General features: G+C 47.5%; 5 protein-coding genes, 1 long non-coding RNA gene, 1 other non-coding gene and 1 pseudogene across 8 annotated transcripts in view; 6 read left to right on the forward strand and 2 right to left on the reverse strand.

Moving 5' to 3' along the window:
• The window catches only part of LOC149326674 (protein artichoke-like), a 269121-nt gene extending 235229 nt beyond the window's left edge, over positions 1 to 33892 (reverse strand). Inside the window, exon 1 of the mRNA XM_089563880.1 lies at positions 33004 to 33892. Coding sequence (XP_089420006.1) covers positions 33004 to 33734 — 731 coding nt within the window. The 5' untranslated portion in view covers positions 33735 to 33892. The remainder of the gene's footprint in view (positions 1 to 33003) is intronic.
• A 6237-nt stretch (positions 33893 to 40129) lies between these two features.
• On the forward strand, positions 40130 to 40203 carry TRNAT-GGU (transfer RNA threonine (anticodon GGU)). The gene has a single exon. It is a non-coding gene; the product is annotated as a tRNA-Thr (tRNA).
• A 14467-nt stretch (positions 40204 to 54670) lies between these two features.
• LOC149326679 (uncharacterized) lies at positions 54671 to 61641 on the forward strand. Its single transcript, XM_089564647.1, has 3 exons — positions 54671 to 54715; positions 58649 to 60328; positions 60388 to 61641. Exons 1-3 carry the CDS (start codon positions 54671 to 54673, stop codon positions 61639 to 61641), a joined length of 2979 nt encoding a protein of 992 aa, XP_089420773.1.
• Positions 61642 to 61761: 120 nt separating this feature from the next.
• Positions 61762 to 63366, forward strand: LOC149326680 (ATP-dependent DNA helicase PIF1-like). Its single transcript, XM_089564648.1, has one exon. It carries the CDS (start codon positions 61762 to 61764, stop codon positions 63364 to 63366), a length of 1605 nt encoding a protein of 534 aa, XP_089420774.1.
• Positions 63367 to 86711: 23345 nt separating this feature from the next.
• Positions 86712 to 88289, forward strand: LOC149326681 (uncharacterized). The gene is made up of 3 exons (XR_016286219.1): positions 86712 to 87171; positions 87551 to 87714; positions 88088 to 88289. It is a non-coding gene; the product is annotated as an uncharacterized LOC149326681 (long non-coding RNA).
• Positions 88290 to 99042: 10753 nt separating this feature from the next.
• On the forward strand, positions 99043 to 100560 carry LOC149326682 (uncharacterized; annotated as a pseudogene).
• An 11753-nt stretch (positions 100561 to 112313) lies between these two features.
• On the reverse strand, positions 112314 to 184971 carry LOC149326683 (methylosome protein WDR77-like). Of its 2 annotated transcripts, XM_089563195.1 has the most exons (9): positions 184685 to 184971; positions 179363 to 179548; positions 165191 to 165335; positions 158935 to 158987; positions 149176 to 149243; positions 139415 to 139469; positions 123050 to 123224; positions 116067 to 116144; positions 112314 to 112489 (listed from the first exon to the last, which is right to left on the reverse strand). In XM_089563195.1, exons 1-9 carry the CDS (start codon positions 184743 to 184745, stop codon positions 112318 to 112320), a joined length of 993 nt encoding a protein of 330 aa, XP_089419321.1. In that variant the 5' UTR covers positions 184746 to 184971; the 3' UTR covers positions 112314 to 112317. The 2 variants fall into 2 exon arrangements, with proteins under 2 accessions (XP_089419321.1, XP_089419322.1); XM_089563196.1 differs by lacking the exons at positions 139415 to 139469; positions 149176 to 149243 and having other exon boundaries at positions 184685 to 184969.
• An 880-nt stretch (positions 184972 to 185851) lies between these two features.
• On the forward strand, positions 185852 to 201930 carry LOC149326684 (uncharacterized protein CG1161). Its single transcript, XM_089562901.1, has 4 exons — positions 185852 to 185992; positions 189822 to 189931; positions 196701 to 196950; positions 200773 to 201930. Exons 1-4 carry the CDS (start codon positions 185897 to 185899, stop codon positions 200911 to 200913), a joined length of 597 nt encoding a protein of 198 aa, XP_089419027.1. The 5' UTR covers positions 185852 to 185896; the 3' UTR covers positions 200914 to 201930.
• The last annotated feature ends 74682 nt before the right edge of the window (positions 201931 to 276612 follow it).

Below are 276612 nucleotides of genomic sequence, written 5' to 3' on the forward strand. Positions count from 1 at the left end.
GTCTTCCTTTCATCTCGCGTTCAATTCACTTCAGTTAATGGTGCTAACTCTACAATGGCCCATGTCACATCTAGTGTACCCTAGGAGAGTGTGCTTGGTTACCTGCTCCTTCTAAAATCTATTAATGACTTACCAAATTGCATTTCTTCACAAATTAGTCTGTTTTCTGACGACTCTGTTGTGTATCGAACCATTACAAATGACTCTGACCGACAATTTTTACAAACTGACCTCGATTCTATTAACAGTTGCTGCCAGTTGTGGCTTTTGACCCTAAATCCCTTCAAGACAAAGCTCGTCTCCTATACTAGAAATTCTTATCGCATCCCAACCACATACTCTCTTAATGACATAACAGTTGAGGCCACTTCCACTTACAAGTATCTAGGAGTTTACCTTCAATGACTTAACCCGGAACTAACATATTAATTTAATTCTAGCAGCTGCTAACCGTTCTCTTGGCCTTTCAGAACGTAATATCACCTCGGATGCCAAGTTTATCATATATGCAGATGATGCAACCTTGTTGTTTCATAGTCAAAGTTATGATTGCCTAGAAAGAGACGTGAACAGAACTCTCAAGGACTTAAGGTTATGGAGCACGTTAAATTCATTACAACTAAATGGGAAAAAAACAAAGGCAGTAATTTTCACCCCAAGACAGTCTACATTTACAAAAAGTATCAATTTATCTATTGGTCACACAGCAATAGAACTTGTCGATACAGTTAAAACTCTTGGTGTATATTTTCATAAACATATGCTCTGGGATGTGCATGTAAATAACGTCGTTTCCCGAATTTCAAGGACCGTAGGTATACTAGCTAAATTCAAAAATTTCTTACCTCCTGCTGTTAAACTTCATTTGTTTAAAGCGTTATTTATGTCTAATGTGAACTACTGTTTTCTTGTTTGGGGTAACACTACATTTACAAACTTAAATCAAATTCAAATTCCACAAAAGAAAGCCGTTCGACTAATCGCAGGTGTGGAGGCAAATACACGCACCAGAAGCCTTTTCACGAAATTCCAAATACTTTCCATACATAGCCTTCATTATTTCACCTTGGCCAGAAGATATTAGCAAGATCTTCATAGCGAGGAGGCTCTTATTCCATCCATAGCAAACTTAAAATTAAGAGAAGGCAGGTTGACGTCTCGGTCTCCAGAAATTTGGAAGGTTCCTTTTTTGCGTACAAATTTTAGCCGTCAAATGTTAGAGTATTCCCTTCCATCGTTACTTAACTATCTGCACAGTCATAACATCAATTTAGAAAATATTAGCATGTCAATGTTGAAGACTTTTTTTTCGTCATAATAGAGATGGTACCTTCACTAAGAATTGTATAATGATGATGTATTTTTTCTTTTTTCTCTCTGCTCTCTATATATGTATTGTGCTTATGTTATCTTCCGACATGAAAATGCAATATTCTCATTTTGTTATTTTGCTTCAGTTCGTGCAGTGGCTTTGCACATTTATTATTTTTTTGTGTGTGAAGTGTGTCCGGAAACTTAATCACTACATACGTAAATACGTTGCGCAACCGTTGTATGCCTTGTAAAGAGGGGCTTGAACCTCGTCAAGTGAACTATTTTTCACTTTTGTTCGAGCCCCTACCGCTTTGACGAAAAATAAATCATATCATATCATATCATAACCTTAGACATGCTCCGGTGCGCGTGCGTAAACTTCCTTATATTACATTAATGCGACCTAAAATTGAATACGCTTCAGCCATATGGGACCCAGATGAAGCCTACATCAAAGATAACACTCCTGCATGGGCCCGAAAAGGGCCTGCAGTATGTTTAAATCAATAAATAAATAAAATAAACCGTGCTGCTCGTTTCATTTATTCTGACTAGTCACTTTTTACTAGTGTCACGGCATTAAAAGCTCGTGCTGGACTTGACAACCTTTCCCATCATCGCAAACTGGCTCGCTTAACTCTTTTACACAAAATTTACCATCATCAATTTCTTCACGGCGATTTCTTTCGCTTACCATCAGCAGTGTTTCCACGCCGTGACCATCTTTTCAAGATCAAACGCAGCACAAAGTTCTGCCAAATCATTCACACCCAAAACCATTATTGATTGGAACCGTCTAGCTTCCACAATCGCAACTGAAACGAATGCGGCATCATTTCATGAAGTTTTAAAAAATCAAAGCGATGTGTAGTTTTCTTCTAGTTCTGTTCTGCTCACCGAAATGTGTTCGAGATTTGTTTTTTTCCTTCTTTTTATTACGTTCTTTTTATTTGTACTTTTTTCTTTATGTTCATTTTTGCGTTTCATTTCTCCGCCGCATTTTGATACTTGCCGATGATCAGTTACTGCGCTTTTCTTTTTGCTCTGTTACTCCTTTTAGACGTTCCTTGTATATTCATATCGAATTTTTACGACCCACTATGTAATACCCTCGTGACGAGGATCTTTAGGGGTAGCTTGAAATAAATAAAAAAAAATGTTGACCAGGCTGAACATACATTGGGTTCATGTTGGTGTCCAGTTGATTCAACAAGAGCTCAGCAAGGCGTCATCTGGCGCTCTAAGTGATTTTTGTAAGGGCACAGACGCCCGGGGGTTACGGCTCAGTAAAGCATGTTGACGGGCTAGTTGGTTATTCATCTTGAAACTTGAGGAAAAAACCCACCTAGGCGCAAATGATTTCACAAGGACACAAAAAGATACGAGGAGACAACGGACAGGCGCCTGTCCGTTGTCTCCTCGTCTCTTTTTGTGTTTCAAGATGGGGGTTACGGGTTACATGACATCGCAATGGTTGACACCCGCACAAAATATGACGCGCACAGGTCCGGTCGCCACTGGCTGCCCGTCTGAAGCGCGAAGAGGTCACGAAGGGTTGCGCCCGCGCTGCCGCCCGCAGGGGCGAAACCGTCGTGTTATCAACGGGCTCCACGTTCGGACCAGTTGACGCCTTCAGAGGTTCCGTCTGTCGGTCGTCCAATTTCAAATCCACAACCCCTGTGCGATGTCAGTGCACGTTAAAGAACCCCAGGTCACCAAAACTACAGAGGCCCTACACAGTGACGTCCCTCATAGCACGAGTCACTTCGGAAAGTACAACCTAATAAACCAATACTCAAACCGAACATGGTCCTTACTCCACCTATCGAACCTCAGCGCAAGCTATTCGCATTTACTTTCATCTCTGCAATATAGATGCCTCTGCTTTGCCACAGCTCACGATAGTCAATGGAAATGCTTTGTAGATGTAGAACGCGATTGTCATCGGGTCCCGTTTCAAAATTCGCATACTCATAATTACTCATGTACGCATCAGTACACAAAGGCACTTCACGAAGTCAATGACCACAAGGCATTCGTTACGTCGACTTTTATTTAGTTCCAGCTGTACAGCTTTCGTAGCGTGTTCTGCGCGTGCTCGCCTCAAAATCTGAAAGTGCTGGGTTCGAGTCCCCGTATCTGCATAACATTTTAAAGCGAAAGCTTTATTACCCTAGCGCCATCGATTCCTCAGTGTCTCCACGAATGACCTTCAACAGAAGAAGCGGAGCTACGTAAAGAACCACTCGATGTACCGCGCGACTTGCAAAAGCTGCAGCCGCGCGCTCCGCCGTTGCCGCTGCGCGCTGCCTATCCAGTGTCTCGCTATGGACGAAGCAAGTCAGCCGGAGCCGACGTCCTCGAGAGTGGGTACTCGCAGACGTCAGGCCGATCATCCGGTCGACATCGCCAACCGTGCGAGGGATTCAGCACTCGATAGGGAGCGTACTGAACGGCCAGCCGAAACCGATGAAGGGTGGGAACTTGGAAAGCGAAGGAAATGAGCATAACTGGCTCCCCTGGAACAGTGGACACCGCAGTCGCGCTTTAATCTACGTGGTGTTGGTGAGCTCAGGAGGCCTCGAACATAATCGCCGCAGGTGGCGACTTGTGTGTTAGTTCCACGTCGGTGTTTTTGCTGGAAAAAGAGCGCAAGTTCCTCGGTATCTGTTAGCAGGAGTGGCAGCGCTTTCATGCAGGTTTCGCCTTTCGCATGTGCTGTTTATGTGCTTTGGTCATCCCAGGGGTTTAGGTTATTGTCTTAATTCTTGTCTTACATAATTTTTAAAATTTTTTTATCTTGGTTTAGTCCGTTTGTCTATTGTACAGCAACGTCACGTTTTTATTTGGGTTTTTATCTTGTTGACACGTGCTGAATTTCCTGGCGCATGCTTACCGAGTGAGAAGTGTTTTTCAACCAAGCTTCAGTTGCTAGTGCGCTCTTGTCCTGTCCGTTCTCCCTGTGTTCTGCGTGTTTTTCTATGCGCCGTTTTTAGATGGTGTTGGTGAGACAGAGATGTGGGATGCAGGCGTCAGCGCTAGCGTCGTGGCCGACACGGGACAGTGCAGCAATAGGCCACAGCTTTCATTGGGTAAGCAAGCTATCGCGATCAACCGCCAATTTAACTGTCACCTTCCAGGGTGACAGGAAGAGAGCACTGCCTATCCAGTGTCTCGCTAGCTTTCCCTTGCACAACCAGGGTTTGCAGAGCTAAGCCGCAGCCATTTTTTATTTGGAGGTTCTCGTTTACAACACTGACACCGCCAACAACGCGGACACCGGCTTTTCTGCGACACGAGCTCCTTAAAGCTGCCGCGTTAGCAATAGGTGTAACGTTAAGAGTCCGGAATGGGGCACACTGGATAAAGGAACAAATGCTGGTCAATGACATCGTAGTCGAAATCAAGGGTAAGAAATGGGCTTGAGAAGGGCATGTAATGTGAAGGCAAGATAAGCGCTGGTCCTTAAGGGTAACGGAGTGGATTCGAAGAGAAGGCAAGCGTAGCAGGGTGCGGCAGAAAGTTAGGTGGGCGGATGGGATTAAGAAATTTACATGGATACGGTGGCCGTAGCTGCAAAAGAACATGGCTAATAGGAGAAACACGGAGGAGGCCTTTTCCCTGCAGCGGGTGCAGTCAGGCTGATGATGGTGTGAAAGGGCACACGACATACATATAAAGCGCCGCTTTAATCAAGCCGTACGAACGTGTCTGCGTGGCGTAGGGGTAGCGCGTCTGACACATCCCGAGAGACCGAGGGTCAGCGGTTTCTGATGAGCCGCTGGTGTGGCTGGCGCCATCTATGGGAGCATGCGCTATTTGATTAGTCCTAATTTATTCACATCGACGTGAACGCCTACATCGGGTGTTCTGCAGCACGGGGTCTTTACGCTTGCGCTACTGGTGCCCAAGTGATAGCGCTACCTGGACTTGCAAATGAAGCGAGAGGAAACTAAGGTCGACAGGTGAGATTAGATGGGCTGGCGCAGCTCCGCACTGGTTGCTAAATGACTAGGTCTAAACTGGCACCGTCATTTCTGCTGTCTCTGAAATTCGCATTTTTTGTATTCGCACAACGCTCAGTTTCGAGGCAGTCCCTGCCGTATTTGTCGATTTCGCCACTGGCACGGGGCGCAGCGGTAAACGTCGCGTAGGTGATTCATCGCCGAGAAGGCGCGAGTTGCTCGCTGCCGTAGACACCGGAAGCTCGCTCTAGGAAAACATCCCGGCCTCACCAACGTCACGTGTTGGTCCGAGCGTGAATGGTGCGTATACGCAAGGCTGGTCGCACGAGCGTACACCGCGGGCTGAGTCCCACAGAGGAGAGCCCCTCCGCTTATCAGCGACGGAAACTGGCGGTTGCAGAAATCCCCCGGAGAAAAACACGACCAACAAGCAACTCCTCCACGGCATCGGGTTTCCGGCCATACCTTGGGCTGGCAGAGGAGGACGCGGCCGCTGCTACGCTGATGTTGGCGCATGCTGAGAGACGCCTGGTGTCCGGCATGGCTAAGGATTCATGCGTCGCCTTTCTGCATTTTCTTTGACTGCCTCGCGGGATATTCGCTATGAAAGGACACAGCTAGCTCAAACTTAACTTTGATTGAATCGATGGATTGCAGGGAGACACGATATCGCCAATGCTGTTCACCGCCTGTTCACTTGAGGCATTCAGAAGACTGTATTGGGACAGTTGGTGATAAGAGTTAATGGAGACTACCCAGGTAATCTGCGACTCGCTGATTTAATTGCCTTGCTGAGTCCTCAGGAGATGAATTGCGAAGCATGATCAATAAGTTATACAAGCAGAGCAGAACAGCGGGTCTAAAAATTCACATGCAGAAAATAAAAGTAATCTTCAACAGTACCGCAAGGGTACAGCAGTTCGCAATTGGTATCGAGATGCTGGAAGTGGTAAGGGAATACGTCTACTTAGGGCAGTTGGGGTCCGCTGATCCGGCTCATAAGAGGGAAATAACTAGAAGAATAGGAATGGTGTGGAGCTCATAAGGCAGGCTGTCTCAGATCATGAATGGCAGTTTACCAATAACCCTCAAAAGAAAATTATATAACAGCTGTATCTTACCGGTACTCTCGTATGAGGCATAAACTTGAAGGCTAATGAAGAGGGTTCAGCTTAAGTTAAGGACAACGCAGCGAGCTATGGAAAGGAAAATGATAGGTGTAACGTTAACAGACAGGAATCGGGCCGAGTGGGTGAGGGAACAAACACGGGTTAATGACACCCAAGTCGAAACCAGGAGCAAAAAATGGGCTTGGGCAGGGCATATAATGCGAAGGCAAGGTTACCGCTGGTCTTTAAGGGTAGCAGAGTCGATTACAAGAGAAAGCAAGCGTAGCAGTTGGCGGCAGAAAGCTAGGTAGGCTGATGCCTACCTAGCTTTGCCTACCTAGAACGCTATTTCAGACAAGAGTGGACATTATGGCTGCAGCGACAGCTGAGCTAAATTCCATTCCGAAAGAGGCCTTTTCGGTATGCTTCCAACAATGGCAGCACCGCTGGGAGAAGTGTGTGGAGTCCCAAGGAGACTACTTTAAGGGTGATTAGGTTTCTAACGCTTCAGTTAGGCCAGTTTTTTTTTTTTTTGTTCGGCAAAGGTCGGATACCTTTCTAATAGACCTCGTAGACCAAGGTTTGAAAGTCTGAAAAGCTGAAGAGAGTAATGTAACGGTATCGAAAGGTTTCTTAAGCTCTGACAAGACACAGTCAACTTGTATGCCGGCGTCTTGTGAAGCAGTTGCGCTGTGAGCAGTTGTGTGACGCAGGAAAAACCTGCACTCAAACCATGTTGAGTTTTAGGGGAAAAAAAACAACTGTTATCTTCGAGCGACGGACAGTATTGGAGTATATTATGTGTCCCGGTACTTTCTAGCTCGGACAGGTCAGGAAAACTGGTCTCCAAATCAAGACAACGCAGCGACGACCCGCTTTGTGCACTGGCAAAACGTTCGCTGTTTTCTATTTTAAGGGCGACTCGTTCCCGAATAACTGTTAAACATAAGAACGAGGAACGTGGCTACGCTTGTCACACCGGCCTTTAAAGTAGAACATGGAATGAAATCCAGACCAGAGGCAGAGTCTGGCTCTAAGTCAGTGTGCAAGTTAATCACTCCTTCATAGGTTGCGAACATCTGAGACAGTTAAGGTAGGTTACAGTGGCGAATGAAGGTTGACGAAAGATGTGCCAGCACAGTAGCGAAATGAGAAAAAAAAACTGTTGAACCAGTTAGCTTACTCGGCGTCGTAAGTAATGTAGCCTAATTCACATCTTTCGGATGGTGAGGGTGGAATTGAATACTAATTTTTGTAGCGGGTAAAGACAAAGTTCAAAACCTTTTTTGGGTTTTCTTTTACTCTATGCCCTGCAAGACGTAAAAATTACGCTTCACTGTTAAACAGCACGGTAAGGCAGGACCGACGAAATAAAGTGCGTGCAACATGAACGGTGTCTTCCCGTGCTGTTTAACAATAAATCCCTACCAACTTGCCCAAATTGACGCCTTAATTAAACTGAAGCTTAGTATTTTTATCACTTATCTTCCTTTCCTACCAAACACCACTGGCGATTGCAATATCTTATCGGTTTGAACGAAAACATCTTCGACGGAAGTCTGCCTGCTTGGGTTCTAGATATAGTTGAGAGAAAACTGACGCCAACCAATATTTTTATTTTTGCCCAACGTTTCGGGGCCAGCTCGGCCCTTTCTCCAGGGGTGGCTGAAGTGCGCCAGCAGCAGCGGGGCGCTGCCTTCGCTCTCCCGTTGTTAGCACGTGGCGCAGTCCACTAACACGCGAGGAGGGGAGCGTCCCTTAAGTCCTATTCATCGCCGCGCCTTTGGCGGCGATGAATAGTCTCAGTCGTATATTAAAGCTATTATGCCAGCCCACTAGTTCTAAATCTCTGCATGGTAAGAGAACCCCAGCCATAACCTTCAAAGACCTTCTTGATCTTTAGGGAAGCCGTCAGGGCACTACTATACGAATGAAAAGCAAACCGTGCAGCCCGGTTACTCTTGGCAAAGGCTGTACGTGTCAAAATATTACACAAACGTATTCATCAGGATAAACGAATAGGAGTTAAACTAGAATGATTAGCGTGTGACAAGAATTTGGCGGACAAACAGTTATACCAGAAGAAGAACACGGAAGAGGGGAACAAATTCCCAATGACAAAAGAACATAATAATTACTGAGGCGCAAGTAGTTCATTTCTAACAAGAGTGATAAAAGCATTTAATGTTGCACTATTAACAATGGATGTGTTCAAGGGGTTGCATTCGCGAATAGCACGAGGAAAATATGAATATTGAAAGAGTCAATGCGGAATGAAAACTCGTTTAGTGTGTTTATGTGATTATTATGTGTTTGTCGCATTTGCGATTTTGCGCATTTGCGATTTGCAAAATACTCTTTTGCAGTCGTACCTAACCGGCCGATCCCAGTGTGTTGACATTAATGGTCACTGCTCCACTTTCCAACAGATTTCATCCGGTGTTCCACAGGGTAGTATTCTCGGGCTGTTTTTATTTAATATCTACGTAAATGACCTTATGTTGATTGATGATAATGCCGTATTTGTATTATATGCGGATGACTCAAGCCTGTTCTTTAGCTCTACTAATGAAGTTGATTTGTTTAAAATGGCAAATAATGCGTTGTCAAAACTACTGAAATGGTCCGAAACAAACAGCTTAAAAATAAATGAGAAAAAAACAAAAGCAATTTTATTTGCGCCTAAAAACAAACGCTTGGCCTCTAGTCGTGAGCTAAAATTGGGACCTAATGAAATAGATATCGTGAAAGAACATAAAATACTTGGTGTCATATTTTCTAGTCAGATGACATGGGACAATCATGTTGAGCAAATGGCTAAAAAACTCTCATCTGCTGTAGGTGCCTTATTTCGAACCCGTGACCTCCTTCCGATATCCATTAGACTACAAGTTTACCATGCACTGTTCCGTTCACACCTTAACTATTACACACTAGTATGGGGAACGACTACAAAAAAAACGTCGGTACACTTCTTCGTCTCGAAAAAAAAGCCATGCGTTGCATAAACAATGTGCCATATTTACATCCTTCAGCCGCGCTATTTCGTCAGCATCATGTCATTAATATTGAGTCTCTTTATAGTTACCGCCTCCTCTACCACTTTTATTTTGCTAACGAAATGTATAAAGAATTCCTTCTCTCACTCTCATGTGCAACGTTGCGCTGTAATATTTCGAAAACACGCGCCCCTGAAAAATGGTTGATTCCACACCACCGAACTAATTACCTTCTCTAGTCATTAAGCTATACAGTGCCAGTGTTACTAAAGCAGATCAGTCTATCTAGTTTTAATAACGCTCGAATAACTCGTAAGATTTTGCATTCAATGTTTCTGGAGTGACCCGTGTTTGCTGTTTCTGGCGTAAAATGGTAACGTGCTCAATAAAAACATACAGATGGTAGTTTAACCTCTCATATGTGCAATTATCGCTTTTTTTTGCAGTTTTATGTGCATGTTAACCCTGGCTTTTGTATAACATCTCTATCTTTTTTTGATTAATTTACTTCGCCTCTTATTTTTGTAAATCTGTGATAAAATGTGACCGTGATAAAATGTGTGTGACCGTGTGTAATAGCAACTGATATCTTGTGTATAATTTTTTTTTGTACCGCTGTCACTGCTGTCTGCCGCCGGCTTCCAGGCCTCGTCAAGCTGTTACTACAGCTTTTTGCCTGGGAGACCGTCAACATTGTAAAAATGTTGAAAATAAAGGCGAATTGAAAATTGAATTGAATATGTATTTTGAAGTGTCAACATTTAATTGATTGCGTATGAGTCGGTACATGGTTTCCAGGCGCGCTAGTTTTGCTCGGTTTTGAAGGGTTATTATAGTCCTGCGTGCTCGAGTAGTTCTGTTGGCGAGTCTGTGAACCTGTGTTTGTTAAATACACACCTGACCCCCTTCCTCTGCACTCCTTCTAATTGTTTAATCAGCTTGTTAGTAAAAGGAAACCAAACAGCATTAGCATATTCGAAAACTGGCATGACAAATACTTTATACGCAAGTTGCTTTGCTTCAGATCGGCTAGTTTGAGGCGTCTGTTAAAAAAAAACTGTTTTAAGGCGGTTGATGTGACATTGTTAACATGAGAATCCCATCTGAGCTCAGAGGTGAGTGTTCTGCCTAAATATTTGTATTCACAGACCGATGCAAGAGGTATGTTGTTGAATGTGTACTGAAAAATTTATCGACGTTTCTTTCTGGTTACGGACAAAGTAACTGATTTTTTAGGATTAGTAGCCATCTACAATTTTTCGCACCACTTGGTCGCTGTGGTTAATACGTTATTTAAAGCTATATGATCACTGATAGTGTTAATTTCCTGGTAAAGTACACAGTTTTCGGCAAAAAGTTTAATATTGTGACAAATACTCGCAGGTTAGTCGTTTTTCAAAATCAAAAATAATACTAGGGCTAGAGCACACCCGATATTACACTGGCTGTTGCGGACTTCTCGCTGTTAAATTCGACGAATTGAGTACGGTGAGTGAGATAATCAATAATCCAGTCTATAATGGGGCCGGCTCCTAAGGTTGCCTAAGTTTCATAAGTTTAGTGTGTGATACGCGGTCGAAAGCTTTAGAAAAATCTAAGAAAACGAGGTCAATTTGCTTCTGCTGATCAATAGCGAAGGATATGTCATGTGTTAGTTCAATTACTTGCATGACTGTAGAGAATACTTTACAAAAGCCGTGCTGGAAAGGTGTTATTATTTGGTTTTCTTTTAAAGAGGCTGTTATGTGCTTTAAGATAATGTGCTCGAGTAGCTTGCATACTGTGCACGTTGGTGAAATTGGTCTCAAATTGGACGGATCTGCTTTGCTTCCTGTTTTGGTGTATTGGTGCTATTTTAGCTCTTTTCGATTGATCTACAAAATAGCATTAATATACCATCAGCTCTTTTCCAATGATCTATAAGAAAGCATTAAAGTATCATCAAGGGTTTTTGCTGACGGCTCCATGTTGTGCACCAAAGTAAATACTAGTCTGACTTAAATTCAAAAATGGCATGACGACTGTCAAATGGGGTTAAACTTGATGAAGTCGGCGTACATGTCAGTAATGAGAAAGAAATTTTTTTTAATTTAGCTATGAATTAGCGGGTGCATATTTGGTTTGGTTTGGTTTGGTGTTTATCTTCTTTCAAAATGAAAGGGGAAGCCAAAGCAAAAGGCTGTAGGCCTTGGCTCCCTGATACAGGCGGCAGCACACACCTTTAGCGCCTATGTAGGACAAACAAAGACACTAAATAATATAAGAACAATATGACACAAACAAGCATGAATTGAGTACATCACATGACACCAAATAATATAACATTATGAATAAACAAGCATGAATTGAATACGTCAATGACACCAAATTATATAACAACAATATGACAAAAACAAGCATAAATTGAATGCATCAGTGACAAATTTTATGCCGCAGGACGTTTTCATGGAAACAAAGACTAGTCAGAGACATATTATATAGCGAGTATAGGCCACGAAACTAAACAGGATTCTCTTCCAAATATCTTTTATACATTTTTTAAATACCTTAGTTGGTGACAAAAATTCCCGTTCTAGTGAAGTTTGGTTGATGACAAATAGCACCTGGAAAGTTAATTTCTGTTTCCCGTAGTTAGTCCGAGTGATGCGCACAAGTTTTTTTCGTGTTCTCAGATGGTACATTATGGCAGGCCTGTCAGGTAGAGTGGCATACAATCTGTTATGGTGAATATACTGCAGTAAACGAAAATAATAAATTTGTTGTACGGGTAGAATTGCATGTTTTTTGTATAAGGGTTCTGTAGGTAAATCTCGCGGTCTCCCATAATAGCCTTCAATGGCTCTTAGAGCTTTTTTCTGGAGAACAAACAACCTATTAAAGTTTCCAGATCCAGTGGTTCCCCAAACAAGAATACAGTATATTTTGGAATAAAAAAGAGCAAAATACAATGAAATCTTGAGCCAAGTCGGTATTAAGTTAGTAATTTTGTAAAGACATCCTACAGTTTTGCTGAGATCTTTCACTAAATTTGAAACATGCACATTCCATGAAAGGTTTTCATTGAACCAAACACCTAAAAATTTGTGGTTGGACACTTGTGCTATGATATTGTTTTCATATTTTATAACTACAGCACATTGTACAGTAGAGTTGATGGGCCTAAATATTATGTATGTGGTTTTTGTGAGATTCAGGCCAAGTTTATTTGCCATCAACCAATTCTCTAACCTAATTCGAACGAGTCACTCAATATATACGAGGGGGTACCCAAAAGAAACCGGAATAAATTTTTTGGTCGGCAAAGCTTCTGCGGTACCGCGTTTTGCCACTAGGAGCGCATAGAACGAACATTCCAGAGTCATTAAGCCGAGTGCCGTCGTTGAAGAAGGTCAGACTAGTTTAGGCAGAGTTTTAGAGTGACGACTGTTTTGTGTGAATGTCGTTTTTGCAATGGCTGATTTTCGTGAACAGCGTGCGCCGGTGAAATTCTGATTTTTGCTCGGAAAAAGTTCAATGGAAACTCTTGAAATATTAAGAAAGACGCACAAGGACGATGCTATGGGGACAATTCAAGTGTTCCTGAATCGAATCCTGAATCAAAGCAACAATGACGCCAATGGAAAACTTCAAATCCACCTCGCCTCAAGAAAGCTCGTCAGGTGAAACCAAACCTCAAAACAATGCTGATTTGTTTTTTCGACGTGAGAGGAGTCGTCCATTGAGAATTTGTTCCGCAGGGTCAGACAGTTAGCCAGGCTTTCTACTTGGATGTTTTGGAAAGATTGGGCAACAGTGTGCGGTGGAAGCGGCCAGATTTGTGGCGGTCGGGTGACTGGTTTTTCCATCATGGCAATGCCCCTGCTCACACAGCCCTGTCTCTACGACAATTTTGGACCAAAGATGGCATGACCCCTATTCATCAACCTTCATACTCTCCCGACCTTGCCCCGTGCTACTTTCTTTGTTTCCTAGAATGAAAAAATAGGTGAATGGAAAGCGTTTCGCTGATGTTGCTGAGGTGGAGAAAAAAACGACGGAGGCAGTGTCAAGCATCACAAAAGATGAATTTAAACAATGTTTTGAAAAATGGAATGAAAGATTTGACAAGCGTATCATTGCAAGTGGGGAGTGCTTTGAAGGAGATTGAAGGTCTGTGCTTAATATGTGAACAAATAAGTCCATACAAAAATAAGTCCGGTTTCTTTTGGGTACCCCCTCGTATGCCTCTGCATAATGTTTACACAGCTACGAAGGAATACCCACACTGAAAATGTCATCTCCAAGGCTTCTAATACACTATGGTACCCAAAACGCACTACGCACAACTACTCCGGATGTAAAGTGCCTCGCATCAAAACCCTCGTCAGGCCAGTAACTGAATGCGTCAAAATAATATGCGACCCTCACAGCTCAACCAACTGTCTCAAGCGACTCGCTGCAAGGTTTATCTATAATAAATACCGCCTTAGCCATTCTTCAACAGAACTCTTTAAGCAAGCACAAATAGCGATGCTAGGAATCAGAACCAGGTATGAACGAAAGAAAACTCTATACCTCACTATTAAACAATTTTGTAGAAATCGACAAGTACGATTGCAATGAAATAAAACCAATAAAACATCAAGACATTTACCTGGTAAGTTGATCGCATTGCCGGCCATGCGGTATATTATTGTCTGCAGTTCAGTTATTTTCTGCAAAGAATGGAGCTATCTGTCAGACTGCTGTTCTGTCCACATATTTAACTGAATACTTGCGCCATTTAGATAGGTTTTTGTGTGGCACTAGTTCTGCGAGTTATTTGCTGTTTGAAAGCAAGCTGCTGTTTTACAACACGTGTCTGATCTTCCACTACTGATCGTTTACTGTTGTTTTCCATCCTCTTATAGCCCCTGTAGGGCTGATAGCATTAACGAATTAAATGAATGAAAATGAAATTAATTGTATCACAGTCATCGTATTGTCGTGTTGGGAAGTCTGCATATTGATAGCGGTCTTTCATGATTGTGAAGTTGGTGAGTTCAAGAGAAAGGGAAAAGTTGCATGACGTCTCAGGCGCATTGTCAATCCATCGGACTTTTGGCATGTTGAATTCAACACCAAGTGCAAAATCAGAATTAAGGTTCTGTACTAAGTTAGACAGCATTGTCTGTGGCACGGGGCGAGCACTAGAGCTGCGTTAAAACTCTCGCATGCTTTATGACTAACTTCAATCGGAGCACTCGACAGTACTTTGTCAGCTAGTATAAAGAACACTATAGGTAATGCGGTCCTTTGTGTTCGTTGCAAAGGAGGGGGATTTCAGCGTTACCGACAGCGTCGTCCAACCATACGATTCTTTTCACAGTAGTCGTATGACTTTGACCGAGTTAGTTAACACGAAAAGCCGATTTACAATGTAATACAGGAGCAATTACTCATTGACATCCACCCGAGCGCAGCCATACGTCTACAAAGGAAAGCTGTACAGAAAGCTGTATAGCTTTCCTTTGTAGCCGCATGGCTGCGCTCGGGTGGATGTCAATGAGTAATTACTCCTTTGTTACAAATCTACTCCACCTTGGGGGATTCCCCTAAATATCTGAACAGATTTACAATGAGTTGACTCAATCCACTTGGTGCTGCAATTTAGTTATTTGGCAGACGAAATGACAGCATCTGAATTGCCGTCACAGATACAGCAATCATGGATACAGAAATAGACAAAGCAATTTTTTATTTAAATAATTTGGTGTTATTTTTTATTGCCTCTCACATAGGAAAGAACAAATTGACAACTTATGCAAACAGATTAGGTTTAACTTGCCACACGGTCATTAGGGCACGATATTACTTCTCGTTCCGCCATTCACATGTCAATTACTGTTGTGAATCTTGGCGACATACACAAAAAAACATACTTATCGCCTTTACTCACCCTCCAAAAATGGCCATTCACTGCGATAACTTCAATTTCAAAACATTCTAAGAGTGGCATTTTCGATGTTAATCATGTGCCTCAGCAGTCATGCAGGCATTGCGAAATCAGGATGTGGAAAAACCTTATGGGAAAATACTGGAAGATATATATAAAGACTGCACAGCTACCATAGCCCTTCATAAAGTCAGCAATAAAATTCGAATAAGGAAAGGTGTCAGGCAGGGAGACACGATCTCGCCAATGCTATTCCCCGCCTGTTTACAAGAGGTATTCCAAGGCGATGGTTGGCAACAGTAGGGGATAAGACTGAATGGAAAATACGTCAGTAATTTGCGATTCGCTGATGACATTCAGGAAATGAGCTGCAAAACATGGTCAATGAGTTAAGGCAGGCAGAGCAGAACGGTGGGGCTAAAAATTAGCATGCAGAAAACCAAAGTAATGTTGGACAGTCTCGCAAGGGAACGCATTTCATAATTAGTAGCGAGGTGCTGGAAGTGTAAGGGTATACGTCTACTTAGGGGAGGTAGTGGTCGCTGATACGGATCATGAGATGGAAATAACTAGACGGATAAGAATGGGGTGAAGCGCATATGCAAGGTTCTCTCAGATTATGAATCTCATGATTCATGAATCAGATCATGATTCATGAATCATGAATCTGCCTATCGGGCAGAAACGTGGAGGCTAACAAAGATGGTTCAGCTTAAGTTAAGGACAATGCAGCGAGCTATCGAAAGAAAAATGATAGGTGTAACGTTAAGAGACCGGAAGAGGGCGGAGTGGGTGAGGGAACAAACACGGATTAATGACATTCTAGTCGAAATCAAGAGGTTAAAATGGGCTTGGGCCGGAAATGTGATGCTAAGAAAAGGCAAGCGTAGCTAGGGAAGCAGAAAGTTAGGTGGGCGGATGAAATTAAGAAGTTTGCTGGGATACGCTGGCCACAGCTGGTAAAGGACAGGATTGTTTGGAGAGACATGGGAGAGGCATTTGGCCTGCAGGGAGCTTAGCCAGGCTGATGATGATGACGATCATTCCTATCCTTGAGCAAATGTAAAATTTCACTTTTGATTAGCAACATAATAAACACTAAATTCTCCCATTTCATAAGTCCTATTGTATTACCTTCTCGCAGTAAAGGCAAGAAACTCATTGCAAATTTAACATTCCCAAATGCAGTGGTGTACATGGTGAACGCCTGATGGAGTTCATCATGATCAGTTCAATGGAGAAAAAATACGGAACTATTTGCCGATCGAGGTGAAGGTAGTCAGATGCTTTTAATTGACCTGCAGATTCCATTACAAGTCTACTCAAATTCTGCTTTGATAGGTTGCTTTTCATTATGTTTTTATAGTTCTTGTGGACTAAATTTTTTCTTTGGTGGTGTGATTCTATGCGATAACATGATTTTTTTTGTTATTTTAGAGTATCCTGATTTTTTTCTCTCATTTCTGTTGAGTGCGCTGCAGTAGCACGGCTGTGTGTACATTATCATGTATTTCTACAGCCCTCCACAAACTACGGCTGAACCTGTTAGTAATTTTTGCACTGGACAGGACACTAGCCTTGAAGATATAGGTGCAAATAGTGATGTATGTATTCCTTGCTCTACCGCAACAGAGTTTCTTCAGAAAAAAAATGCCTGTCTAATGTCCGCCTCGAGCCTTTGAGATACGTTACTAAATTTTAAAAAACCGGAGGGTATACTTAAGCCCTGCCTTAAGGGTGCGACGCGTTGGCGTTGATGGGTTAATTCTCATGTGTGCAGCAGCGGTAGTGTTCTGTTTACCATTTGTCGTCCATAATCGGTGCTGCGAGTTTTTATGAACCAAGGCTATATATGCTTCTATAGTCATGAGGCAGTGTGCTTTTACAAAGGGATGCCAACCGCAATACACAATGGGCGTTGTTTTTTATTTCAAACTTATTTTATTTTATTTATTTTTTGAATACTGCGGACAAGCTGTATGTCCAAGCAGGAGAGGGAAATACATACAGGGGGAAAAAGCAAAGCAGGTGCGATGTGCCGAACAATATAAATACCACAAAACAAGCAACGCAAAAGTACAATTGAAAACGCGGTAGAGCATTCCATTGAGAAACTGTTCTCAGAAAAAAAGAAAACTTGTATCTATTTGTGCGTGTAAAAATAGGTTTCAGGCTAAGGGCATGCTTATGGCGCGAGGCTCGTGTAGAATCATTAACGATGTAATTTTCAGGTCGGATACCAAGTCGAGAAAAGTAGAATGAATGAAGGAAGTTGAGACGGGCTTTCTTCCTACTATCTGCCAGTGGTTCTAAGTCTGCGAGTTTCAACATGGCGGAAGGAGAGTCTAGGCGCCTGTAACGGTTGTAAATGAATCGTGCCGCAAGACGTTGCATTCTTTCTAGTTTTTGGATGTCATCTATCGTGTAGGGGTCCCATACAATGCAGGCATATTCGAGACTTGGCCTTACAATAGATATATATGCCTTCAGTCTTAGGGCACTAGGGCAACCACTCATCCGAAGCTTCAGAAATCCTAAGTTTTTGCAGGCGGAGGAGCATATATTTTCGATGTGATTCGTCCATTTGAGCCGTGACGTTATTGTGACACCTAGATACTTATATTCTTTTACAGCTCTGATTGCAATGTTATTAATGTTGTATGAAAAATTAAGTTCCGGGGTCTTTTTCCAGATGCAGAGAGAAACTGTTTTGTCAAAGTTAATAACTATCTCCCATTCATTACACCATTTAGCTAATAATTGTAGAATAGCATTCAAAGTGAGCTGGTCAGACACAGATTTGATAGACTTAAATATAATACAATCATCCGCAAACAGCTTTACGGACACAGAGGGTTCGAGAGCTTTTGTGAGGTCGTTTATACAGATATTGAATAGCACTGTGCCCAGAACTGATCCCTGGGGCACGCCTGAATAAACCTCTAAGAATCGAGAGATGGCTCCATCGATGTCGACAAACTGCTTACGCTTTGATAAGTATGATGTGACCCAATTTATTATTTGATCCGGAAGGCCTATTTGTTTCATTTTTATTACTAGTTTATGATGAGGTACTCTGTCAAAAGCTTTGGAATAATCTAAAAAAATCATGTCGACCTGGCCACCACAATCAAGCACTTTAGCAAGTTCATCGACAGTGACCACTAGCTGTGTTGTAGTTGAGAATCCTCGATGGAAGCCATGTTGCGCTTTGGTCATTATTCCCTTGTGGTCTAAATAATTTTTTAGGTATTTGGTGAGTACGTGTTCTAGCACTTTGCAGGAGGTGGAAATCAGTGAAATAGGGCGGTAATTGCCAACTTTCAGTCGGCTGCCGCTTTTAAAAACCGGAACCACGCGAGAAATTTTCCATTCATCTGGTACTATATCCGACTCAAGAGACTTATTAAATATTATTATTACTATTATATTATTATACCGTGAACACAAGCAGTGCGAGTATAGGCTGTCTATTTTCATTATACAATACTTCGACAGCAAAGGGAGGGAAGGGTGGCTTCTGGGGACGTTCTCAATATTTCTTAAATTTTTTTCTACAATGTCAAGCTTTTTTGCAAATTTCTTTTGGTTGTATTCCCCCAGATTAGTTGGAAATAGTTTATGTGTGAGTGGAATAGTGCACTGTACAGTAAAAGTTTAACCTTTGCAGATAGAATATATATGTTTGCGTACGTCACCCCACGATGCAAGACAGTTTTGCTACAACGTGGCCGACGTGATTGTCGCTCGTCATATTTTCACTGAAAGTATTTTAATCGCATTTACTATCTCTAACTTTGAGTTCAGTCTCTGGTAATGCTAATATTTTTGTTGTTCGAATGGTTCGTTTTATTAACGTTTATTTCTAATTTGTTCAGTTCAGTCTGTATGTCTAATTTCTCAAGAGTTTTGTTTGCTCTAGTGAGGACCTCATCTGGGCTAGTTGCAGTAAATAACAGTGTCACATCATCATCCTAAATGACAAATTTCACCGTGGAATCGGTGTTTACGACCTGATTTACGTACAAGTTAAACAGAAATTGGCCAAGAATACTCATCCCAGAATACTATTGATGCTTTATTCTACATCTTGCAGTCTCATGGTTAATTGGGCAGTTCTTTCTGCACAGTCTTGCAAGTTTCGTGCGGGCCGCGAATATTACTGAGTCGCTTTCAACGTTAAATACCGTGAAATCAAACCAAACCAAGCCTTTTCGAACCTATCATGTGACAAAGCCACACCAAGGATAACATGCGTTAATAAAGGTTTAAATGGATAAACCAATGGGGGTACCGGTTTAACGCAAGCAGAACACTTCTACTGTTTTCAACGCGGTGAACTCAACTTTGCACTGGCGAACTGCAATTTAGAGCAGAAATTGTGTTTCATACGATTCTTCAGACGGTCAGGCCTGGCGCCGAAATTCTATGAAATTGAGTTTTACCCGAAAATGAAAGTCCCAGCACACACGACACTGTTGTAAGAGCAAGTTCAGGGCAGAAATGCATAGCTTTGTGTGAAACATTGTTGCAAAGCAACAAGCATGCGGAGTGGCACAAGAAGACTGCGGCCGCCAAGAGAGGAAACCAGTCGCACACCCCTGATGAAAGTGGGGGACCCACCTTTACCGGTGAGTGCCCGCTGGTGGGTTTCGAAATAACGGCGAGGCGGGCCAGAAAGTCATTGGAGAAGTTAGTGGCAAGCTTTCTTCTCTTTTTCGTGCTACGAAGCCCTTCGAGCAGTGCGCGTGGGGAAAGCGAGCAACGCAGGCAGTGCGTGGCCTGAGCGAGAATAACGCCGCTAAGGCAAGAAGCCGGAGCACGTGGGAGGTTATTGTTTTACTTCACGAAAGAGTAAAAAAAGAGGATTACGCCGCTAACACGCTCCCTGGAGGCTATGTAAGGGAGAAAGCGCAAATGACAGGCGCGGAAAAGATGGGCTCGACACGGGGCGGCTACAATGAGGGCAACATTGCAGCGCCTCCAGGCAGGCGCTGCAAATGCACCATTGCAAAAAATAAAAAATAGAAAGGGACTCCTTCTAAGCTTTTAGAGCATTAATTTCGGAGAGGTAAGGGCGAGAGTTAACCAATGATTCAAGAGATTTGAAACACTTGAGTTGCATAACAAGCAAGGTCTAGAATGAGACGCCTTCAATGAAAAAACAAAAGGCTCTGCATTCATTTCAGCTACCGAATTGCCAACATCGGCTCCCAAGGAGCGCGCACTTGTGTGCAGCCAACACGTTGGGCGGGGCGGCTCGTGGGCGAAGATGTGTGCGTATCGAAAGGTTGCTGACGCGAGCTGCTCGGACGGAAGCGGTGCGCGCCCCCCCTTTATCGCGGCTGCTCACTTTACGGCCACGGTGCACGCGCAATCTGGGCCGTAGCGTATGCGCGCACGGTGTCCCCTTACGCGCCATTCAGCCCCGCGCGTACACCTCCCCGTCCAAGGTTTCGTCGAAAAAGGCCGAAGAACTTCACGCTCTGCACGCCCCACAGCTGAGCGATGTCCGCAGAGCTGCTACATTTACCTGTTCGCCTGGATTACGCCGGTTATGTTGCTTTGCGCCCACCGATATGAAAAGCATGCTGAAATAATTTTCACAGAAACACGAGCACTAAGCCGAGACAAACACAATCACGAGCGCTGCTCACAACTGAAGTTTTATTCCAAAAGCATGCACATACATATAGCAAAGAAAAACAAGACCAGAGCAAGCTGTTATCATGAACATCACGTGTCGGCCCCGTATACCGGAGTGAGTTGGCCAAAAACCGCAACTCCCTATCAGAGAAGAAGCGAACGGGATTCTGGCTGACGCATTTATCTCCAGTGGTACGCTTATGAAAGGTTTCCTTGAGCTCTCTGACAAGTCGATCCCTGTGCCTGAACAGAATTGTTGTTTTGTCGAAGACCGGTTTGCATTGTATCTTCTTCTTATCATTAATACCAAAACGGCGGCAATGTGTTGGGGGTGTTCTCAAGGGAATGTCCTCCGGAGTAATTTTCGGTATTCTCCTAATCTTTCATTGTCGCATCGCCCGGTTTGGCCTATGTGCAATGCACCACGGTATAATGGCAACTTGTAGACAACTCCCTTGGCACAAGGAACGAACGGGGCTGTGTGCTTGATACTGCACTCATTTTTTCTTTGTTGCCTTCCGCCGCCTTCTTCCTACCGGCTGCGCAGCTGCGAACAGATTGATGCCAACTTTCTAGGGGCGGAGAACACTACCGGTATGTTGTAAAGCACTGCTACGTTCTTAAGTCCATAAAGTGAGCTACAGTGCAGCTTGAGAGGCCCTCGACCAATATCTTCGTATGGGCTAGTCGGTTAAGCACCATTATAGGAGGCAGCGCAAAGGAAACCAGTACGAAAGGGAAGAAACACATACTACAGCGCTCGTCCTGTGGTATATGTGTCTTCCCTTTCGTCCTGGTTTCCTTTGCGCTGCCTCCCATAATGGCCCTCGACCGCCTTTACAAGTGGCAGCGCGGAGAAACACGACGCTCAAGCGTCATGTACTTCCAGGTCAGTTACAATGGTGCTCAGCTTTATCGAGACGACGACGTTTGTCTTGTAGCGGCGTCGTGGCCCCCGCATTTTTTCAAGCGCTTCGGTGCTGTAATGGCGCACCTTCGGCGCCTCTTGCTACTTGGCGGCAATATTGAGGCTAACCCGAGACCTCTGACCAAAGCTCAGGAAGACAAGCTTGACTATCTCAGGTAGTAACGCGTCTAGACGCTGGACATACTAATATCCTCGAATCTGTTAACAAAGTTCTCTGGATTCATATAAAGCTTAAGACTGACGTGGATGACCTAAGCAAGCGCGTCCAGGAGCTTGACTCAAAGGTCGTATCATTGTCAAATGTCCCAGCCGCCAGGAATGTTGATCAAGGAATTTGTAAAATACAAGACACAATCAACGATCTTCAAAACCGCTCTCAAAGGTCAAATGTACTCTTCTTTGGTATCGAGGATAGTGACAAGTGCGAAAGCTGGGAGGCCTCGTGAACGTCTCGTTAGCGACTTTTGTACCGATAATCTTGGTGTCACTGCTTCTTGCATCGGCAGAGCCCATCGGCTAGGTCGCTTTTCATCTGACAAATGTTTGGTTTGGTTTATTGGGGTTTAACGTCCCGAAGCAACTTAGGCTATGAGGGACGCCGTAATGGAGGGCTCCGGAAATTTCGACCACCTGGGGTTCTTTAACGTGCACTGACATCGCACAGTACACGGGCCTCTAGAATTTCTCCTCCAAAGAAATTCAGCCGCCGCGGCCGGGATCGCACCCGCGTCTTTCGGGTCAGCAGCCGAGCACCATAGCCACTGAGCCACCGCGGCGGGGCATCTGACAAATGTCGTCCTATAATTGCTAAATTTTATAACGAGAAGAATGTAGAACCAGTAAAGAGTACGGGCTTCAAGCTAAAAAAAAACAAAAATTTCAGGATTTCGCGGCACTATTCTGTGGCCGTAAGTGTTCGCAAGCTCCTCCAGTTGGAAAACGATTTTATTTGATTTTATTTACAAATACTGCTATCCAATGAACTGGGACATTGCAGGTGTGGTACAGAGGATGGAACATATAGATAAACAGTAGGAAATTGCATAATTACAAGTGCGAATCAGGGATTTTACATAAACAATTCTGTGGTATTAATAACATGATTAGGTAATTCTTGCGCAAAGCTGTCAACAGACATCTGACGTAATGTAACATCCAGATCATTCCATAGTTCGACTGTCGAAGGAAAAAATGAATATTTGAAACAGTCTAAAAATGACATAAAGGGCACAATGTTAAGCGGGTTGGTACGGCGAGTGACACGTGCTGAAGAACTGGCGAAAGAAAAGAAAAGCGGGGCGTCAACATAAACGCATTGGTTGACGGTCTTGTGAAGCATGATAAGGCGATCACATATGCGTCTGTGTTAAGGAGAAGGCGACCGTGTGCGTCTGGTTTTCAACAAGCTTTTTATCAGTGATGATATGTATAAGTGGGACACCGATGCTAATCATGCTGCGTGCGTCTCACGGCGCAGTGCGGAATGACATCGCTCACGCGGTCAATCGCTGGGCAGTTCTCGGCATTCTTCTTCACGCCAACGTCCATCTGCACGTGTGAATAATGCCTACTTTCTGTGCACTAACTGCCGAAGTGTCTTGCTGAAGAACGCCGCGCATCATCAATCATTGATTCATAACATAAGAGTAGCGCAAAACCAGGACGACGGACACAAATTTCCACCCTGGTGAATCATTGATTCATGCTCGGCACCACTGGTAGCTCTTTCCGAAACGTGGCTTAGTGATACCGTTCATGATGATTGTATTTTAGTACAGGGGTCGTTATTTAATTTTTTCAGGTGTGACAGGAACTCTCGTAGAGAAGGTGGCGTCCTTCTTGCGATCAGAAAAGAATTTATGGTTGTACCAGTCGCTGTTACTTCATTTCTCGGGTGCGTATTAGTCTCAGTGCGGTACGGGGCAACTATCATAATCATTGGTGTTTTTTTTATCGTCCCCTTGACCTAGTATCTGGCTTCTCGGGAGAATTTTCTCGAACTCCGAGTGAGGTGTATACGCGTTTTCCTAACAGTAAGTTGCTCACCTTCGGCGATTTTAACTTCCCAAGCATTAACTAGCTCTCATTAGCCGTCCATCCCAGTGACAGTGCAGCTCACGCTTTTCTTCACGCCTGTCTTAATTTTTTTTAAACGCAGCTCGTTCATCTACGCGACCCGCAACCGATCCTCGCCTATTCTGGAAAGTGATAAACCCAAATAACAATCCTGATGTAATTCTTACTGATAATGGTAGGATTCCAGTTCCTAAAACCCCGTATGCTCAGTTATTAAACGACGCTTTCTCTTGCGTATTCACTAATGAAGACGTCTCGTCAGCGCCCGGCTTAAATAATATTCCTAATATATCAATGTCCGAAATGTTAGTCACTAAAAAAGGTATATTATGCCTACTAAATCACCTTAAGATTTCTACCAGTTCTGACCAACATGGCTTCAATAATAAGATACTTAAAAGCACATCGCACTCCATTAGTTCAATAATGTGTGCTCTGTTCTTTCAGTCATCGTCATCTGGTCCCACACCTCGTGACTGGCGTGTTGCTGCAGTAGTACCCATCTACAAATCAGATGATCGTTCTTCGCTTAATTATTGCCCTATCTCGCTAACAAATACTTTCTGTAAACTTCTCAAACACTTTACCGATCATCACATTTTTCAGAACCTGTAAAACAAAAGTCTTATTTTCAAATACCAGCAAGATTTCTGCAAGGGCTTTCCTTGTAACACACAGCGCGCCTGTTTCGTTCATGATTTGCATTCATCCATCGATGCTGGCGATGAGATTGATTGCCGTTTCGCTTGATTTTTCCAAAGCATTTGATCGTGTTCCACATCATATGGTTATGCTCAAAATAACTCAGTGAATATTCATCCTGCTGTTATTACTTGCATTGCGGACGTCCTCTTCGGTAGACTTCAGTTAACCTCCATCAACAACTACAAGTCCACTTACTCTAAAGTCACTTCTGGGGTACCTCAGGAAAGCGTTCTTGGTCCACTTTTCTTTTCAATATATATTTATGATCTACCCAACTCTGTGTCTCCTCGCATTAGGCTCTTTGCCGATCACTGCGTAATACATCGTAATATTGTTTCTGTCACTGACCAACAATGTTTGCAAACAAACCTGGATGCAGTATCCGCATGCTGCACACCTTGGCTTATGCCGCTTAATACTTCGAAAACTAAGCTTATGTCTTTCACTCGCAGTTCTTGCATTCCCACAACTTATTTCCTAAACAACGATTCTCTCGAACTTGCAACTACTTACAAGTACCTCGGAGTCCACCTGCAATCAGACTTAACATGGCTTAGCCGCATTAATCTAAATTTAGCATCCGCCAAGCGCACACTCGGCCTACTAAAGCATAACCTCAAACTGGCTCCCCAGCACCTGAATACACTTGCGTTCATCACACTCATTAGTCCGAAGATTGAATATGCATCAGCCACCTGGGATCCTGACCAAGCCTATCTCATAGTTAAGATAAAGTCCTTGCAGAACCACGCTGTGCGTTTTATTTTTTCATACTACTCACATACTACCAACGTCACTGCCTTAAAAAATCGCGTATAATTAGAAGACTTGTCTTACCGCCATAAACTATCACGACTAGCACTTTTCCATAAAATGTATCACCATCCATCGCTTCATCTGGAGGTTTTCCAATCACCATCAGCCTGTTTTCCGCGGCTTGACCATCCGCACAAAGTCAGACGCATCGCGTGTCGTTCATCTGCATTTGTGAAGTCATTCATACCACGCATACAGTGGAATACTTTACTAGGGCACATAGCCACTGAATCTAACGCCTCCTACTTTCTTGGTCTTATCCGCAGCGACGTTGGTATCTGAAATGTTTTTTTTTTTTCAGTAGCTGTGCTATTGCGTTTACTTCCGTTCTCTTCATGCCTTATACGTACACTGCTGTATTTCGCATTTCCGTTATGCTTTACCGTCTTCATTACACCTTAAACCTATAATTTCTATTATACTGTTTTCTATCCACTGCTTCTTTTTTACTCTGTCGCGCTTAATTATTTTTCCGTGTTATACATAGTCTGTTTATTGTTCTTTTGCTTGTTCATGACGTTCTTTATACATTAATAAGGTGGATTGGTGAGCTAGTTGGTTCATGATGGTATAATTGAGCAGCAGAAAGTGAACAATGACGTTGAAGAAACAAGTATGTCTGTATGTTTCTTCAACGTCCTTGTTCACTTTCTGCTGCTCAATTGTACGTTCTTTATACATGTTTTTTTTTCCACTGCACCCCCCCCCCCCCCCCCCCTCAGTACAATACCGTCGAAGGAGGGCCTATAGGGGTGTGTTGAATAAATAAAATAAATAAATGTAAGCTGTCGATTTTGCTAGGTGATATGTCATTTTCCACCTACCCGAGTATTGCTCCTCAGTATTTAGTTGTTGCGAGGAAAGGAAAGGCGCAGTAACTGTCACGGCGGGCACCCGAACCACGCCGCGCGGGAAGGGAAGAAGGAGGGAGCGAAAGAAGAAAGAGGGACAGGCGGCATCGAGGGCTGCGGGTTAATTTACGCAGCCTGCAGTTCTTTAATATACACTCACATTGCAGAGTGCATGAGGGAATCAAAGCGTGATTCTGCATGTGACGCAAAAAATATTCGGAATCGCAAGATGACATTCGGTCTGGACCCTCACAATGACTTGAACGGCCTATGTGTATCGCTACACGAGGCAGCAAATGCCAGAAAGAGAAAGCAACCGCAGCGCATACAAAGTTACAGCGTACCCGCTGCAAACATACGTTGCGTTGTGCAGAGCTTGAGATTTGCAGCGAGTATACCAGCTGCGTGAATGGAGAAATTCTGGCGCAGTAGGTGAAAGATGGATATGACGAACGCTTCACGAAATTTGATCCCCGTTAGCACCGTGTCGTCCCCCACCCCCAACGCTTTACCTCCTTCTTTTTTCGGGAGCAATAAAAGCGGGAAGAGCACTGTATCGTGGCTGCAGGTATTGCGGGCACCTGGAAGAACACTGCGCACTCCTCTCGTGCAGGTCTCGTCCCCCTCAAGGGGCGCGGCTTAGCATCATTTCAATATGAATGGCTTATATGCGTCTATAAGACGGAATGTTACTGTAGGTCTCAAACGATGTGGGAGAGGAAAGCACGAGTCGCACTCTTGTTACACGCTGCTCGAAGCTAGCAGAAAAACAGTGATCCGCATGAAACGACTGGCACTGCCCAATACTGCTGCGATCGGTTCGAGTGTTGCGTATACGTCTCGTGTTTCTGGTCGCACTTACCGGGTGGCGGTTTTCGAACTGTCATGCACCGCTAAACAAAAAATAAACACCGGCGCCGGGAGTCATTCTGGATTTTGTCACCTTCAATGTCTTTTCCACACTACAAAAGAAATTTGGGGCGAACATCGTTAACTCGGGTTGGATTTCGTGGCAACGCACCTGGAGTCACGTGATGCAAGGAGCCCCATCCTAGCACAATATTTCTGGGGCCCATCAATGGCAAGCGGGTTCGTTGCGGCATCTCGCGGCGGCCACGGAGTCTACGGAGCCGCGCATTTCAATTCCGAAACTTAATAGGTATAAAGTTCCCATAAACTTTTGACGCGAAAGCTGCACTGACATTTCAAAAGTCGTCCTTTAGATTTTCAAATCGGAATATTCAATCAATTTATTATTATAAACTTTAGACGCCAAAGGTGCACTGACTTTTTTAATATCGTACATCGGACCATACAACGAGATAAGCCAAATCAACACACTATCAGAAAAGTTGACAAAGCACGCAGCGAGGTCCGATGAGACGAAGCATTGTGGTGATTCATTTGTGCCGTCATGCCACAGAAGAGAATATTATCCATTTTATCCTCGCACTTCTAATGCATATTTTGCAGAACTCCTTATATGTGACCGGTGACAGCTGCGGCTGCGCAGTACACTGGAACGAAGGACACCGTCATTGAAATTCTTCCCTGGCCGTTGCATATGTACAAAAATGTAAAGGTTCTTGGACGACAAAGATTGATTACAATATTTTTCCTCTACTTGCTCATTTCATGGCCTTTACCTTTTTCCTATCAGCGGCATGCACTGCTTTGCTGGTTTCGGACTGATGTATTTCGCCGGGCTGGTAGCGTGTTTCGCCAGGCATCGGGTCCAGGAACACCGCCGTTGTGTCGATGGAGGAAGGAACGTGGGCCGGAGACGGGGAGTAGGGCAAACAAGGGAAGAACTGTATTCACATATTTAAGACAATATTCACAAGTAATGACAAACAGAGTAAAACTGAGAAGAGTCTCAGGGAATCGCTGCTCGATGAACATGCCGGGTGCTTTAAATCGCCCCTCCCGTTGTCTTCCCGCCTTTTTTCGTCAATTACAGGGGCTCCGTCTTGGGCGCCGCCTTTGGATGGAGCCAACGACGCTCATTGGCTGGCTTTACCAGCTTGCCGAAGTCGGGTAATCATTAACGGCACTCCCCTCTCCATCGTCTTCCTCGGCTGGGACAGTATGATAACTCTCCCGAAAGTGTCCATCCTTTCCTCAGGTCACCTCCTAACCGGCAAATGGGCGCGCAGTTAACCAAACGCAGCTGCCAGCTGACGACCCTTCAGGAAGCCGGCCAGGGGGGTCCCATGTCTTGGTTCAAGGAGACGACCGAAGGCGAACAACTGCAGCGGCGTCACCCGCGCCGTCGACAAAAGAGCGAAGCGCGGATGATGGACAGGCGCTCGTCTCCGTGCGTGGCGGCAGGCGTTGAGTGACGTCTCCCTGGCGGTGGTACATACATGGTCGCATGGCCATTACTGCTGCGTTGGGTGCTGCCTAAGGGCAACCACGGGAAAAACAGGTGGTGGCATATGTGGAAGAAGAGAGTCGTCTAGACTCAGGGTCCCGGGCGCCACTAGGTGGTCGCACGGGAGCGCGTACACGGCGGAGAACCACTGTAGCAGAACCCCGCACTGCCTCTGGGAAGGATTTAAGTGAGGACGGCTGTGGCGGGAACACACAAAAGGGGGGTAACAGGACTGAAATAGTTCAGACTTCGTGTGATATTTTCTTCACTAATTAAATACGCAAAAACATGGAAGGATTGGCATCAGTTATGTCTGCCATGACCTTTAAGACATACGAATGCATTGTTTTATTAAACAAAAATACCTATTCCATTTGTCTAGTCATTGCGCAATGTTAACTAATACGCAATGGCATTTTCAATGGCAACGCAGTTATTATTTTTGTGTTTGATCCCTCCACAAATTCTATGGGAAGTCCGCGCTGCAACATGAGCCCCCCCTCCCAAACAAAATTTCTGGCTGCGCCACCGTTCCACATGACAAGCTTTTTAGGCCAGAATAAACACGATGGCACGACTTGTGTGCGTAGCTCGATATGAAAAGGAGTATAGTCAGTTTGCATACCAGAGCAAATCCTGTTGTTACTCTTACAGCGGAGTCAAAACGTGTTCACGGGCACAACGGTCGAGAGAAAAACAATTTCGAACGAAGAGTGCGCTTTCAGGTCGCTCTTGTGGAGAAATCGTTGCTTCAATGTGGATAATGGGTTCCCTTCCAAGCGCGCAGAACGCCTTCCGCATCTCATCGAGCAATCCGCAATGTGCCAAATCTATCTCACGCAATCGCAACGGTAGCTGGAAGAGCTCCCCTAAGGCGCGCTGTGGTACCGCCACCAGCGCATGGTGCGAGCTCCGCATCGGGCTGATGCCTATTGGCGCACTCTGTCAGAACTCATTGGGTGCATGAGTTGGCCTCAGTAGAGGCTATCGCGCTTCGGGTTCGTCCAACGTTGCCCCCTTATCTGAGATCAAACATCCACAAGAACCGCAAAGGTTGCGCAAGAGCCATACAGAATGCCGACGGCATGAAAGTGCACCATCACGAGTGCACTAGATGCCCGACCGAACTGGCTTCCGACCAAGCGCGCTGGTGCTTCTCCTCATGTAACCATGTCGAAATCGAACGCGTGGTCCCCCATTAAATTTACTACGGGCAAGTAGTTGGGCTCCTCGGAGAGAGACAGGCAGAGAGCAGAGTGGGTCAACTTGTCGGAATGAAGAGGAAGAAGTGGGCTTGGGCAGGCCATGTAATGAGAAGGTAAGAAAACCGATGGTCCTTAAGAACGGATTCCAAGAGAAGGGAAGCGTAGCAGGGGGCGGCAGAAAATTAGGCGGGTGGATGAGATACAGAAGTTTGCGGGGATACGGTGGCCGCAATTGGTCCAGGACAGGATTGATTGGAGAAATGTGGCTGAGGCCTTTGCCCTGTGGTGGGCGTAGCCAGACAGATGACGACGACTGAGCTCAATTCTACTCAGGAATAGAAAAGATGCATGCGCAAAAAGTACTCCGACAACCGCCCATGGCCACCCTCTCGGATCTTCTTGCTGTGGCAGCCACCCTCAAGGTAGCGTGTCGCTCTGCTACTTTGACGACCGGTTGCGCCGACAACGCCATGAACAGCTGCGCTCTAAAACGGCAGCGCACGTCTCCGTTGGCGCGACCACGCATGCACCAAGGTGGACGTCTTGTAAACAGGTTATGAAGGTTCTGGAGTGCTTACGCATTATCTGGATTCGTCACCGTAACCTGGTTTTTGTTAGATCTTTGGGGCAGCCTTTTAGGCGTAGTTAGGTACGCCGTTCTTTTTATGCCGTTGCCAGTAATTTATGAGCTCTGGTGATATTCCCGTTGAATCTGCGGTCTTCGAGGTCCAGCACCGTAGCGCGTGCCTAGGGGTCCAAGCATTCGCCTGTACGTGGCAGGTGCGGTGTTCAGTTCATGGTGCCACCGGATATCCAAAGGTTTCCAGCGGGTTAATTAAGCACCCCTTGGCTTGGCGCTGCCCCCTCCAGGGCAAAATAAGCTTGAGAAAATTATATATTTGACCCCACTCCGTTCAGACCAAAACGTAATCAGCCATGGCGTTCATAGACCAAAGTGAAATTTATTTCCGCGTCAACGTCCACTGGACACGTGTGATGTTGAGGGGGGCAAGCGCAAGAAAACTAAAAAGGCTCGACAAAGGCCTGCACCCAGTTTGCAGGTGGCAGAGCGACGCAGAGCCGGCGTCATAACAAGTGCATTCAAGTTGCATAAAACAAGAAAAAAAGCACAAGGCAGTAAAAACAAAACTACGTACAAGTACATTAACATCAAGAAAAGAATTAAAATGCAAATGAAATGAAGCAAGAAAAAATGGAAAAGCTGGTTACAAAGTAAACCTGATACTATGGAAGTCCACAAGATTGGAAAAGTGAGAAAAAAGAGCAATATTATACATGTGACATAGAATCACAGAGGGGTCAGAAAAACTGGGGTGTACCCTTTTAGAAATTACCAAAGGGCTCAGAAATTCAATACACTGGATAAAGAGTACCGTTCCACCTGGTGACCGTAATTGGTTCGTGTGTCTGGCAACTTCCATTGTTCTGTGTTTCTTGTGTTACAGACACTGCGCCGTAATTTCATCGCAGCAAGTTCTTTATTTTTCGTCGAGGTGTGGTAGCATGAGGCGAGCAATGAATTTCAGAGATTTGGCAATGGGATGAGGTTCTTTTTTTTTTCAAAATGGGTGTGAAGTGCGCGTCGTGCCCCGCATTTGAAATGATGCGCACTGCTTTTTTTTGCAACTTGTGTATTTTATCTAGGTTCGTAACAGTAGTAGTGCCCCAAACTAAGTAACAATAGCTTAGTGTAGAAAAAAAAGACTATGATAAAGCATCAACTTCATCTGCCCTAGATCGTTAAGACCAAATCAAAATCAAATTCTGTCTTGCAGTATTCAAGGTTAAACGCCGGTGCGCCGTCGCCATTTCATTTTTCGCATGTTTCTTTTTGAAGTATATCTGTGTACTTTTTATTATCAAATTATACTGAAAGGGCGGTTGGTCAGAAATATTACTTGAACATAGAACATAGTGTTAAGACAGCGCCCGTTCGGACCACGCTTTTCGGTGTGCTGTCTCAAAGCTGTACGTTCTTCGTTTTACTATTATAGCGCAGAAAACATACACAAACTAATGGTGACGCACGAAACGGGATCCTTAACCGACGAGGCCAGTAACCGATCTTTACAAAAGTACAGTATTTCTAGGCAGTTGCTGATAGCGTTAACTTGTGGGGTGAGGTGTTCTGTTCTAATAATATGTCTGGTTTTAAAACGGGTGCAATGCATTGCATCAATGTCGGATGAAATGACGTTCCACACTTTAGCGCTGTATTATTCGACGTCTGTCTACGTTACAGGCTCATTGAGAGTACTGTTGTGACGGTCTCTAGTGTTATTTGAAAGGAATATCAAGATGGAAGAAACGTCAGCTGTATGATGCTGTGCGCCAAAAGTGCATTCTAGCAATTGCGAATTAAGGAAACTGTATATTGGTTCCGGTGGTCAATACTGAGGTACCGATGCTATTATTTGCAGTGCTCTTTTCCGAAGATTAATCACCGGTGCGAGGAACGATGCATAAGATAAGCCCCATGCTCAGTGCAGCAAGTCAGATGGCGATGAAACACACTGAAATAGACCACCCGCAATTGTTTCATTGCTAAAATGCTTTCTTGCTTCAGTTATTTTGGCCAAAGATCGACCCCCTGCATCCGGCGCGGCGATCGTGCTTGGGCTCTCCGTGAGCTCTGTTTTGCAAAAGCCCTTTAATTCTTGCCATTTCACTCACAGCGCTGGCGCGTGCACCATCTGCGAGATATTTGCGGCCGCTGTTTACTTATCTGCAGCTGACATATCTTCAGCCTGGCAAGCTACGAGCTCGTATTCTTGCAGCTAAAACAACAAGAAAGTAATTACATAGAAGATACGTTACAGCCAGAGGGTGACTTCGGGGTCATTCTCGTTACGATGTCATTCTATCCGTTCGAGTCGTCACTTTCTGAAAAATCTCATTGCAAATGAATGCCCTCGACGTGAAAGATTTGTTCCAAGTGAGCGAGTGAAGTTGTCATGAGCTGCGAATTATTAGTCGTACGGACTCAGAGCCGCCTTGTCGGCCTTTATCTTGCGCACGGTGTGGTGCAGGCAGACAGCGCATGCGCGCTGGATGGAAGCAGCGACCCGAGATGGGCTCACCTGAGATCGATGCTCTTGAGGTATCTCGCCCGACGCGGGAAGAATTGCCTCGTCAGGACGGTGGCGCCATTGCCGGCCCAGACGAGTGTGGCGAGCCGCGGCAGGTCGGCCAGTGCGTCGTGGTCGAGCTCGCGGAAGGTGACCGTCTCCACCACCAAGTGGGTCAGATTCACCAGCGCACCGATCCACTCACGGCCAAAGCTCCTCACAGAGCTGTTGAGAAAGGACAGCGTCTCCAGCTCGTCCAGGGCACCGAAGAAGTCAGTGCCAGCGTCGACGTAGCAGCGCATCAACTCCAGGTTTTGGATCCTCGTCCATCGTTCTACTTGGGGCCATCCCGAATGGTGGGCCTCTTCAATTTTGAACATGGAATCGGCCACCTTGAAAGTGCCGACCTTGAGGCCCATGAAGATGTCGGGCCTGAGGCTGGACGTGACGTTGCTGAGGAACAGCCGGCTGAGGTTGTAGTCCCTGAGGTACTGGAATGGGAGCCGTAGCTGTTCCTGACGAACGGCGGTGCACATGACGTAGTTGCCGATGAATGTCTCGGTGCAGGTGCAAGGGTAGATAAACTCCCGCGACGGACAGGACGCCTGCACCGTCGCCATTGCACCAGCGACCAGGGCCACGGCGAAGAGACGCGGCAGATATCCGGCGACCAGGCGGCAGCCAGCGAGACCTCGCTGCAGCAGGCGGCCGCCGGCACGGGGGCACTCTCGGCCGATCAGCATGGTGACGCCGCCGCAGCGTCCAGGCAGAAAGGAGCGTCGCTAGGCCTGTCGCCGGCGCCTCGTGTGACTTTCGGGGGGAAGAGGAGCGCGGCCACTGTGGCAGCAGATTACCGAGCGTGCGCTCGCTGTCGGCGTCCCGCCGGCGTCCAGCAGCACGGCGCAGCAGTCGTGTTGGGTTACGGAGGGCCCTCCCGTTCCTCTCCTCTGCCGCGCCTTGCGCACGGCGCTCCGAATCTCTCGAGGAAGTCGCCTCTGGCTATCGCCGCCCCTCGCCCCTCCACCCCCCTTTCTGCACCCTCCGCACCGAGGACTCAGGGTCTCCCGCCGCTCAGCAATACGAGGCTGGTGCACTGCGGCTGATGTTTACTTCGAACGCCGCCTCGGTGCCGGCGCTACCCCACTACGGTCGTTGCTTATGCATTCGGGACACCAATAAACTTCAGTTAAGCATATGACATAGGAAAATTCTGTAAAGGCCAATCGAAGCTAGACAAGATTCGCATCATCAATCACGTGGGAAAAAAGCCCACAGAATGTAACCAACCTTCACAGAGTACGGGAAAGCATTTCGCTTCGTTGAAACCTCAGCAGTCGTGCAGGCATTAGGAAATCAGGGTAAAGAAGAGGCTCATGTAAAATTATACTTGAATATATATAACGCCAGCGCAGGCACCGTAAGCCTTCATAAAAAAAAGTAATAAAATAGGAGTGAGGAATGGTGTCAGGCACGGAGACGCTACATATCCAGTAGTATTCATAGCTTGTTTGCAGACGGCATGGAGAGACCTGTATTCGGAATAGTTTTTGATAAGAGTAAATGGATAATATCTTAGTAATCTGAAATTTGCTGCTTTGCATTCCCTTGCTAAGTTACCTAGATTAAATGCAAAGAATGATCATGACTTCTACAGTCAAAGTTCAACGGTGCGTGTAAAAACTGATATTCAGGGCAAAAACTTTATGTTCATCAGTCTTGGAAGCAAGCAGCAGTGTACGATTGGTCGTGAGGCGCTGGAAACCAAGGGCAGGTAATGACCGCAGTTCCGGAAAACGAAAGTGATATAACTAGGAGAATATAGGAATGGGGTTCATCAATAAAATTCTGGTTGTAGCAGGTTTGTGCATGATATTCTTACGGTGAACGATGAGCGCAAGCACAAGAGAATCCACGAAGAAGAGAGAGACACAGGGACAACAGCTTCTCCTTGCGTTTCCCTCTTCTTCGCGGATTTTCTAGCGTTTGCGCTCATCGTTCACCTTAAGAATGAGGTGCTGCGCATTTATCTGGTTCTCTCATAGCACGAACGGCAGTTTACCAGCATTCCTCAAAAGAAAAGCATGCAACAGCTGTATCTTACCGGCACTCACCCAACAAACTCAAAATCTCCCAGAAATAGCCCATCGGGACATTTAGAATCTCCCCAAGAGGTGCTCATTTTTCCCAAACACATCCAAAAACGTCCCCACAACTATCAATGTCCAAAAAGTTTTGCGTCCCATGGATAGCCCTAAAAGGTTAATGCTCGATTTCTCGGCTCTGGTTCAATAAAATTATTCCTCCTTTTTCAAGCACCCTGCAGGTACCCAAACTCAAATATGTGTCAAATTTTAGGCGCATACTTACGTTACAGGTGGCGTAATACACCTGTCCACTCATGTGAATGCGTGCTGACTCGGCCGTTTTGCACTTATCCGTTTACGTGAAATGTCCTAGCAATTTACACACAAAAAAAATGAATTCAAAAAGTCACCCGATCTTGCGCATATAGAGCAAATAGCTGCGCCATACAGAAGTCATTTCAGTTTACAAGCTGTGCTCTTAGCACGACTTGCAGGCTCACGTCAATACCGGCGACCGCACCATACACCACCATAATCAAAATACAGTCATGTTGCAGTAAAAAAAAAACAATACAGCCCGAATTGGAAGTCCGTGCAGAACAAAACTTACGTTCAACGGCGCAAATTTGAATGAATACGAACAGCAGACGCAAACGTATGCACCATATAATACACAATGTACGTAGCCCTACGGCATCACTCACTCAAATAGTGATGGCCACTTTTTTTTCTAGCTGTGAGAAATGTGCAAAATGAAGCAAGAAAAACAGAATACAGGCTGAAAATTGATGCAGCTTAAGCAAGTATTGTGAGGGCTACAAAAGCAGATATTCACACGCAAAAGCAAACGTATGTAACGAGTAACTTGGGTGACAAAAGAAATGACGAGATGGGCGTACGCTGCAGTCACGCGATTTCAGGTCACGGATTTCCTTCAAGTTGAAACCCCCTCTCGCTTAGAGACTCGGAGCAAGCTTCAGAGACGCGTTATCAAAACAAAAAAAAATTACTTCTACTAGAACAAAATAAAAAAGTGCGAAAAGGACCTGCAGCATGTTTAAATAAATAAATAAATAAAATAAACCAACATACCTTGACGACGTTATTGCCTACGGAATCCCAGGGATGAAATAGAAGGCTGCAACAGCTGAAACCATAAATTAAACGCAGCCATTCTGCCCTGCGCCCTCTCACAGAATAGCGAACGCTCAAACATACGCGTAACACCCTCGTAACAATCCTGGTAATTTTATTTTCTTTTGACTAAGTGTGGGGATAATACTGCTTGAAGCCAGGTGAGAGAGGAGACGTCTTGAGGTAGGTGCGATGGCGAGCTGCATCCATGATGCGGCAGACCGCGCATGCAGCACAGTCCAGAGTGGGAGTCGAGATCAACGCACGATTAATCCGGTGGGAGAGAGTCAACATAGCCATGCGAACACTGCACAAACTGTATACCGCTGCGACAGGATGGCTGGGCGGTGTCGAAGTAGGTAGAGCAGGCTAATCCATGGGCCTCGCAGAAAGAGAGTGGTGGGTCTCCGAAGGTCCTTAACGCTATGACCGTAGTAGACGAACACGCTTCCACCACCAATCCGCTGCAGTCGTCGGAGGCGCTGAGGAATGCAGGGTGCGTGCGAGGAGTCGCCTATTGCCACGAACTCCGCCGCCGCGAACGCCGCCTCGAACAGCGGCATCAGTGCGGCCGTGAAGCTGCGCAAAGGACTTGCGATGCGCCGCCGCGGCATCATTTCCAAAAGGAATGTTATGGGCACGCCGAGGTGCGCGGGAAAACTGCCGTGAATCCTACGAAGTCCACAGCAGTCCAGTTGGCACAGTGACTAGAGCAAGAACTGCCGCGTGCTGGGGCTTGTTCACGGCTGGGGCGCGCAAAATGGCTTCCGTTCAGCGAGGAAGCCGGGTGAGTGACGGGAAGCCATTACTGCTCTTCTGCTAGACAGCGGCGCAGCGAGAAGTGCCGATAGTCGGAGACGCCTGGAGGGACCACCACACAATGTTGAAGTTGGGCGGCAGCAGGGAAAATGCTAGACGACGGGAGAGCTGGTGCCCACCGCTTCTGGCGACGCGTTGAAAATGCAGACTTCCGTCGCCTGCCTGCAGCATGGAGCCGACGGCCCACGTGCGAGAAACGCATGCGCCGAGAGAAGCGCGGAGTTGACCGCTTCCTTCGGCTGTTCGAATGAAACCGCTGCTTCATCTCTCAAAACGACCTTCTCAAAAACCTTCTCTCCCCGCAGCTTGTGGCCCTAGGGAGAGAGAAAAGAGAGCGAGCAGTCGACTTTTATTTCTTGTTGAAAACCATTGGTCCCGAAAACATTATACCCAGTTATCTTTCTGGGGCAAAATGCATTGATTCGTTTTTATTGCTGCTTAAAACTCCCGAAAAAAATTTCCTAGACCTTTAGTGGGAGCACTGCATTTTTGCGTGTGCTTCTGTGCCTTGCCTCTATAGTCTGGAAGCGTTTGATAAACGTTATACTGGGACTGGGACATTCCACCATTTTTAGGCGCACATGGGGAGGTACGTTGCTTGCTGGGTCACCTATGGGGCAGAAACATGAACGCTAGCGAAAAGGGTTCAGCTTAAGTTAAGGGCAACGCAGCGAGCTATGGAAATAGATATGATAGGTGCAACTAAGGAGTCGGGAAGAAAGCAGAGTGGGTCAGGAAAAAAAATGCTGCTTACGGACATCCTAGTCGAAACCCGGAAGAAGAAATGGGTTGGGCAGGGTACGCAATCAGAAGAAAAGGTCACTAACGGTTACGGAATGAATTCAGAGAGAGGGCATGTATAGCAGAGGGCGGCAGTACGTTAGATGGGCGTTTGAGATTGAGAAGTTTGCGCGAATAAGGCGGACTAGGATGGCTGGAAAGGCCGCCATTGGAAACTGAACCTGGCAACATTTAACTAAGGCTGAGATTTGGGCGAGTCGGTATTACTTGCAGTTGACTTTTATGCGAAGAAAATGTTCTTTAAATGCTTTCCTACGCTGGAAAACACCAAAAGTAAAGGAAGACAACCAAAACTACTGATCATACATGACGGTGACAAGAAGCACACATCAACGCCGTGGCGTTGAGATCGATAGAAGGATCGCTGATGCACCCGCCACTTTTATCGTGAATATGAAATGCCTCTATAATTTCACGTGTTGACCTCTCTTTGTGTTTGACCAGGATGACGGCGTTAGAGAAAAGAGGAGTGCATTTACCCCCTTTGCCAAAAGTAAACGAGCAGCAGGTTTTTTATTCTCAACCGTGTAACGGAGCATTTATGGCACCCATCAGGACCGATAGGTGTCAGAACATGGGGACAAGGGCTCACCGTATACTCTATACACATTCACAGCTTGAGGGCTGCCATAAGTGCTTCGCTTCGCGGCTAAGAAACAAGCCATCTGTGTGCCCGGTTACTTTTGACGAAGGGGGTACCTTTATTTATTTATTTAGTTATTTAGTTAGTTAGTTAGTTAGTTAGTTAGTTAGTTAGTTAGTTAGTTAGTTAGTTAGTTAGTTAGTTAGTTAGTTAGTTAGTTAGTTAGTTAGTTAGTTAGTTAGTTAGTTAGTTAGTTAGTTAGTTAGTTAGTTAGTTAGTTAGTTAGTTAGTTAGTTAGTTAGTTAGTTAGTTAGTTATTACCTGAATTGCCTGTTTTAGGCATTACAGCAGGGGGGGACATCATCGCAACAAAAATCACTTCGATATCACATGCGCAAAACGCGGTGAAAAGCATCATTTGCTAGCACTGAAACAACATTCGGTGGCAAAGCATTCCAGTCTCTAATCGTACGTGCAAAAAAAGAATAACGCAAGACGTCATTTTTAAACAAAGTTCACGAACTTTCAGAGAGTGGTCACGCCTTTTTGATATATAACATGGAGGTTTTGTGAATAGATCTCTACTTATACCGGTTTTAGAGTGGTATATATTATGAAAAAATTTTAACCTCAAATCTTTCCTGCGCTCCTTCAGCTCCTGCCATTTCAGTTTGGTTTTAATTTCTCGCACACTAAGATTTCTGCTCCAATTACCGTGAACAAACCTCACTGCCCTGTTTTGTATCTTCTCAATTTCATCAACAAGTTCGGCAGTATACGGATCCCAGCACACGCAAGCGTATTCTAATAACGAGCGGACATTACTAAATATAACTTTTCTTTGCGACTACTTGGCAGCTGACTAAAATTGCGTCATAAGAATACCAACACCCCAGCAGCTTTAGTCTTTTTGCAGTTAATGTGTTTTGCCCATCCAAGATCTGATGTAAAAAGAACTCCCAGGTATTTATGTTCTGAAACGTTTTTTAAATCTCTGCTACCTAATGTATAAGTGTTTATTTGATACGACCTCTTTCTTGTAAAAGTGACGTGTACACACTTTTCCACATTGTAATAAGGGAGTAATTACTCATTGACATCCACCCGAGCGCAGCCTTACGGCTACAAAGGAAAGCTATACAGCTTTCTCAGAAACTTCGTAGTTAAAGAAAAATTCGTCCTGGTCCGGGGATCGAACCCGGGACCACCGCTTCACCGGAGCAGTCGCTCTACCAATTGAGCTAACCGGGACGGCAAGCTTATGGTAGGCCTAGAGCGAATTGATCAATAACTCGAAGTGGGAACAGTGTTGGTCAAATGTTTAGGGGAATCCCCCAAGGTGGAGTAGATTTGTAATCAGGGAGTAATTACTCATTGACATCCACCCGAGCGCAGCCTTACGGCTACAAAGGAAAGCTATACAGCTTTCTCAGAAACTTCGTGGTTAAAGAAAAATTCGTCCTGGTTCGGGGATCGAACCCGGGACCACTGCTTCACCGGAGCAGTCGCTCTACCAATTGAGCTAACCGGGACGGCAAGCTTATGGTAGGGCGAGAGCGAATTAGCCGTAAGGCTGTGCTCGGGTACATGTCAATGAGTAATTACTCCCTTATTACAAATCTACTCCACCTTGGGGGATTCCCCTAAACATTTGACCAACACTGTTCCCACTTCGAGTTATTGATCAATTTGCTCTCGCCCTACCATAAGCATGCCGTCCCGGTTAGCTCAATTGGTAGAGCGACTGCTCTGGTGAAGCGGTGGTCCCGGGTTCGATCCCCGGACCAGGACGAATTTTTCTTTAACTACGAAGTTTCTGAGAAAGCTGTATAGCTTTCCTTTGTAGCCGTAAGGCTGCGCTCGGGTGGATATCAATGAGTAATCACTCCCTTATTACAAATCTACTCCACCTTGGGGGATTCCCCTAAACATTTCACCAACACTGTTCCCACTTCGAGTTATTGGTCAATTCGCTCTCGCCCTACCATAAGCTTGCCGTCCCGGTTAGCTCAATTGGTAGAGCGACTGCTCCGGTGAAGCGGTGGTCCCGGGTTCGATCCCCGGAGCAGGACGAATTTTTCTTTAACTACGAAGTTTCTGAGAACGCTGTATAGCTTTCCTTTGTAGCCGTAAGGCTGCGCTCGGGTGGATGTCAATGAGTAATTACTCCCTTATTACAAATCTACTCCACCTTGGGGGATTCCCCTAAACATTCGACCAACACTGTTCCCCACTTCGAGTTATTGATCAATTCACTCTTGCCCTACCATAAGCTTGCCGTCCCGGCTAGCTCAATTGGTAGAGCGACTGCTCCGGTGAAGCGGTGGTCCCGGGTTCGATCCCCGGACCAGGACAAATTTTTCTTTAACTACGATGTTTCTGAGAAAGCTGTATAGTTTTCCTTTGTAGCCGTAAGGCTACGCTCGGGTGGATGTCAATGAGTAATTACTCCCTTATTACAAATCTACTCCACCTTGGGGGATTCCCCTAAACAAGGAGTCCGGTGGAGCATCGAATGTTGTGCTAATTCTTGTCCTGTTGCTCTTAGGCGCCGATGTGTCCCTTACTGGCCAGATGATCCTGCTGCATGACGGGAGCGTGGAATGAAGATAGAAGCACCAAAGCATCGACAGATAACTTCGCCGTCACCGCCTACAGGAAACTGACGTCATGGACCACGGGATTTAAGCACTACAAAAGGAAGCAGCGAAAGGCGACCCTCCGCAGTCCGGTGGAGCATCGAATGTTGTGCTAATTCTTGTCCTGTTGCTCTTAGGTAAGCGACACTTTGTTTTTTTTTGTTGTTGTTGTTTTCTTGTACACTCCACTGGACTGCACCTTTTTTGTGACCTTCTTTGTACTCACCAATGGCTCTTCAGCAGTGTTTCTCTTGTTCGAAGAATTTTGGCAAGAAAACTACGTTTTTAAATGCAGTAACTGTGAAAAGTCTTTCCACATAAAATGCTCAGGTACAACTAAATCAGCTCTTAAGAACATAGGTTCAGGCGATTTATCGGCCTGGAAGTGTGTTGACTGCAGGGAAACAGAAAGTACTGATGATGATACATCAAGCAGCGAAAATGATGAGACAATGCAGAGTAGTAGGCCCCCGTCTCCCAAGACAACCGCTATGAACACTCTGATTGAAGGCTTCAGCCAGAAGCTTACAAAAATTTTGAGCCGACTAGAAACGCTTGAAAACAAGGTAGACAAACAGAGTGCTACCACACAGGCAGTAGAAAAAGCAATGGAAATGCTTGCTTCCAAATACGACGAACTCTTGTCAAAGATTACCAGTCATGAAAACGAGATAACTGAACTAAAGAAAACAACTGAAGAACTGAATGAAAAATTGACTGAAAAGGACACTGAGATTGCCAGGCTAAAAGATTGTGTTGAAAGCGCAGAGCAGTACACAAGGCGCAGAAATGTAGAAATACGTGGGATTGCTTAAGCCCCTAATCAGGACCTTTACCAAGTTCTGACTGACCTCAGTGAAAAGTTGAATGTACAGACACCAGAGCGACAGAAAATAGAAGGGCTGCATCGACTCAAGGCACAAAAAGATAAGATTGCGCCGATTATTGTTCGCTTCGTGGACCAAGCCACACGGGACATGTGGCTGGCGAAAAAGCGCGCGCTGAAAAAAGAAAAAATCTACATAAATGAGAACCTGACCAGAGCTCAGAAAATGCTGCTTGCTGATTGCAAGAAGCTTGCGAAAGATCGAGGGTTCAAATTCGTCTGGGTGAGCAACGGCAAAATTCTTGTCCGAAAAAGTGAAGGTGCATCGATAATTAGTATCAACTCTGCTAAGGATCTTGAGAAACTAGCGTAATGGCATTCTTTGACTCATTTAGCTAGTGGAACGTTCATGTTGAAACTGCACAGAGAGATGCAGATTTGAACCATGAACTCGGTTTGCTGCACGTCAACATCAGAAGTTTAAACAAATACTGGGATGAAATAGGATTCATTTTAAAGACTGCTGCGGTTCCATTTGATGTTATTATTCTCACAGAGGTGAATATAGATGTGTCGAGAAAATGTGCATTTACATTTGCAGGGTACACTCAGTACGCATTGTGTCGTGAAAACCGTAAAGGAGGCGGTGTTATGCTGTTCATAAAAAATGAGTGGATGACGAATAGAATTGACGTCAGCTTTATTCACGCAGAGGCGCTCACTCTCTCTATTTCCAAAGGAAATACAGATTACACTTTATGTGCAATATACAGGCCACCAAATCTGAATGCCAGTGCATTTCTAGATGAGCTGCATACTTTTTTTCATAAATATATGAATGAGAAGAACTTCATCATTGCAGGGGATCTAAACATAGACATTATGAAAGAGACAAAAGGTATCACAGCAGATTACCTCAATTTGCTGGCAGGATTTGGTCTTGTGAATGTAATTAATGAATGCACGAGAGAGGAATACTTAGGTGCTAATATTACCAAGTCATGCATTGACCACATAATTATTCGTTTGCAAAACCAGCAGTATGTTTCGGGAGTTATCAAGCAAAAACTAGCTGATCATTACTTTGTGACGGTTGCAATTCTGTCTGAGGATCATACAACTGATGGAGGTATTATTACAGGTTCTGTTCTAGATAACAGAAAAGTAGACCAATTAATTCGCAATCTTAACTGGAGTTCCTTTTTAGACTTAGATCATATCAGCTTATATAGCAAAACTATTGAAATCTTTCACAACGTCTATGCACAGTCAACTAAATCTGTTAACGTCAAAATAAGAAGACCAGATCAGAAGTGGATAACTCATGAGATAGCACAGTTGTGCTGTGCGAAAGATAAAGCGTGGCAAAAATGCAGGAAGCAACCTGAAGATAAAGCTCGAAGAGATGAATATCGCGCTCTGCGGAATCAGGTAACGGCGAAAATGCGTCTGGCGAAAAGATCCTTTTACGCACGACAGTTTTCACTGAACAAACATGACGGAAAGAAAACGTGGCAAATTGCCAATGAACTAACTGATGGGTAGACAGAGAAAGGCTTCCGTTGATGAAGCAGTAAAAAAGAATTTTCCAAAAGAGAACGTGAAAGTGCTGTGTGAAAAATTTAATGACGTGTTTATACACACAACCGAAAAGTTGCGGAATATAGCTGTCAGTAGGCCTGTACCACATCGACCGAAGCGGACATGTGTGCATACTGCATATCTGCCACTGATATCAGTGGACGAGCTATGGAGCATTATGTGCAGAATTAAGCAGTTCAAGCCACCTGGGTATGATGGCATTCGTCTGAGAGATCTTTGCAGAAACTTTGACGCTTTGAAAGAAGTGCTTATGAACATATTGAATGGTATATTCGAAACTGGTGATATCCCCGAAGAACTTAAGATATCTGTTGTCAGGCCAATCTACAAACACGGGAAGAAAGGTGATTTTACAAATTATAGGCCGATCGCAATACTTCATCAATAGCACATATTATGGAAAAGCATGTTGCATATGTTATGGAATCATTCTGTGAAAAATACTCTTTGAACAATGATGCGCAGTTTGGCTTCACAAGGAATAGAAGTACGACTACACTTCTTGAAGAATTTTCTGACTATGTTTACAATGCACTAGAAAATAATCACATCGTGTTAGCCTTATTTCTGGACTTAAGGCATTTGACACAATAGACCATACACTACTACTCGAAAAATTAAGCTCACTTGGGTTCCGCGGTCATTTTAACAAGTTTTTTGTCAATTATTTTACAGGTAGATTGCAGTGTGTGATGCTTGATAATACGCATGGAGATTTAAAAAATGTTAAATTCGGTGTACCTCAGAGAAGTACACTTGGCCCACTACTTTTTAACATATATGTATCCGATTTGGGTTTGTTACAGCTTAAGTCAAACGTTTTTCAATACGCTGACGACACAGCGCTAGCGCTTGAAGCTACTGATTATCGTACAGGCGTGGAGTCATTTCAAACAGATATAAGTGAAGTTGTTGACTGGTTCTCGCAAAATTTCATTTTTTTAAACGTGAACAAAACAAAACTGACATGCTTTAAAAACCCTCATAAAATTGTTGCTTTCAACCAACCACTGTATCTTCATACATCCCATTGTTACCAGTGTAATTGTAAAGCTATGCAAATAGAGCGAACAGTTCTGTATCTGGGCATCCACTTTGACCAACACCTTACATGGAGCGACCACATCGTCTACCTCTCTCGAAAGATAAGGGACATTGCGGCTATGATGTATCACCTTCGTGGTAAAGCTCCGCTCCATCTTAGGCGACTGATCTATACAGCATTAGTAGAACCTGTTTTAAAGTACGGCATTACTCTATACGGTAACTGCTCCGAATACAAGAAAGAAGCATTAAATGTTATCCTAAAAAGAATCGTCAACACTATATCGTACGGCACAAAACTACACTCGGTTGACATGAAAGAGAGATACGATGAGTTAGGCATCCTTCAAATTCGTGAACTATTTCGCTTTGTTGTGTTAACACGGTATTATTATTCAAATGAATATAAGACTCCCGTAAAAAAAGATGTCACCTTGAGAAAAACAGAACGTTTTTTTAAGCCACGGGTTTATACAAACTATGGTAAAAAGATGCGCAGTTATTATGTACCGGCTGTATTTAATGAAATTCCCGATGATCTATGTATTGCAAGTAACAAACGTAGGATGATGACTGACTGACATGAGAAATTGGTGTGCAAATGTATTTCCCTGTGTATAGCTTGAGTTCTTTCGTATGTGCAATTTTGTGTTCAAAATTTTTTTGTTTATGTTTTGTTTGGTTTATTGTTTTTTTTTCTATGTTAGTATGAGTGTTTAGACAAGTAATATATACATATGAAGGTATTTCTCCACCTGCTGCCTGATCAGCCAACAAGCAAAATGTGCTTCGGCAGATCAGAATTTATGAATGTGTACGTATACAGACAAATAAAAAAACGTCATTTGCGCCATTTGACCAACACTGTCCCCACTTCGAGTTATTGATCAATTCGCTTTCGCCCTACCATAAGCTTGCCGTCCCGGTTAGCTCAATTGGTAGAGCGACTGCTCCGGTGAAGCGGTGGTCCCGGGTTCGATCCCCGGACCAGGACGAATTTTTCTTTAACTACGACGTTTCTGAGAAAGCTGTAAAGCTTTCCTTTGTAGACGTAAGGCTGCGCTCGGGTGGATTTCAATGAGTAATTACTCCCTTATTACAAATCTACTCCACCTTAGGGGATTCCCCTAAACATTTGACCAACTTTTCCACATTAAGAGACATCTTCCTTTTAGTCTACCATTCCAATACTGTATCCAGATCATTTTGCAAGCGCTCATGATCACGTGCATTATCAGTCACCCTGTAGACCACACAGTCGTCAGCAAACATTCTGAAAGATTACCTTCAGCAATATCATTTATAAAAAGCAAAAACAAACGAGGACCCAAAACTGAACCCTGGGGCACTCCTGAAGTCACATCAACATAAGACGATGAACATCCATTAACCACCACGGTCTGCCGTCTTTGAGAAAGGTATTCGGCTTAGAGCTGTGCACGGGCCGCAAATTTCAGCCCGCGCCCGGCCCGAGCCCTACACTACTGATGGAGGCCCGGCCCGGCCCGACACTGAAGAAACCTAATCCCGCCCGGGCCCGGCCCGAGTTAAGGCCCGGCCCGTGCCTGGCCCGACCTGCAAAACTGAAATTGAAGTGACGATGAAACAGAAAGAGATAATTTAAGGAAAATCAGTTTATTTCAATGTTTTCAAAATGCTCGGCTCTCATGGTCTAGATGAAAATTAGTGAGTATATGCAAACACGGCGCATGTAGAGAGTTATCACTCCAAGTTATTATGTAAAAACAACAAATCGTCCATTGATGACGGCTTGAGGCAAGTGCGGCGCTCCTGCATAATGAACCCGGCAGCGCCGAAATTTCTCTCGCTGCTTGAAATGGTAGCCGGAATGGCTAACGCTTTCTTGGCAAGAAGAGAAAGCTTTGGGTACGTCGCTGCCTTGCTTCTCCAAAACTGGGATAGCTCAAACTCTGAGCAAGGGGTTGACTCTGTGGCCAAGTACTCGCTCAGCTCGTCTCTTTCGGCACTCCGAATCCCATTGCTGATTCCGTCGCTCCACTCGCTGAACAAATCCATGCAAGGCTTTTTCGCAGGAGGCTGTTCTTGCATAGTTTCCGGCAACTCCTGTGGTGTCGACGCGACGAGCTCTCGTATGCGCCCGTAGACTTCATCGCGCTCCTCGGCGCAAAGCATCCTAAGGTGCCGAAATTGTGGGCAGAACATCGTTGCTATCTTGTGCTCCATGGTAAGGATAACCTTTTTCTTCAGTAAATGTTGGGCACGTTGTTGAATTTTCGTCATTTCTGTGGCATTTGATGGATGGACTTGGTCATCAAGAATTCTTTCAAGTTTGGGAAAGTGCAGTAAGGCAAACGGCGACGTTGGTGTTTTTTCCGCCTCCAGAAAACGACTCCAGAAATTCGATTAGTTCCTTGAGAACCGTCTTGTCCAAGTTGTCCATGATGGAAGAGTTCCTCACTTCAAGAAGAGCTTCAATTTCTGTAATTTGGCCGAATATAGATTTCAGCATAGAAAGTTTAGAATTCCACCTTGTCGGAACTTCCTGGCGAACGGTTTGATTGAGTTGGCTGGCTAGGCCACTTTGTTTCAGAAATTTCACAACTGATTTGACATATTCCAGTGTCTCACTAACACAACACATGGGGCTTCAGCTTGAATGAAATCTTCAGAGAATATGTTCCGAAGAACGGTATTGAGAAGATGCGCGCAGCAGTTCATTCTGTTTTTGTAGGACTGGAGAGCACACATGATGTTCGCACCCTGGTCAGTCGCGAACATAACCTTCTGCAGAGCATCCCTGTCAATCCCCAGTTTAGAAAAACAGTGTTGCAACTCTTTCCGAATGTTTTCCCCAGTCTTGCGTTCCTCAGAAAAATTACAAGCAAAAAGAACGTGGGCGTGCAGACACCACTCGCTGTCAATGTAATGTGCCGTAGCCGTCGTGTACGCCACTTTGCGAAAATCGTCTCTCCACATATCCGTAGTGATCGCACAGCGACCCTCGATCATAGCTGTGACAACATTCGGCATTAAGTTGCCTCGAATTTGCATTGATAGGTCGGCTACTTTTCTGGAGACAGTGGTGCGATGCGGAAGGACATCACCGACATCGACATTGCCATGGCGAGAACCAATGCTGATTAACTCTTGTGCTACTTTTGCAAAGCCACTGCTACTGACTACGTCAAATGGACGCATATCTTTAGCACAGAAGTGTGCTAAAGCTGCAGTCAACTTTTCCTTCGCCGATGCTGGAAGCTGTGAGCTTGACGGTTTCAGATACGAAGTTATTGTACTTGCGTTGGCTGAGCTGCTTTTACACCGGTGCCTCTGCAGATGCGATGTTCCAGTTTTAGAAGACACGTAGGCGAAGAACGTCTTGCACATCTTGCACTGTACATGACCCACGGGAGAATTCGTTCCACACTCACTGACGACGAGAAACTTGTCCCATACAGCGCTCTTAGCATCAGGTTTGGGATTAAGCTTAAAGCGTCCGCTGGAAATTCCGCTTCTAAGGTTTTCGGCACTGAACTTCTCCATGGTACACGCCTGAATGCTTCAAGCTCATAACGTGTACGAAATGAACGAACTGCTCTTAAGTACGAAGCGGAATGAAAGAGGCGTGGTCTCGTAAGCCTTAGATGCCGTGCCGCGACTGGCCGCTGTTTCTGTTGTCAAAGGATAAGCCAGCCAATAATTAAGCTGCAGCATGACTTTTTCCTGCAAACGGCGACGTTGCGGCTATGTTCCTGCTGCTGCTGTTCACAGGAAGGAAGGGGCTGTGTTTACTTCGCTGGCAAGCAAATACGGGGAAACACTACAACCAAGCCTCTCACGGAAGTAGAAGAGAGAATGCAATCCCTGGCGCGGTGCGTTAGGTGCGTTTCGAATCGTCTTCCCGAGAAAAGCGCGGAACGTTCCACGTCTTCCCGAGAATTGGACAAAACGTCCCATCTTTCCCTTCGCTTGATACCGACAACGGCGAGTCAAAGAAGTTAATCCTTTCCCCGGACGCTGCTGCAAAAAACAAGGACCTCTCTTGCGCTGGCAGTGACGTTCCTTTTGACAACCTCCCGTCAACAGTCAGTGCTGCCAGTCTTCAAGCTATACCGCAGTTCATTACAAAATCTTCCCTTGCCGCCACTGCTTGGCTAAATTGTATGCGCTACAAGGGCGACCCCGTGTGCGCCGTACTCAGCCTCACCTTCGCTTCATACTACCCTTCATACAGCAAGGCTCCCACAGCTAGTGGCTTCCAGCATTGGTAGCTGCTAGAAACGAAAATGCGTTTCGAGCCCCACCTAGCTTTTGTTTGCTTTTAGTTAGCATTTGTACTTTCTACCCTCCTAGTACATTCCTTACTTGATGGTGCTAACACAAAGCACTTCCTGCTGTGCATGCAAAGCCCCAGCGCACCGTGGCTAAATTGACACTTTCGCAGAAGGTACAGCTTTTGTCCAAAGTTTAGAGCCCAGGGGGTTCGGTTCTGAGTCACACCGTGTGGCTCGTGATGCATTCCTAGAGTTCCAAGCCTGGAGGTAAAATTCCTAGTTCTGCCCCCTTCAGTGGGTATGACTTGCATGAATACTACAGGAACCTTACTACCCGGAAACCCGCAGAGCTCTAAACTTTTGACTAAAGGCTAATTCACTCTGGTGACTCGCGGAGGCACTCGAATCGTCCCGGAGGGGGCGACCCCAATGAGTCGCCAGCGACATGTTTGATGCCCGATTTCGCTGTCCTACGGGCCGGGCCGGGTACGGGCTTTCGGGCCGGCCCGAGCCCGTGCACAGCTCTAATTCGGCTATCCACATAATGATACTTTCGTTAAGCTTATACGTTCGCAATTTGGAGACGAGAAGGTCATGAGGAACAACGTCAAACGCTTTTCTGAAGTCGAGAAAAATAGAATCAATCAGTTGTCTATTGTCGATAGCTACTGCTAAGTCATGTGTAAATTCAACCAGTTGCGTTGAACAAGAAAACCCTTGACGGAATCCGTGTTGACTAGCATGAATAAGACTGTACTTGGTGAGATGAGACATAATGCAACTATAAAGAATATGCTCCATTGTTTTGCACACTACACTTTTAGTGATACCGGTCTGTAGTTCTTCCAAAGGTAGCATGACGAATTATCGGAGCGGCAATTGTAATGTTCATTCAAGCGAACACTTATAAAGAATCATCCAAATATAGTGAAGATAGGATTAATGAGAGTGCGGGAACTATTCTTACAAAAAGTTCTTCTGAACGCTTATGCATCGTCCCGTCTGGCCTATGTAAACCGCTCCGCAAGTACAAGGTGTCCTGTACACCACCCCCACACTGCATGGTACAAAGCGACTCTGATGTTTGATCTGGCAACTACCCATCTTTTTCTCTTTTGTGTTTGTTCCCTTCGCGTTTACCTCCACTTGCCTGCACACACGGCGATGTTTGCTCGGTGCTGAAAACACAACATCAACGTTGTATCTTCCCGCAAGCGGCACTGAATCACATAAAGACCAGTTGATAGTTTGCGCTCTTTCAGTCTCCCTCGTGTTTTTTCCTGTGTGTGTCTTTTGTGCGCAATTCGTACCTGCAACAGTATGCACCAACTCGCCCAACAAGAAGTTCTTCTTGACTTCCCGCAACATTCTTTAACCGATGCGCTACACCATGAGTATGCGGCACTACCACCAACTTCTCTCTGTCCCGTTTCGGCTTATCACCTTTCTTCACCCATGCAAGAAGCTTATCGCATGCCCGAGAAATCAAATGGGAGGAGTAACCGCTTGATCTTAATCGGGCAGCCTGACACATCGCACTCTCATTAATCCTGTGATCACGATATTTGGAAATGGTGGTGTGACTTTATTGATCACTGGAGGGCGCCACCGCATCGGTAAATAAAAAGGCACGCATGACTGGGCTAGTCAGTGTGTGGCATGCCCTCGACTGGCGTGTTGTTCTTCACTCTTGGCCGGGAAATGTTCCCGGCCCGGCTTATCACAACTGGCGACGAGCGATAAACTACGGTCAAGTCCGCGTTATCCGCCCCCCTGTATCGGCCATGTCTGTTGTCGGGAAGGTGGAACCGTTCGACACGGGTACGTCGGATTGGACCGAGTATCGTGAACGGGTGGAATGGTACTTCACAGCGAACGACATCACTGAGAAGAAGAAAACTGCTGTGTTTCTGACGTGCTATTGATCAGAAACATACTCGCTGCTGCGGAGCCTGCTAGCCCCTACGAAGCCTGCCGACACCACCTTGAATGCAATTTTCGGCGCTCTGAACAAGCACTACTCGCCAAAGGTATCGGAGGTTGTAGCCAGTTTCAAGTTTTTTTCTCGACACCGTCGGGACGGAGAGTTAGTCAGCGACTTCATCGCATCACTGAACAAGCTTGCCGATGATTGCAAGTTCGCATCGTTTCGTAAGCGGATGATGCGGGACCAAATAGTGAGCGGAATCAACGACGTCAAAATCCAGACTCGGCTGCTGGAAACGGCAGATTTGGAGTTTGAGACCGCGAAGAATACCGTCATTGCCATGGAGGCTGCACGGAAAGATTCCCGTGCATTATGTACTCAGCTACCCCAAGCGACGCCAGTGCAATCCGAGGAGTCTGCGAATGTTGGGAAAACCAAGAAGCGGGCAAATGGGTCTTGTTTCCGCTGTTGGGGGGGAATCATCGGCCACCCCAATGTCGTCACGTGAGCAGCGTTTGCTTCAAGTGTGAGCAGAGAGGACATCTGGCCAGAGAATGCCGGTCAAGCACGTCACAGACTGCAAAAACGAGATTCCGGAATGGACCGAAACCTGTCCACAACCTGGACGACGAGTTGGCAGCGACGGAATACAGACCGGAGAATGAGGGAGCGCATGACCTGCGGCCGGGACAGAGCCAATGCGTGTGGAAGTTTCCATCAATGGAGTGACTTTGGACATGGAGCTTGAGCCGGTGATAGGAAAGTTTGTGGCAACCGTGAAGCTGGGCGAGAGCGAATGTGTGCTGCCTTTGTTCGTCGTGAACGGCCCGTGCCCAACTTGTTCGGAAGATGTTGGATGAAAGAATTTCACCTTGGACTTGGCAAGCCAGAAACAATCAATGCGGTGACGTCCGTGGAAGAAGTGGTGAGTCAATTCCATGAGGTATTCTCGGATGGAATGGGAACCCTTAACAGAGTGACCGCTCAGATTACCGTGAAAGAGGGTGCTAAGTTAAGATTTTTTAAGCCGCGGGTCGTCCCGTTCGCGCTACGAGACAGAGTTGCCAAGGAGTGGCGGAGGATTATGCGTGAGCGAGTCATCCGCCCTGTCCGAATGGGCCGCGCCCATCGTTCCCGTGGTAAAGCATGATGGCCGCGTTCGCTTGTGCGGCGACTTCAAGATGACAGTTAACCCAGTGACGGTGCTGGAGCCGTACCCAATCCCTCGCATCGAGGAGCTGTTTGCGAGGCTAACGGGGGGCGCTAAGTTTACAAAGCTCGACCTGAGAGATGCGTACCAGCAGGTTCAGCTGCACGAAGACTCGCAAAAATTTGTCACCATTAACACCCCGAAGGGCATCTACCAGTTCACCCGACTTCCGTTAGGGGTGTCGTCAGCCCCGGCTTTATTTCAACGCGAGATGGAGAACCTTCTGCACAATCTTGACCATGCCAAGGTATACTTTGACGATATACTGATGACCGGCGCCAACGACAGCGACCATTCGGTCTACTGAGGCGCGCAGTACGTTTTATATTTAATAAGTACAACAGAACTGATTCCCTATCCTCGTTAATGGCAGCAAATAATATTAAACATCTCCACGTCAGACGCAAGATAGCCCGTCTATCTTTCCTTCACCAACTAATCCACGGAAAACTAGGCATCTCTCCAGCCCCCTATGTGCAGTTTTCTGAAACGCGTAGAACTCGACGTCATCATAATCACACTTTAGCACCATACTTCGCGCATACTAACGCTTTTAAATTTTCTTTTTTCCCGAAAGCTATTGACAAATGGAACGCCCTGCCTCTACAAGTGATATTGGCTGTTGATTTTGACAACGCACTTTGTGAGCTATTTTAGATTGTATATGTGCCACACTGTTGTGTGAATGTGTTTTTCTGCCCTCCCTGCCTGGACCCAAATGAGGGTCTGCAGTATTGTGAAAATAAATAAAAATAAATAAATAAATAATGTGTGCCGAGTCATGGAGCGACTGAGGAGAGCTGGGCTGCGGCTGAAGCTTTCTTAATGCGAGTTCCTGGTACGTAAGCTGGAATATCTGTGCCACGTCATCAGTGCAGTCGGTCTCCGACCGAACCCGACCAAGACTGAAGCCGTGCTGGCAGCGCCAGTGCCTCGGAATGTGAAGGAGCTACAGAGCTACTTGGGCCTGATTAACTTTTATAGACGGTTCATGCCAAACCTCTCTAGTGTGTTGCACCCCCTGAGCCGCTTGTTGGGGGCAGGGGCCCGGTAGTGCTGGACGACTGAGGAGGAGCAAGAGAGAGAGAGACGGAAAGGCAGGGATGTTAAAAGAGGAGGAGCAAGCTTTCCGGAAAAGCAAGGAGCTGCTTACGTCCGCTAGAGTTTTAGCACATTTTGACCCTGGAAGGCCGACTGTGCTGATCACAGATGCCTCACCTTACGGGCAGGGGGCAGTCTTGGCACAGCGCGAGACGTCGGGGGAGGAGCGTCATCTTGTGTGGAAACTCATCTTGTGTGGAAAGATTTTTCCAGGTCTTTCCAAGATCTTGTCCACACAAGATGAGTGAAAGCTTCCAGTATCAGATCGAAAGAATTATGTCAGCAGGTTACCTATTGCAACTGGTCAACAGCGTGTCTGAAAGCCTCCTTCAAAAAATGAAGAAACCGGGCTACAAGCGTGACATTGGAAACAAACCTGTGCAGGTCATACCTTACCTGCATAGGTTTTCGCATAATTTGAAAAAAGTGGCTTCGAGGCACGGAGTGTAGCTGGTTTCTTCAGCCCCCTGCAAGTCAGGAAAGCGAGTCAAAAAGGCCTGTACTGTCAAACGTCAAACAGTGTTCACAAAATATACCACGAATGTGGTATACGAGATCCCTTTGACGTGTGGCAAAGTGTATGTGGGGCAAACGGGACAGTGTTTCAATGAGCGTGCTCGACAGCACAATGTGACCCTAAAGAGCAAGACGGGAAGCAACCTAGCTATACATTGTAGCAGGTGTAAAGATTGTTGTCTGAAATTTCACGTGACCAGGTTTCTAGCCAGGGCAAAAGCAAAGTCGAAAGAGAAGTAATTGAGGCTTTTTATATTCATCAAAGAAAAGACAACTGCGTTAGCACGCCTTCTGTTCTCCTCACCAGAAACGAACAAGCTTTTTTGGACGGTTTCGTTTAGATGCCCTTTGCAAAGTCCGCTTGCTTCCTTCAATCGGTTTTATGATTGTTAAGATTTTAGCGTTGTTTCTTATCCTTATTCATAATCTTTCAACCTGTGCTGTCATTCACACTCGCAAGTGTTATCAACCCTGCTTTTTGTAATAGCGACCTCCCTATGACTTGTTGTGCTGTTTTCACTCGTCCACCAACGCATTTGTTTTTAGTTTTCTTTATTGGCTATTCTCATGTTCACGCACCCTCATGCAGCTCAGCGGTTATAAAAGAGCGCCCTGTTACCTGAGACGGATCCAAGATAGACTCCGAAGCTTTCGCCGCCACAGCTGTGCAAGGAGCGTTGGCCTGCGTAGCCGGTGCAGAAGTGGTCCGCTGGTTCGCCGAGACTGTTGAACAATCATTTGAGTCCTCCAAGAAAGAAACACGTGCACCCGGGACATTGCCAATTAACACGTTGTACAAAGGCGTCGGTAGGCACCTTGCAATGGCCTTGCCTGTAAAGTACGGTGATGTGAGGATCACCTCCGCCTCAGTAGCTTCGATGGTGGAACCATCCTCCAAAAGGAATGTCGCTCTTTTGCCAGTGTACGCTGCCTCGGGCACGAGGGCCTGGCGCACCACGATGCTGTTGCTTCCGGTGTCACGCAGCACTGACACCCTTTGTCCAAACACTTCCCCGTGCACCACCGGCATACTGGCAATCGGCGGAGTGGGTCTGTGAATGGAATCTGCCGCTCGGACATCTAAACGCTCTCTTTCCGGCTGTTGTTCAGGGCAAGAATCTCGGGGTGACATGAAACATGCGGATGTCTCCCGGTCACTTAAACTACTACGCCGGCATGATTGTAAGTCGTGTCCAGACTTGAGGCAGAATGTGTAATATGGGGGCTTCGGCTTCGAACGGCAATCTGAAGACCTGTGTCCGACCTTCTCGCAAATGAAACATCTAATTTGGGATTTGGGATTAGGAACCGTGTTCGTAGGTTTCACTGAACTCTGCTCACTCCGGTCTTTAAAAGTTGCAAGGTTATTGTGTCCCTGAGCCTCCAGGAAATGGTCGGCGGCCTCAACAATCTTTTCAACCTTTTTACAATCCCTTTCTCGTAGAAACAATACTAAACGATTGTGGCAGTTGTTCATAAACTGCTCAGCAACAATCATATCGCGCACCACCTCAAAGGTGCTGCCTTCTCCCCGCATTTCTACCCAGCGGTGAAAGAAACTGAAAAGCCCCTTGGCGTACTGGGAGGCTGTCTCGTCATCGTGAGGCTTGCTATCCCGAAATCTCTCCCTATAGCCTTCAGCAGTAAAACGAAATCTCCGTAGCAGCGCAAGTTTCGCTTTCTCATAGAGAAACTATTGTTGGCAGAGACAGCGGCAGCAGGAGCTCTTTCGACTAAACTTTCTGCAACTTCATTACAGGTATCAATTCCTGATCTGCCGGTGCAACACCATCATCGTGTCACTGTTATCATCGACAACAGTGACGGACTGACATCGACGGATTGACAAGGCTGTCACGCCCCAGCGTGCCAGGAAGCAACACGGCCACCAGGGGACATCAGGGATAAGAGAACCGACACTGGAGAGCAGCCCTTTCAGTTGGCAGAGACAGCGGCAGCAGGAGCTCTTTCGACTAAACTTTCTGCAACTGCATTACAGGTGTCAATTCCTGATCTGCCGGTGCAACACCATCATCGTGTCACTGTTATCATCGACAACAGTGACGGACTGACATCGACGGATTGACAAGGCTGTCACGCCCCAGCGTGCCAGGAAGCAACACGGCCACCAGGGGACATCAGGGATAAGAGAACCGACACTGGAGAGCAGCCCTTTCAGTTGGCAGAGACAGTGGCAGCAAGAGCTCTTTCGACTAAACTTTCTGCAACTGCATTACAGGTATCAATTCCTGATCTGCCGGTGCAACACCATCATCGTGTCACTGTTATCATCGACAACAGTGACGGACTGACATCGACGGATTGACAAGGCTGTCACGCCCCAGCGTGCCAGGAAGCAACACGGCCACCAGGGGACATCAGGGATAAGAGAACCGACACTGGAGAGCAGCCCTTTCAGTTGGCAGAGACAGCGGCAGCAAGAGCTCTTTCGACTAAACTTTCTGCAACTGCATTACAGGTATCAATTCCTGATCTGCCGGTGCAACATCATCATCGTGTCACTGTTATCATCGACAACAGTGACGGACTGACATCGACGGATTGACAAGGCTGTCACGCCCCAGCGTGCCAGGAAGCAACACGGCCACCAGGGGACATCAGGGATAAGAGAACCGACACTGGAGAGCAGCCCTTTCAGTTGGCAGAGACAGCGGCAGCAAGAGCTCTTTCGACTAAACTTTCTGCAACTGCATTACAGGTATCAATTCCTGATCTGCCGGTGCAACACCATCATCGTGTCACTGTTATCATCGACAACAGTGACGGACTGACATCGACGGATTGAAAAGGCTGTCACGCCCCAGCGTGCCAGGAAGCAACACGGCCACCAGGGGACATCAGGGATAAGAGAACCGACACTGGAGAGCAGCCCTTTCAGTTAGCAGAGACAGCGGCAGCAGGAGCTCTTTCGACTAAACTTTCTGCAACTTCATTACAGGTATCAATTCCTGATCTGCCGGTGCAACACCATCATCGTGTCACTGTTATCATCGACAACAGTGACGGACTGACATCGACGGATTGACAAGGCTGTCACGCCCCAGCGTGCCAGGAAGCAACACGGCCACCAGGGGACATCAGGGATAAGAGAACCGACACTGGAGAGCAGCCCTTTCAGTTGGCAGAGACAGTGGCAGCAAGAGCTCTTTCGACTAAACTTTCTGCAACTGCATTACAGGTATCAATTCCTGATCTGCCGGTGCAACATCATCATCGTGTCACTGTTATCATCGACAACAGTGACGGACTGACATCGACGGATTGACAAGGCTGTCACGCCCCAGCGTGCCAGGAAGCAACACGGCCACCAGGGGACATCAGGGATAAGAGAACCGACACTGGAGAGCAGCCCTTTCAGTTGGCAGAGACAGCGGCAGCAGGAGCTCTTTCGACTAAACTTTCTGCAACTTCATTACAGGTATCAATTCCTGATCTGCCGGTGCAACACCATCATCGTGTCACTGTTATCATCGACAACAGTGACGGACTGACATCGACGGATTGACAAGGCTGTCACGCCCCAGCGTGCCAGGAAGCAACACGGCCACCAGGGTACATCAGGGATAAAAGAGCCGACACTGGAGAGCAGCCCTTTCAGATGGCAGAGACAGCGGCAGCAAGAGCTCTTTCGACTAAACTTTCTGCAACTGCATTACAGGTATCAATTCCTGATCTGCCGGTGCAACACCAGCATCGTGTCACTGTTATCATCGACAACAGTGACGGACTGACATCGACGGATTGGCAAGGCTGTCACGCCCCAGCGTGCCAGGAAGACACGGCCACCGGGGGACATCAGGGATAAAAAAGCCGACACTGGAGAGCAGCCCTTTCAGTTCGCAGAGAGCGGCAGCAGGAGCTCTTTCGGCTAAACGTTCTGCAACTGCATTACAGGTATCAATTCCTGATCTGCCGGTGCAACACCATCATCGTGTCACTGTTATCATCGACAACAGTGACGGACTGACATCGACGGATTGACAAGGCTGTCACGCCCCAGCGTGCCAGGAAGCAACACGGCCACCAGGGGACATCAGGGATAAGAGAACCGACACTGGAGACCAGCCCTTTCAGTTGGCAGAGACAGCGGCAGCAGGAGCTCTTTCGACTAAACTTTCTGCAACTGCATTAGAGGTATCAATTCCTGATCTGCCGGTGCAACACCATCATCGTGTCACTGTTATCATCGACAACAGTGACGGACTGACATCGACGGATTGACAAGGCTGTCACGCCCCAGCGTGCCAGGAAGCAACACGGCCACCAGGGGACATCAGGGATAAAAGAGCCGACACTGGAGAGCAGCCCTTTCAGTTGGCAGAGACAGCGGCAGCAAGAGCTCTTTCGACTAAACTTTCTGCAACTGCATTACAGGTATCAATTCCTGATCTGCTGGTGCAACACCATCATCGTGTCACTGTTATCATCGACAACAGTGACGGACTGACATCGACGGATTGACAAGGCTGTCACGCCCCAGCGTGCCAGGAAGCAACACGGCCACCAGGGGACATCAGGGATAAAAGAGCCGACACTGGAGAGCAGCCCTTTCAGTTGGCAGAGACAGCGGCAGCAGGAGCTCTTTCGACTAAACTTTCTGCAACTTCATTACAGGTATCAATTCCTGATCTGCCGGTGCAACACCATCATCGTGTCACTGTTATCATCGACAACAGTGACGGACTGACATCGACGGATTGACAAGGCTGTCAGGCCCCAGCGTGCCAGGAAGCAACACGGCCACCAGGGGACATCAGGGATAAGAGAACCGACACTGGAGAGCAGCCCTTTCAGTTGGCAGAGACAGCGGCAGCAAGAGCTCTTTCGACTAAACTTTCTGCAACTGCATTACAGGTATCAATTCCTGATCTGCCGGTGCAACACCATCATCGTGTCACTGTTATCATCGACAACAGTGACGGACTGACATCGACGGATTGACAAGGGTGTCACGCCCCAGCGTGCCAGGAAGCAACACGGCCACCAGGGGACATCAGGGATAAAAGAGCCGACACTGGAGAGCAGCCCTTTCAGTTGGCAGAGACAGCGGCAGCAGGAGCTCTTTCGACTAAACTTTCTGCAACTGCATTACAGGTATCAATTCCTGATCTGCCGGTGCAACGCCATCATCGTGTGACTGTTATCATCGACAACAGTGACGGACTGACATCGACGGCGCAGCCAAGCACAAGCGCTCCTACTGCGGTCTTCGCGGCGGTGAATTCGCAAACCACTCTCAAGAAGTTTCAGTCGGCCACGAACCACTTCGACAAGCAGTTTGTGCAGAACGAGTTCGGTGCAGTGTGCAGTGTATGTGACCGTTTGTGGTTCGGCAGAGACCTCAGTAAAGTGCCCCAAGACAGCTGTGAACTACTCCGTGAGCACTTCCCGAACCGCCTAGTTGAAACATTTACAGTGTGTCGGACCTGCTTGCGTTCACTTCGCGCCGGCAAGATACACAACTTCTCAACTAGCAACGGCTACGTGTACCCACCGAGGCCTTTCTACCTACCACCACTTAACGCAGTGAGTGAACGTCTCATCTCTCCTCGCATCCCATTCATGCAAATCCGGCGCTTGCTGTACCATACGTCGGGACAGCTACAGATCAGCGGTCCCATCGTTAACGTTCCCATCAATGTAGGCAGCACGGTCGCTATGCTTCCAAATCGCCTAGCTAATGACATCGCCTTACATGTCAACATTAAGCGGCGCATGGTGTACAAGACGTCGTATGTGCAAGGCATGGTGAAGAAGTCGGACCTGGTTTTGTGGCTGAACTACCTCATGGGTACGGAGCTGTACCGATTCTACAACATCTCGGTCGACGTGCAGCTCATCGATGAGATATGCGACAATGCGGTGCCAGTAACAGATGAGTCGGTCGAAGAGATGACGGCAGACTTACAAGACCCCAACGATCCACTTCAAGTGGCGGCGGCAATGACTCTGGGCCAAGAGACAATGATAATCGACGACAGTTCCTCTCTAGCCATGGCACCGGGCGAAGGTCACAAACTACTTAACATCGTCTTTGATCAGCATGCAGAAGAGCTAGCGTTTCCTCAGATCTACCTCGGTCAAGCACGAAAGATCTCGCAAGAGGCTAGACCATCGCCCATGACAATGGCTATGAGCGAATGTCGTCGTCGAGACAGGCGTGGAGCCGTTGCTCGGCACGTGCTTTACATGGCCATGAAGGTAATGCGCCTTCGAGTCTCGTCGTCGATGGCGACAATGTTTCGCAATAACAAGCTCACATCGAAAGTGACCCGAGCCGACCTACAAGACAAAAATGTTCTTGAAAAGGCCATCAACCACGACATGGCCTACATGGAAGGCATCCCCAACACAGTAACCTACTGGCAGCAGAAGAAACAAGACGTCTTTGCCATGATTCGCCAGTTAGGTAAGCCCACAACCTTCCTCACGCTGTCTGCCTCCGAAGTTCACTGCAGTGGGCTAATAAGGCTTCTACAGCGCCTCCGAGTGAACCCAGAGACAGTTGTGCCGGACATTCAAACTTTGACTGTGACAGAACGCACACAAATGGTGAGCGACGACCCCATCGTGTGTGCGTTGTACTTTGATCATAAAGTTCGCGTCATCATGTCCATACTGTGCAACAAGAACACCTCACCGTTTGGCCGTCATTATGTGGTGGACTACTTCAAGAGAATAGAGTTCCAACACAGAGGCAGTGCCCACGCTCACATCTTGCTGTGGCTGAACGACGCACCGGACGAGCCACTCGACGACAACATGCCCGAGACGGTGAGCCTAGCCGAGCAGCTTATACCGGTTAACATAGACTACGTGCCTCGCCCTCGCAGCCAGACGCACCAACACACCCATACATGCTTCAAGAACGGCCGCATCAAATGTCGCTTCAACGCACCCTTCTGGCCCATGCCAGAAACACGCATCGTCACCCCCTTACCACCTCCTTTGACGGACGAAGACAGGAAGCGTCAACAAGACCTCAAGGTCTTGTTGACAACATCTCGGGCTTCGATGAGTACTTGTCGATCGTTCGTGCAGGCATCTCGAGGCCATCTCTAATGCTGAAGCGCACACCAGCGCAAACAAAGGTGAACTACTTCAACCCTTTGGTTGCGTCGGTGCTCGACTCGAACATGGACATTCAGGTGGTGTTGGACGTGTACGGCTGCGCAGCATACGTCGTCGAGTACGTGAACAAAGCCAGCAGGGGCATGTCCAACCTCCACCGTGAACTACAGAAGATTGTGGAAGACTCAAAAGACGCCGAAATGACGTACAGTACAGCCATACGCGAGCTTAACCTCAAGATGCTTAATGCTGTAGAGATGTCTGCCCAAGAGGCTGCCTGGTTCCTTCTACAACTAGGCATGTCGACAAAGTCACGGGACGTGGTGGCTGTTAACACGCAGTGGCCCGAAGCCCGCACCCGCATACGCAAGACGAACGAACAGATGGACAAGGAGGGCATCGATTCAGCCAGCACTAACGTGTGGAAGACGTCGGCCATCGAACGCTACGAAGATCGGCCGGAAGAGCTGCAAGACCTCTGCTACGCCGACTACATGACGACCTACAGGCCGGCAACAAACGCGAAACGCCAGCAACCTGCCATACTAAAGTGGCACTCGTACCCCGAATCAGACGTCCTTAACTTTAAACGTGAGCATGTGCTGCTCTTCCATCCATTCAAGCGGGAACTTGACATCCTAGACTGCAACCGCTTCAATGAAATCTTTGGCAGTAACTACCAGCAAATCATGCTAGTGAACAGCAAGTACACTCATAATGTAAACATCGAAGAACTAGTCACCATGTGCGACCGCATCATTACCGACGAACGAGCGATGCGGGCGCAAGTGGAAGCGCACCAAGCCGCCGAGAATACAGAGATGCAGCGGGAAGCCAAGAAAGCATCAGAGACGATCCGAATGGCTGACTTGGCAGACGACTCCGACATACGACTGAAAACAGAAGTTGAATCCATACAAGACAAAGTCATGCACCCACGATGCCCCGCTGTCCAGAGGCGAGAGGACATCCTACCGACGGAAGAGTTTCTCGACAACATGCGTCTCACTAACTAGGGACAGTACGAAATCATTCGAGAAATCATCCACAGGCTCACTACGCCCGAGTCGGAACCCGTGCAAATCTTCTTCACAGGACCTGCAGGCTGCGGCAAGACATTCGTGCTAAAGTTGGTGATGGACGTTTACAACCGTTACTACGCAGCCAGGGGAGATGATAGGGTATCCAACGCCTACATTGCGTGTGCCACAACTGGCAAGGCAGCAGATGCACTGGGCGGAATCACCATACATAGCGCATTCAAGCTAGTGGTTCAGTCCAAGAATCCGAACCTAGGACTCAGCCACAGCGATCTCAACACATTCCGAATGGCGTTCGAGAACATCAAGTGCATCATAATCGATGAAGTAAGTATGATGTCGAGCGACTGTCTCGTGATGATTGATCAGCGCCTGCGCCACATCTCCATGCGCCTTGACCAACCATTCGGAGGGTACGACATCATCCTCTGTGGCGACCTGAGACAGCTGCCGCCGGTTCAGGCACCGGTCGTGTACTCGCGGTCGAGGCTCTCGAATTCGTTCTTCAGTACACAGCCTGTGCCTTGGCAGCAGCTGTCCTTCTACGCCCTGACCAAAGTAGTTCGACAGAGCGACGTCACCTTCTCGTCACTGCTCACCAAGATTGGTGATGGCATGGAACTCACTTATCAAGAGAGAGCTCTCATCGAGAGCAGGTTCGTCTCGGTCGATATCGCCAAGGCTTTGGGTCCTGGTCCCATACGCTTGTACTACTCCAACGCCGACACTGACGCCTACAATGCATCGGTGTTTGAAACCAGTTCGCTGGAGAAGACACCCTTCGCTGCCATTGATGTCATTGTGGGGAGTCGATCGCAGGAAGAGAAGCAGAGGGCCAGGGAGAAAGTTCAGTCCCTCAAGAAGGAACACACGGGGTGCTTACTCCCATTCATAACGCTCTGTGTGGGCTTCCCGTACATGATCACACGAAACATTAATGTCATAGATGGTCTGGTGAACGGCGCTATGGCGACTCTGCGCTACATTCAACGCGACATCAATGATGTCCCCGTGCGTCTGTGGATGCAGTTCGCCAATCCAAAGACTGGCTCCATGGCTCGTACCAAATGTCGGCATCACAGGATCCACGACAAGGCGATTGGCGCAACATGGGTTCCCATAGAGAGGGTCAAGTTCTCCTGTCACCTGAAGGGTACAGACATAGGACATATCCAACTCAAGCGCGATCAGTTTCCCATAACTGCCGCTTCAGCGATCACCATACATAAGTCCCAAGGGGGCACCTTCCAGTCGGTCGTCTACGACTACAGCCGGAGACATCCACAAGCTGTAGTGTACGTCGCCCTCAGTAGGGTTACCAGCTTGGAGGGGCTCTACTTAACCACATCCGATGAACCACGCCCAGGGTCAATGGCCAAGTTCCGCCACGGCTTGACTAGCAACCCAAACCGCAGCCTCATGGACGAGTTCAGGCGTCTAAACGAGCATTGCTTGACTACAATCACCCAGCGGTGCAATGCGATCATAGAAGCATCACAGCTTCCACCAGCTTGTGTGAATGTACGTTCACTGTCGCTACACGGTCAAGACGTCGCACATGACCATGTCTTGGCTCGGTGCAAGGTTCTCTGTCTAACTGAAACATGGATGAATCCCTTGGTGGCACCAGTTGAGGAGCAAGTCGTGCTTCCAACCAAGCAGCGGGAGTTGCCATTTACGCGCACCCAGACGTCAACCTAGCACCGCTACAGTTTGACGACTTGCACTTTGATGTGGGGGAAGAGTGCGGTGTCAAGCTGGAAAGTGGACTTAACGTGGTGTGCGTCTACTTGTCACCTCACATATCCCAACGGGCTGGCCATGAATTCATGGGACGAGTGCTACCAAGCTGGTTCAAGTTTGGCCCAATGATAGTGGTAGGAGACTTCAACCAGGATGCCAGAACGCATCAAGACTTCCTAGATGGAATGCAGAAATCTCTGGGTCTGCACTTGTCTACTCTACGGGACAAAGCTACCACCAAGTACGGAAGCTGCTTGGATTTGGTCTTCAGAACCCACCCCAGCGTCAAAGATCTAGACTACATATCACTCCACTTCAGTGACCACAAGGCGGTAGTAGTCGACGTAGACCCGATCAAACATAAAGAATTCACCGGGAATGAGCCATCTGCGGAAATCTCCCCCGACCTAAACTTTGAGGAAGTCGTGGACACAGCCGAAGTCGAAGAAGCAGATAAAGAGACGCACTAGGGGAGAAGTGAAACGCGTCTCTGAAAGTGTGTAGTTTTAATGCGCAGTTAAAGTATACAGCCAAATAAAACACTACTCAATAACAAACAGTCTCTCAGTCAATGCCTAACAGTGCTCCAGGAAAGGCTTCCGCCTTGAAGCAGTTTAGTGTGCCAAAGTGCCCCCTGAACTTATTAACGAACACTTGTGCCCCTCTCTGAAAAAGCTAATGAGCCTGACTGTGGCGAGGAAAAAGGATAAAAAATAAAACTTTGCCTGGACAAAGAATGGCAAAATTTTCGCCAGGCAAAATGAGACTTCCACAACTGTGCGCATCACCTGCATGGGCGACTTGGACAAGATTGTCTAAGCCGCTGGTGCTGGTCACGCAGGCCAATCCTCAGAACACTATGCTATACCTGGAAAACAGTTTGACTCGCAACATTCCTTTAAAGTCTTGTACACAGAACACAGCTTTTGCAGTCCATATAAAAGAAGGATGGATAGCTGGGCGAGTTTGTAATAATACATCGTGGGAGGGAACAGCGCGAACAAGACGACCGACGAAGCAAGAGGACACTAAGAGGAGCGCTGACTCGAAACTGAATTTTTTATTGAAAAAAGAAAACATATATACATCATAATCACGTGAACAAACAGAGCAACGAGCATTGGTCTAGCGGAATCAAGATCACCAATCGCACAATATGCCACGTGGTGAACTCCGAACAAAGGCACCCCAGAGAACCGAAATGAAACAAGTCACGAATTATCTAAAAACGGTGATTTCGACACCAACTCGCGTTTCGCTGACTGGACAATCATTGCTTGATCAGTTCATTGCAAACGCAGACACAGCAGTTGAAACTGTGGGCACTATAAGCTATGACATAAGTGATCACAGTCCCATCTTTATATCATATTCAAGCAATCTCTCCAAGAAAAAAATGCTTAAGCCTCCAGTAACCTCTCGGTGCCTATCGACAGCAAACATGGATTCTTTTCGCGCGTGTATTTCAGACGGTGACTGGTCTCTTGTATATGAGAAAACAAATGCGAACGATGCCTACAATGCATTCCTCTCTATTTTTCGCCGTTACTATGACACCTGCTTTCCATATAGACGAGTGAAATCGAATGGCAGTATAAGAAAGCCTTGGGTTGGGCCCGATCATCTGAAAATGATAAAGAAGAAAAACAAACTTTTCAAAAAATTCCTGGACACCAGAGATCCATCTACTTTCTTAACATTCAAGAAATGCAGAAATAAGTTAAATGCGGAGCTAAGGAAAGCAAAGAAATTGTATTATAATAACCTTTTTACAAATACGTTAAAGAGTCGTCCTCATAAGGCGTGGAATGCTATAAACATGGTGTTGAAGGGCCGGAATCCAAGGTTTTCAGCGGCAGAATTTCTAAGCAATACAAACCTCTCCGGTGTTGACTTAGCGGAACACTTTAATACTCATTTTGTCAACTTGACAATTGCACAAGATAGCCTGGAAGCAGATTTCACTTTTCCATCTCGCTGCAGTGACACTCTTTTTCTTCAGCCAACCGATGAGGCAGAAATCTGTTCCACATTTTTGAACTTACATAACAGTAATGCCAAAGATGCTGACGACTTGCAAATAAAGCAGGTTAAATACGTTATTGATATCATCGCACCCTGTTTATCGTATATATTTAACTTAGTACTTGAATCAGGCTGTTTTTCAACCACTATGAAAAAGCAAGTCTCCGTTATACATAACGGGGGCGAAAATAATGACATTAATAACTATCGACCGATATCTATACTTCCTGTATTTTCAAAAGGACTAGAAAAACTAATATTCGCCCGTATTAACATCTTTTTCTTGAAGCATAGCTTACTAACCGACTGCCAGCACGGTTTCCGGAAAGGCAGGTATATTGAAACGGCTTTACTTACAATGAAACAACTTATAATTAACAACATTGACAACAAATACCTTACACTCGGCATATTTATAGACTATAGCAAAGCTTTTGACCGCCTAAATCATCAAATATTATTACGCAAACTGTTTGCATATGGCTGACGTGGTGTATGTCATTCGTTGCTTGAATCTTACTTATGTGACCGCCAGCAGTGTGTTTCTATTGACAATATCTGCTCGTCTTTTCAAACAGTTACCTCCGGCGTACCTCAAGGTAGTGTTCTGGGGCCATTTTTGTTCAATATATATATATTAATGACGCTGTTTAAAATAGAAATAGTGCATCATTTGTGCTTTATGCTGATGATATGAGCATGTTTGTTTCTGGCAAACCTATTAGTGCAGTTCTAGCGGAAGCTCAATCTGAATTGCTGAAAATTTGGGATTGGTCCAATCTTAATGGACTAAAAATTAATACAACTAAAACTAAAGGTGTACTGTTCAAAGCCAGAAACAAACATGTGGACATAAATCACCCTCTTGTACTTGGTCCTGAAGTGATAACAATAGTTGATAAACTTAAAATATTGGGTGTAGCCTTCTCCGCTGATATGACATGGACTAGTCATATCGAATCATTATCAAAACACCCATCAGCAGCAGCAGGTGCAATATCACGATGCCGGCAGCTCCTACCAGTGAAAGCCAAACTCCAAGTTTACCACGCTCTTTTTGCTTCTCGAATTAATTACTGTACACTTGTGAGGGCTACAACGAGCCTTAAGAATCTGTGCATTCTTCATCGTTTGCAAAAAAGAAAGCTTTGCGCTACATTGGCAATTTCCCACGACTACATGCCAGTTATTTACAGATTTTGGCATTATCAATCTGATGACTGTCTTTGAATTCCGCTTAGTCTACTCATTGTTCTTTTCAAGTGAAGATTTTAAAGCATTTTTAACCGCTTCTTCTTGCTTAACTAGTTAAAGAAGTGATCCCCGGACCCGTGCTTCAGACATGTGGTTTCTGCCGCATCGTCGCACGGGATACTTACTGCAATCACTTACATACCAGGTTTCCTTTGTGCTGAATAAACATGAAAAATTGCGTGCTGATTTCACTACTTTTACTCGGAGACAAGTTCGCGAATATTTCGTGAAATTTTCGTGAAACGTTGAAACTATCCTTTTGATGCTTTGATTGTATCCATCTGGTAATACCATGAGATTGCACTGTTATTTCGGTAACCACATATCTATTCTTTATACCTGTGTTTATACCTGCGTTTATACTGCGTTTATATCTGTGTTTATCCCTGCGTTTATGCCTGTGTTTATGCCTGTAATATGTTCCATGTAAAGCAACTTCCTGCTAAAACTGTCGCCTGCTGATGTATGCGAGGGCCCTCGGCACTCTCAAGCAGTGAGAAACTGCTTTTTCGCTGAGGTGCCCCCCAACCTAGAGTTGGAAAATAAACATTGAATTGAATAGAATTGAATTAAATTGAATAATTAATAGGGTCCTCTGGAGATAGTCGACCAAAGACACTAAGAGCTTCCCCGCCGAGACAAAGGCTCAAGGCCGTGACCCACTTCTCTTTCGGCCAACCTTGCCCTGTGGCGACATGTTGAAAACGCTTCAAACACCCGTCAAAATCATCACGTCCCTCATTAAACGTTGGTATCAGGCCATGCGGGCTAATGGGAAAAACGGTTGAGGCACTGCGCTCTGCATTTTCAGCGTTAGGATTAGCAGGAGGATTTTCTCTTTCTGATAGTTTAACTCGCAGCTGTAAATTCTGCGCTTCTCGCTCTAAGTTCTGTGCTTCGAGCTCCAAACGCCGCTTTGTGGCCTCCCGATCGGCAACTCTCTCTTCTCGTGCCTTGCGCAATTCCTCCTCTACCCACTCGCGCAACTCGCGTCCCTGCAAACCCAGGCGCTCTCCCACCGCAAGAAAATCTGCAGCACTCATTCTGTCTCATAAACTCCGTTATCTGGCGAACGCTGCTCGCCCTGGTCCTGTCGTAGAGGACGCCAAATTTGTGAGGGGAAAAGTCCCCCAAGCAGGTTCGAGCGTCCTCCGAGGTGGGGCCCTGGAGGATCCAGAAAACTGTCCCAGACCGCGCACGTCAGAAGGGAGAACAAAAATAGTTTTACTTAAAAGCAAGCAGTCAGTGATGAGTAGGGAACTGTGCGGACGAGGGTCGAAGAGTGGTTCCGGCGTGGCAATCCGCTGCCCATCGCCAGAAAGGCGCGGGGGCCAAGCCCCTCCGCAGGCCTGTTCTCCCTGCGGCCGGAAATCGGGCGCGAAGCACTAGCAGCAGTGGTCTTGACGACGCACCAGAGGAAAGCGGCGGCCGCCCAGGTCTGGACACCCGGGCACGGCCAGGGAGGCACCTTCTCACGGCAGCAGGTCCCAGCCACGGGACGGCGGGCACGAACCGACAGCAAGGCCGGCAGGATCTCCGGGCGGGCGGCACATGCCTGTGCCCGGCACTGCGCCCGCTCTCCGAGGCAGCGAGAGGCAGGCAGGAGACAGGAGACAGCAGGCTCCTGGTTGCGCTGAACTGGGCGAGGATGGCTTCCCCAGGCCTGGTCACCCGGGTTCAAGAAGCCGTTCAGCCGTGACCTCGCCTGCTCCGTTACCCGACCTCGTCTCCTCGCGCCGTTCGCGCCACGCCTCGGGTCCCTCTTGTTTTCTTCCTGTCTCTCCCGAGCCAACGGCAGGCCGCCGCTAATGCTGCAGGGCGCTGGTGGCATCACACCTTTCCTGTTATTAAAGTTGGTAGTTGCGCCTCTTTCCTGTTCTATATTTCCTTCCTGTTTCGTCGTTTTTTTTTTGGCGTACGACATTCTTTCAAGACGATGTACCAACTAACCCGTCAAAAGTTCTACTACAGCATCTCTCTTCTACTGCGGGTCCTTTACTATGTCTGCAATCCAGGCAAGCTGCCGCTTCTGTGTGTGAACGTTATCGTAGTCACAACTTGCCGTTCTCGACTTTTGACGTTCTACATGAAGCGAAGAATGGTTCCTTGGGACATCCAGCTGCTATTTGGTGTTTTTGAGCCATCATGGGGCCATACAAGGAGGATCTTTTGATTATTTTGGAGTGATTATTTTTGGAGTGTGTTTTCTGACCTGGATGAATTTGAACATTATAACAATGATAGGTCTTTTGTACACGACATTGTGATTTCCAGGCAATGTGTTTTGGATATCCTCTTAAAAATTGATGTCAGGAAATCTGCAGGGCCGGATAATATACCAAATGCTTTTTTACGTAGGTATGCGGAACAGATATGCGTTTCTTTAACTGACTTTTTCAAATTATCATTACATTTAGGAGAAATACCATCTGACTGGCGTACCGCAAGAGTTGTTCCAATTCATAAAAAGGGTGACCATCTTACAGTATCCAATTACCGTCCCATTTCTATATATAACGACCACTTGCAGCAAATTATTAGAGCACATTGTCGCAGGCTTTATTCGCCAGTTTTTGACAGACCGTAATGTCCTCTCTCCATTACAACATGGGTTTCGAAAGGGACTGTCGACAACAACTCAGCTTGTGTCAGTTCATGAAATCTCTCAGGTGCTTGACGCGTCCGCGCAAGTCGATATGCTCTTTTTGATTTTGGTAAAGCATTCGATAAGGTTCCCCATGGAAATTTACTTCACAAACTGGAGCGCATTGGTCTTCCTACAAATATTATAACATGTATCCAGGCCTATCTCCGTCGCAGACAGCAATTCGTTGAAATAAACAAATGTACTTCCAATATCCGTCAGGTAACTTCTTGTGTACCGCAAGGCAGCGTATTAGGACCACTTTTATTTTTGATCTATATTAATGATATAGTCGACGTAATTCCTGATGATGTTCATGTTAACTTATTTGGGGATGACTGTGCCATTTTTAGAAAAATTGTTTCCAGGAACGACAGCAATTACTTGCAGAAATCAGTTAATGCTATCCGTGATTGGTGTGAACTTTGGTGCATGGAAATCAATGTAAACAAAACAGTTTTGCTGCGAGTCACACTGAAGAAAGAACCTAGTGTATTTTCTTATGTACAGTCTTTGTCAAAAGTAACCAGGCTCCATGGTTTGCTTCTCATTCCTATAACAGAGCCCTCATGACTTCCCTAAAGATCAAAAAGTTATTTTAAGGTGAGAACAGGGGTTCTTTGTACCATACAGAGATTTAGAGCTTGAGAGCTGGCATAACAGCTTTGATATACGACTGAGAAGAAAAGCGTGCAGCCTGGTTACTTTTGACAAAGACTGCACTTAACAACACAACAATATCTCAGGTTGAAAAATACAAGTATTTGGGTGTCACATTCAATAATAAACTCTATTGGTCAAACCATATTTCCATTACATGTTCAGCAGCGTTGCGCAAGTTGTGGTTCTTGAAAAGAAAACTTAGAAACGCACCTATAAATACCAAAATGTTATCATACAACACATTTGTCCGTTCGAAATTGGAGTATGCAGCAGTTGTATGGGATCCTCATACTAAAAAGAATATAATGAATTTAGAGCGTGTTCAAAGGAAGGCTATCAGATTCATCTTTAGTAAATATAAAAGAGAGGATTCCCTGACTTTAATAATGCTTGCAAATAAAATCAGTACGCTGGAAAACAGGCGTAAGGTAAGTCGTCTCCAATTTTTACATTACATTATAAAAGGAAAAAGCGCACTTCAGCGGCCTCATTGCGTAAAACCTCTAAGTTCACGCCAGACAAGACACAGACATAACCTTTCTCTTACGCCAATATTTACTAAAACAAAATTCCATATGAATAGTTTCTTTCCGCGTACTATACACGAATGGAATTCTATACCTGTCGAGCTATTGCAGTCACAAAATTTTGCAGAAGAGCGGGAAAAACATCTTTCTTCCATAAAGTAACTGAAACAAAAGCAGTGTTCGCAATCTGCTATGTTTTCCTAACTTCTTCACTCTGTGATGCCTTTTTTTTTCTCCAAAAACAGTTCTGTTGTTTTGAGTAAAAATTGCCCGCCTGTTTGTTATTTCACATGTGCCGCTCTTCATGTTTTTGTTATTGTGCTGGTACCAGAATGTATTGATTGAGTAACACTGCTACATCCAGCATTATTTTTCGTTAGTGTTTATTGTTGTTTTGCATTGTCACACTTTTTTACTGTATTGCCCCTCCTACTAGGGCCAGTTTACTGGCCTGCAGTATCAATAAATAAATAAATAAAATTTTGCAAGGTTCTGAAGTCGGAAGCCTGGAGACAGGTGCGATACAAATACAAATACAAATGCAGTTTATTTCATGTTTTTGTTTTACAAAACATGGGGAGGTGAGAGAAAAAAGCTGCTGAACAGCAGCTTGACAAGCTCCCGTCCCCCGTGGTTACAATGGGAGCAGCAGAGAGCACAGAATGCATATACATACAATTCATTATGTACAACTTTCATGAAACGTTGTTACATACAATGTTGCATAGACAGTCCTGTTCAAAATGACATGAAATATTGATCACACAGAACAGTGGCGATGAAGAAATAAACGTAGAATGGATGATTTTAAGGAAAAAAATCTAATTAGGAAAAGTTCTTTCACAAAAGGTGTTGAACATATATTACATTACTTATTAGAGCAATTGCTTACATGAACTTTCTGTGGATTACTTTTGGATGCGTACTAAAGGAATAAATTTCTCAACTTTGTGCTCGAAATGCGTGTCACGTCAATGCCCTTTTCGAAAAAGTAATTTAAGATAATCGGCAATGTGTGTCGCAGCATTTGGTCTCCATATTTAGTGTGGCTACGTTGCACTGCCCAGTACTCAGGATGTCTAGTTTTATAATAATGCTTACTTCTTCGCAAGTTTGCTAGAGTAATTAGCAGGTTATTGTTTTGTTTCTTTTCATCTCTTAATTTTTTGCAAAGGCGATAGTTATAGATGTTCTCCATGCTAATTAGGTTCATTTTCTTGAGTAAGATATCTGCTGAGCAGTCTGGGGGTGAATTTGTAATAATCTTGGTTACTTTATTTTGCATTCCTGCCAGTTTCCTAATATTTGTTGATGTTGTGTTACCCCAAACTAAAAAACAGTAGTTTATGCACGATAAAAACAATGAATGATAAATTAGCAGTCTTGTGCTAACTGGAAGTAAGTCTTGATTTCTATATAATATTCCTATAGTGCGAGCTAGCTTTGTTGTAATATGATTCGTGTGAGAGTCCCATAGCATACATTCTGAAAAATTAACGCCTAACGTTTTAAATTCCTTGACAATTTCAAGGAATACTAGTATGATTGGCTTCGCATCCTGCTGTATGAAGGAACCGACGCCTTTGTGGCCGACTCCCTATTCGAAGGCTACAAGATGCTTGCAGCTGAAGTCACCGAGTTCTTGTGGCGGACAGGGAGGCTTTCACTTCCATCAAAAGAACGTCCAAGTAAGTGCATGAACCAGGTTACCTTTCTTAGCGACGTTGATATTCCAAGCGATATCAAGTCCTACTTGGAAAAAGGACCTAAGCACAGCTTTGAACCTCAGATGAACCGCTCAGCCTTAATTGCCGTGGTTCGTAAAGTAGTCAACCATATCAAGGACAAGGACAAGGATCGGGCCATTGGGGAGGGATTTCAATGCCTCAAAAAATCGGTTAGTTCGATCCCAACCAGAAAGCCGCCCATAAAAAGGATTGCAGAGTTTATTAAAGCATCCGATCTTACAGTACCGGAGCCCGACAAAGAGGGCGGTTTTGTCGTCATGACGAACAATGTCTTCAAGAAAAAGCTACTCAAGCCATCAAGAAGAGCTTCAGACCTGTCAACTTTAACCCTGCGAAGCAAAAACGAGCGGCACTGAAACTACTGGCCCGAATGAACCTGGATTCATTAGGAATGGCTGTCAAGAATGATAAGGCAGGACACCTTGAGATCTTCTTTTGAGGAAAAACGCACAAGCCGGCATGCCCTCTACGAAGCATTTTGTCTGAAAGAGACACGTGGCAGAAAGCTGTGAGTGGATTTTCTACGACGCCATTTGGACAGAATAGTGGGAGGGGATCCCTACCGTGTCCGAAGCTCAAGAGAAATGGTGCAGGTCTAAGAAAGGAAGCTCGCTGCTACTACCGGATTTTCTATAGACATAGAAGACCGTTTTTACTCTGTGCCTCATGATGGTTTGTTCGCGGCTGTAAGAGAACATTTGGAAGAATACGGGGAAGTAAAGTTTCAAAATGAATTGGGGCTCACAGTAGAGAACTTTTTAGAACTCTTAGTGTTCTATCTTAATTCCACACCGGTTTGTTTAAAAGAAAATTTTTTTTTGCAAAAGCCAGGAATCTGTATAGGGTCGTCAGTTGCTCACGTTCTGTGTGAAATTTTTCTGGCTTCATTTGATCGACGACTTGAAGCCACTTTGTGCGACACAGCTGTCTCTTGCATATTTATATACGTTGACGATTATCTTGTTCTTCTTGATGTACCGGCCCAGTGTGAATCAGATTCGCATATCGAAAACGTACTGAACGCTTTTAACTCGAAGTCAACGGGCCTGAAGTTCACGCATGAAAAGGCAGATCATGACTGTATACAGTTCTCGGATTTACAGCCTTCCTTTACCAACAACCACGTGTGTTGGATGTATCAACCTCGCTCAAAGAAATCTCTGTTAGCCTACGATAGTGCCCACTCCAAATTAGTAAAACGAGGAATAGTTTCTCTTTGCATTAGGTCGGCTCTGCAAAAATCTTGTCCACACAAGATGAGTGAAAGCTTCCAGTATCAGATCAGAAGAGTTATGTCAGCAGGTTACCCATTGCAACTGGTCACCAGTGTGTCTGAAAGCCTCCTTCGAAAAATTAAGAAACCGGGCTACAAGCGTGATATTGGAAGCAAACCTGTGCAGGTCATACCTTACCTACATGGGTTTTCGCACAATTTGAAAAGAGTGGCTTCCAGGCACGGAGTGCAGCTGGTTTTTTCAGCCTCCTGCAAACAGGCCAGTTTATGTCCGATGGTGTCAGGAAAACGGGTCAAAAAGGCCTGTACTGTCAAACGTCAAACAGTGTTCAGAAAATGTACCACGAATGTGGTATACGAGATCCCTTTGACGTGTGGCAAAGTGTATGTGGGGCAAACGGGACAGTGTTTCAATGAGCGTGCTCGACAGCACAATGTGACCCTAAAGAGCAAGACGGGAAGCAACCTAGCTATACATTGTAGCAGGTGTAAAGATTGTTGTCTGAAATTTCACGTGACCAGGTTTCTAGCCAGGGCAAAAGCAAAGTCGAAAGAGAAGTAATTGAGGCTTTTTGTATTCATCAAAGAAAAGACAACTGCGTTAGCACGCCTTCTGTTCTCCTCACCAGAAACGAACAAGCTTTTTTGGACGGTTTCGTTTAGATGCCCTTTTCAAAGTCCGCTTGCTTCCTTCAATCGGTTTTATGATTGTTAAGATCTTAGCGTTGGTTCTTATCCTTATTCATAATCTTTCAACCTGTGCTGTCATTCACACTCGCAAGTGTTATCAACCCTGCTTTTTGTAATAGCGACCTCCCTATGACTTGTTGTGCTCTTATCACTCGTCCACCACCGCATTTGTTTTTAGTTTTTTCATTGGCTATTCTCATGTTCACGTACCCTCATGCAGCTCAGCAGCTATAAAAGAGCGCATGGTTACCTTTCCTGTTATTAAATTTGGAAGTTGCGCCTCTTTCCAGTTCTATGTTTCCTTCCTGTTCCGTCCTTTTTTGGTGTACGACATTCTTTCAAGACGATGTACCAACTAACCCGTCAAAAAGTTCTACTGCCAGTTGAAGGTCCAATGAAAACGCTCCCAGAGCTGTGACTACAGCCGGCGCCCATGCAGGCACTTGCCGAAAGATTCTGGCGAATACCTGATCCCCAGGCAATCCCTGCATCCGAGGTTTCGTTCGCTGGTCGCATCTGATCTTCTGCTTGAGCTGTTTTTGCTGTACGGTGGTCTTTAGATCCGGTCAGAGCAGGTCCATTGCAGTCTTCATATCTCGTCCCTGCAGTAGCTCTGCGGGACTGCACCCCGTGACTTCATGTGGTGTCGATCGGTAAGTCAGCAAGTGCAATTTGTGCCCGAATGTCTCCAGGACCAGCCTTCTGCTGCTTCCGCTCTACGGTCTGAACGGCACGTTCTGCAGCTCAATTAAACGCTGGACGGCACGGCGGTACCAGCATCCGTCTCACCCCATTCTTTTTCAAGAATGTTGCATACGCGTCACTAATAAACGCTGGACCATTGTCGGACACCACAATGTCGGGCAACCCATGGTTCTTTAACAAAACTTCTGTTTGGGATTCAATATAAACCCCTGATTCGCGAACATGACTCTCAAACACATAATGGTGGCCTCTGCAGATGGCGAAGAAACTGGCAACACCTCAATTCATTTAGAAAATGCATCCACTGCAATAAAAAATTAAGTGTTCCGGTATGGCCCAGCATAGTCCACATGAAGCCTTGACCAGGGTCTGTCCGGGAACAGCCAGGGCATGACGGGTATTGGCCTTGACGCTCGTTGCTACTCCTGGCAAGTGGGGCACCCCTGGACGGCAGCAACGATATCGCCATCCATTGCAGGCCACCATACGTGGCTCCGCGCTACAGATTTCATCTTGTATATCCCTGAGGGGCGTTCCGACGTGAACTGGAGCCCGTGATGTGCACGCGGGAATAGTGATAAGATATCTTCAGTTCTGGTCTCCGAGTACAAATCGTAAGGCAGGCAAATCAGGAAATCGTCGACATACCTGAAAGACCCTGTAACCCCCAACTCAGCCAACTTCGGATGCAGCGTGCGGTTGCCTCTGGCCAAGTACAAATCACTCAATATGGGCGCAATACATGAGCCTATGCAAATTCCATCCTTTTGGGAGAGAACCACACCCTCAAATTCGACAAAAAGTGACTGGAGGTAGGTTTTCAGTATGTTCAGAAACCGATCCACTGCAACACCACACTTGTTCTGAAAGCCAACTGCCCCGTAGGCGTCAATGCATTCTTCGAGCTATAAGCACCTCTTTCTGCGAAATATTATAGAAGAGGTCCTTGACGTCCACTGAGAAGCACAGCACCGGGCTATACACACGCAGAAACGAAACGAGATCTCTCGAGTCCCTAATTAACATGGGGTCTTCAACCGGCAGAAGGTCCAAAGCGCTCTTCAAGAACTTTTCCGCGGACCTCTTCCAGGTCTCCCGGTCCTCAACAATCACGCGGAATGGCGCTCCTTCTTTGTGGGTCTTCAAAGAAAAGAAGGGTCGGAGCGCAAGATTTTTGCGGTTCTTTATGTTTTCAGCAAGGCGGTGCAGTCCCCCTCCTTCACAAATGTTAGCGGCTTGTGTACGGGCAGCACGGAGTAGTTTCAAGTCGAGCTTTTTTCTGCACTCGAAGTTCTTCATGATGCCTTCCTTTGCCTTTTTTCTGTATTCTTCCTTGTACATCACCGCAAACTCACCGGTTTTGTCTGTCAGAGCGACGCGTAAGTCCGAGCCACGCAACCAGTTGACAGCTCAGTCTGGCCTGAGCCGCGACGTGTCTCCGTGCGTTCTAGCAGCCCCCGCAACCGCGCACAAGGCTTCAGCTGCGCACATCTTCCTGTCTTCCTCAGGCGCCCTGTCTGCTACCTTGTGGACCATACTGATGATATCAGCGGCGTCAGCTCTAGGTTGCACGTCGAACTTAGGCCCCTTGTTCAGCACTTCCTCGACCTGCTTAGGCAGCGTTAGTTCTGTCATATTAATTGGTCTCTTCCTGTCACCCGGAGGCCTGACGCGCTTCTTCGGAATTGTTGGGAACGCTGAGCACCACATACGCTCTCCTTCGGCCTCAGCGGCACCGAGAAAGAACCGTGACATGACTTTTGCGTATTCAGGTCTAAGGTAGGCCGAACAAGGGAAGGAGATGAGGGGCTCGTTATAAATATGAAAGAAGCCAACAGCCACAGAAACCAAGGGGCACAGGGGATTTTTTTTATTTTTTTATTTATTTATTTTGTGGTGTTGATCAATTTAGAATATTACTCAATATGTTGTCGCTTAAAGTAATTGATTAGAAAAGCAGAAGAAAAAACAACCACACGCCGCCGGTGGGATCCGAACCCACGACCTCCGAATTACGCGTCCGGTGCTCTACCTCTGAGCTACGGCGACGGCTCTCAAATCTTCTACTTTCGGGGGTATTTATGTTTACAAGTAACCTAACCTTGAGAGTGTTCATCAGCGCCACCCACGTTCATAAGCTGCGGACGTAGAACGTCCTGAGTTACCGCAGGTGTGACGTAGAACGTCATCGAACGGAGAGGGTGGAAGCTGCGTGAGAACCCTCTTATGCTTCCTAAGGCGTCAAGGCTGCCAGAATCGAGGCCCTCGCTAAGCAATTAAGCAAACAAGGGAAGGGGATGACGGGCTCGTTATAAATATTACAGAAGCCAACAGCCACAGAAACCAAGGGGCACAGGGGATTTTTTTTTTAAGTTATTTTATTTTGTGGTGTTGATCAATTTAGAATATTACTGAATATGTTATCGTTTAAAGATAACTGATTAGAAAAGCAGAAGAAAAAACAACCTCCGAACAGGTATTCCTTATCCCAAGTTGGAACAAACGTACCTGGCGCCATGTTTCTGATCGCAGGATCTTGCCCACACGTCTTGAAGCTGCTTCCGTTGGAGCCAATCTTCCAAACACGGCAGTGAGCAAAGGTGACGACAGACCATGGGCGAGGGCATAGGTCAGAGTACGCGTTCGCCACCGGGCTTCAGCGATGAAATTGATGAGGGTGTGGTTCTCTCCCAAAAGGATGGAATTTGCATAGGCTCATGTATTGCGCCCATACTGAGTGATTTGTACTTGGCCAGAGGCAACCGCACGCTGCATCCGAAGTTGGCTGAGTTGGGGGTTACAGGGTCATTCAGGTATGTCGACGATTTCCTCATTTGCCTGCCTTACAATGTGCACTCGGAGACTAGAACTGAAGATATCTTATCACTATTCCCGCGTGCACATCACGGGCTCCAGTTCACGTCGGAACGCCCCTCAGATTCCCAGCTTCAATTTTTGGATATCAGTATGGTGTTCTCAAGTGACCACACGTGTTGGTTTTATAAAACGAGAGGAGATAAGGGCATACTTCCTTTTGCATCCGGGCACACCAAGCTTGTAAAAAGAGGCATCGCGATGTCCTGCGTGAACAGGCCCTCACTAAGTCATGTGACCATAAAATGGAAAATAGCTTGCTTATCCAAATGGGATGGCTTGGTTCTTCTGGATACCCCTTAAGGCTTCTAATTGGTGTTGCTGAAACTTGCCTAAGAAACTTAAGAATACATCAAGAGATTTCGCCTCGGAAGCGAAGTTTCGCGGTCCTCCCTTTCGCGGTCCTCCCTTATGTGGATGGCATTTCGCACCGGCTGAAGAAGATTGGGCAGAGGTTTGATGTGAAGTTTGTCTTTTCAGCTCCTTTAAAGTTTAAAGGCATCTGCAAAAAAGTTGACCAGGAAGGATCTGCAGTTGAGAAAAGTGCGTGCGGCGTTCAGCATGCTTCGCCCTTTGTTCCATGCTCTAAGGGGGTAGTTTACAAAATTCCCCTCTCTTGCGGCAAGTGCTACGTGGGGCAAACTGGGCGATGCCTTAATGAAAGGCTTTTAGAACACAGGAGAAAATGTCGCTCCCTGCAGGGTGCAGAAAACTTGGCGAACCATTGCCTGAAACACGAGTGCAGCCCATATTTCCAAAACACGTTTAATTTGGCGCGGGCAACAGAAAAGAAAAAGCGTGAGGTAATTTTAGGCCTTTCGGATGGTTTCTGGCAAAGAAGGCGATTACGTTAGCGCCCCTTCCGTAGCCCTTTCCCGCACTGAAATAGATATGTTGCGGAGAGACAAAAGACTTGCATAAGGATCACCCGCGCGTGTCTGTTAGATGCGCGGCGCGCGGGGGGGGGGGGGGGGGGGGTGAGTGCGATTTCATACCGGTCTTAAATAAAGTTTTTATTTTCACATGTTCTTATTGTCATGGTTTCATTCCATAGTTCTTCTTGCTGTTACAGTGCACTGTTATGTTTTATGTGCTTTCACGATCCTCTGATTACGTCGTGAGCTGGTGTCTCCTTTTTCCTATTCCAAGGAATAAAACTTCAGTTGGTAGATTGCGCTTAACCTCAGCGTTTGTCCATTTTCTTTGTCCGTGTACAACTAAGCAGCGCAGCATTTATGAGAAGATGTTCCAACTAGCCCTGTCCCAAGCACTTCTTAACTGTATCAGTCGAGGTGGCCAGCGAACAAATGCACTTTATTGCTGAACGTACAGTGCTTTTATAGCCGCACGGGGTGTGGCAACCAAGGCGCATATCTAATCTAGGCGAGCACGATGAATCGCCGCACCAGGCATGGTGTAACGACCAGGTCAAGCAAGAACAGAATGAACGTTTATTGATAGCAGCTGCTCGGTTTTATAGGGGCAGGTCGATGTAGGCACGTGTGTAGGCGACAACGGCAGCGGTCGGTTCGGGATGGGCTGGCACGCACAGCGCATGCGTATCATGTACGATACATCTTCTCTTGTTTATTGAATCTTGGGAATGCGTCACGAATTCACTTGGTTGAAGTTGTGATCGTAGTAAAGCCTGTTTGGCGGCCTCCTGTTTCTGGTGGACCGCCTCACCGCTGGTGTAGAGTGTCCGTCCGTAGATGGCGCAGCAGCTACTCTTCTTGGACTGGGCCCCTGCTCGTCGACGAGCTCGCACTCACTCTCGGACTCGTCACTTCCGAGTGCGTTGCTCTCGAAGGGTTCCAACGTCGCAATTAGATGCTTGCGGTTGCGGCGAAGCAGCTTGTTATCTTCGGTAAGCACCCGGTATGACCGCGGCGCTACCGGCCCCAGTACTTGCGCTTTGCGAGTCCACTGTTTGTGACGGATCCTAACAACTTCTCCTTTCCGGAGGGCCGGTAGGGATTTTGCGCCGGTGTCGAGCGGCTTGCGTTTGAAGACTGTTGTTTTTGGCTGTTGGCTGAAGTCGGGAAGCCGCGTACGCAGTCTTCTGCCTTGCAGGAGCTCACCCGGCGAACGACCGTCCTCCAACGGAGTCGAACGGTAGGAAAGCAGTCCAAGCCAGAAGTCTTCCCGTGTCTCTTGCGTTTTTTTCAGGATTTTCTTTACGATTTGAACACCCTTCTCGGCAAGTCCATTAGACTGTGGAAATGCAGGGCTCGACGTAATGTGCTTGAACTCGTACCTGGATGCAAAAACAGCAAATTCGTGAGAGGAGAACTGGGGACCGTTGTCGCTGCAAACTTCCACAGGGATCCCGTAACGGGCGAAGACCCCACTCAATTTGTCAATGACAGTGCGGGCTGTTGTGTCGCTTAGTCGTTCAACCTCTGGGAAGTTCGATAGGGCATCATACACGCACAAGTAGGAACTACCGCCGTGCTGGAAGATGTCAACGCCGACTCTGTACCACGCGTAATGTGGTGTTGGGCGCATCAGAAATGGCTCGCGTTGAAGTTGGTAGGCATATTTCCGGCAGACTGTGCAACCTTTCAACATCGTTTCGATATCGGAGTTGAGTCCGGACCAGAACACTAGCTGTCGAGCTCTTGCTTTACACTTATTCAGGCCCAAATGTCCCTCATGTATTCGTTGAAGCATTTCCGCCCTCATACACTTTGGGATGACTACTTTAGTGCCTTTAAACACAATGCCTTCAATCAGGGACAATTCCGCCGCAAATGGTTTCATGCTGCCACTCAGGTTACCGCCGGCTGTTATGTACCGTATAACCGACTGTAGATCCGGATCGTTTGCCGTGGCCTCCACAAGTCGATTAAATGTTTTTCTGCTCACCATGTCCGTGACCGCTCCAACCGCATGAACTTCTACTTCGTCTTCAGAGGCTGTGATGTCCAGTGGTTTCTTGGGTGACGCCCTTGACAGCATATCGGCCAGCAGCAGCTCTTTCCCTGGTACGAATTGAAGGGAATAATCGTACTTGCACAAGCGCAAGAAAAACCGCTGAAGCCGTGGTGGCATATCGCCGATTCCTTTCGACGCAATTGCTAGGAGGGGGCGGTGGTCCGTCTCGATAACAATTCTTCGGCCGTAAACGAAATAGTGAAATTTTTCACATCCAAAAGTTATTCCCATTGTTTCTTTCTCTATTTGTGAGTACCTTTGCTCAGTCTCACTCATGACGCGTGATGCGTAGGCGACAGGTCGCCAGCTATCTCCGTGTCGCTGCAACAGTGCAGCTCCTAGCCCATTTTTTGATGCATCAGAGCTAATTTTTGTCTCTCTTGCTGGATCAAAAATTGCCAGCACCGGTGCGCTGCTTAGAAGTGCGCAAATAGCTGCCCACTCAGCGGCATGCTTGTCTGTCCACTCGAAGACTATTTCTTTTTTTATAAGACCTCGTAACAACTTGGTCTTTTCAGCAAGATGCGGGATATACTTCCCAAAGTAATTGGCCACACCAAGCATTCGCTGAACCGCCGTCTTATCAGCCGGTTGCGGCATTTCAGCAATCGATGCACTGAATGAAAGATTCGGCTTTATCCCGTCTTGGCTGATGAGGTCGCCCAAGAACTCAACCTCGGTGCACGCGAACTTGCATTTGGCTGGATGGAACGTCAAGCCTGCTTGCTTTGCTAGTTCCAGCGCTCTACGAAGGCGCTTGTGTTCTTCCCGGGTAGCACCCCATATCAGGACGTCATCGACATACACGCGCACGCCTGGTGCTCGATCAAAAATTGAGCTCAACGTTTTTTGAAACACTTCAGGCGCTGACGCAATCCCAAACGGCAGTCTCAAAAACGATAACGCCCAAAAGGTGTCGCGAACGTGCAAATGGTGGATGTGGCCTGATCCAATGGAATCTGATGGAACCCGGAGTTTGCATCTAGGCGCGAGAAGTATTTAGCGCCTGCCAGCTCTGCCTCAATATCGTCACGCTTAGGCATCTGATAGTGCTCCCGTTTCAGGCATTCGTTAATGTTTCTAGGATCCATGCAGACCCGAAGTTTGCCATCCTTTTTCCTGACAATGACCAGCGGACTCACCCATTCTGTTGGTTCATTGACCCTTTCAATGATATGGGCCTCTTCCATGCGCTGCAGCTCCTCTCGCAGTGGTTCTCGCAGTGCCAAGGGGACGCGTTGCGCCGGCTGTATCACTGCTATGGCGTCTTCGCGCAGGACCATCCGGTATGGGCGGTCTACACAGCCGGTACCTTGAAAAAGCGGCGAGAATTCTTGCAGTATTTTGTCAGACTCTGCTGTATCCACTGCGTTGACTGAACGAACTACGAGTCCCAGCGCCTCCGTTGCCTGTAGTCCAAGTATCGCCTGTTTGCTTTTCTTCACTATGAAGAAGGTGAAGGTGCCGGACTTGTCGTTAATGACCACTGGTAGGGTCGCCACGCCGAAGTGCTTAATTATGTCACCACTGGAAGACCGAAGAACGGAGCTGCTTGGAGTCAGGCATGGCGTAGCTTTGAAATTGCGAAAGACTGAATAAGGCAGCAAGTTTGCCTGGGACCCAGTGTCTACTTTAAAAACAACATTCTGGTTCGACACCTTGGCTTCAACTGTCCAGTCAGCGGTCCTATCAACTGTGCATACCCTTACATTGAGGATGTCGAAGTTGTCCTCGTCGTGAACGACTGCAGGCTCTTTCTGGCAGCAGGCCGCGAAATGATTGGCCCCTTTGCACGCAAAACATGTCTTCCCGAACGCCGGACACTTGTTCCGCTCGTGCAATCGGTTGCATCGGCTGCATCTGAACCGTTCACGCCGTTTTACCGACGCCACTTGCCTTTCCATTTGGCCCCAGGTCTCATTTTGGTGAGCAGACACTTCGGCAGCTTTGCAGCTCTGTTCTGCTTTAAGCAGCGTTAGGTCTTTAACTTTGAGCAGTTTCTCCCGTAGCTTCGGATTATTTGTGCCGAACACAATCTGGTCACGGATCATTCCGTCGCTCAGTGTTGAGAAGTTGGAACTCTGGGCTAGCTTTCGCAGGTCGCGTAGAAATTGTTCAAAAGGTTCGCCTTCCGCTTGAATCCTTGAGCGAAACACGTACCTCTCGTAGACCTCATTCTGGTGCTCCTGACAGTACGCTTCGAACTTGCTCACAACCGTTGCATAGTCATTCTTGCTTTCTTCCGCCGAAAAATTGAAGTTATTAAATACCTCAAGAGCGTCATCGCCGGCAACACTTAGCAGCAGCGCAGTCTTAGCAGCTTCCGTCCTTGGCTCCTTGGTCGATGCTGTTGCTTCCAAAAAGAGCTCGAACTTCTGCTTAAACAACGCCCACTTCTTTGCGATGTTCCCGGTCAGAAGTAGCTGGTCGGGCGGCTTGAGTAGCTCCATTTTTCCTGGCTTGTAGGCGACGCCTTTGCGTTTCTTGTTCAAGCCACTGCTTGAGAGGCAGACAGTCGGCCCACTTCTGACACCATGTAACGACCAGGTCAAGCAAGAACAGAATGAACGTTTATTGATAGCAGCTGCTCGGTTTTATAGGGGCAGGTCGATGTAGGCACGTGTGTAGGCGACAACGGCAGCGGTCGGTTCGGGATGGGCTGGCACGCACAGCGCATGCGTATCATGTACGATACACATGGCACGTGCGTCATTCCCGATACATCTTCCCTCCTGTGGAGGGAAGATGTCTCCTCGTCTCTTTTTGTGTCGTGAAATCATTTGCGCCTAGGTGGGTTTTTTCCCAAGTTTCAAGATGAATAACCAACTAGCCTGTCAACATTCCTTACTGAGTTCTTTTGATGTTTCGTCGTGCAGTCATCTCGTTTTACCATTTTCTTGGTGCAGACCTTGGAAAGCTTACAAGGGGCAGAGGAAACTACTTGTACATTATATCGCGCTACCAGTTTCTTGAAATTATGTGAAAACCTATGATAATATGGTATTACCTGGACAGGAGTCTTGCTTTTGATCTCTTCACTCCCCTGCTCACTACAGGAAACCTTGGAGGCTTTCAGCTTTTGCAAAAGGCTTTCGCACACTGCCAGTATAAGGTCTACGGGGAATCCAGCCTCTTCCAGGCGCCTGGATTGCTCATGGATGCTGGCGGCCATGCGGTGCGTGCAGGATTTTGTAGCTGCTCCGTGGAGACAGGAAGACACGATACCCCGCTTAACAACTTTAGAGTGCGCGCTGTCAAAGCGTAACAGACGTTTTTTGGTTCTTGGATGGTACATCCAACAGATATTAAGGTTGGTGAAATCTAATTCAATATCTAAGAACTGAATACGGCCATCTGTAGGTGATTCCCAAGTGAAATTTAACCCGGCACCGTGCTCCGAAAAAATGCTCAACACTTCCTTGACAACGTCGCATTTTCTTCCATGACCTTTGCTAAATATAATAAGGAAATCATCAACGTATCTAAACACTTTTAAAACAGGAAGGTCAGAAAGATTGGCTTGAATGCGTTTGTCAATCGCGGGTAAAAATAGGTCACATAACACAGGCGCAACAGAAGAACAGATACAAATGCCTCTTTTTTGGATATAGAAATGTCCTTCTGAAAAGACATCTGTGGACGCAAGGTAGAGTTCCAGCAAAGACAGGAAAGAACCGCTGCTGGTTCCCGCACCGTTCTGGAAGGTTATTTCCCCGCTTTCACATATTGTTTCTCGGAGCACCGAAAGCAACTCTCCATGAGGCACTGAATAATAAAGGTCTTCTATGTCCACTGAAAAACCATCCACGTCGCAAAAAGGACCCTGCTCGAGGTTGACGACCAATTCTTTAGAGCTTCGGATGAGCAACGGATCCTCAGTCTTCAAGGTGTTAAGGTGCCGTTCAAGGTAGGAGCTAACAAGCTTTTGCCAGGCGCCGTTCTCGGACACAATGACCCTAAACGGACATTGAGGCTTGTGTGTTTTCGCAGTGTAAAATACATCTAAACATCCATTTTTAGTCTTTTACACTGCGTTACGAAGAGTGTCTAGACCTATTTCTTCCAGAAGATGAAGTGCAGAACGACGGCACCGCTTCGGGTCAAACTTGACTTGGTTAAAGTTCTTTTGGATGGCGGAGAGGGCTTTTTCATTAAACATGCTTGCTGGTAAGATGGCAAAACCACCTTCTTTGTCGCACTGCAACGCAACCAGATTCTGTTGATGCAGATAAGTAGTCACGTTTTGAAACGGAGTTTTTTGTTGGTGAGGTGCCTTTCATTACTCTTGAGGCAGGCTATCCCATCTTCAGAAGCTCTCTGTCCTTTTCCTTTGCTCTCGCCGCCGTTTGACGAACACACGCGATTAATGCTTGCCTTTGCACAGGGGGCTGGTACGCAAACTTCGGTCCTTTCTCTAAAATATTCCTTATTTCAGGGGAAATGACAGCGTCTCCCAGAACGGTGACGTCTTCACCTGTTCCTTTCAATGACTTCCTTGTTTGTGGCAGGCCAAGACGCGCTCGTTGCCACAAGAACTCAGTCGTCTGCGCTGCTAGTTTCTTAAATTCCGCTAGTTTTCTGGGAGTTCCAGTAGGCTGCTCCGAAACGAGGACTCCAAGCCAATCATGGTATAGCCGAACTTGTCTCCAGTACTCACTTTTCAGAATCTTGCAAATTCTTCGTGCGTGTCCCCATGACGGTGGCACGGCTCCCGATAAGGCTTGCACCTCCCAAGGGATGAGTCGACGTTTCAAGCGAAACGCCAGTACCCTTGACTTGTAGTTGTGGCGATGAAGTTGACACAGGTGATCACAGGATGAACGGTGGCAGGTGAGGATAGAAAATTAAGGCTGCGATTTGGGCTAGTTGGTAATGATTCATGGTGAAAACAGCGCGGGAAAAACGAACGGACGACGAAAGACACAACACAAGCGCTGACTCGCAACTGATTTTTAATGGAAGAAAACGTCCTTTAAATGCTTTCCTAATGAGGAAAACATCAAAGGTGAAAGAACACAACCAAAAAACCTGATCAAACATGACGGTGGCAAGACGCACACACCATCTCCGTGGCGCATGCGCGTGAGACAGTTAGATGTCTCTTCCGGATAAATACGAGAGCTCTTTATCATTAAGAGCGATGGAAGGATTGCTGATGCACCCGCCACTGTTATCGTGAATATGAAATGCCTCTATAATTTCACGTGTTAATCGATCTTTATGCATGGCGAGGATGACGGTGTTAGAGAAAAGAGGAGTGCCTTCCTTCCAATGACGGGCAAGATTGCATGAAGAATCATTGGACCGGGAATTGTAATGTTCAATCAAACGAACATTTATGCATCGCCCCGTCTGGCCTATGTAAACAGCTCCGCAAGTACAAGGGGTCCTGTACACCACCCCCACCCTGCATGGGACAAAGCGACTCTGATGTTTGATCTGGCAACCACTAGCGATAGCTACAAATAGCTACGCGCGCGAAGTGGATGCTGCGCACGTTGTACGTTTCGCTGCGCACTTTTTTCCGCGCTGGTTGGCACTTCACGCCCCTGCAGTTCGCAGTTTCCCCTTTTTCTGCGGTATCGTTTACTACCAGTGTTGCACTGAGATGTGAGCCTCGTTTTCCGCAAAAGTAAGTAACCTTCCATTTCTCTTCTGTGGTGAAAGTGTCGGTCTTGCTTTAGCTAAGCCTCTAACGCGCCTGATTGAACGGTCGGCTAGTGTGTCACTCCTTAGGTTTACAAATCACAAAACAGTATCAGCCAGTGCTTTACATACCAGAGTGCTATTTGAGCTTTTGTTAAGTGGATACAGCTAGGCTGCTCTCGCATGCGAGTTGCTTTCTTTACCAAGGCGGTGACAAGGTGAACGTGACAAAGCTTCAAACCAACCAGCTTTGTTTAAGCGTACGTTGATAAGGCGCGAATTTTTTCCTGGACATTGATTAAAGTCTGTGCTCTATTGCATTCTGGCAGGGTTTTATTCTTTCCAAGGACTCTCATCTGGCCACCTGTGTGCTCTAATTCTTGCTGTGATTGCCTTCAGTGAAACTCGCGTTAAAAAGGCTTTGGTTATCTTCACTAAGGTATTTGTTTGGGCTAGTCGGTACATTGTTAAAACTGAAGGCACAGCGCACGAAGGACCTGTCCTGTCCTTCGTGCGCTGTGCCTTCAGTTTTTGGTTATCTTAACTGCGTCAAGCTTTTATTTCATTACGATTGAGAGCCCCGGCACAAAGGTAGTTTCCTCAGTGGTGCTGCTCTGTATGTGTGCAGGCTGTTTGACAGTGCAGTGTAGTACTACGGCTCTTTGCAGGCATGGCAGCTTTTATTTTTTGGAAAACCATTGCACCGTGCACAGCTGGCGTTGTCCCTGCTTCACTGTGTGCATTTCGTTTTGGGTACAGGCTGTTCAACAGTGGTTTTCAGAGGACCTCCTTGCCTGCTCAAATTCTCAAGTTTTGGTAAGCACGGTTTGCAGCTGACACCTTTTCTTTCACTTCATGATTTCTTGTATAGGTCTAGGCTGTTTGCTAATGTTCATTCCACAAGCCCCATTATTTGTTTGTCCTTTAGAACCCTAACTGTTGGCCGGAGGAGCAAGGACCTGGTCTAGTTTCACGCAAATTAATCGCAGCACCTTGTTCTTGGTTGTTCAGAAAACTTGGCCTAGAGATTGTTTCAGTTCTGAGGTGGGAATCTGGACAAATGCTTCTTGTGCAGTGGTGTAAGTAATCTCTTGCCCGCTGTTTGAGCTTCATCGTACAGATTAGAAAGGGCTTGTTTGGCAATGCAGTGTTACGAACCTTATACATACACACTTTTATTTGTCTTATCTTTCAGATGTGCCCCTGTGTGGCTGTCAAGGAAAGGTCCAAGATTTAACCCATCTCTGGTGTATACTGAAGTGATGCAGGTATTACCAGGACAGCAGCATCTCTGCTGTTTTCGTGCGACGGTGCATGATGTCAACCATCAACCACTTTTGATTCAGCCACATCTTGTAGGTAAGAGAAAGCCTGTTTGCAAGATGCAGCTTAGGAGGTTCTGTGAGTACAGTGTGCATCACAGTAAGGCAGTGCACTTGCTGCTATTGACTGCTTGGCTTTCAGTGTCCATGCACGCTGTTTGAATTTTGCTTCTGATAAAGGCCTCCACAGTGATTGACTTCTTGAGTTTATGGTGAGCCGTAGCACTGTGCTGAAATGCCGCTTGCAATGACATCATATGCATATATGTTCTTGGTTTGCTTATTTTATTGCCGGCGCTGTCACTCCTTGCCATTTCCTGGTCTTATTTGCTTCCGACTCCTCATTGGCCATTCTACATGCACCTTACTGACTGTGCTTTTGGTTACTCTAATATTTTTCACTTCTGCAGGCTGCTGAACAGACCTGGATTTGACTTCCCCTTGTTACCGTCTAGTTGGCATCCTCCTTGCAAGAAAAGCGATGTTTGGAACACCTAGCGAGCTCTTCATTGCCGTCCACATCACAGCAACTTGATCATCAACGCATCCGTTGTGAACAAGGCCTGGGGCCAAATGAATTTTTGATTTAACAGTTGGTTGCTGCTCGACACTTTCCCGTCATCCAGTGCTTACCGTTGTAATGTCTGCCAAACCAGTGAAGCTACCTCCTCCATGGCTTCTAACATTAATTTCCTGGTCCCTTTCTTTTGTGTGTGTGTGTGTGTGTGTGTGTGTGTGTGTGTGTGTGTGTGTATGCACTGGATTCAATAAAGAGTAACGCAGTGACTGAAAAGTGTGCTAGCACATGCATTTATGGCTTATTACTACCGCCATGCATCCCTTGTAATGTGGGCTTATTGTTCGGGTCATTGCAAATCAGCTTTGAGTTCATTTTTGAGTGTATACCAGAAAAATGAACTATCACATTTTTAAAGCTTTAGGGGGTTTAAAGGCAGCGCTAAAAATCAGTATTGAAATGCGTAAGATACTACAGGCACCCATTTCGGAAAAAAAAAGAAACGTCTAAAAAAATTCTTAAAACGTTCTAGCTCAGAAGTTTTCTAGCCGTATACAAGCGTAGCGTTAGCAGAGCTAATAGAGGGCTAGTAAACGTCTAAGTCTAAAACACTGCTTAGATGAAACTTCTTCTAGATGCCAAGCTTTTTTTTCCGAGCCTTTTTTTAGACGTCTATTAGCGCTTTTTGTGTTTCGTGGGATGTAACAGAAAGCTCTCGAAGAGCTGTGACGAATGCATCCACGGATTCACCTGGCAGCTGAGCACGCTGGCGGAACCTTTGTCGCTCAACGATGGCATTATTCGTGGCAACAAAATATTCTTCGAGCTTTGCCATGGCGATGTGAAATTCATCCTGTTTGGTCGTTGTCTTATCGGCCGCATCTGTGTCTTGCTGTTTTCCTGCTGAAGCTGACGACTGTTCTGGCAATGCGTAGAAAATGCGCTGACCTTCCACGCCCAAGCAGTGCACCAAGAGCGCTTTCCTACGATCAGCAGGGTGGGCGTTGTTCCCCGAGGCCAGCAAATAATTTTCAAACATCCTTCGCCACTGCTTCCACGGAATGGCTGGCCTTCCCGGCGCTGGCAGGAATTCCGGTGGCTGAAGCAGGTTCATCTTGTAGCTTATTCGCGTCCACTTCTGTTTACCTCGTCGCCATCTGTTGTATCGCCGGCTGGCACACGCAGAGCAGCAGCCAGCCAAGCAAGCACGACGCCAGTAGCCGAACGAAGAAGACCTCTTTAATAGATTAGTTGCGTCATTATATACACAGCTAGGGCAGGGTGCCTCGATGCTGCAGCTCTGCTTTTCAGGGTGGTGACAGCCTTTGTATCACCCTGCGCCGCCTCTCGGCGCCATATTGGTTCTTTCCGGCCGGCCGTCGACCTGAACGGACCTGCGTGCGTGCGTTCTGTTTCACTGTCCTGGTGGCGTTGTGGAGCGATAGCTCGTGTTTTGTGTAGCGCCTTGTGATGTGCGTGCTTGTTAACAAAACATGACTGGCTGCTGTGTCCCTCTGTGCACTGGATCGAGCGCGAAAGGGCAACATCTATCTTCGATGGCTTAACGCTCCTGAAACACCAGCCCGAGTGTTACGCTAGCAAGACTGTAGCAGGTACGAGTCTACAGTAAGGCAAGCACATTTTAACCAGATAACCTTCCCAAGAGCTTATAATTTTGTTTCTTATTATGGATTTCTAATCATATTTATGTAACTAGAAGAAAAATGACACGTTGCATGAGTAGGCTGACAGGAGTGCCTATTGAAGGGGAAAAAATTACTAAAAACATTTTTCAGCAATCAGACAATTTATTCACAATGTTAAGTAGTCATTTCACTTTGTAAGCTCTCAGGAAGGTTATCCGGTTAAAATGTGCTTGCCTTACTGTAGGCTCGTACCTGCTACAGTCTTACTAGCGTAACACTCGACCTCGCATATTTTCGTAGTGTCCGTCGGTGCCCAGTTGTCGCGTTTTACTTGCGGCAACCTTCCTGAGAGCTTATAAAGTGAAGTGACTACTTAATATTGTAAATAAATTGTTTGATGAAAAATGTTCTTAGTCAACTAAAACAATATGTCCAAGGTGGCAGAAATTTAATTTATGCAAGCAGACAAGTGTTGGACTTGTCTTTCAGTGTGAGAGCGCATTCAAGTCCTTTGCTGAATCTCAAGATTTTATTTTATTTTATTTATTTATTTTCACAATACTGCAGACCCTCATTTGGGTCCAGGCAGGGAGGGCAGAAAAATACATTCACACAACAGTGTAGCACATATACAATCCAAATATCTCGCAAAGTGCGTTGTTAATATCAACAGCCAATATCACTTGTAGAGGCAGGGCGTTCCATTCGCCAATAGTCTTCGGGAAAAAAGAAAATTTAAAAGCGTTAGTATGCGTGAAGTATGGTGCTAAAGTGTGATTATGATGACGTCGAGTTCTACGCGTTTCAGAAAACTGCACATAGGGGGCTGGAGAGATGCTTAGTTTTCCGTGGATTAGTTGGTGAAGGAAAGACAGACGGGCTATCTTGCGCCTGGCGTGAAGAGGTTTAATATTATTTGCTGCCATTTACGAGGATGGGGAATCAGTTCTGTTGTACTTATTAAATATAAAAAGTACTGCGCGCCTCTGTATTTTTTTCCAATTCTCTTATGTCTTTTTTTGCATGTGGGTCCCAAACGATGGCGGCATATTCGAGTTTTGGTTTTATAAGAGTATTGTAGGCTAATAGTTTGCATTTGCTAGGTGCGTCCTTAAGTTTATGGCGAAGAAAACCAAGTTTACGTAAAGCTGGGGATTTAATGTGGTCTATATGGTCATTCCATTTTAGTTGCGAGTTTAGAACAATGCCAAGGTACTTATACCATGGCACTTCTTTAACTGAAACGCCATTAATGCGATAGCTGAAGGAAAACGAATTTTTCTTCCTTGTTATCCGCAAGAGCACAGTCTTTTTAGTATTGATTTCCATGCCCCATTTTTCACTCCAGGAAACGACATTAAGAAGAGCATTATCTAAATGTTCCTGGTCAGAAACGGAAGATACGGGAGTATATATCATGCAATCATCGGCAAACAGAGCAATCTTGACAGCTGAATTAACACTTGAAACTAAATCATTTACATATATTAAAAAAAGCAGGGGACCGAGCACACTTCCCTGAGGGACCCCAGAGGTTACAGGGAGTGGGGAAGAACAACTACTGCCAATCTCCACAAACTGCGTTCTGTTTTGTAGATAAGCTGCAATCCAAGCAATGAGCGGAGGTGGTACACCAATGAGTTTAATTTTTAAAAGAAGCTTGTTACGCGGCACCTTGTCAAAGGCTTTGGCGAAATTTAGAAATAAAACATCAATTTGGCCTGACTTGTCTAAAGCTGCACTAAAATTATGAATGGCTATTATCAGTTGTGTGGTGGTAGAGAATCCCTTCCTAAAGCCGTGCTGACCTGGGTTTAGGGCATTATTACTGTTTAATATTGCAAGTATATGATTGGCAATGATATGTTAGATCAGTTTACAATAGGATGACGTTAGAGAGATCGGGCGGTAGTTGTTTACAGATAGTCGATCATCATTCTTATAGACAGGAATAACCTTCCCTGCGAGCCAGTCAGGCGGCAAGGAGCAAGAAGATAAGGAGACACGAAATATTTTGCACAAAAAACGAGACAATGATTCAGCATAGCGCCGCAAAAATGCATTAGCAATGCCGTCTGGGCCGGGAGAACACTTCGTATCTAATCGGAGTAGCATTTCAATGAGACCTTCATCAGATACAATGTCTAAAGGTTGAAAGGAATCACAAACAAAACCGTCAATATTTTCACCTTGATCAGTTGAGAAAGCAGACTGGAAATAATTATTAAAAGCTGCGGCAATGCCCTTTTGGCACGTAACAACGCATCCATTCATGACTATTTTTTCGATCGGCTTATGAGACTCTCTGATATGATTCCAAAACTTAGCAGGATTACTTTTTATGAATTGCGGGAGACATTCTGTGAAGTACCGTTTCCTGGCCAATCTAATATTTGAAGAAAGTTCAGCCGCAAGTTCTGCTAAAAGATCTGTGTTTGGCCGTTTCGAACGCTTTAGGCGCTTGACTTTACGTTTGAGATGAATAATGTGGTGATTAATCCACGGATTCTTTTTCTTGACACGTTTCTTTTTGTCTGGAATAAAATTCATCTGACAAAATTCACAGTGCTCCTTAAAGGTAGCCCACAGAACCGAGACATCTTCACCCACAAATCTGTCGAAAGCAATGTCTAAATAATCAAGTACTGATTCATCATTTGCACGTGAAAAGTCTTTTACGACTTTAAGCAAATTTTTGCATGGTTTATTACGAGAAGAAAATATTAGAGAAACAAGTACTAGTCTGTGATCTGATATTCCCTCCAATACAGATGACATGTGCACAGAAAACGAGCGGCTGACAAATACTAAGTCTAAAACAGAACTGCTCATCCCTCGCACCCTTGTTGGCTCAGTTACAGCTTGTACAAGGTCATGAGCAATCATTAGGTCTGAAATTAAGTCTGCATTTTGTGGGAATCCTGGCTTTCCGCCGTCGTCTTTGCGCGGCTGTGCCGGCCTCCCGCGTTGTTTCTCCTCTTTCCCTTGCTCCCGCCTCAGGCGGTGGAGAGGCGGCTGGGTGACTAATCACTGTCATTTAGCCACAGCTCCGCCACAGCTCCGCCCCGGCTCCCCAAGGGCCTTTGCCATTGGCGCCTTTTGGCGGGAATTCGGGACCCGTTTTGGGCGACCGCGTACCGCGCGACCGTCCGAGCGGGGCCCAGAGAGAGAGAGATCCCTCCGAGACAGCGTAAGGTGCCTACGTTACTGTTTGTCCTTGCCGGCCTTTGCCGTTCGGACCAGTGCATATACTCGAGCTCGCCCGCACGTGTCCTCTGACCTGCAGCGGCTCGAGCCTGTCCAGCGGGGTCCAGCGACCTCAGACAGGCGTACCTTGCGTTGATTGCCCACTCTCTCTCGCAACCGGCCCAACGGTCGACACGAGAGAGAGATCACAGCACTGTCGCGGGGACATTCTCCTGCAGCGGCGTGCTAGCGGCGCGCATTACTCTGGTCGCTTCGTGCGCGCAGCGGAGCCTTGCTCCTCGCGCGCCCCCGGGACGGGGTGACTATTGAGTGTTTGTGTACCTGCTGAAGGACGACGTGAATAAACGTCTCCTTTGTGAACTTGGAGGCCTATTTCTTTGCGGCGAATCGCTCTCCTCCCAGCGGAGGTTGAGTGCGCTGCAACGGTGTCCCAGTGTGTGTGTGGTGACGGCTGATCGGGGCCCTTGGCTCGCGCGAAGCTCGAACCCGCGGTGGGTGGTGGCCTGTGTCCACGTAGAAACCCACAACTGGCGCCCAACGTGCTAAGTCATTGGCGCTTACGCCTTTGATGGCACATTAGCCGAGCAGGTCGCCTTGACGATCACGCTTGCGCACCATGTCTAACACCCCCAGCGGGGCACTCGGCAGCTACATGTCGGCTCCCTACGGAGTTGTAGCGTCGTTTTATCCGCTGGCTGCTGTTCCTACGAATAGCTAGACACTGTGGCTGGCCGCGGCCCCCATTGGGGTTTACGGCGACACAACCCAAAATGTCGACCACGCGGCTCCCATTGGAGCTGTACCCGGAGCACCCTGCGGAGCATCCGCTGGTCACATGCCTCAGCTGTGCAAGCTTTCCGCCCAGTGTGAAAGCAGTTCGTGTCACGCTGCCGCAACCGGCAGTTTCGAACAGCAGCAGCCGTGCCCCGCCAGCAGTCAATTCTGCTCTGGGAACGGCGAGGCGCTGGCCCGGTTCCCTGTGGAAACCACGCCGCTCATCGAACTAGGAGCCTTGCCTCCCTCGTTCGTGCAGCCCGCCCAAGCCTCCACTGAGGCAGGGGTGCAGTCGCTGAGGCGGGGCTCCATTGAGCCAGATGCGGAGAAACTTCGAGCCATACTCGAATTTCCCGCGCCCAAGGACGTACACGGCCTGCGCCGTTGTGTGGGAATGGCCAACTTTTATCGTCCTGTGCCCGCGTGCAGGCACCCTTGACCTAGCTCTTGGGAAAGACTGCCGCGCGGCGATGGGAGCCCGAGCAAGAGCGATCCTTTCGCCTCCTGTCTAGCGCCATTGCCGAGACAGCGCAGCTCAGGCTACCCGACCTGACCAGACAGTTCGTAGTCCAGACTGACGCGAGCGATCTGGGTTTAGGAGCAGTTCTCCTACAGGAATTCGATGGCGTGCTGCAGCCGCCGGCCTTTGCCAGCCGCTCCTTGCTGCCCTCGGAGAGGAATTATTCCGTGACCGAGAAGGAGTGCCTCGCCATCGTGTTTGCACTGCGCAAATTTGACGTCTACCTTGATGGAACGCAATTCGTGGTGCAGACAGACCACAGTGCGCTCAGTTGGCTGATGCGGCTCCGCGAGCCTGCGGGTCGGCTGGCGCGCTGGGCTCTCCTGATACAGCATTACGACTTTTCCGTGCAGTATCGAAAGGGGAGCACAAACGTGGTAGCTGACGCGCTATCCCGTGCCCCACTCGCCAGCGGTGCCTTGACGCCTGTAGGCGGAGGGGGCGAAACAGCGGACGAGCCGCTGGGCGGCAAGGAGGGAGAGCCCGCAAACGGGTTAACCCATTCCGCTAACCAGGCGAGCAGCGCTTCGCAAAGCGGACGAGAGGCAAAGCTCTTCGTGAGCGCCTCGGAGGTGCCGACGCGAACGGAAATTTTGGCTACAAACCTGAGTGGGGACGAGACCATGCTCCCCTCTGGGATGACTGGAATCGTTTTCAGCCGTAAGAGCTACTGAAAGCCCAGCAAAATGACCCCTTTTGTCGCGAGGTGAGCGACGGTCTCAGGGAGACGGAGCGCCGTGACGCTACTTGTATTGTAGCGGGCGCAGGGGGGCAGAAGCCAGCGTGTGTCGCGGCGAACCCCGGGGATTCATATTTGCTGGACCATGACGGGCTCGTGCTGAAGTACATAGCCACCGATGACGAGTCCATCGACCCGTTCAAGGTGGTTATCCCCAAAAGTCTAAGAGGCGCACTTTTGCGATTCTCTCATGACGAACCACTGGCCGGTCATCTGAGTGGCTCCAAAGTTTTTGCAAAACTGAGTCATTCGGTTACGTGGCCCGGCATGAAGCGTGACATTTTCCGCTATTGCCGTTCTTGCCATGTCTGTCAAGCGGTGAAGTCACGGGGCGGCAAGCCGCCTGGAATGATGAAACCGATTGACAGTGTGCGTCCGTGGCAGATGGCCACCTGCGATTTGATGGGGCCTTTCCCCAGGAGCAAGCAGGGGTTCATAGACCTGAAGGCCTACGCGTCACGGTCTGACGAGCTTGCGCCGGTACCCATTGGTATCAAAGGCAAGCGCAAAGGCACAACTGGTGCTGCGGAACGCAAGCGTACGGAGCACCGGTGTGATTGATGCCGGACGGCGGACTTTTCCGCAACCGAAGGCACGCAGCCTCAGCTAGCTGGCGAGCTTTCTCGTCAGCCCTACCCAGGTGAAGCACGGTGTGTTTTTTTTTGTTGTTTTTGCAGCATGCTCAGTTCCAGCCTTGTGTGTTTATCTATTTATTTATTTGTTTTTGTTTTAATCAGTTTTTAGCCTCTTTCGTTTCCTGCTTCTCTCGTCTGTTTTTGTTCTAACGGACCGATATGTACATAGGAAAACTTCAGCCCGCTCGTGCTTGCTCTTATCTTCTAGAAGGAATAGATTGGATTAGGTGTCGTTTGTACAGCGCGCCTCTTCTCATTTCCGGCCCGACTGTGGGTGGTTGGCTCGTTAAGGAGCCGTGTGTCGCGGTGCGAGTTTTGCGCGGCCCGTATGGAGGGGAAGTTGGCGGGGCGTTTGGGGCGATGGGGGGCGGAAAGTGCACCCTTTGACCCTCGCCGCGGCGCCTCTGGACGCTTCTGATGAGGGGATCGTTGTCGCCGACCGGCGTCCGCGCACGTGCCGGTGTACGTGCACATGTGTTTGTGTTTGTGGCTGTGTGCGCGCGTAACCATGAGCCAAGGCGACGCCTGTGAGTTGTGCCGTTGTGCTTCTGCGTGAGCGCGGGATGAGAAAGACCCCTCGCTGTGGCCAAGGTTACACATCAGGACCCCGCCGAACGTCCTCGCCCGTTTCAGCCGGCGTGAAGGGGGGTGCACTAACTGTCTTGTGCCCGAACGTGATGTCGTGTCCAAGGGCGCGAGGTCAGTGTTCTGCCGCGGCCCCGTCGTCATCAACGCACCCTACATCAACGGAAAGAAGACCGCCATCAGTCGTCGGCCCTCCCAACCCGTTCAACTTGAAGTCTGCGAGCGGTGAGTCGCCGACAGGCCCACTGGGCCGCGCCACCGAACTTCCACCTGTAACATAGTTGTACAGTTTTATTCACATCTTCTTGTGTACCGTGTATATTCTGCAAGCTGTTTTGAGTTACTGAAGCGTACGCAAGTGTTGTTTTCCTTTTTTTTCCTTTGTTTCCTTACGTTTGTTCTGGCTGGAACTGAAGTGTAGCTTTTTTTTGTGTATTGATTTGTTTATTTTGGCCGCGTGCTTTGCCGATGGGTAGGAGGGCATTTAAGGAGAGGGGGATGTGCGAATCCTGGCTTTCCGCCGTCTCCTTTGCGCGGCTGTGCCGGCCTCCCGCGTTGTTTCTCCTCTTTCCCTTGCTCCCGCCTCAGGCGGTGGAGAGGCGGCTGGGTGACTAATCACTGTCATTTAGCCACAGCTCCGCCCCAGCTCCCCAAGGGCCTTTGCCATTGGCGCCTTTTGGCGGGAATTCGGGACCCGTTTTTGGCGGCCGCGTACCGCGCGACCGTCCGAGCGGGGCCCAGAGAGAGAGAGAGATCCCTCCGAGACAGCGTAAGGTGCGTACGCTACTGTTTGTCCGTGCCGGCCTTTGTTGTTCGGACCAGTGCTTACTCGAGCTCGCCCGCACGTGTCCTCTGACCTGCAGCGGCTCGAGCCTGTCCCGCGGGGTCCAGCGACCTCCGACAGGCGTACCTTGTGTTGATTGCCCACTCTCTCTCACAACCGGCCCAACGGTCGACACGAGAGAGAGATCACAGCACTGCCGCGGGGACATTCTCCTGCAGCGGCGTGTTAGCGGCGCGCATTGCTCTAGTCGCTTCGTGCGCGCAGCGGAGCCTTGCTCCTCGCGCGCCCCCGGGACGGGGTGACTATTGAGTGTTTGTGTACCTGCTGAAGGACGACGTGAATAAACGTCTCCTTTGTGAACTTGGAGGCCTATTTCTTTGCGGCGAATCGCTCTCCTCCCAGCGGAGGTTGAGTGCACCGCATCGGTGTCCCAGTGTGTGTGTGGTGACGGCTGATCGGGGCCCTTGGCTCGCGCGAAGCTCGAACCCGCGGTGGGTGGTGGCCTGTGTCCACGTAGAAACCCACAATTTTCAGAAGTTTCAAAAGATCCAGTAGACCAATTCATATTTGGAATATTAAAGTCGCCACAAATAATGATTTTACTGTTCCTAAAAGAATGCATATGATCCTGCAATTTGTGCATATAGTCAGGACCAGAACCTGGAGGCCTATACAACGCGCTCAGAATGAAAGTGTGACCAACGTAATTAACCTTTAGGAATAAACTTTCATGGTTATCTATTTGCTGCAAAACCTCACCTTTAATATCATGTTTTATTAGGATAGCGACGCCACCGCCGCGGGAACCCCTATCACGCCTGAAGACATGGTAAGAGGGAGGAAAAACGTAGTCGTCACTAACGCCAGAGTGAAGCCAAGTTTCCGTGATCACAACTATGTGGGGACTATGAGTGATCAGTAAGACTTCGAGCGATTCTGCTTTATTGACTATATGCTCTGAGCATTTAGGTTAAGAATAGCTGGTGTCTATAGTTCCAAGGAGTGGATGCGGGTGGTCAGTCGAAATTCCGTGTGGGGACCGAGGCGATTTTAGTACGGCTATTCGATGTGTCGTTCCAGACAAACGTTTCTTTGTCGACAATGAGTCTATCGTGTACCAATCTCACCTTATGGCCGTCATCATTCTCTTTTCGAGCCGACTCCCAGAGCAACTTGCGTTTTCGTAAAGTTTCCTGAGAGTAGTCGTTCTGAATGTAAATGCCAGAGCCTTTTAGTTTCCCTATGTTTTTAAACACGGCGTTCTTTTCATCAAGATCTTGGAAGTGAACTATTATTGGCCTCTTTTTATTGGCTGATTTACCAAGTCTTTAGAAACGGTCTACTGATGAAGCAGAGACATCAAGCTGTTTTTGAAATACGTCATTAAGAACGGTTTGCTTTAAATCTTTTACCGTTTCTTCCTCTTTTTCCGAAACTCCATAAACGACTATGTTTGCGCGCCTGCTACGATCTTCCAAACCAACCAATTTTCGATTTTGCATATGAAGAGATTGACGAACAAAATTTAAGTGCTGCTCTATAAGGGTGAATGTTTCATGAATGTCACGAAAGACAGCGACCGTTTTTTCTACTTGAATTACTCGGTCAGACAGGGAAATGATAGCCGCATTTATCTTTTCGTACAGAATTTTCAGATCAGACACGTCTTGCTGTACGCACTTCGTATTACTTGTACATCAGGACCCGGGTTACTTTCAACATCTCCACACAAGAGAAGTTCACAAACGCGTAGACACTCGTATGCGATACAAACAACACGCCGTGGGCTCGGAAGGACCAGCAAGAAAGGATCATCACTTCTGTAAGCATAACCGACACTGACCTGCATAAGCAAGAACGGAGGCATGGAAAGAGAAGTTTATTTTGTTCTGTGTTAACATAAAAATACATGTTAACATAACATATGTGTTAACATAAAAATACATAAAAGTGGGCTCGGTGGCTGTGCCAAGATGCAGTCGCTTAACCCGTTCTGCCTCGCCATGCAGGTGATCGCTCCCCTCTGGATTACCATGCTTTTCCCCGCCCCTCTGGCTGCCTGTCCACCGGACATCTCGTCGGAATGGACGACCGCTCTCAACCGAACCGATATGTGCCAGCCTTGCGCCATCACCGCTTCGCCCGATCGTGCGCTGACCTCACCAGTGCACTGACCTCACCAGTGCACTGCACCCTCGACAGACAGTTGGAAACACCATCGTCATCAACATCCTCTTCCGCTCCAGCTTTTAAGCAGCTTCGGCCACCGGCGTCGACTCGCTTTGTGGGCTCGGTGGCTGTGCCACGATGCAGTCGCTTAACCCGTTCTGCCTCGCCATGCAGGTTAGTAAGCCATGTTGTCTTTACGCTAAGAAATCTAGTGATTACTTTTTGATACAGCTGCCTTGCCATTGTCACTGAGTGTTCTGATGTCATTATTTTCTTGCTTTTGTTGTCCGGCGACATAGCGACTAACCCCGGCCCTGCCTCACTCGAAACTGTACTTACGGAACTTAAAAAATTGTCCGCCGGTCAGTCGACATTAATTGCGGAAGTTACAGACCTCAAAACCCAATTACTAACAACAGACAACCTTATTTCTGATCTAAGCAGGCGCATCAGCGCTCTTGAAGGTCATTACCAAACCATACAGTCACTACGCACAGAGATAGAAGGCCTAAGCACTCACACCACCCAGGCAACTCGCCAGCTCTGTGATCTCGAGGATCGCATAGACGAAGCAGAAAACCAATCACGAAGAAACAACCTCATATTCTACAACATTCCGGGCCCTGACCCATCTGAAACGTGGGCCGACTCTGAAAAGCTACTAATTCGCCATTGCTCCGAATTTTTGGACATCACCCTCGACCCCAAAACAATAGACCGCACTCACCATCTTGGGCGCCACGAACCTGATCGCTGCCGTCCGTTAATTGCCAAATTCGCACTTTTCAAAACGAAGGACGAAATTCTAGCTAATGGCCGCAAATTCAAGGACACTGACTACTCCGTCGGTGAAGATTTTTCACGCCGCGTTCGCAATGTGCGCAAACACCTAGTTACATTTGCCAAAAGCGAGACTAACCGTTTTTCTTTGCGATACCAAACCCTGTTCATCGGTTCCCGACGATATATCCCCATACGAACCATCGCAATCTGTAAAAGAGATACCATAGCGGTTGCTGCGCCGCCAGCCACCAGCCGCTCATGTACCTGCCACCCCCCAGCCTAATCTTTCCTTTTCGGCGATTTTCACGAACATACGTAGTTTTCTTCCGAAACGCGAAATCATCTCCAATCTTGTGTGTTCATCTGCTAGTAACTTGCTGATACTTACCGAAACATGGCTCACTAATGGCATCACCGATACTGAAGTTCTTGCTGACTTACCGAATTTTAACCTTTTTCGCAAAGATCGCACATCCGCTCGAGGTGGAGGCGTTTTCATCGCAGTTAACAATCAGTTCTCGTGTACAGTTATTAATATTCCATCAGACCTTGAGATAGTATGGCTACTTTGTCGCGCTGCGCCCCAAACCGTACTGCTGGGCGTTTTTTATAGAGCGCCAAATACCAACTCCGATTTCTCTCGAATTCTTAACGACGTGATCAGCCAATTAACGAGGGTATACCCAAAAGCGCATATCATTCTTTTTGGAGACTTCAATTTTCCAGAAATCAACTGGCAGACACAGACAGCAGTCGGCAACAGGGAAGCGAATGATTTTATCGAGGTCTGCCTAAACTTCAACTTAACTCAAGTGGTATCTGAACCGACCCGCGTTGCAAACATCCTAGATCTAATCCTGACTACCCACCCGGAAGCCCTCTCATCTATCACTTATCTACGCGAAATCAGCGACCATAAAGTAATCCACGCCACATTTGAGTTCCACCCATCACGATGCCAGAATCAAAACAAAACTATTCGCCTCTACGACAAAGGAAACTATGAAGCCTTTAGTCTTGAATTAAACCAATATCTCACAACATTTCAAGCATCTTTTCACGATCATTCAGTAAATGATAATTGGTCCCGTTTTAAGAAAAAGGTTAGCGAACTAACCGATAGATACATCCCCAAAATAAGCTTCCACTCGGACCGCCAGAAGCCATGGTATACCAAAACGATAAAAAGACTCGACAATAAAAAGAAGCGCCTTTTCCGTGCGGCAAAATTAAAGCAATACGACGAGTGCGCATGGGAAAAATACTATACAGCCGAACGCACCTACCTATCAGCAATTCGCAGCGCAATTCACAACGACCTCCCCAAATTGTTGACTTCCAATCCCAGAAAGTTTTGGCAGGTCATAAGTGAACACCCGGCACATACCATCACTCTAACTAAAGAGTCTGGAGAAGAAGCTGATGACATTGAGTGCGCTGACATTTTTAATAACGACTTTTCATCTGTGTTCACTAATGAAATTCACCCACCAACTGCAACTTTCGCCGTCAATATATAGTCCAGCATGACTGCTATCGCGTTTTGTGAAGCCGGCATTTCCTCGCTCATTGAACACCTTAAAACTTCATTATCGGCCGGCGTCGACGAAATTAACTCCAAAATACTGCGCAACACTAAGAATATTTCTGCAATGTACTTATTGTTATTGTTTTCACAGTCGCTTTCTACAGGTTCCATTCCGGATGACTGGAAAGTGGGAAAGGTCATTCCCGTCTTTAAGTCCGGTAACAAAGATTCTCCTTTAAATTACCGTCCGATATCATTAACCAGCATACCTTGCAAAATCATGGAACACGTCATCTATTCTCAAATCATGGACTTTCTTGACGCTAACAACTTCTTTCATCCCTCACAACACGGGTTTCGCAAGGGTTTGTCATGTGAAACTCAACTGGCCATCTTTCTTCATGACGTTCACTCTAACCTCGACCTAAATTTACAAACTGACGCTATTTTTCTAGACTTTGCTAAAGCATTTGATAAAGTTCCCCACAGGCGTTTACTGCTAAAACTAACCATGCTAAAACTGCATCCTAACGTCTTATTGTGGATCGAAGAATTCCTTTCTAACCGCTCCCAGTTTGTTCTCGTTAACAGCCAGAGTTCCAACCCTCTTCCAGTAACATCAGGCGTACCCCAAGGTTCTGTACTTGCTCCCCTCCTATTCTTAATCTATATAAACGACTTACCCTCAAACCTGGTTTGCAATGTTCATCTGTTTGCAGACGACTGCGTTATTTACCACACGATTTCTAACACCTTTGACCAATCACAGCTCCAAAACGACATTGACAGAGTGCATGCCTGGTGCGATGACTGGCTAATGTCGCTTAATCCTAATAAATGTAAACTTGTATCTTTTCACCGCCGGCGTAACCCCCATATTTTCCCTTACTCCGTTGCTAACGTTCCACTAGAATCTGTATACTCATACAAGTACCTAGGTGTCACCTTGTGCCAGGATCTCTCCTGGCGCTCTCATGTAACGAACATCGTCGCATCAGCTAACCGGTCATTGGGTTTTTTGAAACGTCATCTACGGCACGCCCCTCAAAGTGTTAAACTTCTCGCCTACCAATCACTCATTAGACCAAAACTAGAATACGCATCTGCTATCTGGAGCCCGCAACAAGCATATCTCATCAGTTTACTAGAATCTGTCCAAAATCGCTCCACGAGGTTCATTCATTCTGCCTATTCATACGACATCAGTGTATCGTCACTTAAACGACAATCAGGTTTATCAACTCTTGCCCATCGTCGTCGCATTGCTTCTCTTAGTCTGTTTCGTAAGTTTTTTTTACAGTTCCCTCGGACAACCACCCTACTTCACACCGCCCGCTCGCATATCTCATCGCACCGGCCATCCACTGCAAGTGTCATGCCAACGCGCCCGCACCGTCACTTTTTCCGCATCCTTTTTTCTTCGCACTGCTAAAGACTGGAATGGCCTTCCCCACGACGTTGATGCCATCACCTGCCAATCAAGTTTTGTGAACAATTTAAATATGCATTTCATAAATATCATGTAAGGAATCATATTCAATCTATATTTGTACTCCCACCCCTTATGTAATACCCCCAAAGTGGGGTCTTTAAGGTAATAAAGTGAAGTGAAGTGAAGCTGAACTCAATGCTCTGATCAGTCAAGCACATGCGCAGTGACGCAACACTGAGCACGTCAGTAAGGCAGTAAGAAAGCCGACACACGACCGCCGCACAGGACGATAAAGTATGTCGACCATTTGCGCAAAAACTCAGCCTCGCTCATTGACAGAGCGTCCACGCATGCTTGTTCAAACAGGCGCGTGCGGAGGCGCTGCAACATTGGAAGCATTGTTCTCTGCGGACGCCCATTTAAGGAAACCACTCCACGCTGCCGCCACAAAACGAACATGCCGACACACACGAGCATATTTTTAAACACTTCGGGTGAACTAGTGCGCGCTTCCAGGCGGGTTAAAAACATGCGTGACACTAATATCCAAAAGGTGCGCGCAACTACACACTCAAACATTGCGTGGCTGCATAGTTTCAAGGAGACCGCACTGCGGGTATCGGGCGGAGGGCGCCACGCCCCACGCCGCAAGGCGGTCTCTTGTGGGCAGGACCCGCCAGCCTCGCAGCCAGCCGAAGTCCCTGACATCTGCAGGAAGCGCAGCTGAGGTCAATTGGCGCCAGCGTGCCCGTCTCGTTTTCTGGAGTTGTTCGCGGGTCAGCTCAGCGACCGTTAGTGCTTCACACATCCTGGAGGGCGGGGTTTCATCAACATCCAGATCGGGCAGGCTGGCAGTCAACGACGCCAGTGTGCGACGCACGTTAACGAAAAATGCCGGCGGCTGCTCGGCTGTAGGGCCAACCACGTGTTGTGTAAAAAACACGTTACGCGCTGTACCCAGAAAGTATGTGAGGAGTGTTCTCGTCACGGAGGCATGCTTAGTGCGGTGTTCCGGCGCGGTCCGCCGTGCCCACTGAAGATGAAGCTGTGTAGGTCTTCTTTTATAGCTGAAGCTGTTGTCGACGTCACAGCTCGAACGATACTGCCAGCAGGGGGCTGATCGGGAGCTGATGCGTCATATTCAGATGCCAAGGCCATAGGTGATAGCGGTGAAACATGAAGGCGCTAGACACCGCAGCGGACACGGGACAAGAAAGAAGACGACACAGGGCGGTACTTGCAACTAAAATTTTATTTGAAACTTCATGGCTTTATAAAGACAGAGGCACGTGTGATCTTACAATCAGGTAAAAAAGATGAATGAAAAGCAACAGATAGCAAAACCTAACTGACAACAATGCACAGGAAAGATATGCGCGTCACAATGTACAGAAATCAGACTTTAAAACGTTATGCAAAGCTCATCATGCGAGTCACAATCTACATAAATCAGAAGTGTTAAAAACCGTCGACCGCATGTGGAAGCAGAAAAACCACAAGACAAAGGAAGAAAAAGAACGTTAAAAGGAAGCCACCCAACCTGTTACCTGTCAAGGAAACCCAGTTCTTTTTGGAGGATGGAAACCGAAGGCGAACTAACGCATTCATCCGGTTGCGAGCGCAAGATGGCAATGGCCTCCACAATCTCTCTCTCGAGCTGCCCCTTCCTTCTTCCAACAATCTGGGTCTGGCTGAACTGAGGGCAACAACCCCGACACTTGCGGCAATGAACAGGCAGATTCGAACCCCCCGCCTCCCCCAAGGAGTTCAGCCAGACCCAGATTGTTGGAAGAAGGAAGGGGCAGCTCGAGAGAGAGATTGTGGAGGCCATTGCCATCTTGCGCTCGCAACCGGATGAATGCGTTAGTTCGCCTTCGGTTTCCATCCTCCAAAAAGAACTGGGTTTCCTTGACAGGTAACAGGTTGGGTGGCTTCCTTTTAACGTTCTTTTTCTTCCTTTGTCTTGTGGTTTTTCTGCTTCCACATGCGGTCGACGGTTTTTAACACTTCTGATTTATGTAGATTGTGACTCGCATGATGAGTTTTGCATAACGTTTTAAAGTCTGATTTCTGTACATTGTGACGCGCATATCTTTCCTGTGCATTGTTGTCAGTTAGGTTTTGCTATCTGTTGCTTTTCATTCATCTTTTTTACCTGATTGTAAGATCACACGTGCCTCTGTCTTTATAAAGCCATGAAGTTTCAAATAAAATTTTAGTTGCAAGTACCGCCCTGTGTCGTCTTCTTTCTTGTCCCGTGTCCGCTGCGGTGTCTAGCGCCTTCATGTCTCACCAACTGGCCTACACAGCTACCCTCCTAAGATAGCGGTGAAAGACAGTCGATGCACGTGTGATTGCTGATACCGACGAATCCGACCAGAAAAGCCTGCATAAGCAAGAACGGACCCGTCTGAGAATTATTGGAAAGCATGTAACTTTGTCAGAAAACCCATGTTGCCTCCACAAAGATGTGACTGGAAAACTTCTTGAGCGCTTTGTCTCCACACGGCTTCGCATCTATATGGCTTAACACTCCTGAAAAACCAGCCGAGTGTTACGCTAGCAAGACTGTAGCAGGTACGAGCCTACAGTAAGGCAAGCACATTTTAACCAGATAACCTTCCTGAGAGCTTACAAAGCGAAATGACTACACTACTTAATATTGTAAATAAATTGTTTGATTGCTGAAAAATGTTCTTAGTAATTTTTTTCCTCTTCCATAGGCACTTTATCTGCTGTCGGCCTACTTATGCAACGTGTCATTTTTCTTCTATAGTCGGATACAACTTAAGTCTGCAGTGAAGCTCCGCCCACATTCAGCCTCCACGGGCAGAATTCCTCCACGACGAAAAAGTAGTCTGTGGCTGAAACATTTCTTGTTACGTAAACAAGAAGCTTAGCACAAGAAAAAAAGTTACGAGCTCTACAGTTTTGATACGTGGATTGTTTGATATAGTCAAGCATTAAAAAATTGATTTCGTTTACAGTTGCGATTCGCCAGCGGAGTAATACAAGACGCCGCGGACCGCGGCCCAGTGTTAGCAACTGCTGTTTTTATAAGTTGTATCCTACTATAGTCAAATAAATATGTCTAGAAATCTATAATAAGAAACAAAATTACTATTAAAAGTGCTGCGAACACGAACTTCCATCCAAGTGTAATAATAATTGTTATAATAATTCCAGTGATGCTTGTGGGAAGCACACGAGTGAAAAATGTGCATAAAGAAGGGGTAACCTCGCTAGAAAATATTGCCACCTTCAGGTTACGATACACGGGACATGTGTCGCACACCCTCTTTGAAAACCAACTGTTTATGTAAGCAGACTGCTAACCAGACGGGAGAGAAGAACGTGATGTAAATACATCACGGTGGTATTGGCTTTACACGCCCGTCCCCTCCTCTCTGACCGATAGATAACCTGCCGCCGCAACACAGCCAGCGAATTCCAAGAACAGATGGCGCCGAAAGGAGTGGGTGTAGTAAGAAACTCTATGGGGTGTGCCCACCCTGAAAAGCAGCGCTGGCATCGAGGCACCCTGGGCATCGTTCGAGGCACGGGAAGCTAAGAGTAAAATACTATATGAAGAACGCCTGAGGAAATTGGACGATAACAGATGGGCAGCTAAGGTATTTAAATATTTATACAGAAAGAACGTTGACTCACTGTGGCGGAAAAGAACTAGAAAACTAACCAGTAAGTATGCCGGTCATGAGGACGGAGAAAGAAAGAGCATTAAACGACAGGTCAAAAACGCGGAAGTTAAAAATTGGATGAATTCAATGGAAAAGAAACATAGTGTAGAACTATATCGATTCTGGAAAAGGCAGATCAGAAAAGAATTTTTCTATGATAACTCAAGAGGCAGTGCCCTACTTTTTGAAGCTAGATCAGGGTGTCTTAGAACGCGCAGCTACAAAAAGAAATTTAACGAAGAAGATGACACATGTGCAGTGTGTGGTAGATCTGTGGAAACAATTGAACACCTCATAATCAAATGTGATGGTATCCATCCGGATGTCGATGCAGGCACAGTCACTCTTTCTGAGGCCCTAGGGTTTAAAGATAACAATGGTCATGTAAATAAATCTGCAGTGGAAGTCAGCAAAAAGCGATTGGAGGATTGGTGGCTGAAAAGCAGAGATGTGGAATAAGGTTAGAATAGTAGGAAACCGTAGGCAAAGTTGATGGAGAATCTTAATGAGAATTGCCAACACAGTAAACAAAAAAAAATAATAAATAAAGAAAAGCTGAGCATGGTGGCAATTGCCACCACCCCGTTTCAAAGGGGGCGCTCCTATCCATCCATCCATCCATCCTAAGCTGGGGTAGCCCGTGGCGCCCTCCAGGGTAGGTTAACATAACTATAACATGGTGTATAGCGGCTTGCGAGTCTAAGTAGAGTGTGTACTATTGAAGGGGTGGAAGAGTACACAGTACACAAGAGTACACATGGAGGGAAAAAAAACTGAGGAGGGAGCGGCCGGCGACAACCTTGAAGCCTAGTCTTAACAAGTAAAGATATAGTAAAAAAAGAAAGTGTGCCCCCCCCCCCCCCCTTCCCGTGATCACACCACGTGATAGCGTGCGGTAAAATCTAGCCCCGCTGCGCGCGCGCATGCGCAGATTAGCGCGGCAGACTGACTGTAGATCAACCTCCTTGCTGTAGACGCCCGCGCCGCGGGTCGCACGTACGCGCGCACTAAAACCTACCAGAATCAAAACATAAAGGACTGACTCGGAGAGCGAAAAACTGAGGGAGAAAACGGCTTCGTAAACACTCGGCTTGCGAACGCTGGCCGCGTGACGTGACGCTCCTTGTTTTTTTGTCCCTCCATGGTCTATTCAGACTCACACATTTTAAAATTGCATTGGTGTTTTTTCCACAGCATGAGTATGTGATATTGCCCACATTTTAAAATTACACTGGTCGTTTTTCGACAGCATGAGTATGTGATATTGCCCACATTTTAAAATTACACGGGTGCATTTTCCACAGCATGAGTATGTGATACTGCCCACATTTTAAAATTACACTGGTGGTTTTTACCACAGCATGAGTATTTGATATTGCCTGCATATTAAAATTACACTGGTGATTTTCCCTACAGCATGAGTACGTGATATTGTCCATTTTCAAAATTACACTGGTGGTTTTTCCCACAGCACAAGTACGTGATATTGCCCACTTTTAAAATTGGTTGGTTTGGTTTATGGGGTTTAACGTCCCAAAGCGACTAAGGCTATGAGAGACGCCGTAGTGGAGGGCTCCGGAAATTTCGACCACCTGGGGTTCTTTAACGTGCACTGACATCGCACAGTACACGGGCCTCTAGAATTTCTCCCCCAAAGAAATTCTAGCCGCCGCGGCCGGGATCGAACCCGCGTCTTTCGGGTCAGCAGCCGAGCACCATAACCGCTGAGCCACCGCGGCGGCACTTTTAAAATTACACTGGTGGTTTTTCCCACAGCACGAGTATGTGATATTGCCCACATTTTAAAATTACACTGGTGGTTTTTCCCACAGCATGAGTGTGATATTGCCCACATTTTAAAATTACACTGGTGGTTTTTCCCACAGCATGAGTACGTGATATTGCCCACTTTTAAAATTACACTGGTGGTTTTTACCACAGCATGAGTATGTGATATTGCCCACATTTTAAAATTACACTGGTGGTTTTTCCCACAGCACAAGTACGTGATATTGCCCACTTTTAAAATTACACTGGTGGTTTTTCCCACAGCATGAGTATGTGATATTGCCCACATTTTAAAATTACACTGGTGGTTTTTCCGACAGCATGAGTATGTGATATTGCCCATTTTAAAATTACACTGTTGGTTTTTCCCACAGCATGAGCATGTGATATTGCCCACTTTTAAAGTTAGACTGGTGGTTTTTCCCACAGCATGAGTGCGTGATATTGTCCACTTTTAAAATTACACTGTTGGTTTTTCCCACAGCATGAGCATGTGATATTGCCCACTTTTAAAATTAGACTGGTGGTTTTTCCCACAGCATGAGCATGTGATATTGCCCACATTTTAAAATTAGACTGGTGGTTTTTCCCACAGCATGAGTGCGTGATATTGCCCACTTTTAAAATTACACTGTTGGTTTTTCCCACAGCATGAGCATGTGATATTGCCCACTTTTAAAATTAGACTGGTGGTTTTTCCCACAGCATGAGCATGTGATATTGCCCACATTTTAAAATTAGACTGGTGGTTTTTCCCACAGCCCGAGTATGTGACATTGCCCACTTTTAAAATTACACTGGTGGTTTTTCCCACAGCATGAGTACGTGATATTGCCCACTTTTAAAATTACACTGGTGGTTTTTCCCACAGCATGAGTACGTGATATTGCCCACATTTTAAAATTAGACTGGTTTTTCCCACAGCACGAGTACGTGATATTGCCCACTTTTAAAATTACACTGGTAGTTTTTCCCACAGCATGAGTACGTGATATTGCCCTTTTAAAATTACACTGGTGGTTTTTCCCACAGCATGAGTACGTGATATTGCCCACTTTTAAAATTACACTGGTGGTTTTTCCCACAGCACGAGTGTATTGCCCACATTTTAAAATTAGACTGGTGGTTTTTCCCACAGCACGAGTACGTGATATTACCCACTTTTACAATTACACTGGTGGTTTTTCCCACAGCATGAGTAGGTGATATTACCCACTTTTAAAATTACACTGGTGGGTTTTCCCACACGAGTGCACAATATTGCCCACATTTTAAAATTACACTGTTCTTTTTCCCTTAGTGTTTTTTGTGCTGCAATGAAGAGCGCTGCTCGAGGCTCTGATCAGGGGCTGTAGCCTTCCAGAACTCAGCTGGCATCGCGGTAGACAATTTTTTAAAACTACTGGAATACTACTTGCAGGTCACTTTTACCTCTTATGACAACCAGCTTGTTCTGCAGAATAAAGGCATTTGTATTCGCTCATGTGTAGCTCCCATTTTATGCGACATATTTTTATCTTCAATTGAACGCCTACTTACTTTTCAGGGAGGGGGGGGGCAGCTTTTAAAGTTTTTAGGTATGTTGATGATTTTTAATTCTTCCAACGTCAGGGAATGTTACATCCCTTGACCATATTGTTTCATTGGTTTTAACTACTTTTAATCAAGTGGAAAAAGGCAGTTTTTACCAATGAATTTCTGCACAATCAGGTGCGAATTTTTTAGACCTGAAGCTTATGTTCTGCCGAGACCATCTTCGCTGGATGTACTCCCCCAGAGCCAACAGAGTTGCGCAGCTATGACTAAGCACATTCCAAGGTGGCAAAACGAGCTATAGCCTCACTTTGCTTGGATTCTGCTCTTCAAAAATCTTGCCCTCATAAAATGCAGCAGAGTTTGAATGATCAGGTTTCGCGACCTTTAGCAGAAGCAAAAAGGCATCCGGAAAAGAACTGAACCCCCTCCTCAAAGCCGGTGGTGGTCCCTTATGCTCACCAACTCTCCTACAACCTGAAAAAAGTGGCTGTCAGGCACCATGCACCCTTGGTGTTCTCTGCACCCAACAAGCTGTCAACGCTTTGTCCTTGCATCACTGGTTGTGCCGGCGGGGGCTGCAGTAAGAAGCATGGGAACGCCCATGCAGAATGTTCCACAGGTGTGGTTTACCGCACCCCCTCTCTTGTGGGGCTTCATACGTTGGCAATCAATGGCCAGCTACGGGAGCATGCCAATAACGTAGGTAATAAGGAAACAAATGCGAATCTCATGCGGCACGTTAATACGTGTGACAGCACGTGTAGGGCAAGATTTGAGAGGACAATTCTTGGCAAGAGTGGAAATGATAAGGCTAGGCTCCTTCTAGAGGCTTATTACATCAAAAAGTTGTCCAAGCGTTGTGTGAGTGACACATCTGTTCATGTGTATCCTGTTGAATGGGCTTTTTAGAAGTGTTTTTTTAGTAACTTGTTGCTAGACCGCTGTGCCTTTTCTGCCCTCTCTACACACATGCTCGCCGTTTTTTTCTTTTCATATGCCTTGTACGACCGCATGAATAAACAGTTGGTAGTAGCGCTCGTGTCTTATGTGTCCTTTCTTCTGTCCCTCGTCCATTTTTTGTGCCAACTTCTGCACAACAGGGTGCTATTAATCGTCTGGGCTAAACAAATATAAGAGGTTTTTGCGATTTCTGCCGCAGTGTTTTTCAGACATCAATAAAGGTTTTTGTACTGTCCCCAAAAATTCCCTCTTACCTTGCCAAGACATATTTGAGATGTCAAAAAGATACTCTTGTGTCCAGTGGGAAATTTGTTACAGGGGAAGTGGAGGGCAACTCGTACACGGTGGCAGCCGCAGTCGAGTCTTCAGGGGCCCCCTTCATCAGCCGCTCCTCTGAATAGTGCACTGGGCTTCCTTCGCTGGCGACCAGAGCCACATGCCAGCACACGCACTAGCGATGCAGCTATCAACTGGATACCTCCTCTCCTCCATGCTTTAAGTGCCACCGCATTCAGCCGCATCTTTTTTGTACTGGGCAGCGCGTTCAATTCCTCACGCTGTTTGAAGGGCCACAGTGCTCACTAGCCTGCTTTAAAGCGGCATTCACAAATACCCGTGGCGCAGAACAGAAGATGGCAATGATATCCAATGCAGAGCACAAGAGGCTGCAGCTATAACCTGAGCCATCGGGAACACAGCTCGTGGCTGAAGCTTTTGTCTGCTGGATACCGTTTGGACGGAAAGTTTCGGAATACTTCGGATAAGTTCGGCGCAGGTTTGCCCTTATATCCAGCTTCCGTGTGACTGCGGTTTCTGGACAACGTTACCCTTAATCTGCCAAGAATGGCAGCTGAAGCATTTCATGCTTAAAAAAAAGGACTGAAAGGTGACACCAGCACAAAAACACGCGGCGAGCGTTTTGTATCGTTGTTCTCTGCCCCTGCAGCTTCCAATGTGTTGATCCAACATTTCAACCGACCTGTGCAGTGATGGGAGAGGCAGTGATGCTTGGCTGGTGCGAAGTTCGGCAAGGGGTAAATCAGATGTAAGGAGAACCGACAGACGACCATCTTGCCTGAACTGTGAAGTTCTCACAGAACCCAACCGAATGCGGTTCAAACGTTCAGCCCGCCCGATCAGCGGCAGCATTCCCCTAACAAATGTGGTGCCCTTCTGCTAAAGGTGCTATCCGGAGCTCCCAAAAAATGTCTTTGACACATGCCTTGCTGGCAGGGTTTGATTCCCCCAACTAGAAAGGGGTCTATGGCGGCTGCTGCATCTCATGTGTGTGTTGTGACCTCAACTAATTCTGGTGGGAGAAAATGAGCAGCTTGATTAGTTAAGCGACCAGCGCAGCTTTATTTGAGGGTCCCTGCCCGTCCCCGTGGCACGCCTCCGACGACGGACCAACCGAGTGCTGGAGGACGCGGCCGTCCCACGCCGATGACAGCAGCGAGCCTTCGCTCCAGCACAGGCCTCGCACGAAGTCAGTGTGCTCCTTGCTGCTGTAGCTGCAACAGTTCACAAGGTCACAGAGCTCACACATTCCGTTCACTGGCATGCAGTCATGGAAATCTTGACACACATCGAGCACCTATTCCTACTAAGAACCCTCCCACTACTTGACCACAATTTCACTGACACACAGACTGCATTTCATCAAGTGTTTATGGGCCCACTCATTGAGCAACTTCAACCTTCACATCTCTAAGAACACTACAATAAGTGTAGCCAGGTTTAATGATTTTTTTCAGACACAATCAGACTTCCTTATTCCTGGTCAGACATCTTACTTGCAGCTCATCTAATCAAGTGCCAATTCAAAATTCTTGCCTCAAGCTCCATACAACACACACAAGTTTCACACTACAAATGCATCTGCCACAATGACTGACGAAATCTCATCCATCCGGAAAATGAGCATCTGCCACAATACTCCACCAGACCTTCTGAAACACCAAGGGTGCAAAGATTAGCTTTACCTGCCCACAAACACCATCTGCCTCTACATGACATTACTTCCCCGCCTTCCTTCCAGGCTTTCAATACATCACTGCAACAGTACCCACTTCAATTGCCGTCAATTCCCCACTTAGCATTACTACTTGACAAACTCGCACCGATTCCTTTCTGCTTTCTTATTTGATGCCCACTGCACAGCACTCAGCGAAGCTGATGAGCACACAAAGGTTTGGTTTGTGCTGACATTCCCTGAGCGCTTGTAGGTCTCTTCTCTGCTGTAAGTCCAATGTATAGCTCTAATTCTGCACGCTTTCATTTTACATACCTTCTATGCTTTCAGAGCTTGGATTATGCACATATTCAGACTGCTGTCACGGATATTGTACACCGTATTCACTCGCATAGCTTGCGCACTTTTCTTGATTAAGTGAAAGCCTCCAAAAGGGGAACGCAAATGACGCGAAAATTATTTATTTATTTATTTATGGCATACTGCAGGCCGTGAGGGCCAAGCAGGAGTGGGTACAGAACAGAACACAAATTGAGCAATAACACCAAAGTGCAAGCAGAAAACGAACAGCGCGAAATGACAGGGAAAAGAAAAAGAAACTAACAAAACAAACTAACAATGGTCACTTATCAGGTCAAGAGACCGTACACACGATGCTGGTAAGCTGTTCCAGTCACTGATGGTTTGTGGAAAGAAAGAGTGCTGAAATAAGTTAGTCTTTGCAAAGTACAGGGTCAGAGAAAGGGGGTGGGAGTGTCGGGTTTGTCTGGTGTTCTGTAGATTGAGATACGGCGAAGAATTAATTCCAAGTTTATGGTTAAATAACAAACAATAACAATATTGCAAACACCTCCTGAAAAAACTCTAAAAAGGTCATAACGTGTAATGTATACTATATATAGACCTTCGCAATAAGGGCTCCCCCCCCCCCTGGGCGCTGCCATATTGTTCACTGGACAATCGTGAGCACCTCACGCTAGCATGGTGGAAGCAGCGGTGGAACAGTTTCTGGCAGTCCAGAGAGGAGGCGTTTCGACAGCAGCCTCGCCTGATGGAAAGGATCTATATATATACTGGAGAAGAACGGGGGATTGAGTGAGTTGGTTGTTCATAGTTACTTAAGAAACAGTGCTGTGTGTGCCTTTTTTATTTGTATGTTGTGTGTGCGCAGAGCTGTTGTTCAAGTAAATGCACACCGTACACTCGCACCCCTTGCTGGCCAGAGAGAAGTTGACTGATGCACAGCGCTTCCTGCCCCATGTTCTGTGGTTCCCCGTGGAATGGCATGACGGCACATACACAGTTGCTCAATGCAATAAATATGCAATGATACAATCGCAAAGCAAAGGAAAATGGAGACACTAGGCGATAGAACGGTTCCCTCCCATGTGGCCCAGCTGACCAGCGGCAAACCGAACAGCAAATGGTTTGGCAGTTTCAGATCATGGTGAGTGCGCAACTGCAAGGAGTCTGGGAAAGCGACCGCCAGTGTGAGCGAGCCGGGTAGGCGGTGCACCCTTCGTCCCTCCCTCTGGCAGTCATGCACGGCTGCACCGCTCTTCCCAAGCCTGCCTTACCTGCATGCTGGTGGTCTGGCGCAGGAGAGAGCATAAAATATGCAAGAAAAAATGTTTTTTTTTTTACCCGGGAAATAAATTAGGGGCGCGCAAACTATGCGATTAGCAACGGTAAGTTCACACAAAACAGGAAACCCGATTTGAAATCATGCGAAATCAGTGTCGGGGTAGATACCAAGTGATAAAATTGTAATCGGGGATGGGCAAGAGTCGGATGCAGCGATGAGCTTGGGCGAACGCTGGTTCTCGCAAATTCAATAATTTCGAAATATTGGGTTGAATAGTAAGGCATTCGCTACTTGATTCAATCTAAATGTTTCGTATTGGTAATCTCCAAGTATTCGTCCCAAGCAAATAGCCTTTCTGGAGCTTCTGCTTCATGTGGTTTCTGCTCGGTGTACCTCCTCTGGGATGCCCAAGGCTGGGCGTACACGCTGCGCGTATGACAGACTGAGCATGTGCGAGGCAGTAAATGTGAGCACACGCCGATCTGCACCCACCAGGTGTCTGCGCGCGGAACCAGCACAGCAGTGTGCATCATTTGGCAGATGCGCGGCTCCCTCGACTTCAGCGAGAAGAGACTGAATGGCATGATCACAGCAGCCACAGTCGCTCTCCTCTGCATGAAATGCAGTGTTCAAGCGTAGCCACCGCGGTGGTTCAGTGGTTATGGTGCTCAGCTACTGTCCCAAAAGACATGAGTTCGATCCTGGCTGCATTTCATTGGAAGTGAAATGCCACAGACCGGAGCCCTCCAAAATGGCATCCCTCATAGCTTGAGTCGCTTCGGAACGTTAAACCCCTTAAAAGCAAACTAATCAAGCACATGCAGATGGATGCCCCTCTCTGATGGGGGGGGGGGGTGGCACTGGGAGTACGCCTAGCAGGTGTCCACCACTTAGACACAACAGCTGCACAATGACGCAGTCGCAACTCAGGTCCCAGAAACAGGTCCCAAATCCCAAACAGATGCTCATTCTTGCAGAAACTCGACACAGCTTCAGTGGCTGGGGAAAAGCTTCAATGCACTCTCTCTTTTTCCCATGCAAAGGCCTAGTGTGTGAGGAAAAAACATGACTTTGAAAATTCCTACAGTGCCGTTCAATCCTTGTCGTGTGCCAGATATTTTCCGCTAAATTATGTTCAATTCGAACCAAAACACCCTCGAACTGAACGTTTACTCATGCCCAGTTACAGAGAGCAGTCAATGGTCCACAGAGCACAATTCTTCAGAGGCGGCAGTCCTACCTTATGCCTACAGGTATGACCATCAAAATAACTATAGAGCTCACAATAGCAGCAACTTAGCCTGCCGAAGTGAAAGAATAAACCATCGCCAGCCAAACTGTGTCCACTGCAGGACATATCCCAGTCCTCTGGCACCTGTGGCCACACACTTTCTAGCCTCATAACTCTCTGCTGTCCCGCTATGCTGGCCTTCTCAAGGAATACCAAGTAGGAGAAAAAAAGACCACACAGTCCTCCCACAGCCCCACTGGCCTGCCCACAAGATGACATGCGAAATGAAATAAGACTCACATGACATGGTCCTCCGCCTTGGTCACATCAGCCACCCGCACAATGGCATCGTCTGCACATACTGCCAGCAAACTTGGCCTGCGTGATGAGCCATCAAGAAAAAACACATGCATCACCAACCATCTACAGTAAACTCTCAGTTGTACGAACTCCAGTTTATCGAATATTTCAGAATAACGAACTTTTTAAAAAGCCCCGGCAGTTTTCTTATAGATTCTATGCGCAAATGTTTCACTTAAACGAATTTCGGAATAGTGAATATTTCAGTTTAACGAACTCGCTCAGAGGACCCAGGCTTATTTTTCCGATCAGTTCAACGAAGTTTTGAGCCCTCCACTGCAGGCGCAACCGATGCCCGCCCTCATGACAGAGATCTGGCATCAGCTGGAGGTCGATAGCAATAGTACTTCGTTTGAAGACTATGCACTGTGTGACAGTGCACTGATTACCTGTGCTGGATAGACTGAACTGGATATTGTTTCCACTGTTTGTCCAGAGGAAGACGAGTGCAATGAAGAGGAGGCCACTGCAGAGCCAGTTTCAAGCCCTATATAACTCTAGCTGAGGTTGTAGGGTGCATCGGAAAGTTCAGAGACTTTGTGTCTCAACAGCAAGCTGTGCCAGAAGAAGTTTGCAAAAACATTGACTCTTTCGATAGTTTTGTAACTTCTTGTGCTTTAAATGTACAAGTGCAGAGGAAGATTACTGACTTTTTTTCAAAGTGAGAAAGGCAGCGTTTTAACTGCTATGCACCTTGTATAAGTTACGTATAAATTCCATTTCACACTTTTGACACTATGGACGCCATGTCTTATGTTAGTCTAGTGAATATTCAGTTTAGTGAACTTTCAGTTAAGTGAACTATTTCCTTCGGTCCCTTGAAGTTCACTCAAGTGAGAGTTCACTTATACGGCACTCAATGCTACCAGTGCATGCAGCAAAACCAACAAACTCCCCATACAAAGTTCCTGGCAGCAGCACTCATCTGCAGCCCTTCAAGGCCATTGCAGGAGTGGGTGTGATAGGTGATGGAGTGCATATTGCAACCGCGCAAAACGACGAGGGACGAAGAGAGGAAAGCACAGGACAGGTGTGATAGGTACCAAATGTCACATATAAAGAGGCAACGTTTCACCCTGGGCAAGCCAAGCACTAGGGCCACGTCAGCTGGTTGTCTGTCAGGGCCACGACCAACCCGTTTACGTCATACGTCATATTCTCCCATGTCATTGCCTTCTTGGATTCAAAGAATTTTTTTCATCCTGCGCAGCACGGGTTCCGGAAAGGCTTTTCTTGCGACACTCAACTAGCCCTTTCTATTCATGACTTGCATGCCAACCTAGGTCTTAACCTGCAAACTGACGCTATATTTCTTGATTTTAAAAAAGCTTTCGATAAAGTTCCCCACAAACGCCTGTTGTACAAGTTATCTAACCTTAATATCGATCCTAATGTTGTTGCATGGATTAAAGAATTCCTAACTAACCACACTCAGTCCGTCTTTGTAAATGAACACACTTCCAGCTTCCCCCCTGTAACATCTGGCATCCCTCAAGGTTCCGTACTAGGTCCCCTTTTGTTTTTAATATACATAAATGATTTGCCCTCGCATGTGTCCTGTAAAATTCGCATGTTTGCTGACGACTGCGTTATTTATGAAACAGTTAATAACAATTCTGATCAATTATCTCTCCTAAACAACCTTAACAAGATTCCGGATTGGTGTAAAATTTGGCTAATGGAGCTTAACCCTCACAAATGCAACATACTCTCTTTTCATCGCCGCCGTAACCCGCTCGTGCCCTTCTATCACATAGACTCCGTTCCCGTGCTGCCAGTAGAATCATACAAATATTTAGGCATAACCTTGTGCGCTGACCTCTCCTGGAAAACACATATAACTAACATCATTTCTTCAGCTAACAAATCCCTTGGTTTTCTAAAACGTCATCTCCACGATGCGCCCAAGCATGTTAAGTTATTAGCTTACGAAGCACTTGTGAAATCGAAATTAGAATACGCATCACCCATTTGGCATCCACATCAAGCTTATCTAACCAACGCTTAGAAGTTTTGCAAAACCGCGCAGTCAGATTTATTCATTCTTCATATCGTTACAGCACGAGTGTTACGTAACTGAAATCGCTTTCAGGCACACAGCCACTCGAGCTGCGCTGCCGCACAGCCATTCTCTTATTATTTCACAAGTTATTTTGCAGCCATCTACGAACTGCACCCTACATGGTCCCTCCGGCACGCATATCTCACCGCACTCTCCATCAACTCCAGATCAGCCGTCCACGTGCACGCACAGTCACCTTCGCAGCTTCATTTTTTTTCACGTACCGCCACGGACTGGAATGGCCTTCCCGCTGACATTGCAACAATAACCTGTCCCGCGAACTTCGCACGCAGAGCTAACACCTTTTTGTCATCATCATAACGCATGATTACTTTGTCGCACCAAACGTTGTACTCACCCCTTATGTAATGCCCCTGAAAAGGGGTCTTTAAGGAAATAAAATTGATTGATTGATTGATTGATTCTGCTGTCCGCTCTGATGGCCAACGGGCAGCATCAACCCTGCACACTCGCCTTTTTACTCCTGCGCAAAACTGTCTGCTAGCACACCTGGATGCTTGGACGAGCCTTCACCGGAAACCACCGCACTCAACTTCTGCCCCGGTCGCCTGTCAGGGCCATGCCCCAACCCCCTTACGCTGTACATGCAAGTTGTCACACATACTCTCCTCCGTCAAAACCTGTTTTGTCCAGCTGACGTGCCCTCGTGCTCTTTGCCTGTACACAAAAAAGTTTGTGCCCTCTTTGCTACTGCCTAGCGGGGGCGCTCTATCCATCCTGTAATGAACGAGGGAACTTGCCAAAAGAACGAGCAGAAGCGGTGAAAGGCCACTGAACCTAAACCAGAGAATGTGCAAGCCAAAGCAGCCAAATGTTAAGAACTCAGTCTGAGACATGGAACAAACCGTACAAAATCTAGAAAAGCCGATTTCGAAGATAGAAGCAGACGAAATACCGGAGTCGCTAGTGACTGCTGTAAGTGAAGAAGTGTCGTCCGTTGAAAAACTGTACAGGATGGGCCGTAAGCAGGCCAACTTTGCGGCCTTGTTGGCAACCGCAGGTTTGGGAACATGGCGGATGATACGGTCAGGGACCAGCTGGTGGAGAAGACCACGAGTTGCCATCTGCGTGAGCGCCTACTCCTGGCAGGCTCCTCCTTGACTCTGTCGCGCGCCATGCTCCTTGCTTGACAGTGCGAGCAAGCTTCCCGAGAAGCCAGGGAATTGGCTGAGGAGCTCGCCCCAGTACAGCGTGTTGGATGCGATCGTGGACCGGGACAAGCACCACCACCTCAGGCCCATTGCTGCAAGTGCCAAAGTCACCCATCTCAACCTTCTTCTGCAATACCAGAGCACATGTGCTACCGTTGCGGTTCTACGGCCCACCTGGCAAACCACCCCGCATGCCGAGCCCGCAACCGCAGTGTCGTCGGTGCGGCAAGATGGGCCATTTAGACACTCTCTGCAAGTCGTCCGAGCGTCCGGTTCAAGTTCAGCAAGTCGCAGATACTGCTGACACACCGTCGATGCCGGATGACTCCAACAGTGCGTCTATTCTCAATGTTGAAAGTAAAAAAAAATGGAATTTTCGCCTCGGTACTGATTGAAGGCAAGTCCATCCGCTTCCTGATTGACACCGGCTCATCCATGTCAATTCTTTCTGAAGACCTGTACCACCGATTCTTCGCTGATACTTTCCCACTTAAATCTACCACAGTTCAACTCTTGGACTATTCTGTCTCGGATTATAGCCCAACGGTGTTTTGTCGCCACAGCAAAGTTCCACAACCGTATCACCTGCATCCTGTTGTACGTTGTCTCGGGAGGAACAACGCTGCTGGGTCTGGAATCCATTGCAGCCCTACAAATGAAGATCTAGGGTGCATTGTTGAAATATCTTTCCATGATACCTGATGCTCCTCTTATCTCCTGAGCTGCGTCCACACATCGAATCTCTCTTCTCCAAGAAACTCGGAGTTGCCCACGGCTACGTGCACAAAGTCAGACTGAAGGATTCAGTTTCTCCTGTTGCTTGCAAGCTCCGACGGTTGCCGTTTCCCATTTGACAGCAAGTGTCCAAGGAACTCCAGAAGCTTGAAGCTCAAGACATCATTGAACGGGTCGACGCTTCCAAGTGGATTTCTCCTCCAGTCATTGCTCGGAAAAAGGATGGCTCCATCCGAATGTGCGTGGATTTGCGTGAGCCAAACAAGGCTATTGTGGTTGACAGTTTTCCGTTGCGTCAAATGGAAGAACTTCTGGACAGCTAAGCTGGGTCACAGCGTTTTTCGAAGTTGGACCTTGCCTCGGCTTACCATCAAGTATCACAAAGCCCTGAGAGTAGGGAATTGACCGCATTCATTACCCACGATCGCCTCTTCCGATTCAAGCGAGTTCGTTTTGGCCCTGCTTCGGTGCCTTCGGCTTTTCAGAAGATGATTCACTTATTCTAAAAAGGTGCAAGGGTGTAACCTTCGTGCTGTTCTTGAGCACCTGTCCCAAGCCGGACTCAAGCTCAACCACAAATGTGTCTTCGATGTTCCAAGGCTCACTTTCTTGGGGCACGTTGTCAGTGGTGAAGGACTGTTTCCGCTTTCTTCCGCCATCGAGGCGATTACGAAGGCTCCAGCTTCATCTAACATCGGTGAGCTTCGCTCCCTCCTTGGACTTGCAGGTTGCTACTCCAAGTTGATCCCGCATTACTCCGACGTCGCTGAGCGTATGCGCGCCCTACTTCGTGGAAGCGACTCAGCCTTCGCTTGGACCGCTGCTGCGAATTCAAGCTTCAAACTACTGAAGTCCATGTTGACGTCGTGTGACGTGTTGCATTTTTTTTATCCTGCCCTTCGCGTGGTCGTAACGACTGACGCTTCCGGATATGGCCTTGGGGCGGTGCTTCAGCAAGACAACGGCCATTCCCTGCAAACTATCGTGTTTGCCTCCCGTACCTCGACACCCCAAGAAAGAAAGTACTCTGTTGGTGAACGTGAGGCCCTAGCTGGCCTCACACGCCCCACACACTCACATGCCCTACACACCCTAGCCCTACACGCTGGCATGTGTACTTGTGGGCATGAGGATCCATAGAGCACACAATTGAAGGGACAAAACACAAGCGCTAAACTTCCACTGAACGATCTTTATTTGGCGCTGACAACCTTATACAGATCACGTCAGGTGCAGGTATAGATGACAAACAACAATTATCTTGTCAAGTTTATGACGTGTCAGGAATGAGAAAAAACACAATGCAAGCCACCAATCAGTGAGCACGTATCACACTATCGCCCGCTGCCCTGAATCCAAGAAAGCTAAGTCCTTTTTCGATAATGACACCGAAGGATCACTAACGCAATTTTCCAATCCCTCTTTTTCCATTGCTGCAGCTTCAATTATCTCCCTCGTTTTTTTTTATCATTATTTTTTCCTGCCACTGAACACTCCTCGAACTTAGGCGCGCACTCGTGACCACGGCAGTGACGAGCCAAATTACCTGGCCCCTCATCTCTAACGTTTCTGTAGTGCTGTAGTAAGCGACTCAATACGCTACTCCCTGAACACCGCTAGTCCCAAACAAAAGATGGCCAGGCAGCTCTCACTCTCCTCGGCTCAGTGAGGCCAGCAGCAGCAGTATCTTCCCTGACTGACTACTGGGCAGTTCATCTGCCAGCAAGCAAAGACTCACGGCTAGCAATGCTTTCTCCGCATCATGCATGCGTGCCTCTCTTTCTGCCATGCAAGCTTGTGGGCCACCTCAGCGTGTCTACCAGTCTTGCCCTCACTGCACACATGACAAACGTGCAAGCCTCTATTTAAGGCAACCTCACTGCGTTTCGAGTAGAAGGGACAATACCATGAAAATTAGAGGGTATAACTGCCGGATTAATACATTTAAATATTCATTTTTTCCCAACACAGTAAGTGTTTGAGAGCGAGAATTTCCAGGCCACAATTGACCATGCAATAATCTGATTATGCTGTTGTCAGTGTTGGTTCTGCGTGTCGGGTGCAATCAGAATGCTTTTATCTTTTTGGAAGTTCTTAACATTTTTCTGTAACTTTTCTTTCTGTTTTGTTCTCTTGTGCTGTATTGAATTTTACTGACCATGTACTTACGCCCCCCCTCCCACAATAATGCCTCTCAAGGCGCTGTAGGTGCCTTGAATGAATAAATAAATAAATAAACGTGGCCCAGCTAACCCCCAGGAGAGCCACTCTCCTCCAGGCAGTACGGTTCACTTCCTGATTTCCTTACCCTGAATAAAGTGGTTAATTGGTTTGTTCTTGGAAGGTTGTGGCCAAGTACTCCACCAGGGTGGCCAAATCCTGCTCAGGTGAAGAAGTGCATTGTTGGTTCTGGTCACCGACATCAGGCCGCACTCCAAGCCTGGTTATGCAATTTCATCAACACGCGGAGTTTTTTTTTTCTTTAATCCGGTGGAGAATTGCGTGGCACCGGGATTCGAACCCCGGTCCTCTTGCAAGCGAGGCGGATGCTCTACCTCTACGCCATCGCTGCTATATCCACATACATGTCTTGCTAATGACATCTTAATGACATCCTAGTTGAAATCAAGAGGAAGAAGGGGGCTTGGGCAGGGCATGTAATGCGAAGGCAGGATAACCGCTGGTCCTTAAGGGTAACGGAGGGGATTCCGAGAGAAGGCAATCGTAGCAGGGGGCGGCAGACAATTAGGTGGGCGGATGAGATTGAGAAGTTCGCGGGGATGCAGTGGCCATAACTGGCACAGGACAGGGTTGTTAATTGGAGAGACATGGGAGAGGCCTTTGCCCTGCAGTGGGCGTAGTCAGGCTGATGATGATGATGATGTATGTGGAATAAAGTGGCCCAACCTGCACCGAAGCCACACACACACCCACACGGGGTGACCACCACTCACGTGTCGGGGCAGAAGAGGATGCGGTGCAGGGGCTTCCGGCTCAGCCCCAGCTCCAGCACGTCCGTGTCGGGCTGGCGGAGGTCACGCAGGGCCACATCCCCCGACACCTGCCCCACCGCATAGCAGCTGGCACTCAGGGGCTGCCAGTCCAGGGTGGTCGGCTCACAGCATTCAACTGCAATTCACCAAGTTGCCAGCAAGCAGAATTTATAAAAAGAGTTCGGCAAAAGTTATTACCAGTGCACAGTTTTACACGAAATTAAGGGGGGACGAGGGTCTTAAAACTGACCTTTTTGTTTATGGCTCGAATCTCATGAAATTTTTCACACAGATGCGTTGTTCTCTTCTGGTTTTAAAAGTGTAGCGATAATTCAGCTCGTGGTCTTAGATCAAAAGTTATCTTAAATTCCAAAGTGTAACTAGGTAATTTCTTAAGCAGATTTAATGAACTTTCTCATTGCATTCTGTTGCTTTTATTTACATGAACTGATAGCCACGAAATTACCATACCCGATGACATTCTTACTTTTTTTGTTTAGGCCACGCATAAATAGCAATTTACAGTTAGCTTAACGAGTTGCAGTGTCAAATATTGCAACCTTTCACTCTCAACACAGTATATCAGGATGACATGAATTTAGAGAAAAACGAAGAATGTCATCGGGTATGGGAACTCTCTGGCTGTCAATTCATGTAAATAAAAGTGACACAATACAATGACAAAGTTCATTAAAGCTGCGTAACAAATTACCTAATTAAATTCTAGACTTTGTAAGATCTAAGACCACCAGCTGAATTATGACTATATATTTGGAATCAGAAGAGAAAAACACATCTGTGTGCAAAATGTCATGAGATTCTAGCCATAAATAAAAAAGTTAGTCTTCAGACCCTCGTCCCCCCTTAAATGGCACGTTTCCGAACATGCCACTGTGATCCCCCTGAAGAAGATGCACCGGTGAAGGCAGACACAGAGAGCAAGAAGGTGGAGGCAGTGCACTGCAGAGCGATGCTGTGCAGAGTCGCATGGTAGTCCGAGATGCCACTAGACCCAACACATGGCCAAGGGTCGTCAGGATCCAACATGGTGCAGTGGGCGCTCCCGACTGTCTCGGGCGGCAAGGCTACCTCAATTTGTAGTGAACTCCTAAGACCTTGCATAAGTCATAGAGTTTCTTACTATTACCTAGAGGGAAAGCTGGCAACCCTGCACTTCAGCCACCATGGACGCTCAAGGCATCATGGGGCGGTGAGCTACTGGTTGCAGGACAGTCGTAGTTTTTCGGGAACACGGAGTGGCACTACTAAGACGTTTCATTCCGAAAACGCTGTTCGTGTTTGCGCAGACAACTTTCGCGCGAACGCAGTGTGCAAAAGCCATAGTAATGAAAACGCAACACCACACGACGCCAATAAAAGGTTTCACTTTTCTGAAATGCCACTAAAAACCTCTTAAAGTGTTTAAGCAACATTTTTTCTGAAAACATATTTCCTTTTAAAAGCGCGCTTGTTGAGCATGAAATATTAGTTTTTGTAGTGTTCAATACTTGGCCAATAGGAGAGCGAGTCGTCTCTTATTTTGGGCAAACTTTGCACTTAAAGGCTTTTCTGCTCGTTTGTTGCAATTTACAGACAGGATATTGAATGTTAGGACATTCTTGATTATCGAATAGCGTTTATTTTTGCATGATTTCTTGGCCAAAAGTTGTGGTTCCGCAACAAGTAGCTCACCGCCCCATGATGCTTTGAGCGCCCATGGTTGCTGAAGTGGTCTCGAGGGGTCGCCATGCAAACTCCCATAGATGGGCTGCCAGCTTTCCCTCTAGGTAATAGTAAGAAACTCTATGGCATAAGTAGACTATGTTGTGCAAGTCAACTACGCACAAGTGTGTTCACAGGAAACATAACCATGCTACATCAGTCAGCTACCTAGCATGTAGGTATTTTCTGGTAACTATTCTTGTCTCCTATCCTGGGCAGTGGCAGCAGACAAGCATACAAGCAACTGAAGTGGCTATCTAACATTTTTCAGGTTAGTCCCGATTACATTTATAGTGGCCGTCTACTTTTTTTCTTTGCTGTCTCTGGTGCTGCTGCCAAAGTGTTTGTGACATGCCAAACGCAGAAACACTAGAGCTTTTCAAAGAGTTTAAGCAAGAAGTTCACGGCATGCTTAAAAGCGGCTTGCTACTGCAGTTTACCGACTTGCATACCTCCCTTGAAAGAGAACTTCGAAAAGAACATTGCGGCCTGAAACAAAGCCTCGACTTCTTCAATAAGCAATATGAGGAAACGGTAGTGAAGTCCACGTACCTCGAAAAGAAAATAGCAAGCTTAAGACTCAGAATGAAGTACTTGTGGCCGAGCAGGAGAAGCTAAAAAAAACTTGCTGTTAACAATGATAAAAGAACTACTGCCCTCAAGCGGTATTCACATAACAAGAATGTCGTACTGAAAAACGACCCAAATGTTCCCGATGAAAAGTTAACAGTGATCCTTGAAAGACTTGGTGAAACTGTAGGCGAACCGATCAAGGAAAGTGGCGTCGCGGTTTGTCATTATGTTCCCGCAAAAGATGCCCCATTTCTGCACATTGTTGTGCAGTTTCATAACCGGTCTAAACATGATGCAGTGCTGGAAAAGGCGCAGAAAATGTGTCTATCTGCTATTGACGTCAACCTCCCTGAAACAACGCTCATCTATGTAAAACAGCATCTCTTTCCACAGCTGAAACAGCTGCTCGGAATAACAGCAGCAAGAAAGAAAGAGGTGACCTGGCTGTATGCGTGGACAAGAAGCAGAAAAATATTTGCCTGAAAAACTTAAGCATCCGGGGTGCTTCAGACAACGAGCAGTCGTAATCTTGAAAAGATTGTTTAACCAGCTTGTGTGATGTCACGAGAGTTTTTTGTATTGACCGGGTACCAGATGACGCAACAAGTATCGACGTTGGCGCTTGTGAAAAAGTACAACATTTCTTGCTTACATATAAACGACAAGTCAGCCAGAAACAAAGATGATGAAATAACAACACTACTTGATTGTAAGGGATCGATAGTGTACGCGGGGTCATCGGAACGCGGCTGGGGGCGCTCAAAGCGAAGCGTCTTCTATTTGGAACGCGGCCGCTCGCGAACGCGCCAAGGAGTACGGGTGTCCACCCCGCCCCGCGGTACCGATTCGCGCACGTGCTGGCACGAATGTCTATTTGTGTTTGTTTTTATTTTGTGGTGGAGAGAGTGCTCTACCTTACGGAAGCTGGAGGGCTGGCCATGCCCTGGATGAACCAATGATGTTAAGGCGCAACATGATTGGAAACTACGGAATGTGGGCCGGGCCTTTAGGGCTTTAAAACTGGGCCCCGGAGCCGGAAGCGGGGTTCTGCGCTAAGGTGAGATGCTACGCATCTTCGGCAACGCCGAGTAGGGGCCTCCCCTAGTATTAGCCAGATCCACCTTTTGGTTGTTTGTCTTGTTGCCGTTGTATCTAACTTGTATATGCAATGTAAATAGCTGTACATAAATTTCACGTATTCGCCTTTTTTTATCCCTGCATATCTACTCATCGAGAGACCGTCTCTGATGGGGCACCCCTGGTGCGAAGATCAAGCTTCAGTCTTCGAGTTACCAACCGTCTCTGACGGGGCACCTCTGGTGCAAGGAAAGAAGAGAACCTGTGAAACTTTACTTTGATGGTTTTACTTTTAAATTTGATGTGGTCATGATCATTGAAACTTGGTATCGAGATGATTCAAAGGCACTTCATATGTCTGGCTATCGAATGTACCACTCAAACCGGACAGTAGGACAGTTGGCGGCGTAATACTGTTAGTAAAAGACACATTTGTGTGCGACATTGTTGACATTTTTTCTGTAATAGCGGACAATTATGAAATACTAACTTAACTTTCCGATGTAATACTGTCACGTTGTAGTGACGGCAGTCCAGCGGTCAGGAAGACACCAGAAAGACTTGTAAACGAAGCTCTTTATTTGGGCTGACTTGCGCCCTCAAAAGAACTGAATCACTCGGCGGTCGTCGAACTACGAATGCCCGCCGCTCGCGGCATCGCTCAATTTAAAGCCCGCAAAGAAACTTCCACATAGCAGGACAAGATCATCTACAGTAATCTGGAAAAACCTAGATGCAGCCTTTCATGGCTACGATCAATCGAGATTAGACTGGTCGCTTCTCGCGTCACGAGCAGAAATGATAACAGCCCTTTCCTGCAGCCTTGAGCGTGAACGAACAAACACTACAATGATCTGTGGCATTACCCCCCTTCCAAAGAAGCATTGTCCCGATGCTTTAAAATGAAAATAAACACGAAAAAATGAAACTTCGAGTCCTTTAGCGTTCATAATATGGCTTCAGGCGTACGACACGTACGACTTCCGGGCGTGGGCGGCGTCGCTGAGATGCTGTCGTGGCGTCGGGGATGACTTCATAGTCGAGGTCACCGATGCGACGGAGAACCCTGTACGGGCCAAAGTAGCGTCGCAGCAACTTTTCGCTCAATCCACGGCGGCGAACTGGCGTCCATATCCAAACCCGATCACCTGGCTTGTAATGCGTGTCTCGTCGGCGCAGATTGTAGCGTCGGGCGTCGGTGTGCTGCTGGTCTTGAATGCGAAGCCGCGCAAGTCTTCGGCTTCCTCGGCGCGATGAAGGTAGGCGGCGACGTCGAGGTTGTCTTCGTCGGAAACGTGCGGGAGCATTGCGTCGAGTGTTGTCGTGGGCTTCCTGCCGTATACCAGCTGGAATGGGGTAAGCCTGGTTGTCTCCTGGACGGCAGTAATATAAGCGAAGATCACGTACGGCAGAATGGAGTCCCACGTCTTGTGTTCGGCGTCGATGTACATGGAGAGCATGTCTGCGATGGTCTTGTTCAGACGCTCTGTGAGTCCGTTGGTTTGTGGATGATAGGCAGTGGTCCTCCGATGGCTTGTCTGGCTGTAGTTTAAAATGGCTTGCGTCAGCTCCGCTGTAAACGCCGTTCCTCTGTCTGTGATGAGCACTTCTGGGGCGCCGTGTCGCAGGAGAATTTGTTCGACAAAAAATTTTGCGACTTCTGTTGCGGTACCACTAGGCAACGCTTTTGCTTCGGCGTAGCGGGTCATGTAGTCGGTGGCCACGATGATCCACTTGTTTCCTGATGAAGAGGTCGGAAAGGGGCCGAGGAGGTCCATCCCTATTTGCTGAAAGGGCTTAGTTGGCGGTGGTATGGGGTTCAGGAGTCCGGCTGGTCTAGTCGGAGGCGTCTTGCGCCGCTGACACTCACGGCATGTTTTCACGTAATGGGAAACGTCGGTAGCTAGCCGTGGCCAATAGTACTTCTCTTGGATGCGGTGCAACGTGCGAGCAATCCCGAGATGTCCTGCAGTCGGCTCATCATGACATGCCTGCATAATTTCTTGCCTGAGATTTTTGGGCACGACAAGAAGATGCACTGTCCTGTTCGGCGCGAAGTTCTTCTTCAGGAGGACATTATTGTGAAGGACGAAGGACGACAGTTGCCGCTTGAACCCTCGGGGAGGCGATGCGGTCTTGCCTTTCAGATAATCAACTAGGCTTTGCAAGTCAGGATCCGAGTGCTGCTGCTGCGCGAAACTGCTGGCGCTTACCGGTCCTAAGAAAGCGTCGTCGTCTTCTTCTTCGCTTGCTGCGTCGACGGGGGCTCGCGACAAGCAGTCTGCGTCGGAATGCTAGCGGCCAGATTTGTAGACTACAGTTATGTCGAATTCTTGAAGACGCAGGCTCCAACGGGCAAGGCGGCCGGAGGGATCTTTCAAATTGGCTAGCCAGCACAGAGCATGGTGATCGCTCACAACCTTGAATGGTCGTCCGTACAGGTAGGGGCGAAATTTCGACGCGGCCCAAATAATGGCGAGACATTCTTTCTCGGTCGTCGAATAGTTGGCTTCGGCTTTCGACAGTGAACGGCTAGCGTACGCAATAACTTTTTCCTCTCCACCATTTTTCTGAACGAGCACCGCTCCTAAGCCCACACTGCTTGCATCGGTATGGATTTCGGTTTCGGCGCTTTCATCAAAGTGCCCGAGCACAGGAGGGGACTGTAATCGGCGCTTTAGCTCTTTGAAAGCCTCCTCTTGCGGCGTTTCCCATTTAAAAGGCACGTCCGCCTTGGTAAGTTGGGTCAAAGGCTCAGCGATGCGCGAAAAGTTCTTGACGAATCGCCGGTAATAAGCGCACAATCCAAGAAATCTGCGTATAGCTTTCTTGTCATTAGGCTGTGGAAACTGTGCGATTGCAGCCGTCTTCTGAGGGTCTGGGCGAACTCCATCCTTGCTTACGACGTGACCAAGGAACAGCAGCTCCTCGTAGGCGAAGTGGCATTTCTCTGGTTTCAGTGTTAGGCCCGAAGACTTGATTGTTTCCAGCACTGTCCGAAGCCTTCTTAGGTGGTCTTCAAAGCTTGTGGAGAAGACAACGTCATCTAAGTAGACTAGACAAATTTGCCACTTCAAGCCTGCGAGCACTGTATTCATTACTCGCTGGAACGTCGCTGGGGCAGAGCAGAGGCCGAATGGCATCACCTTGAACTCGAAGAGTCCATCTGGCGTGATGAACGCAGTCTTCTCGCGATCTCTTTCGTCGACTTCAATTTGCCAGTAGCCGCTCTTCAGGTCCATCGATGAGAAGTACTTAGCGTTGCATAGCCGATCCAGTGTGTCGTCGATGCGGGGGAGGGGGTAGACATCCTTCTTCGTAATGCTGTTCAGGCGGCGGTAATCGACGCAGAAGCGAAGGGTGCCGTCTTTCTTTTTCACTAGGACAACTGGTGCTGCCCAGGGGCTCCTTGATGGCTGGATGACATCGTCATGTAGCATTTCCTCTACTTGCTTGCGGATAGCTTGTCGTTCTATCGGCGATACGCGGTAGGGGCTCTGCCGCAGTGGTCGGGCGTGTTCGTCTGTGACAATGCGGTGCTTGGCAAGCCGGGTTCGTCGCACATTCGATGCTGATGAGAAACAATCGCTGTACCTTTGAAGAAGACTGCGTATTTGGTCTTGTCTGCTCCGGGGTAATGCCGGGTTGATGTCGAACGTGGGTTGATGGCCTTGTTCAGATAGTTCTGCGGGTTGGTCGGGTAGGGCAAATACGTCTCTGATGTCTGCCAGCTCGTCGAGGAAAGCGATCGTCGTGCCTTTGTTTAGATGCCGGTATTCTTCGGTGAAGTTGGTTAGCAACACCTGGCCTTGGCCATTTCGGATTTGGGCGACTCCCCTTGCGACGGCCAGTCCTCGATCCAGGAGTAGCTGGGTGTTCCCCTCGACGACGCCTTCGGCAGTTTCGACGTCTCCAGTACCTATGCAGGCAAGGACACTCGATCGGGGCGGCACGCTCAATGCTTCGTCGAGGACGTTTAAGGCAACGTGATGAGTTGCGTTCGTCGCAGCAGGTATGGCATTCTCCGTGGAAAGCTTGATCGACTTAGATCGAAGGTCGATGATCGCCCGATGTTCGTTCAGGAAGTCCATTCCCAAAATCACGTCTCGCGAGCATTGCTGTAGGACCAGGAAGGTTGTAGCATAGGTTCTCCCATTTACAGTAACTCTCGCGGTGCAGCGTCCTGACGGCGTAATCAGGTTACCACCTGCGGTGCGGATCAACGGGCCATCCCAAGTTGTCACTTTCCTGAGTCGAAAAGCGAATGGCCCGCTCATGACTGAGTAGTCAGCTCCCGTGTCGACCAAGGCAGTAACCGCGTGACCGTCGACCGTAACTTCAAGGTCACTTGTTCGCGTTTTCGTGCAACACGTGGTCTTCGGTGTACGATCTCGGCTTCGTCGGGTAGTGAGGCTGCGGTGGGCGTACTCCGACGTTACTTCTATGGGCAGCGGTAAAGGCGTCAAGTCTGGTCGCGTCGTCATCGTCGCCGGTGTTGTCATCGAAGTTGTCGTCGAAGTTGTCGTCGAAGGTGTCGTCGGAGATGTCGTCGGAGGTGTCGTCAGAGGTGTCGTCGGAGGTGTCGTCGGAGGTGTCGTCGGAGTTATCGTCGGTGGAGGATCTTTGTCCTTGCGCTTAGAAGCAACCTCACCTCCAGAGGCTGCTTTATTCAGTTTAACCTTCGGGGGCTGGGGGAGCGTCAACGCACAGTGTAGCCTCGGCTCGGAGATACGAAGCGCGGAGACGAAGGCGACGGGGAACGTGATAGGTGGCTGGGTGGTGAGCATTCTTCCCGATGCAAAAATTCCTCAATTTCGGCTGGTCGCTGGCCGGGTCGGGGTCGTGGAGCGTCGTAAGAGAACCCTCGGATGCCCAGTCTTCTGTATGGGCAGTGCCGGAGGACGTGACCGGCTTCGCCACAGTGGAAGCATAGTGGGCGGCGCTGGTCGGGAGTTCTCCACTCGTCGCATTTCCTCGGCTGCGCGCGTCGCTCGTAGGACGGGCGGGTTGGGGCGAGTGGGCGGCGGTCCAACGCAGCTGGCTGAGGGCGATAGGGGCTTGGGTCCCGTCGTCGAGGGGCAGGACGGCGCACAGCTGCGGCGTAAGTCATGGCTGGGGGCTGCAGAGGCTGCGTGGATGTCGGCGTCACACCCAAGGCCTGTTGAACCTCGTCCCGGATGACGTCAGTGAGCGATGAAAGTTGCGGCTGCGTTCCCGTTGGCAGCAATCGTCGGAGCTCCTCTTGCAAAACTTGACGTATAACATCCCGCAGGTCATTGCTGTTAGCGGTGTCCAGGCAGCTTGCCGAGAAAATGCGCTGCTGGCGGTCATACTGGCGGGCTCGGGCATCCAGAGTTTTTTCCATCGTGGATGCCTCTTCTACAAATTCCGCGACAGTTTTCGGTGGGTTGCGGACGAGGCCGGCAAAGAGTTGCTCTTTAAATCCTCGCATGAGCAACCTTACTTTTTCTTCTTCCTTCATGTTTGCGTCGGCACACCGGAAGAGACGCTTCATTTCCTCAGTGTACACAGCAACGGTCTCGTTTGGGTGTTGTATGCGAGACTGTAGCAGCTGCTGGGCTCTCTCCTTTCGCACAACGTTCGTGAAGGTCTTTAGAAGCTGCTCCTTGAATGTTTCCCAGTTCGTGAGGTTAGCTTCCTCATTCTCAAACCAGACTTTTGCTGGTCCCTCCAAGGTGAAGAAGACGTACCTAAGCTTCGTAGCATCATCCCAGTTGTTGAAGGCAGCCACACGGTCGAACTGTTCCAGCCATTCTTCGGGGTCGGCGCCAGGCGAAGCGTCGAAGGTTGGTGGCACCCGGGGCTGGTGAAGAATGATTGGAGCCGTCGGCTGGGGCAAGCTCATGGTGGACGTTCCTGCTGGCTTTCGTTTCCGGGTAGGGTCAGGCAGAATCCCGAACTCAGGTGCGTCTCCTAGCAGACGTCGGCTTGCGCGGTGGACTGGACTCAGGTCCTGCGGTGAATGACTCGAAGGGCTGGCGTCGCGACTTGCTGGGGGTGTCCGGTACATGGAAGGCTACCCAGCACCTCCACCAGATGTCACGTTGTAGTGACGGCAGTCCAGCGGTCAGGAAGACACCAGAAAGACTTGTAAACGAAGCTCTTTATTTGGGCTGACTTGCGCCCTCAAAAGAACTGAATCACTCGGCGGTGGCGTAAGCAACAGGCGTGCTCGGCGGTCGTCAAACTACGAATGCCCGCCGCTCGCGGCATCGCTCAATTTAAAGCCCGCAAAGAAACTTCCAGATAGCAGGACAAGATCATCTACAGTAATCTGGAAAAACCTAGATGCAGCCTTTCATGGCTACAATCAATCGAGATTAGACTGGTCGCTTCTCGCGTCACGAGCAGAAATGATAACAGCCCTTTCCTGCAGCCTTGAGCGTGAACGAACAAACACTACAATGATCTGTGGCAATACGACTATTTTTGCTGTTGCATACAGTCTCCTCAGAGGTAGTCATAAAGCCTTTCTTTCGTTCCTTGACACATTTCTAGGGTGGATTAATGGAAATGGCTGCAAACTCTTGGTGCAGACTTGAATATTGACCCACTACATTCATCCCCACTAAGGGAAGAATTGTGCTATACTTTAGAAACTAATGCATTGACTAACCTTACTGAACAGCCCATTCGTATACAACGAGATACATTGTGGGAATCCTGGCTACCCGCCGTTGCCTTTGCGCAGCTGTTGCCGGCTTCCCGCGTTGTTTCTCCTCTTTCCCTTGCTCCCGCCTCAGGCGGTGGAAAGGCGGCAAAGTGACTAATCACTGTCATTTGGCCACAGCTCCGCCCCGGCTCCCCAAGGTCCTTTGCCATTGGCGCCTTTTGGCGGGATTTTGGGACCCGCTTGGGCAGCTGTGCACCGCGCGACCATTCGAGCGGGGCCTGGAGAGAGATCCCTCCGAGACAGCGTAAGGTGCGTACGCTACTGTTTGTCCGAGCCGGCCTTTGCCATTCAGACCAGTGCATACTTGAGCTCGCCCGCACGGGTCCTCTGACCTGCAGCGGCTCGAGCCTGTCCAGCGGGGTCCAACGACCGCCGACAGGCGTACCTTGCGTTGACTGCCCGCTCTCTCTCGCAACCGGCCCAATGGTCAACACGAGAGAGAGAGAGAGATCACAGCACTGCCGCGGGGACATTCTCCTGCAGCGGCGTGCTAGTGGCGAGCATTGCTCTAGTCGCTTCGTGCGCGCAGCGGAGCCTTGCTCCTCGCGCGCCCCCGGGACGGGGTGACTATTGAGTGTTTGTGTACCTGCTGAAGGACGACGTGAGTAAACGTCTCCTTTGTGAACTTGGAGGCCTATTTCTTTGCGGCGAATCGCTCTCCTCCCAGCGGAGGTTGAGTGCGCCGCAGCGGTGCCCCAGGGTGTGTGTGGTGACGGCTGATCAGGGCCCTTGGCTCGCGCGAAGCCCGAACCCACGGTGGTTGGTGGCCTGTGTCCACTCAGAAACCCACAACAACTACACTCATAGACAGTTTTATCACTAACGCTACAAATATGCCTATCAGTTCAGGGGTTCTTCAAACACACATTAGCGACCATTTGACCATATATTTAGTGATTAGCCATAAAGAGTTCCAATTAAAAGACGCGAGACCGACAGTAAGTAGATTTCAGCAGATAAATGAAGGCACCTTGGAGTTTTTTTATAATCTACTTTCAAATACATCCTGGGAGGGTGTTCTTTCAAGCACTGATGCCGAGGAAACTTCTATCAGAACATCTTCACAGACAAATTTGTAAGTTTATAATGACTGCTTCCCACACACAACCCAAAAGCGGCCGCGCGGAGCACGCAAGCTATGGATTACCACTGAATGCATCAAAGCTATAAAGCTGAAAAGTGTTCTTTATCAAACAGTTTTCAAATCCACAAACGAAGACGATCTAGATGACACGCTGAGAAACAAATGGTTTCTCAGCATGTCCTTATAGCACTCACCATGTAACCATGGTTGAAAAACAGCGCACAAAAGACTAGACACAAGAGTAAAGGCGACGACAGGACAAGCGCTGTACTCACAACTAAGGCTTTATTGCGAAAACCTCGGTATATAATACATGAAAACAAATTGAACAAACAAAACTATGACAATGATAAACTAGCGTGCGCCCAAAGCCCAAAATCTGCCAAGAAACGTGATCTCGTTATCACTTAAAGCAACCGAAGGTTTGCTAACGCAGCCCCGTTGCTCCGTTGCGATGAAGTATGCTTCTGCTACTTCCCGCGTGGTTTGATCTCTGCACTGCAGTGCTGAAAGTGCACTGCTTTGTTAAGTCAAGCAAAGGTGTTGTATACTCACAGAGAGCACACCCCGCGGGAAGTAGCAGAAGCATACTTCATCGCAACGGAGCAACGGGGCTGCGTTAGCAAACCTTCGGTTGCTTTAAGTGATAACGAGATCACGTTTCTTGGCAGATTTTGGGCTTTGGGCGCACGCTAGTTTATCATTGTCATAGTTTTGTTTGTTCAATTTGTTTTCATGTATTATATACCCAGTTTTTCGCAATAAAGCCTTAGTTGTGAGTACAGCGCTTGTCCTGTCGTCGCCTTTACTCTTGTGTCTAGTCTTTTGTGCGCTGTTTTTCAACCATGAACTTATACCAACTCGCCCAACTTAACATTCTACTAAACCATGTAACCAGTTGTGTCTTTCATACACCAGTGCAAGTTAAGTGCAAAATTTTTTTTTAAAATCTGCCATTTCTAAGGATACGCATGATTGAAACCAGCTTTGGGCAAGTTCTTTTGTGAAGTACTTTCATGGGGCATAACTGCAGCGCAAAAACCATTAACACATAAGGGAGAAACACCTGCATACAATCACTGCACTTGATTTATTGTACCAAATCAAGGTGAATATGAAGGCTGCATCGCGCATGCGTGCAGATTTCAGAAAGAAAACGTGCTTATGCAGTTCTTGTACCCACACAAGATCACGTGTGGCCTCATCTTTGCTTTTGCCTAGTACCTTTGCACTGCCAAAATGCGGCAAACATACCATGCAGGACCTCCAATGCTCAACCAAGTGCACGTCCTCGTTGTTCTCTAAATATCATCCGTGCCCCCTCAACTGGTCCTAGACACATTTGCCAGTCTATGAAGTCTATAAAAGATCTGCCAGTGCCTTAACTGAGCCACAGGAAGTGATATCAATGTGCGTTAAAGTGTGTTTGTCACTACTACTAGATATAACCCGAGCTGCATTTTCTTCGAATTCAGATGAAGCATTACATAGCCGAAGAAGCTTGCTGCCAAACATCAGCACTTTCATGGCTCTTGGCCTAAAGTGAGCGGGCAGACCATGCCTCGCAGCCATTTTTGTCGTCGGCCATGCTGACAGCGAGATTTTCCCAAATGAACTTTACAACAGTAATAGCTGCCATTTACTCGATCCAAAAATTCCACTGCATGGCATGGAACACTGACTACGCATCGCCACTGTGTACCCAAGCTTAGCGTCGACATGGGCTCTTTTCAAAGCTGTCACTCGTCAGGGCTTAGCAAAGATGATTTGCTGGCAGAAGCACTATCTTAATCATCTGCTTGACTATGCCCACCGCACAGCAAAGGCCCATTTCCAACTGACCCTATCCTTTGCCAGCTGTGGCCACCATATCTGCCACAAACTTCTTAATCTCATCCACCCACCTAACTTTCTGCAGCCCCCTGCTACGCTTGCCTTCTCTTGGAATCCACTCCGTTACCCTTAAGGACCAGCGGTTATCTTGCCTTCGCATTACATGCCCTGCCCAAGCCCACTTCTTCCTCTTGATTTCAACTCTGATGTCATTAACGCGCGTTTGTTCCCTCACCCACTCCGCCCATTTCTGATCTCTTAACTTTACACCTAACATTTTTCTTTCCATAGCTCGCTGCGTTGTCCTTAATTTAAAGGTGCACTGAAGAGGAATCTGAACTCGTCTTTTTGCCGCGGGAACTCGATCTACACGTTCCTAGCATTCTTAGAAACTGCGACTTATTGCGCTGTGTGGCCGATTTACCTAATTAGGTAAATCGAATTAACGTCCAGCTCCCGCCTTTTTTTTTTTAATTCTCCCTCGTACGGTGGCCGGAGTCGACCAACGCGTGGAGTGCCCTTCAGCCAGCTCCGTGGAGGCTTTGCTTTCGCTTCATTTTGTTTTTTAGGTTTCCGTGAATAAATAGTTTCATTTGCAGATAATATAACCGCAAAATAAGCCCGCAGAAATAAAAATATGCGCGGACTATTTGCTTCTATGGACTACTACGTATTACTCCGCCGATGGCAGAGCAGCAAGCCGCCACGGGATTGGGTGAAAGGCACTCCACGCGTTGGTCGACTCCGCCTACCGTACGAGGGAGAATTAATTAAAAAAAAAAAAAGGCGGGAGCCGGCCGTTTATTCAATTTAATTAGGGAAATCGGCCACACAGGGCAATAAATCGAAGTTTCTAAGAATGCTCGGAACGTGTAGATTGAGTTCCCACGGCAAAAAGACGAGTTCAGATTCCTCTTCAGTGCACCTTTAAGCTGAACCCTCTTTGTTAGCCTCCATGTTTCTGCCCCATAGGTGAGCACTGGTAAAATAAAGCTGTTGTATACTTTTCTCTTGAGGGATATTGGTAAACTGCCATTCATGATCTGAGAGAACCTGCCATATGCGTTCCACCCCATTCTTATTCATCTAGTTATTTCCTTCTCATGATCCGGATCAGCGGCCACTACCTGCCCTAAGTAGACATATTCTCTTACTACTTCCAGCACCTCGCCACCAATTGGCAGCGTTCTTCCGGGACCACAGCACGCTCGAGGTCATAAGGCATTGTGCATACAAGGTGGCTAGTTTCTCTAGCTCCCTCTCCCCGCCGTCCCCCTTTCCCCCTTTCCATACCGCCCCAGACTTGCTGCTCCCTCCTTCGTTATTGGCGGGATGTCCTGTGCGCTACTGCCCATCTCGTTTATGTCGAACTCTGTTCTTCAGAGCAGATGTTGGCTACCTTGCACTGACTGATTAGCTCTGACAGTTCTTGCTGTGTCTGTCTGTCATATGCACACCCAACCTGGTGTCTGCACCATTTGAAGCCAAGCGAGAAAGCACAACCTACATGATGGTGGCGTAACAGTGCCACAGACCAGAGCAGAGGGAAGAGCAGCACTGCATTGTGTCCCTTCTCTTTTGTTTATTCATTCCGATACCTGCAGTGCCCTTTGCTATACACATGACACACTGCATAAACTTAACAACATTCTAGCCTGAAAATGAACGGGTACTACAGGAGAGCTAGGACAGAATAAGATGTGGCAAAATAAACATTTCCTACAGGTAGCCCATTGCAGCACATAGTACATGCCAGCACATGGCATGGAAAACAATGAAATACCTACGCAGGCATGCCATATACAGTAAAAGCTCGTTAATTCGAACTTCACGGGACCAGGAAAAAAGTTCGAATTATCCGATATTCGAATTATCGAATGGCCGCGAAAAAACCGGCAAGAACCATTTGCATTACGGTATTATATGTATCGTATTTACTCGCGCAACGAACCCACTCGCATAATGAACCCACCCAACCCCGATTTTTGCCAAAGAATTTGAAAAAAAAAAAAAGCGTCCCTCCGTTTCGCGCGGTCACGGTCCACAACGCATTTCTTGGTGGCGCGCCAAGATGCTGCGCTGCGATAACATCACGGTGTGTTTACTTTTGGCGTTAGCTCTAGCAAGTGGGGAAGCGAACTTGGCAGAGTGCCAGCACTTGTCTGGTTGTGCAAGCCTCGTTTTCAGTACGTTCGCCTTATCGCATGGGCGATTGGGGCGGACGCCGTCTACTGCCACTCGGTCATAGGAACGCGCGATAGCAGCAGCAAACGCCTTTTGCAGCGAACGATGCTAAGATGCTAAAAGCCGGCATCATGATCGCGGCGGACCGCGTGCTTCCGTTGGCGACTGATGGGTGAAAGGACGGACGACACTCGCAAAGAAAAAAAAGAAGTTTTTCGCGCATAATTTGTAGCGCCCGTCCGAAGTCATAGCCTTTCACGGGCGTTGGCTGGGACCGCGCCGACAGTACTTCTCGGTATTTCCGAATTAACAAGGCTCGAATTAACGAGTATTTAGTTGCGATTTCCGGAGGTTGCGCGGAAAAGAGGATAGGCAGCCGCCGCCAACCCCTACCCTCCGGTGCCGCCTAGTGCCGCCGGCCGCCGCGCCGGTGATGGCGCCATGTAGGCTTTAACCACTCATCCACAGTTTTATCTGGTTCCATCTTCTGTCCCCGTTTAGGACTTGGGCAGCCTCTGACTATGCGGAGATGCTTTTTTTTTTGGGCCACGTGCTGTGCGCCAAGCCGCACAGGCGCGGCGGCGCGTAGTTCGAATTATCCGTAGCGGAACCGACTCGCTTTCGAATTAACGGGCTTTTTTATACACAGATCTCTATGGAGCTTGGCCGGACCAAGCAGTGTAGTTCGAATTATCCGAAATTCGAATTATCGAGGTTCGAATTAACGAGCTTTCACTGTATATATATATATTATTTCTTGGCAGCTGATTGATTAATATAAGATAAAGTCACCAGAACTTGAAAAACATAACAAGATTTAATTCACGATGTTTCGGCTGGAGGACAAAATACTGCAATACACTCGAAAAAGGCTGGTCCTCCAGCCGAAACGTCGTGATTTAAATCTTGTTATGTTTTTCAAGTTCTGGTGATATATATATATAAAAGAAAGCAAACAAACAAAGAACCTGACGCACACTTATGTAACAACAATCCAGCGCAAATGGGTGCCAACACAATCTGACTCACAAAAAGCAAACTGCATTCAGAAATTCCCCAACGTTCTCTGGCCCTGTGCTGTTATGTCACCATGGTGCTGAGCAAGCATGCCAGCAAAAGCTGTTCTGTGCCACCAACAAAGAGAGAGGAAGAAGCTCACCCAGGACTGTGGCTGGCTCGCTCAGCCTCATGTCCCACGAGTGGACCTTGCCATCCTGGAAACAGGCACACCCACCACGATTAAGCATGGCCCCAAGACTGGCACACAGACGCGCTCGATTTCAAGCTGTTAACGTTGCTGAGCAATCAACAGTGTCGTAAAGTGATCCCCATGACTTAAATATTTAGTTAAATATTTAACAAAATTATGTCAGCATGTTTGCAAAGGCCTGCTCCTTGCAATAAAGCCGTTATGTAGAATCCCAATGACACAAACACGGCTGATATGAATTCATAAATTTACACGCCCGGAGTGCACTGCGTACAATGTGCAGAATTTTGGATGTTCCGAACACCCTCCCGCACCACTGCAGATGAATGCAGAGCTGCATTTGATTTTGGCAGCAGCGGCTGTACCGACCGGTTCACTAAATCTGCGCATCTTACACACAGGACACCACCCGCTTTCCCGGTGGCTTTGGTCTGCATCTTCGGCGGATCACCGTTGCACGTGCCGCATCTCCGACTATCGCACGTATCGCCGCTCATCTATAAACTGTCGTGGCCTCCAGTGTGACGTCAGCGAGCCGTGGACCAGGATTGGCTGCCGTAAAGAGGCACCGACTACAAAAGGACTGCACCTCGCAGCTGATCGTCATTTGGCAGCAGCGGCTGTATTGACCGGTTCACTAAATCTGCGCATCTTACACACAGGTTTGTGCAATCATTTGTAACCAATTTTTATATTTTTTTTCTTTCTGCCGCTGCTGCCAAGCTCTTGTACGTGTTTGCTGAACTGCTAATTTGAAATGCCTACTGAAGTGACAAAGCTGTTGAAAGATTTTAAACAGGAAATGCGAGATATGCGCAGTGCACTAGAGAAAGAGCTTCGAAAGGAATACAAAGAACTGAAAAAATCCGTTGATTTCTTTAGTGAACAGTTTGATGCTATGGCTGAGCGCTGCGCAAAACTAGAAAAGCAAAACTCAGCGCTAAAGAAAGAAAATGCCGAACTATCACAGGAATGCACAGGACTGAAACAACAACTATCTGATCTTGAAGACCGGGTGACAAACCAAGAACAGTACTCGAGGAACCGGAACATTGAGATTAAAGGCGTTCCGGTCAGCGACGACGAGAACGTACCTTCAATCTTGAGCAAACTAGGAGACGTCATAAGCGAACCCATTTCTGATTCCGATGTAGAAATGTGTCATCGTGTGCCAAGGAAAGACAAAGGATGCCCTAACATTGTCGTGCAGTTCCGCTCTCGTGCGAAACGGGAAGCGGTGATTGAAAAGGCCAGGAAAAATCGAATTTATACCTCTGATTTTGGTTACGAGAGTGCTGATGGTTCCAGTTCTCCCCCGGTATTTATTAATGAGCACCTTTGCCCCGCCTTGAAGAAACTTCTTGGACAAGTTGTGGAGCGAAAGAAATTAAAAGAATGGAAGTACGCGTGGACAAAGGGCGACAAAATTTTCGCGCGCAAGACAGACACGTCGAATGTGCTGCGCATATCTTGCCTTGCGGACATCGATAAGATGAAGTGAGGAACTAGGATTCCGAGCAATTTGCCAACAGCCATTCCCGTCAATGGCTGGCAAATCGGTGAACCCTGCGGATGTGACTAAAATTTATCATGAAAAGCCATGCACATCTTTCTTCCTGTTGAACACTCAATCAGCGCGCAATAAGTCTGATGAGCTGTGTGCCTTGTTTTCATGTTTTGGCTTTTCATTTGATGTTATTATGCTTTGTGAAACATGGTACCGACACGACCACGAAGTTATACAGATCCCAGGTTACACAAGACACTACTTAAATCGCTCAGTCAGGAACGGTGGAGGCGTACTTTTCATGGCCAGGGAGAATTTTCAGTGTGAAAAAATCGACGAGTTTCCGGCGGTTACAGCGGACTTTGAAATCTTGACTGTCGTTCACAACAAAAGCATATTTTCTGTTTTATATCGCCCTCCAGGCGGGAACGTTGCAAACTTTTTCACATTTATGGAAAACTTCTTATCCTGGATAAATGAAAACAGGTATGAACTCGTCTTGGGCGGCGATATAAATATTAACATGTTGAACGAAACGCAGCTGAGTACTGATTTCACTCGACTTTTAGAAGCTAATGCATGTTTCAACACAATTACTGCTCCAACTCGCATTAGCAAGGACTGTGAAAGTTTGCTTGATGTTTTCATTATAAACACTGAATCTCGAACTATTAACTCCGGAGTAATCAGCGCTCATATTAGCGATCATTTGCCAGTATTTCTTCTCTTGGAATCGTATGTCTCGAGTAAAGAGCCAAAGCAGTGTCCCCCGATCACTATCCAAGATATTAATCCAGCTACACTCGAGGATTTCCATACAAGAATATCACAAATAAATTGGCTCGACGTGTACAATCAGTCTGACGCAGACGCCGCGTACGAGTCATTTCTGTGTCTTTTCAAAAAGGCTTACTCGGAATCTTTTCACCCTAAAACACTGAAGCCTAGAAAAGCTAGAAAACCTTGGATAACCAGTGCACTTCTGAAACTAATCAAGCAAAAAGATGCTCTATTCAAACGTTTTTTGGACACAAGAGACACGTGCCATCTATCCGAATTTAAGAAATTTCGGAATAAGTTAACTGCAACCCTCAGACAAGCTAAGAAAGATTACCTTCATAGGTTGTTTGATCCTGAAGCTGTAAAGCGGACGGACATCACGTGGAGAAACCTTAGCGCAGTGCTTAACATTGGATGTCAGCATCCAGAGGGCGTACGAGAATTGATCATTAATGGGGAACTTTCATCAGGCGCGCATTTAGCAAACGCTTTTAATAATTATTTTGTGTCCCTAGTGAATAGTTTGCACGATCCTCGCTCCGCAGAGTACGTCAATTCCAAAACTTGCGATAGTGCTTTTCTGCATCCAACTAGCGCCGAAGAAATTTGTCTTACGTTCTCCGCTCTGCGAAACAGTAAAAGCTGCGATATTGATGACCTGCAAATACGCCCCGTAAAACACGTTTTAGATCTGATATGTCCAGTTCTTGAGCATGTGTATAATTTGTGCTTTGTAAACAGTATATTTCCTAAGCGCATGCAACTCGCAAGGGTTACAGTGCTCTTCAAAGCCGGTGATAGAAACAACATGTCTAACTACAGACCAATACAGTCCAACCTCGTTATAACGAAGTCGCATTTTGAGCGGAAATTCGTTCGTTATATCCGATATTCGTTATAAAAGCATGCACTCAAATTCCGTCAGAAAAGGTCTGTTAATAAACCCAAGTAAAGGCACTTTAGGATGGACAGCACAGGGTTGAAAAAATGCACTATTTTTTAATTCAACGCGTGGTATAAGCATGTCAAACCTCGCCTTGCATTTCGTACTGGAAAGCAAGAGCGAACTCACAAGTCAAGATGCTGGCCAGGTGCAAAAACTAATTTATTTAAAAAACGACGTAATCTTCGTTTGGCGGCACTTCGCTCTATTTGACAGGTTAAATTTTTCGACGAAATCAACACAGAGCAGCGCTTTCTCGATGTCAGCTGATTTGGCCACAAGGAGGTTCCCGAGGTACCCCCTCAACTTCGCCATCTTCACATGCATTGCTGTTTGTAGCATCATCTGTAGAAACCACCTGATCCACAATTTCCTGGTCGGTCAGTTCGGGCGCCACAGCCAAGTTGTCATCTCCACAGATGAATTCCTCGAACGTAATGTTCGGAACGGTCAGTTGACGCCATGTCGTCTCGCCGAATTTGTCCGCTTGGAAGCTTTCTGCCTACTTCTCGCAGTTCTCAGCGCCAACGGCTGCTTCTTCACCAGACAGGACGTGGCAAACAATCCGACGGCGGTCATTAAATCGCTGCAGCCAGCCACTGCTTGCATAAACGTCATTGTGCCTCAGACGCAAGTCAGACTTCTCGCCTCCCTTTGAAGGACGGCACCGGACACAGGCAGGTTACGCGCTATAACGTCCTTGAACTATGCAAACAAAGCATCTTCAACATCCTGGTGGTGACAAAGCCTTACACTCTTGCTGTCATTCTCCACAACACCTGCAGAGTGGACGTTTGCAACCTTCTGCCTTGCGCTCAAGATGGTTGATAGAGTGCTAGGCGCGACACCGAAGTCCGCGGCAATGACTTTTCCTTACGCCCGCTGTCAACTGCCCTGAAGATCTTTATCTTCGTTTCAAGCAAAACTGCTGTAAGAACGCCGCGACAGCGTCTACGGAATGGACTGCAGAGATCATAAAGATAGCGCGGAGATAGCGTGCGAGTCGGCAATCGTGCCGGCATGGTGGCCGGGGAGCACGGGCGTTGGTTCGATCACGTGTCAGTCACATGCTACGCAGCCGTTGATGCTAGATTCATTCGCTCTCCCTAGATGGCGTGGCGTGCGGAAGCGCGGGTGATTCAAACACATTTTAGGTGTGGGCGATTCAAAAGATCAAAATTTAGCGTGTTTTGAAATTTTTTCCTCCCCCTTTGCGCATTTTGAGCCCTGTGAATACAAAACTGCTTCGTTATAACCGATATAGTGTCGAATTTTGAATTTTTCGTTTCGTTATACAGATAGAACTCCCATAGAAATAAAGCATGTCCAACCAAACTTTTCTTTCACTTCGTTATATCCGATAATTCGCTGTATCCGTGTTCGTTATAATGAGGTTCGACTGTATCCATTTTACCTGTATTTTCAAAATGCCTAGAAAAATTAATAACACTCAGAATGACCGCTTTCTGCGAAAAACACAATATCCTTACTGACTGTCAGTTCGGTTTCCGAAAGGGTCGTTCGACAGAGTTAGCTCTACTAACACAAAAGGAACTACCGTATTTACCCAATTCCAACGCGCCCCCGATTCCAACGCGCACCCAATTTATGGCACCAAAAAAAAAAAAAATTTTCAAGCCCCGATTCTAACGCGCGCCCGATATTGGTAATGAAAAAAAAAAAAAAAACTACAAGCCCCGCTTCTAACGTGCATGTGACTTCCACGAATGAAAATAATTTGCAACCGTTTTTATATTTTAAGGGGAGATGCGGGTGAAAAAACCGCGATTTTTTCGATAAAGTCGATTTTGTATTTTCTTGCGTTTTGTATTCCCCCAAGCCTCTTCTTTTATGTGTAAAAAAATCAAAGCCAATAATCAATGGGAAGTTAGTAAAAAATACTATTAAAGCACTCGCGGTGGCTCGCGAAAGTGCGAATTTGACCGAATTTCGGGAACGCGGCATTTCGCTCCACGGCGTCGCCCGCTCTTGAATATTCGCGGGGAAGTAGGTCTACCCATCGTCTACGACATGGTCTACGAGAAGCCACTTCGGCAGCGGCGCATTCTTGATAAAAATACGAAAAAAAAGATCGTTTCCCGCCCGAGTCGAGCGTCGCGACTGGCCCTTCAAATCACGTGGTACGATCGGAGCCGTTCCATTGGCTACGAGCATTCCACCGCACGGTCGGGCGCAGACGCTTTCTTCGTTCTGCCGCCACCGAGACGTGAACCAACGCTTATGCCCGGGTTTTTCTCCTATCTCCGCTATGGATGTGACTGAGAAACGAGATTTTCGCTCACGCAATTTCCTGACAAAGCATCAGTATAAAGGAAGACGCCCCAAGCGCAAGCGGAGAGCTCCGGTTACGGGAGGTTCGTCTGCTGCTAGGCGTAACTGCGGCAACGGCGATGCTTCTTGCAGAGCATCCATGACTTCGTCAGTGCGTCTGAGCGAAAGATAAAGATCTTCGACTGTAAAAACGGGCGCGGGAGCGCTGTTATCTGTGAGATCGGCATGATGCACGACCTCGTCAGCGGCGCGGCGTGCCCCGCCTGCGGACGATGTAATCTCTGTCAGAGAGTCGGCCGCAAAACAGAAAGGAGTCTCATCGTTTTTGGAAATTTACCGCCGAAATGACGCGTTTCCGACAAACGTTGTTTCATCAACATATTCTTCGATCCGCGTATCTTGATCGTGCAACGGCAGTGATGAGGCGTCCGCCCGCGGCAGTGCACGGGATACCGTCGTCGTGAACGCGGTCCGTGGTCGCTGAGCACGCGACCAATGACAAGCGCCACACCGGTTGAAAACGGCTCCTGCGACGCGGAAAACGACGAGCAAACGTGCTCCCATGTTTCCAGCAGTTAGTGAGCTCCCACATCGTATAATGGCGATGACGATGGGCAGCTATGGGGCAGTTTCGGTTTGCACTCGAATCCAACGCGCATGCGATTTTGAGACGTATTTTCCCCGAAAAAAGGTGCGCGTTGGAATTGGGTAAATACGGTAATATTACAAGCATTTGAGCAAAATTTTGTGGCACTAGGCATTTTCATCGATTTTTCAAAGGCCTTTGACACAATTAATCACACCACACTGCTAACAAAACTTGAAATTTATGGTTTCAGGGGCCCATTCCTTAGCTTAATCAAAAGCTATCTGCAGTTCAGGTGTCAGAGGGTTTCAATAAATAACTGTCTTTCAGATAACTTACCCATTCATTCTGGTGTACCTCAAGGAAGCATTCTTGGACCTTTGTTATTTAATATTTACATTAACGACATAATAAATATTAACACCACTGCCCAATTCATCATATACGCTGCCGACACTAGTCTGTTTTTTACATCTGGTTGTGCAAGGGACCTGTTGGCTCTTGCGAACGCTGCTTTAAGCGAACTCAATCGATGGAGTTCATTGAATTCACTGTCTATAAATAAAAGCAAGACAAAGGCTGTACTTTTTCAACCTAAAAACAAAAATGTCCACATTGACGGCCATTTGCAAATGGGTTCCTCGGTTATCAACATTGTGCCATCCATTAAGTGCCTCGGGGTCGTATTTCAAGAGAACTTACTTTGGAATCTTTGTACAGACTCAGTTGCTAACAAAATCGCTCGTGTTGTGGGGATACTAACGAAACTTCGATTTTTTCTTCCCTTGAGCGTGAAAAAGCTGCTTTACAACTGTCTCTTCCTGTCCCATCTGAATTACTGCCATTTAGTGTGGGGAAACACCACGATGTCTAACATCACAAAGCTTTATCTTTTGCACAAGAAAGCAGTGCGCGCTAATTCCTCATATGACGCTCATACGCAGCCTCTTTTCAGTGCCCTTAACTTACAGCCGGTCACCTCCATACATCGTAGTATTTTACTCAAGCGTTTCACTACTGCGAAAAAACAGAACACAAAATTCTTCAAGCATTTATCGCTATTGACAATGAGTTCTAACATTTACAACACACGTCACAGAGAAACATGGTACGTTCCTAAAACGCGCACTAACTACGGTCAACAAATGTTACGCCACACACTGCCATCTTTGTTAAACTCATTAGAAACTTAATAACAACGTAGCTCTCCTTTTAAGGGCTCATTGTGGATTCGTTTTTTTGTTTTGTTCGCTTTGCTGTAGTATACACTGACGCCATGAATGTCTAACCAATTTTCTTTGCTTGTTAGTAACTTATTATTTATGTTTGTGAATTTCAAAGCTATTTTTATTTCTATAATTTTATGCTTTATGCTTTCTGCTTTTTAAATCCTTTCAGCATTCTATCATTGATTTTTTTTTTGGCCGTATGTATTTCTGTTATAGCATAGAATGTTATAGAATGTTCACTAATACTTTTTTTTCGTTTATCCATTATTGTATCTTTTGTGCACAGTGCCATTTCTGTAGGGGGTACAGACCCCGTCAAGCCAAATCCATTTGGCTTTTTGTCTGTACTCCCGTCATCTGTACATGTATAGATGCAAATAAACTTGAATTGAACCCTCAAGCTGGAAGCACTGCCTCATACACAAGCCGCGCTGCACGCACTGCGAGTAGCGAGCTGATGCCATAAATAAATCCCGTCAGCCATAAACTGCGAATGCACTTCCTGTTTTTCTGTATACGCATTAATTTAGTTTCGGTGGATAGTTTGGGAGCTTTTTAGCGCCTCCATCACGTTCGATGGATATAAATCATTCCAGCAGGCATATTTACGTGAAAATGTTTCTCAGAAAATGAAAAGAAACTAGGAATTGAGAGATGAGTCTTCAAGTTCATTGTAGCGTAATTCGTTATGAGATGCACAAGTGGCTCAGAAAAAATTCCTCCCATTCTTTTTGCCTTATGGAGACGGTGACTCCAGCGTACAGCAGTAGGAAGGTGCACTCCAAGAGCAGTGTACCACATGACAATGCTCACTTCCTCTCCACTGTTCTTAGTGGCTCGGCATTTCAAATGTCATTCGATGACGTTCTACGTCACATCAGCGTTAACTCAGGACGTGCTACGTCCGCCGCTTAAGAACGTGGGTGGCGCTGGTGAACACTCCCAAGGTTAAGTTATTTCTAAACATAAATACCCCCAAAAGCAGAAGGTTTGACAGCCGTCGCCATAGCTCAGTGGTAGAGCACCGGACGCGTAATTCGGAGGTCGTGGGTTCGGATCCCACCGGCGGCATGTGGTTGTTTTTTCTTCTGCTTTTCTAATCAATTAGCTTTAAGCGATAACATATTCAGTAATATTATAAATTGATCAACACCCCAAAATAAATAAATAAACTAAAAATCCCCTGTGCCCCTTGGTTTCTGTGGCTTTTGGCTTCTCTCATATTCAACTAGAATGCCCAACTTGCACTGCGACACAATGATCTTCTGTTCTTGAAATGGTGCAATCTTGTAAGCAATCTTGAGATTGCGTTGTTGCAGACGGTGTTTCCGACACGAGAGTGAATTTTTGAGTGTGCTCCTGATGTCACCTGGTTGTGTTCCTTGAGGGGGTTGGGGCATAGAGTTTCTTACTATTACCTAGAGGGAAAGCTGGCAAGCCGTCTATGGGAGTCTGCATGGGGGCCCCTCGAGAGCACTTCAGCCACCATAGGCGCTCAAAGCATCATGGGGCGGTGAGCTACTTGTTGCGGAACTGCAACTTTCGGCCAAAAAATAATGCAAAAATAAAGCTGTTCGATAAATACGAATGTCCTAACATTCAATATCCTGTCTGCAAATTGCAACAAACGAGCAGAAAAGCCTTTAAGTGCAAAGTTTGCCCAAAATAAGAGATGGCTAGCTTTCCTATTGGCCAAGTAATGAACACTACAAAAGCTAATATTTCATAATTAACAGGCGCACTATTAAAAGTAAATATGTTTTCAAAAAAAATTTTGTTGCTTAAACACTTTAAGAGGTTTTTAATGGCATTTCAGAAAAGTGACACCTTTTATTGGCATCGTGTGCTATTGCGTTTTCATTACTATGGCTTTTGCAGACTGCATTCGCGTGAAAGTCGTCTGCAAACACACGAACAGCGTTTTCGGAATGAATCATCTTAGTAATGCCACTCTGTGTTCCCAAAAAAATAAGACTGTCCCGCACCAAGTAGCTCACCGCCCCATGATGCTTTGAGTGTCCATGGTGGCTGAAGTGCAGCGCCGCCAGCTTTCCCTCTGGGTAGTAGTAAGAAACTCTATGGGTTGGGGCAAGTTCTAATCTTGAGCCGATATCTGTGTTTTGGCTTTTCTTCCATGAGTGTAAACTTTTTGTTTGTGTTATTTCTGATCCATAAAGGCAGCCCTCTGTGAGAATAAAAAAAATCTAAGTTGTTAGTCGGCGCTGTGTTGTCCCGCTGTGCCAGTATGGCTGGTACAGTTGAAAACCAGCTCGAAGCTCATCTCTCTGCCCTGTTGGGGCTAGTCGTGAATGTCCCAATTCAGTGCCAGGCACACAACTCATCATCACCCATGGTGACCAAATATGGACTTGCCTTGCTGCAGGAGAGGAAGACATTGGGGTCCGTGGAGAAGACCACCTTCCACACCACATCCGTGTGGGCTGCACATAGAGGACAACCACAGTGACAGGTAAGATTAAAGTTGGACCAATTTTTGGAGCACTGAAATTTTTAATTTGGGGTACTTTGGAGCAGAGGAAAGTCAATTTAGAGGCAATCTGGAGCACCAAAATTTGCAATCTGGATCATTTCGGAGCAATACAATTTAGAAGCATTCTGGAGAATGTAGGTCTTAGCTTCAAAATCTCTTAAGTTGGCAAACAATGCTGGAAAAGTTTGAGCATGATGTTTGTCATTATTGGCACATAGTTGCACCTGAGATGGCTTAAGTTCTGCTTTATCATTGAAGAGGAGTCACCTTTTCGAAATACTTGTATTTTTCAACTGAAGAGCACATACTCTACATAACTCGCAGGTGAGGTAGCTCCCATGCGCTGATGTGTGGCTCTCCACTTTTCTTCATTCCTCACTAAATCTGCTCCACGTCAAAACCTACCCGGTTATTTATGGCGAGTCAGTCCTGACATTCTCTTCTGCACTTGTGCTTTCCTCAGTCGAGAGCAATGACACTCACCACCTCCTAACCCTTGTGGGCTCACTGAAGCATTGCACTAACCCTGCATGATGGAGCATCACCATGCTCCACACTGGAATGGATGACAAAGTGCAATGGCTCCACGCAGTTGTGCTCATTAACACTGACAAAGGAGATTTATGTGGCTCTGGCACTGAGTTTCAAACAGACCAACCATCCCCAGATGCGGTGCTCGGCTGCAATGAAGACGCAAAGGCCAGACACCTGTGTGCAAGAATGTACCGCATGGCTGCATCACAAACATTCATGAGTGTCAAAAATGTGATAGCACACACAAACGCTCACAATTTGTACCGCCAAGCATAAAAAAAGTTTCAAGCAGCCGCGGTGGCTCGAGTGGGCAGAGCAACGAAGTTGTAACGATGAAAATTTTTGGCCTCATCGCTTAGTCGCTTCTGGCATGTGAAACAGCCTTTAGGAGTGAATCTCGTGGGACAGATGCTGAATGGAGCAGCGCACACTAATGCGTTTTCAACGGTGGTTGTCCCTCCCTATGCCCCCCCCGCCCCCCCCCCCCCTCCCGGCCTAAACAGAGAAACATGTGCTCTAGTTCACAGCGGGCAATAAGCGGTCATATCGTGCCTCAACAAAGCTGCGCAAAGTATTGAAATGCCATTCTCCTTTGGAGCGCGGTCGTTACTACCACTAACTATCACCCGAGCTGTGTGCATCAATCACAAATGTCTTCGAATTGAGAAGAAACATTACACCATAGCAGAAAAACCTTCCTGCCAAACCTGCACCATTGCATGGCTCTTAGCCTAAAGTGGATGGGCAGATCGTGCCTTGTAGACAGTTTTGCCGTCAGCCACACTGCGTGTGATATTTTCAGAAATGGTTTGGTTCGGTTTGGTTAATGGGAATTTAATGTCCCAAAGCGACTTGGCTATGAGGGACATTATAGTGAAGAGCTGCAGAAATTTCAACCACCTGGGGTTCTTTAACGTGCACTGGCATCGCACATCCCACGGGCCTCTAAAACTGGACCTCACGACTTTTTTCCACAAGATGCTTCACTTCAGCGCTCACTAAAAATGACACTCTGGTAGACGTGATGTGCCGTTAGCTTGGAAATTCCCCCTGCTTTGCCCAATCATCCGATGAGCCCCTCCTTCTGCGAAATTACTAACAAACTGCTCCTTCGTTCGACCTGAACTCGAATACTCGTGCACTATCGGGACCCACACCAAAGTAACCACATCATCTTACTAGAATCCATCCAGAACCGTGCTGCATTCTTTATCTTTTCTGATTATTCATGTACATCAAGCGCTTAGCACAAGCCCTTTATATCGCAGAACAGTCACTCGCCTCTACCTCTTCCATAAAGTCTATTATGTAAATGTAACGCAGCCATTCCACCAGCCAGTCCTGCCACCTCTGCCATGACAAGACCCACGCTGAGCCCATTTTCCACACTTTCTGTCTAAGGAGTGGAATCACCTTCCTGCTGTCATCCCCTGCAACCACGACCACTTCAGGTGTGTCATGGAAAGGGGCTGCGCAACGCTTCGCTCAGTGCCCATTAATATCATTACAATGCATTTATCATGCATCCCAGAGACCAGTGCAAAAAGAATGGTGGAAATCAGAGCATCCAAACGAAAGTTATTTCACTTTGAAAATTTCAAATGAAAAGATCAGATGAAAACCATTTCCCTAAACTAGTACACTGAGACTGGGCACTACCAATGAGAACCGCGCCTGGCCTGCATGCAATTGCTGGTTTGCGGAGCAGAACACAGCCGCACAATTTGGTGGCATCATCCCCCCCCCCCATGTAGAGCAGGGGTGATGACAAACTAAGATGTGTCTTTGTTGGTACGATCGAAAGGCTGCCCCCCTAGCCACACCTCCTGAAAAGACCTTTCTCTTCACATGTTTGGCCAAGGGGTGTCGGCCGTTTCTTCCACCCACATAAAAGTCTGAAGCAGAATGGAAAGTGTCATCCCAAGCGTTATTCTTAGTAGTTTTCATTCACTTTCACTACTTCTTTCCAGTTTTTGTGGCATGCGAAAAGCTTCAAGTACTCAGCGACATAATATTTTGGACCCATTTCGCGAGTATAAAGGAACAGTATGCAAACTGGACGCACAACTAATCAGAGAGGCAGTGCCCAATCTGGATGCACCTCATTTCTGCTGCCAAAAATGGCTGCTGCATTGAAAGCTGTATAGCTTTCCTTTGTAGCCGTATGGCTGCGCTCGGATGGATGCCAATGAGTAATTACTCCCTTATTACAAATTTACTCCACCTTGGGGGGTTCCCGTAAACATTTGACCGACCTGCATTGAGACACAATCGGCTCGAAACAAGCATTTCTGGACAAGATTAAAATATTAAATATTACAATTTCGTCCACCTCTTTAGGCATTTAGGAGTCGCAACCTCCCTTACTCTGCATACAAATAATAAAGACCTCATGCTTTATCTGCGTCGCAGGGCCCCTTTAAGCAGCCAAAAATTGTTAAAATGACATCAACTACAGGCTTTTGCAACTGTATGAACACGGCATCACTAAAAGGGCAACACACTAACACTCATAGCGGTGCTGCAATACAACATAAAAAAATTGAACCAACGCTAAAGCAGCCATCGAGTATCGAGTGCTAGCTCCGAGTTTTTCCTTGTTGGTATGGCATCGTTTGTCAGCAGTGTGTATAACAGGATACAACTAAAAAAAAAACAGCAGTTGCTAACACAGGGCTGCAGTCCGCAGCATTCTGTATTACTCCGCTGGCAGATCATAACAGTAAACGATATAGACCCCCTTCACCCCGCGACGGCACGGAGATGTGGTGGCGCTGATGTCAGTAGCGGCTTTCTCACGGTGGGCAAAACAGGTTCTGCCTGCCCGTGCCCACTGCAGCTGCCGCAGCTACCGGCGGCTGCATCATGCCTGCGCACTGCAGAAGCAGCACGTACTGCATCCCTGTTGGATCCATGTAGTAGCATAAAACAGAAAATTAGATTAGCCCTAATAGGTTTCTCGCAAATCAATACCACATTTGGAAGTCTGGGCGTCGACCGGCGCTGCCAGTCAATGTACTGTCTTTGTCAAAAGTAACCAGGCTGCATAGTTTGCTTCTAGCTTGTATAGCGGAACCCTTGGGGCTTTCCTAAAGATCAAAAGACAATGAATGGAAGGTAAGAAGACCCCCAGACCTTACCTTTAACGGCAATTTCAGCTGCAGGAAAGCTGTAAGGGCTCCACTGTACGAGTTAGAAGCAAACCATGCAGCCTGGTTACTTTTGACAAAGACTGTACCTCGTAGCAGGGAAGCTGCTGCGCTCATTCACCTGAGCATCAATATAGTACACCTAAAATTGCGCAAGGAAAAAAAGCATGTATACAGCTGCGCACGTATTTATCACCCTGAGCCGGTGTGCACGGGCACCAGCAGGACCACTTGCCACCAAAGAATGCGTTCTTTTGTTGATAGCACAGCATGTTTTAATGTGTGTAGAAGATATACGAACGCATAATGGCTTTTTATAGCATTTAATATACACTTGAAACTATTTCTTAATAGGACAGACATAATTATTTGATTCGAGTAGAAAGAATTAAGTTTCGTAAGTTGTGAGAATCTTGCGCGGTCACGTTGACATGCTTGAATAACGTACTTTAAGTGTGCTAAAAGACAAATACTTTTTCATTGCTTCACACATGTGTCATAAGTAGGGGTGTGCGAATATTCGAAATTTTCGAATATAATTAGAATAATATATTTTTAGTATTCGTATTCGATTCGAAATCCAAGTATACGTGTTGTTTCGAATATTCGACACGACGCGGATATTCGTATCTAGCCGAATATTCTATTGCGAGCACCAGCGTTCATTTCGGTCTGCAAGTCCTATCGACAGAGACATAACAACATGGCGGCGCCCAGAGCAATGCGTAACGTTGGGCCATGCAGTAGCTGACTGCACTGGTGAGCTTCTTTGTGGCTATACCTGCGAAGATGGTATAGTCAGAGCTGTGCACGAAATACCTCGCAATACGTGGCAGTTCAGTGCCAACTGAGAGGGCATTTTCTGTGGCTGGAGAAGTCGTTTCAGCTAGAAGGGAACTACTTCTGCCTGACCATGTGGAGCAACCGGTTTTCCTTCACGACAACCTTTTATCTTCATCCCAGCAACGCGCTTTAGTGCTTATGGCAAGCTAGCCTTGATCAATGCTGTGTACTAGCCATCTTCTCTGATATTTCCACTCTTCTAAGGACAATGTTCGAGACTTTGATACTTTTTGTGCAGCCACACACACCTTTTGTGCTCATTTCTTCACTGATAGTTGAACTGTGATGTTCTTGGGTGCTCAAATAAATGTTTTGTAGTGGTTAAATGCGTCTGTCCTTGATTATTCGATATTCGGAACCAAGTATTCGTATTCGATTCGTATTCGAAAAATTTGATATTCGCACACCCCTAGTCATAAGCTGTTTCATGAGGCAGCACATAATCGCGAAGCCTGCTTGGAAAGAAGCAGCCACAGGCAGGCTACCAACAGAGGCATGTAGTGAGATTGACAGGGGATGAGGCAATGAAAAGTCTTTTCTTTATTTGTGCATGAGATATGTAACCAAATCTGGTGCAAATATGAAATTCTACGCTCATTTCAGTAATGCATTTTATTGTCAGCCATACCTGGTACAGTTCTTGGGTAATGGTAAAACACCTTCATCAAATCACCCCAGGATATTGAATAATTAACTAGAGTGTGAGGAAATTTTTTTATGCCAGCATATTCACAAAGCCCTGTTCTCTATGATGGCACTATTGTTTTTTTTAGATTCTCAGTACTTATGCATGCGTATATTTGCATGCAAACTTTTCTTACAAAGATAACTAATACTCTACTGCATGTGTAGGAAAAAAACTCAGAGGTTTATTACGCTCCTCAACGTCTCAGGAATTGTGCACGACAAATAGAATCATTCTATTTTCATTCTTTACGAATTTACGAAAGGGTGAGTGATACCAATCGCAGAAAATATGAAGATCATAAAACAAATCTTCAAGTTTATTCCCTCGTTTATGGCCTCTTCGCTTTCGCCCTGGTTAAAGAAATGCGGCACTGAAATCAACGAAAGCTCTGATCTCTCTCTGTAGTGATACCACGATGGTGACGCTCCGTCGTCGGAAACTCGCCGAATTCGCGGTGTGCCAGGACCATAACAAGCGCAACTACCTCACAATTTTCCATGACCACACATCTAAAAAGCGCAATTTTATGAATCTCTACAGAATACTTTGCAATAACTTTCGTCACAAAACAGAAGACCCCAGGGCTTGGAAAGAAAATAACTGCAGGAATCAAAACTTTTCACCAGATCGGCCACCAGTTTAACAAGGGTAGAAGTTGGCCTGGCTGGTGCGTGATCACAGTTAAAAGCATCGCTTACGTGAGACAGAGGAGATCAGGGACACGATCGAAGCTATCCCCCTTTTCGCACTGCGCGACACGTGTGCCATCACACGGTCAGCGCCCCGAAAAACTGAAAACTTGCCTACAAGCCTTGAAAACCGGCGCTCACCACCTTAGCGCGACGCCACTCCCTGGCCTGTTGCCTTCCACGAGCCCGCTAGCGACTGCAGCGCCACCTCACTTGTTTGAAAATCCACGTATCAAAATTCTAGAGGTTACAATTTTTTTTCTCGCAATTAGCTTCTTGTTCAAGTAACAAGAAACGTTTAAGCAGCGGACTACATTTTCATCGTGGAGAAATTCTGTGCGCAGAGGCCAAATGTGGGCGGAGCAGCACTGCAGACTTAATTTTAAGTCCTAAGGCCTTAAGTCCTAAGATTTTAAGACCTACCGTTCTGCTCTGCCTGTCTAACCCATTGATCACGCTTTGCAGCTACTCTCCTGAGTGACTTAGCGAGGCAATGTCATCAGCGAATCTCCATTAACTCTTATCCCCAACTATTCCCAATCCAGGCCTTGGAACACATCCTGTAAACAGGCTCCTGCCAGACACCCTCCTTATTGGAATTTTATAGCTGACTTTATGAAGTAATATGGTAGCTCAGTCATCGTTGCACAATGAAATATGGCTATAAGTACCATCAGGAGATATCACACGCCTAAACTTTTTGGGATTGGATTTTAAGACAGCGGGCAGGTGATTATTTGTTTTTGGAAGCACGAATCATGGAACAATAAGATTTTAAGTATTCACTGTCTTTTTACCAGGCCAACGAGGTGGACATATTGCCCCGCACCTCCACCCCCCTGTCACCTCACCTCCCCCCCCCCCCCCCCCCCCCCGCACCTCCACCAGTGTCACGACCAGAGGAGCCGTGAAAGTAGACGTAGGGAAGAACCCAAGACTGGGAGCCTTCTTTTAATTATGGAGCCAGCTTCCACGACACAGAACAGAACAGCGCGCCACGAGAGCCCACCGCCACTTCGTCGTCGTCTTCGACTCAGCGCGGAGGCCGCGCGGCGCGTTAGGCGCGTGGCAATATGCTTAGGCTTTCTGTACAAACGTTTTTTATTGTTGTTGTTGGTTAAGTGATAGCAGAGACTACTGAAACATGGATTAGTTTTGTTGTTTAAGATGGAAACCAAGGATATGCATTTGTGAACTAGATTTGTCATAGTGTTCTTAAAGGGGTGGAGACACCAAATTTTGAAGCTATAAAAAGCCTGCTATGGGATTCCTATGTATGCAAGGGCACTCACAGCCAGGTGTTGGACGCAACAAACGTTTAAAAAATATTTTAATTCGGTTCCAAAGATTACCTAAATGCTCACTCTCACGATCTAGACCCATCGCTAGCGCCATCAACGCTGACGTCACAAGGGGGTAAACAAATTAAAGTTTTAGTGACGTCATACCAAAATACAATGACGTATGATGAGCGGGGCACAGCCGCGTGAGCGCAGTCGACGCACCATTTGCTGCTAACCGCCACTCGCTCGGTTTGCGGCGCGCCGTTGCGAACAGCGTCGCAGCGTCCAATTGCAGCTCGCCGCCTGCGTTCGGCCTGCTAGATGTCAACGGCGAGCCGCTCGCGACAAACGCAACGACGGGAAGCGGCAGCCAATGCGAGCCCGGAGAGCGGCAGCGTCTTGATGAAATAGGGCGCACTCCTTGGAGCCGGGCGGCCTGCGCCAGTCTTCGTGCCGACCACCGGCATTCGAAGAACGCGACAGTATTGTTTGTTCACGTTCATAGCAAACCCTGGGATATGTGAATATCAAAATTAAATGCATCGTTTCTGACAATCGTTGGCAAATACCGAGTTCCTGATAGAAGTGATGACTGCGATGCAAGCAAATTTCATCCCATAGCCGGTTTTGTGCTGCTGAAACCTGGTGCGGTTCGCTTGCCATCTGCTAGCTCTGTTGCTGAAGACGTCGTGGAAATCGAACATATCTTTTATTGTGGGACGAGTTCACAGTAAAGGGGTGCCGAGCGGAGCACGTTTCTGAGCGCTGGCCAGTCCCGAAGCGCCCTCAGCTGCGGAGTCGGATGTGAAACCAGCTTAGGCCTAGCGACGACTAGGGCAGTCTGGGACCAGCACGCAGGTCGTCGCCCGGCGTTGCCGCAGGCAGTGTCGTTGCCGAAAGATCCACTTTTAGTACAGTCATGCTGTCGTATCTCGAATCTAGGAAGCATCCTTGCTGGTAGCATGGCTGTTTTGTGCGGACGTGAAGTACGCCGTGCCTGCCAGCCGGTCGGCCAGCCTGGATACCGTCTGCCGACGTCATAAAAGCGAGCTAAGGAGTGTTCTTGACGTAAATAATAAACCATGGTACAAGAAATGTGAAAAAAGTGTCATTTTTGAGGATCGCTGACCAGTACTGAGCTGCTGGTAGAGGTAACAACGGTGATATGAGCAATTTTCTTGCCAGAACCGCCTCGCAGCTGCCGCTGGCCCGACGTTGGGGTCCGGCTCGCCTGGCGCACGCTAGCTCCGCTGCCGAAGGCGTCGAGGAGACTGACCATACTATTATTTTATTGTGAGATGATGCTGTTGACACTAAAGCTATTTGTGAAAAGTATTCCTTTTATTATAGCGCAGGCGACTTCCGAAGCACCGGCCGCTTGCGAAACAGGCTATAGGCCTAGCGACGACCACGGCAGCCAGGCAGCAGCAGAGCTCACGTCGCCCGGAGCGCTCGCGAGCGGTGCCGTTGCCGAAAGCTCCCAACATAAGCAGGCATGCTTTGTCGCTGCTCGAGTATAGCTGGCAGTTCTGATAACAAGGCGATTTTGTCTTTTCTTGTGATATTTGTACACCATCCCAAGCAGCGCTCAGGTACTGCTGCACGGCGGCGAAGTGTGACACCGGTTGTGGGCGCAGCTTGGGTAGAGCGGCGCAGCGATGCTTAGTGGCATTTTGCAAAGTGCTTCGCATCCTCACGCGAACCCGCGAAGGCGATATTAGCGTGCGATAAAAAAAAAGTCGATGTCCTCACTCATTGGATTCAGATCCGTCCGAATCCGAGCTGCTGGTACTAGACATGCTGTTGTTTTTTTCATGCGCTGGTCAGCACGTGTGTGAGAAAGCAGACGATGCAGCAGTAGGTGCGTCACAACTTTTGTGGACCCACGTGACCAAGCGAAGTAGTTGATCTTCCCCCTCTGTGACGTCACTGTCCAACTCGGCGTTCCGAAACCGAAACCGAAAATTGTTCACTTAAAAATGCGATAATAAATTATTCACTGTGAATATATGAATCTCTGAGTGTGTATCATGCTTCCTGGAGCCATAAGAAACGTTTGAAACTAAGAACGCGCGAACCACAAATTTGGTGTCTCCACCCCTTTAAAAAGCAGCCAGTTTTGTTCAACAGACCTGTCCGAAAATGAGGGCAAGAGCGGTTGAATGAAGAATTCATTAAGTGTAAAATTCATATCCCTATATTTGGCTCTACTGTAATCGCAAACTTGACTGGATGTAGTACCTTGAAATTTTATTTTTTTTCTCAATAAAAACCTAGTTGCGAGCCGGTGCTAGTCCGTGTCGTTTTTTACCGTCTTTCATCCGTTTCGAGTTGTACTGCCCACAATGCAGACAACCTGTACGAGGAAAGCAATCTAGTGCTGGCGCTGTGGAATGGTTTTGTGATGCACTGTAACACAGGGGGGGCAGGAGAGCAGTCAAGAGAAGAGTCTCACCTGCCACGTACGTCTGGCTGCACTGCATGCAGGTCATGTCCCACAGCTTGATCCTGCACAGGCGAGGAGGAAAGGGACGGCCATTCAAGCCACACTTCCCCTGGCAATGAAGAAAATTCACCCTGGTACGCTAACCCCAGCTAGTTGCAGCAACAGCTGGGCTGGGGACGACAGTCAGGGGTATGTCACACATGCATATAAGTCTATTTACAGCACCTCATCATCATCATCATCATCAGCCTGACTGCACCCACTGCAGGGCAAAGGCCTCTCCCATGTCTCCCCAATTAACCCTGTCCTTCGCCAGCCGCGGCCACCATATCCCCTCAAATTTCTTAATCTCATCCGCCCACCTAACTTTCTGCCGCCCCCTGCTACGTTTGCCTTCTCTTGGAATCCACTCCGTTACCCTTAAGGACCAGCGGTTACCTTGCCTTCGCATCACATGTCCTGCCCAAGCCCACTTCTTCCTCTTGATTTCAACTAGGATGTCATTAACCCGCGTTTGTTCCCTCACCCACTCAGCCCTCTTCCGATCTCTTAACATTACACCTATCATTTTCCTTTCCATAGCTCGCTGCGTTGTCCTTAACTTAAGCTGAACCCTCTTTGTTAGCTTCCATGTTTCTGCCCCATGGGTGAGTACCGGTAAGTTACAGCTGTTGTATACTTTTCTCTTGAGGGATATTGGTAAGACTGCCATTCATGATCTGAGAGAACCTGCCATATGCCCTCCACCCCATTCTTATTCCTCTAGTTATTTCCCTCTCATGATCTGGATCAGCTGTCACTACCTACCCTAAATAGACATATTCTCCTACTACTTCCAGCACCTGGCTACCTCATCATGGGGGCCGCCATGTTTGGTCATGTGATCACGCCACCACTACATGCCTCCTGCCTCGTCACGACGGCTGCTGCGTCTGATGGTTCACTTCCGACAGGCAGTGTTGCAGCTGATACGGTTGTAAAGGAGTTGGAAGACGACACCAGGGTTTGGCCAAAGCTTCGAAGGACATGTGAGAACCCGAATTTAATCACTTCGGGCTTGAAAACGTGATCGAGCTTCATGTCACGGAGAGCCGCTGAGCTCTGCCTCTTTGAAGCATCAACTGAATCACCTGAATGCTTGCCTTTGCTGAATGTTAGCTTATCGTTACTGCCTACCACAGCAAGGTGTAAAGCTTCTGCGGCTGCGCAGATCATTGTCGTAATGGGTACATGGTCTGTGCTACACTAAGTGCACAATTACATCAGCCTCACATAACAATGGAGCACATAGAGGACCCCATATGTACACATATGAAGCACCACACATGCACTCCATATGAGGACATGAAAATACCTGAGGTCTCATTGGTGGTAAGCAATGAGCTTAACTGTGAGCACTGATTTGCAAGGTCACTTTTAGTGACTGTCTCGCATGGACCATGAGGGAGGCATAACCAGCGAGCACAGCAGCCGTAACACAAATGCTTTATTCCGAATATGATCCACAAAAACCACATTTCCAAAAGCGAAGTTCAACAGCAGCACTGAGATGACAAGCAACATGCAGACTGACAGTAAGTGCTGTCCATTCGTACAGATGTGCACTGCATAGTCTACAGCAACGCTACGCAGGAGCGCAAGTGGTCCTTTTCCATTCCTGATTCGGTCCGAGATGCTTCAGTTGCTAATCGCCACACACCTTAACCTATGAGCCCTGTGGTCTTGCTACAAATGCAGGAACACCCCGCCGCGGTGGCTCAGTGGTTACGGCACTCAACTGCTGGCCCGAAAGACACGGGTTCGATCCCGGCGGCTGAATTTCGATGCAGGCGAAATTCTAAAGGCCCGTGTACTGTGCAATGTCAGTGCACGTTAAAGAACCCCAGGTGGCCCAAATTTCCAGAGACCTCCACTACGGTGTCCCTCATAGCCTAAGTTGCTTTGGGACATTAAACCCCAATAAACCAAACCAAACCAAGCCAAGCCAAACCAAACCAAATGCAGGAACAACAGCCAGCAACTGACGGCCAGTTTCGGCGGCAGAACAGCTTGTTCATGCGGGTAATTCATGCATTTACCCTGGCAGACTTCTCAAAATCAAAACCTTTCTTTCTAGGTAAGCTATCTAGCGCCGCCAGAGGTGTTTGTGATGTTTGCTCATTCGGAAAGGGTGCATGGCGAACGAGCGCGAACAGGGGCAGTAAGTCCTTGTGCAGATCAGGGCCGTGGAACTCACAAACGATCTCGTACCAATTCTCTGCCCCAGTTCCACAGCATCCACCTCCTCTGCTGTTCCACATGTTCGTAGCAAGAACACGTTCAGCAACCACCCGAGATATTTCAGCGCCGCGTGCACACTGGTGACTTACGAGGCCCGCACTGACACCGAGTTCCTAGCGCGCCTGTGGCACCATCTGGTCTCAAATGGGAGAACTGTAAGCAGTCTACAAGGTGGACATGACAGCAAAGGAAATGGGTGAGGAAAGAGAAGGACCACTTGCTGCTCACTCGGACAAGCCCTGCCTCAGAGCGCACTTCAGATCTTGATTAACCGAAGCTTCTTATCATCACATTAAGAAAGAAGCAGTGGTCCCGTCAGAAACAACATCGACGACATTCATTTCAAGGGTATGGGCTGCTTTTGGCTGCTGTGTTCTTTCTTGTCCTGCTTTTTTTTTTTTTTTTCATATTTCCATACAGTACTTTTCTAACAAGTTGCAGTTATTATGTCATGCTTGCTTGTGCAGTGGCAACCTAATAAATAACGCTTACTGTATTACTAAATAAATAGCAGACATTAGTGCTGAATACGTGCCTAAGTAACGTTTAGGGTTTATGGGGGTTTAACATCCCGAAACAACTCAGGCCATGACGAACGCCGTAGTAGAGGGCTCTGGAAATTTTGATCACACAGGGTTCTTTAACGTGCACTGACATCGCACAGTACACGGGCGTCTAGAATTTCGCCTCTATCGTAATATGGCCGCCGCAACTGGGGTTGAACCCGCGTCTTTCGGGTCAACAGCCATAACTACTGATCCACCGCGGCAGCTTGCTGACTATAGGCATAAAATGAAAGTTATAAAGAACTGCACTAAACTGAAGGACTATAATTACAGCATCAGTGAGGACTCCTCTAAAAGAGTGAATGAATTAAGAAAGAACTGTGGGACTCGGCAAGTGAAGAAAAGAAGGTAAGGCCTATTTTTGACAAGTTGAAAGTACCTGTAATGAGTGTGAGGAGAGGTGCAAGGTGGGAAGTGAATCAGGGACAATTCACATGTGCAGGGTCAACATTTGGCTTCAAAATAATTAATATAAACACGAGAAGTTTATTAAACAAGGCGCACTCATTTGAAGCTCGAGTTATAGACCTTATGCAAAATTGCTGCCATCTATCGGAGAAAACAAGAACCAGTGGAAAGTGGCCATGCTGGAGGATGACTGAAGCTCGTTTTGCCTCTGCTCTCTGAATTTAGGCACACCCTGCGATAGCTTCCTTACGGCTGTGCTGGCTCGAAAGTCTTATTTCCTCTCACTTGAGCCTGTAAACATGACTGAATGGTCAGTCGACCTGTCTCTGCTGCCCAAGTTTCCAAGTGACTTCGCAGACACTTATTACGCGTCCAAACACTTTCCGAACGACACCAGGTACGGAGCTACACGTCTTTCATGGAGTCCTACGTCACTCTGCCGACGCCGAAGACCAGGATTTGTACGATGCAAATACAATTTTCGTTTACGGCTAAAAATGTGCGCATTTTGGTCTAGTTTGAGTCAGTTTTTATTTGGTTCGATACTTTTTGCGAAAGGGCGTGCCACTTGAATTGCTGTTGTTGTGGTAGCGTTTTCTGTGTGTTGCATCGGCGCCGAAAGCAAACAATAGTAAACCTCACGCTCATGTTGGTAGTGTCGCAAAATGTGGCCTCTCAACATGCGACGCATTTTATTTTCCTTGAAAAGTTCATGCAGCATTTGTTTGTTTGCTCTATTGCTTAAAGTTGCTTCGCGCGGCAAGTTCGTACTAGTGGTGAGCAGCCTTGCGAAGAGCCTCGGAGTGGTGTGCTGCATGACAAATGAAGTGAATCCTTGATAGTGTTTCCGTGGAAACATATATTCGCACTAAAACTAACGCGTATAATCGCTGCGGTGGATAACGCTAGGAGCGACGGTTCACACAAGGCGAGACCCGTACCACTGAACAGCTGATCACGATTACTCTCTTGCGAGGCCGATAATCGCAGCACTTCAAGGGCAATAGCAGGAGAAAACCAGCTTTTCTGTGATATTTTTTTCGTACCTACAAAGCTTATTTCTAATTTCATTAGCTGCATGGAGATAACGAAATGTGTTGCGCGATGCCTCGACATGTAGAGACGGTTCTGCAACATTTGTGCCGCGGATGTCGGGGATCGCAGTGCAAAAACAGAAATGTGCTCAAATTAAGTGCTTTTTCCCCTGGGCATCTTTGTGACCCGTACAGCAAGGCACTGAGCAATATGTGGGCATCTTGAGGATGGTGAAACTAGAGCGCGCGCAATGAGCGTGTAGCGGTACGTGCTGTGAATCCGGCGCGCTGATCTGGCGGCTATCCTCCAACATGGCGGATCGCGCGCGGTGACCGCTAGATGGCAGTGCATTTCGCATAAGGTCTATTGATCATGAATCTGACATTGCTGTTTTACGGAAACCTGGCTGCATAAACCAAGTCTCTCCAGCAAGTGTGCAGTTGGATTCTGCACGCGTGGTGTCCGTTGCCAGCGGACACCACCTCCAATGGTTTTAACGGGGCTGTCCAATGCCCTGGACGGCACACCAATGAGGAGAGCTCGTCCAACAGTAGTGAGAGTGCCCATGAGCAGGGCTCATCCAACGGCGATTAGCGCGACAGCCGCGATGAATGGTGAAATGATTTTCACCGGAACAGCGCGCACTAAGACACGGACAAGAAGGGAGACACGACACACACGAGCGCTGTATGCGACACACACAGCGCTCGTGTGTGTCGTGTCTCCCTTCTTGTCCGTGTCTTAGTGCGCGCTGTTCCGGTGAAAATGAGTTACCAACTTGCCCAAGCATCTGTTTTGGTGAAATGAAATGTGCGTATCTGTCGCCACCTTCTTCATTACCTGAAAATAGTCGCAGTTGCACTACAGTGTGTTTATAGGCCTCATCCATGTATAATCCACAGCCGAGAAAATTTGATGAAAAAAGTGCAGCTTATAAATGAGTATAAGCCGCACATGAGTGGAAGCGGACGGAGTGGGTGAGGGAACAAATGCGGGTTAATGACATCCTAGTCGAAATCAAGAGGAAGAAGTGGGCTTGGGCAGGGCATGTAATGCGAAGGCAGGACAACCGCTGGTCCTTATTAAGGGTAACGGAGTGGATTCCAAGGGAAGGCAAATGCAGCAGGGGGCGGCAGGAAGTTAGGTGGGCGAATGAGATCAAGAAACAGGGTTAATTGGAGGGACATGAGAGAGGCCGTTGCCCTGCAGTGGGCAATGATGATGATGATGCACGATTCTGCAGGGGCTGCTGCTATGCTAGATTTGACCAAGGCGACCCTCCCATTGGTTACAGCTCGCGTGATACCCCTCCAATCCAAACTTAGCCGAGCTTACCAGAGTTACTCCACACACAAGATTGTTGCTTGTGTGAAGAGCCCTGTGGCTTTTGCACAAACAAAACATGCTGCAGGAACAAAGAGAGTTATAAATCCTGTCTTAGGTCTCTTGCAGAAGCTCTGTCCAGTGCCCCTAACAATGGACAAAGTTTTAGGTCCCTTAGCCTGCTTCAGGCAACAGAGACTTGCAATGAACTTTCTATTTACATATTTAAAAGACATTGGACATCTTGATAAGCTTTAAATTCACTCGCACGTTACCTTCATGCATTCTTCATGAAGTGAACTTTGTCAGCCCATTTGCCGGACTATGCGCTTCATCATTCCATAGGTTACATCAATACTCGCCATTACATCCTCAGTACCCATTTCATGGCCGCATTTTCTCTTCGTTTTTTTTTTTTCACCTCTTCCACACTGCTCTCCTTTTGTCTTTATCTCCCGAATTCCCCTCCCTACGCAGAGTAGCATGCCAGCGATTTTTAAACGCCGGCTAAATTCTCTGCACTTCATTAAAGAGTCTCTCTCTCTCTCTCTTAGGTCTCTAACATGCGTCCTTCATAATGCCAGAGACCCGCACAAAAAAAAAAGAAACATGCTGCAGGATCAAATAGCAATGCTGTGCTAGTCGGCACCCACCCCATGTCCCAGCTGGCAGAGGCCAGCCAGCGGCCGTCCGGAGAGAGGCCCAGGGAAGTGACACAGCCGTCGTGGTCACACCGGTAGAACACAGTGTCCAGCAGCCGAGGCTCATCTGACGTCAGCTGCAGCATCTCCAGGGCACCTGCACAGCATTCATCGAAGGCTGCTGCACCACCTGTACGCCTCCTCGTTCTCTATACGCTGTTCCAAAGATTCACGGATGAAAGTGATCTAAAAAAGTTGTTTTGTGAACTGCGCCAGCTCTGCACTCAGGGGAAATGCTCAAACAATGGGCGATATTCTCAGTCACAGTCTTCAGTCCACGTAGCAACCTTCTAGAGCAGATTTCTTCATGGCGGCTTGATCTATTTTGACCCCGTCCTGTCTTTTCTGGATTCCTAGAGACGTGCTGCAGGCCAAGACATTCTTTGTTTTGCAAATTTGTGAATTTTAGATTTCTTGTATGGAATAAGCAACTGATGCTTCATCGCAGAAAATTCAAAATAAAAATTTGTGCCTTGCAAAAAAAAAATAGTACAATTGAAAGACTTCAGCGTGCATAAAAGATGACTGAAATTGCTCCATAGTGTTTCAAATATGGGTGAGAACATTTCTGTGCAATATTATAACCTTGAAATATTCCAGCCATTCTGCAACACTTTAGCCATCAAAAGCCAGGCCAAGTACTAAGTCAACAAACAATAAATGTAAACAAACAAAATGGCTGACAGTGTGCAAAATGCCTTTCAAAAGATGAAGTGAGAACGCCAACCAGCAAGAAACATGCAGCCCAAAATGATCGACGGCCCTGCTTCACGCTCGGCCACTGCCTTGCTGAGACACACAGTAACAGCTATCCACAGCCGCCTCTGGTAACACACTCACACCCAAATTACTTTTTTTGCATCACTTGTTTCCGCTGCGTATCTAGTGCCCAGCGTAGACATTCGGTTCGAGATGGCGAATGTCACTCAAACCTAATGACATTAAATGTTCCCGAGTAGCAGCCGATTGATGACCTCAGGTGCCAATGTGATTCGATTAGAATGGCATTAAATTTCTAGTGTGGCAGGGGTAGTAGACAGAGAGAGCAGTACGGTGGGGTTAAAAAATTAACATGCCGAAAACTAATGTAATATTCACAAGTCTAGCAAGGGAACAATAGTTCGTAATTGGTAGCGAGGAGCTGGAAGTAGTAAGAGAACGTGTCTACTTAAGGCAGGTAGTGACAGCTGATCCTGATGATGAGAGGGAAACAACTAGAAGAATAAGAATGGGGTGGAGCGCATATGGCAGGTTCTCTCAGATCATGAATGGCAGTTTACCAATATCCCTCAAGAGAAAAGTATACAACAGGTGTATCTTACCGGTACTCCCATATGGGGCAGAAACGTGGGGGCTAACAAAGAGGGTTCAGCTTAAGTTAAGGACAACGCAGTGAGCTATGGAAAGAAAAATGATATGTGTAACGTTAAGAGATCGGAAGCGGGCGGAGTGGGTGAGAGAACAAAGGCGGGTCAATGACATCCTAGTTGAAATCGAGAGGAAGAAGTGGGCTTGGGCAGGGCATGTAATGCGAAGGCAAGATAACCGCTGGTCCTTAAGGGTAACGCAGTGGATTCCAAGAGAAGGCAAGCGTAGCAGGGGGCGACAGAAAGTTAGGTGGGCGGATGAGTTTAAGAAGTTTGCGGGGTTACGGTGGCCACAACTGGCAAGGGACAGGGTTAATTGGAGAGACATGGGAGAGGTCTTTGCCCTGCAGTGGGTGTAGTCAGCTGCTGCCGAGGATGATGACAAGAAATAATTTAAAAAATGTTTGCCGAACGCCACATCCCCCCCTAAAGGGAGACTGCACAAGACTACATATCTAAAATAAACGGCTCTTTCTGTCTACTGAATATAACAAAGTACTTAGATGCAAGAAAGTACTCTATTTACTTGCATAATGATCACACTTTTTTTTTTCAAAAAATTTACGCAAATTTAGGGGTGCAATCATTACACGGGGTAAATTTTCTACAAAAAATTTTTGAGCACCGAAAACGCAAACAAGTTGCAGGTCAGGCTACCCTTGTCACACGGGTGCGCTACCCACAGTTACGCCGCTAAACGCGGTTATTACGCCGCTAAACGCGGTTATCGCGAACCGAGCTTGGCGACATCGGTTTACGCATTAACCAAGAAGGTAGAGTGCGAAAAGCGCACGAGCTGGCCTGCTTCAGGAACGTACGTTCCAAGAGCAACGCATCAAAATAAGCAGTGTGTGTAGTGCTGCGCAAAGGCGCTTTTATGCAGCCTTCGATCTTGTCCGATGGCGCAGTAACAGCGCACAACAGAAACGTCGTGCGGCGCTCAAGCTATGCATTTTACCGCCGTTATGCCGAAAAATGTCCAGTCCCTGCCGCAGAGCTAAATTAGGCGACACATTTGCAATGCTCGCAGCACCAGATTCTGCGTGCTTACCGCAATGGTGCAGCCCGCGAGCGCGGTGGATGACGGCGCTCTGACTCCCTAGTCATCGCTAGGCCTAACTTGTTTCGTATCGAAACCACAGCGGACGGCGCTTTTGAATTGACCAACGCTATCTATAATGAAAGTTCTACTTATGGCGCTGCCTTACTGACAACCTATTTGTTTCATATTAAAAGCAATATATACGATCGATTTCAGCGACGCCTTAGCAGCGGAGCTCGCGTGCAAGCAGATTGGGTCAGCTGCACCGGCGGCAGCTGCTATGCGGCTGCGAACATAAAACCAGCTTGTATCGCAGTTATTACTCCTACCAGCAACTCGGTACAGGCCAGCGACCCTCAAGGAGGTTTCACTTCTGACATTCCTGTATCCCAGGGCTTATCATTTATGGGAACAAAGAACATTATTACTGGAACACAGTTTTCTGACGCTGGCATCAGGGATCCGCCGCAGAGATGTTTCCTTGGCGCAAGCGGCTTGCGGGCGACGTGACACTGTATTCGGTCGTGGAGGCAGTGCTGCAACCGGACAGCGTCGTCGGACGCCACTCTCATCACTGCACCAAATGTGCTGCAAAATGTTGGCAAATGTCGCTTCGCTCTGTATCATCGCGTCATTTCGTTGCACCGCAACCCAGAATGGTAGCAAGCCTTGTGACAACGGCGAACCGTGATTCGAGATAACCGCATTTAGGCGGCCCGTGTGACTGCAGGTCAACCAACAGGTGGCTGCTGCTGTAATGCTGACAAAGCAAGATGGTAATCTGGATGTGCCATCTGTCAGACAGATGCCAAGTATGATCGATCATCGTTGGCTAGACTTGGCACACGACAAATTTGAAGCGGCAAGTTCGGGGTGCGATCATTACGCAGGGAATAACAAAAATTGAATTTTGCCAACAAAATTCGGGGGTGCGATCATTACGCGAGTTCGATCATTATGCGAGTAAATACGGTACTTCACTTTTCGTAACCTGACGTTCAGAGATACACATTTTTGTTTAGCACCTTCACTAGAACAACACACCATAAAGGGATACCGAGGCAGTTTTCGAATCGGCTAACCTTCTAGGGTTTTGAAGTAGTGTCATTGCTAATAACGTCTGTGAAGTTACCTTTCCGGTTTTGGCTAAAACAGTGGCGCAATCACCAATTGAAAGTGTGATGTTTAAATCTCCCGCGTCCCGCGCGAGCGCATGAGAGGAGAACAGCAGAGAGGGAAACCGCGTCCATGTCGGCCAATGTGACGTCACGTTGAAGAGCCGGGGATACTTCGACGCACCCGAGCAAACTTTCAGCCAGCGTTGTTTCTCGTGCTGCATGCATAGTTCCTTGTATTGAGTGCGTTGTGACGTACAAAGCGTGTCAGCCGACCTTGAGCATCACGTTCAACACGAGGTACTGCTCTGCGTTCGTGTCCACGAACTACGGCCGCGACTGTGTCGTCTTCCACTGTTTTCCACAAGATCATAAGCTCAAAGCGCAGGCGCTTGCTGCTGTGACGAGGGAGAATTCAAGCGGACAAAACCAAGCATACTCTGCTCGAAGCACTTTCGTCAGAGCGGCTGCATGCAGAGCTTCTCCTTAGTGTGATCTCTAGTGATTTCTGTCAAAGAGGCACGGCTGGACCATTACACAGTTCCTTCAATTTTCTCGCGCATGAGAGGCATGTCACCATTCCGAAGAAGCGCTTCTTCTATAAGTGGAAACGTGTTCACTTAGCCCCTGCAGAAACCTTATAGAGGCTCAGGCATATGTCACTCTCCTCAGCTCAGGTGATGGCCAGACCACCTGAGGCGTGCTCAGCAAGGCTCGGTTAGTGATTTTATACTCTGTTCGATGTGTCCAAGCAAGCAAGCAAGCATGCAAAGCACAATAAATCAAAGCAAGCAAGCATCGAAGCTCTTCATATGCGTCATCTCGTTTAATCGTAGCTAAATGATTAAAATGAAAGCGTTCGATGGATGTCTGATTTCAGATGCAAATTTAAGAGAGAAATGAATGCCAACCAAGTATTTGCAAAAAAAACACCATGTTTCGTAACCTAATTCGGTATCTTCATCAAGTTGTGGCAGCGGGCGAGTTGCAGCTAGCTTGGCTTTTAAACACACACATAGTTGGCCACTACCTCGCTGAACCTAAACTGTAAACCTAGGAAGGGCGAATGTTTCCGAGGGAGCGATTAATATTTTCTGGCACCTGCTGTACGCACCACAAGTGAAGCAGCAGCCTTGTGCGCTTATTTGGTTTGGTTTCCAGCGCGTAATGATTGCGTCACTATCCTGTGGTCACATGCCTCACTGTGCTTCGCTCATTTTGTCATCAACTTTGTGCTGTTTCATCATTTCCTCGAAATACTTTCTTGCCCCAACCTACAGCGCTGGGTACTGAGAACAGGATTTTTCGTACACAGTGCTTTGGGCCTTTTCTTTAGGATGACGCTCTTTTGGGCGAGCCAGGAGGCGTCCGGTGGTGATAATTGACTTGAGTACTGTTCGCACTCCTTGCTTTCTGAGAATACGAACCGAGGTTGTACTGGCACCTTTTACGCATGGTCTGCATACGTGTCTTGCACGCTGGCGTGCTTGTGCTAGGCGTAGAATTTTTTGCTTGTGTCTTTTTTTGGTTTCAGGTGATACGTGCAATGAAGAAACCTAGTATACTTTTCTAAGGTCAGTAAAAAATAGCCGCCATATTCGCTTTTACAACACCATGGAATGCTGTGATCTGCACTCAACGCAGCGCCGGATCCGCATCGGCAGCTTCCCCGGCCCTCAAAGTGTCGTCACGACCTCTTGACCAATCACATGCGGCGGCACACCGTGTGCGGCACAGGCTGCACATTTCTGCTAAAAAAAGCAATTCGCCCTTATTTTTGCCTTATTTGGATGCGATATTCCAGTATACAACATGAAAAACTGTGGGGCGCAGCTGCCAGCCTGATTTTCAAAAAAAGTGCTTCAGTCTCCCTTCAATGCGCTGGATGCATCCATGTTTGAAAAAAAATGCCTTATTGTATATTTGTAACAAGAAATGTTGGCATCACAGAACTGGTGAAATGTGCTGAGTCCGGTGCAGGGCTTAGCAGAAAACAGAGAAGGCAGAGGGATGCGTAGGCGATCATGTTCGCTTCTGTGGATGCCCCCTCGAGTGCAGCTGGCAGCGCTCGGGCAACTACCAGACGACGGAGAGGTGGTATGGTAGCGGGAAGCTCGCGCGGCCATTTTTATATGGACTAGAAGGACCGCGGTTCTTCATGCCATGTTTTGCGCCATGCAGGCGCTTGTTTCGGGTAGGCCACGGTGCATATCGATTGTGTCGCCTGCAATGGCACCTTTTGCGGTAGTTCTCGCTGTTTATTGATATGTTTTGCGTGTGTATGCGCGATCATATTTCGATCGTCTCACCACCTCGCTCGCTTCATATTACGATCGCATACTTCTGATTCACAAAATATTTCGGCTGTTAGTTTCGTGTGCCCAGCTGATATTGCAATGGTGTTCGAGGCCTTTCACGAGAGCTGCTGCAGATTCCAGCTCCGAGTATGCGCTCAGACGCGTGCATGCATGATGCATGTGCTGAATGTGTTTTGTGAGGTGTTGGTTGAGCGCAATACGGGAGCTATGGTCTTCATTGCGTTCGGCGCAGTGCAACGGTAGATGTGCTTTTAGAAACGCTTGACTGAAACATGACCTTTATTAAGGGGGGACATGGGTCTTAGATCATTTTTTTTATTTACAGACCAAATCCAATGAAACTACACATACTTATTCAGTTTTTTCTGCTGATTTCAAATATGCAATTTGTTTATTTCTAGGCCAATTAGTTCCTTAGATATTATATATATCATGCCATTGTGTGCTGAAACAATAGAAAAGAAATGGGCCACCAGAAATTTAATTTTAATGTGTGGGTAGATACTACAATGTGTGAGGAATGCAACGCTGGAAGCAGTTTACAGTTTTTTGTCCGTGTGGACAAATGGGCTTAATAGTTAGTTTCATGTGTGTCATGTTTTCTGGCACTGTATGTCTGGTCAACTCACTTGAAAACTAACTATTAAGCCCATTTGTCCACACGGACAAAAAACTGAAAACTGCTTCCAGCGTTGCATTCCTCACACATTGTAGTATCTACCCACACATTAAAATTAAATTTCTGGTGGCCCGTTTTTTTTCTATTGTTAGAGCAAACAATAGCATGATATATATTAATATCTCAGGAACTAATTGGCCTAGAAATAAACAAATTGCATATTTGAAATCAGCAGAAAAAACTGAATAGGTAAGTCGGTGCAGTTTCATTGCATTTGGTCTGTAAATAAAAAGAAATGCTCTAAGACCCATGTCCCCCCTTAAAAGCCCTCATGAGCACACTGCTTGAAGCATCTCTGTGAGCATATGTATGTGGCTACACAGTTGTCACTTACGGTAGCCGATCGAGGAGAGCGCTGATTCTGTCATCGCCAACTGTTGTACAGCTTGATGCTCGGGCCTTCTGCCACAGATACTTAAAATATCTGAGAAGTACCGTATGTATGCATCTCCTCGCGTTTGGCTCATTAAAAAAAAAAAGAGAGATAAAAAGAACCTCTTAGCACTGATCATCATGCAAGTACATGCGGTACATGAGGCGCCGACACGCATGGCTTTACTGTAGCGCCTTTCATTCCAGTGCCAGTTTCTCTGCAGTAATTCTGTGTATAATTACAGATTCGATATGCAGCTAAATTTGTACCGCGTGTTCCGTATTTATCTGTTCCTCTTACGAAAAATTCTCCTGCGCAATCTACTGGACTATATGGGCTCCAACGACAACTACAAGGTAGCTTATGATAGTCTTTGTCTTTCGATAAGTAATTTAACATCTAAACTTCCCTGCATTTTCTGGAATCGGCGAAAAACTGCATTCGGCTGCGGCAGAACTTTTCGTCCAGGCGAGCAAAGAAGCCAGTTTGACAGGCTGTGCCATCTGGCGAGGGGTGAGGCAACCGATGTCACGGCTTGGGGCGAAATGCACCTCGCGCGGTTTTTTCGAATGTGCGTGTCGTCTGCTCCTTGAAATTAATACGATCTTGCGCAGCAGCGGGCTTCCTTGAATGTTTCACACGTCAGCGCACCGTGCTCAGACCTCAAAGTGTCCCCCGGAAGCCTCAATGCATTTCTGCAGCCTTTTTTCGTACGCTTTGAAAACTGCAGCCCTCGTGCGGTTCGGAATCGCAAGGCAGGCATCTTCAATGCGCTGCCTTAATTGACTGGAGCTGGGCACACGGCCACGGCTGTACACTCGTGTATTCAAAAAGCCCCAGAGAAAGTAGTCACACGTTGTATGGTCCGGCGAACGTGGCGGCCATGGCATGTTGGGAGAACCTCGTCCCATCCACCTGTCGGGGAAAGTTTGCTCCAGCCAACTTCGGACGCTCGCTGCATAGTGAGCAGGAGCCCCGTCCTGCTGGAATGTCACATTTTCTTTCTGCATGTGAAGCCCTTCGAGTTCAGGCAAAATCTTGTTTTGCAACATGTCCAAGTAGGAATCGGCCGTCACTGTGTCGTCGAAAAAAAAAGGCCCCACGATACCTTCCCGCCAGATCCCGCACCAAACGACGACACGTGTGGACTGTACGTTTCTTGTGGTAAAATATTTTGGGTTTTCCTGCGCCCAATACCTTGCATTTTGGCTACTGACTTGACCGTCCAGGTGGGAAATTGCCTCATCCGTGAAGAGCAAAAACTGCAGATGGCCACGATCCTGCGTAATTCGTTGCTTTTCTTCTCGACAGAATACGAGCCAGCGCTCCATGTCCTGCTCCGAATGTTCTTGTGCGGTTTGCAGTTTGTACGGGTGGTATCCCTTACTTGTAAGTGCAGGGCTGATCGTTGACAAAGACACCCCGAACAAAAGCGCAGCGCGCCTGCAGGACAAGTGCGGGTGCGATGCAAATGCTCCTTCAACAGCGTTTGCTATGCTGCTGTGCGCCTTGCCTTTGTCGCTCCTCTCCTTCCGTCGCACCATTCCCTTTTCCTCGAATCTTTTCCGCCACCTTTGCACTGATTTCTCCGAGGGCGGGCGACAACGGAACTTCTTCTTGAATTCCTGACAGACGAAGTGAATTGACCTATATTCGGAAAGCCACATTACAGCAGCAGCCTTCTCGTCCGCGGAGTATGACGGCATATCGCTATTTTCCACACAGCACGAACACAAACGACAGGCTAAAATGAAGCTCCCGTAACGTCCGGACCGAACCATCGAAAACAGACGGCATTGAAAACAAGATGGGAAACAAAAGTGACCAGCTCTCGTTTATTAGTGTCTTGGATGTTATTTTAAACATTGTTCTGGATTATTTTTAGAAAGAAGAATGATATCTCTTTCCGATCGTATTAATTTCAAGGAGCAGACGACACGCATATTCGAAGAAACCGCGCGAGGTGCATTTCGCCCCAAGCCGTGACATCGGTTGCCTCACCGCTCGCCAGATGGCACAGCCTGTCAAACTAGCTTCTTTGCTTGCCTGGACGAAAAGTTCTGCCGCAGCCGAATGCAGTTTTTCGCCGATTCCAGAAAATGCAGGCAAGTTTAGATGTTAAATTACTTATCGAAAGACGAAGGCTACCATAAGCTACCTTGTAGTCGGCGTTTGAGCCCATATAGTCCAGTAGTTTGCGCAGGAGAATTTTTTCTAACACGGACAGATGAATACGCAACAGGCGGTACAGTACACCCACTTGTTCTAGGTAAACATTCAACAAGCTGATATGCGCTTTTTGTCGAGATTATGCGTGCATTCCTTGCCCGCAGCAAAAGCCAGTGGCCGGCAGACTACAGTTGAACGAAACGCATCCCGATTCTTTTGCGCTTGAAGCTTACAGGAAGCAGGCTACAAGCGTAGAAATCGCAACGACCACAGCAGAGTCATCACCATGCAGGGGCGATCGTCGGCGGTTATAGCAGTCATATATATGTACTTACTGCGTAGTAAACAAACACGCAATAATCCAAGAGTACGGCGTGTCGTTTGATAAACAATATACAGGCAGTTTTTCTGTCCTATGTGGTGTCGACTGAAACCCGTTAGACTGCGACTGCTCATTGCATGCTTTTGAGGATTTCTCGAAGCTTACACAACACACTGTGCACCGAAGGCACGCGCTCACATTATCGTCGCTGATGTATACGGTGCGAGCTTGGTCAGCTGTTTGTTCTGCAGTCTGCGGCACACAGCCCTCAATAACTGCAAGTCACTGTTTTCGATGCCAAGCAGCCTATCTCTGCTGTATGCACGCGTGCGTAGCAATGAGACGCAGCAGAACGCGAAGCTAGAGAGAGAGCATCTGCCCTCCGTGATCCGCTACTTGCTCGCTCCCGAGACTGCCGGCCGGCTGGTTCCGGTGGCCGCCAGCCCACCATGATGCGTTCTCCTGTCAGAGGCGAACTTGCTAGCAGCCAGCGGGCTGCCCGAGCGCGGTAAATCGAAGAGGCCCAATGCAAGAGCTCTTTCTGTTAAGGGGGGGATGAGGGGATCGAAGGCAACTTTTCTATTCTTCCACTCAGAGTGATGAAATTTGGCAGACTGGCTTAGAACAGCATCAAACAATCAGATATAAAGTTCCACAATGACAGCTTTAATAGTTTCCTTTTTATCATTGTTTATATGTTGTCCCCATGTTGCTTGCTTGTGGAAAGCCTAGCATGGCAAAAAGACAAGCTACAGGTCTGTAAATGCTCTTAAAGGGAAGCTGAAGAGTTTTTAGAATTCATTAAAATTCTCACGTGTGAATGTGGGAACTTTATAAATCATGCTGGCGAAATTTTTTTACAGATTCATAATTTAGGAGCGACGTAATCGCCATTTAAAATTACGCGGTAGCTCCGCCCCCCGCGGGCCGCCGAGCGCTGCTGATGACCCTGACGATGCGAGCCAAACCGGAAACCGCGGAGTGGTGACGTAAACACCGGTGATCCGTCGCTTCACAGCCTTCGAGGCCGTGCTTGTTTCTGCGTGCACGCCATCATAAGCTGCTTCGAGCTGCCGTGTGTTTGTTTATTTGTCCGTTTTTATGCTTGTGGTGAGGTACAGAAAGGTGTGCAGCATCGAATGAAGCGGTGGACCCATCATGCCGGCATTCTGCGCAGCCCTCAGCTGCACGAACATCCGCGGCCGCGACGATGTGGTCTTTCATTATTTCCCTCAAAAAAAGCAGCTCTCCGCGAAGGGAGTCGCTGCTGTGAAGCGAAGGGATTTCAAGCCGTCAAAGGCAACAGTGCTATGCTCTGGCCACTTTCGTGATAAGAACTATCACCAGAGCCTGTCGGCAATGCATTCACTGGGCCTGTCAACAGTCAGCTCGATTGAAACCCGGTGCAATACCGTCCGTTTTCTGATAATTTCATTAATTTCTTGACAGCACCAGCAGTCTTCTTCATTCCCCTCTGGAATGCAGCAGACAGAGGAACACCTGTTTTGGAAGTAGAGTGTTTACAATGACATCACTCAACTGCCAGGAATACATTTCTAATAACGCATGTAGTCGTAAAGAATTACCGACTGCCGCATGGCTTCATACATTAATAATAATATTATATAATTGCGCGCCAAGTGTGCTACAGCCAGCCTTGCAATTCGTCCTGCTCGGTTGCAGCACGAGTCCATGTAGTTAGTGAAAAAATCCCTGGCCGCAAGATCTGAGAACAAGCACGATAAAGGCGGCGCAAACGGATGAAAATATTCTTACAAGGACTTGTAGCATGAACCAAGTCGCCTAAACAAGGATTTTAATTTTCTTCTAGCTCCCATCTTGGCACGCAAAACGGAGGGCGCATGTTTGCCACCTAGACGAGTTTTGTCGCAAAGCGCTGCGAACTTCTATGTTATGAATCGAGCCGGTATGCAGCTACTATGAAGTGGTGCAAGCATAAAATTTGCGTGCAAAAAGAGCCTGATAACTTCTTGCACATGCCAATGATCTGTGTGGATTACAAGAAGATTTGCGGCAGCACTGACAAGCGGCAAGACAAAAATGCCGACGATCGCATCCCGCTTACATTGTATTAGGAAAATTACGTCGGGCAGTGCTATAGACGCTTTACAGCGGCGTATCATGGGGGCTGCCATCTTTGATCACGTGATCACGCCGCCATTACTCGCCTCCTGACCGCTCGGCGCGCGCCTCGTCGCGACGGCTGCTGCGTCTGATGTTTCGGTTCCGACAGGCAGTGTTTCGGCTGATACGGTTGTAAAGGAGTGGGAAGACGACACTGTGGTTGGTTCGAAGCTTCGAAGGACATGTGAAAACCCTAATTTGTTCATTTTAGGCGTGAAAACGTGATCGGGCTTCATGTCGCGAAGAGCCGCTGAGCTCTCCGCCTGTTCGAGGCAACGGGTGGATCGCCTGAATGCCGCTGAAGGCTTTGCTTCATATTTTTTTATTGTTATCTAAAACAGCAAGGTTTAATGACCCTGCGGCTGCGCAGGTCGTTGTCGTATTGTGCACATGCATGCGGAGACTGCTCTAAAACACTCACATGCACATCGTACTCATTTGTTTACAACTTGTTAAATGTTCTTAGGAAGCCTAAAATATTTTCTGTTCGTTTGCTAAACAAAGGAAGCCGACAAAAATAAGTAAACAAACAAATGTTACCCAATCATGTAAGCAGTACCATGCATCAAGCAGCCTTCACAAGTTTGCATGAAATCGTTTACAAGGATTCCGCGATATAATTGTTATACGCGCGCATGGCAGAGCGCTCACTACACGAAGTTCACATTTATGTCAGCCTCACATAGTATAAAATTGTGGTACGCTCCATACTCGATATGCGGACATGAAAATGCTCGAGGTCTCGCTGGTTGTAAGTAATCAGCCGGAGTCACTTCTAGTGACTGTCTCGCATGGACCGCGAGGAAGTGACAACCGCAGAGCACAGAAGCCGTAACACAAATGCTTTATTCCGATAGTGGTCCACAAAAACCGCGCTACTTGTAGCGAAGTTCAACAGTAGCACCAAGGCGGTGTGTAATACGCGAACTGATGGTAAGCGTTGTCCGCTCGCACGGCTATGCACTGCACAATATGCACTAGCGGTATAGAGCGTGTCTTTTTTTTTTTTTTTGTGACGTATCGGTGGCGGGACAGCTTATTATTCATGCGGCTATGTTGCGCACTTACCCTCGCAGATTTTCCAAGATCGAGACCTTTCCTGCTATACTCGCTGTCTAGCGCTGGCGAACGTGTGTGTTGCGTTCACCCGCTCGGAAAGGGTGGATGTCCAACGGGCGCGAACAGGGGCAGTACGTCCTTGTGCAGTTCGCTTCCGTGCAGCTCGCAAACGATCGCATCCTGCCCCTTTAACTGTTTGTCGCACTTCTAGCAACCCACAACAGAGCATGTATTTTCTTTTTTCACATTTCCACTGCTGCGTCGAGGCATACACGCCGGCGACTTACGAGGCAAGTAATGACGCCGTGTTCCGAGCGCACCCGTGGCGCCATCTGGTCTCAAACGGAAGAACTGCGCGCTGTAAACGGTCTATACTGCATTTGCTCGCCTCAAAATTCATCCATTGTATCTCTGAACGTAGTTTGGCAAGAGAGGTATACTTACCAAAGTCATTTCCAACACGTGGAGATGCTGACACTTTACTTTCGTTCGAGTCAAAATCACGGCTTGCGCCAGCATCGTTTTTTCTTGGAGAGGTTTGCTCTTTGCAATCGGTTCGAACATGTAGGGGATGACACCAAGATACTCCGGGTAATCTTCGATGTGTTCTATCGTCGTATAAGAAGCAAAATAACAACCTGGAACCGCCGAGCCGACCGAGCCAGCGCCATTGTTGACGTCACGAGGCGCCCAACCAATCACAGGCGGCAACGAGGCGCGCGAGCTCGCCCGAAGCTGCTGCTGCAATTCTCGCCAAAATAAAATAGGTTTGCGCTTTCCTTTGCCTAATTTTGACGAGAAATTCGAACTCCGAGGATGGAAAACTGTCAAGTGCATCTGTCCACTAAATTTTTCTGGGAAACCTTTCAGCATCCCTTTAATATTTACTGGGAAGTGTGGTGTACATCAAGACTCTCTTAATTTTTTTTTTTAATTTCTCTGCTCCTCTTTTTTATAAAGGATACAATATGCACCTTCTTTTAAGTTTAGAATGTATCATGCTCTAATTACCATGTAATAAAAACATGCGAGCCTAAATGGTAAATCTGAGACTGTCTTGACGCAGACCACATTTCAGTGACCACCACAAAACAAACGGGGTAAAAATCCATGCACCCACTGCTGTGCTACGCTTTCCACGAACAAGGTATTAAGCTCAAAACAAAATTTCGAGAAAACAAGCCTGAAAGTTCTAAGCTAGCACACACTGTCTATGTTGCCAACAAATATATTTATTTGGAGCAGTTAAAAGTTTATTTTTGGGTGAAATATTTCAGTGCAACATAGGAACAATGTTGGAGATGCCAAAAAGTGTACTTTTCAAAAATCAACTTTTCTCGTGATTTTTGCGATCTGATCCCCACATCCCCCTTTAAAATCCCAGTTCTAACACCTTACCCACGACACCCCTCTCGAGAATACTTCTATGCACCCTGGCCCTCACTCAGGAGGAAGGAGTGGGGGCTTGGGCAGGGCATGTAAAGCGAAGGCAAGACAGCCGCTGATGATGATGAGGTGCACAAACGAGTAAGTACCCGAGTCCAGGCCCAAGATGAGGCGCCCCGGTCCCAGGGGCACTATGTCGGCCACGGTCGAGTCGGTCGTGACCGAGGCCACGCACTTCTCCAGGCTGGGAATGTCCTCCACCCGCTCGTAGAGCCGCACAGAACCATCCCACGAGTTGCCAAAGAGGTTGTTGCACGCCAGAGCCAGGGACCCATCTGCACACAGAGGACATCTTACCTTCGAAAGAACACCCGCAGCAATGGTACATGCGGAATGTCACAGTTGCCAGAGGACTTTTCTCTACAGCAGAGCGATCTCGTGCTGCAAACAATACCTGACTAAGCACATCGGTTGCTAGCAACATCACCACTTGACACACTGCTTCCGTGAGCATACCACAGCACGTTTATTTATCTTATTTTATTTATACAATACTGCAGGCCGTTAAGGCCCAAGCAGGAGTGGGACAAACACACAGAGAACTCCGACGACCAGCAGAAGACGACGCCAACAGCAGAATTCAGTAGAAGCGATGTAGTAAATACGGAGCATGAAAATAAAACAAGTTGCAACAAACCACAGACAATAGGTAACGGTCAGGTACTTGTTCAATGGCGGAAAGCACATTTTCAGATACAAACACATGAGGGGGTAGGTTGTTCCATTCTGCTATTAGTTCGAGGAAAGAAAGAATACTTAAAGTTACTGGTGCGGGCAAACAAAGGAGATAATTTATGCGGATGGCAATGCCTTGTCACTCTAGTTGTTGAAGGTTTCACATACAATGAATGGTCAAGACGGAACTGAAATGGTAGAGTTTAAAGAGGAATTTAATTCTTGCTAGCTTTCTCCAGTACTCTAAGGGTTTGATGTTGTTGATTCTCATTAATTCAGATGGGGAGTCATGTCGACGGTACCGGTTATATATGAAGCGAACTGCTGATCTTTTGTTAATTCACAAATGCAGTGGAGGTATTCAGCCATCATCAACTGCAGGACTCCCATTAAAGCGAGCTCACTGGTTGGCCATACACAACGCACACTTGCTCTCTACAGGGCAGTAGCCAGGTGCGATCCGGCTGCTTCAGCCAATCCTCAAGAGATGGGGGGGGGGACACCCACATGCCATACAGGGCACACTCTCAAAAGCACTGAGGTGGAACAGCTGGCAAATCGTTAGAGCACTAAAGTGGGCTAGCTGGTATCTGCTCGCTGGAATCATTTTCTTAGCAGTTCAGAAACACAGACACTACATCTATCTAGAGGGTGTCCCTTTTGTGTCTGTGCGTTTAAACCACTAAGAAAATGGTTCCAGCAAGCTGGAAAATGCTACAAGTGAGGACCACACATCTAGGCACTTTACAATACTTCACTCACACTTACGCTCTTGATCTCCCCCTAGTTTCTGCAAAGAGGTGCACAGTTTTCCTGAACTAGACCTGCATCACGTCTGCACCCTTCTGAAATGCAAGTGCAACACACAGTGCAGGTGAGTCGAACAGACCTTTCAGATAATTTCTATGGGAAACACTGTGCATTTGACATCACAAGCACATTAACAGCCTTAATTAATTGCTAATTAATTGCTAATTAATTGTTAATTAATGCTACAAATTGGCAGTGGTCGTACACAACGTGGAAATAATGACGGGAGCTTAGTATACCAATTTTCTTATGGTGCGGAAAAGTGCACAGGTGGCCGATGTGTTAATGATAGGTTAAGGAAGCATGCAACAAATGTAAAAAATGCGCGTCAAGGAAAAGATTTTCAAAGTTTTCTGCCAAGTCATTGTCTGACTTGCAAGGGCTGTTTGCCCGACCTAGACAACACCTCCACTATTAAGAAGAGCAAAAAAACATGTGACACGGGAAATTCTACAATCTGAACGTACTCCTAAACTTGGGGGGGGGTCTGCATCAGCATGGTCTCCATCACCCTCCGAGATAAAGAGGTGGCATGTCTGCACACGTGTAGACGATAGCCTGGTTCGGACAGCAGGTACATATGCATAATTTGTTCCCAATAAAAACTGCTGGAAGTTCAGCTCTTGTCTGCTGCTACCCCCCCACCATTTTTTTTTTTTTGAGTTGCTGTCATTATCTCTAAACATTAATACCTATTCCCCACTTCAATAACAAAAATTTGAGTAGTCCTTTGTTGGGCTAGTTGTTAATCCATTGATTGAAGCAGGTGCACTAGTAGCACACACACAGACAGGGAAGTGATGAACACAGTTCTGATTCACCACAGTAGGCAATAAGTCAGCACTGTGTTCGTCACTCCCCTGTCTGTCCAGCACCTGCTTCAAAATTTGAGGCCTGCATGAAGTCGTCTCAGGCATTTTATGAAGGGAATTTTCAGCGACTACTTGAGCCATTCAACACGTGTTTGAGTGTTTTCTAGCAATATTGATGACGTCATCCCTGGCCACAGACAAATCTTGGTTTTAAAATGGCCTCCCAAAAAACCGTTTCTTGAGGCCTTGAGCAGAACTCTCCTTTGCCTGACCACATCTGTTGGTTTACCCCCGTCCCAAATCGACTGACGAGCAACGCAGGTGTCTGAATTATCAGAAGCAGTGGCAGAGGTCACAAAACACAGGCTGCTTGCAAACTCTGCGTGGTTGGCACGGCTAGACGTGCTGTTTCCCCAGAATTTGTGGTACCCTCTGTCTGCCATTACCATGCACCGGCAAAATCAAACAAAAAAACTGCAATGCTATTTGGACAATGCCCCTTCACCGATGTCTTCTGTACAATCCTACATTCCGTCAAGAAACAAGTGCAAACCACTCAACATACAATGAAAAGAGTCAAATATGCTTGTGTTGGTTTGGGTGCTGGTTGTGTCGGTTTAAGCTTAGGTTTACCTGCAAAATGCTTGGATGAATTACATCCTAAGAGAGTGCCGGACAGCCCCCAAAGTTTGCTTAAATATGTTGAATAAAAGATAAAAGACCTCCTGCTTTCTTTGGTCTTGAAATGAATTCCTGGGACAGGCGCTTTGTTTTTCAGTGGAGTCATGGCCACCCAGGCGGCATCCTTACATCGTGGACGATGTGAAATCTGCGCTCGCGTCAGGGTGATGATACTGCATGGCTCACCAGCTGCACAGCAACCTCAATCGCCACCAAAAAGCTCACAAATTTTTGTACCAGACTGTTGCCAGATGCCACACGTAAAAGAGACACGACACTGACAAAGCGCGGACTTTCGAGTGTAAGCTAGTAGGTACTCTCGTGTCGAATTTTGTCAACATGGCGCACACAGTGCAAAAGTGAACAAGTACCTAGCCCAGTTTGCCGCCTTATAAGCGGCCGTTGTGACAATCTATACGACCACCTTTGTGCAGAACGACTGCTCCAGGGTGGTAAGAAGGCTTCCAATGTCCGGCCATGTGCAAGCGTTGTGTGCAGAGGCCTTCCACACAAGATATAATATCAGCCCCTTTCGTTAAGAGATTTACTCCGTGTGCTCATGCACCGCAGACGCTGTAGCAAGAGGCTAGATAACCGATCACTTCCCCGCGAATGTGTCTGAACTATGTGCGGCTCTCTGGTTTCACGGAGGCACTGCTGTCATTGACCACTACCCGAGCTTCGATCCCAGAATCGAGGGGAACTAAACCCGTGGCCAACTTTCGTCGCAGCGCCTGTTTCCTCGACAGGCTCGAGCAGCGATAAAAAGCGCAGCTTCCCAATCAAATTGGTATTCGTTTACCATGTAGTTTCATGCGGCTCAAGCACTCGGCGACTAACGGCCTAATTTCCGATGCACGCGGATTCCTAGCGGCCGTCTGAATGTGACACACAAAGAAAACATGCTTGCCGAGCAGGAGTTCGTCTGCTATGTGCTCCTCAATCGTGATGGCCACCGGCGGGGCACCGCTGCTGTGCGCCCGTGTATACCACCTATATGTCACGTGAGGCATGAAAAAACTGCAATATAAGCAGCAATTATATCACTGTTTCTCAATGCCTCACGTGACATATAGCCACTCTGACGTCACAGCCATCACGGAACCCATGACAGAGAAACTCGATTATAAATATCTGACAGTCATAGGCGAATACCACATGGCGATTCATGCATAGTAGTGTCTTTCACATCACTTTATAGCAGGAACACGCCACAAAAATCAAGTGTCTGTATTCCTTTAACAACTATGCATGCTCGATTCATTGAAAGTTTGTTTTTATCGTTTTTATGTCAATGCTGTTGCAGCTTTTTGCTACATCTTGTCATAGTCATTCAGTGTATATTGTTTTTTTACCATTCATTTTGTCGGATTTCATCTTTTTTACCCTCGTCACCGTGCTACAAATGGCTGTTATCGATTTTATGGTTCTTTACACTATATAACATTAATTGTTCTGAGATCATCCAGTGTACTTTCTTTTTTTTTTTTACCATCCCTTTTCAGAATTCATTATCGCTTTCATTATCATTATCATTATGGCCTCTAACACCATGTGACGCTGAATACATCTGGTTGCCACTGCTTTCCTATATATCATGTCCGTTCCACTCAATAAATATCGGTTGTTAGCCAGCGTCCTTTTCTTTCTTGATGGAACAGCGCAAAACATCGGGACAAGAGACAAGCGATGTTTTGCGCGGTTCCATCAAGAATGAATAACCAACATGCCCAAGCTGCTGTCCTGGTCCTTTTCTTGTCTTGTCCGTGTAACTGTCTTCAGCATGGTGTGTCTTGGCCTGTTCCAACTGGAATGGGGGTGTCCGGTCATCGATGCGCACCATCTCGGCAGGACTTTGAAAAAAAGACTAGGCGCAGCGGTCGCCGGCGTTCTGATGGCCGATCGGCGCCCAACCACGACGGAAAAGATGTGACAGCACGAGCCAAAGCACATATCAGCCCTCTTCTAGAACACCTCGAAGCACCGGTGTGGAATGCGCGGCGCCAGGCTTTGGTTCCAGGAACCCCAAAATTGTGGTCTGCTACAAAAACCACCTTTCGGCCAGCAATACACCGGCGAGTGTGCGGCTTCGCAGGTAACGACCACTCGACCACAGAACTAGCGCGCGCGTTCGAAGGCCACTGTCCTTCTATTATACAACACCTTGCACAATGCATGATACAAGACAGGTTTACAGCAAATTCCTAATGACAAGCCGTGAAACCCAGCAGGGAATGAGTAACGGAGCTGGTTACTGTATAAATAGGTGCCGCATGCGCCTGCGTCAGCTCTGCTGACTTACAACCACGCTTGATTACCCTTTGTGGCTAGCTACTCTCAGGACGGCATGCGCGCAGTTTCCTCAACATGTTCAGAAGAGCCCAGCATGCGAGAGATCCACAACGTATACAGGCAGCACTGCTTCGGCCTCACCTTTGCAGCGCTTGATGTCGTCGATCTCCTTATGAAAGGTGGTCGCCGGGACAGACGCCATCAGCGGCACACGTCGTAAGGTTGAGTCCACAGCACGCACAGCAAACAAAGATGCACGTGGTGCGGCGAAACCGCAAAACACGCTCCCCGCGTCTACCCTTTTCGCTTTTACCACGCTCGCGCATGCGTAGTATGCGTAGTGTTGGTAGTGTAAAATGGATGGATGATAATGGCTTTACCCTTTCTATTGGGCGGCAGCTTTCGCCGCCTAGCCTATACTTCCTTCATTGTTAATTGATTTGTCTCCATCCGCGTGTCTCCATCCACTGCCTTTTCTTTTCCCTTCCTTTCAATTCCGCTTTTACAATGTCTAGTTTGGCTATCCTTTTCCCCTCCAAATTCACCCCTCCCTTGATTTTTCCAACCTCCCCTTCGCCAATGTCACGCCTTTCCCATCCACTCGCCCGTTCCCCAGCAAATCTCAGCGCTCTCTCTACTACTGGTGGCTACGGTCAACGTTAGCTACGGTGGGGGGGGATGACTCTTCTCATTCATGAGAAGAGTCATCGTCCTCCACCAACTCGAAACTGAAACTGCTGCAGCTCTTCGAGTCTAAGGATATCCGCGCCATCGTTCGCCTTTTCTTTGCTACATGAAAAATTGGTTTAAGATGACAAAACCTCACTATCATTCCACTACTTCTCATTTACGATGGGGAGAGAAGAACCAGATAATGACATAGTGTTTAATGCACGTGCCCTTTTGCCGCGGCAGGATGAGACCTGCATGCCTGTTTTCTTCGGTTTCTCTAAAATTACAGGGCTCTGCACCCAATGACCACATTTCTCGCGTTCAGCTTGCTTGTTCCTTTCATATAACAGCAGACATTACTCGAGAACAACGCAAAAAACTGAGAACGAAAGGGCGAAAGACGCGACTTTTTGCATTCAAATACACAGCCATGTACTACACAGCAGACACCCGACTTCCGGGGCAAGCCGCCCCGGTGGCTTCTCAATGTACTGCTGGTGCTTATAATACATGCTGGTTTTAAAAACCACGAAAACTAAGCGTTCAGATGCATTTTACCGAGCGTTGTTTGTTGTTTGCAGTAATGTCATTTTACAAAACAAACTTTTGTTTACTTTTCTTCGTAGCTGCGAAGTCAACGCAAGTCGACTCAATTCAAGCCAGAGCAATCTCAGCTGTTTGATGGGGCGGACGATAGTTGTTGGTGCAATGAAGACTGGGGAGCTCTGTCTAGTAGGAATTTTCTGCGTCCTGTTAGCCATCGTGCACAACTGTGACGTAAGTAGGCGAATTTCACACCATCCTTGGTGTTTCCTGCGTGCGAATGGCGGTTGCGTTCAAGAATGCCCGAGTTCACCGTGATGACTCTGATGACGCACACCTGTCGAAATTGGCTTCGTACGTACCGAAAGGCGCATTTCCAACTCACTCACCAGTTCTTTGTTTGCTTTTGTGTGCTCAGTATCTCACAGGTCTTAGATGTAATTCTGTGCCGAGAAAAAGCACCGAAACTTTTGGCAGAGACGCTTACGTGTCTCTAACTAGTACTGATGTCTTGCTGGTTCGAATAGTTTCCTTCATTGTACTGATGAATTCGCGCTACAAGGCACATACACACCACAACACAAACGGACGAAGCGCGAAAAAAAGAAAAAAAAAACTCGCTTCGTCCGTTTGTGTTATGGTGTGTATGTGCCTTGTAGCGCGAATTCATCAGTATCAAGCACCAACTAGCCCCCGCTCTTGCATTGTTAGCATTCCTTCATTGTGTCTTCCAAACTCGGTTGCGCCGTGATGGTATGTACGAGCTAAATAGCTCGTACTTATCGCAGTCATTTTGGTGGTGCAGTGTCCATCACTATATATCTTAGCATTGATACTAAAGCACCGACTGCTTGGCGAACTACGTAGTGATGCACTACTATCGATGGTACTTTCGATACTACTATCGATAGCCGTATTGATACTACCTGCTATGTAGCACTGTACATTCTATTAAATCTGCACAACTATCGATGGTACTGTCAGCAGCAAAATATTGCGGGACGTCCAGCGCGTGGCGGAGCGACACAACACTGCCTTGCAGCGCCATCTGCCGCCTCCAAGCATGTTGTCGAGGCTCAGGGAAATTGCGTTCGAAGGACGCTTTGCGCATGCCTATCCTTTCTTCGCTATCAAGCATGCCTTGACGCTTGCTTCCCCGTGACGCAATTATCAGTAACGGAGCCGCTGTTGACACTGTGTTACGTTCGCAGCCAGTCCTTCTTGGGCTCGCGCGAGCGATCGCAGCACTGTTCACCATCGCAGCAGCCGAAACAGACGCGCAACGATGGTGACACAGCGATTCATTGCCAGCGGCGAGTGGCAATAGCGGATTCCGGTGAAGAACGCGATGAGACTTGCCTGATAGCAAAGAAAGGACAGGCATGCACAAATAATGGTTAACGCGGAAGTGCTGTGAGCCTCGACATCAGGCGTAGTCACGGCAGATGGCGCTGCAAGGCAGTTTTGCGTCGCTCCGCCACGCGCTGGACGTCCCGCAATATTTTGCTGCTGACAGTACTTTCGATACTACTATCGATAGCCGTATTGATACTACCTGCCATGTAGCACTGTACATTCTATTAAATCGACCAAGCGTGTACACTGCATCCTAAAGTTGGTTTCCCGAGTGTGTGGTATGGAGGTGGTGGCATGAGTAACTAACTGGCAGGACTCGCCCGATTTCGCAGCCTACGCGTCACTGAGCTCTGCTGACATTCCCTGCGTAATGCTCCTGTGTAAAGTGTCGCGATTGTCCCAGTTGCGAAGCACGTGTGCGAAAAGCATTTCTGCGGCGGTTACGTCAGCAAGGCGACGTCTGCTGAGCGTGATGGTGTCGTGTTAGCCAGCACAAGTTGTTGTGCTGTTTGTTCTTTCATCGGATGCAGTTCCAGACATTTTTCCAAACTGTCCCAGCTACCTTTTGAACTGAACTGTCCCGCTATTTCGTCGCAGTTTAAAGTGGTAGTCATTTCATTTTAACTCTAGTATGCTCTCACAACCCCGCCAGTTTTCTTTGAAATGGGTTAACTTGTATACAGGTCGGTGTATAGAAGAAAAAGGCACCTGACATGCGCAGTGTATATGCCATGCTATCACAAGCCTCCAAATAATGAGATACACAGCAATTAACGTTCGTTCTTCCACCCATCATGTTGTCGAATGCCTTCATTACGATGTGGTATATAAATAGATAATTTTTCTACAACTGCTTCCTTTAATCTCTGATTTTGTGCTTATATTTATCTTTTATCTAGCTCTAGTATCAATATGTCCTTCTTGTCTAGTCTAGTATTCTATTGTCTATGTATTCTATGTCTAGTATTCTATTGGAAATACTCCTGAAGTTTGAGTGATAAACCACTGCCATGCTTGCAACCTCACAATCGACGAAATGTTTGATAAGCATCGCATTACATTTCCATGTGCTGAACACAAGGTAGATATGACCGCGCACATCCTAGGCTACCATGTTGCAGTGAGGATGCGACAGTTCAGCAAACAAAGATCGCACAACTCAAAGTCGCACAACCTCAGAAAAGCTTTACTTTTGAGCAAGAATGTATCGATGAACATACTTCGGGCCCATAATATTTCATAAATGCATGAATTGAGTATTGCTGGTAGTCAGGTATCCCAAATGCTGCCGTGGTGGCATGGGGGTAATGGTACTCGGCTGCTAACTAGAAAGACACGGGTTTGGTCCCGTGCCATGGCGGCTCCATTTCGATGGAAGCGAAAGGCGGAAGGCCCATGTACTGTGCGATGCTAGTGCACGTTAAAAGAACCACAGCTGGTCGAAATTTATCCGGAGACCTGCAGTACGGCATCCCTCATAGCTTGAGTCTCTTTGGGACGTTAAGCCACATAAGGTCGTGAAACCAATTGGGTGCCGCAAATGTTTTTGCTATATCGCTGCCCAATAAATGCATAATATCAACAACGTTATTATCGATAGTGTTACTATCGACAGTCTCGCTGTGGACACTCTCACTATCGACAGTCTCGCTGTGGACACTCTCACTATCGACACTCTCACTATCGACACTCTCACTATCGACACTCTCACTATCGACAGTCTCACTATCGGCAGTCTTGCTATTGAGAGCGGTACTATCGATAGTTTTTTTTCACTATCGATAGTTTTAAAAAACTAACGGTACTGTCGATAGTCAATTTCCTGAAAGTTTTGTATCACTAGTAGTACGTTGTTGAAGATCTATAGGTTACCCTGGGACATTTCGAACCTTTTGGCATTCCCAAGCAATTTTTGTACGTGGGATTTCATGCAACTGCATGAAAGAATGAAGCTTTGCCATCGTTTTAGACGGTCAGTGCCCACGGAAGCACATTAAGGGGATGTGCGCCCTATGAAAACAGCAAGCACAAGAAATGGGACGACAGAGAGAAGGGCGCATTTCGATGGAGGTGGAAACCCCTGCGCTCTAGATCGGGCACCAATAAAAATGCTGTTCCCCGTAACAGAAGAAGGCAAAACCTGCATGGATTTGATTCCAGTACAAGATCTGCTTGCTTGTGAAACCCTGCAGTGCAGATATCGAAATGCGTAGCTCTGGGAACAGCGCAAAAGGGATGGACCACAAAGCAGAGGGCACACACATCACGAGTGCCGTCTTGAAACTGAATATTTACGAAGGGGAGGGAGATCGGAAGAAATGAAAACAGGCAAAAACATCAGAGGTGGGCCAACTCATTTTCATGGCAGTTGGCCGACTACTGCAGTTGTTCAGTTTCACAATGTGAAATGCTTCTATAATTTGATGGATTAATTGAACTTGGAAGGGGCCAAATTCTTGGTAACTTGAATGCATTTGGTGTAGAGAGATTCGACGAAGATGTAAAGTGAATCTGTCTACAATGAGTGCATTCACGTCACCAAAAACTACAGCGTGAACTAACCCCGTTTCTCGCATTGCCCAACATGAGAGGAAATGGCTCACTGACTTACTCATTTTCACCTTGTTCAAGGAGCCGGAATAGTGCTGCATAAAGTGTGATGGGCGAAGTGGTGCTTGACTGAAGCCTCTTCCCTCTTGTGTGGCAGGCGCAGTACGAGGATGTGCGCTGCAAGTGCATCTGCCCCAGCACGGCGGTGGTCAAGGGCTCCCAGACAGACCGCAAGCTCTACATCATGAACGTCTCCCCACAGCGATGGTGAGAAGAAACTGGGGTGGCACTCACAGGCAGACAGGCCCACTCTGCTTTCTTGTGCTGACATGGCACCACAGTGTACATCGTCGCTCGTTTATTGTAGATTTAACGCAACGAAAATGAAAGGTAGATTACATGGCGATAAGTGTTCGCTGATAAGTGTTCGTTTATTGTAAAACACGTGTAATATAATAAAACACATCACATGCCGTTCGTTGCTCTACGCGAAATCATTCATTCCTCGCACTATAATAGATTGGAATAACTTGCCATCACACATACAGTAATCCCTCGTTATAATGAAGTGAGCGGGACGGTGAAAAAATTCGTTATAAGCGATAATTCGATATAAGAGACCACTGGAAAAAAAAGCTAACACAGTTGAGATTTAATTGTGGCAAATGACGCCGCGCGGCGTGCGCCAGCTGCGGCGGTTGCTAGGCAATGGCTCAAGGTCGGTCTCTGTGCCTCCTCGGAGCACTGCCACAGCGAAATCGCAAGTTCATGGCCAATGTAGCTTTCGCTACAAAATTTGCTCGTAGCACATTTGTTACTAGTACCCGCAACTCCGTATTGGTCAGTGATCCTCAAAGATGATACAGTTTTCAAATTTCTTATACCAGAGTTTATTATCTATATCAAGAACAAGCTTTAGCTCATTTTTGTGATCCAGACGGGATACAGGCTGATCCGACAGGCCGGCAGGCTCGGCTTCACGTTCGCACAAGAAAAATACAAAGCAGCCATGCTACTATAAAGTCTCCCTTCTAGATTCGAGCAACGACAGCATGCCTGTGCAAGAGTGGAGCTTTCGGCAACGACACCACCTGCAGGAATGCCGGGTGACAAAGTGTGCGCTGCTCCCTGACAGCCCTGGTCGCCGCTAAGCCTAGCCGGCTTCACATCGATGCCGCAGCTGTTAGCACTTCGGGACTGGCCAGCACTCAAATAAAGGCGCTACACCTGGCGCTCAATCAGTCCCATAACAAAAGATGCGTTAGATTTCTGCGACGCCTTCAGCAACGGAGCTAGCAGACTGCAGGCGAACCACATCAGGCAGGAGCAGCACCAAAGTGGCTATTGGATGAACTTTGCTTGTATTGCAGTTATCACCTCTACCCCCAGGGCTAGCTATGAACTTGAACGAACAATACTATCGCGTTTTCAGATGCTGGCGGCCGGCATCAAGGCTAGAAGGCCACGGCCGTTCTACACGCGCGCGCGCTCGCGCGTCGAGGCCGGCCGTGGGCAGGCAGGCCCGGCTCAAAGGAGCGCGCCCTACGTCATAATGACGCTGCCGCTCTCTGTGCGCGCGTTGGCTCCCGCTTCCCGACATTGCGTTTGCTGCGGGCAGCCCGTCGTTGACATCTAGCAGGCTGGACGCAGGCGGCGAGCTGCAATCTGACGCTGCGACGCCGTTCGCAACTTCACGCCGCGGTGAATCGCGCTCGCTTTTCGCACGTGTGTCCCCGCCGTAACAACAAAATTCAGTGACCCTACCACGCATTTAGACCGTTTGTCTAGTCGAATGGCGTGAATTGAGCATGACAGGCCACTTTTCCGCATCCAAGACACCGCGGTTTTCTGGCATCGCAAAGCGCGAGGAAAACTATTTTCATGTGGATTCTGTCACGGCGAACACCAGGAATGCGCTTCCGACCGAGATTAACGCTTCGGGCGCGCTGCACCATGGAATTTGGCCCCACTGAGCAGGGGACACTCGGCACTCTCTTGGTGCCCGTTACTAGGCAGGTCATCGATCGTGGGTTTGGTACTTTTGTGGCCTGTTCTATGCCTGCATGAGTCTAATTCGGAGGCAGTATTAATTTGGCACTGTATGCGCAAAGGGTCGCCGCCACGGCAGCGATGCCTACACTCAGTGGCGGCGGTGCCTCCGCTCGCCACTTCGCTCTAAGCGGGTCAAGCTCTTCGTGCGCTTCGAGTAATGCGGCTTAAAATGCATGCGTTTGGGTCGGGACCGGAAGAAATTTCGAATAAAGCGATATTTCGAGTAAAGCGATTTCGTTATAACGAGGGATTACTGTAGCTACTGAGGTTAACCTACAATCGTTTCAGCATTCGTTAAAGCAAACCATGGACTAACAGATTTGGTATTTTTGTTGTATTATATGCATTTACTGAGTAATTTATTCTGCGTAGTTTGCTGTGTTATTTGTGTACATTACTAGCTTTAATTCATTATGACGTGTATTTTGTTTCAAGTGCCTGTGCCATATTTTTATGCTTGTATTGCCCCGCCCTATGTAATACCCTCGCACAAGGGCCCTTAGGGGTATTGTAAATAAATAAATAATAAATAAATAATATGTAGAGATAAGCACGCGACTGATAGTATCTCTAATAAATAAATAAATAAACAAGTTGGAACAAAAGGAAACTATGTCAACTGTGACTTTGATATGCCAGCTACGCCAGGTCTCTTGCTTGTAAAGCTTGAGGAGGTGTGGTCGCACTCGTGTTCAACTGTGTTGGCGGGGCAATGCGCTTGAGATTTCCCTGCAGATGTGGTTGCTGTGATACCCTTGAGTGACTTTGAAGTCCAGAGGTCTGATGTTCATGCGCTGAGCGATTGCCTTCATGCGGATCATTTCCGTAGACACCGCGAAGCTGTTGCTCCTAGCAAGGCGAACGTATTCGACGAGGCCCTCTTCAAGTTTGGGGAACTGGCGCTGTTTCCTACGCAAAGCCGTCCGGGTAGTCTTGGCGAGGTCTTGCATTTGCATACACCAGCAGCGAACCACTTTTCGTCGACATCAAACTTCTGCCTGGCGCGTAAATTGCTGGGCTAGTTGGTTCATGGGCTAGTTGGTTCATAAGTCTGTCCCATATTGTACGCGCATACTCTAGTATTGACCTGACGTGCGATGTGTACAAGACATCCCATGTGTTTTGAGGAAATTCACATGTGTTTCGTTTTAAGAAACCAAACCGCTGACAGGCTTTAGCAACAGTGTAGTCAATGTGCCGACTCCAGTATAAAGAAGGAACGAAAAATACTACCAGATACTATAGGCATGCTGTGTATTTTGTGAAAATTCTGTAAAAATTCCCAGAGTGGAATTCCCTGGAACTTTTTTTTCTAGAAAACTGCATGTACACCGCTTTGTTTAGGTTTAGACCCATGCGCCGTTTCCGGTTGCAGTCATGCATTTTGTCTAAGTCGCTCTGAATTACTGTGCAGTCAGCATCCAAACTTAGTTTTCTGTACAAACTACAATCTCAGCAAATATTCTTATGCATGACTCGGCGTTTACTTTGGCATCGTTGATATAAAGCATAAAAGAGCTGCGACCGCAGCACAGACCCGTAAAGCTTGATAACACTGTCAGGAGCATGATGAAATACGTAAATTTTGTTTACCACAAGAAGTCTGTCTGACTGGAGTTGAGATTTGGTATTTAGTTCTATGCCCAATTCTACGAGGTGCTTGTGAGCAAGACGTGTTCAGGGCGAGAAATCCTCGGCGATGCTGAAAGTACTGCTCTTGAATTTGCCCCTCGCCGAGATTATTAGCTGTTTATCCTTGAAATGCGTGAACTTAACTCGACGAGCCTAGTATTGCCATTATGAAAGGCACCTAGCCGATGAGCGCTCTCGATATCTCGAGGTTGCACACGCTCATCCAGCCACTCATTACAAAGATTGTTACAAAGTGGAAGACTGTGGCATCTGAGATCGGGTGACAACGTGAGGGGCTCAACAATATAGTTGACTGGAGATGTTTCCTTCAAGATGTGATAGGACCCTTGATATTTAGCGAGCAGTTTCCGGGAGAGGCCTGGGGTATGGGGAGGTATCCATAGCCAGACAAGAGAGCTGGCAAGAAAGGCTGGGGAGGAGACTCAAGTGGCTATGGTGCTCGGCTGCTGGCCCGAAAGACGCGGGTTCGATCCCGGCCGCTGCGGCTGAATTTCTTTGGAGGAGAAATTCGAGGCCCGTGTACTGTGCGATGTCAGTGCACGTTAAAGAACCCCAGGTGGTCGAAATTTCCGGAGCCTTCCACTACGGCGTCTCTCATAGCCTTAGTCGCTTTGGGACGTTAAACCCCATAAACCAACCAAACCAACCAACCAAGCTGTTTATTGCATGTTGTTCACTATACAGTGTGTGTCTTGAAAATAAAGCAACTATTTTTTTCGGCCGCTGCTATCTGTCCAACTGTGCTCAGATTGGTTGAGTAGGTAAGGGGGGGGGGGACCTTCAGCTTTTTGTCACTGCCTGGTGCAGTCTGCTGCAAGCTGTGGGAGCATTAGGATCACTGTTTCTGTGTAGCTACTGTGTCACGATGTGCGATGGTATCTGCACATGAACTACGGTACGCAATCAGGTTCTGGGCTAAACTCTATAAGAGTCTTGCCGTCACATACCAAATGATTTAGCAAGCCTACGGGAATTCTGCTTTTTCATATTCTCAAGTTTCAAGGGGCTTGAGGAGACATCAATAATGAACCCCCTTCCGGCCATCACTGAGCAAAAGTGACAAAAATGTGTCTCATTAAGGTATTTGTTTGGGCTAGTCGGTACGTTGTTAAAACTGAAGGCACAGCGTGCGAAAGACAGGACTAAGGTAGGGACAAACACAGCGCTGTGTTTGTCCCTACCTTAGTCCTGTCTTTCGCACACGGTGCCTTCAGTTTTAACAATGTACCGAATAGCCCAAACAATGTGTTTGTCCCTACCTTAGTCCTGTCTTTCATGCGCTGTGCCTTCAGTTTTAACAATGTGTCTCATGTTCGTGATCTTTTGAACAGCAACCATCGAATGAGTGTGTGGATGATAGCAGAGACTCTCAATATTCCAAAAGCCGCCGTGCATGACATTGTGAGCGACAGTTTGAACATGTGGAAAGTGTGCGCCAAGCTGTTCCCCAAATTGTTGACTGACAACCACAAGAAGAACTGGATGGTGATCACCAGCAAACTTTTGGAACGCATGCAGATTGAACCTTATTTTTTGGACGATGTCATTACCGGTGATGTAACATGGCTGTTTGAGTATGACCCTGAGACCAAGTGCCTAAGTTCCAGACGGCATACCTCAGAGTCCCCTCGCCCCAAGAAGGCAAGGATGAGTAGGTTGAAAGTGAAAACAATGCTGATTGTCTTTTTTGACGCCAAGGGTGTGGTTGACAAAGAATTCATACCCCAAGGGCAGACAATGAATGCCGTTCACTATTGATTTATTTATTACAATACGTACAAATCCGCCTGTTGTGCATTGGTGTACGGAGGTGCAGACGTAAAGTGTGGTGCTTGGGTCCCCCGAGCGCGAAAGGAGATCGCTGATACCTGGCAGTTGCACCATGACAACGCTCCCAGCCGCGCTTGTTTGTTGCTCGTATGGGAGTTCCTGGCCAATCACAACTTGGCAACGCTTCCCTAGCCCCCGCATAGTCCTGACCCAGCAGACTTTTTCCTGATCTTGGTCAGATGTTTAGGGGAATCCCCCAAGGTGGAGTAATTAAGGAGGAAGTAATTACTCATTGGCATCCACCCAAGCGCAGCCATACGGCTACAAAGGAAAGCTACACAGCTTTCTCAGCAACTTCGCAGTTAAAGAAAAATTCGTCCTGGTCCGGGGTTCAAACCCAGGACCACCGCTACACCGGAGCAGTCGCTCTACCAACTGAGCTAACCGGGACGGCAAGCTTATGGTAGGGCGAGAGCGAATTGATCAATAACTCGAAGTGGGAACTATGTTGGTCAAATGTTTAGCGGAATCCCCCAAGGTGGATGACAATGAGTAATTACTCCCTTATTACAGACTTTTTCCTGTTCCCAAGAGTCCGTTTTAGCAACATTGAAGTGATCCAAGCTGCTGTGACAGTCTCCAAACGAGGTTCCTATCGACTCCTTCCAGGATACATACAGTGCATGGCAGAGTTGCTGGCAGAAGTGTGTAGATGTCAAAGGGGACTACTTCGAAGAATTAAACCTTTGCAACGATATCGAATAAATTTTTTCTATGGACAAAAATTGCATGACTTTCAGGACACGCCCTGTACATCTCGGAACAACTGGACAATTTATGTGCTCATTTGGTGGAGCGAGCAATTTGTAATTGCATTTCCAAAAGTTCTTCTCTGGCAGTCAGGCAACACTGGCACACTCACAGTTTGTGATGACATAAACCAACAGTCACATGACTGCTCCTCACAAAACTGCGCGTAGTGAGCATAGGGGAGTGAGTTGTTCGTTGCTCAGGGTTGGGATGAGGAAGGGTGTAGGGGGGAAGTTGGAGGGGGACAAAGGTAACTAATGCCTGTGCCCTTTTCTGTATAGCTTCTGCACAGTCTAGGTGACTTCACCACAATGTTCTGGCGCACTGACCCTGTGGCCAACAGTTTTGCTGCAGATGATGGCGCTGTCGGTCTGTGACGTCACTCAGGCTGCTTCAGTGTGGCCATAGCTGCCAAGGGGAGGAGGGGCTTATAGCCAACAACTTCAAATTACAATTTCTAGCAGCTCAGATGCACGCATAAAGCCCTTCTTTTTTTAAGTGCGCATAATTACGTCATGGCTAGTAGCTGCAACGTAAAAGCACGACTTGTTGGTAACCCATGTCATGACCCCTTTAAGCATGCAGGACCAGCTAGCCTAGCAACACACCTTGTGGAAGGGAATGGGGAAGACGCGTGTGGTTTATTTTTGATCCTCGTGTTGTGCGGCCACTGTGGCGAGGGGATCTTTAAAGAGGCCTAGCTCGAGTGACTCCTGCAACAAGGCAGCTGTGGTGTCTCCTGCTGTTGCAGCAACTGTGAGGGGGTGATCCTGCCCCAGGCGACGGACATCCGGGGCAAGGAGAGTGAGTTCTGCCCCCGGTGCAAGTGCCGCTACGAGCGGCGCAACACCACCACCATCCGGGTGCTGGTGATCCTCATCATCTGGGTCATCTCCCTGCTCACCGTCTACATGCTCTTCCTCATGTGCCTCGACCCGCTGCTCAACCGGCGCAAGGCGGCCGCCGCCTACCAGGAGCACGTCGACGAGGAGCTCAACCTGGTGGGTCTCCCTCCTCCTTCCTTAGCTGCACGGGGACACCGAGGACCTCTTCCCATCTGCACTGTTGCTGGCTTGGCAGTTATGATGAAAATTTGTGGGCGCGAACATTGCCTCGCACGGTAATTGTGTGAGTAAGCCGTCAGTATCGCTCACGAAAAAGGAAATAGGTTATCTGCGAAAATTTTGAGCTTGTTCAGTCATAACATGGAATCTTAACTGTTTTTATCTGTACCTACCTCTGATATCTTTTCATATTTAAGCGTTTGTTGCCTTCCCATTAAACTAGTTGTGAAAAAGGCGCTTTGCCTGTGGTACCTTCTCTGTGTTTTGTTTTTTCGCGCCCACAAATTTTCATCATGAGCAACCTACAACTAGCCCAGCTTTCCATTCTGTTGGCAGTTATGGCTGCAAAGAATTGCATTTTGTCCTCAGTGTCCCTACGCGGTGCACAGCGCCAGGGCATCGCTTCTTTGGTTACCGTCTTGAATTTTGCACTGTTGCACCTACCTGTGGCTAACACTACAACCTTCTGCTTGCTCCCAATAGAAAAGAAGGTCCCTGGGCTTAGATGAGCACGTAAGTATATGAGCCACATGGTGCAAACCAAGCCCTTCTTTCTCTCTCCGTTTTGGCAAGTGTTGTATCATCCCAAGAACGCATAGCACATCGTCAAGCAAGGTGTGCTCTATGGCTCTTCTTGCTTGCATGCGTGTGCCTGCATCATCCCACTTGCACTCCTCTATAACATTTCCACCACAGTCAGAACGAAGTGTGGGAATGTTTGGATCAGTGTTGTAATCTGGGATTTAACTTTGCCGGAAGCTTTCGTGTACAGGTGAAGCACTGAAGGGGAAGGGGGTGGGCTTTCCAAGTGCTGACGCTCGGTCCTGGGGAGAGAGTGGAGTCGGGCGTAACGAAGCTCTACGCCTGTCGATGGGTGCCTGACTGCTTGAACTCTGACTTGCATACTCCCAATGTGGAGTGGTCAGCACTCATCAGGCAACAAGCATCTCAACTTGACAATATATAAACTATTGACAGTCCTGTGGGTGCATGGTTTCTGCAAGGCATTATTGAAACGATGCGACGATGCCCCCTTTTACTAGCTTTGAAAATGCAGAACTGTGTGGAAGTAACGGCTTCTTGCTTCAAAGGACCAGCACGAATGGGCAGGAGTAAAATACAGGGTCAAGTCAAGGAATTTTATACAGTCATTAATGGACACTTTATATGCCACTTCCAGAGGCACAAGAACGTCAGAAAAAACTTAACGGATAGCAGTAACTTCTGCAGCAAAACTCGCCGAGTCACATTCAATTAAAACCAGACAGTCATCTATAAACTGGAACACTTTTGCAGCCTTTTTGCTTAAGAGAGGCTCTTCAAGTGGCTTGTCGAGCATAGCTAAGTAACAATTGCTGAGAAATGGGGCAATGCATGTTCCTATGTATATCTCTCTCTTTTGAATAAAAACACAGCCATCCCATTCTGTCTAAGTGGACTCGAGGTAGGTTAGTAGCAGGTCCACAAAGTTTTGAACAGAAATGCCAGACGCACTCTTAAAAGCAGCGCTTCCCTTCCTGTGGCTTCGTGGCATTGCGCTGTTGAATTGAGAATCATCTCTGACCAACGTACCTATCAGTTCATGTTTTACCGCCCAGGGTGACGCTCAAATCTGACAGTGCCATCTGGTTTTAAAATGAGTAATCATGTGGTAGGCTGGAGCAGATGAGCCATTGGAGCTTGGCTACCGTGGTCATTGGCTCCTCGGCTTTCTGGCCACCGTGGAGGCCCAGTGGTTATGGCGCTCGGCTGCTGACCGGAAATACGCAGGTTCGATCACGGCCACGGCAGTCACATTTCAACAGAGGTGAAATGTTAGGGGCCCGTGTACTGTGCGATGTCAGGCTATGAGAAATGCCATACTGAAGGGCTCCGGAAATTTCGACCAACTGGGGTTTTCACTCGCAGTGTACATAGGCCTCTAGAATTTCTCCTTCATAGAAATTCAATCGCCGCGGCCGGGATCGAACCCAGCAGCATGACTTGATTGCTGTAGTTGCCTGCAAATACCGGCTGTATTGCCGCAGCACTGTAGGAGATATGCCGTCATTGATGCTGCACTACGGGTTTCAAAGTAAAACTCCTGTTTAGTGCTTTTTTTTCCACTCCGGTCTGCCTGAGAACAGCGGAAGCATTCATATATATACAGTGAATATATCAAGCGAAAAGAGAAATTGGCCGCCACGGTGGCTCAGTGGTTATGGTGCTCGGCTGCTGACCCGAAAGGCGCGGGTTCGATCCCGGCCGCGGCGGTTGAATTTCTACGAAGGAGAAATTCTTGAGGCCCGTGTACTGTGCGATGTCAGTGCACGTTAAAGAACCCCAGGTGGTCGAAATTTCCGGAGCCTTCCACTGCGGCGTCTCTCATAGCCTCAGTCGCTTTGGGACGTTAAACCCCATAAACCAAACCAAACCAAAAAGAGAAATCTTGGCATGGTATGTAGTAGCCTGAACGTAGACCAATGTTTGAAACACTTAAAAAGGGAAGGCATAATATATGTAGATAAAAACAGCGCACAGGATAATCAACCCAAACATTTGATTAAAGAAAGCATCGGGTACATGGTTACAAGACGATAAATGAATCTCAATACACAATAGCTACTTTGCGAAATTTAGTCTGTCTTCTGTGTTAGCTACATAACTTTGCGTCAGCAGATAAACAAGGATGTGCATGATTATTGACTTCGCTTACAATCAGTCCTAAGATGAAAAGTCACAAATCATGAACAGCGAGAAGTTACATGGGATCTACGAAACACATGGAGGCCATGAACAGCATAATCAGCAAAAGAATATTTAGGGTATTCTACGATATTCTCTTTACTGATTATGCTGTTATGTAGTTAACACAGAAGTTAGACTAAATTTCGTAAAGTAGCTGTTGTATATTGCGATTCATTTATCGTCTTGTAGCCATGTGCCTGATGCTTTTTTAATTGAATGTTTGGGTTGATTATCCTGTGCACTGTTTTTATCTACATGTATTCTGCCTTCCCTTTCGATTACATTCTGATGAAGGTCGTTCCACGGCCGAAACGTAAATAGTTCTAAGCGTTTCATGCATGGCACGCATGCACGCACACGCACTCTCTCTCTCTCATCTTGCCAATCAATGCATGGGGTCAACATTGAAGTAGACCTCTGCGTGCCGCATGCACTGTGCACAGTAAACCCGTGCAAAATTTGTTTTTTGTGGTTTCGAAAAGCTACGCCTGTATCTTAACAGGCCAAAATGTGTCCACTTTGGCTGCACTTCTAGTGTGACATGATGATAAGCCAGTGAAAACGTACCAGGCCGTGAAACAAATGCCCGTCGTTGTGCCTAAATACATGCATACTAGTTTATGGTGTGCGTGCAACAGAGGAGGGCACAAGCATGAAAGTCAGCGGAAAGGACTCGCCAACTTTTGCGCACAATTGTGGGTTTGCTGCTGCATATAGAAGTCTAATATTTGGCTCAGATGCTCATGACGAGAGAATGTAGTGACTGAGCGAGTTTATTGCACTCTCTCTCAAGAGGGTGTTCGAGAGCCCCTGTAAAGGAGTATAGATGTCATATTCTTGCATGATGCGTTAGCTGTTAGTATTCATGAATCATCCCTTGGTATTAGCCTACAAGCACTGAATAATTTATAAGTGAATTGTTGCTGTTCTGCTTCCATCAACTGAATGGTGGCCGTGACGGGTGTTTCACATGAGACTGGGGAGGACCGGGTCAGTTGGAGGCTGATGGTGGGGGTGGTGGTGGATGTGCAGGAGGAGCCCCTGCCCATGCAGCGCACGCGCCGCTCCAGCAGCAGCGTGCTCAACAAGGTGGGCCAGCAGCAGGACAAGTGGAAGCGCCAGGTGCAGGAGCAACGCCGAAACATCTACGACAAGCACACCATGCTCAACTGAGCACGCTCCACTGGCCCCCCCCCCCAAAAAGCTGCTCAGCTGGCAGTCCGATTATTGGTGCATCCGGTCTCATTGGACGACACCCCTGTAAAAACAGCCGTGCTTCTGAGCGAGCTGCACTCTTGGAACGAGAGATGACGCTAACCTGACACGGCATCAGATTTGTGGGAGGAAAAGATGTACTATTGAAATGTGCCTGAGCCATATGTCTCACAGGCTGTCCCCATTGGCTTGGGGCTTCCCGTGGAGGAGGCCACTATCGCAGTCGGTTCTGTTTTCTTTGCCGCACAGTTCTTGTGAAGAACTCCGCTGGCAAGGGGCGAGAGGGAAGTGCTCTTCCTTCCCTTCTCGCTGCACCTTCTTCTTCCTGTGCACTCTGTTATTTATCACCCTCCCCGCCCACCTGTTGCTTTGTGTGTTCACAACACTGTGCATGGGGTGTGTACATGTCTTCATTGTGGGTCACTCAGCAGCTTTCTATTGCTGTTCTGGTCATGTAATGATAATTGATGGTTTTATGGAATACCTTCAGGCAAGGAAATAATAAATGTACCTTGGCGAGTTTACGTTGACTATTTCCACAATACTGTAACATATATACCTAGCCGAGGCTCTTGTCTTGTGCCTCTTTGTGTGGATGTCCATTTCACATTGTGTCAAAGAAGGCTCGAAACATGACTTGTTTTTGGTGTGTTGTGTTCGCTAGCCATAAAGGGCATTCATCCGGAGCTGTTTCTGCCAAATACGCTTGTTTGGTAGCATATGTCATGACACTGGGTGAGTTGAGTGTGGCACACACACAGCACGCAGCAGTTTTGTACACAGCTTTGTCTTCTGCTTTGCAGTCTTTCGCCTGTCTGCTTTGTTGCGATCTGATGACATGAAACTGACTCTCTCTACAGTTGATTTTGGCAGAGAAGCAAGGAGGTGCAGAAAGACAAAAACAGTGAGCAGAACACACGTGTGATGTCAGTAGCAACTTTATTGCAAATAATAAATGAATATTTATACATCCACCGCCCAAACGTCTCCCTCTGCAGTGTCAGCATCTGTGCATGTTGTAACAGTGGCTGCACTCAGCCTGAGGCCCGGCATCAAAAGGTGGGTACAGAGTGGCAGGCAATCACGGCCCGGCTAGCTGCGAAAGATGCTGGAAACTGTGCCATGTCGTGGAGCCTTCCTGGGCACTTTCTGATTCACCCTTTGTGGCCCTCGCTTCGGGGTGTTTGGGACACTTCTGGGTTGAGTATGGGGAGGGTCCGTAATGGTGCCCTGTCCAATCGCATGGGTCACCTGCCGTACGATCATTTTTGAGGCGCAAGTAAATGCGTCCTTCGCATGGGTGCATAGGGTGGAAGAGGTGTTGTACGATCAGTTTGCTGCTCGTGATCGAGCCGGATGATTGAAGCATTCTGATTGGTACGCCCGGCTCTGCTGCCCATCCGGTGGCGTGGGTCGTAGCAAAGCACAGATATGTGGTAGACTTGGAACACATTGACTGTGGCTCACTCAAGACATGTTTATAGACTTTTTGCGGAAGGCAAAACCACGGTCGGTTGTGATGACCATGGATCTCTGCATGGCTGACCCTGATGTCTGGGGATGAATTCATGACAACAAACATTGCAACATCGCAAGGTAGCTTTAACATCTGAAACAGCGCTGTGGAAATCGATAAACATTTGCACTATTTCTATTGCAGAAAGCAAGAAAGGCATCACACCGTGACAGCATACAACTTCGCATCCGATCACAGCTAGCAACCGTCCATAAGCAATCATTCTCGCAACAGTGTAGGATTTTTTTTGGGGCGGGAAGGTAGGCCACCTCCCTTTTCCCCTGTTCCGGAGTCCCTGCCCAAATAATAATCTTCTCTAGGCTGACCTTACATGAAAAGAACTCCTGTTAGTTATGTAAGGAAAACAGCAGCTTGTTTATTACGTGACAGCATGTACAGCTCGTTCGGTTGAAAAGTCGTCGGCGTAGTAGTAGTCTGCACTGCGTGTTGAAAATAATCAGGGGCTGCATACAAAAATCGTATCATGCCAACCATTTGCCGCAGAATGTTTTGGATGGTGTCATACAATTCAGCGTTTCGTGCAGCATAAACTTACTAGTTAAGTTGAAGCCTACCTCACACCATGGATTTGAACCTGCGACTTATAAGCGGGGGGCCGCGTAAAAAAATCGTGTCACGGTAATTTGTGGTTCTAGTGATTGATGACTGATTGGTGTGTGATAGGCGATGATGTGTTCATGAAATTATTGTAATTGATTAATTAGAAAATGAAAAAAAAAAACATTTGTAGAAGGGGGGTTCAAAGGTGTCAAACTGCTCAGAATGGAAAGCTTAACCCACTACACTGTTGCATCATACGCTTCAGGTGGAGCTTAAGTGTCCTCTCCAGTTTTTATTATAATTAGTACTGAGTGCAGGTTTGTGGTTTTCCATGCCCAAGTTACCACTCTTCATCAGTTCGGCTCCATGTCTCCACTGCTGTCAAAGAAAAATTGCTGCAGCTGTAATTCGACTCCTTCATGACAGTAGAACTGCAGACGCACACTGTTAAGAAAACTGGAAATGCTAGAATTCCTCTGCATGTTTTGCGACTTCGGAGAGGGGCGTCCACTCGCAGGCGCCAGGAGTATAAGGCAAGATGGTGTCTATAGTGGACGACGGCTCACGCCCATACAGAAGAAAGAAGGGTAAAGCCGGTGGTTGACTGCGTGGCGGTGTTGTACGCGTATGTCACGAAAGGGAGGACAGCGTCCCAGTTGGTGTGATCTGCCGCGACGTACATCGTGAGCGTGTTACCGGGAGTACGGTTGAAGCGCTCGGTCAGCCCGTTTGTCTGAGGATGGTAGGCAGTGGTGGTCCGATGTACGATGCGACATTCGGCGAGCAGAGCTTCAACGACGTGTGAAAGGAAGGCGTGGCCTCAGTCGTTGAGCAGCTCCCGCGGCGCGCCGTGGCGAAGAACAAAATGATGGAGCAGGAACATAGCAACTTCGCGGCTAGTAGCAGCAGGAAGGGCGGCTGTCTGGGCGTACCGGGTGAGGTGCTCGACGCCGACGATAATCCGATGGTTTCCAGAGACCGTGTACAGGGAAGCGGGCCGTAAAGGTCGACGCCAATGCGATCGAAAGGACGTGCCGGGCAAGGGACGGAAGGGGTCGGTCACACGGGGAGCGGATGTTTTCCGCTGCTGACAGGCGATGCAAGAACGGACGTATTTTCGAACATACATGCCACGCCAATAGTAACGCTGAGAACTTCTTTTGAATGTCTTCAGCACATCAGTGTGCGCACACTGAGGGTCAGCGTGGTAGGAGGCGCAAATTGCAGATCGTAAATGGCGGGGAATCGCGAGAAGCCACCGCCGACCATCAGGCATGTAGTTGCGGTGGTGGTGGTGAAAAACATTTATGGGAAATTAAGTTTTTTACAGAAAGATGATTGGGGTAGGACCCTATTGGCCCTTTCCCCTTACAATACTGGGTGGAGCCCCTATTCCGGTGCCCCATTGGCAAGCAACGCCGCCCGCGTCTGTTGAACCAAAGCCTGTTGACTTTTTAGGTTGTGAGGACTACCATATTATAACTTCTCCGACGCCCCTTCGAGTGCACGTGTGCGCGCCAGCCCCGCGCGCACCTTGGACTTGCTCTCTCTCGCTACGCGTCGACGGCATGCCGCGCCCCGCGCGCACCTCGGACTTGCTTTCTCTCTCTACGCGTCGACGGCATGCCGCGCGCCAGCGCCTCACATTTCGTTCTGTCGAGAGTAGTACGCGCATATCGCGCATATCCCGAGGGAGGCCGCTGGCTTGCGAGCGCAGTTAGGCAGTCGGTTGAGTGCCACCGGGCTCGCCGGACGCCCATGGCGGTTCTCAAATAAACAGTTATACTTTTGCACCTGTGTCTTCGTCTGCCCGGACACCCATCCGCCTCACATTTGGCGCAGTCGATCTTGGACCATGCTGGGAACGTCGACAGCTGCCCGCCTGGTGAAGTAATCCGCCGAACTGTTTGCCCAGCTCGCTTCTCCGATGGTGCTGTACTTGTTCCCGCCATTTTGTCACTCTCCCGCCAAATGAAGCCATTCGCCCGCTTCACCCGAATCAGCTCGCCTCTTCGCCTGTTTGCCTTGCTACGCCGACCTGTGTGATGCCTGCCTGCTTGATGAAGCACCTCGCCCGCCCTGCCTGAACTTTTTGTCCTGCTCGCCTTGCGTTTCTACGCCTGCCTGTGTGTTCGTGTTTCTTTACGTGCGCTGCCCCGTCGACCGCCATGCCCCTCGTAAACTGGAGCGAAGCTACTCCGGAGGACCTCGCCGGCTTTACAGCGGATTATCTCCGCGAAGAGCTCACTCGCCGAAACCTTGATGCTACCGGGTCGAAGGAAGAAATAATAAATCGCCTGCTCGCCGATATTGCCAAAAACCGCCCAACGACGCCACCTGGCCATTCCCCAGACTCCGTAGCATCCACCCAGCGCCCTGACCATGCACTGCCTTCGCCGAGTCTCGATACCACAGAGCTTCTTGCGGGCTTAGTGCAACAGCTCCTCCACGTGTCTCAACGCCCCGTAGCCCCAGTCCAGGTTACAACTCTGCCAGACCTATCCGGATCGCTTCCGACATTCAGCGCTGACGGCAGCATCTCAGCGGCCCACTGGATCGAAGAGCTCGAGCGAACTCGAGACCTGGCTTCGTGGGAGCCTTCGACTCTTCTCGCCGTCGCCCTTGGGAAACTGCGCGGAGCCGCGGCTGACTGGAAAGCCGTCATCGGCCGTCAGTGCCCAACATGGATAAGCTTCAGGCAAGCCTTTCTCGATCAGTTCAGCGACAAGCTCACCTTGTTGCAGTGGCAACAGTCAGTTACCTGTCGCGTTCAAGCCCACGGAGAGAGTCTCCTAAACTACTCGCTGGCTAAATTTAAGCTCATTTCTGGGTGCCCAGTCGACCTCAGCGACCCTCAGCGCATAGAGTACGCCCTTCAGGGAATTGCCGATGCGAATCTGGCCACCACCATTGCAGCCCAACGCCCAACAACAGTCGCCGCGTACATGGATATTGTCACGCAACTGGACCAAACAATAAGTCATTCATCAATTCGACTCATGCGACCAGAGAGTTCGAGTGCCAAGTTCTCAGTGACCAGAGTGCAAGCCCCACTACGGAACCCAGATCGTACAAATCCCCACATAGCTGCAACCAGAACAGATCGACCACAACGCATTTCAGCTCTTCCGCCAGACCAGCGAGATGCTTGGTACAATACAATCTCCTCTAAGCACGGCGCCCCTGCCTACCGTCCTGGAGACGACCTTAGTAAGGCTATCTGTTTCAACTGTCGCCAACCAGGACACCTGTCTGCCAAGTGCACTGCGCCCAGAGCTCCACGCCAACAACCTCCGGGCAACGCCAAACCCCATACTACTGCCATGTCTTGCCTCGAGGGATCACTGGTTCAGTGTGCTGTGATAGAAGCTCATGTCGCAGGTGTCGGAAAAGTTGATGCGTTCCCCGACAGCGGCTCCAAGCTCACAATACTGTCCCAGGACCTTGTCACATCGTCTGCATTGTTGCCTTGGACGAAGCCACCCATCTCTGTCGTCGGTGGTGGTACTGTGACACCAGCAGGGATAATATCGACATGCATCTCCATTGGACCTATCTCCGCGGTAATAGATGTGACGGTACTGCCACGTAACCCGCTACCTCTGATCCTCGGTGAGGACTGGTTTGAAGCTGCCCATGCCGAACTCGTCGTGAAGCCACCCAAGCCAACAGAAGTCCACCAGCCGAGCACAAACACCATCCTGCTCTGTAATGAAAAAGTGTTCCCGAGAATGTCGAACGCTGTATTGCCACGCACAATGACCCAGTCCCCGTTTGCTCCAACTCACTTCGCCATTGGAGGCTTACAGCTCGAGCCCCTTCCAGATGTGAACCAGCCACCGTGGCTTTCACTGGCATGCCACGAAATAGCGCCTCAGGATAACGGTGTCGATGAAAAGACAGCCGAGCCACCCAACTGTACAGGCAGCTCATCATTGGAAGAAACGAGTCTCATCCTGCGTGAAGCACAGATAGGCAAACAGCTAGACAAAGAACAATCAGCTGTTGTCCGAGATGTTCTGCAGCAACATATAAAGCTTTTTGCCTCTGATGACAATGATTTGGGCCTCTATGAGGGGGCTGAACACTCCATCGATCTTGCCCCTGGAGCCGTGCCATATAGCCGACAACCGTACCGTTATGCTGCTGATGATAGAGCATTCATTGAGAAGCAAACTGACGAGCTCTTGAAAAGAGGCATTATTGTGCCATCCACAAGCCCATGGGCCTTTCCGGCAGTTGTTGTTTCAAAAGGTACCAAAAAGCGGCTCTGTGTAAACTACATCCCTCTCAATAAGCAGACTGTCAGCATTGCCCAGCCCCTGCCCCGTTCCGAAGACATTATGGACGATATCGCTGGCTGCTCCCTCTTCGGAAGTGTAGACCTGAAATTCGCGTACTGGCAAATTCGAGTACGAGAGGAAGATCAGCCTAAGACGTCATTCATAACTCATCATGGCACCTTTCAGTGGACTAGGATATTTGGTCTTAAGAACGCCCCTGCAACTTTTCAGAAAGCCATGCAAAACATCTTTCGACAGCTGAGGCCGCGACATCCAAAGTGTGGTGTTCGAGTATATCTCGATGATGTCCTTCTCTTTGGCACCAACTTCGCCGAGTTCGTGGACCTGCTACAGGAGGTCCTTACGCTACTGCTGAGAAGTGGCTTCAAAGTGACACTTGCCAAATGCCAGTTTGCAGTACCGTCGTTGACATTCTTGGGTTACGTTCTCTCCCAAGACGGCAAACAGCCAAACCCTGCGAAAGTGGAAGCGATTCTGAACATGCCCAGGCCAACAAATGCGAAGTCTGTCCTATCCTGGCTACAGACAGCAAATTTTTACAGACGGTTCATACCTAACTTTGCCAAAATTTCAGCACCCCTGCAGGCAATCGTCAGAACAGGAGTTTTCACTTGGACTGCAGCTTGCGATTCTGCATTCCAATCGCTTCGCCAAGCACTAACAACAGCCCCCATACTTGCTCACTTTGACCCCGCCGCGCCAACTACCGTGACAACGGATGCCTCCGCTTTGGCACTCGGAGCTGTGCTGTCTCAACGCCAAGGTGCTAACGAAGTTGTCATCGAATATGCCAGCAGAGCTTTGTCAGCGCCAGAAAAGAACTTACACAGCAATGTTTGGGAGTGTCTGGCTGTTCACTGGGCGATTTGTTTGAAGTTTCGCCCCTACCTTCTCAACAGGAAGTTTTGCCTTCTGACGGATAACTGGACCGTGGCCTGCCTTACTAACAACATTAAGCCGTCACGTCGATTTACTAATATGCTCATGGACCTTGTCGAGTTTGACTTCACTGTTCAACACAAGCCGGGAAAACAGAATGTGGTTGCGGACATGCTTTCACGCCTTGCCTGTGCCACCATTGAGCCCATGACAACATTGCGTCAACTCCAGCGGGAAGATCAAGAATGCTCATCCATACGCCACAAGCTGGTGAATGACGGCGACGGGAGCGCAGACTTCCTCATCGTGGACGATATTCTGTATCGCAACACACATTCGGACTTGAACACAATTGTTGTGCCCGCCAAGCTGCGCCAATCTGTTCTTGAACTGACTCATGATAATGGCGGCCACATGGATGCAAAGCGTACACTTAGGAAAGTGCAAGACCGCTATTGGTGGCCACGAATGACCAGCACTGTGACTGAGTACGTTCAAGGCTGTCAGATTTGCCAGTCTCACAATCGTCCTGTCTCAAGAAATGTAGGAAAAATGTGTTTTATGCCCACAGCGGAAGTGCCATTTGCTGCTATTGCATTGGACCACATCACCATGCCTCCTAATGACAGCAACCATAAGTACATCCTCAACGTAATAGACTTTGCCACTCACTTCATTGTACCCGCTGCAGTGGTCACAACAAGCACCAAAGAAGTAATCCACCATCTGTACTCGGTGTTCTACCGTTATGGTGTCCCCAATGACTGTTTGTCAGATCACGGCCGCGCTTTCGACTCCCATGAGTTTAAACGTTTTCTGAGACTACATGGCATTGAACAACACTTTTCTGTCCCGTACCGTGCGTCCAGCAACGGTCTCGTAGAGCGCAGTAACGCAACTCTCGTCTCCGTGCTCAAGAAGACATGCAGCGCTGAACCATTCAGTTGGGAAAGAAAGCTTAATGCGGCAGCCTTTGCCGTCAACACTGCCATAAACGCGAGCTTGGGATTTTCGCCCTTTGAACTTCTACACGGGTATGTTCCCAAACTGCCAACAGAGAAATTCCGCCGCGAAGCGACAACCAACTTTGAGACAAGGCTGCTAGACCTCATCGAACATCGCTCAGAGGCACATGCAAATTCAATTCAAGCTCAACAAGAACGAAAAAAGCGCTACGACCAAACACATCGCGATGCCAACTTTCAAGTCGGTCAGTACGTGTGGCTTCAGCGCCAAGAGCCCATTACAGATGGCACATCCAAGCTTGCCGCCAAGTTCAAGGGTCTTTACAGAATAGTCGACCAAAAGACGCCTGTCACCTTCGTAGTTCGTCGCGCCACTGCCCATCCTGCCAGTACTTCATCAAGGGACGAAAGAACTGTTCATTTGAGCCAGATCAAACGATTCCGGCCACCGTATATCGATCAAGTCTTGCTAGACCCACATCCAACGCCACTTCCATCATCAACCGAAAGTGCTGTGCACAGTGAAAATGGTGACATACCTGAACTCCCTCCCGAAACATCTGACTGTGTTTCTCAGAACACTGAGAACATTGCTCAGGCAGAGCAGCTCGCCCCTGTTTCCAGTCGCCCCCGGCGTCATATTCGTCCGCCGAGGTGGCTGGAAGACTATGAGAAGTAAAGTAAGAAGATGGGAAATTTTTTAAAGAGGGGTGGGATGTGAGGACTACCATATTATAACTTCTCCGACGCCCCTTCGAGTGCACGTGTGCGCGCCAGCCCCGCGCGCACCTTGGACTTGCTCTCTCTCGCTACGCGTCGACGGCATGCCGCGCCCCGCGCGCACCTCGGACTTGCTTTCTCTCTCTACGCGTCGACGGCATGCCGCGCGCCAGCGCCTCACATTTCGTTCTGTCGAGAGTAGTACGCGCATATCGCGCATATCCCGAGGGAGGCCGCTGGCTTGCGAGCGCAGTTAGGCAGTCGGTTGAGTGCCACCGGGCTCGCCGGACGCCCATGGCGGTTCTCAAATAAACAGTTATACTTTTGCACCTGTGTCTTCGTCTGCCCGGACACCCATCCGCCTCACAAGGTCTTGACAGCCGAGCAGGGCCGCCTCCCAGTCCTCTCTGGTGGGGTTGAGGTTGGGGGGGATAGATGGGTTTGACTGACACGCCCAAACCATGTGAAGGTGTCAGCCACCTCCCCACAGAACTGGCACGCGCCATCAAAGGATGTATTGAAGCGTTTAAGCACCGCCGGGCACAGCACAGTGTTAGTAAGAATTTTGATGAGGAGGCGCTCGTCAGCGCGATCCAGACCCTTACAAGGGGCCGGGTAGCGCCGGTGCTCCTCCTTGTAGTAATCGGTGATTTGTTTGAATGTAAGGGCCAGATTGTCTGATTGGGAGTACCATTCTAAGGACAGGGGAGATAGCCCGGGGAGAGAGTGCGCGGGCGGCCTGATCGGCCTGTTCGTTTCCCTGGAGTCCCTGGTGACCGGGGGCCCAAATCAGGTTGCGTGGAGTTGGATCTTCGCATCGACAGCTATATTCCAGTATGCGCCAGGCAAGCGGGAGAGCAGCCCAAATCGTAGTTCCGACAGGCCCCTCGCGAGTCGGTGATGATGTGTTTTGACTTGGGATTCGTGAGAGCCAGAGCAATGGCAATCTCCTCCGCGTGTGTTGCGTTGTAGGCTTTGAAAGTGAGCCCGTTAACTGTGTTTGTGTTGTGTACGACTGCGGCCGTGTACCACCCCCCGTGGTGTGGGCCGGTAACGTCCACGTAATACACGTGTTCTTGGTTACCATAGTATCGCGCCAACGCTTCCGCGCGCGCCTGGCGACGACCGCTATGGTCTTCTCTGGACATGTTGCGGGGAAGGGGTAGGACCCGGAGGGCGCGTCTCCAGGGTTCTGGCACTCTCTCCCTTTCCTCAATGTGGTAGACATGTTTGATGTGTAGCCGGTCCAAGAGGCGGCGACCGGACGTGGTCTGTGAAAGACGCGTGTATTGGTTGACTAAGTGGGCTTCTCGAAGCTCCCTAAATGTGTTCACCACGCCCAAAGCCAGAAGCCTCTGGTTGGACGTGGTGACCGGGAGATCGAGAGACCGCTTGATGACTTTCCGCAGGATGACCTCCAGTTGGTCATCATCGTGTTTGCGCAGGTGCAAGTAGGGAGTTGAGTAGAGGATTCTACTCGTTACGAAAGCATGGGCAAGCCGCAGTGCATCCTTGCTTCGTAATCCGCCCCGCTTGTTGGAGACCCGGCGGACCATGCGGCCCACCTGGTCTCCCACCGTGCGAAGTTTGGCTAGGGTGGTGTCGACTCTGCGTTGGTGGTGTATGAAGAGGCCAAGGACGCGGATCTCCTTGGCGGAAGGCCGTCCCGGAGGGCAAAGTGCGGAGCTTGACGCCGTAAAGTTCTAGAAGGCGCAACGTTTTGTGATGAAGACACGGCGTCTATGAGGGACGCAAGCCACGGGTCTTTCCGCTGCTCCTCAGGCATATTAGCGATGGTAAGAGACGAAAGTACGGGATCGGTCACCGAGGAGCAGGCAGCGTCGCTGGGAAGGGGAGACCGAGACAAAGCATCGGCGTCCATGTGCTTACGGCCAGAACGGTAGATGACGCGGATGTCACTTTTGAAGGCGAAGAGCCCATGCATGTCAAAACCTGCTTTATGCGTTCGAGGTATGTCGAGAAATCGGCGGAAAAGACAACAATGTCGTCAAGGTAGCAGAGGCAGGTCTGCCGTTTCAACTTTCGCAAGATGTTATCCATCATCCTTTCGAATGTGGCGGGTGTCTTGCACAGACCGAACGGCATCACGTTGAGCTTGTACAGGCCGTCGGGTGTAACAAATGCTGTCTTTTCCCTGTCAGCTGCAGCCATCGATACTTGCCAGTAGCCCGAATGTAGGTCATGGGACATAAAGTACTCATCTCCCTGGAGGCTATCAAGAGCTTTGTCGATGCGGGGAAGAGGGTAATTGTCCGTGTGGGTAATTTTGTTGAGGCGATGATAATCGACACAAAATCGGATTGAACCATCTTTTTCTTGACAAGTACCACCGGCGAAGACCAAGAGCTGTGAGACGGACCGATGACACCACGGTGCAGCATGTCCTCAACCTGTTCGCTAACCACGCGCGCTCTTCCGCCGACACACGATATGACCCAGGGCCGGATTAAGAAAAATGGGGGCCCTGGGCTAATGTGCATGTAGGCATCTCGCCCTTTCCCTCTACTGACCCCCCTGCTCCCTGCTACACTGCTGCAATATATCCCATCTTTTATTTTAATTTCACCCAATTAAAAAGGACGAAGTGCGATCAATGGGATTCATAGAACAGTAACATATTTGCATTAGTTTCACTGCGCACAAACCACAACGTGATTCTTGGAACGCGCGACACGTGTCCGTCTGTGGCCGAGCGCCGAACGCCACAGAAGACCCAAGTGGGCCGACCGACAACTTGCAGGGCTGCATTGCAGCGCGCTCTGCGCACCGTCTCCTCTCCCCTTTGAATGACGCTGTACACAAGCTGACAGACGGGTTTTCGTTCGCAGCACTGTTTTAATGCTAACGCATTAATTAAAAGCAGGCTGAGCTAGCTTCCTGCAGTTGAGCTGGGTACTCCGGCAGTGACTAGGAAATAGAAACACTGGTTAATTAGTGCCCCTAAAGTGTATTATTAAAAGTTATTAAAATTAATTTGATTACACGATGAGCGTTTACTACTGCCCTGTGGGGCACCTTTTAATAGCTGCATTTAAGTCCTGGTTCAGCGGTTAGCGTGCTCGACGCTGAGCCGAGTACCCGCGGGTTCAAACCCAGCCACACGGCAGCCGTGTTTTGATGGAGGCGAAATGCATAAAGGCGCCCGTGTGCTGTGTGATTTCAGAGCACATGAAAGATCCCCAGGTGGCTGAAATTATTCCTCAGCCATCCACAACGGCCCCTCTCTCTCTTCTCTCATTCACACCTTCCTCTCTCCCATCAAGACGCCGTTGAGGCCTCCATCTAGAAGTGAGGCAGTTACTGCACCTTGTATTTCCTAAAAAAATTGAAATTCACATGGCTCTACACGACCAATCCCAAGAAAAAATAACGATCAAAATAAATTGCCCCGGCTGCGGCGGTCGCATTTCGCTGGGGGCGAAATGCTAGACGCCCGTGCACTATGCGATATCAGTGCACTTCAAAGACCCCGAGGTGGTCAAAATTATCCGGAGCCTTCCACTACGGCGTCTCGCATAGCCGGGATGTTAAAGCCCATTTGGCTTTAACGTCCAATTGATGTGAACCCATAAATGAGTTATTGCTTTCCTAGTGGCCGCCGGAGCACTAAGTGAAACTGTGGGACATTTAAAAAGCTAGCATTGCCTGGTTTGTTTTTCAATTTGGTAAAGCTAAAGAAGAAAACCTGGTGTTGAGTAAAACAATTCGGACGATCAAATGTCTTATCTGTGCAAAATTAGAACTCGAATAATCCACCCGTCTATGAAAAACATCTTATGCACGCGTTTATTTTCTCAACAGTCTGTATATGATACTCGCACAAGTATAGACTCCGCTTCAAACGCCGTTGCGCATTCGGGTTTTGTTTTAGCCTACCTTGCTTTAATCATACTTGTGACACTAAAGCGTTGCATTTCCTTACATTTGTAAGCCATGCGGAGGGTGCAAAGCAAGTATTTTTTACATCTAGCAGCGCATTGCATATTAGCGGATAAATTTGTGGTTTTAAAAATGAATTAGTGGATTCCTAGCGGATTATGAAAACAGTTCCAGCGGAATGCTTGGCGGCGAGGCGGGAGCCCCGCCTCGACGGGGGGATTGACAGGAAACCACAAAACCCTTCCGCAATCCGTAAGCAAATGCATATATCACTTCGTAAGAAAGAGGACCCCCCCGGGGAGGCTGAGGTTTCCTGTTTTCACCGCTTGACAAGCTCTCCCCAAGTGACTCGGCTAAACGAAGTTACATTAGCTGGGGGCCCACCTCCTCATTCTGGTTTTCTCGCTTCATACGTGTCGCTCGAAGTTCTATTGCCCGTTGTTCCATATACTAAGCAGATTAGAATAAATGGGCCCCTTCTCCTGCTGTCGGAGGTGGGGCCCGGGGATGCAGCCCCCTTAGCCCCCCCCCTTAATCCAGCGCTGATATGACCAAGGGCTCAAGTAACACTTGTTGCTGGGCTAGTTGGTGCATTTTTCTTCGTACAAAAGCTAGCGCAAAACACGACACACACAAGAAAGGTAGACAGGACAACGCGCTACTGACAACTGACAGTTGTCAGTAGCGCGTTGTCCTGTCTACCTTTCTTGTGTGTGTCGTGTTTTGCGCTAGCTTTTGTACGAAGAAAAATGACCAAGGGCGTCCGCAGAATTTTTTGCAGGGGGGGGCCCCATTGGTTGTTGGCGCCGGAGGGGGGGGGGGGGGGCATGTTCGTAGCAAAAAGGCAGTATTTGCGGTATGAATTTATTTATTTATATATAAATAAAAAATAAGTGAAATACACACATATGAAATAAAAATTACAAACAGCAAATTAAAGTGTGGCTAGGAGAGATACATTGCAGTTTATCAACGAAGAAACAATTAAAATTAATAAAAAATCAAAAAATATACTGTCACTTCGTGGAGAAGAGTGCTCAGTATTGCTGCATACGGGTTCTCGACTCACCCGGATTGATGACCAGCACACAGCACAATATGGTCACAAACACGCAACTACAGTCACTCAGTCAGTCTTCCTTGAACAGCAACTGTAGACTCCACGGTTTTTTCTGGGCGAATTGCGTGATTACACGGGTGATAAATTCATTTCTGTGCTTCATTACACGCTCTCGGTGCACACTCGTCACACACATTGATTGGAAAAACGGTTGAACGCGCACGTTGAAAACAAAAGATGACTATACATACAACGAAAACTTATTTACAAGATAAATGCACGCTCGCAGCTTCATACACCTCGCTCCATCTTGCTCGCGCATCCGCACAGTCGAGCAACCGCACGCACACTGCTCGCCGCTCGTAGTTTTCTCGTCCACTGTCTTGGTTGTTCTCAGCTTCGTTGACAAACGGCCACTAAAAACACCGAAGCACAAATACAGAGGCGCGCACACGTGCAAGGGCTTACTTCCGTGCGACTTCCAAGGGGAAGGGACACTCGCCACTCCGGTAGGAAAATTTGTTTTGTGTGTTTTTATGGGGTTCAGAGCCCCAAAACGACTCAGGTTATGAGGAACGGAGTAGTACAGAGCTCCGGATAATGTCGACCACCTGGGTCTCTTTACCGGGCACTGACCTCGCACAGTACACGGGCGCTGTTGTCATTTGAGGCCCAGCCAGAGGTGACAGGCGAGCCAGGCAGGCGCCATCGGGCTGCGTTGACCAAAGGCGCTGGTTTTCGGAGAAGACGCAAGGGACGCTGGTGTGGGGGCGCCTCTGGAGACTGCGTCGCCGTGAACAAAAGATGCTAATCTCCTTTGCCGAAGATTCTGATAGCGGCGCTTCTACCGCACTGCGCTCTCCCGTGGATCGGAGGCACAGCGAGCGGCGGCGGCGCCAACTGATCGCCCGCTTGCCCATGAGCAGCCCGACAAAGCGGGGGTGGACACGGCTGATTTGTCTTTCCCTCCTGAAGAATTCATCGGTGGCCGGCATAACGAAGGCGAAAACAAGATGCACTGTGCACTGTCTGCCTCCGTGTCGCTATCTGTCTAGAGATCAAAGAAACAGGCACCCATTTCAAGACGGCTTGAAACACATGCTCGCCGGTGCCGCTGTATGTCTGCAACAGGTCGGCCTTCAACAGAGCTAACGATGGCGTGGTTTGAAAACGGCATAAAGACGCGTGCCCGGACGCGGCATTTCGCAGATGTGACCCAAAGCGTGGAAGCGGAGCTGCTTTTACCCTTTTGGCTGAGCCCACCACGGCCCCTGGCGTGCGGCCATCACTCACGGTTCGAGGGAGTGATTTTCCAGGGGGGTGCAGCCGCCCCCCCTTGCCCCCCCCTCCGGACGCCCATGGATATGACCGCTGTCGAAGACGGGTGAAAACCAGTCTCCATGAATGAGATGAGCGACGGTGGAAATCCGGCCTAGAGTAGTGTGGGCGACGTCAAAAGTGGAGCGAAACGTGTAGAAGGGCAGAGAGCTGCGTCCGGTGGGAGGAAGGAGGCCATAAAAAGAATGCGCGCGAGCGAGCTTGGCGAAGGCGGCGGGAAGGCGGCAAAGGTAGCGTACGCTGCGCCTGTCAATCCGCGTGCTACCGCCAGCTAGCCGAGGCGTAACAGAGGCGTTCGCAACATGAAGCAAATTTTTTCACTCGCGTAACTACCGCCGGCTTTCAGGGCCATTACATGTTACCTAAATCCAGCCTTACGAGTGGCGGGTTAGCTGCACTCGATGTGGAACGTGATTCGGGCTCCGTAGGAGGAAACGCGTTTTCAGTGTTCGAATACAAAGAGCGGTCTGTGCACCGGCGCGCCTGCTCTTCGAAACGTCAAGTAGGAGAGCCATCTAATTTATGTGCCGTGATTTACAGCATGTTTAATCCACGGCGGCAGATCTCTGCTGATTGCTAGGCGCATCTCCTTGACGTGGTCTCAAGTTCCACGTACGTGTTAGAAACAAGTCTAGAAAACATCTGACTACAGATGTTTCACAGCAAACATCTTGCTGTAAATGTTTAACAGACGTCGCAGAGGATTACCTCTTCTTGTCGACATCTATGAGACGTTCGAACGCAGCGCAAGACGTTTGTAGTCATTTAGAGCTGTTCCGAGATGTTTGTAAGACGTTGTGTGTTTCGTGGGCAGGCAGAAGGCGCAACCGCTGGAGGGGCGACAATGCGGCGACGACAGTGGTGGGCCACATGTCCAGGGAAGCCGCACGAAAAGCATATAGGACGGTTGCCCGGTGTGCGACAAGGGTTGTAATGTGGCGAAGGGGGAGGATGAAGCGGAGCCGCTGGTGGGGCCGGTGCCGGGCGCAGGGCAGGCTGACGAGGTGGTAACGCCGCAGGCCGAGGCCGCGCAACCACGGCGGCGTACGTCAAGGGCGCCGCCACAGGAGTGGATTGGCCATAATGGGCCGCGGCGCTGGCGTACGTCAAAGGAGGGACGGAAGGAACTTCTGGTTGAGTAGGAAGAGCTTCGGCCACTTGTTCGCGGATGACGCGCGGCAGCGAAGGCAACAAGAGGAGAGGAAAGGGCGGTACTCGGGTGGACGAGAGACAGCTGTCGAGCAACTTCTTCGCGAACAAACTGTTGGATCTGGGGCAGCAGTAGGGACTGGTCGGAGTCGGATGTCGAAGCGGCCAGAGGCTCCGGGGGAGAGAGTGGAGAGCGAGTGAGAAGACGGCGCTTACGGAGTTCGTCGTAGCTCTGGCATTGTGCGATGACGTCAACGACGGTGGCTGGATTTTTGGCGAGAAGCATCTGGAACGCGTCGTCGTCAATGCCCTTCAGGATGTGGTCGATCTTGGAGCGCTCGGGCATCGAAGCATCCACACGTTTGCACAGATCCACGACGTCCTCTTATAGCTGGTGAAATTTTCACCGGGCAGCTGCGCCCGAGCACGCAGGCGTTGCTCAGCGCGCAGCTTGCGCACCGCAGGCCAGCCGAAGACGTCGGCGAAATTCCGCTTGAAGGCGGACAACGACGTGATGTCAGCCTTGTGGTTGCGGTACCACAGATTCGCAACGTCCGTCAGATAGAAAATGACGCTGTTCAGTTTTAGAGGACCGTCCCATTTGTTGTGGGTACTGAACCGCTCGTACGAGGCTAACCTGTCCTCGGCATCGTGGTCTCCGGCACCGCTGATTGCGCTGGCGCCAAGCTCCAGCGCAGACGACTGTCGGCGGCTGTGCGGCAGGAGGGTCGGCGGCTGTGCAGAATCTTCAGGCATGGTGAAAATCGGGAGCGGACGGCCTTGAAGCGCCAAGACGGCAGTAAATACGAACCTCCACCAAGTGAAAGGTGGTTTCTGCACAAGTAGAACGGGGTGGAGTTCACGGTGGGAGGAGGAGGAGGATATAGAAGAGGAAAGGCAGGGAGGTTAACCGACACAAAATGGGCGGGCAGAACAGCGGGCAGCGCAGTAGATGGCCAGTCCACCCGAACCGATCTCGTGCAGCGCGGCGGCACTTCGTCTTTCACCGGCGCTTCGTCTTCGTCGGCGATGCGTCAGTGGTCTGCTCAGGCGATATCAGGCGCGGCCGTCGTGGTTCGCTAATATATATATATATATATATATATATATATATATATATATATATATATATATATAGTATATATAGTAAGAACGTATACCAACGTTTGAAACAATTTATTGACGTTTCGACCGTGGAACGGCCGTCGTCAGAATGTCATTCTGACGAAGGCTGTTCCGCCAAAGCTCCGCCAAAGATTGGAACGGCCTTCCACACGACGTCGCTGCAACCACCTGTCCATCCTCATTTTCGAATTGTATAACTGCCATATTTAACGAATAACATCTTTGTACATAAAGTTTGATTCTATCTGTACCCACCCCTTATGTAATACCCCCTAACTGGGGGTCTTTAAGGAAATAGTGATGTGATGTGGCTGTACGAAGGTCGAAACGTCAATAAATTGTTTCAAGCGTTTCAAACGCTGGTCTACGTTCTTACTACTACATACCGTGCCAAGATTTTCCTTTTTTTGCATTATGTATATATATATATATATATGAGAGAAGCCAACAGCCACAGAAACCAAGGGACACAGGGGATTTTTAATAAATTTATTTATTTTGTACTGTTGTTCGATTTAGAATATTCCTGAATATATTATCGCTTAAAGCTAATTGATTAGAAAAGCAGAAGAAAGAAATTCGGAGGTCGTGTGTTCGGATCCTACCGGCGGCATGTGGTTGTTTTTTTTTCTTCTGCTTTTCTAATCAATTAGCTTTAAGCGATAACATATTCAGTAATATTCTAAATCGAACAACAGCACAAAATAAATAAATTAATTAAAAATCCCCTGTGTCCCTTGGTTTCTGTGGCTATTGGCTTCTCTCATATTTATAATGAGCCCCTCATTCCCCTTCCCTTGTTTGCTTTAATATATATATATATATATATATATATATATATATATATTGTAGTGTGCCAACTGTGACAGGCTCCGCTACCGCCATGCGCCGACGACGAAGTTGCCCCGCTCTCTTGGTGCTGGCTACGCCCGTCTACGCTGCCAGATCCTGCACGGCGGTTCGTTCTCTTGAGGACGCCTAATAAACGCACCCCTACAATTGGTGCAGGTGCTGGGTACGTCCCCTACCAACCTGGAACTCCGGAGCCGTACGCTTCCGCCTGTGTCAACCATGCCAAATGAGACTGCCCCAAGACCGGCGGCCAGTTCAACCACCGCCATTTGTTCTGGCGCCATCCGGCAGCGTGACCCTGCCCTCTTCAGTGGCACTGCGGACCAAGATGTTGACGACTGGTTGTCATCGTATGAGCGAGTGAGCAGCTATAACAAGTGGGATGACACCATCAAGCTGAGTAACGTCATCTTTTATCTGACGGACGTCGCGTACCTCTGGTTTCGAAACCATGAGGCGGACCTACCCACTTGGCCTGTATTTAAGAAGAGTTTTGCGGAAGTGTTCGGCCGCCCTACGGTGCGCAAGCTCCGTGCCGAACAGCGCTTACGGGACCGCGCTCAACACACCGACGAGACCTTCACAAGTTACATTGAGGACATCGTTGACCTCTGCAAACGTGTCAACGCCGCCATGCCAGAAGCGGACAAGATCCACCACATCCTCAAAGGCATCGCTGACGACGCATTTCAGATGCTCCTCGCGAAAAATCCCACCACCGTCAGTGAGGTTATTAAGCTTTGCCAGAGCTACGACGAGCTCCGCAAGCGGCGTGCTTCTACACGGCGTGCCGGTGTCTGCGACGAGGCCCTCTCCACACTGGCCCTGGGTGGTACTACTCCTGAGGATTCCCCTCTACTCAACCAAATTAAAGCCTTCGTTCGTGAAGAGGTCGCTCGCCAGCTGTCCCTCATATCACATATTCAAGACCCCGCCCGCCAAGTTCCTGACTCGACCCCGTTTTTGGCTCCTACCATTCGCCGTGTCGTGCAAGACCAAGTCGCTGATCTGCTACCGTCCAGCCCTGTGCTCCCGCCTGTGACAGCACCCCTGACGTACGCCCAAGCGGTGGCCAGGCCACGACATACGCCGGCACCCGATTCCTACCAGGCCGCCCCTTCTTTCCGTCCTCCGCCTTCGTCTGAGCCCCCGTCTCACACTCCGTTCTCAAGGGTTCGCCCACATCCTACGAATCCCTGGCGTACTGCGGACAACCGACCCATCTGTTACGCCTGTGGTCTGCCCGGCCATGTCGCGCGGCTTTGCCGCTAGCGCCTTCCGCCTTCTCGATCTGATCTGCGCTCCTACCCGTACGATGCCGAACTATCCTCGCCGAGAAGGCCACCTGGTCCCCCTTTGTTTCCTCTGATCGCCAAAATTACACCACTCGCCGATCGCCTTCCCCTCGACGCCGTTCCCCTTCTCCGATGCTGCGACGTTCTAGCTCCGCGCTTGAGGGAAACTAACAGCCGCAGTTCCGGGGGCAAGAACTGCGCTTGTTTCGAACTCCTCAAGTCCTCCGTGTCGTCCCGCTAATGTAATCGTAGTGTTCGTGGAAGGTGTCAAGGTTCTCGCCCTCGTCGACACGGGCGCTGCAGTATCTGTTATAAGTGAAGCTCTCTGCCGCCGACTCCGCAAAGTGACTACCCCACTTTCTGACTTTTCGCTTCGCACCGCCTCATCACAGCGCATTCATCCCTCAGCCACATGTACGGCCCGTGTCCTCATTCAAGATGCTTTGTACACCATCGAGTTTATTGTGCTGTCTCACTGCTCACACGAGATCATCCTGGGATGTGACTTCCTTTCGACTCATCGTGCCGTTATTGACTGCGCTCGTGCTGAAATTGCCTTTTCTCCGCTGTGTGACGCTTCCTTTTGCGACGTACCTACGCAGTCTGCCAAACTTGTGGTCGCGACTGATACCGACATTCCTCGGTTTTCTGCTGCCCTCGTACCCCTCTCCTGTGCCGGCGTCACTCATTCAACTGTTTTCTTCACGCCTTCCGAAACCACTTCCCGCCCCCCCTGCCTCCTGCTTCCCTTTGCTGTTCTGACGATCGACCACGGACAAAGTGCAATTTACGTCTCGAACTCTTCTTCGTGCCCGTCAGCAGTGCTCCGAGGTGAATGCCTCGGGCGTATTGAAGAACTTGATTCCTGCCTTCCCTACCCTATTCTTGATACCACCGCTTCCTTCGATGTCGATGTGCTCAGCTCTTGTGATGTTAAGCATGATCCACCGCCCTCCGAAGTCTTCCACCATGCCATTGACGCCGACCTTCCACCCGCGCTACGTGATCAATTCGTCGCCTTCCTCCAGCGCTTCAGTTCTTCTTTCGGTCTTCCTCAGACTGCCTTGGGCCGTACGTCTGTCGTTGCGCACACCATCGACACCGGTACACACGCCCCTCTTCGCCAGCGCCCCTATCGTGTCTCTGCTTCTGAGCGCCGCGTCATTTCTGATCACGTGGACGACATGCTCCGTCGGGGTGTCATACAGCCCTCCCACAGTCCCTGGGCGTCTCCTGTTGTGTTGGTAAAAAAGAAAGATGGTTCCATCAGGTTCTGTGTTGATTACCGCCGGCTCAACAACATCACACGCAAGGACGTCTATCCCCTGCCACGAATCGATGACGCCCTGGACTGCTTGCAGGGAGCTGAGTATTTCTCCTCGCTGGATTTGAGGTCGGGCTACTGGCAGGTGCCCATGGCTGACGCTGATCGCTCAAAAACTGCCTTCATAACACCTGGCGGCTTATATGAGTTCAACGTCATGCCGTTTGGCCTTTGCAACGCCCCGGCAACTTTCGAACGCCTGATGGACACTATCCTTAGTGGACTCAAGTGGGAGAGCTGTCTTTGCTATCTCGATGACATCGTCGTCTTTTCTGCGGACTTTCCTTCTCATCTCATCCGCCTGGAGCGCGTTATGACTTGTCTTACTGACGCTGGGCTCCAGATGAATTTGAAAAAGTGCCGCTTTGCTGCCCGACAACTCACCATTTTAGGACATGTAGTCTCTAAAGACGGCATTCTTCCGGACCCCGCCAAACTTCGTGCAGTTGCCGAATTTCCGAAGCCCACCTCACTGAAGCAGCTCCGTAGCTTCGTTGGCCTTTGCTCGTACTTCCGTCGCTTCATCTTGAATTTCGCCTCGATCATCGCTCCTCTGACCCAGCTACTCGCAGGCAGCTCCAACCTTTCCGCTTGGACGCCTGCTTGCGATGACGCCTTCGACACCTTGCGCCGCCTTTTGGTTTCGCCTCCTATCCTGCGCCACTTTGACCCGACTGCGCCTACTGAGATCCACACTGACGCCAGCGGTATTGGACTGGGTGCCGTTCTCACCCAACGCAAACCTGGCTTCCGTGAATATGTGGTCGCCTACGCCAGTCGGACCTTGAGCAAAGCGGAGGCCAACTATTCTGTTACCGAACGAGAATGTTTGGCCATCATTTGGGCCATTGGAAAATTTCGCCCCTATGTCTACGGTCGCCCGTTCTGTATAGTAACCGACCACCATGCCCTGTGCTGGCTGGCCTCTCTCAAAGACCCGTCAGGCCGCCTAGCTCGCTGGGCTCTGCGATTGCAGGAGTATAACATTCATGTCATTTACCGCTCTGGCCTCAAGCATAATGACGCGGACGCTCTTTCCCGCTCGCCGCTACCTAGTGCTTCATCGCCTGCTCCTGTGTCTGCTTACGACTTGTCCTCGCTTGCCACTGCCGACATGTCCACCGAGCAGCGGAAAGACCCTTGGATCGCCACTCTTATTAACTTCCTTTCGAGTCCTACGACTGATAATTCGTCCCGTTCCCTCTTACGTCAAGCCCGTCACTTTTCTATTCGGGACGGTCTCCTCTATCGTCGCAATTACCTGTTAGACGGACGCAAATGGCTCCTAGTGATCCCCCGCCATCTACGCACCGACATTTGCGCCGCTTTCCATGCGGACCCCCAGTGTGCCCACGGCGGCGTGTTCAAAAACCTACACGCGTCTGCGTCTCCGATTCTACTGGCGTGGCATGTACCGCTTTGTTCGCCACTTTGTGCGATCTTGCCCATCCTGTCAACGGCGTAAATGTCCGCCTCACACCTCGCCTGCTCCACTGCAGCCGTTACCCTGCCCTGCCCGCCCGTTTGACCGCGTTGGCATAGACCTCTACGGCCCCCTCCCTCCCACTCCCGCTGGTCACCGCTGGATTGTCGTGGCCGTGGATCATCTCACACGTTATGCTGAAACGTCTCCATTACCATCTGCCTCCGCCCGCGACGTGGCTTCCTTTCTTCTAAAGAACCTGATTCTTCGCCATGGTGCTACTCAAGAACTGCTCAGCGACCGTGGACGCGTATTCCTGTCTGACGCCCTTGAGGCCCTCCTCAAGGAATACCGCATTATCCATCGAACCGCTTCGTCTTACCACCTTCAGACCAACGGCCTGACCGAGCGTTTCAACCGAACCCTCAGTGACATGCTGTCCATGTACGTCGACGCCAACCACTCCAACTGGGACCAAGTTCTTCCCTTCGTCACCTACGCATATAACACTGCGACACAAGCCACGACTGGATTCTCTCCCTTCTTTCTTCTGTACGGCCGCGAGCCCCCCTGCACGATGGATACTCTTCTTCGCTACCGGCCCGACATTTCCGAGTCCACGCCACTCTCCGACGCTGCCAGGTACGCCGAAGAATGCCGTCAGCTTGCTCGCTCGTTTACCACGCAGACCCAGTGGCAGCAAAAACATGACCGCGACACTTCCGCGGCCTCTACCTCCTACCCTGCCGACTCCCTTGTGTGGCTCTGGGTGCCTCCCACAACTCCCGGCCTTTCGCGGAAACTGCTGCATCGGTATCATGGTCCCTACCGGGTTCTCAAGCAAACCTCTCCGGTCAATTATATTGTTTAGCCTGTTGCACCCGGTGCGGACTTGCGTCGCCGTGGCCGCGAAACCGTCCATGTCGACCGACTGAAGCCGTACTACGACCCCTCTGTTCTTCCTTCCCCTTAAGACGCCAGGCTGGCTCCTTTTCGCCCGGGGGAAACTGTAGTGTGCCAACTGTGACAGGTTCCGCTACCGCCATGCGCCGACACTACGCTGCACCTGACGACGACGAAGTTATGCGCCGACGCTACGCTGCGCCTGACGACGACGAAGTTGCCCCGCTCTCTTGGTGCTGGCTACGCCCGTCTACGCTGCCAGATCCTGCACGGCGGTTCGGTCTCTTGAGGACGCCTAATAAACGCACCCCTACAATATATATATATATATAATGTATAAACGCATTAAGGCCTTTAATGTGTGTGAGAAAAAGGAGAGGCCTCAGAACACAACCTTTCAAGCTGCCTGAGGTTCCAAACAGAAATGCAGCATGAGCAACAGCATGGCCCAACTACTGACAGCCGGCTAGGATAACTTGCGTCTAGTTCAGAACTACAGGGTGCCAGTTGAAGCATGAGCACCTCAGCATTGTACATGTGTGAGATATTTTATCACATGCTTTCTCAAACTGATCAAGGTGCATTCACGAAGAGTAAGCTGGCTATCCCAGGAATACCTTAAAAAAGCGTGCCGATTTGGAAGGAAATTTAGTGGACCACAACAAGATAGCAGTGTGAGAGTTAATAATATGTTTCGTAAATACACCCACTTAAGAAACCAAGGTTAAAGGGGCCCTGAGACAGATACAGCATGAGGACTTTATTCTTTGTATGCTGAATAAGGGAGATAGTGACGCCTGAAGCCACCGCAGAACAATTGGCCATGGCGGCATTCAGACCTGGGGTGTAACGGAGAGTGCTAAGAATCTCTAGTCTCTGAACAGGCCGCTATCGGAAACTGAACCTGGCAATGCTTAATGCTAGGACCTCATCCAGGGAGATTAGAACTGTTGTTGGAGGAATTAGCGGATATTAAATGGAATATCGTATCGGTATCGTATCGGTATCGTATCGGAATATCGGTATCGTATCAGGGCCGTGCTTTTCACCATTTCGACACCCTCAACCGCCGAGGTACGCTGCAGCTTTTCTGCGACCGCGGAAATGATCAAGCCTACCAGTCCTCAAAGATGCGACATCAATGACGTGTTCCTGAGCATGCGCACTTGGGCATCACCACCTGCCAGACTTTCTTTGCCGTCGTCGGTTACGTCACCGTTCTGGCAGCGTAAAAGAGCGACCACTTCACGGATCCCGGCCAGTGGGCGCGGCGTAGGCATAGCGACAATGCCGCTCACGAATCCTTTCCTGTTTTAAGGCGGAAGCCTTTAATGCCTCATCGTTGTAAGCAGAAGTTGTCGACAGAAAATGTCACGCTTTTCAGTTGGTCGAAACGGTCGTGACGTCACAGTGCGCGAATTTCAAAGGGGGCCAATTGCACGTTGGCTACTAACCATGCGACCAATTAAAGGGATCGTATAGTGATGCTCCAAGTTAGTGGGACTTACTTAACCAATTAGCCTTTCTAGTCAGACCAGATAAACAAATAAAACAGAGTAGGAAATTTCCGAGCTTGAGAATCGAACCCCGGTCTCCGGAGTGCGAGACGAGCACGCTACCACTTCGCCATGCCAGCTCGATGATTTGGAATGAACAAAGGCGCGTCTAGTGACTACGGTGTCTTCGTTCACTCCCATCTTCCTCCCCTCCCGTTACGGCGAGCTTTAGGTGTGCACCGAGATATGAGAGACAGATACATTTCCTTTCCTCAAAAAACCATTTTCAAAGGCGCGTGTACTGAATACGGTGTCTTCGTTCACTCTAATGTCCCTCCCTTCTTCCGGTGAGGTTCAGGTGTCCACCGATATATGCGAGACAGATTCATTTCCTTTCCCCAAAAAACTATTTTCAAAGGCGCGTGTACTGAATACGGTGTCTTCGTTCACTCTCATGTCCCTCCCTTCTTCCGGTGAGGTTCAGGTGTCCGCCGAGATATGCGAGACAGATTCATTTCCTTTCCTCAAAAAACCATTTTCAAAGGCGCGTGTACTGAATACGGTGTCTTCGTTCACTCTCATGTCCCTCCCTTCTTCGGATGAGGTTCAGGTGTCCACCGATATATGCGAGACAGATGCATTTCCTTTCCTCAAAAAACCATTTTCAAAGCCGCGTGTACTGAATACAGTGTCTTCGTTCACTCTCATGTCCCTCCCTTCTTCCGGTGAGGTTCAGGTGTCACCGAGATATGCGAGACAGATTCATTTCCTTTCCTCAAAAAACCATTTTCAAAGGCGCGTGTACTCAATACGGTGTCTTCATTCACTCTCATGTCCCTCCCTTCTTCGGATGAGGTTCAGGTGTCCACCGATATATGCGAGACAGATGCATTTCCTTTCCTCAAAAAACCATTTTCAAAGCCGCGTGTACTGAATACGGTGTCTTCGTTCACTCTCATGTCCCTCCCTTCTTCCGGTGAGGTTCAGGTGTCCACCGAGATATGCGAGACAGATTCATTTCCTTTCCTCAAAAAACCATTTTCAAAGGCGCGTGTACTGAATACGGTGTCTTCGTTCACTCTCATGTCCCTCCCTTCTTCGGATGAGGTTCAGGTGTCCACCGATATATGCGAGACAGATGCATTTCCTTTCCTCAAAAAACCATTTTCAAAGCCGCGTGTACTGAATACAGTGTCTTCGTTCACTCTCATGTCCCTCCCTTCTTCCGGTGAGGTTCAGGTGTCACCGAGATATGCGAGACAGATCCATTTCCTTTCCTCAAAAAACCATTTTCAAAGGCGCGTGTACTGAATACGGTGTCTTCGTTCACTCTCATGTCCCTCCCTTCTTCGGATGATGTTCAGGTGTCCACCGATATATGCGAGACAGATGCATTTCCTTTCCTCAAAAAACTATTTTCAAAGGCGCGTGTACTGAATACGGTGTCTTCGTTCACTCTCATGTCCCTCCCTTCTTCCGGTGAGGTTCAGGTGTCCACCGAGATATGCGAGACAGATTCATTTCCTTTCCTCAAAAAACCATTTTCAAAGGCGCGTGTACTGAATACGGTGTCTTCGTTCACTCTCATGTCCCTCCCTTCTTCGGATGAGGTTCAGGTGTCCACCGATATATGCGAGACAGATGCATTTCCTTTCCTCAAAAAACCATTTTCAAAGCCGCGTGTACTGAATACAGTGTCTTCGTTCACCCTCATGTCCCTCCCTTCTTCCGGTGAGGTTCAGGTGTCACCGAGATATGCGAGACAGATTCATTTCCTTTCCTCAAAAAACCATTTTCAAAGGCGCGTGTACTGAATACCGTGTCTTCGTTCACTCTCATGTCCCTCCCTTCTTCGGATGAGGTTCAGGTGTCCACCGATATATGCGAGACAGATGCATTTCCTTTCCTCAAAAAACCATTTTCAAAGCCGCGTGTACTGAATACGGTGTCTTCGTTCACTCTCATGTCCCTCCCTTCTTCCGGTGAGGTTCAGGTGTCCACCGAGATATGCGAGACAGATTCATTTCCTTTCCTCAAAAAACCATTTTCAAAGGCGCGTGTACTGAATACCGTGTCTTCGTTCACTCTCATGTCCCTCCCTTCTTCGGATGAGGTTCAGGTGTCCACCGATATATGCGAGACAGATGCATTTCCTTTCCTCAAAAAACCATTTTCAAAGCCGCGTGTACTGAATACAGTGTCTTCGTTCACTCTCATGTCCCTCCCTTCTTCCGGTGAGGTTCAGGTGTCACCGAGATATGCGAGACAGATTCATTTCCTTTCCTCAAAAACAAATTTGCCGACGAGCACGGCCAAGTTCCGCCACGGCTTGACTAGCAACCCAAACCGCAGCCTCATGGACGAGTTCAGGCGTCTAAACGAGCATCGCTTGACTATAATCACCAAGCGGTGCAATGCGATCATGGAAGCATCACAGCTTCCACTAGCTTGTGTGAATGTACGTTCACTGTCGCTACACGGTCAAGACGTCGCACATGACCATGTCTTGGCTCGGTGCAAGGTTCTCTGTCTAACTGAAACATGGATGAATCCCTTGGTGGCACCAGTTGAGATCAAAGGCTTTCACTACGTTACAGGAGCAAGTCGTGCTTCCAACCAAGCAGCGGGAGTTGCCATTTACGCGCACCCAGACGTCAACCTAACACCGCTACAGTTTGACGACTTGCACTTTGATGTGGGGGAAGTGTGCGGTGTCAAGCTCGAAAGTGGACTTAACGTGGTGTGCGTCTACTTGTCACCTCATATATCCCAACGGGCTGGCCATGAATTCATGGGACGAGTGCTACCAAGCTGGTTCAAGTTTGGCCCAATGATAGTGGTAGTAGACTTCAACCAGGATGCCAGAACGCATCAAGACTTCCTAGATGGAATGCAGACATCTCTGGGTCTGCACTTGTCTACTCCACGGGACAAAGCTACCACCAAGTACGGAAGCTGCTTGGATTTGGTCTTCAGAACCCACCCCAGCGTCAAAGATCTAGACTACATATCACTCCACTTCAGTGACCACAAGGCGGTAGTAGTCCACGTAGACCCGATCAAACATAAAGAATTCACCGGGCATGAGCCATCTGCGGAAATCTCCCCCGACCTAAACTTTGAGGAAGTCGTGGATACAGCCGAAGTCGAAGAAGCAGATAAAGAGACGCATTAGGGGAGAAGTGAAACGCGCCTCTGAAAGTGTGTAGTTTTAATGCGCAGTTAAAGTATACAGCGAAATAAAACACTAGTCAATAACAAACAGTCTCTCAGTCAATGCCTAACAGTGCTCCAGGAAAGGCTTCCTCCTTGAAGCAGTTTAGTGTGCCAAAGTGCCCCCTGAACTTTTTCGTCCAGGTGAGAGATGATCGTCTTGCGTGCGCCTATCGCAGTAACAATGTCTGCCTTTTGCGTCTGCCGTGCCCACAGTCTTTGAGTGATGTGCTTACTATGATTTACCATTGCTTTGTGAACCTGCTGCCTTCTTGCGATGATGTAGATATGAATCCGGGACCGTCTACTGAGGAGATGCTTTCAACTCTAATTGAGGATGTTCGGGAACTCAAACAGACTTTGAAAGACACTAACAGCAAGCTGATCGATACGTGTAATAAGCTGTCTTCAGTTGATCAGAAGATTGATGAGATTTCGGCCACGGTGACTGATCACACAAGTAAAGTAGATCAACTTCAGTCAACTGTCGAGAAACTTGCTTTGACGGTAGATGATTTGGAAAATAGGAGTAGAAGAAACAACCTGATCGTGTATGACATAAAAGAGATAAAAGAAAACCATCGGAGCCTTGAGAAGATCGTTTGCGAAACCATTCTGGCCGACACACTGAAGGTTCCAAATGTGGCTATTGAGCGTATTCATAGAATCGGTCGTCCGGCTGAAGACAAGTGCCGACCTGTCATTTTTAAGCTTGTGGATGGCAGAAACAAGGCTAACATTCTCATGAATTGCAAGAAGCTGAAGGGCGCAGAATATAGTATATCGGATGACTTCTCCCAGCGGGTACAGTCAATCCGAAAAAAACTCTGGACTTCTACTGCTGGAAACAGAACCAAGGGAGACAAAGTCACGCTGTCGTTCGATAAAATTAAAATAAATGGTAAGCTGTTCCGGTGGGATGAAGCGCAAGATAAATTAGTTCCACTTGGTTCAAGATGACAGCCTCAATACAACATCAGAAGGAAAGATGGTAGTGTAAATCGAAAACCAAGTCGCACTGACGCAGTTAAACAGGAATTTCGTGTTCTGAATATTAATGCTCGCAGTATTCTGAATAAAACTTGTGGGCGATTCCTCTGCGCGGGGACGCACAGGCAGTCACTCGAGGCAGGACTTTGTACAAACGGTTTATTCTCACATCAGGGGGGCCGGTCGTCGTCGTGGCAGCTGGGTCAGGTGGTCCTTTGGCAGGGCTGGTCCAAGAGCGAGAGGGCCGCGAGCCTTCCCGGTCTCGCCTTATAAAGGCTTTCTCCCAGCCTCGCTCCCCCCGCCCCACCACTCGGGAAGAAGGGGTCCGAGGCTACCCGCGGTGAGCGGCGCGAGATTTGACCTGCCCGTGAGCAGACCCTACATCTCCCCCCCCCCTCAAACGTCCGTCCCGGGGTCCGCCAGTAGGCGTTCGATGACCTCCGGGTCCGGGTCCATAGAGTCGTCGCAGGGGGGAGGGGTGCTCGCCGGGGGGCCGCTCACCGCTAGCTGGATGGGCTCCTCACGAGCCGCCTGGGGGAGCGAGGCGCCTGGCTCCACTGGGGGCCCTGCCGGCAGCGCCCTCCAAAGCTCCTCGGCCGCCGGGGACAGCAGGTCTGGGCGGCTGGACTGGAGGATGCGGAGGGCCGCCTCCTCCGGGCTGCCCCTCTGCAGTGGCGCAGCGGGGAAAGGTGCTGCAGTCGCCGTTATTCCAGGTATGCAACGCACCGGCCTCATGGCGGAGCCGGTGCACGACAAGTGTGCCGCAGAGCGAGCACAGGCCGGCCCGCTCCTCGTCTTTGTACAAGCGGCCGATGGCTCCTGGACCGCCTTGGTTGAGGCTGCTCGGCGGCCGAAGCGCCGGCTGGGGGCTGAGGGGTGCCCTGCGCTTGATGATCCCTGGCGCCCTTGCGTTGGCCTGCACCACTGGGAGGTGCTCTCCAGTGGTTAGGCACGTGGTTTCCCTACTGAAAAATCCGGTATCAATTTTAAACCGGAACCGCATACCGGGTTATTGTACAGGATTTGCGATACCGGATTACCGGAATATCCTGTATAACAGGACAGTCCTGTATAATACAGGACTCTCCTGTTTTGTACAGGATACTCAGGTAATCCGGTATCGCAAATCCTGTACAATAACCCGGTATGCGGTTCCGGTTTAAAATTCATACCGGTATACAGGACAGTCCTGTATTCTACAGGCTAGGCCCGTATTATACAGGAGGGCCCTGTGTCACAGGACAAAGGCAGGAATAAAATGCTTCAAATATATCCCACTTGGACTAAATCTGCCCAAAAACTGGGGCCATAAGTGTACATGCCAAATCCTGCAATATACAGAGCCTCAAAAACTGGCAATCTGCGATTATCAGCGACTCGTATTGCAGTCGATGTGCAATTGTGTTATTTGCTCCCAGCTTTTACCAAGTATTGGTAGCTTGGTGAGTATTATAATGCATCAAAACCTCCAAAAGATGTTTATTTTTTTCGCATGTCTTGAACCAGCTCACTGAGGTAATAATTTAACTCTTTGCGACTATCTACCGGCGCTGGGTTCTCTACAGGGTGCTGGCCAATGAAGTAGTCAAAAGCACCTGCTGAAAAGTAAATATGATTGGTAGTACATAATGCCCCCAGCTTATCATTTAATTGGGCACTGACACACAACATAATGCATTGAGCACTGTGACATGCAACTTACGGCCATTATTACTTTATTCATTGCGCAAATGCATAGAATCGCTTCAATTACCTAAATATACTGAGCATTCTTTAGCCAAAACACTACGCACACTAAATATAGTCGAAACGTTGAATCAAGATGCAGGAATATATCTCGTTAGTGTATGTATGCTCTCTGCAAAATTCGATGATATTCATAGGCATATTTATTTAACCATGACATGAACGCCCGCCCTGAACTTGAAAATTTGTATCTTTCAACCACACAAGAACACTGCCTGGTACATAACAGAAAAAGATATATTTACTGATACCAGCAGTCTAGGGCAAACATCGCGTCCCATGAATTTTAGAACCGCACCTTGTCCATATTTTAGCACCGTGATAAATTATTAGACTTAAACGATTGCTTCGATGCGCAGACACAACGTACAGTACCTTAGAATCTCGCACTGTCCGTATGTCGACGTCGTCGCGGCGAACAGCACGCTCCCACGTAATCCTACGGGAGTCTTTTGGGAACGGAAACACACGCACTTTTGGCACGTTGTCATAGTTTCCTCTACAGTTGGGCACGCAGCGGCGACCCATTGCTTCAACAGCAGGTCACGACACGCAAAGATTTAGGTATCACGATGACAAGCAATTTCCTAGCCAGCACTCACGAACGCAACAGCAATAAAACGCAGCAGCGCACGCTGACATGTCCGGCTACACGACTACGGAAGGGTGCAGAACTGGTTGAGGGAAGAAAGGAGACGTCTCAGTGTCGGAGGAATGCGGAGGGGTCAGCGGCCGAAGTGGCTGACGTCAGAGCGGGGGGAAATGAAAGCGCGCAGGCCTTGAGAATTCTCAGACCCAGGAAAAGCAGAGAAGGCAGTGATGAGAGAAAAAAAAAGCTTTCAAAAAAAAATTGCGAAGAGACAGGTTACTCGTGTAAGGTTTCTACAGGTGGTTTTTGTTTTTATTTTGTTCTCTCGAGCGCTGTATCTTTTAGCTAGCACGAAGCGTCGCCCTTAAGGGAACACCCAAGCTGCCGGCTCCGTTGAATTAACCTTTTCTTCGTCGATAGAAATGTTCTGGGCGATTTGTGATTAGTATGTCTTCCTGATGGAGTGAAGGGTGGGGCCGCTCGCGATGGCGCTTGGACAAGTTGCGTTATCAATGGACTATCACTTGATGAAGAAGAAGTGCAAAGAATTCCTGCACGAAAACCAAGAATTTTATTTCTTCACCGATGCGTCGCTACAGACTGCCGCTAGCGAACATTAAGAAAGCTGCTGCAATGAACGCGACAGTAACAAACCTTTTGGAGCCTCTGGCGCAGTCACCGGAGGCTCGCCATGTTTATCAGCCAGTCGTGAAGTTCTGCACTGTGAAACCCAGAGTAATCTGCGCAGGACTTACGAAGACTGCTGGCGGATGTATACTAGCCTGTTGCCCGCAAACAGCAGCCCTGGCCTTGTCAGGGTGCTGCACGGGAAGCCAATATGGCGGTTGCGCGCCATTCACCTTCATGCAGCCCCCGCCTTTCATACACAAACTGCATGTTTTGCCACGCTTAGCCCTTTTCTTTTCCTAACCCTTTCAACAAAACCGTGTATGGTTGGTTTATGGTTTATGGGGTTTAACGTCCCAAAGCAACTAAGGCTATGAGAGACACCGTAGTGGAGGGCTCCGGAAATTTCGACCACCTGGGGTTCTTTAACGTGCACTGACAACGCACAGTACGCGGGCCTCTAGAATTTCTCCTCCAAAGAAATTCTAGCCGCCGCGGCCGGGATCGAACCCGCGTCTTTCGGGTTAGCAGCCGAGCACCATAACCGCTTAGCCACCGCGGCGGCCAAAAACCGTGTATGTGTTGATTATCGCACTTATGCACTTATGATTATCGCACTTACCCCCCCCCCCCCCCCTTCCCCTTAAAAATATCTGCTGGCGTCAATCTGCAGACCAAGCACCAAAACCGCAGCACATATCGTTCTGAATACAGGCTGGTATGTCCGGTTTGAGCTCCGTACCGGACTAGTCTGTCCGGTTTGAGCTCCGTACCGCACTGGTCTGTCCGGTTTGAGCTTCGAACCGGGAATGGACTGTCCGGTATGAGCTCCGTACCGGAGCGGTCTGTCCGGTTTGGGATCGATACCGGACCGGTATGAACCGGTATAGCGATCAAACCGGACGGGTCTCGCCGGTATGAGAGTGATACCGGACCGGTATGAAACCGATATATTCCGGTAAAATCCGGTTTGCCGCGATACCGAATTTTTCAATAGGGTTGGCTGGCGGTGGGGGCCACCGCGGCCGTGGAACCTGCGCTACTCGCGCGGCTCCTGCCGCCAGCCGGGTGGCGCGCCTTGATGGCGGCCACCGTTCGACGGTGCCTTGCCTTCCGGAGTCCGAGCCCCGGGCGTCGGTCCGCTGGAGCTTCCTAGAAGACATACTGAGAGGGCGAGAGCACTGCGAGTGATAATTGATCGAGAGACACGGGTGCTACCTGGTCCTCAGGTTGTAGCGTCGGTTGCGAACCGCACCGCTACCTGCTCGTCCTCCCGGGGGTGAGATCGCCGCATCGCGCTGATTTTCCACCGCTTCGCAGCCATCGTCCTTGCGAAGGTGGAAAGCCTTCAAATCAGCGACATGCACCGGACCGGCGTTTTCGCCGTTTGTCAACAACCGCAGCTGGTAGGTGAGCGGCGTAGTCCGTGCCGTAACTTCGTACGGCCCAGCCCACTTGTGCGCTAGCGACGCGGCGAAACCGCGCGCTGCGTTACTAAGTGGGTGCGTTCTCTTGAGTACTAAGTCGCCCGTGTTGAAAACGACGTGACGGCGACCTTTGTTGTACTGATCCGCCTGCTCCATGCGCGCGACATCGAGGTTTTCGCGGGCTGCTCGCTGCGCTGCCTCCAGGCGCTCCCGGAGCCTTTCCGCGTACTGCGAAAGCGGAGGGGGCGCAGGCCCCGCCTCGTCGAGTAGGGCATTCTCTAGCGGAAAAGCGATCTCTCTCCCAAAATTCAAGTAAGCGGGTGTAATACCCACTGACCTGTTCACGGTTGTCCTTGTAGCGAACGCCAGTTCGGACAGCCGCGCGTCCCAATCTCTGTGCTGCTCGGTCGTCGCGACCAGCATGCTCTTCAGATTTCGATTCACCCGCTCGGTTATGTTGCTCTGAGCGTGGTAGGGACTCGTTCTCCTGTGGCGGATTTGAAGCGCCCGACAAGAGTCTACAAAGACTTTGCTTGTGAAATACGAAGCATTGTCTGTAATCAGGTCGGAAGGGAAACCGAAACGAGTGAAAGTCTCCAACAGTTTTTCCCAAATTCGTTCCGACACAAGCTTCCTAAGGGGGAAAACCTCAACCCACTTGGAATAGTGGTCCGTTATTACCAGGATGAATTGGTTTCCGCGCGCGGACCGAGGGAGGGGTCCCATGATATCGCACGCGACCACTTGCCACGGGTAGTTGCTAACTACCGCCTTCATCATGCCAGCGGGCTTGCCCGCCCGAGGCTTGGCTACCTGGCATACCGGGCAGGTACGGGCGTATCCCAGCACATCCTTTCTCATGCCTGGCCAGGTCGCGACACGGCATAACTTGTCGTAAGTCTTACTGCCGCTGCCATGGCCTGCCAGCGCTGAGTCGTGGAAGTACTGCAGGAACCGTTTCCGCAACCTTCTCGGGACCACGACTCGGAAAGGGGATGCTATCGCCTCTTCCTCGTCAAGTTGGGGAATATAGCGGAGCAGCAAGCCATCATCGCCCAGTAGATACGCGTCGTACTTGCCCTCAGCGTTCCCGGTGCAAGCTGCGCTGCTCGCAAGCTCCTTCAGCACCCGCTGGCAAAGACCGTCTGCTTTCTGGGCCTCGATCAGCTCTTCTCTACTGACCGCTACTCCCCAAGACAGATTTCTTTCTGCCTCGCTCCTAGGCAGGCGAGCGGTCGCCGCCACGAGCTGCTGTGTTTCCCTTCCGTCACAGCGCCGTGCGGGACCTTTGTCCGTCTCCTCTTTCTCCAAACCGGGCGCGACACTCCCGTCCGCCCTCTCCTCCTCTCCAACAGCGGTGACGCCGCTTTTTACAAAACTGGGCTGCGCCTCTGAAGCGCTTCCGCCAGCATTCCACGGTGCGCGCGATAAAGCATCGGCCACCTTGTTCAAGCTGCCCCGGCGGTACTCGATGGCGTACGCGTAACGTTGCAACGTCAGCGCCCATCTCGCGAGTCTGCCTGCGGGGTTCTTGAGCCTCTTTAACCAAGACAATGCCTGATGATCTGTCTGCACGGTGAAGACCGCTCCGTCTAGGTACATGTCGAACTTCGACAATGCGAACATGATCGCCAGGCATTCCTTTTCGGTCACGGAGTAATTCCGCTCCGCCGATGTGAGCGTGCGACTAGCGAACGCGACAGGGCGCAGTTTGCCCTCGTGTTCCTGCAACAAAACAGCTCCAACACCGTAGTCACTAGCGTCTGTCTGCAAGACAAACTGCTTGTTCAGGTCGGGGAGGCGCAGACTAGCGGTATTCGCTATCGCGCGAGCCAAGGCAACAAATGCGTCACTCTGTTCCTTGCCCCAGACCCACTTCGAGCCTTTACGCAACAGCAGGTTCAGCGGCCTTGCAAGCTCCGAACAGCGCGGGATGAATTGCCTGTAGAACGCAACCATCCCCAAAAACCTCTGCAAGCTTTTCACATCCATGGGGCAGGGGTAGTTCAGAATTGCCTGCAGTTTGTCATCATTCGGTCTCAGTGTGCCATCATCCACGACAAAGCCCAAGAGGTTCACTCTCTTCGATGCCAACCGCACTTTCTTTGGATTGATGGTTAGACCGGCACGTCTCATTCTATCGAGAACGGAATTCAGGTGAATGAGGTGCTCCTCGAACGACTGTGAGAATATCACAACGTCGTCGAGGTACGCCATGGCGTAGTTGAACCTTGCATCGCCCAGCACGATGTCCATCAGTCGCATGAACGTGCTCGGGGGGTTAGACAAACCAAACGGGAGTCGAGTAAATTCGAAGAGCCCGCGGTGGCAGGTGAATGCGGTTTTCTCAATGTCACCTTCGGCCACCTCAATCTGCAGGTACCCTCTGCTTGCGTCTAGGACTGTGAAGAACCTCGCGTTCCCTAACGCGTACATCACAGCCTCGATCGACTGAAAAGGGTACGCAACCGTAGGCGTCAGTGAGTTGAGCTTACGATAATCAACACACAGCCTGACCGATCCATCTTTCTTCGGCGCTAGAACACTGGTGACGCCCAGGGACTTTGTGAGGGTCTCACCGCACCGGTATCAATCATCTCGTCAAGGGCACAGTCGAGAAGCTGCCTCTTATGCGCACTTAACGGCCTCGGGTTACACCTGAAAGGGCGCGTATCACCCGTCTGAATCTCGTGCTGAAGCAGGTCGGTTCTGCCCGGTTTCTCCGTGAAGCAATCCGAAAACGGGAGTAAAGTTTCCGCGAGCCTTCGGCGCTGACTACTGGGTCCTGAGAAAGACGCAATAATCGCTTCTAACGGGCCACCGTCTCTCAGCATCTCGAGGGAGCTCACCTGCCTTTCTGTCGCACAGGTGTGGACACCCACCTTTTGTGCAGGACAGCCGGGCAAGGATGCGCTTTCGAAGGGAATGAGGGGGGCGAGCTGGCTGTAACGATAGCCATTCTCCCCCATGTCGAGCACAATGCCTTCTCTCGAGAGAAAATCCCTTCCCAGAATTACTGGTATCGACAAGCCAGGCAGATAGACGAAGCGATGTCTCCGCTTTCTGCCGTCAAAGCGCATCGTAAGACGCACTGCTCCCTTTGCCTTTGCCGCCCCAGCTGCTAAGCTTAACGGGGTTTCGGCCGGTCTGACACGGATGTTACCTATCCGGCAGGCCTCGTACACCTCGTCACCGACCAGTGACAGCGTTGAGCCCGTGTCTACGATTGCAGAGTTGCATCGACCCGCTAACTGCACTAGCATAAAAGGGCTTGAGCGCGGAACGACTCCCTGAGCTCTACAGGCGAGCGGGACAAAGGCCTCCCCGTCGCCGGCGCGGTAGTTCTTTTCCTGACTAGCGCCTTGACAACCATGAAATTCTCCCGCTGACGGTGAAAGGCCGGTGCCACCAGACATCACCGCCAGCGCCTGGCGTTTCCCTGCATACGCCTAGCTTGGCATTCGCGTGCCACGTGGCCGGGCTGGTTGCAATTCCAGCAAAGCCGGTCGTTCACCCGCCGCGTGGACGGAGGACCCCTCGTTCCACGAAGCGGTTGGGGACGGCTCTCCCCTTTCTCCGCGCATTCCTGACGCTCGCTCGGCGCGTGGCCTGTGAGGCCGGCACGGCGCCGCTGCTCGAATGCGTACGGGTCCAGCGCGCGAGGGACAACAGGGGGTTCCGCCTGCCTTTCCACGGCCATTACCTCGGCGCGCCGAGCCCTCATCGCGCATTCTCGGCCTCCATCCCATGCGCATCCCGGTTCTAGCGATTCGGCCGGCCTGGGGGGCGGCCGGTAGCGCGGTTCGGCCAATAAATCCGCCTGCACGGTCTTGGCCTCCTGCGCTAGGCCCTCGAGGTTTGTAAAACTGCGGCCCCGCAGATACGGCTTGAAGCGTGGATGGCACTGCCTGATCACACGCGCAACCTGATCTCGGTCGGTTGCCGTCGGATCTGCCCTCTTGTACAGCTCTTGCATTGCGCGTACGTACTCGAGGAGGCTTTCCTCTGGGTGTTGGGTGCGCAACGCGAGCTCCTCCAGCATCCGGCGCTCATAATCAGGCGGCAAGAACTCGGCGCGGAAACGGTCTTTGAAGTCCGCCATCGATTGGAAAGTCGGCTGGCAGCGCCTCCATCGCGCCGCGCTCTCGACGAGTGCTACAGGCAGGACCTGCCCTAGCATTACGTCATCTGGGGCGCCCAGAGCCGTCTGGTAGTCCTCGAGTTGTTGTAGAAACTCGTGGACTGATTTCGCGTCCGTGTACCCGGAAAAGGAGGGGACCTCCATATTTATTTATCCGCGGGCGCGATGCTGTCGCCGATGCTACCGATGCTGCGGCCTGGTTGGCGCCAGCCACCGAACCGAGCTGACGGGCTAATGCGGCAAACATCTCAGTCACCTGCCCCATTACGGCCGCCGCGTCGGCCGTCTCACTACCGGCTGCCCCGCCATCCAAAGCCGTGGCTGAAACATCCTTTCTGGGAGGCATAGTTCGCGCTAACTGTCCGGCCGCACCGGCTAACTGCTCATGGCAACAAGAACATTCACATACACAACAATCTATCTACAAACACGCGGAAATACACAACACAAAACGCCCGAAAACTACATAAATAACACAAAACCCCTAACAAATTTACAACACTACACAAGTCGCTACCCCGCGAACATTCCGCCTGACCCGCTCCTTAACCCTATCGGTCCGGCGTGGCCCTGAACAGAGAGGGCCTGCCACGAGTCTGGCTGCACGTCCCAAAATCGGCAGAGAAATCGTCCACAAGGTGTTAATTAAAGCCGCACGCTGGGCGCCATTATTTGTGGGCGATTCCTCTGCGCGGGGACGCACAGGCAGTCACTCGAGGCAGGACTTTGTACAAACGGTTTATTCTCACATCAGGGGGGCCGGTCGTCGTCGTGGCAGCTGGGTCAGGTGGTCCTTTGGCAGGGCTGGTCCAAGAGCGAGAGGGGCGCGAGCCTTCCCGGTCTCGCCTTATAAAGGCTTTCTCCCAGCCTCGCTCCCCCCGCCCCACCACTCGGGAAGAAGGGGTCCGAGGCTACCCGCGGTTAGCGGCGCGAGATTTGACCTGCCCGCGAGCAGACCCTACAAACTGAGGAACTAGAAAGTGTTCTTTCAGCGTATGAGCCGGACGTTGCAGTGCTCACTGAATCCTGGCTACACGGTAACATTCATGATAAAGACGTGGTACCTGATTCGCACGAGATTGTCCGCCACGACCGCAGCTCCAGAGGGGGTGGCGTAGCCATTGTGATAAAGAAAGGAACAGATTATACGCTTCTACCACATGACAGTAGTGCAGAAATGGTCTGGATTCTGCTTCATACTTCCAAACACAGCATTCTCGTTGGCGCCGTTTACAGGCCACCAAATTCAGATTTGAGTGCACTTGAGACACTGTATGATTTTCTGCATGAACACAAAAATCGATACGCGCATATCATTTTGTGCGGTGATTTTAACTTGCCAAAGATAAACTGGGAATCGTTGAGTGTCTCGTCTGCATGCCGGCATTCTGATTTGCTACTTGATTGCTTTTTCATTTAATTTGAAGCAGGTCGTTCTTGAACCATCGCGGGTGACTGCGACCACGAGTTCTCTTTTCCACCTTGTGTTTGTATCTGATGTTATCGAACGGCTGGGGTTTACGGTAGATATTATGCCTGGTATATTCGACCACGGTTTAGTGCTCTTCAAAACCAAAATGACACGTCCAATTACACGCAGAACAACGAAACAATTTTATGACTGCAATAACGCTGAGGATGAAAGTATTTTAGATGTTCTTGAACAAGACTATGACAAATTTTATGCAATGCACAATGACAGCGACATGAGTCCTAATGACTTGTGGTTGTGTTTTAAAAATACAGTGCACAGGTGTATGGATCGGTACGTCCCGCTGAGGAATAAATAATCCATAGCCAGAGTCCTTGGATTACACGTGAAATACTTCATTTAAAGCGCCGTAAAAACGCCTTTCCCACAATATGCCGAAAGTCGGACAGAGTACTCCGGCATCACTTCGCAGAGACTTAAGAAAGAAAATAAAGGTATCAAAATTTCAATACTTTAATGTTAAACTGCACAAATTCCTCGTTAATGACCCGCGAAAATTCTGGGCTCATCTAACAGAAAAAAAGACGCCGTAAACAAACTGACAATAAATGATGTGGACGTTAGTGATAGCGACAACATTTAATGACTATTTCTCTTCCGTGTTGACTGACTTTAGATCAAGCAATCTTCGTGTTCACGACCTTAGTATAAGTGAAGCAGGCATTTTATCCGCTCTTCTTCACCTAAATATAAACAAATCATCTGGGCCAGATGATATTCCCAGTATACGTTTCTTTACAGGTACTCGGAATGGTGCGCGAAATACCTTTTTATTATTTTCAATGCTAGTCTGCGTAAAGGTGTGGTCCCCAGTGACTGGAAACTGGCTAAAGTTGTCCCAGTCCATAAATCTGGTAATAAGCTCCGCGTCACAAATTACAGGCCAATAAGCTTGCTGTGCACTGCAGGTAAAGTAATGAAACACTTCATTTCTAAATATATCACAACGTTCTTGGAGGAAAACAGCTTTTTATCTGAGTCTCAACTTGGTTTTCGCCGTGGGTTATCGACTACGACACAGTTATTACACACTACCAACCATTTCTTCTCAACATTGAATCCTTCCTGGCGCATCATAAATCTTGGCTTTCAACCCGACATTGTGCTTTCCGACAGCGACGGCGTCATAATTAAAGAGCATGAATGTGCTCAGGTTTTCAACGACGCCTTCTCATTAGTATTCACCAAAGAAGACATTAGCTCATTCCGTGACTTAGATATAATCCAAGATATTTGCATGCCTGAAATAGTTATTAATGAAACTGGTATTTTAGCTTTATTAAACAATCTTAAAATAACTAATAGTTCGGATCACCTCGGCTTCAACAATAAGTTGCTGAAGAACACATCCTAAAGCATTAGCGCTGTGTTGTCCCGTTTGTTTTCGCAATCATTATCACACGGATTAATTCCTAATGACTGGCGGATAGCCAAAGTAATACCTATATTTAAATCAGGTGAGCGTTCCTCTCCTTTAAACTATCGACCCATCTCGTTAAGCAGCACTGTTTGCAAACTACTTGAACATATCATTCACAGCCAAGTCATCAGCTATCTCGAAGATCATAACATTATTTTCGATTATCAGCACGGTTTTCGCCAGGGATTTTCTTGTGATACTCAATTAGCAGGCTTTATTAATGACTTAAAATTATCACTTGACGCGGGCTTTCAGGTCGACGCAGTGTTCCTGGATTACTCAAAAGCTTTCGATCGGGTTCCTCATCAAAGACTTCTATTGAAACTAGCACAGCTTAATATACACCCTAACGTGCTCGCTTGGTTTAAGGACTTTCTATCATCTAGAACTCAGTTTACCTCCGTTAATAATTCTAACTCTTCCTCTGCTAATTTGACATATGGGGTAGCACAAGGAAGCGTGCTAGGGCCTTTGCTTTTTCTAATCTATATTAATGATTTACCTGCCTGTGAAACATCTAGACTTCGCCTTTTCGCTGATGACTGCGTAATTTACTGTAACATTACTACAGACAGTGACCGCCAATCTCTACAATCTGACCTGAACGCAGTAAGCTCTTGGTGCTCATCATGGTTAATGACATTAAACGTTCTAAAACTAAACTAATATCTTTCACTCGCCGTACAGCTCGCATTCCAACCACTTATATTCTAAATGACAATACTGTGGAACTAGCATCAACATACAAGTACCTTGGGATGCACCTTCAGTTCGACCTAACATGGCATCACCATGTCGACCTCACCCTAGCATCTGCAAACCGCTCACTTGGTTTTCTTAAACGTAACCTCAGATACGCCCCTATACACGTTAAAAAGCTTGCTTATATAACTCTAATACGCCCTAAAATCGAATATGCTGCGGCCATTTGGGACCCTATTCAAGCCTACGTTATCATTAACATTAACATATTTTCAGACTACTCACCCTTCACAAGCGTTTCAGCATTAAAAAAACGTGCCGAACTGGAAGATTTGTCATATCACCGTAAACTTGCTCGCTTAACCCTTTTCCATAAGCTTTATCACCACCCATCCCTTCGCCGTGATTTGTTTCAATCACCTGATGCTCTCTTTCCACGCCGTGATCATTTTTTCAAAGTTAAACGCGTAAACTGTCATTCATCGTCTTATGCCAATTCATTTATTCCCCGTACTATCACTGAATGGAATAGTTTGCCATCAGTCATCGCCACAGAAACTGACAATAAAAAATTCCAAGAGCTTCTTCGCTGTGACAGAAATGTGTAAATGTTTACTGTTTTTGTTAGTGTTCAATTTTTCTTTGTGTGATGCCTTATGTTTTAATTAACGTTTTTTTTGTTACACTTACTTGTTAAAATGTATCGCGATTACTTATGATTGTACCCCCCCCCCCCCCCCTATGTAATACCCTCTTCTGGAGGGCCCTTAGGGGTAACTTGAATAAATAAATAAACTCTTGATACAGCAGGACCAATTGATGCCATTTTTCTGGATTTTGAAAAAGCGTTCGACCGAGTACTCCACTGTAAACTTTGCATATTCAAGAAAACCTTGCGCAGAATAACACAAGACGGAATGGAGAAACACGTACACACACACGAGCGCAAACTTGCAACTGAGTATTTACTTAAACTTAAGCACATCTTACAAAATAAACAAATTCTACAATGGCTTGATTCATACTTATCCCACCGGCAGCAGTACGTGCAGATTTCTGGTTCAAGTTCGTCGATCACTCCAGTGCTTTTAGGAGTGCCGCAGGGCTCTGTCCTCGGGCCACTTCTTTTTATTATATATTTAAATAACCTCAAGTTCGATTCTCCCGTGCAGGCTCATTTTTTTGCAGACAACTGCGTAATTTACTACACAGTTCTCTCCGAAAGCGATCAGCTAATTATAGATAACTATTTAGGTGCTTAAGCAAACAAGGGAAGGGGAATGAGGGGCTCGTTATAAATATGAAAGAAGCCAACAGTCACAGAAACCAAGGGGCACAGGGGATTTTTTTAAATTTAATTTATTTATTTTGTGGTGTTGGTCAATTTACAATATTACTGAATATGTTATCGCTTAAAGGTAATTGATTAGAAAAGCAGAAGAAAAAACAACCACATGCCGCCGGTGGGATCCGAACCCACGACCTCCGAATTACGTGTCCGGTGCTCTACCTCTGAGCTACGGCGACGGCTGTCAAATCTTCTGCTTTCGGGGGTATTTATGTTTACAAGTAACCTAACCTTGAGAGTGTTCATCAGCGCCACCCACGTTCATAAGCGGCGGACGTAGAACGTCCTGAGTTACCGCAGCTGTGACGTAGAACGTCATCGAACGGAGAGGGTGGAAGCTGCGTGAGAACCCTCTTATGCTTCCTATGGCGTCATGGCTGCCAGAACCGAGGCCCTCGCTAAGCAATTAAGCAAACAAGGGAAGGGGAATGAGGGGCTCGTTATAAATATGAAAGAAGCCAACAGTCACAGAAACCAAGGGGCACAGGGGATTTTTTTTAATTTAATTTATTTATTTTGTGGTGTTGGTCAATTTACAATATTACTAATTATGTTATCGCTTAAAGGTAATTGATTAGAAAAGCAGAAGAAAAAACAACCACATGCCGCCGGTGGGATCCGAACCCACGACCTCCGAATTACGCGTCTGGTGCTCTACCTCTGAGCTACGGCGACGGCTGTCAAATCTTCTGCTTTCGGGGGTATTTATGTTTACAAGTAACCTAACCTTGAGAGTGTTCATCAGCGCCACCCACGTTCATAAGCGGCGGACGTAGAACGTCCTGAGTTACCGCAGCTGTGACGTAGAACGTCATCGAACGGAGAGGGTGGAAGCTGCGTGAGAACCCTCTTATGCTTCCTATGGCGTCATGGCTGCCAGAACCGATGCCCTCGCTAAGGAATTAAGCAAACAAGGGAAGGGGAATGAGGGGCTCGTTATAAATATGAAAGAAGCCAACAGTCACAGAAACCAAGGGGCACAGGGGATTTTTTTTAATTTAATTTATTTATTTTGTGGTGTTGGTCAATTTACAATATTACTGAATATGTTATCGGTTAAAGGTAATTGATTAGAAAAGCAGAAGAAAAAACAACCACATGCCGCCGGTGGGATCCGAACCCACGACCTCCGAATTACGCGTCCGGTGCTCTACCTCTGAGCTACTGCGACGGCTGTCAAATCTTCTGCTTTCGGGGGTATTTATGTTTACAAGTAACCTAACCTTGAGAGTGTTCATCAGCGCCACCCACGTTCATAAGCGGCGGACGTAGAACGTCCTGAGTTACCGCAGCTGTGACGTAGAACGTCATCGAACGGAGAGGGTGGAAGCTGCGTGAGAACCCTCTTATGCTTCCTATGGCGTCATGGCTGCCAGAACCGAGGCCCTCGCTAAGCAATTAAGCAAACAAGGGAAGGGGAATGAGGGGCTCGTTATAAATATGAAAGAAGCCAACAGTCACAGAAACCAAGGGGCACAGGGGATTTTTTTTAATTTAATTTATTTATTTTGTGGTGTTGGTCAATTTACAATATTACTGAATATGTTATCGCTTAAAGGTAATTGATTAGAAAAGCAGAAGAAAAAACAACCACATGCCGCCGGTGGGATCCGAACCCACGACCTCCGAATTACGCGTCCGGTGCTCTACCTCTGAGCTACGGCGACGGCTGTCAAATCTTCTGCTTTCGGGGGTATTTATGTTTACAAGTAACCTAACCTTGAGAGTGTTCATCAGCGCCACCCACGTTCATAAGCGGCGGACGTAGAACGTCCTGAGTTACCGCAGCTGTGACGTAGAACGTCATCGAACGGAGAGGGTGGAAGCTGCGTGAGAACCCTCTTATGCTTCCTATGGCGTCATGGCTGCCAGAACCGATGCCCTCGCTAAGGAATTAAGCAAACAAGGGAAGGGGAATGAGGGGCTCGTTATAAATATGAAAGAAGCCAACAGTCACAGAAACCAAGGGGCACAGGGGATTTTTTTTTAATTTAATTTATTTATTTTGTGGTGTTGGTCAATTTACAATATTACTGAATATGTTATCGCTTAAAGGTAATTGATTAGAAAAGCAGAAGAAAAAACAACCACATGCCGCCGGTGGGATCCGAACCCACGACCTCCGAATTACGCGTCCGGTGCTCTACCTCTGAGCTACTGCGACGGCTGTCAAATCTTCTGCTTTCGGGGGTATTTATGTTTACAAGTAACCTAACCTTGAGAGTGTTCATCAGCGCCACCCACGTTCATAAGCGGCGGACGTAGAACGTCCTGAGTTACCGCAGCTGTGACGTAGAACGTCATCGAACGGAGAGGGTGGAAGCTGCGTGAGAACCCTCTTATGCTTCCTATGGCGTCATGGCTGCCAGAACCGAGGCCCTCGCTAAGCAATTAAGCAAACAAGGGAAGGGGAATGAGGGGCTCGTTATAAATATGAAAGAAGCCAACAGTCACAGAAACCAAGGGGCACAGGGGATTTTTTTTAATTTAATTTATTTATTTTGTGGTGTTGGTCAATTTACAATATTACTGAATATGTTATCGCTTAAAGGTAATTGATTAGAAAAGCAGAAGAAAAAACAACCACATGCCGCCGGTGGGATCCGAACCCACGACCTCCGAATTACGCGTCCGGTGCTCTACCTCTGAGCTACGGCGACGGCTGTCAAATCTTCTGCTTTCGGGGGTATTTATGTTTACAAGTAACCTAACCTTGAGAGTGTTCATCAACGCCACCCACGTTCATAAGCGGCGGACGTAGAACGTCCTGAGTTACCGCAGCTGTGACGTAGAACGTCATCGAACGGAGAGGGTGGAAGCTGCGTGAGAACCCTCTTATGCTTCCTATGGCGTCATGGCTGCCAGAACCGAGGCCCTCGCTAAGCAATTAAGCAAACAAGGGAAGGGGAATGAGGGGCTCGTTATAAATATGAAAGAAGCCAACAGTCACAGAAACCAAGGGGCACAGGGGATTTTTTTTAATTTAATTTATTTATTTTGTGGTGTTGGTCAATTTACAATATTACTGAATATGTTATCGCTTAAAGGTAATTGATTAGAAAAGCAGAAGAAAAAACAACCGCATGCCGCCGGTGGGATCCGAACCCACGACCTCCGAATTACGCGTCCGGTGCTCTACCTCTGAGCTACGGCGACGGCTGTCAAATCTTCTGCTTTCGGGGGTATTTATGTTTACAAGTAACCTAACCTTGAGAGTGTTCATCAGCGCCACCCACGTTCATAAGCGGCGGACGTAGAACGTCCTGAGTTACCGCAGCTGTGACGTAGAACGTCATCGAACGGAGAGGGTGGAAGCTGCGTGAGAACCCTCTTATGCTTCCTATGGCGTCATGGCTGCCAGAACCGAGGCCCTCGCTAAGCAATTAAGCAAACAAGGGAAGGGGAATGAGGGGCTCGTTATAAATATGAAAGAAGCCAACAGTCACAGAAACCAAGGGGCACAGGGGATTTTTTTTAAATTTAATTTATTTATTTTGTGGTGTTGGTCAATTTACAATATTACTGAATATATTATCGCTTAAAGGTAATTGATTAGAAAAGCAGAAGAAAAAACAACCACATGCCGCCGGTGGGATCCGAACCCACGACCTCCGAATTACGCGTCCGGTGCTCTACCTCTGAGCTACGGCGACGGCTGTCAAATCTTCTGCTTTCGGGGGTATTTATGTTTACAAGTAACCTAACCTTGAGAGTGTTCATCAGCGCCACCCACGTTCATAAGCGGCGGACGTATAAAGTCCTGAGTTACCGCAGCTGTGACGTAGAACGTCATCGAACGGAGAGGGTGGAAGCTGCGTGAGAACCCTCTTATGCTTCCTATGGCGTCATGGCTGCCAGAACCGAGGCCCTCGCTAAGCAATTAAGCAAACAAGGGAAGGGGAATGAGGGGCTCGTTAATAATTGGTGCAACAACTGGAAAATGTCGTTAAATATTAGTAAGTGCGAACAAATGACCATAACCAGGAAAAAAGTTCCATTGCTGTACTCTTACAAAATTAACAGCGTCCCTCTCGAACGGGTAGATGAATTTAAGTTCCTTGGCGTAACGATCAGTTCGAATCTAAGTTGGCGCCCGCACATTAATAATATAACCTCAGTGGCATCTAAAAGACTATGGCTAATGAAATACCGGCTAAAACATGCTTCCACTAAAACAAAGCTTGTGGCGTATACTTCCCTAGTGCGTCCACTACTCGAATATGCTGACGTAGTATGTGACCCGCATACGAAAACGGATGCCAAAAGCTTAGAGCGCGTCCAAAGAAGAGCGCTACGCTTCATTTTCATGGATTGGCGGACAGGCGAGAACTAGGTGTGGGATTCCTCATCAATCGAGATAAAGCTGGAAAAAGGAGCTCGATACTATTAACGAGATGGTGGTAGCTGTCGTATTCGTAATCAGTATTAATAAAAGAGGTGCAAATTACCTCAGCGCTATGGAATACGGACACAAGAAGAACGCACAAGAGGCACTGACTACGAACAGTTAGTGCCCGTTCTGTGGTTAGTAGTAGTTGGTAATCAGCGCCCGTCCTGTCTTGTTTGTCTTCTTGTGTCCGTGTTCCATAGCACTGTGGTAATCTGTCGAAGAAAAACAACCAACTAACCTAGACCAAAGTCCTCAAGAGGTACAAGCTGAAGATGGTGTAGGCCTATACGCCTTCATTCAGCCTTGATGAGCAGATTGTTGAAAGCTTCTACGAAGACGTGGAATCGGCAATGGACAAAGTAAAATCACTTACACTCTTCTAATGGGGCCACTGCAATGCTAAGGTACTCAAGAAGCAGCCGGAGACCAGGCAGTAGGCGGCTATGGCATAGGCTCCAGGAATAGCAGGGGGGAGTTATTAGTAGAGCTTTCAGAGAGAAATACTTTACGGGTCATGAATACTTTCTTCCGCAAACGAGAACAGGAAGTGGACATGGAAGAACCCCAGTGATGAGATTAGATATGAAATGGACTTCATATATGCGCTCTTTACAAATGAAAATTGGGTCACTGACCAAGTCCAAAGATGAAAAATGACGTTTCGGGTCCCATACGGGGCCCTTGTTCACAGTAAGGCTGTCACAGAAGAAGGGATGGTTATATACGCTTGAGAATCTCCTGCAATCTTTTCACGTAGATATGATGTAGCGTGCCCTGATTCTTGTTTAGCGTGCTGGCCGTTGTCTGGATGATTAGGGATTCTAGATGCAGTCTTGCGGATAGGTTTCTTTACGTCGCCAAGATTTCCACCTCATCCCAGCCTTTATCGTGGCCAGTGGACAGCACGTGTTCTGCAACTGCATTTTATGCTGCGCACTTGTTTCTGACGCCGCCCTAGCTGGTGCTCCTTCATGCGCCGCTGCAAGTTCCCGGTTTCCCCGATGTAGACGGAGGGGCAGTCGCTGCAAGGTATCCGATAAACAACTCCGGGGAACTTGGCACGTGGTAGCGGGTCCTTCACGTTTTAACTTTTTTGTCAGCTGTTGTGCTCCTCGCGTGTAGGTGACTTTCTTAGTCACTTTGCTGATAAAATTTCTAGGGTAGCCGTTTCGCTCAAGATCGTTCTGTATAAGCTTCATCTTGTTGCCAAGGCTGACCGGGTCGGAACAGATGTTTTTAGCACGGTTGACAAGTGACGCAACCACTGAACGATTGTGAGCCGTAGGGTGAGCGGATTCAAAATCCAGGTATCTTCCCGTGTGCGTTGCTTTTCGGAAGACGCTGAAGGCTAAGCGACGCGCATCATTGACGAGCACATCCAAGAACGGGATCATGCCGTTCGCTTCCTCTTCCAAAGTGAAATTTATGGATGGTTCTACGTCATTCAGGTGTTCATGAAAGCTGTGAATATGCTAGCTGCTTGTTTAAAATGCAAAAGCAGTCATCAACATACCTCAGAAACACCTTTGGACGAGGTATGAACGAGTTCAGAGCTTTCTGTTCAATAGATTCCATTGTCAGGTTGGCAGCCGTGACTGAAACTGACGCTCCCATTGCTGTTCCGAAGATCTGCTTGTACACTGTGCCGTTGTAAGTAAAATACGTGTTGGCTAAGCAGAAATGAAGCAATTTGCTGATCCCGCTGACGTTCAACGGCGTGCGATCGGGAAATGAGAGGTCGTTTTTTAGGAGCTCTTAGTACGTTTCCACAGGAAGATTGACCGGGACACTTGCGAACAGGGAACATACATCAAAGGACACGAGCACATCGCTTTCTTCGAGGACGGTATCCTTGACTTTTTCAATAAAGTCTTGCGAATTATTGATGTGCGTCGCTGTTTGTCCCACCAAAGGAGCCAACACTTTGTGCAGATAACCGGACAGACGGAAAAGAGGCGACCTGGTGAAATCCACGATTGGCCTTAGCAGAGTTCCTCTTTTGTGAATTTTCAGCAAGCAATATATTGCGGGAGCGGATCGATTAGTGCAAAGAAGCCTGTAGTACAGCTTTCTTTGAGAAGGCGGAAGACCACTGAATATGTCAGACAGGATCACTTAGATAAGATAAGAAGTTTATTCAGACAGGTACAAGTGTCAGACAGTGTCTGGGAGAATGGCGAAAAGGCAGTGAGATGCCTGACAAAGCGCCATCTCCCCATCCCCCCCCTCCCAGAAGTTGACACTTGTTCAGACAATGCAGTACGAGCACTGGCACAGCACACATAGAAAGCTTCAAAGAGAACTTTAACATCTTATTTAAAGAGCACATTATACATGTGAAAATGCATTCTGAAAAAAAAAAGGAAAACTTCTTACACATGTTTCTTAAAACGGCATAAAGCACAAGTCTAAGAAATTAAAAGACAAGCAAATATGCACAAACAGAGTTTACATCACAAAAAAAAGCAAAAACGCTATCAGTCTAAGTTTGCAGTGACAGTAAATAATCAAGGAGAGTGTTCTTAAAAGCAATGGTTGGAGTATTTTCTTCTAACATTTGTCTGATAAAAGGATGTTTGTTTAAGAACTCTGGTATACAATAAGATAGTATTTAGGTACCGTAATTTGTTCGCAGCTTTGTTTTTCTGCATGCATTATTTCGTAAGTTGTGGGAGTGATTTTTCTCGAGGTATTACTTGGAGAAGGTGGCAGGGTTGGTCTTCATGTTACTATAGATTGTGAGGGCTAGTTTTTGAAGCAGTATATTTCGAACGGTTAGGAGCTTATGTTTCCTGAATAGCGGTGCTGAATTACAGAGCCCGGATGTTCGCTCTATGAGCCTTAAAGCCCTTTTCTGTAGCACATGGATGCTGTCCAAGTTGGTTTTGGTTGTAGTTCCCCATACGAGCAGGCAGTAATGAATATGTGACTGAATTAATGAGTAGTAAAGTTGTTTTAAAAGCCAAATTGGAATTAGTGGCCTTAACTTGCAAAGTAAGCCAATAGAACGCGATATTTTAGTGCGCACATGGTTTGTATGAACAGACCAATCAAAATTTTCGTGGAAATAAACTCCAAGAAATTTATGCGATATAACTCGATCAATGACTTGTCCGTCGAAGTGAATAGGTGTTTCACCTATAATTAGCTTGTTGCGGGGCCTAAATATAATGTACTTTGTTTTATTTGTATTTAATTCTAAATTGTTTGCTGTCAGCCAGTAAGATAAGTTACCTAACCATTCTTTCACGCGATGCTGAATATGGTGTAGTTCAGTTCCCGAAAATAATAGATTCGTGTCGTCAGCGTACAGGATTACATCTGGTGTATGTGGAATGCTTGTGATGTCATTGATGTAGATAAAAAAAAAAGAAGCGGGCCAAGTATGGAGCCTTGTGGAACACCGTATATGACATGAGATGTGTTCGATTTGCTATTGTTAACGCTGGTGTACTGAAGGCGGCTTTGCAGGTAGCTCTTTATTAGGTCCCACGGCGCTCCTCTAATTCCATAGGAGTAAAGTTTTTGCAGTAGAATGTGATGCTTAACAGAATCAAAAGCTTTCCTGAAATCGATAAAAACACCTATTGTAATTAATTTGCGTTCGAAGTTCTCGAGTATTTTGTCTTTCACGTTGAGCAGTGCCATTTCCGTGGACTTCTGCTTCTGAAAGCAGTACTGTTCCTTGATAATAACATCGTGCTTTTTGAAAAAATTCCACAGTCGCACGTTTAGAGCTCCTTCGACAACTTTAGAAAAAATAGGGAGAAAAGAAATTGGCCTGTAATTATTAAGGTCTGCTCGACTACCACCTTTAAAAACAGCAGATACCTTTGCGATTTTAAGTTTCTGAGGAAATGTGCCAGAACTTATAATGACGTTGCATATCGACGACGTATGTACGTCGTCGCAGTAGCGACGACGTACAAGCAACATCGCCTAACAGCGTGCTGCATTTCTTTGCTACAGGTTGGTGTTGGTGTTGGTGTGGTGTTGGCATCGACGCATGCGCAGCCTGCATTAACGCCTCAAACGGAAGAATCATCTACACGTGCCTGGAGGAAGACTCGCCCGATCAGCTGCCCAGGAGGCGTTGCCATCAGCGCGCTGCGATTGACGACTTATCTGCAGGCCACTGGACTACATAAAGAAGCCACCGTTGCTGCTCCTCTCACTTGGCAGTAGCGACGACGTACAAGCAACATCGCCTAACAGCGTGCTGCATTTCTTTGCTACAGGTTGGTGTCAGTACATTTCTGAATTATCAGTTTTTGCATTTTTTTTTTGGTCATCGCTGCTGCCAAGTTTTCTTACTTTTTCTTGAGTTTTTCTTTCTTGTTTGGAACGGTTCCCGCACTGTGTTTCAAAGATGTCGAAAGAGCTTACGAAGTTGAAAGAGGAGCTAAAGGCTGAGTTTGCTAAGTATAAAGAAGAACATAGACAGGAAATGAAGGGATTTAAAGAGGCAATGGAGAGAGACTTGAGAAACGAAATCCGAGAGCTGCGCACAGAACAGCGGAGTATGACTGACAGCCTTGATTTTACGCACTCAAAAATCGAGGAATTTCAGAAGCTACTAGAAGCTGAGCGACTGAAAAACGAGATACTTAGTTCTAAATGTCAGATGCTAGAAACCAAGACGTCGGACATGGAAAAAAGACTGGTTCATTTAGAACAATACTCGAGGAATTCAAATCTTGAAATCCAGGGGGTCGTTGAAACCGAAAATGAAAGCATTGTTGACATTTTGTCTCACATTGGAACTGCAATCAATGAGCCCATCAGCGAATCCGACATTGAGGTCTGCCACCGGGTGCCTGCGCGGAATTCCGACAAAAAGAGTATTGTTGTACAATTTAAATCACGGGCAAAAAGAAACTCAACTCTGAAGAAAGCCAAGAAAGTAAGACTAAACAACAGTGACGTAGGACTGAATGACATGACCCCTATCTATGTAAATGAGCATCTGTGCGGAGCTCAAAAGAAACTTCTCGGAATGGCTGTGGAAAGGAAGCACGAATACAAATGGAAGTCTGTTTGGACTAACAATGCAAAAATCCTTGCAAGAAGGTCTGAAAAACTGAGGTCGTATACATTTCCGAAGAACGGGACCTTTTGAAGATAAGCGGAGGTGCATCTGCCGAATTTCAGGAGCCAAATTTAACTAGTCCTTCAGAATGAGGTACCATGATCTCATTCTTCCCCACCGTCTCAGGCTTAAACCACAGTCACTTATTTCACTCTTGCACTTAAATACTCGTTCTGCAGAAAATAAAAACGACGAAATTCATGCTTTTATTAAGCAATTCCATTTCGACTTTACCATTCTCATGTTTACTGAAACATGGTATAACAGTCACAGTGAAAGGCTAGATCTTCCTGGGTACAACAATTTCTTTATAAATCGGACTAATAGGCGAGGAGGCGGTGTTGCTATTTACATTGACAAACGCCTGGAATGTCATATGATTCCTGAATTTTCCACGGTAAATGAAAGTTATGAAATACTGACAATACAAGCTAATTCACAAATCATCACTGTAGTGTACCGACCTCCCGGCGGGAATATTACCCAGTTTTTAAACTTCTTTGAAAACTTTTTGGATTATGTTCGCATAAACAAACTACAGCTGTTATGCGGGGGAGATTTTAACATAGACATGTTAGATAATACGGCCACAGCACGCAATTTTGCCGCCATACTTCAGTCAACTGGTTTTGTTAACTTAATAACGTCCCCTACTCGGGTCACAGTGTCTACGTTATCATGTCTCGATCTCCTGATTACAAATATTGAATCCAATGTTTCAGATGCTGGAACAATTGCAAATGACCTTAGCGATCACTGCCCCATCTTTATTTCTTATCAAGGAGAAACAAAATACAAAAATGACGAAAGTCAAACCTACACAGTGCAGTACATATCAGATGAGGCTCTTGAATCTTTCAAATGCGACATTGGTTTATACGACTGGTCATTTATATTCAATATAAAAGATTCAAATAATGCATATTCAGAGTTTATCAAGGTTTTTGTAGACATATACTTTAAGCACTTTCCCTTCAAGAACATTAAGCAGTCTAAACGAATAAGAAAGCCATGGATCACGCCAGAGCTCAAAAGAATGATAAAGCGCAAAAACAAGTTGTACCACGCCTTTCTAAAAAAACGCTCTCTAGAATCTCTAAGCTTATTCAAAAAAACTAGAAATAAACTAAATGCTGAGCTTAGGCGTGCTAAGATTGTGTATCATCAAAAACTGTTCTCTGATGTTAGAATGAAAAATTCAGACGCTGTCTGGAAAGTTGTTAATAACTTGTTACATCGCAATACGAAAAATGCGTCACCTCAACGAATAATCTACAAGGGCTCTGAATTATCCGGTCAGGCTCTTGCTGACCATTTTAACAGCAATTTTTTAGTTACCCATTTACCTATGACGCATCTACCTGAAGTTCCTTCATCTTGTAGCCCTTTCGAAAGCCTTTTTCTTGAGCCCACCAACGAGACCGAAGTATGTACAACCTTTATGAATTTAAATAATAGCAAAGCCTTAGATGTTGACAATATTCAGATAAAACGAGTCAAATATGTACTATGCTTTATTGCACCCGTGCTTGCATACATCTTCAATTTGGTAATTGAAACGGGAGTTTACCCGGAAGAAATGAAGAAAGCAAGAGTGACAGTTCTGTTTAAAGGTGGAGATAAAGATATAGTGTCCAATTATAGACCAATATCTGTGATTCCAGTCTTTTCAAAGGGCTTGGAAAAAGTAATCTTTTCCCGTGTAGTGAACTTTTTTACTGCAAAACAAATCCTGTCTGAGGCTCAATTTGGCTTCCGAAAAGGCAAGTCAACAGAATTAGCACTGTTATCACTGAAGGAATGTGTCCTGCAAAACATTGAAGCGGGTATTCTCACTGTCGGACTCTTCATTGATTTTAGTATGGTTTTCGATTCCATAAACCATGAAATTTTAACACATAAACTTTCTCAAAACGGAGTCCGTGGAACACCTTTAGACCTGATCAAATCATACCTAAAAAATCGAAAACAATCCGTCTATATCGACAAGCATCAGTCCTCTTTTCTGGCGGTACAAAATGGTGTGCCTCAAGGCAGCATTCTGGGCCCGTTGCTTTTTAACATCTATATAAATGACATTGTGCACATTCATGATAAAGCGAAATTTATCATATACGCCGATGATAGCAGTATACTTATATCTGGTCACGACATAAACAAGTTAATAGAAGAGTGCAATGTAATCCTTACGAAACTAGAAAACTGGTCCTCTTCTAATTGCCTCCAAATAAACCCTACAAAGACTAAAATAATAATTTTCCGTACAAGGAACAAGCCATTCGAACTACAACGCGCTCCTAAATACGCAGGTCAAGAAATTAAAATTGTTGACAACCACAAAATCCTTGGAGTTACTTTCTCGTCGCATCTCAGCTGGGATCAGCATGTGGAAAATATTTGTAAAAAGCTCTCTTCAGCAGCAGGTGTTCTATCACGATGTCGATGGCTTCTTCCCACTCACGTGAAAATTCAAATTTATCATGCTCTTTTCGGTTCCGTTTTGAATTACTGTAACTCTGTTTGGGCAACCACCACAAAAACAAATGTGATAAAAATACAGGTTCTGCAGAAGAAAATGATCCGCTACATTGCAAACCTTCCTTATCTCTCTCCATCACGAAGTGCCTTTATTAATTATAAAATAATTCGTTTTGAACATATGTATGTTTTTCGCATTTTGAGGCTTTTTTATCATTCTTCTCCTGCTTATAGAAATTTCCTCGTACATACTGCCCATTTAAGGACCGCTTCGAATCGAACCCACACCCGAAACACCGATCCCTGGTATATTCCATATTTTCGAAATAATTATAAACTTCAAACGCTTGAACACAATTTACCGACCACTCTTAATAAGTACAAAGTTTTGGCTGGTGTTAAACAAAGTGAGTTAAAAATGTATTTTGTTAATATATAGCCAGGTTGCATTTTATGTGCCTCTGTTTGTCTGCCGGTGCCATGTATGCACAATGAGTGTTTTTTTTTTTTGGGGGGGGGGGGGGGGTCCTCTCTTTGTTTTCATGCGTCTGTAAACTGCCATTGTTATCATTGTATTGAATCAATATGTCACTTGCTTCGTTGTGTTTGTTTGTTCTAACCTATATATCTTTGTAAACCTTTTTTTTGCGTTCTGTCGTGTACTGCCATTTGAGGTGCTTGGGCCCCGTCAAGCTGCTTTTTAGCAGCTTTTAGCCCTTGCATCTCTCTAGGATGTAACTTACATTCTCGAAAAATAAAGCGAAATGAAATGAAATGAAATGAAATATGTGAGACAGTGGTTCACTGATGAAATGCGATACTGCTTTAATAGGTTCGGGTTTTAGTTCATCTATGCCACAAGCACTGCTGTTGTTTAGATTCTGGATTAAGCTATTTATTTCTGTTTCTGTAGTGGGAGACATAAAAATAGAGGCTTCTACTTTGGAGGTTATATATGAAGTTGCGTCAAGATCATGTACTACAGACGACTCTGTGGTCCCGGAATTTAAGAAATGCTCATTGAATTTGTTTGCCAGCGATTCACCGGAAAAAGGTACTCCTTCGATGATAAAGTCTCCAATACTCGACTGCTCCTTTCCCGAAGCTAGATCATGCACCATTTTCCAAAGCTTACTTGAGTTGCCACGTGTATCAGCGAATTTTTTCTGATAGTAAAGAGAGCGTGCTCTCTTGATATCAGAGCCCAGTTTATTTCGTACTTTTTTAAATTCGGAAATATAAGCTAAGTTTTTCGTTTTTATGAAAAGGGCGAACAACTTATCCCGCTGTTTTATTCTCTTCAGGAGAGATGCATCTATCCACGGTTTTCTGGACTTTTTATGTCTTTTAAGTTCCACCAATGGAAACGCTTCATCATACATTTCTTTCATCGTTTCTGCAAACATGTTATATGATGTTAGGAGAAGGTAAGTGACGCCAACCAAGTAAAATACAGGAAAAACACGACGTTTCAGGACCGGCTCGGCCCCTTCTTCACGGTGTGACTACGGGCGAGCGCAGCTTGGGTTTTTAAGCCCCTGTGTGGAGGACCTGCGGGTCAATGGCCGCAGCCCATGGACGTAGGATGAGGGGAGAGTCCCCAGGGAACGATTAACATTCTCTCGTGTTTACAGCAAACACCGTGAAGAAGGGGCCGAGCCGGTCCCGAAACGTCGTGTTTTTCCTGTATTTTACTTGGTTGGCGTCACTTACCTTCTCCTAACATTAAATTTCCCAACCAGAGAGACTTCTGTCGAATATTTTCTTTTGATGTTATATGATGCGTTCGCATCAGATGTGGTCAGAACTGGATGCCAGTTCGTGTTTTCAACCAAGCGTTGAAAATAATCTATATTTTTCAGGATATATTCTTCTATACATAATGGGTGATTCTGATGCAGAAACGTGTCGTTTTTTTGTTTTCGGTTGAAAGAAAATAAAAGTCGGCATATGATCACTTAGTCCTGTCATGATAATGCCCGCATCAGAATCACTGGTTTCTTGGTTTGTAAAGCATAGATCAAGAAGAGTTTCTGATAGGTATGTCACTCGCGTCGCAACATGGATAACATTTCGGTAGCCATACGAAAAGAAGATGTCTAAAAGCTTTTGTTTGTTTGGGTCAGTTGATAATAAGTCAATATTAAAATCACCGGAAATGATAACCGGAAGTGCAAGATGCAGGCAATATTCTAAAAGGGTTTCAAGGAACACAAAAAAAGCGGAAGCAATACCAGAGGGTGGTCTGTACAAAACTAAAAGCAAAGTATTTGCGCATTTTATCATTAAACACTCATAGTTGGCGTTTAGCATTGCAAGCGGTACTGTATTTTCGACGTAGGGTCTTTAATGAGCTTACGGTAGGTTGTCGCATCCTCGAGCATCTCTGACATTTTTGAGTGGTGCGCAGACCGGTCAATCACAACAGTCACATTCCCTTTGTCTGCGGGCAGAATTGCAATATCCTCCTTCTTTCTCAGCGACTCGAGGGCCTTCCGTTCACCTTCGGAAAGAATGTGCTCACGGTGCTGTTTCCGCATTCCTTTAAGAACACCGACCGCACTCATTCTGACATCTTCTTGTACGTCTTTATCAAGAAGACTAATGGCTCTTTCCACAGCGCAAATCATCTTCCGCGTATCCGGCGGTTTCCCCTGATTGAAATTCAAGCCTCGGCTTAGCACCATTTCTTCGGTGGCACTCATGGTGTACGACGACAAGTTTTTAACCTTGAAGACTGGTCCTCTAGACTCGTTCCTTTTTTTCCCCCAGCAAAGTGCATGGTTTGCTTCTTTGCGAAACTTCCTGCTTTTCTGTTGCGCGCCTCGCTTCTTGGTTGGCAGCTAGTTGTACATCCGCGTAGATTTCTGGCATGCGGAACTCTAGTTGCCGCTTCGCGAAGAAAGCCTCCTTCTTCTGTGACAGCCTTATTGTGAACAAGGGCCCCGTATGGGACCCGGAACGTCATTTTTCATCTTTTGAATTGGTCAGTGACCCAATTTTCATTTGTAAATAATGCTTCACCCTGATCAGACGGTGTTCCGTCGAACCTTGGACTTTGTGGATATTCGCCGTCAATTTGGTCAACAAGAGAGGAATAAGCCGGGCTAGTTGGTACTTCATTTGAATAGGAAAAGCGCATCAGACGGGACCAAGAAGAGAGAACACACAGACACAGGCGCTGACTGTCAACTAAAAGAAGTTTATTGCAGCAACGGCAATATGTAGAACCCATATCTCCCCCACATGATAAAAAAACATGAAAACATTAAAACTAGGTTACAAGTGTCATTGCAATCAGCCATCGAGAAATTTGATTTCTTTTCTTTTCAAGTTAATGGAAGGAGTGCTGACGCACTTCTCTCCTCGTTTATGAATGACATATGCTTCAAATATTTCACGTTCAAGCTGGTTATTGTAGCGTTTAAGAACCTTTGTCCGGTCCAAAGTGGCTGTGCACTGTCACGTGGTCACGTGTTCAGGCAAGTTCTTTCTTGTGCTGTCTTTAATGCCTCTATTATGCTCTGAGCCTGTCATTCAAGCAGCGCCAGGTTGGTCCAATGTATGATGATGCACACGATAGTGGGATATCGTAGACGACTTTCTTTGTGCATTCAACGAAAGCTTTTTCATGTTTTCTTCAGCACTTTTTTGGCAACGTATCTACTCGGTTGACCAGCTTGCACAATTTTTCCAGTTTCTTTGGCGCGGAGAAGACCAACTTGACATCGGACCGCCCGAAGGCTTTTTTCAGCGGGTGACTCACGCCGTGCACGTACGGGGTTACAATACTTTTTTCTCTTCCCTCGTGCTCGTGCGTCCTTGTGGCTTCTTGCCGGCAGTCTTTGAAGATCTTGTGTCCAACACTACGGAGAACTTCATCCGGGAACCCAGCAGAGCGCAAACGGTGCAGCTGGCTCTTGAAGCTTTCGTCGATGCGATGATGACAAGACCTGTTGAGGGCGTTCTTCAGGGCACTTGTCGCTACTGCTCTTTTTACTAATTTGGAGTGCGCTGAAAGGTATGGCAAGATGCCTTTCTTTGAGCGTGTAGAGTAGCACCAACAGATGTGTTGTGGGCGTATGAAGAGGCGCAAGTCAAGAAACTGGAGTTGGTTGTTTTGAGGTAATTCTTTTGTCAGAGTGAAGTCCTTTAGAGTCTCTGCGAAGATCTTGAAAAGATCTTCTACATCCTTCTGGGGTCCTGAATTAGATGTCTTGTAGACGATCAGAAAATCGTCCACATAACGGAAGACTCTCACCGAGATGCTGGTTTGCAGGGCTTCTTTCAGCTTTCTGTCATAACGTCCAAGAAGCAGGTCACTAAGAAGAGGCGCAACGCATGATCCAATGCATACTCCTTTTTGTTGGATGTACAGTCCACCATTGAAGGTTATGAAGGTGGACTTTGGCAGCACTTTGGCAGCAGCAGCGGACACGCGCACAAGCAATTGAAGCTACTATCTACCATTTTTCAGGTACTGGACGTTGGCCTCTGCCTATACTTGGTGGTCTTCCTGTGGCCCTTTTCTATTGTACCTGCGGCTGCCTTGGCGCCGGCCCTACCTGTTTCCGGTCATCGAGCCTTCGTCTCTACACCACTTTTGCAACTTTCCGCAGCACTTCCAGTGACGCATCGGCGCGTGTCATCGCGCGAGGATACCTGCTACGGGCGTGGCTGTCATCTGTGTACCGTGAGCGACACCTGATCCGCTGTTTTCCTGTGGCTACGCAGAGCGTCTTTCCTGACACTTTGGCAGCAGCAGCGGACACGCGCACAAGCAATTGAAGCTACTATCTACCATTTTTCAGGTACTGGACGTTGGCCTCTGCCTATACTTGGTGGTCTTCTTGTGGCCCTTTTCTACTGTACCTGCGGCTGCCTTGGCGCCGGCCCTACCTGTTTCCGGTCATCGAGCCTTCGTCTCTACACCACTTTTGCAACTTTCCGCAGCACTTCCAGTGACGCATCGGCGCGTGTCATCGCGCGAGGATACCTGCTACGGGCGTGGCTGTCATCTGTGTACCGTGAGCGACACCTGATCCGCTGTTTTCCTGTGGCTACGCAGAGCGTCTTTCCTGACGCTTTGGCAGCAGCAGCGGACACGCGCACAAGCAATTGAAGCTACTATCTACCATTTTTTAGGTTAGTCTTGACTACATTTGTAGTACTTCTTTTCCGGTGTCTCTGCTGCTGCTGCCGAAGTGTTTGTGACATGCCAAATGCAGAACTACTAAAGGTTCTCAAAGAGTTTAAGCAAGAAGTTCGCGACTTGCTTAAAAGTGACTTGCAGGAACAATTTACTGACTTGCGTACCTCTCTCGAAAGAGAACTTCGAAAAGAGCATCGCGACCTGAAGCAGAGCCTTGAATTCCTCAATAAACAGTATGAGGAAATGGTAACGAAGTGCACGGCTCGAGGTAGAAAATAATGAACTGAAGGCTCAGAATGAAATTCTACTGGCTGAGCAAGAGGAGCTTAAAACACTGGCTGTTCAACATGAGAAGAGAACAACTGCCCTTGAGCAGTATTCACGTAACAAAAACATTGAACTGAAAAATGTCCCCAACTCTTCCGATGAAAAGCTAACAGAAGTCCTTGCAAAACTTGGTGAAGCAGTAGGCGAGCCGATAGAAGAAAGCGACATCGATATTTGTCATCGTGTTCCTGCCAGAGATGCCCCTTTCCCACACATTGTTATACAATTCCACAACCGGTCTAAACGGGATGCTGTGTTGGAAAAGGCGCGGAAAATGCGTCTATCAGCTACCGACGTCGGCCTTTCAGAAACAACGCCCATCTACGTAAACGAGCATCTCTGTCCGCAGTTAAAAAAGCTGCTCGGTATGACAGTGGCAAGGAAAAAAGAGATGAGCTGGCTGTATGCGTGGACGAAAGGCGGAAAAATATTTGCCCGTAAAACCGATAAATCCGGAGTTCTTCAGATAACGAGCAGCAGTGACCTTGAAAAGATTGTTTAGCACGCTTAATCGTATACCAGATGGCACCACAAGTATCAACCTTGCCGCTCTTTCCAGAGAAGTACAACATTTCTTGCTTACATATAAATGCTCAGTCAGCCAGAAACAAAGAAGACGAAATAACAACACTTTTTGACGGTTTTAAGTTTGATGCAGTGATGATAACAGAAACCTGGTACCGGGATGACTCGGAAGTGCTTCGTGTGCACGGCTATCGAACCTACCACTTGAATCGAAGTGGTAAGACAGGCGGCGGCGTAATGTTATTAGTGAAAGATACATTTGTATGCGACATTGTTGACATTTTTTCTGTAATAACTGATGATTATGAAATGCTAACTTTGCAATGTAATATGACCATTTTTTCTGTGGCATACCGTCCGCCCAAAGGTAGCAATAGAGCTTTTCTTTCATTTCTTGACACTTTCTTAGGTTGGATCAACGAAAACGCCTACAAACTAATTCTAGGTGGAGACTTGAACATTGACCTCCTACACTCGTCCCCACAAAGTGAAGAATTGTGCTGCACTTTAGAAACTAATGCTTTTATTAATCTCATAGAACAACCAACTCGTATACAAATGTGCCCATCAGTTCAGGTGTTCTTCAAACACACATTAGTGACCATTTACCTTTATATTTAGTGCTTAGTCATAAAAAGTTCCAATTAAAAGACGCGAGACCGACTGTAAGTACATTCCGGGAGATAAATGAAGACACCCTGGGGTCTTTCTATAATTTAGTTTTAGGGATATCATGGGAGAGTGTTCTTTCAAGCGCTGATGCGGAGGAGGCTTATAACATCTTCATAGACAAATTTATAAAGGTATATAATGATTGCTTTCCCTTCAAAACTCGTAAGCGGCCACGAAAAGCACGCAAACCTTGGATTACAGCTGAATGTGTCAAAGCTATAAAGCTGAAAAATGTTCTTTATCAAAAGTTTTTAAAATCCAGAAACGAAAACGATTTAGGTGACTTCAAAAAACACAGAAACAGGACAAACAGCCTATTACGGAGAATTAAAAAAGAGTACTTTGAAAACCTTTTCATGCAGGACAAGAAGCAAACTCCGGAAATAATTTGGAAAAGATTAAACACACTCCTAAATCGGCACACTGGTGCAATTGATAGCCCGATGGAGATAAGTATGAATGGCACAACTCTTGCAGGAGAAGAATTAGCTAAACCTTTTAATGATTTCTTCACATCTGTGGGAAATAGTCATCATGACCCAAGCTGCATGAACTTTATGCACCAACCAACAGAAGAGACTGCATTTTTATTCCCGGTAACTGCAGATGACGTTGTGTCTACAATCTTATCTCTAAACAATACTACCAGTACTGATGTAGATGGTTTGGAGATTCGGCCACTTAAGCATGTTGCTACTATTATAGCCCCTGTTTTAGAGTACATCATTAATCAAATATTTTCATGCGGCCAATTTCCTCGCCGGCTCCAAGTGGCCAAAGTTACTGCCATATTTAAAGGTGGTGAGAAATGTAACATATCTAACTACAGGCCAATTTCAATACTTCCTGTATTCTCCAAGGTCGTTGAGAAGCTAATACACGTACGCATGAGCTCATTTTTAACCAAGCATCAGATTATGACACCGTATCAGTTTGGGTTCACCAAAAAACGCTCTACAGAAAGCGCCTTGCTAGTGCAAAAAGAAATCATTCTTAACGCCTTTGAACACCAATTGTATTCACTTGGAATTTTCATAGACTATTCAAAGGCATTTGACAAAATAAAACACGTTACACTATTAACAAAATTGGAATATTATGGTTTCAGAGGCTGTTTCCTTTCTCTTATTAAATCCTACCTACAATACCGTCAACAAAGGGTGCACATAAGTAACTCTTGCTCCAGCTTCAAACCATTGCTACATGGCGTTCCGCAAGGAAGTATTCTCGGGCCACTACTTTTCAACCTATATATTAATGACCTTGTTAACATAGATTTAAATACATCATTTGTTATTTATGCCGATGACACAAGCTTATTTTTCTCCCATCACAGTTTACCCCTGCTTGTAAAGAAAGCGAATGCAGTACTTGATGTATTGAACACTTGGTGTCTAAATAATTCCTTAACTATAAACGTCTCGAAGACAAAATCAGTTCTTTTTCGCCCTAAAAATAAACCAGTTAATTCAAATATTGTCCTGCAACTTGGTCTTTCAGTCATAGAGGTGGTACCAGTAATAAAAACCTTAGGTGTCCTTTTTCATGAGAATATGCAGTGGAACGCACATACTGACCTCGTTCACTCCAAACTATCCCGAATAGTTGGTATTCTTAGACGTTTTCGCAACTTTCTTCCTAAGCACATTAAATTACTTTTGTATAACTCCCTTTTCACATCCACATTATCGTATTGCTACTTGATATGGGGCACCACAACGTACACAAACTTGTCCAAAATCTATCGACTGCAGAAAAAAGCTGTAAGAATTATTTCAAACGAACCCAATGACGCCCACACAAAACCTCTTTTTGATGACCTTAGATTACAACCATTACCAAACCTGTTCAATGCACTTCTGTTAAAACGTCATCATGCCTTTCATCTAAATAATGACCCTTTCCTTGAAAACCTTGCGACCCTGTCTCCGTTTGCGAAAGCATATAGCACACGAAGCAGTCAGACATGGAAGATTCCTCACACCCGTACTAACTATGGCCGCCAAATGCTGATGTACACACTACCACACGCTCTTAACTCTTCTGATAACACCTCCAAGCCACCTCCAAGACATTAACACTTACAATTATGAACCCGCAATGTTAGCCCTATCACTTAACATGTTTTTATGATTATGTAAAGCCGCCGCAATATATATATTGCTTTTCTTTATATCGCTATCACTTTTTGTCCCCTGCTGTATTGCTCTGTGAACGGGGTGCTAGCCTTTGTCAAGCCGTTACAGGCTTTTTGCTAGCACCCCGTTGCATCACGAGTTCTGTAAGATCATTGTTGATGCTAAATAAAATTTGAATTTGAATTTGAATTTGAGCGCAGATAGAACGCCAACACTTCAAGGAAGCTAGTACAGCTGATGCCACAGGCATTTTGAAACCTTACGGTTCCCAATGCTTCAATGCTTTCTTTTACTGCCTCGAACAACAGATCGTGTGGCAAGGAGTAGTATAAGTCTTTCAAGTCTACTGAAAACATATTTGCCCCTTGCAGGTCTTGCTCTTCGAAAAACTTGGAGACTTGCTCTGGCTTTCTTATCAAGAAAGGATCGTCCACAGTCATCCTGGAATGCTGGAAGAGTGGACAGTTACCCAGGGCATGGAAGACGGCTGATGTCAGCTTTATTCCCAAGCCTGGAAAGGAGGTGAACATCAATAACCTCAGGCCCATCTCGCTTACGTCGTGCGCCGGGAAACTGATGGAGAAGGCCGTACACATGCGGCTTTCGACGTTTGAAAAGTTTGAAAAGTATTTATTTGAAAAGTATTTATTTGAAGTGTTTCATACACTTCAGGAAGGAGGCCAAAAGGCGTGGTGCCTGACGAGGGCCTTCCTCCCTGGGGGTAAGCAAACTGCATTCGGCAAATACACAAAATATACAAATACAATAAATGTAGTGGTCGCCATTACACTTGCTGGCATGTTAAAAGAAAAAAAAACAAAGGAAAACTGTACAATAATGTTAAGATATCTTCAAAGTTGTTAAGATGCGTGCTGTTGGGTTACAGGGAATTATAAAAAGGAAAAAAAAATATATATACAATCATGTTAACTGTTATCAATTTACAATATGTCACAGGATGTACCGGTTAGTCATGTAGTCAACAGTGCAATCACTTTTCTCTTGTATATTTTTTGGGTTCTTAATTGATGGAAGAGGTCATGAAAATTTCTGTTTTCATTCAAAAAGGTAGTCATCTGATATCTAATCGTTTGGAATCCGTAATTTTTTCTTGATTTTGGTGCATGTGTCGAAGGGGATATGGGTTTTGTGGTAGTTCTGGTGTTGCAAAAAAATTAGTTTCATGATGAAATCTGTTACATGTTTCAAGTGCTAGCCGAAAAGTTTTTAATTGAAAAATTGTCAGTAACCCCAAGCTGTTCCACCACAAGTTAGTGCTATCCAAGTAGCCTAGATTACCAATTGCTCGTATGGCCTTTTTCTGTAGTAAAAACAAAGCATTTAAATTAGTCTGTGTTGAGTCTCCCCATATCAGTAAACAATAGTGAAGATGTGAATGAATTAAACTGAAATAAAGTTGCTTTTTGAGCCATACTGGCAATAGAAGTCTAAATTTATTTAGAAGGCCCACTGATCGCGAAATTTTTTTTCTTACTTGATTAATATGGTCAGTCCACAGCAGGTGTTCATTAAATATAACTCCAAGGAATTTTATTGACTGTACTCGTTGTAAAACATTTGAATTGTATAATATGATTGGCTCATCATCTATGACTTTATTTTTAGCTCTGAATATTACATACTTCGTCTTCGTGATGTTTAGTTCTAACCTGTTGGCCCTCAACCGTAATGTAAGGTTTTCTAACCAGAGATTTGCTCTACATTCTATTGCTTGTAAACTCGCGTCATGAAAGAAAATATTTGTGTCGTCAGCGTATAAAACTGTTTCGGAGGAAGGAAGAATATTAACAATGTCATTTATGTGAACTAGGAATAGAATAGGACCCAGTATTGAGCCCTGTGATGTGAACTAGGAATAGAATAGGACCCAGTATTGAGCCCTGTGGCACACCAGTGCGTATAAGGCCGTGGCTTGAAGGTATGGCGTTAATCATTGTGAATTGTACTCTGGATGATAAGTAGCTCTGAATAAGATTAAGTGCGGAACCTCGTATCCCATAGAATTGTAATTTGCGCAGTAAAATTTTGTGACAGACCGAGTCGAAGGCTTTTCTAAAGTCTAAGAATAGCCCAAGTGTAAAAATTCTGTTTTCTATATTGTTAATTATTTTATCCTTTATGTGAAGTAAAGCTTTTTCCGTAGATTTCCCTTTCTGAAAGCCATATTGTTCTTTCGCAATAGCTCCGGTCTTAATGAAGTACGAAGTAAGGCGGGTATTGATGACTTGTTCAGCAATTTGTGAGAAGACCGGCAAAACGGATATTTGGCGATAATTGTTAGGATCATTATAGCTTCCTGTCTTATGTATCACACAAACTCTTGCTATCTTTAATTTATCTGGAAACCTGCCTTCTTTGAGCATTTGGTTGCATATATGGGACAACAAAGGTGCGATAATATCAGATACGGCTTTCACTACCTCACCATTGATGTTATCAGCTCCAACGGAACAGTTATTTTTTAGACGCATTATATACGAAGATTTGATTTGATTTATGGGGTTTAACGTCCCAAAGCGACTAAGGCTATGAGAGACGCCGTAGTGGAGGGCTCCGGAAATTTCGACCACCTGGGGTTCTTTAACGTGCACTGACATCGCACAGTACACGGGCCTCTAGAATTTCTCCTCCAAAGAAATTCTAGCCGCCGCGGCCGGGATCGAACCCGCGTCTTTTGGGCCAGCAGCCGAGCACCATAACCGCTCAGCCACCGCGGCGGCTATATACGAAGAGATTTCGGCTGTAGTTGTTGGGGAAAGAAATATCGAAGGCTTTGGTATGCCTTTAAGATATGACATTGGATCTGTGCATGTTGTTTGCCCAGACTGATTTTCACCAACCGTCAGGAAGTGTTCGTTAAACATGTCTGATAAGGGACGACCTCTAAGTGGAACGCCATCTACCACAATCTCTACTGGAGTTGGCTCGGTTCGTTTTGATACTAAATTGTTGTATGACCTCCATATCTGATTAGGGGCAAGTTTATTAGCGAACGCTTTTGCGTAATATTCCTGTTTTGCGGTTTTTAGATCAGTGTTGAGCTTATTCCTTACAGCTTTATGCAAGTTTAGTATATTGATGTCCTTGTGCTTCAAAAAATCAGCAAATAGATTGTGTTCTTGCCTTATTATTTTGTACAGCTCTTTCGTAACCCACGGTTTCTTAGACTTTTTGTACCTAGACCGGCGGACTAGAGGAAATGCTTCATAATAGGCATCTTGAAATTTTTTTTCAAAGACATCGTAACAGCGACTAGGATCTTCTTCATTAAAAACGAGTGACCGGTCCACCTCTGAAATCATGCGTCGAAAGCAATTTATAGTTTCGTCATTAACTTTTCGATAGAAAGTGTTAGCTGCGCTATTGGAAAAAGTTTTCCTCGAATGGGGCAAAAAGACAAAAAATGGAAGATGGTCGCTAACATCGCAGGCCATCACACCCGACTGGACATCATTTGGTAAGAAATCAGTGAAACATAAATCGAGAGCAGTTCTAGTACTTGTGGTAATTCTTGTTGGCAGGTTTATAACATTTGCACAGCTGTAGGAAGACATCATACCAATAAAACTCTTAGAAACTGTATTCTCAGTCAATATATCTATGTTAAAATCACCCAACACGACAACAGATTGGCTATGTCCTGTAAACGAGCGAAGTGCACTGTCAAGGTAGGAAAAAAAGCGTTCAACTTTACCAGACGGGGGTCTATAAACAAGAATTATAATAACACCACAAGATTCGGCAACAAGTACCTCAAAATCACAATCAACAACGGAAAACGACTCTAGGGAGGCGTGTGATACGCCATCACGAAAATACAGAGAGACACCGCCCCCTTTTTTGTTGTCTCTGAACAAAGACACATGAGAATAGTCTTCAAATTGAGCAACGTCAGAAGAATCAGTGAACCAGGTTTCTGTAAATGCTAGAACATCAAATTTATGGTGAAGTAAGTTCAGATAAGCGCCAACGGCATCTCCTTTGTTTCGAAGACTTTAAACAAAACAAAGAAAGAGGCTTATTTGAATGGGAAGGTAATCCCATTACTGTATCGTTAAATTCATGTATCGCGTAGTAACTGCGGTTTTGTGAAGATGCTTCGCAATCCATACTGCTAGAAAAGATAAAGAAAAACAGAAAAAAACTGAGTTGATGGACGCTCACGCCTCCGAATCATCACTTTCAGCCTGCTTAGTTTCCTTGATATTACACAGGTCTGCCTCACATGAAATCCGCAGAATTGGTTCTCCTGGGCCCTTGCGGACCAACACCTTTCCATTATTCTGCCACGTGAAGCAGTAACCCATCTGCTGTGCCCTTGTGCGTGCCAGCCACAAAAGATGCTTGTTTCGACTGGTAAGGTTATCGTAGAAGCGGACATCTGATTCACTGTCAACCAGTTGCTTACTCTTCCTCTTCCAGTTCTCTTTTGTTTTTCGAGAAACGAACCGCACTAGAATAGGAGCCTTTCGACCTTTTCTTGTGGGAAGACGGTGAATGCCATCAATGTCGTCTTCAACAAGCGAACGAAGGCCAAGGGAAGCAGCCAACTCATTGATTTTAGGCAAAAGGTTTTCATTTTCTTCCCATTTGACCCCATGAATCTCGAGATTCTGCCGTCTACCATACTGTTCAAGTTCGTTAACTTGATCCTTTAAATCAGAAATCTCCTTCGCACTGACGGAGTCTTCCACTGCTGTAATACGCTCCTTGATGTCTGTTAGTTCACGGTCCTGCTTGGTTAGGCGCTGTAGCACTTCATCATACTTATCCAACATGTGTTGGACAGACACTTGTACATCAGTCACTATTTGCTTTAACTCGGGAAGTGCATTCATCGCCTCAACTAAAGGCATCAGAAGGCGTAGCTTTTTTTGCATATCTGTCACGATGCCCATTAGTGCCTGTTGGGAGAGCTGCTGCTGTTGGTTATTTGAACAGCTATGCATAGGGGAGGAGCCACGTGAGCGACATTGATCGCTGGACGGTCGAGAAGTGCGCTCTCACGCCACTACACATGTCCGACATTTCCACTGCGCAATGCTCCTATCGGCCTTTTTGCTTTTGTAGCTTCTGGCTGTTAGACCTGAACATGCTTTTCCAACATGGTAGTTGAATTTGCACGCTACACAGGTTACAAATGGGTCATCGGGTGGGATAGCAGCATGGCAGGAAAGACAAGGGTCAGGCTCGTCTTGAGCCGTATGATTAGGCATGGCTATCACTAAGCAACAGCACCCGGCAGCAGCAGCAGACGATGCAATAGAAAAAATAAAGGAAGCAAAGCCACCAACCTGCGAAGTGGAAGAAAAGCGTCAAGCGCCTTCCAAGACAAGCGTCGACGATGTGCTACTGCTGCTACTGCCGAATGCAAATGCGGAGCAATGATTCCCAGTATCGCCGAAGAAGCCTCGGTAGTTAGAACGTGGTTGCTGGGGCCAATGGGAGCAGGCCAGGTTTCCCGGATGATACGAGGAGATACGGTCCGCAATCTTCGAAACCGTGCGTCGTTGTCAGCAGGAAATTCTTCAGATGCAGCGCAGCCGCAGTGGAGCCATGCGCCAAAGGTTGAACTTGAACGGAGGCCCAGCCGTAAAACTGCGAAGTGGAAGAAAAGCGTCAAGCGCCTTCCAAGACAAGTGTCGACGATGTGCTACTGCTGCTACTGCCGAATGCAAATGCAGCCAATAAAGAAGACCACAATATTATACCTCACACAATATTTGGGTTTAGGGCACACTTGTCAACCCAGGACGTGTTACTGCAGCTGGAGATGGAGGTTATCGATACTCCGCGCAAACGAAACAGTAGGGCTATACTGGCACTAGATCTTAAGGGGGCTTTCGACAACGTGAAGCATTCCAAGATTCTGGACAATCTACAGGGTACTCACTGCGGAAAGCGTACCTTTAATTACATCAAGGCTTTCTTGCAAGATAGGCAAGCGCACATCAGGATTGGCGACACGAGGTCCGAGGCGATACCCATGGGCACCAGGGGGACGCCTCAGGGAGCAGTCCTTTCTCCACTGCTCTTCAACGTTGCCCTCATGCGCCTGCCGGAACAAATTAATGCCATAGGGGGAATCCGCCACGCCCTATTCGCGGATGACATAACCATATGGACAACGGAGGGAAACTTGGGACAGATGGAGGAGGCCCTCCAAGAGGCTGCCAGTACGGTTCAAAAGTATGCAGAAGAATGCGGACTGCGCTGTTCCCCGGACAAGTCGAAGCTTCTCGTCCTGCGAAGGAAGGGGGATACTGCAGCGCTATAAATCTCGGTCCATGATACACCTATTCCCGAGGTGGAAACTATACGGATTTTGGGGCTGCTCATTAAAAACAAGGGTGCGAACGCAGCAGCGATCACCAAACTCCGAACGGTGTGCGAACTCCGAACGGTGTGCGAACAAGTCGTCCGTATGATATCTCGGATCACAAGCAAGAAAAACGGCATGCGAGAACAGGATATTGTGTTCAGGAAAGAAAAAACAGCGCTAAATTCTACACAAACCACACAGAAAGACGGACAGGACGGGCGCTGACTCCAACTAAGTTTATTGAAAGCCACATGTAGCATATATATAGCCCGAAGAAGGTGAACGCATGCGCATTTCCCACATGGCAACAACACCGGCACACACACGGACGATAACTTCTCATAATCGCGTTGGAGTCAGCGCCCGTCCTGTCCGTCTTTCTGTGTGGTTTGTGTAGAATTTAGCGCTGTTTTTTTCTTTCCTGAACACAATGTCACACCAACTAGCCCAGCAAAAGGTACTGTTAAAAGAACAGGAAACCCTTGGACTAATACAGGCCTTTGTCATCTGCAGGATAGTGTACGTGGCCCCGTACCTTCGTATGAGGAAGATCGATCTAAACCACCTGGACGTTATCATTCGAACGGCTTATACGAAGGCACTCGGCCTACCCATGGAATCATCTACGGAGCGTCTGCTAAAACTAGGGGTACACAACACAGCTGATGAATTGATTAGCGCCGATCTTAAAAGCCAGATAATGCGACTGGCCACAACTACGACCGGCCGCAGGGCCTTAGAAGATTTAAACATTAGCTTTCCGCAGCAAGTGGCTGGAAGACAAGATATACCTAAAGAGTGGAAGAGCCAATTCTTTACACTTCCGCTTCCCAAAAACATGCTCCCGGAGAATCATCATGCTAGACGAGTGGCGAGGAAGGAGCAAGAAGATGAACGAGTGCTATTCAACAGAAGAAGGAGCCTTCTTCGTGGACGCTGCGGGTCCTGTACAAGGAATGTCAACAATCTCAGTGGTGCACCGAATGCAAGTCGTGGACGGGCTTTCAGTTCGTAACGGGGATACACAGGCTGTGGAGGAAGTAGCGATAGCCCTAGCCGCAACGCACTCCGCATCTAAATACATAGTTACAGATTCCCAGGCGGCTTATAGAAACTATATGCGTGGCAGAATCACGCCGCTAGCCTGCAAAATTCTTAGTCAATGTAGGACTTCAGGTGAAAGGAAGAAATTAATATGGGTACCAGGTCACCAGGGAGTTGAAGAACAGAAGAGCAAGTTGCTGGGCTAGTTGGTGCTGTTGCATCGTGGTGGAGCAGCGCAAATGACGGGACACAAGAACGTGTACGTCCTTCCTTGTTTCTTGTGTCCCGTCCTTTGCGCTGCTCCACCACGATGAGTTGAAGAAAACGAGCGCGCACACGCTTCGGCCCGAGCTTTTCTTCCCCGGAATCCTTATACGTCCTCCCTTCCCGATTCAGGCTCCCCCTCTCCGTTAACAACATATTCAGAAATATTACAACATTTGCGCCTTGAAAGGCAGACACTCCCGAGGCCCGCTAAGGGTCTCAGTAAATCAGAGGAATGTCACCTTCGCAGGCTACAAACTATGTCTTTCAATAATCCAGCTACGCTTCACGCCATTAAGCTAAGAAGAACTTCTTGTTGGGCGAGTTGGTGCATACTGTTGTAGGTACGAATTGCGCACAAAAGACACACACAGGAAAACACACGAGAGAGACTGAAAGAGCGCAAACTATCAACTGGTGTTTATTAGATTCAGTGCCACTTTATAGGCAGTGTGCACACGTGCCTACAAAGAGGGGAAGGAGAGGATAAGGAGGCAAATCAAACCCTGCGCGACAAACCATCAGAAACGCTCCAAAAAATTCCTTTCCGCGTTGTACAGTGAAACGGATGTGTCACTCACACAGTTATCACCTCTTGCCTTGATATGATATGCCTCTAGAAGTTCACGGGAAACTTTGTCCTTGCTCTTGCCCAGAATTCTGATACTTTTTAGCAGTGACTCACAACCGTTGCATGCAATGCAATGAGCAGGCAAATTAGCTCCTTCTTTGTTCCTAATTGAACGCTGATGCTCCCCTGCGCGTTCATTCACGCAGCGTCCTGTCTGGCCCACATACACGCGACCACACTTGAGCGGGATGAGATACACAACACCCGTGGCGCATTTCACAAATTGTGCCGCATGCTTTATCTCGCATGCTCTTCGTCGAGCGCCTTCCGCGCTGATCCTTGGGCACAACCCGGCGAGCTTGCGTGGCGCCGAAAACACCACAGGGACGCCATGCCTATTCGCTACTTTTTTATGTTGTGGGCCACCTTGTGTATATACGGGACGACCGTAGTCTTTCTTCGTGGTAATCGCTCCTCGTTGTTGGCGCGGTTTCCTTTTTACCTTCCGAAGAAGGTTCTCGGCCACAGCTGAGATGACCTCGCAGGGGAAGCCGGCTGAAAGCAGCCTTTTTATCTGATTATGGAAGCTAGTGTGCATTGCATGCGGGCATGACTTCGTCAGAGAAGATCCCAGGCACGAGCTAACAATAGCTCTCTTGACTATCTTCGAATGGGCAGAGTCATAGGGAAGAAGCCCTTTCTGCGCTCGCGGTGCGTAGTGCCAGCAGACGTGATGCAAACCTAGCTCTAGGTTGATATCTAAAAATTGCAGCGAACCATGGGTCGGAAGTTCGTACGTAAAACTCAAACCCTTCCCATAGCGTTTAAAAAGAGTTAAAATGCTATCCACTGAATTAGTGGGGGTCAAGTTTTTTTGTTTAGATAAAACAATTAGAAAACCGTCAACATATCTAAAAGCCTTAAGAACACCCTGGTTAGTAAACTCATGATTCAGGGATCGGTCAATAGCGGCTAAAAACATATTGCAAAGGGTCGGTGCGACGCAGGATCCAATGCAAATGCCTTGTCGTTGAATGTAAAAGTCATCATTAAAAGAAATAAAAGTAGCTTGCAAATAAAATTCTAGCAAGGAAATGAAGCTGTCTGCTGGCACACCGGCTGAGTTTCGAAAACTTACTTCACCATTCCTTTCGATACACTCTCTGACGGCAACAAACAACTCATCATGAGGCACGGAATAAAACAAATCCTCCACATCCTAAACACCAGTTGATAGTTTGCGCTCTTTCAGTCTCTCTCGTGTGTTTTCCTGTGTGTGTCTTTTGTGCGCAATTCGTACCTACAACAGTATGTACCAACTCGCCCAACAAGAAGTTCTTCTTAACTACCTGTCTAGTACAGAGGGCCCTTTCATGAATGTTCCTCCTTCACCTCTGCAAGTCAACACCTGTGTGAACCTCATCGTCAGCTCAACTTGCCGCGCCAGGTACCTTGCCTTTTGCCTCCGCAAGGGACTCATACCCGAAGATGTAAGTTCTATGTTCGGCTTCCTAAAACCGCGGGCGGGCCTTTTAAAACGCATTTGCAGGTACCTCAGATCAGAACTCTGGCGTCAAGTGCGCAGGTTCCAAGATCTTTTGGGTACGCTTTGCTATGCCCTAGACCCGGCCTGGCTAGCTGAAATCAAGCTACGCGCTGCCAGAAGATTTGCTGCTCAGTTGACTGAATTTAGGTGGCCTCAGTACCTTAACCAAGTCCGGGCTTTTTTTAAAACTTCGTCCAAGCCAATCCAGGGAGGTCTTCAACTCCTTGGAGACGTTGCGTTACCTGAAGAAGTTGCTTGTGTACTCAGCAAGGGTCCGAAGTACAGCTACGAGCCTGCCGTCCTAGCTCACGACCTGCTAGCACTTAACCGGCGTGTTTCAAGCAAGGTTGAACAAGAAGATCGTGAAAGGTGCCTTCTGGAAGGAGTAGAAGCCCTTACAAGAACAGTGAACACTAAGCACACCAAAGACCCAACCAGAAGTGTTGTCGCGTTCTTCAGGGAAAACAACTTACGGTTGCTACAGGCTGATAAGACTGGAGGATTCGTAGTTTTACGGCAAGATGATTTCAACGAAAAGGCTGGCCAAGCGATCGCTAAGAACTTTGTACGCGTGAAGCTCAGTGCAACAAGAATCAAGTGCAAGGCTGCGGCTCTGTGCAGTGATCTTGAATAACTAAGCTGGCAAGATCGATAACTGATTGTAGAAAGAGAGCGCTATCGGTTTTCTTCACCGCAAAGACCCACAAGGACTCAGTGCTGTTCAGAACAATCGTTAGTGAGAAGGGTTCGTGGCAGTTCCTCATTAGCCAGTATTTGCAGAAGCATCTGAGTGGGTTACAAGTAGAGGACCCATTCGCCACAAAGACCTCCGGTGATGTTGTCAGTTTCTTGAAATCCAACGCACCTATTGGCTACGCATTCTCTGTAGATGTGGAGGATTTGTTTTATTCCGTGCCTCATGATGAGTTGTTTGTTGCCGTCAGAGAGTGTATCGAAAGGAATGGTGAAGTAAGTTTTCGAAACTCAGCCGGTGTGCCAGCAGACAGCTTCATTTCCTTGCTAGAATTTTATTTGCAAGCTACTTTTATTTCTTTTAATGATGACTTTTACATTCAACGACAAGGCATTTGCATTGGATCCTGCGTCGCACCGACCCTTTGCAATATGTTTTTAGCCGCTATTGACCGATCCCTGAATCATGAGTTTACTAACCAGGGTGTTCTTAAGGCTTTTAGATATGTTGACGGTTTTCTAATTGTTTTATCTAAACAAAAAAACTTGACCCCCACTAATTCAGTGGATAGCATTTTAACTCTTTTTAAACGCTATGGGAAGGGTTTGAGTTTTACGTACGAACTTCCGACCCATGGTTCGCTGCAATTTTTAGATATCAACCTAGAGCTAGGTTTGCATCACGTCTGCTGGCACTACGCACCGCGAGCGCAGAAAGGGCTTCTTCCCTATGACTCTGCCCATTCGAAGATAGTCAAGAGAGCTATTGTTAGCTCGTGCCTGGGATCTTCTCTGACGAAGTCATGCCCGCATGCAATGCACACTAGCTTCCATAATCAGATAAAAAGGCTGCTTTCAGCCGGCTTCCCCTGCGAGGTCATCTCAGCTGTGGCCGAGAACCTTCTTCGGAAGGTAAAAAGGAAACCGCGCCAACAACGAGGAGCGATTACCACGAAGAAAGACTACGGTCGTCCCGTATATACACAAGGTGGCCCACAACATAAAAAAGTGGCGAATAGGCATGGCGTCCCTGTGGTGTTTTCGGCGCCACGCAAGCTCGCCGGGTTGTGCCCAAGGATCAGCGCGGAAGGCGCTCGACGAAGAGCATGCGAGATAAAGCATGCGGCACAATTTGTGAAATGCGCCACGGGCGTTGTGTATCTCATCCCGCTCAAGTGTGGTCGCGTGTATGTGGGCCAGACAGGACGCTGCGTGAATGAACGCGCAGGGGAGCATCAGCGTTCAATTAGGAACAAAGAAGGAGCTAATTTGCCTGCTCATTGCATTGCATGCAACGGTTGTGAGCCACTGCTAAAAAGTATCAGAATTCTGGGCAAGAGCAAGGACAAAGTTTCCCGTGAACTTCTAGAGGCATATCATATCAAGGCAAGAGGTGATAACTGTGTGAGTGACACATCCGTTTCACTGTACAACGCGGAAAGGAATTTTTTGGAGCGTTTCTGATGGTTTGTCGCGCAGGGTTTGATTTGCCTCCTTATCCTCTCCTTCCCCTCTTTGTAGGCACGTGTGCACACTGCCTATAAAGCGGCACTGAATCTAATAAACACCAGTTGATAGTTTGCGCTCTTTCAGTCTCTCTCGTGTGTTTTCCTGTGTGTGTCTTTTGTGCGCAATTCGTACCTACAACAGCACGCCATTAAGCCCGAGTCCTTTTCTGTACAGTGCAGATTTTGTGGCCAGAAGGCAAACTTGTACCATATGGTATGGGCTTGTCAGAAAAACGACAACATTGACATCATAAATCAGCCAACGCGGGAAAGCTGGGAGGCGGCCCTGTCCAGCTCCGACCTCGAGGAACAACGAGCTCTCGTCGCCAGAGCACGGGCAGCGGCTTTTACCAACGGCGTCCCGGACTAGGGACCCGATCAGCCTTCCCTTCAACTAAGGCATTGTGGCTTT

Source organism: Amblyomma mixtum, chromosome 10 (genome assembly GCF_055824585.1).
Source record: "Amblyomma mixtum isolate Tamu chromosome 10, ASM5582458v1, whole genome shotgun sequence".
NCBI classification, from domain to species: Eukaryota; Metazoa; Arthropoda; class Arachnida; order Ixodida; family Ixodidae; genus Amblyomma; species Amblyomma mixtum.

Coding starts and splice junctions, on each gene's coding strand:
- LOC149326679 (XM_089564647.1), top strand. CDS start 54,671: ATGCGGATGTCTCCCGGTCACTTAAACTACTACGCCGGCATGATT. Junction 54,716..58,648: donor ACTACTACGCCGGCATGATT/GTAAGTCGTGTC, acceptor ACTGCATTACAG/GTATCAATTCCTGATCTGCC. Junction 60,329..60,387: donor ACGACAACATGCCCGAGACG/GTGAGCCTAGCC, acceptor TCGCCCTCGCAG/CCAGACGCACCAACACACCC.
- LOC149326680 (XM_089564648.1), top strand. CDS start 61,762: ATGGACGTTTACAACCGTTACTACGCAGCCAGGGGAGATGATAGGGTA.
- LOC149326683 (XM_089563195.1), bottom strand. CDS start 184,745: ATGGCGTCTGTCCCGGCGACCACCTTTCATAAGGAGATCGACGACATC. Junction 139,470..149,175: donor TCTTCCTCTCCTGCAGCAAG/GCAAGTCCATAT, acceptor GCCTGTTTCCAG/GATGGCAAGGTCCACTCGTG. Junction 116,145..123,049: donor ATCCTCTTCTGCCCCGACAC/GTGAGTGGTGGT, acceptor CTCATCACGCAG/GCCAAGTTTGCTGGCAGTAT.
- LOC149326684 (XM_089562901.1), top strand. CDS start 185,897: ATGGGGCGGACGATAGTTGTTGGTGCAATGAAGACTGGGGAGCTCTGT. Junction 189,932..196,700: donor AACGTCTCCCCACAGCGATG/GTGAGAAGAAAC, acceptor CTGCTGTTGCAG/CAACTGTGAGGGGGTGATCC. Junction 196,951..200,772: donor TCGACGAGGAGCTCAACCTG/GTGGGTCTCCCT, acceptor GTGGATGTGCAG/GAGGAGCCCCTGCCCATGCA.